Source organism: Lichenostomus cassidix, chromosome 1 (assembly GCF_008360975.1).
Source record: "Lichenostomus cassidix isolate B80296 chromosome 1, HeHo_3.0, whole genome shotgun sequence".
Lineage (NCBI taxonomy): Eukaryota > Metazoa > Chordata > Aves > Passeriformes > Meliphagidae > Lichenostomus > Lichenostomus cassidix.
Genome location: NC_139479.1, coordinates 58,893,697 through 59,102,815, shown reverse-complemented (window position 1 = coordinate 59,102,815; position 209,119 = coordinate 58,893,697). Strand labels below are relative to the sequence as shown.

The window sequence follows — 209,119 nt, the reverse complement described above, 5'->3', positions numbered from 1 at the left end:
CCCCGGGCTGGCCCCGCCGGCCTCGGTGCGGGACTGGAGTGCGGGCTCTGTGGCCCCGACGGGCCCGGCAGGGTGCTGCGGGGCGCCCCGGAGGGAGCAGCGCTGTTCACGCATCGCCCTGCCCCGAGCCGAGCCGGGAGGGGGCCAGGGACGAGGCCCCGGTGCTGGGACAGCTCTCTGGCCCCACTCCCATCGAAGGCTCCGAGAGCTCAGTACTGGGCTTTTAGCACCCTTTGGATGTTAAATGGAGTGTTGAAATGCACCGCGTTCCCCCACAGCGGGGCCGGGTGGTCCCACGGGCACGTGAAGACAAACTGCCGGGAGCTGGGACACGGCATAGCCACTGTGGAACAGGCAGCACGGATGTTGGGCCATGCCTGACACAGTGGGGTTCTCATTTCCAGGGCCACCACACCTACCTTGTGGAGCAGCAGGATTTTTCTGCCTTCCATCACACCTTGTATTAATGCACAGTGTATATACTTTAGCCTTCTCAATTTACTAGCTACCAGCATTCCCTTGAACATCAGACAAAGCATTACAACCCTTCAAGCATTACAACTCTTCAAGTGGATGCTGTATCTCCTTTGAACTCAACACTTTCACTCACTTGCTTCTCCCTGTTTTTGCGGAATAGCGCGATATGTGAAAAAGTAGGACTGGAAGAGAGAGTAAAAAAATTGAATCTTAGTCACCATCCAAATAATGGTGTCCTTCACTCCACTTTCAGCCTGCCCTTTTGAATTGGCAGCTACCATGTTTGATTACAACAAGTTATGTCCAGATCATCTACTTGGTGAATGAAAACTTGAAAAAGAAATTGTATTTCACAAGAAGCAATAAAGGAATTTGTATTTGCAATAGCTTTATTTTTATATATATTAAATTTTCTTTGTGTTTTAAAGCTTTTTCATACCAAAAAAAAATAGGCACACTGACATTTGAGCTTTAGCTTTTGCAAAATACATCTATTCACAAAGATGTAGTAGCACCATTGGTGCAAAAAGATAAATCTTATCTACCCATTTAACTAAGGCTATAGAAAACTCCCCAAAAGTTAAGATGGTGTGCAACTAAGCCAGGCCCAAAGAATTGCCACAGCCCCTCAGCTCATTTGGGGAACCGAAATTGCTCCATTTCTTCCAGATGTAGAAAAAGGAACTATTTTTGTTGATAATAAGTTTATCAGCAGTGCGTTGATGAACTGCCTTGATGGTAAGAGTGTAACCTCAGAAGGAAGCAAACAAGATGACTTAGAGCATTTTGGTTTTTGGAAGGCAGCTTTCTAAAGCTAATGGTGAACAACAGTTGCCCATGGATGTCTGGTCTCCTTCCCTTTGTTCCCTGAGTATGAGAGGCTGCTGAGGAATGTCATACTATAAAGGGCTTTACACTAAGGAGTGTCAGAGTAAGATTACTCAGCTCCTCTCCTTTCCTCATGATGCACTGGAGAATCTCACATGATGGTTGTTTATACCTCCCGACATCTGTCCTCTTTCGCCTTGGTCATGCTGGGGCTTTGTGGCAAAAGTCACCTGCCATGAAATATATGTCATGCTAGTCTCTCATATTTCCTTGCTTGCTGAACCACAAAAATCGAGTCTCTTAAAACTCTTAAGAGTCTTGAAGTTACTTCTTCAATTCACACACTATATGTCCCCTATGGCCCTGAAATTCAGATTCTCACTGTGCCTCCAGCCCCATTTTCTTTTTCATGTGCCCTGAATCTTATACCTGTGGCTAGATACCCAATTGTGTTCACCTCATTTCATTCCCTGGAGTTCAAAACTTGGTTTCCATAAGTGGAAAGCTAGTATAGGCCCCAGAAGATTATAACAACCTACTTAGGTTGAAGGTGTATTTCAAGGTCTTGTTGAATAAGAACAGGCATCAGTCGCTGCACAGATCCTGCTGGATCTAAATTGAAACCTATACAATGCAACTCAGCTCAGCCCTGCCCTTTTGGGCTCCCGAATGCCAAATCTGATTTTTCACTTCTTTCTGTCAAGGAGACAAATTCCTGCCTTTGCTAAGGAGCCCTGCCCTTTGTGACTTCCCCCTGCTCACTGAGTCAAAGAGCACAGTTCATGATGAGACCAAGGTCTTTCTGCTTCTTGGCTGAACTGGCTGAATATTACAGGCCAAGGATTTTGCAGAAAAAAGTAATTCTGCCAAAGCCAACAAAGAATTTGAAGACAGATGTCAGAATCACAGGATTATTGGGTGGGTTTTTTTGTTCAGGAGGACACTGCTGCATTTACAGAGGACCAAAGGATATGAAGTCAGGCCCAAGGCAAGGATGTGACAACCCATCCTTTAGGGGAAGAAAACACCTAAGAGTAGTTAGTGAGGGGTAGAGGAGCTGCCTGCTAAAACAAGGAGTGACCAGTTGTTCCCCTTGAGAAGGTAGGAAGTTGGGCTGGAGAAGAGCTCACTGGCAGCAGATCTTTGCAATTGGTTCAGGGGCAGACAGTGGCTCTCCTATCAGGTCTACCAAACTGCATCAAAACATCTCCAACACAGACTGGGGGTTGATTTAATTTCATTCTGATTTTTTGATTTTGTTCCAAGTTGTGTTGTTTGCTTGAATTATTTTGGTAGTTTTTTTTTTATACATTCCAATTTTTTCAACTCAGTCTAGAAAAGAGATTAGGGGTTGAATTTCTTGGTAGTAGTCTACTCTATCTACTGTGTTCAAAGATGCCACATCTCCCTCTGTCTCTTTCGTTCCATGCCCTTAATGACTACGTGAAAACTGGAACAACAAAGCAAATGTTTCATTATTGACTTTTTTTTAACATGAAGTGCATTGAAAATAGTCTGCATTTTCCTAGCAATATACTTTGGATATATTACATACACTGAAACATATGGACTTTGATTCCAATGCTGTGGTTGGACATTCACAAGAAAGTCCCCACCACTTTAAACACTTCCATTTCTCAAGGGGTGGAAAAAGGAGCTTTCAATTTTTTCCTAAGTTGAGATAGGCACTAAAAGAATGAGCTTTTTTATATTTTTCTGTATTTTCCAGCAGCATTGCCTTTAGCATGTATGACATAGCAAGTATACACTAATTTTCATCAATTTGTGCTAACGTGAAACTTCCATCTTTACTCAGCACATAGTATCAACCCTAATTTGAGTAAATTCTTCAAGGAAATGTTGTTCTTCATACTCTTCACTGTAAACATGCCTGCTGGCCTTTTTATTCCTGTTAAATAATTTTGCATAACATTTGAAGTTATGACTTCATCAGCATGGCAGTTGGGTAGTTCCTGCTAGATAGACACGTAGTAACAACCTGCAGTGGGTCATCAAAATGATAAATGCATTAAAAGCAGAGCAAAATGCTCACACTTCTCTGGTAATGCTTCAGACAGAACTGTAGTAACAAAGTGAGTCCTTAAAAAATAAAGGTATATTTTTTTCAGTAACATCCAGATAGTTGCCTTGAAATCCACTACTTTCTGTTTATAAGAGCATCAAAACTATTGAACAAATTCTGCATTTTTTGCAGTTTACAGTGCCTGCTGCCTGGGACTCACATTGGCACCTGAGAAATGTTTTTAGCCTGCAGTTTTCTTTCATAGACTTCCTCCACTATGTGCATTCTTCTTTATTATTATTCCTCTCATTAATCTAATAATTGCTTCAGCACATACCTACCTGTAAGCAACAGGATGCTTTTGAACAATTCTCTTGATTTGGGGGTTTTACAATTGGGAAATTATTTATGCAGGTGGAAGAAATTTGTCTACTTTCCAAATGAAGTAATTTAGAAAGAAAGAAGTCACTGAGAAAAAAGCCTTGGGAAAAAGTGTTTTACTGGAGCAGCAGCAGAGCTGTGGAAGGATTCTCCATCCACTTCATTTCCCTCCCAGCATTTTTATTTCCCCTTCTGAATTACCCACTCCCCACTAGTGTCAGCACCTCGTGCTCATTCTGCTGGCATGGATAACCACCTCAACACCTCCTTCTGGGTGGCAACATTAGGGACTAATGGTGCCGAATGGTGTTTTCCCTTATGGACTTTATTCTGAGACACCTGGGGGGGTTGTTTTCATCATCCCACCCCTTTGACTTCTCTGGCTTTCTGCTGAAGTTGCACCTGATACCCTGAAAGTCAGAAGAAAAATACGGTGAAAGCACAGATGGCGGCAGATGGTGATTTCTTAAACCACTGCAAACCTTCACTAACCACCTCTGCCAGTGCTCCTGGCTGAGGCCATGTACTAATACAGTTACTTAAGGATATTGGTGAACCATGTTTAAGACATTCTAGCTTCATTTCATAAAAACATCTTTGGAAAGAGCAATTCACTCCAATCTCTTGTACCCCTGATGACCAGGACTTTAGATCATTCCTAGAGGATGTAGTTACTGAATGACCTAAATCTGCTGCCTGTAATTTGCATCTCATTCCCCATAAATATGTGGGAATCATTCCATGCCTCCTCACTGATAATTTTTGGTGGATTTAGAGGTTGTTGTCACACACTTCTACTCTCAACCAACCTAATTTGCTTCTCAGCTCACACTTCTAGAGATGTTGCTTGTGGCTTGCTTGAAATGCAGTGCCCATTGGAAACCACATTCCAGCTGAGGCCTCACCTTAAACAACTACAGCCTGGGTTTGCCTAGGTGAGATGAACATCCTCCTTGATTGATCATCCTGACCATTGCTGAGGATATTCAAACATCCTTCCTGTTTGTGTGTAAAGCTGGGCTTCCTGCTGGTGGTGTGAGCACCAGGGAGTATTTCAGGTGAAACAGGGTTTCCTAGGAAAATATAACATCAGTGTCAAAAACTTCAGTGAGTCTACTCCATCCACAGGCCTGATTTGTTTACCTTTATTTGTCCTTGAAAAGCCTGTATTAGTTACACTCCTCCCTATTATCTTCTAAGTACTTAGAAACATTTTGTTGTTATTTTCTGAGTGATTAAAGTTTATGCGATGGATCAGTAATTCCCAAGTTCCTTCTTTCTCCCCTTTTTAAAAGTTTCACTTCACAATACAAGAACTGAAATGATTAAACACAGGATGTGTTCTAGCCTCATTTTTACATATGAGCCAAACACCTTTGACTGAGCTTTGCAGTTGTGGTTGCCCACTTTGAGATGCTTGGCACAAACTTATGTATCCATTATTTTGAACTCATTCGGACCTTGCAGATGCAACTTTTTGACAAACATTTATTCCAAAACAGAAAGAGAAATTACTAGTAAAGCATAAAGTTTACTGATGCGATACTTTAAAATCACAGAAAAGTGAATAAATATACTACTTCTGAAATGCTCGGAACTAAAGTAGATGTTTTATTTAAACAGTCTCTAAACAACTAAAGAAACAGAGGAATGAGAGAAAGGAGTCTTGTTCTTAAAACTTAAAAAGGAGAAAACAGGTGGCAAAATTTTTTGTTTGGAAAATGGAAAGAATTTAGCCCTCCCAAGAACTTGGCACTTACATGGAGCCATTTCTTTTATTCTGTTCTAATAAGCACAGTATTGCTTTCCAATTACAGAAAATCAATATGTAAAGTTCCTACTTTTGTCACTTTTTTAATTCTATCAAGGTATGTGTTTAAATAAAAATTAAAACAGATCTTTTTTTCTCTAACTCCCCTGCTTAACACAGGAAAGAGACAGAGTTTTCCCAGTGGAGTTTTATCACTTTTACAAGTGAAAGGAAGAGGCAACTAGATGTGTGGAAGTGGTGGGTGGGTATTAATGCATTCATGTGGCCAACCTGAATAAGTAACATGATGGACATGAGTCCATGGTCCTGATCTTCTTTGGAGATGAGCTAGAGGATACTGAGACCAGTATTGTTGTCCTAGCAGAAAAGAAAAAAATAAATTTCCACAAGAGTTGGTGGATGTAGTACTGGAAACCAGAATATTCCTGTGGCCAGGCCGGTGACGTATGTGCTTACTTTTAGGGATGCAGTTTGTCCCATTTATTTCACTTCCAGCACACGCTGAAAGAACATAGCCTCAGTGGGGAACCTTGCAAATTGACAGATTTCAGAAGAGAAAAATTTGCTGAATAGAGAATGTATGAAAGGAAGGAAGAAAAATGTCTATGAAAAACAGAGCAGAGAATGATGTGCGTGTTTACTTTTCTAAGATGATACATTTTTCTGACAGTAACAAATAAAATAAGTTAGTTACTCCACAAAGACCAATATTAAGTAAAACGGATGCTTTTAGCAATTGAGTCAAGTATAACAGGATTAAAGTAATTCTTACTATAAATCCTGTGATTTAAATTCAATTATCTCAGGGACAAATTGCTCCACAAAGTTTTTCATAGAGTCTATTAACTTAATGTGGAGTTGAAAGTCTGGCATTGCTGTAATAGTCTTCCCACATTACTTTCAAGGGATCCCATCAGATGGTTTGCATAGCTATTTTTACTTTTTAATAAAGAGAGGATGTCACATGACTTACCAGAAAAGAAAATAAGTTTTTGTTACTTTAGCCTTATTTAAGTTATATTTCTAATTCAAAGGAATAGTCTTAATCCTGCCGTAGGGTATAAAACTGCCGGAGGGTATGAGAGAACTCCAAATTAACATTGGTTAGATGTAACCGAGCCTAGTTTAGATAAATGAAAAAATAAACAAAAGGGACACTTCTGTATGTTTTAGATTAGTAAAGCTGAAATGTATGGGGATGAAATAGGCCCTGAACATGACCACCATCATGTCATTTACCACAGAAGTTGCAGGTGAATAATGTTTGTTTTTAGGGAAAAATATTTTATTGACTTACTGGAGATTTGCACAGTTAAAATTATTATATTGTTAGTACTACAATGAGGCAGTAATGAGTAAGTATGCATTGCTACTAGGGACTTGCAGCTATAAGGAGTTTATTAGTAGAATTTACCAACCTGCATTACTGCTGCCGAGTAAAAGCATATTCAGGCATGTATACTTCTGCACTCTCCTTGATATTTTCAGACAAACCATATTCCCTATAATTTAGTTGGTCCTAAAATCTTACTTCAAAAGGTGGTGAAGTAAGACTTGTGAGATTTTTCCTACAATAATGGAAATCTCTTGTCGCTGGATGGAAGAATTGTGACTGCTGGTGGGTTCTGTCAGCCCTGTCCACAGAGGGTGTGGTGTGGTGTGGTGTGGTGTGGTGTGGTGTGGTGTGGTGTGGTGTGGTGTGGTGTGGTGTGGTGTGGTGTGGTGTGGTGTGGTGTGGTGTGGTGGGAAAGGCAGGCTTGTCCTCCTTGTCTGCTGGGAGTGTGGTATGGGTAGGATGCTGTGCAGCATGGCAGACAGATCTGTTTGCTCGTGCCAACTGTCAACCAATCCACCAGGCTGGGAAATACCTGAGGAGCTGATTCTTCCCTTGTGAGGAATGGCAGAACAAGGCAATGGTGACCAGCAAATACATTTTTACACAGGTGAATAGCAAAAGGGTAAATTAGGGACAAAGCTTGGAGATGCTTTATGTTTTTCTGTACTACTACAGTGTAGGAAAAATGATGTGATTTACAAGCAACTTTTTTTCCTGTGTGAGGTTTGTGAAACTTAGAGAGGGTTTCATGTTTGTGACCTGGTGGGTGAAACTATGCCAGGTGGAAATGTTTGTGGTTTGAATGGAAAAGTACCAACGTGATGAACCTAAAAGAGACTGAGCAGCTCCTGGTCAGCCAGATTTATTAGACAGCAGTTTCTAAGATGAAAGCATCTGAATCCCATGGAAACAAGCAGAGAAGGAGTCAGAGACAGGCAGCCTTTAAGTGATAATATTTGTAGATGTCATGAAGACCAAGAGGATGATAAATCATGAAAAGGGCAAAACTGAAATAAATTATTTTGATTGGCTGGTGAGATGAACATAAGCAAATATATTTCTAAACACATGAAAGCAAAACTTTGTACTGAAATAAAAATTTTGTAGGAAATATTTATCTTTCTAAGGGATTACTTACACATGTCTCCATTCTGAAAAGGTCATTGAGGTCATGGTAATTAATCAGTTGTTTAGGACTAGAAAAAAAGACAGATTTTTAAACCAATAATAAAGTAATCATTGGAATAACACACCAAGGTTTGAGTTCAAAATTTTTAATCAGAACACTGTGTGTTGTTTTAAAAGAAGTTGGCATTCAAACTCAGGTGTACTTTATGAGTTGCCCCACAGGGAACTAAATAATCAACCACCCCTTTTCTGTGTGTGTTGGTTTTGGTAGTGAGGGGGCTGCAGGGGTGACTTCTGTGAGAAGCTGCCAGAAGGTTCTCCCATGTCCAGCAGAGCCGATGCCAGACGGCAGGACAGATGTGCTACTGGCCAAGGCTGGGCCAATCAGAAATGGTGGTATCTCCTCTTTGATAACAGATTTAAGAAAGGAAAAAAGTTAGTATGCAGATGTAATTGTGGCTGGAGAAGAGCAGAGGTAGGATATGTGAGAGGAACTGCCCTGCAGACACCAAGGTCAGTGCAGAAGGAGGGGCAGGAGGTGCTCCAGGAGCCAGAGCTGGGATTCCCTTTAGCCCCTGGTGCAGCCATGGTGAGGCAGCTGTGCCCCTGCAGCCCATGGAGGTCCATGGGGATGCAGAGATCCACCTCAATCCATGGAGGAGCCCATGCTGGAGCAGGTGGATGCTTAAAAGGAGGCTGTGAACCCATGGGAAACCTGTGTTGGAACAGGCTTCTGGCAGGGATGTGATGACCCATAGAGAGAGGGGCCCATGCAGGAACAGGTTTCCTGGTAGGACTTGTGACCCTGTGGGGGACCCACGTTGGAGCAGGCTGTGTCTGAAGGACTGCACCCCGTGGAAGAGTGACCCACATTTCAGCACCTTATAGAGAACTGTTTCCCATGGGATGGGCTCATGTTGGAGAATTTCATGGAGAACTGTCTCCTGTGGAAGGGACCCCACACTGGAACAGGGGAACGACTCCCCTCCCTGAGCAGTGGTAGGAACGACACCTGATGAACTGACCACAACCCCCACTCCTTGTTTCCTTTAGCCACTGGGGAGAGAGGTAGAGCTGGAAGGGGGGTGGAGGGAAGCCCAAGAGGGAAGGTGTTTTTATGGTTTATTTTACTTCCCATTATCTTGATCTGATTTGGTTAGTAATTACTGCAATTAATATTTGCAATTCAAGTCAGCTTTGCCCATGATGGTATTTGGTGAGTGATCTATCCCTGTCCTTATATCAAACCAGGAACCCTTTATTATATTTTCTCTCCCATGCCCATTTGCAGAGGGAAGTGATAGAGTGCTTTTGGCAAGAGTCTGGCATCCAGCCAGGGACAACCCACCACAGCAAGTAACATCTCCTGTAGCATATATGGTGTATAATCTTTTCTGACCAGATAATCATCAGGGAACCTTTTGAGTTTGTAATCATGGAAGTATGATATATCTTCTGTAGGTTAGGAAAACAAAATCTATTTTATTAGAGCAAATAAGGGCATACAAATATCCTTATCCTGTCACAAAAGCAATATATTTTGTCATTAAAGGAGGTCTGGGTCACTATAAAAAACAGAGCACTAGAAATTTTACAGCTGATGCACATTTTCTGCATCTTCCATCTTATTCTCCCAATGATATCCTAGATAGCAATGATTGAAGCTGTCTTTTTATTAGATATGACAGCTTTCAATGATGAGGGTGTTTGTAATTCTCAGTGAAGAGCAGATGTTATGATGAAATGTCTTCAGTTTTCTAACCAGAGAGTTGTTTTTTGGTAGACTACTCAGACAGTGGTTCTGTGATCATTAAATACCAGCTCTACACAGTTGTACATCATTTAGCAGTACAAATTTGATAAAAATCAGGCAAGAGCATATTATTACATTTCAGTTGGTTTAACCAGAGCACACAGCACAGTGTTTACATTCACTACACAATTTTATGTTGATTTTATGCTGGCTTCAGGAAGACAGCATGAAGTTAGAGTTGCCTAGACAGAGAATACTTGCTCTACATTAAATCTACATTAATCTGCTAGGAAAAAATTCTCTCTTCAATTTATTGTTAACAAATCAGTGCAATGACTCTGCACCCATATAATACATTCTTATTATTACATTGGCTTTGAGATTTGACACTAAGTTCCCCAAAAAATGGATTCACTCTGTTGTTAAACCACAGCTTGAGAGCCAAGTTGACTGAGAGTATAAACAGAGATACTGAAGAGTAATCTCATTGTACCTGCTCTCCAACCACAAGTGCCAAGCCCTGGGATACCTTTGAAATTGCCAGGGATTTCTGAAAAGAAAAAAAAAAGGGAAAATCTTCACCATAACAGGAACATTTTCAGGAAAGAAGCTGGAGGTAAGGATGGTTTACTTAGAACTTGTTCTTTCAAAGTTGTGTGTCTTCAGATGTAGAGCATTATTTGGAAGAGGTTGAATTCCCTGTGGTTTGACCTACATTGAGTTCTGTGGTTTAGGAGGGTGCTGTGTGAGCTGGGCACACCAGTTGATTTTAAGGATGGCAGTAGTCTTAGTAAATGAATGATGTAAAAGAATGAATAACTTCTTTGTCAACTGGCTGAACAATTTTAAAAACCATAAAGGTGAGTTGGTTGGAGGTTACATCACAATGATCATATTATTATTCAAAGCCAAAAGAAGCCATGGTGACAAAGACCCACTTTGAAATTTGCTTGGGAGGGAGTGTTCCATAAAACTCAGTCAATACAAGCATCAGTGAGGTCAGTGTAGGAATGGATTTTGGTGGAATGATTTTTAAGGAAGAATGCCTTGGCCAGTCTGGAATTACAATATCATAAATTACAATGTAGAAAACATGAGAAACAAGGACTTCAAAAAGACTGGACAGATAGTGAGTGCAGTCTTTTTGGTGCAATTATGGAATGAGACCACTTATCTTCATGGAGGTAGATGAATTGACCTCTGTGATAGCCAGATCAGGTTCCATATCATTGCTCTATATTTTGGAAATTAATTTTAAAAACAGGTTTCAGGGCAACAGAGAGGGGGAAATCACCCCTGATCTCCTGAATTTCACACATCTTTTATTATGTGAATCCACAAATGTTGAAGTCTTTATGAAGAGTCATTAACCTCCAGGTAGACAGAGCAGTAGCATGCCATTTCCTCAAAGTACAAAATTCAGTGCTACTAGGTAATCTTTGAAGAGCCCTGAAAGCCCCACTTAATAAAAATATGCAGCAAGTCTGATGGTCTTTTTCTTCTATTACTAGGAGATTCAAAAGCTCTCATTCTCTTGTAGTTTCAGAATGCAATCTCTCATACTCATACAGAACATAGGATAAATCTTGCCTATTTTTTTTGGCTTCTTTTCATCCCACATTGAGAAAATACATAGCTAAAAATACTTCAGGATGCTTTCCAGGGAATACCACCCATGTGTCCCTCAAGAGACTCTTCTTTAATGTTCCTTAACCCACATGGTATTCAACATTTCCCGTGACAGACTGTGCCTCCATAAATAAGCTGCATAAGTTCTGGCTATGAGCTGTGCACTGCATACGGTGGAATAATTGCCTTAAAAGAATGTTGAGGCTACAAAAGGAAGCAGTCATGGAGGCAGGCAATGCCAAAATTAAGGCAGTCTGTGCAAACTCAATATGGTCCTGTTGTGCAAAAGCCTACTCCGAACCAGTCTCTCATCACGTTTTTTCCTCCTGATTAATTCCAGCTACAGGTACATATTATTCACTGGATGGGAAGCCACTTGATATTTCTTGATATTCATCATTTGTAGTAACTCTTCTTAGTGGCTTCACACTTCACCTTGTACTTGCTGTCCAAAACCAGAGAAGTAAGTCAGCATGAATATGGCTTACTTGACAAACAAAATCAACTCTTATCCTCTCTGCATACCTTCCCTCTCTGGTGTGGCAAAGCTGTGGTCAGATCATCTGCACTTTCAGGAATTTACCTGTTGTGTTTTTAAACATCTCCTTTCAAGCAACAAGGCCCTGGTATCCCTAACAGTGGAAAGCATTATGCAACCCAAGCCTACAGATGCTACCAGCTGTTTTTCTGCCTCACATAGTATCCCCTTCATAACTGCCATAGGAAGGGAAACTTGATCCTTACATCAGCAATATCTGTTCTTGAACCATACACCTTAAACTACCAGGTGGAGTTATTTTCTTGGGTGAAGCTTAAAATCCTGATTCTCAATGCACCAAAGTTCTTCAGTGAATATCCTTCCTTCCATCATCTTTCTTGGCTTCACACAGCCAAATCCTACAGCACGGGTCCCAGGGAGAAGCAGCCTTTCATCTAAATACCAGGTCTGTGTTTTTTCTGTGAGCCGGCAACTATCAGTACCAGGCTGCAGAAAAACATCCCAACACCCAAACCCTTTGAACAGGGCATAAAAGACATTCTGTTTGAGAAATCAATGGAAAAACAGATGTCTAAATGGGTGCAAAGCAGTGCTGCTACTATTAACGATGCAATGATTAATGATTCCAAGAATTTGGGATACAGTTAACCCTTTTCATCAACACATCTAGGCATATAAATAGAACTTGTATGATTTGACTTCTTCCTAAGCCACACAAATAGCCTGTTTTGCATTGGGTTACAACAGATTCAGGAACAAACAAGGCACTGACATGCAGAACTTTGCAGAACCTCCCTTAGCAATAAAATAGGCAAAACATCCCCCCCACTCTCCCCTCCCCCAAACCCACTAGGCTAATGGCAAAAAAATGGCAAGAAAAAAAGCACAATAGATTCAAGCAGCCTCAGACACTCTTCTTTGGTTGATGAAATCTTTCTGTTTGGCCTCTGAAGGGGTGAAGCAGCTCTTTCTCTCATCTCCTGTGGAGGTGTGAAGACAATGAGCCCTACCAGCCTTTTTTAGGTCCAGTGTCTTTGAGAGAGAGGAGGCTTTTTGGAGTAAAGAAGACCTGCCAGCTTTGCCCTGATCTGGAGTTTTCTACCTAATAATATTGAATGGGTCTTCAAACAGGGCTATGCAGAAGCTGTAAGACAGTTTCCCTCCTCCCCACTATTTTCATAAGCTGGTTGTTTACTATGAGATCAAACATGTTGCTTATTTGTGTCATACTATCTCAGATACGACTCCTTTGAAGTGAACTGGCTTACGAAGGTTATCCACACATGTATCCTCCACTTTCTTCAGGAGCCTGAGTAATCTGCAGTTACAGGGATAAGACGCCTGATAATTCTCCCTCTGAAAAGACAGGGTAAAAGCATGCAGAGCCTGCCTAGTGCTGATAGCAATTTTACACGTTCAGTCGTTGAAGCTGAGGAAGCTGCAGCTGCCAAAAAAATGGGAACATTTTTAAATTAAGACACCACACAGACCCAGGAAAATTCTCACTTAGCAAATGAAATGAGGACAAACAGCAAAAGAGAGGTACTTCCTTACTGATTTTAGCAGCTAACTTTCCCTCAAGGGTGCATCAGGCTTCTTTTTTATTTTCTAATCAACTCTCCTGCTGGGTGTAGAAGGGGGGAAAAGTCCAAGACCTTAGTCATCCATCCAAAGCTGGTTCATGCTGTAGGTGTGCATGTCCCATCACACCGACGCTTGTTTTGCCATAAAAAGGCAAGACTTCAGCACTCTTCACCTTCTGTACTCAGGCAGAGTGGCATCTCCTTTCACACATCTTCCTGCTTCCACGTAGCTAGTGCTTTTGAATTCTCCAGAGCACAGTGTATGACTGAGCTGCTGAGAGTTATCACAGGGGACTGGAACTACAATGTAAAAGTGGCCGAGGCATGCAGTTATTCAGCTATATTTATCCTGATGGGAAGGGAAGTGGAAGTAATGAGGAGAGGTATGTTGGCGGAACTGAGCAGTAGGAAGGAGATTACATTTCAAAGGAGGGAAAATGCAAATGGGAATCTACTGAAGGCTAGTTAAAGGCAAGGGGAGACAGGACTGAACAGAGGAGGAATGTATGTATCCAGCAGAGAGAGCAGTGTGTTGTGGTCTGTGCCTCTGCGTAGCCTTCCTATCAGCAAAGAATTGAAAAAGGCATATAGGTTTCTTTTTCACATACAGCTTTCTAATTCACTCAACCATACCATTCATTTCCACCTCAAGTAAGCAAGTGAGTACAAGAAGACTGAAATAAACGAGAAAGTAAGACAGGCTCTTTCACACTCTTAGGATCAGCAGACTAAATGTATCATTTCTGCAGCTCCATAGAAGGCAATGAAGTTGAAATTACTTCTTCATGCATGGATTACAGTATTACGTGGTGATTTTTAGGCATCCATAAAATGCAGTGTAAATAGTTTATGCTCAGTCCTAAGGGTGAGGTGCTTTGTTTACTTCTATGAGATCATGGTATCATGGTTATTCTGCTAGCTCAAGGAAATATCTGATTGAAACTTTTAGTACAAATGAGGGAATTATTTTGAAAAAAGGGTGGAAAAGAGTTGCAGAGTGATAAAATGAAAGTTTAAATGTATCTCAAATTGAAGAAATCTGGAAAAAGAGTTTAGAAAAATACAGTAAAAGTGTGCAAGCCCAGGCAGTACAGGAAGAACAAGTTATTATACCCATTTTCATTTGTTCAAGACAGGAGAAAATTAGAGAGGCATGAAAGGCAGAAGAGGCATCATGCCAGACAACTTTCTGATAGATAATGGACAATCCAAACTTGCTATCTCATGTTCTTTCTTATGTCTGACATCCATCTGCTAGGTTTTGCTGTATGTGACACCTATGTGGACTCAATTCTTAGATTTTCTTCCTGGAGGAATAAAAAGTTCATTGGGGTGGAGGACAACTGGAAGTCAGTAATCTTTAACATGGAACAGACTCCGAATTCAGGTTGTTTCATACAAAGTAATCAAAACAACAACAAAAAATTGCAAAAAATCGGATTAGCAGGATAGAAACATAAACATTGAACATAATAATAACAGATTTAAATTGAACTCAAGTACATAAGGAGGCTAAACCTTTCAGTCACAATCTGTTGCGTTAGTGTAGATACACAGACTGGTAAATTCTATGGTGTGTAGTTCTTAAGGAAAAAATGTCACTTTGTGTCCTCTGACTGCATCTGAAGTCAATAAATCCATCTGCTGCTTTTCACGCATGTAGAATGCATTTTCATCCCCTCCGAGCCATGTTTGTTGGCCAGCTTGCTATAAATAAATGACCTGCATGACACATTCATATCCTTGAATTTCAGCCATTAATTTAAGTATGTGTATTGCAATCTCTCCCAGGTACAGGAGAAAAGGGGAGCACAAATAGCAATAGTCCTAAGGTGCTTCCCTTGCAATTATAGGTTGTCAAATGTGATTTTAAAATATTTGACAAATGATAAATTCAGACAACAAGTAATTTCAAAAAGAGCAGTCTATTTTAATTTATTTTTGTGATACCTTCTCTCAGAGATCCTGGTAATGCCTCTGTAGACTGAGGGGAATATGGAAAGCAACACACATCTCCTTCCATTAAATGAATATAACACCTTTATTCCATTGTAATATGTTAACTTGTCAGAACTCATCATCTTCATGCTACACAATCAAACACTCCTTGATGCAACACAGTACTATGTTGTCACCCAGCTCACCTACAAGAAAAATTCCACATAAACTACTTTGTTGCTTTGCCTTGCCAAATTTTCCCTTTAGAAAATAAAACCTGTGAGATGTTAATTGACATACTGTTTTTAAAATTTCTGAAGAAATCTCTTGCATTGAACCAGTCTTAATATACTAAATTATTTTTTATTCTTCCGTCTGTATATTTTTTTTATTCAAAACATATTTTCTCCCTTTTTTTCAGAGAAACTTGAATTTCATTCCAATTTTGAAGAACTTCAAGCCAACTAGTTGTCAATAAAGACTGTTTCATCATATTAAAAACCAAAACTAAACAGAATTAGTGGTCTTTAATATTGGTCCCACAAGTAGTATGGTTGCTTTTTATCACTTCACATGGGCATGATTTCTTTTTTAGAATAATGCTATTGCTAAGACACCCACACAACTCCCCTCTTGACTTGCTGAATTTCTAACTTATGTTTTATATCAGGTTGTTTGGCATAGAAGCAGACTGGAGGGAGAATATTTTTAAGAGAAAAAGTGCTCTTCTAAATCAGAAGTATAAGAACAATCTGGGTACACTTGTGCTGCATGACTGAAGTTTCATGTCTTTGTTCGTGTTTCTGGCTAGAACTGAAATATCCTCCACAAGAAATTGTGGATCTCAAGGGAAAAAAGAAGGGAAGAGACTGCAAGCTATTATTCACCAGGATGTTACAAAAATATCTTTCATGTGTCAAGTGGTACGATATAGGTGGTGCAATTTGGCATTATCTTACATCACTACTCGTCTATCACCACACTTTTAAAAACTATCCCTCTCCTTGGCATGGTGTCTACAGGCAAAATTATTTCACTTTTTACTTTCTTGCAAAACAAATCCAGATTTCAAAACAATAGAAGCAAGAAGCAACCCAGGATAGGACTGACTAACCTTTACTAAAATTTGTATACTTATATATAACTATATATAAGTATGTGATTTCCAAGTTTTTATTTCATAGGCACTGATAGAAAGAAAAATTTCTATTTTAATAACCTAAAGAATGAGTTTGCAAATCTTTGACACGAGGATTTAAAGAAAACCCTTGCAGTAATATGGAACTGAATTTGGAGGTTTAAATCAGATTATTAGCATAATTGACTATTTTACAATCTACTCCAGAAAGTAGTAGGCAAAAGGCTCTCATGGAACTTTGTCCTTCCATGACTGATGTAGCAATATGGGCTCTGGTTACCCGGGCAACTGATCAACAACTTCACCTTGGCTGTACATGAAATGTTGGGAAGAGATTAAAAAAAGGAAACAGGAAGGAGGGAGATAATTTGAATAGAAAAAGAATAATGCCTAGGATCATGAGCAGGCAAGTAGTTTTACTTTTTCATCAGTACAAGAAAAAGGACTTGATTCTTACAATGTGACAGTATAAAGTGGCATTTAAAGAGGAGGTGCCAAGAGAGTTTCAAAGCCCTTACCTATTGAGTCTTATTGAAAATGCCAGATTCAAGTTATATAAAGGATAAAGGGAATATTTTGTACAAAACGAAAACATTCAGACCTTATCCTCTTCTGTCAGTATGGAAGCTTTCAACTTGAGGTCTAGATTGGTTATCTGGGACACAGCTTACTGTTGTGAAAATGCATAGTATTTATTTTTAAGCTACTTGATAGCACTGGAGTAAAATCTGGGTGGTTTTGACCTTATAATACTGACTCTCTGATTCAAAGAGACTGGATATACATTATATATTTATTTGAATACCATTAAGATTGCAAAGGTTAGGGATACAATTTTATTCTTGTTTCTCATTCTATTTTGTCTTCAGTCCACAAAATCTGGATTGATTTTTTTTAAAACCTTTGACAGCAGTAAAGTCCATAGGAAACTGGTTTTTTACCTTGCATTGTAGAGAGCCTTTCACCACTGGAGCACAGAGATGTGATCCTAGGAAGAACTAGGTCAGTATGAATTCAAGTCTCCAACACTCTCATACACTTCTAAGGAAACTAGAATGGGAAACAAGGCAATAACTACAAGTAGTGTGGGATGCAGTCTTTAAACTAAAAGCTCATAGAACAAGTGTGGATACGTGTGCAGATTCTATAAGGCATCTGATCTGGTACCTCTTGGCAAGGTAACTGAGAACTTAGAACAATCAAAAATTAAGATAATAATTAGTGGTTTAAAACCCTGCTGATTGAAAGGTGCCTTATAATCTTTAAAAAGTTGCTTTAGATCCTAAAGGGATTTGCTGTCATTCTCCATTATCATCAGTAATTCCAAAGCAAACAAGCATGCTGTGTTGTGTTTCCAGATGATACAAAGTTTGCAGGAATGGCAAATAGTGCAGAATACAGGTGACTGAGCCCTCTCAATTGTTTGATAAGCTAACTATGAAAGTTTTAGGGCATTCATGTGCAAAACAATACTTTGAAGTATTGAAGAAAGAAGGAAAGCATCTGAGGTCATGGAAGCTAGAGACTGAACATATGCTCTCAGCCTGATCCTCTTAGGAAGGGTGGACACAATCTTCACCGTATAATAGGAAACTGTATTATTTCTGACATTGGTGCAATGGTCATTATAAAATAGCAGCCAGCACTGACACCAGCCAGAACACTGTGAATGTCCACTAGAGTCACAAAAAAAGAATCAAAAGGTTATAAAACAGTCAGAATGAATTGTTCTACCATCAAAGTTAGCCCTGATTTCTGATCATTGAAATTCTTTGCATCTTTCTGCAAAGATCTTTCTTGTGTAGGAAGAAAGACTCCTCTCCAACTAAATCACTATTCTATGTACTGAGAATTAGAAATTGTGGTCAAGATAAAACAAGATTTTTGTTAGGCAACCCTTTAAGAAGATTGATCACACTCATTATTTTACTTCAATGCCTGTTTTTTTCTCTCTTGACCAATACAGACTCCTGCTATACACTTTCTTTTTTCTTGTGGGAGGTAGAAGGGCTGGGGGGCTCTTTTCTGATACTTGCACTTTGGATACAGTTAATGCAAAATGATCTCCTCATGTCCCTGGTGAGGAGGAAAGTGTGACAAAAATATGGGGCCTGTTGCTGAATATAGTGCTTATGTGTTTCTTTCTACTTTTATTAATCCAATTTGTGTGTGTGTGCTCTCAGACACGTGATCTCAGATTTAGGATTACCCTGTGAAGGTTTATGCACAAATTCAACTGGATGCACAGCAAATTCAGAGACAAGATGTTCCAGCTCAGTGTCACCAAGCGATTGTCAAAGTTTCTTTGATCCCAAATTTCCCACTGTCTCTCTGTAGAACCTAGAATTGCAAATACTGGTATTAACATTAAAAAGCTTGCAATACCTCAAAGGTAGCCTTGTTCCCTCTGTGAAGATTAGTTCAGAAGTTTTCTTGGGGTTTTGGGGGTTTTATTTTCAAACTAAGCAATGAGTGCAAAACTCTCCTCCTTTGAGAAGCCCAAAGCATGGAGCTGACTTCTGCAGATTGTCTGCTCTGAAACTGAGGAAACCTCAGTGCATGGACACAAAGTATTGTCAGCTGAGAGCTCATTTGCAGGATCCTGTCTCCTTTTTAACTCTGCTTAATTCTATGACTGAAATAAGGACAACAGGGTCTATTTTTGGTTTTAAATGTAATTTATTATGTAATTGTTACTCGGTAAATGAGTTTATGTGGGATACAATAATACAGAATTTCAACTGTACTTTAAAGTCTGTCTTGCAAATCAGTGTCATGTTGCTACTCGTTTAGGATCAGTGCTGTCAAATATTAACAAAATACAGGAAATATGTCCTTCTTTTTCAGGAAATGCTTGTATCATTGAGTCAGTAAAACTGTTTCAGCTTAAGAGAATCAGATTTAAATACTACTTAGAGACATGCCTAACATTTATAACACCAATAAATATTAGTGGTATATTAAGTGTTTGCCTAAATTCAGAAGCTAACAGATGAACTGCTTCTGTGTTAGTTTTTTTCTTTCCATAAAAAACATGATATAACAGCTTGATAAAACACTTGCTATTAAACATTTAAAAAAATATTTTCAGGACATATATGTACTGTACAATACAGTAATTTTGGGTCTTGTGCAAGACTGCACATAATATATATATTCTTTATGTATTACAGGTATGTATTCTTTGATAGCTGAGCAGAGGAAAACAGAAAAAAAAATGCCTTCTGTTTTAATGAAGATAACAACATTGTGTCATTTTCACCAGCAGAAATCATGTTATTTGGTTTTGAATCCTGAAACACTTTATTTAAAATTTAAATTTATTTAAAATGAAAATACGTGTGGTATCACCAAACTGAGGAAACTTCTGATAGTAACCCAATACCTCAAATTTTCCCCTTTTCCTGTCTTGCAACTGGAGACATGCTGTAAGATACAGGCTGGATTCTTGATCACAATTCAGTTTTGCTGGAAGGAAGAAGCTAATAGGAATGTCACACTTTTAGTTCTCCTCATTAGGTCCACACGCTATTTTACTCTAACTGCTCCTCTACTTTGTCCTTCTTGCCATGGGCTATAGGATGATTCTCGTCCCACTCTTCATGGACAGCATTCAGCCCATTTATGCCTAGGAAACTATATGAAAAAGAAATAAAGAATAACAATGCTGGATCTATGGCAGCCAGGGAGCTTTATTTATTCTCCAGCCACATTTTGGTGATCGGTGCAATCACATTTATTGCTCCAGCAGGACTTTTCAGACCTAAACCAAAATATTTGGTATCCTTCTCCTGCTTTGTGGAACCTCAACAGTAATTTTCCAGACATTATTTCCCTCTTGCATCTGTCTGTCGTTTTGCTCCTTTCTCTTCCAGATTATTTCACATATTCTGACATAATCCAAGAAAACAACAGATGGCAACTTCATACAAGTGGGTGTTATCCACTAGGACTGCAAAACAGGAGCTTGTTTTTCAGTAACTTCCTGCCTTTCAGGTTAAAACTTGCAGAACCTACTGCAGTTCTCTAATGTGAGTCTCAAATGTGTGTTAGGGTTGGATTGTCTTAGGCAGAGTAAAATCTGCTGTTTTCAGTAAGGTGAGATGGAGCCCTGCCCTCAATAAAAATTTTGAATCCAGTCTCATTGACTAGACTTGGATATGGGATTTCTGACATGCAATGCATGAATAGCAGTGACAATGCAGTCCAGCAGAAGAAACAGAGGTATTATAAAGAAAGATGGAATGTTGAGAAGTTGTGTGGTTATGTACGGGAAAAAAAAACAATTGGCAGACTAAAAGGCTTGGAAGAGAAGCAGTAAAAGGAGGAAGGGAAGAGAGAAGGAACAAAGAAGGAAAGAGAGGAGGGTGAGACAAATAGAGAAGAGGTAGAGAGAGAAGGAAGGAAGGAAGGAAGGAAGGGGAGAAGGATCAATTTAAAATACAGGAGGGCATAATAGTATAGGTGGTCATGCAGTGGTGTCGCTGCAATCCTCCTGAGCAAAGTTCCATTTCTTCAAAACTTAAGGGCTTCCAGTTGTGCCAAAAAACCCTAATGAAAATAAATGCTCTAAAAGTTACAAACAAAGAGACATTTTTATGAGATTTCTTTGGGTAGGAATGGGACAATATCTGTATCTTGTCCTCACAAAAATGTAAGGAAAAATTTTCCTTCTCTCCTCAAAAAAAAAAAATCATTTTCATCAGCAAAGATAGAGGTGGGCAAATACTTGGAGCTAGATATGGTGATTAGCTATGAAATGGGGAAGTAAGCAGAGAAACGTGAGAAAATTTAGCTGAGGTCACAGAGTTTTCTGCTTTTTTTCTTTTGCTGGGCCTGCTCAGCCTACAGCTTAACCAGTACAGCTACAACTACAACTGCTACAGAAGTAGGCTACAACTACTGAAGAAAGTGGTATGTTTTATTGAAAATAGTGTCAAAACATAGAAAAAAATACTGAGAATTTAAAAGCAAAAGTAGAGGATAATCTTTAATTCTAGGATAAAGCAGAACTATAATACAGGGCATGTCTATTGTCACAACTGAAGAGGTTTCAAAAGGCACACAAAAAGAGCAATTAAAATCAGACAAAGACGTAAGCAGTTAAGTTGGCTTTGCCTCCCCTGCCTTTGGGCGTCTAAAGTAACCCACTCGACCTGAGCTACTGAGGCAAAGTTCCCATTGGAAAGAATCAGATGTTTCAAAGTAACAATTCATTTGGATGGATACCTGCCTTAAGTTACGAGGAAGTGTCCTTTCAGGCTATTTTTTTTCTCTGACTGTAAGGTGGACCTTCTGTTGGCTGCTCAAACTTTGCTGACGTTTCTATTTGCTCAGGTTAGAGCAATACTAGGCAACCCAGGATATGCACTGTCACCACATAAAGCATCAATGCCTTGTTGAGATGGGGAAGACTTTGGTACTGGGTCTGGGAGGACTGTGGTGAGTGAACCCCAGCCAACACCTGAACACAGCCACCCAGCCCTCGCTCTCATGAAACAGGGGACAAACAAGCATCTGTGTAGGTATTGGCTCCTGGCCAAGGTCAATCCACCACATGAAGTTCGACTGACTAACTTTACGTGTTGGTCACTCTTGTACTAAAAGCCTGCATTTCACCTACTTGTCAGGAGGACTTAGTATGTTGATCAACAGGTTGAACTAAAAGATTGCTAAATAATTGTTTACAAAACCTGGGAGCTATAAAAGCAATCTGAAATACTGCTATCATTAAACATACTTTGCACTACATATTTCTTCCAAAAAGAAACAGAAAGAATCCAAACAATGGCTTTTTCCCATGGACTTCTTAATAATGAGAAATCTTTACAGTACCAAGCAAGAGGTTTTGTGAAATACAGATGTCATATTTTTAGTGGCAACTGAGGTAACACACTTAGCAAGAAATTAAAATTAAAATCTACATTTCCTGATACTGACAAGGTAGTAAGAGAAATAAGAATGCTGATTTACTTGCACACACACACACAGAGTTCACTATGTTTAGCTGTTTAAATACTTTTCCTACTTGTTCTACTTAATTTTTTTGGTGATTTCAAGTTCAATGGTTTCTTCAATTTGTCTCCCTCTAGTGGATACCCACTTTTGTGTGTCAGCATATACTATATTTTCAGGTTTTATTTTTTCCATCACAGGTATTGTGTGGTTACAATATTATTATTATAATTGAATAATCTATACACAGCAATTACTCTATTTCGTTCCTGATGACTGCATCTTTTAAGCTTATATTTGTTCTTATTGCCCAGGTATCACCTCTCTGGGCTACAATTCATTTAATCCTCTTCTCATCTAAAAAAAATACAGTTATTCTGTATTGCTTTTTGGTCATTCTTCTGTGTTATAGATGAGTTCAGGGACTGGGTCAGAAGAGGCCTGTGTAAAGCAGCGTTTTAAGTGGTCTAAGTTAGGACCCGGTGAAACAAAATAAAGCTAGACACAGTTAAATCATGTCATTAATATGGAATGCCTTGTCTAAGCCTCCAGCAAGTATCATCTTTCAGCAACACAGATATATTCTAGTGTTTGATGCATATAAGATAATGTGGCCTAGTCTTATTTTTCAGAGGATCCATATGTAATTTGGGGAAGAATATATTTAATTATAACAAACATAGAATCTGTCTTGGGCTTATTTGTAACATCTGCATTGTGATCTTAGTGTTTCTGTGGTGGATCTGAGCCCTTCTGTGTTAAACACCCATAAACCACAGCAAAAAGGTTTATTTCCTGCCCCAAAGATCTTACACTTCAAAAGGTAGGGCAGCCAAAAAAGTGGACTCAGCAAAGAGAAGGTGGGAATGGAAGGAGGCAGTAAGAACTGATAGCTGAACTGTCACTGACTATTATTAGTATTAGCACAGGCTGCCAAACATCTTTGTGCCTGCTGTATTTTATAGGCAAAGAAAAGAAAAAGAAAAAAGAATCAGATTTACAAATGTGGATCTGAAGAAGGAAAATCTCATGACCACTGGTACTGCTATGTCTGAAAAGGCACAACTCTTTCAGAGCAGAAATTTTTCCTGTGAATACATTCAAATTACACCGTTGATCTTGTCTTTTGTGCTCATCCCAGATAGCACTGCTGTTCAAGTAGGACATAAAATAAATTCTGTTGTAATTAAGCAATTAGCTGCACAATTAAATTTGAAGTTAGATAAGTGATGTGAGCTGCACTCCATAACTGCTTGTGAAGTTACACCCAGGTTTATCTGTTCCCTGCTCACTGGACTCCCACCTTCCCTTCTTCAAAAGCCTTCTAATACCTATGGGAATAATAATTAAGAACAATAGGAATAAATCTCACTGTCAAATTCCTGCATACTGAGTTACTACGCCACCACACTTTTACTTGGGCCTGTTCCTTCACATGGCAGTGAGCTGATTCATCTTGCACCAGCTTAGAGAGTGGGAAGAGGAGCTCATACCCATCCCCACTCCCCTTTTCATGTCTGCTTGGGAAGGGATTTCATGTGTTGATCTAGAACGACAAATTGTGTAAGAGGGCATTAGTACCTTCCCTTCCTTACCTACTGTACCACCTGCTTCCATACCACACAACACAATGGTGGTTAGATTGTCAGTCACTCTTTGTGCAACAGAAAACACAGCCAAAGCACTCTCAAGTTGTAACAAAAAAAAATCCTCTCTCCCGTGAACTTGTATATTGTTAGGCATGGACCAATTCTGCTAACACCTACCCACTTGGATAACTATATTCATTCTTTGAAATCAAAGTACGACTGACTAGTTGCATACAAACTGGGTTAAGCCCTTAAATTCTGAGCTTTTGAAGGCAAAACTGCATCTGACATGCTTTGCACTGCTCTTGAACTACTTCAGCATACTAAGAAGAATGGAAATAAAAGCAGAAATGAAGGCAAGGCTTTTAAGATGTCCTTAAACTGACCTTCAGACAAAACCAATGATGAACACTAAGAAAAAGATTGTGAATGAAGAGGAATATTGTCCCAAGTGTAAACGAAAGCTCCACAATCCCATTTAAGCATTCTTAGACCATTAATCCATTTAAGATATTAGGACAGCAAAGGACCTTTTGCTGAGGACAGCTAGTGAAAGTCAAGATGGGTCTAACTCAGATAGATACTATATTTTGATTCTGAAAATACATTCAGAGGAATCTGAGATCTTTTATTAATTAAGAGGCTCCATCGTGGACTTTGAAAATGTTTATTTTACCATACAGCCACTTGTAAAAGAAAGAAAAAAATCCACCTTCTACTGCATGAGCTAACCAGGTACTGCATTACTTTAATCTCCTCATAATTACCATTTTCACATTTCTTTCACTTGTTGTAAAATTGAATCTTCCCAGACAGACTGTCTGATAAAATTATATAGCTAGCTACAGTACACCACAGAGAACAAGTGAAAGTAAGTTTCATACTCACACACACTGAAATTCTGGTTGACCTAAAAAGGAAGAGGTTTTTTTATCTCTTGCCTCTTCTTTTGGAATTTATCCTTGGTTCATGCAGTTAATGTTCCTAATTTTCAATTTGAACTGTTTCATCTGAATGTAATGGAGAAGTAAAACAAAGAGCTGAAACAACAATCAAATTGTATAAGGTTTGTTTATTCTGTAAAAGACAATGTTGCTCTACTGAAAACACTAAGAGAATTCTAGTGAAGTTGGAGTTTCCCTGTAGGACCTGTGTTAAATAGTCTTGTCCTGAGAAAGTAAAAATTCTTCTCCACTTCAGATGTGGACTTTATGAGAGATGAATGACAAACATTTTCAAGGTCTTTTCTCTTAGAAAGAAAATCCTAACATGGCCTCATGACTGCTGGCTTGGCTTTTTTTTTTTTTTTTTTAATTTCTTATAAATTTTTAGGTCATTCTTTAAAAACAGATTTAATCAATTTTCAGTTTTAAATTCCCAGAAAAAAAAGTAATCTCATTCATTCTCATTTACATTAAACACAAGAGATTATATTAATACAACTCCGTGTGGGATTTCAAATCTCAGACCAGGTCATTTAGAGCTATTTTAAATCTGTATTTTTGTACATGTATAGCCTGTGAAGGTTTTCATTCAGTGTAATGCTAATGCAGTCATGACATGCAGGCCACTATGCCTCATCCCACAGATGACAGCACAGAAGGCACGATTTCGTGTATTTTATTGACATTGACAAGGTTGAGGGGTCAGGCTGCTGACTGTGAACTCTCCTGTTAGATGGACCCAGAACATATGCCAGCAGGGAATTCACTGGAAGCTCCCTTAAGCAAGGACTTAGGGTATTAATGTCTAAATGGAACAGTTGGGTGCTCACCTCAGCTTTTGTTCTGGGCTAAATTTTTCACCGTGTGTCACTCACAGCTCTGCCCTGTGGTCAGCCAGATGTGTTGACAGTTTTTCATAAAAGTAATGCCTACAAAGAGGTCAAAGGTTCAGGAATGAGGCAATAAGTATTTTCACCTTTTGGAACTGTGTAAACCCCATAAAAGACCTCAGGCTCTAGTGCACTAATGTAAGTTCTGCAGCTAGAGTATGGTAAAGCTGTGTTAATGAACAGCAAACATGAGCTTGTGAGATTGCCTCACAGTCTATTGAAACTTAAATAACCTTTGTGATACATGGCATTAGCCTGTGCTTCACTGAGATGATGCTGAATCATAGGGGGGCAATATTAATCCTGTCTTCAGGAAATCTGACATTTTACTGATGATGTTGGGTCACCGGCACGTGCCACCAGTGACCCTTTAGAGGTTATTCTGTACAATCTTCTGTAGACAGCAAAAGGCAGTTCATCAAGACACAATCATTAGGAAAAGCCAAGTTGTTTATAATTTGAGGAAAAAGGAAACCTACCATTTCAACATGAAAAGGGATAAAGATTTCAGGTAATCTTTGATCAGATTTTGCTTATATCTTAATGTAACAGCTCTACTAACATTTTGTGGCTGCCTTTGAGCTGTGGGCTGCATCTGGAAAAGCTTTAGAATATAGGCACATAAGACTGGGGTGGAACTACTGTGTTTTACCCAGATACTACCTGTCCATTCTACAAAACAGCTTTGTGTACAGTTGTGTAATACTCCAGTTATAAAGAAAAACATTAAATACAAACTGGTGAAGTTTATTTGACAGACATTTTATATCAGTGTTGAGGTGGGTGAAAAGCATACAAGATTTGTTTCAGGGGATCATGACAACCATGAAGGACACAGGGAAGGACACCAGTGCCAGTGAGAATATGTTTGATGCAAATACAGATAAGTCAAGTAAGACATAAGTGAGCTGATGCCCTACATTGGTGATTAATATGTATCAAAAATAGCATGGCCAGAAGGACCAGGGCAGTGATTGTCCCTTGTGCTTGGCACTGGTGAGGCTGCACCTTGTACCTTGCACTGGTGATGGCTGAACACCATCTATGTTCAGATTTGGGCATCTCACTACAAGAAGGACATTGAGGTGCTGGAGCAGGTCCAGAGAAAGGCAACAAAGCTGGTGAAGGGTCTGGAGCACAGGTCTTATGAGGAGCAGCTGAGCAAGATGAGGTTGTTTAGCCTGGAGAAAAGGAAGCTCAGGAGAAACCTTGTCACTCTCTACAACTGCCTGAGAGGTCATAGCCAGGTGGGGGTTGGACTCTTCTCCCAAGTAACCAGTGATAGGACAAGAGGAAATAGCCTCAGGTCGTGCCAGAGGAGGTTTAGTTTGGATACTAGAAGAAATTTCTTCCAGAAAGAGCTGTCAAGCATTGGAACAAGCTGTCCAGGGAGGTAGAGGTATTCAAAAGACATGTAGGTGGAGTGCTTAAGGGCATGGTTTAATGCTGGACTTGGCAGTGTCGGGTAAACAGATGGACTCAATGATCTTAAAGGTCTTTTACAACCTAAATTACTCTAGAATTCTAAAACACACATCTCTGAATTCCTCAGACTGAAGTAGTGTCAGGGGAGGTTAAGCTGAATATTAGAAAAGGTTTTTCACCCAGAGGGTGGTCAGGCACTGGAACAGCTCCCCAGGGAAGTGGTCACAGCCCCAAGCCTGACAGAGTTCAAGAAGCATTTGGACAATGCTCTCAAGCATGGTGTGACTCTTGGGGCTGTCCTGTGCAGGGCAGTAGCTGGAATCAATGATGCTTGAGGGTTCCTTCCAACTTAGCTTATTTTGTGATTCTGTGATAACTTTTTAGTCTCACCCTACATCCATCTAATGGTTTCATGCTCCCCCACCCCCTTCCCCTTCAGGTTCCTTGTGCTTAATTTACCATTTTCTAACTGCCCTTTGAGGCTTGGCTCCTAATTCCTCTCCTCTGAAGAAGCACTGAAAGTACATCAGAGAGTGTCTTTGTAGTCTTCTCTGGCCATGAAGGAGAAATAAGAGGGGGAAGTCTGACTCAACCAGTGCAGCATTATTGTAGGTCATCTTTCATATAAACAGAATATAGTGACTGAATGTATAGCTGTTTAACTGCTATATATTTCCCCAGTTTTCAGAAGCTCATGATTCACGCACACAAAAAAGGGTGTCATCAAAAAGCATCTTTCTGAAACCAGCATGACTCTCTTAGCAGAACTCTACTCCTTGATCTAAAGCTCATGTATGGTGAAGTTCCTAATTTAAGAACTGTTTTCATGTGGGTAAAACCAGATGCAGATTTATCAGGCAGGACAGAGGTTTTAATCTTATTTTTTCTCTCCTCCACTTTCCAGTAACACCAGGGAAAGTAGTAAGCATTTCCTTCATGTGATGTGGCTGCTCAGCCATGCAGCCTTCCCAGTCACATAAGGGTTAGAGCTGCTCCTGAGTAAAATATTCTCTTTTCTTTTTTGAAAAGTGGCTAAGCTATTTTTGGTCAAGTTTTCAAAAGAAGCGTTCTGCCTGCGGCAGAAATTCAGCATGCGAAATTTCTGCCCAAATTATTAAAGAATGGTAGAGTAACAAACTACTGAAAACAGATGGAGTTTGGCATAAGAAATTACAGATGCCATCACTCATGGCCTTTACACTCTCTAAGCATTTATACCGTAACACGTACTCAAATGTGCAGTACCACTCAACAGAGTACTTGTTTCTCTTACCTTCTGTGGTGCTTAAAAAAAATAAAAAAAATACAGGCTTTCTGACTGTAATACTGATCTTCAAGAAATGAACTTCCAAGTAGCTAGAGGCTGTTAGGTCAAACTTCCACTCAGCAATCAGATGGCAAAAACATCCTTACCCCAATGCCATTATTTCTTACAAAAATCAATAATGACTTTATCCTTCGTTGCTGTTTTAGTTCAATGTAACAGTGCAAATAGCACAGAAAAACTCAGAGACAGAGGGGTCTGAACAGATACTAAGAAAGCTAATGGAGTGGATTTTAATAGAGTGGATTTTAATTTCTAGAATGAAGTTGTCATACAAAGAGATAGCAAAAACCTTTCAACTCTTAACTAAAAGGGCATTAATTATATATTCTGGGGTGGTAAATCTATTATAAACACCATTTGTAGAACAAAATCTAGCACTCACTCTTGCTTATTTTATAACAGTGCAGAGGAAAGATGTGGATATTCTAATAACCATTAGATACAAAGAAAGACATGATGAACGAAAGTCAGTTTAGCAAGAACTAGGAGATAAGACAGTTTACATTAGAACCTTCATACCTTATTGGTGCATCCATTTCCTTTTTTATATCAACTTGGATTAAACTAGGGGACAAATTTAGGATTCAAGTCAACAAAGGAACAGCTGTGTATTTCCATTTTTATTTGATTTATATTGTTACAAATCAATTTCATACAAGAGAAGCACCTTCTGGTATTACAAAGACACATTATAGTGAATTAGAGTGGCTCCATGGAAATCAGTATTTGTATTTGTTCAAAACTGATACACAACAGAAGAAAACAAGCCTGACTCTCTCTAAATCGACTACCTAAAGCAAGATTTCAGTAGCTACAGCTAGTTTGGGAAAACAACTCTTAAGTTTTAATCCCAGGAAACTAATTTTGCCTAACTGAAAAGAATGATACAGAAGTAACATCTTGATCTCAGGAAAATAAATGGTAAGCAAGGCCGGCATCAATGGCTTGACTTTCCCTGTTAGTATCACCAGATGGAATCCACACCACTAGGGAATTGTATGAATTCTAAGAGACTTCCTTTTTTGATTTTTCACATTCTCTGGGCATAGTTTCAAATGAGTATAATGTTAGACCTACCCTCTAGACAAAGCTTTAACCGTAAATGAAGACTAACTTACTCCTATTACTGTAGCTCAGCCAGACCATTTCCGTAAAATTCAGGCCTCAGCGCATTCAGTGGGAGATTTCCTATGAAGTTCAAATGAAGCCAGGATTTCATCTCAGCTGTCTTCTCTGTTCTTGTGTAGGAGAACTGACTACAACTAGGCAGAGATGATGCATTGTTCCTTACAGTCAGCACCTGTGTCTAATTTAGTCTTGCAGCTAGAGCTACACAGCAAAGTACTTGACAGCTACTAGAGAGAATAGTCTGGAAACTGTCAACTCAGAGGGATGTTTTTAGAGCTCTCACTCTTTGGAATAAGTTCTTTTCTGTTTAATCAAAGGAAAAGTATTTTTGTTAAAAAACTTGACATTCCAAATAAGAGTGTTGTTAAGTCAGGGAATGAAAATATCAAATTGTTGTTTGTTACCAATGCTGTAAATCTTGCTGAAAGCCTTCACAAACACACCAGATGCAGACTGCTAAATCCTTCCACTTCATGACAGCACTGAACACTGACAGAATCATGCTTTCCATAGTGAGGATTGAGCAAGTACCAGATATGTAAAGCCTATATGCATCAGTGACGATTAGCAAGTGAGGCGGATGCCATATTCAAACAATAATTTAATATTGTATAGCCAGATAAAATTTCACATGGGTTCAAGAGAAAGCTTGATTCTATACATTCACACTATCATATTAAATTTTGACTGCTGCCAGGACTGAGAGCATTGCCTAAAAACAGTGCAACATTCAAGTTGTGCATCTGTTTGTGTATACATGTATATATCAAACAAAATTACCATACCATAATTATGCACAGAGATAACATCGTTTCCATTATACCTTCCACAGCAACAGTTTGAAAATCAGTAAGTACAGTTTTCTCTTGCTGCAACCGGAAAGTTGGAGGTTGAACTCAAGGCTGAATTTGAAGTTTTGGAAAAGTTGATTAATTCAGAATTTTAAGACAATGCTCTAAAAAGGAAACCATTTTATAGATACATGACTCAGAAAGGACTGAAACTTAAAGCATTTAGCTTGACAGGTGTGTGTATATATATATATATATATATGCACAGAGGTAAAAGGAGGCTTTGTACATTCACAGTGTGAAATTACTGTGAATCTGTACAGAACTGAAATGCCTCCTTATTTTCAGCATAGCATAAACCTATTCAGCATTCAGGTGACGGCATTTAATCGCTTGCTTATCCGTTGCTATTTATTACTATTTTTTTATATAGATATGACAAAGAGGATCAATGTAATCTTCTAACTCAATATCCCAGATTGCTCAGATACATTCATAAACTATTCCACTGTAATTTTGCTCACTGGCCTTCTAGTCTGTTCCAGCAGACCTTGCTGTTACCTAGCCTATCTTTAGCCTCCAGCACTTGTGATCTTCAGCATGCAAGAAATTAGGGCAATATCCGTAAAAGGATGTTTCAATTTAGTTTATCCTACCTTAGACCCAGAAAGCAGGTTCACAGACTTATATTAGGTACTAAGAATAGAAATTATACCTAACCATCAGTCTAGCCAACAGGAAATGCTGAAGATCGTGAAATCTCACCTCTCTCAACTGTTTAATGCACTTAACATTGAGCTGCAGAAATGTCTATGACTAGACCAACATTCATAGCTTGAAATATCTTATGGGAGCTTAGAAGTTGTCTATGTTTAAACTGATATGAAGCTCACACTTTAATGGTTTTCCTTCGGGATTGTTGGTCAATGCTGGAAACATGCAGGAAATGGGAGATTTACTGGAGCAAAATCCTCCAGTGGCTGAGACACCCAAAACCTGAAGTACAAGACATAAAGGTGGTTTGACTCTGGCTTCTACCTCCACAAAGGATGCTCAGAGTCTTTTTACTGGTGCTGACATCCAAGTCTCAACTGGATTTTCCTTTAAACGAGGTTTAGTTCGTTATCATGAAAGCCTCAGCCTTTCACTAATTATTCTAAAAGTTGCTCCTGAGCTTTTACATAAATCCAAGAGCATTACCTTTAGCTGGAATAAGCCAGTTTTGAAATCTATTTCTGCAACATGACCTTTTACAAAAATCTCACATCTAAGCCAAACGTCACTCCGGAGTAACTCAAATTCCTCCTGAAGTACGAAACGCCTGAATCCCGAGCGCACAGGCGAGGGGAGGCACTGGGGCAGGAGGGCCATGAACGCAGCAGCATTTGCGAGATCAGAGGTAGGAATACCTTCGGCGCACCGATCTACCTCAGCCACCGCTGCCCACGCCTGCCTCTCCAGGCTGTTTCAAACGTGCCCAGCTATGGAGTTCAGCCTCCCTCATATCAAAAGAAGCACACTGTCCTCGCAGCTGACCTCTCCACGCTCCCCGCGGAGCGCCCCGGGCTGTGGAGCCACGGCCCCGCTCCGGCATTCCCCGCACCGGCAGCACCGGCCCGCGCCCGCCCGGCCCCGGTTTCCGGCGGGACTTTGTGCGGCAGCGCTTCCCTTCCCCCGCGCTCGGCCCGGCGGCGGCGGTCCCGCTCCCTGTGCCCGCGGCTCTCCTGGCATCCCCGCCGTCCCCATGCCGTCGCGGGTGCTGTGCCTGGGCGGCGGGGCCGGGGGTCCCGCTGCGCGCAGGGTCCGCCTGCTCCTGCGGCAGGTGGTGGGCGGCGGCGCGGCCGCGGCGCGGTTCGGCCGCTCCGAGGTCAGGGCGCTGCACAGCTCAGGTAACCCACCCCGGGCTCCCGGCTCTCTCGGCCCCGCAGCCTCCCGCGGCTGCCCCTGCCCCGGACACAGCCCCCAGTGCTGCCACCGGGCCGCGGGGAGGCCGGCAGGCCGGTACCGCCGTGTGGGCTGTGGGCTTGTCCAGGCTGCCTGCCGCCCCCGTGTCTCATGTGAGTGCTGGGGGTCCGGAGAGCGGCAGCGGAGCTGGTGAAGGACTGCAGTGCAGGTTCCTAAGGAGCGTCTGAGGGCGCTGGGGCTGTTCAGCCCGGAGAAAAGGAGGCCCAGGGGGACCTCATCACTCTCTAGCACTCCCTGAAAGCAGGGTGGTCAGTTTCCTCTCCCGGGTAACAGCTGGCAGGACAAGAGGGCAGAGCCGCAAGCTGCGCCAGGGGAGATTTAGGTTGGACTTCAGGAAGGATTTCATCACAGAAGGGGAGATTCAGTATTGGAATGGACTTCCCAGGGAGATGGTTTAAGGAATGACTGGACGTGGCGCTTGGTGCGTGGTGTAGTTAACATGGTGGTGTTTGCTCATAGGTTGGACTCAATGACCTCAAAGGTCTTTTCCAACCGGATTGATTCTGTGGTTCTGTGGCATGAGGGGAAGGGCAGAGTTCAGTCACAGGTTTGCAGGGACGCTTAGTGTGGCCTGTCACAGCTCCTGGCCAGGTGTTTCCCGCTCAGTGCAGCGAGGGGCAGTCCTGCAGCCCGTGCCTGTGAGAACCATCCCGCTCTGCAGAGCGCCTGTCACATCTCCCCGTGCTCGCTGTCCCTGCATCACACGGCGTCCTCTCTCCGCTGAGACACAGCCTCGGTGTTTGTGCCAGGGGCTGCCGGGGCTGGTGCGTGTCTGAGTGTGCCGGCAGCATATGGCAATGTCATAAAGGGTTGACCTTGAGCCGCCAGATGCCATGAAGCATGACCTGAATTGCCCTGGAATATCCTCTGCTGACCTTTGAGACAGGTGACGGGCCTGTGCAGAGTAGAAGTGGCGTTTGGAAAGGGTGACATATGTCTGTGATAACTGACACTTTTCAGGATGAATGCCAAAATAACAAAGCTTCTCAGTACACAGGGAGTGATGAGTAGTGATTTGCAAGTGATTCTGATGGTGGAGTACTTGCTAAAGCTCTTAATTACACCCTTTTATCCCATTTAGCTTCATTTTAATATTTTTTAATCGCTTTATTAGTTGACCAGTTCATTTTTTTGTTTAGTTTCTGAAAAATAACTCAAGAAGGAAGTCTTGGAGGAATTGATAGCCATAAAATTCCTTCAAGAATTTGTGAATAGATAATATTTTATTTGTGAAAAGTACTAGAAAGACCAGAGTTGTTTAGCATCAAACAAATTAGAGTGAAAGTGAACAAGTTAACAATGAAGTGAGTCAAGTAAAACAAACACCTGAAGAAGGTAGATCAGCACTTTTCAGCCCTTTGTTGGGATGAGTAACCTTAAGAACAAAAAAAGCAACATAAAATGGTAGCAAATTTCAGCATTGCTAAAAATATGTCATCACTTTAAATGTGCTATGGAATGTAACTGAGTTTAACTCAGGAATAATCGTGAATACACGCTGTATGTATGTGAATAGTAGGAGTATTCCCAGTTACAATCGATGGTAAGAGTTTTGGTAGAAAGATTGAAGTCTCAAAGCTCTAGAGAACCTTGTAGATAATATTAGGGGTATTTGCCCTCCCTACACCCTACACCTACATCTCAATTTTTATAGTCCTTCCTGTGTTTCTGTGAATTTGGTACCTTCATATTAAGAATACTGTTGTTTTTTTTTCCTGTTTTGCTTTGTGGGTGTTTTTAAAATTAATTTTAAAAATGTTTGCATGTCCTATTGCAGACCCTAGCATTTTTTTGAGGATGCTGAAGTTATGAAGTATGATCTGAAATTTTTTGTACCATATGTGTTTTTGCTATTTCTGTGCAGCTGCTGTAATTACAATCCTTGTTGTAAGCAGTGTTGAGGTTGCATGTCTCTTCCATAGATAAACAAAATGTGTCTGAAAAGGGTGGAAGCTGTTAAGAGTCGACTAAACAGCAAATTGTTGTGTACCCAGTAATTCGGATGTGACATGTCTGCCTGGTCAGATTTACTGCCTGTCCTGGTACCTTTTAAGTGTAAGGGAGAAACTGTTGCCTGATCCTGTGCTGTTACATGCAAAGAAGCCATGCTTAGCTTTTCAGCTCAGTCTTTGTAAAGTGAATATGACTTGCTGGTTCACTGGTGGTTGTGGAGGAATTGCTAAAGCTATCAAGTGGTAAAACGTAAGAGAAGTCTCAAAGTGAAAGAGACTGCATGGCAAAAGGGTAATGGGAATATCTAGGAAGGGTTTGGGTTTGCACAACTTAATTAATGAGGGAAACGATTTATAGTAGCAAATGTTGTAGAAGGCTGACTGTCAGAATGATTTTTAATGCAGGCTTCATATTTCCTTCTAAAAAAGACTGAAAAGCATCAAGTTTTTGTAGACTGTACAGTTACTTGTGATTAATTATTTTAAATGCAGTATAAGCTGCAAGAAGTGAAGTTCTACATAAATCAGTTGCTCTAAGGGGTTAGAGGGAGCAAATGCTGAATATGATGTAAACTGAAGAGCTGGGAAAAAACCCCCAAAAACGTTGCCAGTCAGATAGTACATGCAAAGGAAGGTTTCTCATGTGCTTTGCTGCTTAATGTACACAAAGTAACTTACACTTTGTCACTTAAGTAGACCAAAATATATACTAGCTACATTCACTGTTTTCTGCAGCACTGCCTGTCCAGATCAACTTCCTCTGCTTTCCAAAACCTGATTAATTCCAGTTCCTAATCAAACTTGTGTTTAAAGCCTAAAAGATTTTGGTAGTACATACAAGTGAATCTGCTCAGTAAAACACAGTCACTTGAGAAAAGTGTGTCACACTTCAGAATCCTATAATGTCAATCATCAGTGTAGAGGATCTACGTGATTGTGGTAAATTGATAATCTGAAAGAAGACTATGCTTTTGACTGTGTTTATAAGGGGTTTTTTTTCTGGGTCTGTCACTGTCCAAGGACAAAAGAACTGGTTGATGATGGGTGTAAATGCTTTCTGGCACATTGCTTTTTTCAGCTTTACCTATGTCATATTCTTTGTTGAAGTTGACATGTTGACAGCTGTGAATGTGGTTCTGACAATATCTTTTTTCATTAGCAAAACCTATTTAAGAGACTTAATTTTTTTCTTCTCTCTCATAACATTCCTATAATTGTTCATTGCCTCTGTAGTTGTACTTAGGGGGCTGAAACCATTCCAGGGATTTGATTTATGGTGAGACCTTATGTATGGTTGTTACGTCAACACAACTTAGAAGGCAGCAAATGGAGATGGGAATTTTCAAAGCCAGTTGTCTGACAGTTTGCAGAGTTATGCCTGGGATACTTCAAATTATTCTAACATTTAGAAGAGAAAAGGCTCGTGGTAAGAAAAATAGTGTATTTTATTAGACATGCTGATGTAGCTGGAGCAAGGGGGTGGGATGTCAGGCAGGCCAGCTTCTGTAGGGCTTCACTGTTGCTCCATGACAGGATGTCAGTAAATAGTTTCTGAGTTGTAATATTTGGCAGTCGTTTGAAATTTATTTTTTTCTGTTAAACAGCTGTTAGAGGCCTGATACGTTTTGATGTGTTTTGGAAGTTGTGCCCGGTTTAATGCATAAGATTGAAGTTGTATCTTCTTGGCATACTCAGGGAGTCAGGGTAGTTGTAGGCAATATCATAGCTAATTTTAAAGCTGTTTTGTCAATTTTAGATAGCTTTTCAGTAAATGTGAAGTTTCAAAAACAATTCTGTTGATTTTCAGTTGTAGATTCTTTTTAGTTGAAATACATTATTGAAATTATACTCATGTACTTCCTATCTAAACTCAGTTTAGAATAGATAGTCTGGTTTTTCTCCGCTGAGCAAAATGTACTCCAGAAATCTTCATACAGTTTTAAAACACTCTGAGCTAGTTTTTCACAGAAGTTGTACTGGCTGCAGAAGATTTGCAAGGGAGCACTGGCGATGGGGTGGGCATCTGTTACCGTGTGACTAAGAGGAGCTGGTGGATATCGCTTTCTACAGACAGCTAGCAGTAACCTCCCACTCATGAGCTGTCGTGCTTGTGGGGGATTTCAGCCATGCACACTTCAGCTAGGAGGGCAATCTGGCACTGTGCATGTGCTCTTGGTACTTCCTAGGCTGTGTTGGTAAAAATTTTGCAACATGCATGCCAGAGGAACTGGTCAGGGTTAACTCTTCGTTTCATCTGCTACTTTCAAGTCAGGAAGAGCTGTGATCAGTTTGGTCATAGGTGGCAGCCTGGATCTCAGTGAGTGGAACAGGACTGTATTGCAGATCTGGAGGAAGGCTGGAAAGGTGAGCAGCAGAATTAGGATCCTGGACTAGAGGACTGCAAGCTTTCACTTATTCAGGATATTGGTAGGTAGAATCCTTTGGATAACATCCATGAAGATCAAAGGTGCACAGAAGAGCTTGAAAATTTTTAAAGAAAACTTAATGGCAGCTCAGGAACAAAGTATTCCACAGTAGCAGAAGGCCTGTTTGGCCAAGTAGGGAACTTCTCAATGAACTAAAACACAAAAGGGGAGCATTCAGAAGCGGAAGTAAGGACAGACAGCAGGAGTGTAAAAGTGCAATTTAGTATGTTGGGACAAAATTCCTACTGTCTTTTCAGAGTGAGAGACATTTAGTCCAGAAGGGCCCTGATAAACATGAGAACTGGGGCAACAGAAACCTGAAAAAGTTTAAGTATAAACATTTACTGTCGGACTAAAGTGTTGCTGGGAAGAGTCTGGCTGAGTAGCAGCTTTGGTGAAAAGGCTGTGGGGTTGCAGTGTGTGTCTGGTTGAATACAGCAGGGAAAGAGGTTGGCTAGAATGGCTGTGGAACATCTGTCCTTGAAGGTTTTTGAGATTCAGTCAGACAGAGCCACAACTCATTAGATCTCATCTTGGTGCTAAAATGATGTTGAGCAGGAGGTTGAAGATGAACAGTATTGCTGAAGTGTTTTGGTAATTGATAAAATGGGCTACTTAACACGTCTTTCACATGGTAAATATATTACAAAGAGATATTCTGGAATTTATCAAATCTGTGTAAGATTGTCATGGTATGAAACATTTTAAATTTACCTCTCACCTCATAATTGAGAATTATCAGACTCCCTACTTTCAGGGTATTGACCCAAACAAATAATAGCTCTTGCTAAGTAAAGGTTGTATGCTTCCTACATGGATCATTGAATCATAGAACATGCTGAGTTGGAAGGGACGCCCAAGGATCGTGGAGTCCAACTCCTGGCCCTGTGCAGGGCACCCAAGAGTCACACCATGTACCTGAGAGCATTGTCCAAATGCTTCTTGAGCTCTGTCAGGCTGGTGCTGTCACCACTTCATGGGGAGCCTATGCCAGGGTTCAGCTCACCTCTGGGTGAAGAACCTTTTCCTGAAATCCAACCTAAATCTCCCGTGACACAGTTTAAGGCCATTCCCCTGAGTCTTATCACTGGTGACCAGAGAGCAGAGATCAATGTCAGATAAGATTCTGCATTCATGTTGTTAATCTTCTACTAATGCAGAAGAATTAATGAAAAGGTTTTCTTCCTGGAGTAAATACCAAGATTTTGGTTTAATGACATCTTGGACTGTAACCAGTAAAGACACTCATTAGCCTAAAATAGACAGTTGAAAAATCTAGTGTTAGCTCCAAAACTGAATATTTAAAAAATAGGTCTAAAAAGAATGTTGAATAGAAATTGAGTAATATTCAAATTTTGTGTCTGAAGCAATTATTTTATTTTCTTGGAGGGAAAGACTTTCTTTTGCCTATAAAAAGGGGCAACTTTAGAGGATTTTTTTTATTAGCTTGGAGATAGATTTTGTTGTGTGAGCATTCATCTATTTCAGTCAGCAGCAGCTGTCAGACTGCAGTGTCCTGTTGACAGGAGCTGAGCTCAACCTCGACTGTGTCTGAAGGCACTGGTGGTCAAGGAACAAACCTTGTGAGTGCAGGAAATAGGTTTCTGTCCCTCATATCTTGTGTTTGGGAGGTTACCAATACCGATGCGAGGTGCGGAAGAGGTGACAGTGTTGCTGAGTGACTGTAATATTTGCAGCCATAAAGACAGCCAATATGAGCTGCTATGAAATGTGAAAAAGTAAGTTATAGGGCTGCCTTTTTGTTTTCCTCGCCTGGATAATGTATTTGGAAAAGTTAAAAAAACCCCAAACCCTGGAAAGTATTGTTTTTCTTTCTTCAAAATAAGTTGACTCTTCAAGGATTTCTAAGGGCTGACACTCTTGTCTGTTTCTTTATGGAAATGTGCTGGATAAATATCAGTTCAAAGCATTATTTTTTTCCCCTCCTCCACATTAGAATGAAATTAAGACCTGGACATATACATTTAAATATAATATAGATTCCAGACTTTCCTTTAACAGGTGTGATTTTATTACACCTGTGAGGTCTCCACTCACTCTCCTCTTCTCTAATTAATATTAGCAGAGCTTAGCACTTTCACAGTTTTAATATGCTCTTGCTGTTGCTGGCTTTTGAAACCAGATGGATGATCTGTGTACAAGTGAATGTTTAATATACTAGGGAGAGTGTGTTAATCTCACCTGTTTTCAGGACTAAAGAGGCCAAAAGGCAATAAATTCAGCAACCTAAAAACATAACGTTCCTGAAGCTTCATTGTAGTGTCTTAAAAAACCACAGATAATACAAATATGTTTTACACATGAGATTGGAACTATTTGTGTTGTGTACTCAAAAAATGAAGTATGTGTATGGATCTGTTCAGGGTGTTTTCTTTTGCAGTAGGATTTCTTCATTTCTTTATTTAAAAACAGCCTTTTCAAGTGTATTAATTTGATTCTTTTTTTTAATTAATGGGTTATTCTACCAGAAAAATGGCAAGTAGAATAAAACGTTTTTCTGCTTTTTAAGTTCTTGATGTGATATGCAATCTATTTATCTTCAGATATGGCCAGTGTTGCTGTAAATAATTTAAAAAGCAGTGGCTTTTTGTTTTCAGCATAAAGGAATAAATAGTAGGATTAGGGAATAGTCTCTACTTGGGAGGTGGAGAGGTGAGGAGGGTTAGTTGGTGTGATACTTACTAGCTTTTAAGACCAATCAAACATGCCAAGTGCACAGTAAGACTGCATGTTCAGGAAGCCTTCTTACTGTGATTACAACATCACGTCATCCACAGTGGGCCAGAGCAAAGGTCCATCAAACCTACTATTCCACACTGGTGAACAGTGAGTAGGAGATGATAGGGGAGAATAAAACCATGGGATGTTCATGGAGGGGTACCTTGCCAAAGTGGCTTTCCAGCCTCCAGCTGCCTCCTCTGCAGCTCAGGGGCTTGGAGCTGGAGGTGCTGCCTTGCTGTTCAGTAGCCCACAGTGGACTGAGTGGCAGAAACAGTCATGCTCACCTGAAATCCCTTCCCAGTTACTGTACAAAACAGATGCAGATATTAATATTGTTTCAGTCTAAAATGTAGGTCTAAAGAAGAGAGCATATCATTCAGTGCTCTGCAGTTACTGGGTAGCTCTATGTCCATGTGTGAATTTGCATGTTGCCAGAGGTGCAATTCACACCTGTCTTTTCCAGATGCAGTAGAAAGAGCTCATTGAGTGTATTGAGGCTGTTTTCATATCTCCCTTTTTTCCTGATAGTCTCTTTGGGATCCTGTTACTGGGTTTTGGTCTTTATGTGCTGCCAATTTTTGACCCCTATTGCATGGACTCTCAGAAGACCCGCTGTGTCTGCATTCTGTCTGCCCCGTGAAAGGGATGTCCTTTACTATTTGGGTTCTGGTTTATTTGGCTCCTGCTTTGTTTCAGCAGCCATGATTCTTTGTGTACATTGGGCACTGCATGTATCCCACAGTTTTCCCCAAAGACTGCTGTATCTAATATTACTGTTTTCTCTGTGGAAGACAAGAAAGCAGAAGCACATCATCACTGCTTGACTAAGCAAGCCTGATACAGCCTCCAGTGTCCATCACAACACCTTGTGGGTATAGCTCTTCTCCATAATAGTGTGGTGGTAGCTTGTGGGATGGGTTGGAGTGTACGTGGGCTGTTCCATAATTTGCCATGGAGTCAAATAATTTGGGATACATGTGCTCAAATTATGGGTCTTACTGATTTAACATCACCATTTTACCAAGCAGGCTGTTACCAGTTCCTTGCCAGCTGGTGAAACACTGGAAAGGACCTGTCTAGAATGACATCTCTGTTCAAAGGGTTTGGAAATGCAGTGGGAATGGAGTAACCAAACATGAGTTTTTAAACAAGTACAGAAGAAACAAATTGAGAGAAGAAAATATAGCCCAGGTGGAAGTGTGTGATAAGATTAGTGGGCTAATCCTCCCTGTGCTCATTTAGCTAGGAAAATGGACTCTGCTGTGTTGGTTTATTGTTGCTTAAGGTTCTGTTAAACACTGCTAATATTTTTGCTTTTTGGACAGGTGCAAACCGGAGGCAACATTTGTCTCCAGGCAGCAACAAACTTATTAAAAGCTGAATACCCTGACTGTGTGCTCAGCTCCCACCACATCTTATGTATAGTTCCCTCCCAGCCCATTTTTCATGAAACGTTGTAGGGTCCATTGATGTCTGGAATACTTTTTGAACACAGATGCATTGATCAAGGGTTAGCTTGTTATGGACTGACATAAATATCACCAGAAGTGCTACATTTTCCATTTTTCACCTAGACTAAACTCAGTTGTGATTTGGTTTTTTTTAAGAGAATGCAGGAAATCAACTAAGGCTTTTCAGTACTGTGCTAATAAACTAGACAATTGGAATTCTATCCTGTACATGATACCATCATCCTAATGTATTGAAAAAGTCTGACATCTTGTTTTGGCATCTTGGCCCTACTGGGTTTTGGAAGACTGTGTATGCATGAAATAGTATTTACAATTGAGCTGAGGTGATTTCAGCTAGGAGCTAATTAATCATACACTCTTGTCTCATTGCGTGTTGGCTGGGGAATTCAGAGAAAATAAACTGTCACTAATTTCTTAGGGATATGTAAGGCAACCTGTTCTTCTTAGAATGTTAAAATTGTTCCAGGCTGAGCTAATGAGAGGTGTCAACTTTCGCAGGAAGCAGTGGGCTCCTACGGTGTTTTCATCAACTTGGAGGCATTTTCATAGAACCATAAATTAATAGAATATCCTAAGCTGGAAGGGACACACAAGGATCATCATCATCTCCTGGCCCTGCACAGGAATGTGCCCCAAGAATCACAGTATGTGCTTGAGAGCATGACCCAAACGCTTCTTGAGTTTTGTCAGGCTGTGACCACTTCCCTGCGGAGCCTGTTGAAGTGCCCAACCACACTCTGGGTCAAGAGTCTTTTTCTAAATCTCCCCTGACACAGCTTCATGCCTCCCTGGTCACCAGGGAGAAGAGATCAGTTCCTATCCCTGCCCTTCCCCTCATGAGGAAGCTGCATATTGCCATGAGGTCTCCCCTCAGTTTCCTCTCCTCTAGGCTGAACAAGCCAGGTGACCTCAGCCAGTCTTCATATGGCTTCCCTTCATCCCTTCACCATGGGTGGCCCAGATTAGAAAGGTGTGGTGGCAAAAATGTTGGTGCCCTGCCACGATCCCCATTAGCTGTTCCCCAGTGAGAAAGTATGAGCTTGGAACTGCAGTAGAAGAAGGGGAAAGGGGGATGATGCTTAGTCTGTAAAATAGTTTTTCTTACTTTAAAACTTAGAGAAATGGACAAAACACTGGGATAGCCAAACACTAGATTTCAGTGCCTCCAGTGCTTGTGTCTGTTGTTCAGTGACTCTTTTAATTTATGTAAGAGTTCCCAGAATCAGGACCAGGGCTCTAAGCTATTGCAGGACTTTCTTTTGGACTGCATCTGAATGCTTCAGACTGAAGAGGGCACAGTACTCTTTGGTGCATTTGAAATGAAAATTCAATAAGGGCCAGAAAAGGAGCTATTAGCCTAGCTCTGTTTGGAACCATTCCACTTCTGGGTTCTTGCACAATCAAAGCAGGGTGCTTAGATCTAGCATGTGGGTGGGAACTGCTTGCTTCTGCTTGCTCTTAGAAACAGAACCTTGTCCACCCTTTATATGGCAGTACTACTGTTGCCTATGTCCCACTTTCTGTCAAGCTGTTGGAGCACTGTATTGCTGCAATTGTATTGTTGCATAAAATGTATTGTATTGTTGAATAAAATGTGGGAACAATCACCAGCCTAGTACCTTTTGCCAATATTTTAGGGAAAAATGAAGGGCTGCTTATTTAGACTCCAGAAACAACCTAAAGACCCATGTGCAGACATGTATGTCAGGCTGTGAATCCCAGTCTCTGCTTGCTTATCAAGCCCTTCAATTTAGGAGGAAATCAGCTATAATCCTTTCTTAACTGCTTCCTGTTTGCTACTGTAGGTGATTCTACTCTGGATGGTATAAATCTAGTCCTTTCCCATGAATTGTGTGAACCATGTCAGAACCATGTTCTGTGAGATGAGCAGTAGTATCTGGGTAATGCTGGAAGAGTACTGCATTTGAGTGCAAGGCTAGAGTCACGGCTGACTGAGAGCTAGTGCATGTGTGGGAGGAGTTTTAGTTGCCTCTTCTGATTTGGACCAGCTGCTCCTTCAGCACCTCCCCTTTCTGGTTCCAGCGTTGGTCTTCCAAGCTTTTAGAGTTCTTTCACGGTGCTGGAGATAGGCAACCATAGACTGGGTTCTCTTGAATGGAGTAGGACTAAGTGCAGATCTAAGAGGGCATTTATAGAGTTGGATCCTGTTTGTGGTCTCTGTACTTTCTACATCTCCCTTCTGAGAAAAGCACAAACACAAGAGACAGTTTCAAAACTTGGCGTCAGTTCATGCAAAGGTGATGTAATCAGAGTGCTGTGGCAAACCTATACCCTGTGCAGCCCTCTTACTCCAGTAATCCTCTCCATCCTCATGCATGCACTACAGTGCAGGGGAGGTGGTGGTATCTTTAGCAGCAGTAATGGAAAAACATAATTTTACTAGAATCAGTTTCATGGTCTTAAAACTTATTTACGTGAACTTATTTATGTGGCTCAAACTCTTGAAAGAAAATAAACTTTGGGTTTGTTACCAGTCTAAAGCTCATTTTCCTGGGTTTTGGGTGTTGTGCTGTTTTCCAGTGTGACCACTGCTGTGTTCATACTTGCCCATTTCCTGACTACAAACTAGATTTCACTTTTGATTTCCTTGAGAAAGTACACAGGGCATGCCCTGCAATTTATTTCAAACCTGTGCTTGCAGAAAAATAGATAAGACAGGCAAGTCCTAGTGGAGATACCATTAAGTCAAATGGGCAGATGCTTTAGGTTTGGTGAAATCTAGAGCAAGAAATGCCTGAGACCATTCAAACCTTGGAAAGGTGCCTGGTTCTGCAGTCAGGGAGTGCAGGAAGGGCCCACTGACATGAATATGTACTTTTGAACCTCCAACAGATACTGTTCCAGGCTGCTTGAAATCTCAGGAAAGTGATCACCCCTACAAGTGTTTCTCACTGATAGTTCTGCAGGCAAATGTGCTAAAGATTTAATTTCAGTAAATCAACAGTGGTAGCTGGAATGGCGTTCTACACTGACCTTGAATTCCATATTTCCCAACAGAGTAACGTAGGGTTATAACAGCAGCAGTAAAAGAAAAAACAAGAAAAGGGAATATTAATTAAATGTAAATTGTCCGGATACCTGATCTACTGAAAAACAGCAGTGCCTAGTTAGTAAATACAAACACATTAGAGGCTGCTTTGTGAACACATAGTCAACCTTACCACAGCAGGGCTGTGATTTAAATTTTAAGGAACTTAAATACTTAAAAGTATCTTAGGTATGTGAGAACTAAAATACTTATTTTCTTTGTTTTAGGTGATACTGTCACTATTGGAGATGTGTCTTTTAAACTCAAAACACCGAAGAACCCAGAACTTGTTCCACAGAACTACAGTAAGAATCTGCTTTTGTTTTGAAGGAGTTTCAAGGCTTTATTCAAAAAATTTCTACTCATTCAATCACTTCACTGACTTTACTGAAATTATGTAAGAAATGTGTTTTGAAAAAGCATGCAATTTCGGGAAGGCTGTCTTTGCTTAGTTTGTTGCTATGTCTCTGGTTCAGCTGGTTGTTTAGGAATCTTAATTGTGAATATAACTTGTCCCATTGGTCAATGGGACAGTAAAAGGATCACTTGTGTATGTTTAATTATTTTGTTCAAAAGGGTTCTTATCCAGAGATCAGTTCTAAAAATAATCTCAAGTTGTTTGGTCATAAAACTTGGCAGTTTAGAACTATGATGCAGTTGCAATACGATTATATGTCCTAGGAGTTTGCAGATACATGGTGTTTTTCTACTGTGATATTTAGTATTCTCAGATTATCACATAATTGTTGTCAGCAAACACACAGATCTTTGCAATCCGTCAAGTTAATGAGAAGTCAGTTGCACAGTCATGAAAAATGCTGTCAAATAGAAAAGACGCAGCCAATTATGCACACTAACAATGAATACACATGTATCTAAAATTGATTCACGTTATCTTTTGATACCTTATTACAAATGTCATGGATTTGCAGCCATCCTTATTTCTGGGCTGTTCATGGAGAATACGTGCTTCTTGAGCTTTTCCTTTTGCACCATGGATTAGAAGTGAATCATGTTTGCATTGTGGCATTTCCCAGTACACTACAGTCCAGATGTTTCCTGAGGATCCAAAATGATCAGTTGTTAGGTCCTTTCACATGTAGGCTGCTGGATGTCCAGAATGCAAGTTAAAAAACACCCACTAACAACTGATTTTTCCATTCAGATAAATTTGCAGACCAAAACCAAGCACACATGGCATTCTAAAAGGATATGCAGGTCTTACAGTACTGTTTCGGCAGGGACAGGCCCTAGGAACTCCCTCTGTCGTTGCACAGTTCTGCAGGTGGAAAGTGAGTGTAATCACTCACTTCAAGTGAATTTGCTTTCCCAGAGCGTGTCTAAATTAACTTTGGTATTTTGAATCAAGAAAACTCCTGGGGCACTGCTCTTTATTTCTGGCTTTGTTTTGTTTATTCTTTTAGAAGGATGGCATTGATAATATAAACAGTAGACTTGCTTCTGCACCGCTGGCACATCAAGAGGTCCCTTCCAACCTCAGCCATTCTGTGTTTCTGTGATTCCTGATTTCCTAGTAACTGGGATAGTAGACTATGTTACTATTAACATGTTTAGATTGTTTCTTACCTCTATTTTGTCATGCAACATTTCTTTTGAAATATTTGCACTTAGAGAGGTGTAACAGAAATGCAGAATCATAGAACAGTTTCAGTTGGAAGGGACCTTTACAGGTCTTTTAGTTCAACGCCCCCTGCAATGAGCAGGGACATCTTCAGCTGGATGAAGGTACTTGGGGAGGCAGTATAAAGAGGAAGATTTTGTTTGCTTTCAGTCTTTGACTGGTGTGAAGTGTGCCACTAGTCTGGTGGGCCAGATCACTGATCTTTATCTGGATTGTGGGCTGCTGAAGTCTCATAGCTCAGTAGGCATCACACTGTCACTTTCCAACCAAGTGATCTAAGGTACCAAAAATTTCCAGTGCCATGTGCCAGCCCTTACTGTTACAGGGTAGCCTACAAGGAAAGGGTTTCTGTTTCAGACTGTAATGACACTTCCCATTCCTCGTGAGTTCCCTGGGAATGAGCCCTAACTCTTGAGAAGTGCTGCACTGTATTATTACTTTTTACAGCTCCTTAAATAATAGATTTTTGCTTTTCACCCTTTATTTTATATGCCTCTTCTCTCATATTTATAATGAAGGACATCAGTTGTCTATGCCAATGACTGATGTGACCCATTTCACTTACAAATAATTCTGGTAGATTGAATTCCTTTCTGATTTTCTCTGCTGTACCAAATGTGTTAATTTTAACAATGCTTTCCCAGTCACTATTACATATTTTGTTCAACCTGCACTTTTCAGCAATTTAAATGTTAGCTGTAAGTTACTCTAATAGCACCTCTTTCAGTTCTTCGGACTGAGAGGGATAAGAGAATTATGAAAGCATTTGGAAGAATCAAAGGAGAGATTTTTCTAGTTAATGATTATAAGAAGGAAAAAGTGGTTGAAAGCTGATAGCAAAAAGGTTATTAAACATGGAACTGTACAGAATAATGAGATGTTAGCTAAAATCTGATGCTGTGAGATAATAATATTGTTATTAATGTTAATCTGAAACCAAGTAATAGTAACATTTATTAGAACATATATATTGCTAGTTGTTTATCTCTTTTTAAAAAAGAAATTTAACAATCAATGACTAAAAGGAGACTGTGTCATGCTTGGGACACGGTTGTTCATCAGTATTCATGTACTGAAAGTAGGATTACTTAAGGTACAAAATTTTGCTTGTAAACCTAAATATCAAATGAATTAAATTTAAGTCAGGTAAAATACTAATGTATTTAATAGCAGAAAATGTATTTGAAATACTTGAATGCCGTTTCTTTCTACGTTTAAACATCAGATTTTTTTTTAACCCTTAGTGTTTAAGTTCTTTGGTTATCTTATTATGGAGAACAAAGATATATTCCTGTAGTGGAGTTAAGTAGATTGTATTGACTTCATGTTGATTATAATCTGGTTGTGAGATATTTAGAGAGTTTATATGCATTACTTAACATGTATTTTTTCTTTTAAGAGTATACTTCTTGTTTTGCTGTGTGAATGACTGCTGTAAATACAAGTTGTTTTGATGTAATGAAAGTAATTGCATGTTTATACTAATTTATAAACTAAAATTTCATATATTTTGAAATTTTATTTTAGTAATTAATATTACATTTAAATGACAAAGGTACTTACCTGATTTATTTTAAACTAAGACGAAATAATTAGATGGTTTGCTTAAGTGGGAAATGTCCCTGCAAAGGTCTCTGACATTGTAATGCTTCAAGTGGAATAAGAATAGAAGGGAATTGAAGCAATTACTGTTTGTTTGCTAGTATTTGATATGATATGGTTTTCTAGCTCATAATCTGTGTAAAGTAGAATGTGTCTGCTTTTGTTCTTCTGACAGATAAAAGCCATGTTAAAATGTGGTGATGCTGAAAGTGCATATCTATAATTTGCAGAAGATTTTAGGTATAACATACTTAAACTCATCATTATTTTCTAGGCTTAAAAATTGCCTTAACATATGAAAAAAGCATAATACAATGAAGAATATAAATGTCTTAAGAACCTACAAAACTTTGCATTTGTCTTGTTGTCACATAATTGATACCAAAATATTTATTTCTTTGTGTTAACAAATTAGACTGATATTTAGCTCCTTTATTACACCTTATTACATTTTGCAGATATGGATAGGATAGGTATTGCTGGTTACCCTGTGTTTCCATGTCTTGCTTTTGAGGTTTTTTGCTCAGTACCTAGCAAGTTCTCTTTGAAATGCTCCATTTCATGTGTTAATATGAAATATTCATTTGTTTTGCTGTTGTTGGCAAATGGCTTTTTCTTGGAAGATGATAATTAAAGGTACATAAAATCTGAGTTCTTTTTGTAAGTGACAAGTAAAAGTGAGTCATGCACAAGGGAATTTTGTTAATGGGATTTCTGTCATAACTGTGTCTGGCACATTCGAGAAAGAGGGCACTTATTTTTGCACTGCTTGTTCTTTTATCAGTAAAAATAAGCCCTACATTTTTGAAGACTCACCATGTCTTAAAGTGCAATTGTTTCTTTAATTATACTTTCGAGAAACTTTGTATGACTTTCTGTGATAGTTTAGATCTAAAACTGAATTGCAAGAATCCACCTTTTTTTTTTAATGTTGAACTCATGACTGTACTGCTTTCTTTAACAGTTTCTGGAAATGTTATGAAAATGACAGTGTACTTGACATTTCATCTATTTATTAATCTTGACAATACCATTCCTAACACGTCTTCCAAGACATTTTGTTCAATGATGGCAAATCCCCATTAGGACAGGAAAAGGGATGTCGTTTTGCAACAGGGCTTTGCTGCTCTCTGAAGGTGCAAGTACATTTGAGAGATTTCACATGCAACTGTATTGAATTGTGGAAGATTAATTTCAAACAGTGTCATTTTGTGCCAGATGTTCCCAGTCTGAGCACCCTCCCCAATGTGTGATCGAAAGTGACATGTATGTATACAAGAGATTAAGTGAGAAATTCTGTTACTTTTTTTCAGTTGAACTATATCAAACAGTAATTATTGTGAGGAATTCAGACAGAATGTTTTCTGCATGTATTAATCTCTGTGTCCACACAGAATGGTATGTGCCATATACTGAAGCTGGGACAGGTGTATGTTCAGTTTTTGCTCTGAGTAGGCTCAGATTTTCACTGGAATGTGTGCTTTTTCTTTTTTGTGTTAACTTTACATCTGAGTGTCAGAATGCAACATGTTCTAGAGACAGGTTATATTGGAGGATGACTGTAATTTCATGGTAACAAAAACTTTATCATTACATTTCTTCATTCATAGCCTCAGAGAAGGTGTCTGCTGTCAGAGGTGATGATTATTTCAACAGTTTGAGTTTTCGTGTAGGCTTCCAACTGTCCAGCTATTTGGGTGTTACCACCTTGTCCAGAATCTGAAATAGTGTGCTTTTTGTCAGTAGAGTTCTGGATGTTTTACATCATTACCCCGTTTTGTCTGTACTGAGTGAGGCACAGGCATACATGGGGACATGGAAACCTACAGGGAAGGTCTGGATGGAGCTCAGAGAGTTGACTGCGCTGTTATTTGTGCTTCAAAGCAAGGTCAGCTGAATCAAAACCATTCCTGAGAGATGTTTGTCCTCCTTGTTCTTAGAATGTGCTGGTGATGTAGATTTCAGAACCTCTCTGTGCACTTTGCTCCAGTAATTAAAGATTCTTTTGTGACAGAAGCTAGTTGGAGTGTCTCATTTAGGTTTTTGGGGTCATACTTTAGTTCCCAGAGGTTTATTGTATCTAGCAAAACCTTGATGTAGAGATAACATTTTTTCTTCATAATGGTTCTGTCTTGCATATTGGAAAACAGTTACTTATTTTCTAGACTCAATTCAAATTTCTTTTGCTAATTTTTCTTGCTCTTTATTGTAGATTCTCTCGTACTTTTTGATGCTAGCCTAAGCTATTGTGCACAAAAGCAGACGCATTATGTCCCTCTAGTTGGAGTCTGAGCTACGGATAGCTGCTCTATGTATTTCTCTGAGTAGTATATCCAGCTAAGAATAGTTTCACTTATTCCATGTTTATGTGTCACTAGGAGAAACTTCGTCTTCAGAATCCCATTCAGGGTTTCTTCCAGAAAGCTATTTGGTTTTACATGTTTCCTTTGTATTAGCTTTTAAATTTATAGTCACATGGAGAAATATGATTTATCTGTGTAGAACTAATACCTTCCTGCTAGCAATCAACTCAGAGGAATTCATAAATGAATTTACGGTCTCATCCAAGAAGTAACTTCCCCTTTTCTAAGCCCCTGCAAAGACTCACAAGTTGTTTCCTTAACACCACAAGACCAAAAATTTTTGGAATGAAGACTGTTCCATGAAAAATTTATGAGGAAAAATAGTATTCCAGTGAAAAGTGTCTGTGATGTTACCACGTTATGAGACTGAATACTCTCTGGGCTCTGTGCATCAGCATAAAATGGGAAGAGCAGCAGTGTTTTACTTGCTAAATGACAGCAGCTGAAAGCATACCACATAGGAGTGCCTCCCTCTTCTCCTTGGCCATGCTGCCTCCTCCCTGTCCTGGCCAGCTCACTCTTTCTTTATTGTCCCCCAGCCTGAACAAGCTGTGAAGAGAGTCTCAGTGAGCTCATTTAAAAAACAAAGTAAAATTTCCCTTTTTGAAATGTATTTACGTTTTTAGACAAAGATCTCCCTCCTTGTCCCCTTCTCCCTTAGCTGTATTTTACAGCAGCTGCTCCATGTGCTGGATGTACTGCAGACTGCTGTGGACAGCTAAAGGACCCTCTCAGTATTCAGATGAGAGGGACATCTTGTTCCTGTCATTAATTTTTAGCTCTCCTGAAACAAGGAGCCATTTTCAGACTCTGAGCATGCATTGTAGTGAAGGTTCATGGTATGCAGAGGTTTTTTTTTGTTCTGCTAAAAATTATGTATATTGATGTCTTCTATGTGCCTGTTGGTTATTATGTGATCGACCAGAGTCATGCAGGGACAGGAGTTCTGCTGTATTTTGTACAGCATCTGGAATAGATATTCTTGGGAATCAGTTCACCTAACTGTTTAAATAGTGGGAAGAGTTACATGTCTCCTTCATTTATGGGATTTCTTCTGTAGGTGGGACACAAGGACTTGCCAGCAGATACTGTCTGGTATCTCCAACAACTCTTAATGGCTTCAGTGAGTGTGCCAAGAATTCAAGTATGAGTAAACTGGAGTATTTCCGAGGCTAGCATAGCCATTTCAGTCTTGGTTTTATCAAAAGCTGATTTGTGGATCAAACAAGAGCAGCTGCTGCGTTTGCTTCAAAATCTATCTAAAACATTTTCTACTTTTCTTATTTGGAGATTTCTCTGGTCAGCTTCAACTGCTCACTTTACAGAATGTTTGTGCAGATTACGCTAGGTGCTGTTCTATTTACCACTTACTACAAATCAATAGAATGCAATTTCTTTTGCTGTCTGCCCTTGGTACGCAGGAATAGCAAATTGTCGCACCAACTACTCTCCTGCATGTTCCAGATGGCGTGTTAGAGAATACACTGCAGAGACTTGCTATGCACCATCCTGCAGATTAAGAATATAGGGCCTGCTATTTAACTACTGTAAATCAGCAGAGTGCCACTAAACAGATTGTGCAAACCCAGTTTGCATTAGATGCTATCTGACTCATCAGATAATTAATAAAAATTGCTTTAATATACTTGCTGATGAATTTCAGTGAATTTGCTCTGTCTTCTAAATGTCATAGAAAATCATTATATGGTATTTGTGGTAAAGTTGATATATAGCTCTTGAACAGAGAGGAATTTTTTTCAAATCATATTAGAGAAATTTAAAAGCCTTGCAATGCAGAAAACACAGTACAAGTAGTGTAAATATATATTAATAATGTACAAGATAGGGTGTGTGTGCATCTGAGGTTGCTTTTGAAAAGCATACTGTGCTTTGGAAACAGTTTGTGCAGCACAGACTGCATGTACAAGAAAATGTTACATTCTTCTGATTTTGAAAAGACATAACTGGGAAGGTGAAGTAGGTTTAGTATCTGGAACAATGTACAGATATTACATGTTAGAACTGAAGGAACTGACAAGTGGAAGCTGCTGTCATGACAGTTCACCTTAGGGAATGCTAGCTTGGAATCATTGGCATCATTTGTCACAGGCTTCCTTTGAGTGAGTTTGCAGATGTCAATGTGCTACTTTGTGATTGAAAACATGTATTATAATTGATCTAGCTGTAATCTCTGTGTGAGGAGAACGATATGAATGGGGAAGCAAGGAAACCATTTTCTGTGAAATGTATTGATAAGGAATTGTCTTTCCTGTCCTTTTCTCAAAAAAAAAACCAAACAGGAAATTCTCAGACACTAAGTTGTATTTTTTTTATTGATATTTCAGAGTACGTTTGGACTGTTTAAACACAGTGATGGCAATATAAGTGCCGTGAAATTCCTTAAGGTTTTCATGGGGATCATGTTCTAAGATTTTGCTTTTTTTTGAATGCTGTACACTCATCTTCTCTTTTACATGATAGTTTTTCTTGCAGAAGCTGCTGAAGATTCTAAAGTCCTGTTGCTATTTATGGTACTGTTTTTAAGTCTGAGCCAAGTTTTTTCTTGAGACCATCCTAAAAATGAAAAAGATAGCTACCCATATTAATGAGAATTATGCCAGAGGCATTTGTAGTCAGGCTGTGTCAAAACTGGTTTTGCTGTGCTTCTAACGCATGAATTTTGACATGAAAGAGTTCCAAGCTTCTTTTTCCACTGTAAGCAAAGTACTTTTTTGGGTGGTTTTTTTGTGAGAACAGCTATTATAGAAATACACTAGAGGCACATTAGCTTCATGTAGAAACCAATTACTTCCAGGTAGAAGTAATAATGAATGAGAGATCTGTCCTAAAATTTTAATGGTACCTTTAAGATAATCCTTTTTTCTTTGTGTGGTGCTTTTCAAATCTCTATACCTCTCCAGTAGCAAAGTTTGGACAAAGCAGATATTCTGGTGTGATGTATTACCCTTTATTTCCCAAAGAATATATCTAGTAGGAACTTCCCTTATTTCCTTGAAAATCTTGTAGAAAGGAACATGTTGTTCCCTGTGAGGAATTGATTTGCGCTTGGCCAGTTGTGTGTGGTAGGTTGTGCTCTGCTTTTGGAATACAGTACTTCAGTGTGGAAAATGAAAACATTTTACATTCATATGATCTTACCACTCTGTATTTGAAAGCTAATCCTGGGCATACTAAGGACAATTGTTCAGAAAACAAAACTAGACAATAAGGTAAACTTGAAATGTTTGTTCACAATTAGTTTGATAATGCTGATACATAGATTGTTCACCAGCCTGTGTACTCTATTCCTGTTCACATTGGAAGTAAAGATATTGTAAATTTCTCTGGAAGCAGATGATTTCAAATGGATGCACTGAGTGCCAGATCAAAGACCTAAACCTCCAGTTAGTTTTTGTTAAAATTTTTCTTAATCCCCTTTGTGCTTGAAAAATCTTCCATGATTCTCATACAGTCATTTAATGCTGTTTCTATCGTCTTACAAAAATGAATTTTAATTCTGGTTTGCAAAGATTCAGCCGTGAACTGAACCCCTTCAGAACAGAGTGGCACTATTGCCTGTTGTCCTTAATTCCGCTCTGCACATACTGCTTCCCCTGTCTCAGATGTAACACCAGGGCTTGTTTGTTGTTTGGGTTTTTTTGTTGTTGTTGGCTTCTAATTCCATCCAGTAATCACACTGAAAAAAGGTAAATAACCAAGTATTAATTTGGAGATTTCATTGCCTCTTGCTCCTTTCTTACTGCACTTTAGCATCCCAATCACTGCCCTTGAGCCTCCAGCTTCAAACCTCATCATTGCTCTTGTCAGACTGTTCTGAAAGCAACCATACGCATACATGCATACATAAACCTCCCTCCTGACCTGCTTATGTTCGCCTTCTCCTCCTGCACTAGTGCTTTTTGCTTGAGGCTGAGAAAGAGCCGGGCTTTGCTGGGGCATATGTGAAGTACTTTTCTGGGGATTGGGCAATATATGGTGATAGGAAGGATGCCCCTCCTTCAGTGTTCCCTTTCTGCATTATGCTTTCCAGTGCTGCCAACATTTGTATACATGTAGTGAAAGTTTTAGTTAAATTATAATCAGATTATTGCTTTTTAAATTAATGAGTATGATATTTCTTAATACAAGTAAGTAGATCTGCTTTGAGTTGGTTTTTTTATTATGATTTTGGAAGCTGTATGGTATCAACGGAGTAATATGGCAAGGTTTGCATTTCCTGGATAATTTAATTCTGTGGTTTATTGTGTCAAAATATAAACAAGAATGCAGTTGTCTTTTAAAGAAGTAACAAATCAAATATGTCCCTGATTACTAATCTTAGTCTGTTGCAGTAAGAGTTTTTTTAGGGTTTTTTAAAGTCTACACTTCACAGAAGCTTTGGGATATGGGCTGGATTAATATTTTACAAATTATTAGTTATGAATTTGTAATATATTAACTGATGCTGGGGAGTACACTCAACACTGAGAAGTAAAAAACAGCCTTTACGTTGATCAGGTTAATGTGAAATACAAATCCGCAACTTTTTTCTGCTTTATGTGGGTTGTTTTTTTTAAAGATGAAGTTGTGTAGAGAAAAATCAATGGGTAAGATAGATGTATAAACTTTTATATGTAATTTAAGTGGTCTAATATAAAGTGTGTGTGGAATTCTCTGCTTTTCAGCTGTCCAAATTAGGGCAGTACAGCTTTCTGTTGTTATTTTAATTTTGGAGATAAGTGCGAAGAAAGTGTTGAATGGTTAGGTATCTAGCACTTTCTAAAATTTAATAATGTCTTCTTGTCTTTGTGTTTCAAAGTGACAGAGTCTCTGGCTCAGTCTGTAGTCCACCATTTAAGATGGATAATGCAGAAAGATCTTCTTGGCCAAGATGTGTTTCTTATTGGGCCTCCTGGGCCTCTCCGGCGATCTATTGCTATGCAGTATCTGGTGAGTATGTTGGTTTAAATATGTTGGAGACATAATTATCAATGTCAGTCATTCTTATACTAGACAAATCGTAAAAGATAGTCCTAGAAAATCTTACAGCAAGCTACTTAGGAAGTAAATAAGTTTATTTGTAAATATGCTTTCCAAAGCTCAAATTTTGTTACCGAAAAATAGAAAGTACAGACATTTTAATACATATTTTTCTGCTTAAACTCTAGGGGGAAAAAAAAGAGCTGGAAAACTGTGTTACCATATGCTATCACAAATGGAGAAACAGTTTGTTCTCAGCATTATGTATGTTAGAAGATTAAGATATCTGCCTACTGCTACAGACAACAAATCGTTTTGCTTCATTACATAAAAAAAGAAATGAAGGAAAGGATTTGGGAGAGAAGTGTTCTGAGTAACATTTGGGAACAGTTATTCTGAGTGTTTAGAAAGAGTAGATGCATGTATGATCCTCTCTTGGAATGTGGGAAGGACGTGCCTACAGCCATCTGCATGAACCATGGCAGCACCATGTACCAATTTTCACGTTTAAAAAGTTGTTGCCCATAAATGATCAGGAGGAGGGGAATTTCTGCCTCAAAAAGTAATGTGGGTAGGACTTGGTCTGCCATGAGCTCTATCTGGAATCTGGTTGAGCAGAGGGATCACAAATGGAGGCGTATAAACAGTTGTCATAAAGATCAGCCATTCCTTTAAAAATCAAAAGGTACTAATTCAAAGACTAGCTCTCTGAGGTAAAGCATAGAGGAGAAAGCACCAAGATTTTGAACTTTGTAAAGGAGAGAAAAGATTTCTTAATTCAACAAACCAGATGTGCTACTTGAGAGTTTGATGCATTCCTTAAAATACATGAGAAGAGTTTGGTATAACCTGAAAAGAGGACTGGGAAAAACACCTGATATCCAGGCATAGGATGTAGAATGTGTCTTGTTATTTATGCCACTGACTGTATGCACTTGAGATCTATTAGAAAGGCTGCAGCTTACTGATTCAATGCCATGACAAAAAATTATGTGAATGCTGGTCTTTCCGTGAGAGCTGATAAATGCTGTGGTGCCTTTGATGAAAATGTATAAGCTTGGAAAACTTCTATCTGCTGTTTCTGTGATCTACTATGCATTCCTACACAGGGCTGATTGTTGAAAAACACTAATTTTTTTCCCCGTTTAATTAAAAGAAAGTGCAACTGTATTTACCTGCTACGTAAAGGAATTGGTGGCTTTGTAACCAACAGACACTGAAAAAGTGGAAAGGAAATAGTTTTAATTGGGTTTTACATCTTTGCTTTGTTTTTTTCGTACAACTGTAGTTGAAAGCTGCCTGTTAAGAGAGGTCTGTTAAATCAGTGACACCTTTAATTGAGGGGTAAGGGGTAAGAGCATTTCTTTATGAATCTATTTCCTAAGCAGGATGCATGATAACCCAAATATGAAAGTAGCAGATATATCAGGTATAAATACATGGGGGAGTTGCTTTTGTACCTTTCAGATAGCAAATTCTAAGTGTATCTCATATTGAATCAAAATAAGCAAAACAAAAACCCGAGGGTTCTCCTTTTTTAAATAGTTTTACAGATGTAGAGTGCATCTCATGACAGCCAAGGAAGAGAGAATAATATAGTTCATCAGTGTACTGGCAGAACATGTACAGGTAATAATCACAGCTGCATCATGGAAGTGTTACTGAATAGTGAGAGTTGAATGTTTTCAATCTTTTACAGAAAACTTCTGATTTTTATTTGTGATTTGTAGATGCCAATTCTTTTTCACAGTCTGCAACCAAAAGATTAACCTACAGGATGTTACAGATGTTCAGTGGAAAGAGTATATAGTTGGTTATTATGTTTTTAGAACAGATTTGGGGGAAATAAAAGTTTATTGAGCAGAAATTCAAACCATTTTGTCTGAGGCAGAGCACATTGTAAACATTTGAAAAATAAGAGATATTAGATTTTGTTCAGTTACTTCAGATCGCTGTGCTGCTGCTCTTTTGTACAATTATACCATTAGGTCTGTTCTTAAAGTTCACTTACTTGGGTTATAGTCTTATTTTTGCAATAACTTCAGATTGTTGTCCACAGGAGCTGACAAAGCGGGAGGTTGAATATATATCACTTTCGAGGGACACCACAGAAACGGACCTGAAACAGCGACGAGAGATCCGAGGTGGCAGTGCTTTTTATCTTGACCAGGCAAGTTGCAGTCATGCAATTATTATTCATTATTCACAAATCGTTATTCACAAGTAGTTTGAAGGAAGTCATGATTTATATGATGATAAATCAGTATGTGGATTGACATGTTTCTAATGCAAGTAAAACATCACTTTTATGATGGTCTCATGATTATCGTGAATGTTATCTTTACTCAAATCTAAGGTTACTCTGTCTCTTAAGAGTACTACAGGGTTGATTTAGACAGACCATTTTTGGTTAAAGCAGGATCTGTTCTGTCCAAGTTAGATAAGCACTACTCTTGCTATGTCTCTTCCTCAACACTTGCAGCACATTAGATATATTCCTGAAATGAATCTTCTGATCTAGTTTAATTGCAAAAGAGTCTAGTTCATGAGTTTTACAACTGCTTTGTGTTGTGAAACCCAAGCACAGTAGAGGGAGACAATTGGGAGATTTGAAACATCACTGCTGATCTGGAATAAAATAATGATTTAAACACTTCTGCCATCAGTATTGTCCCAGACTAGTTGCTGATTTAGCACAGCCATAGGGTGGCTTGGGTTAGGTAAGATTTCTCTTCATAAGTTATCAATGGCATGTTTCCTTTCTGATTATGCAGGTGAAATACACACTTCATCTGAAATGTCTGTTTTCCTAGATACCTAAAATTTTTACTAAAGTTCTACATGAAATGGAGGAAGCTTCCCAAACACAAGCCATATAATAAAGTGTATGGTCCTTTCTGTTCAAGACAATGAAATTAACTAAGGCTGGAATAAGTAGAAAGATGTGATATGGTTATGTGCTGAAAAAATGCAAATACAAAGTTTTTGAAGATTTGCTGGTTAAGCTGCATCCACTGAGTGGATATATATGTATACCACTGTCATTTCTGTCTATACAAAATTAGACTCTGTTTTGCAGTATCTTTGAACTATGTGAACATACTTTTTTTAATACAGTACTTTTATATTGCTAACTACACCAGCATCATAAATTATCCAATGATAAAATGTAAAATTGATTTTCAAGATACCAGAAGAATAATCTTCTGAAATGGCTTGAAAGGCTTCATGTAGTAAACAATTAAGTACCCAAAGTGACAGAAATGACAGCTTAAACTGTCCTGTAAAATGAACAAAACATGAATCTCCTGGAGTAGCACTATGCAGACTTGAGTTTGGCTTCTTTTAATCAAAGCAGATTAGAAAGGGAATTATAAAATAAGACGTGAGATTAATTGAATGAAAATATAATCATATTGGAGAGTGAGATTATAATATTTGAGAGTGTGTGTATACATATGTATGTATGTTTGTGTACAGAAAGATAAAAACCTTTCTGTATCTTACTAAATAGATGTGTAAGAATGATTTGGCTTTTATAAAAAATTAACCGAGTGGAAATTGTGTAAATCTGTGATTTATTAACTTGTTGCCTTGAAGGTGACAGTGGGTTTTTGATGTGCTGCTAAGTTAGCCACAGCAAAGGCACTGCCAGAAAGTACAGCTTCATTGACTGACTGTCACTGCAGTATCTGTGAACCTAGAACAAGAAGCAAGATAGTGAAGGCTGTAGAAAGAAGAGACAATGCACTGCTCCAAAAGTGTGAATGTTCCTAATAATTTGCTTATTTTGTCCAACACTGAGCAGAAAGAGAGAAATATTAGATAGAAATCAACAGTATTTGGATGAAATTAGTCTCTAGTGATGCTGACATAGTGTATTTTTTATCTAAAAAGAAATTACATTCTAAAGACCCCTATATGGTAGCCTTTTAACTTGTAGAAGTGATTTTTGTTTAATCATTTGCAATACTTCATTCATGTTTCTGAAAGTGTCAGTGTTTAACTGGATTTGTTAGGGTAGCAGCTCAGACTCTGGTATCTTGTTTTGATGTACAGGCCAAATAGATATATGTCTGTGATATAATGTGAGGAGTATTAGAATCATGTATTTGTAATTCTTTATAAAATGTGTGAGATTCTTTTTTCTTGTATTTGTGCGTGTTATGTGTATATTCCACTTTCTTTTCAGCTGTTACTTCCTACAATGGCGAAAGGAGCAATACTTTGTAATATGTGGGGTCATAATATCCATAGGCAATATGGACTTGATGGATTGTGCTCTGCATCAAAGCATTTTATAACTAACTGAATCATTTTTAGATATCTGTCAAGTACTAATTTTCTTTTTATTTTGCTACTCATCAGGAAGAAAAATTTAAACTACCATTCTTCCTTATTCTTGTCCAGAAGATAAACCTTCCCTAGGTTTATTTCTTTGTAGGTATTTACACTAATAAATCTGTTAAGAGCCTTAGTTTGTGTGCTGCTGGGCCTGGTCTCTGCCCAAGAGGCAAAATGTTTCACGTATCTGATGTAACTGCTGTTGTACTAATATACTTGGTGTAAAACAGCTGAAATAGCTGGACCCTGCCTAGGCAGAGACATAATTTCTTGTAAAAACAGTTTGCAGGCACTGTTGCAAAAGCATCTGATTGTCACGTTAGGGTAAGGGGTAATGGAAGGAAAACAGATCATTTGATGTGTAGTACTTCAAAAGTGGAAAAAAAATTGTATGGAGGAAGGTGAAATCAGTGACTGGGGACGCAAAAATCAGTGACTGAAATGAAGGACTATTCTAGTTCTTGTCACATTTACATATTTATGTTCTCATCATATGTTGATTCACTTTGTAGGGTAAACTTTTCTAGCCAAGTTTTCTGATTTGAAACTCCGATAAATTCAGGAGTTTATTTCTTTAGCTGCTTTTCATTCTGTGTGATGGTATAGCATCATGAAATAGATGCTCACCAGTTCAGGCCTTTCATGCTCACTGAAATACTAACTATGGCAGTCAACTGGATTCCATCTTTGGATGCTAGCTAGCATGGCTTACAGTACTCTGGTATGCTGCAATTTCTTGGGTTTCTGTGGGTTTTTAAATTAAAAAAGGAGTGGATAACAGTATCTGCTCTGTAATTTTGCTGAACTCACAGTAAAAAAATAGCCATAAAACCTACCCAGAAAGCATTTGATTAACTCACTGGGGAGGTAGCTGAATAGTGAAAATACAACCCCTTGCTCCATTACAGAGGGAGAAAAAGGCTGAATCCATTCTTAAGTTCCCTTTTAAATTTGTCTAATCATATTAATTGCTATTACATTGATTTTAATTAAATATGAACATTACATTTGTAATATGTGTAACTCAGGATATTTGTGGTCTAAATTGTAAAATGCGAATCTGTAGCTTATTGTCATCTACAGAGTGAAAAATTTTGTAACAAAAGATAGAATATACATTTTTGATGAATGGTAGGCCTGTTTGTCGTCTCATCTTGGAATGGCATTATGCATTCAGAACTTTTTTATAAAATACATGTTATTTTAAACAAATAGTACAAGACTTTAAAAATATTCAAGGAAAAAGATAACATGAAGTTTTCACACAAAGTTGACATTTCAGCTTTTAAAGTGGCTGAATGTGCCTATAGTAGGCCTTTACCTTACTGCACAGTTTTTACTGCTACTTTTATTTTGAAGGAAGTCTGTTCTCATATTCATTTACCAGCAGTCCTGGTCAACTGTGGAAGTCTCAGGTAACGGGCAGTTGGCAAATGTGACACTTGTCTACAAGAACAGTCAGAGTGAATTTGTAATTCTAGGATTCTATTACTTCAGTCCAGTAAGTAGTCATCTATTTTAGTGTGGCCAACAAGTTTCTAGTTTGCTCAGTTCATGAGGGAAAATAATAACTAGGAAATTAATAGCTTTAAAGCTGAACAAATACCTTAAAATGTAGTCTTTGGTAGAGGCATACCATTAGACATGTCATTTGCACTTATCTTTAAAGTTTAGTGAAATAGTTTCCCCAGTAGGAGACAGTAAAAGCTCCTAAGTTATTCCATTCTGCATCTCTGTCATTTATTTTCCTGGTATCTTTTACTTGTTGGGTAGTTTTAACAATTTAAATTTTAAAGATTTGATTAATTGTTTTTGCTCATGGAAATAAATTTAGAAGATACTGATTTCCTCTGAGTTTTGTGATATTTGTTAGCGTGGTAGGTTGCAGGGACTCAAATGTCCACCTCCCATTTCTGGAAGACAGACTGTATAATGTATTTAATAGTTCAAGTTTTGTCAGCCTGTTGCAGCCAGTCGGCATCATGTTAGTTCAAAAACAGCCTAAGTTTTGTGTCGTCTTTACCAGATGGTTGTTCTTCACCATAAATGACATCTGGACATTACATTGTTGTGATGTTTATGAGATACAAAAATGAATGGAAAGAATTGGGTGGGTGAGTTTGTGTGGGATATTGTGTGGGCGGTGGGAACAAGATATTGCATTGGAAGGGACATCTGAAACGTAGGCTGCAGATGTAGAGAATCCTTACCTCATGTGTTCTCGCGTTCACTGAGTTGCTTGTACTGTTGTTTTTCTACGTTGTTATGGTTGCTGTGCTTGAGATGTCATTACAGGGATCCAGTTTTCAGAGCAGGGGCAAGTCATCATTAAAAAACCCCAAAATATATGTTGAGGTAACTCCTGGAAAAGATGCAGTTATTGATTAGTATTGAGTAATTTCTAGCATCTTTTAATTATAAAACAGTTCTGAAATACAGCCTGTCCATCATATTCTGAATGAGGCCCAGGTTTGAAAAAAGTCATTTGGAGTTCCCCAAGAACCTTCCTTACGGATTTCAGGCAACCAGAATATTCTGGTGTGCAATAATCATTTTCCTGAGAGAAAATAACTACCACTTCAGTTCTGGTATGTGAAAACTATAGTGTTCAGATTCTTGTGGCTTTACAAACTATTTTGGTGAGCTTTTAAAAATTGTCTTCCTTTCTCCCATGTTTTTACTTCTCAGTGTGTGCATTGTGGTGAGCTTTTTTCTGTCCTTCTTCCTGTTCTGACACTATATAACTTCATCCATATGCTTATACACTGTGATTTATGTCAAAATTGGGGTTTACAACTTCCTGCATTTGTCATATTTTTCACTGCTCAAGTGGAGGAGAACACCATGATTCAGCTACAGGAAAGTCGATGAAAGGCTGCTTAGGGTTGTCTTGTTCCTTCTTGTCTGTGTTTTTACCTTTAAAGATGAAATGTATATTTTTGTGGGTACAGTGTGAAACTGACGTAAGGATTGTGCATAATGTATTTGTTGCATAAAGCCATTCAGTGAGATCAGTGCTGTGTGAAGTGTTTCTGTGGTAGCTGCAGGTATTCCCTGGAGCAGGTATCCAGGTTACCATCCTTCCAGAGCTCTGGGAGCACAGGTGGGAGGCAGCAGCGTCTGTCCTCTGATGAGCAAAAAAGTCCCTTGCTGCAGTGACAATGAAACTGAAAGTAAACATTTTAACAAATCCTTCTTGGCCATTTAACAAGAATGAATATGTTTAATCTCTGATTCCACGACAAGGTTACATGATATAAACCCTCCCCAGTCAAATTTGTGGTTTATGTTAGACATTTAGAGTGAACAAAACTAATGAGAGAGGGAGGCAATGCAACTCTCTCTGGGTTCTCATTATAGAATTATGAAGATTTGTTTCTTGGAAGCATTTTTAAAAAATTATTTTCAGTGACAGATTGCAAACTTACTTTCCTTCCTCTGATTTTTTTAATGCATTTTAGCTTCTATACCAATCTATCAATACACAGCTAAAACTGATGCTTTCAGGGGATGCCTTGTAGTATACCTAGCTTATTGGAAAAACTTACTACTCATTACCAACCAGAATGCAGAAATAGCATAATTCATGAAGAGATATTTCAAAGTCTGGTCTTAAGAGCAGACTGTATTCTACTTAACACAAGAACAAGAAGTAGATGAAGTGTGTATTTACTTCATTGTATTCTAAAGAACAATTTCCAGTATTTCAGATAAGCTTTGAAGATAAATGAGGAGCACACTTTGGAAGAAGGCAAATGAGAGTAAATTAGCACTCAGGGGGTGGTGGTGGTATCACTGTTACGGGATGTCTTTGATTAAGAACTAAAAAGCCATGGCTGTGCATTCAGCCTTTCCTGAAATTGATTGTAAAAGGTGCATATAGGTAGGCAAAGATCATTTGAAGCTTATCTTTTGAAATTTTATTTTCCTGAGAAATAGAATTTTGAATAAAAAGTTAAAGCTCTGTACTTACTATTTATTAGAAAGTACAGTTTCTAAGCTCTGTACTTATTAAATTGGGATCCTGTAAGCTGACAATCAGCAGTCAGCATAGTGTATGTAGTAAGCTGCTTCTCAAGATTGCATTGCTAATAGAGAACATCCTCTTTCTTGAAGTTAATGATTGTTATATGCTTCCTAATATTTGTCCACCTGTACAGCAGACTGCCTTCATGTACCAGTTCAAGAGAGAGGTTTGTGTTAGTGCTGGAAGCCTGTTACTTCAGCAAGCCTTCATCCATAGTGTGCGTGTCTCCTCATGAGTCAACAAGATTCTATGGATACTCAAAATATTTTGAAACCATATGAACAGAATGTGTATTTTCCTCTGGCTAGTAAAAATCAGTCATAAAGTCTTCATAGACTTATAATATGCAGAATCCAACCAGCTTGGCAAATAAATTGTTTGTTAAAGCATATTCTGGCTGTGTCTCCAAGCTGCATTTAGACAAAATCACATTTTGTTCATGCCAGGTATTGGACTGTCTGCTGTAGACTCAGGTTTTCTATTCAAGCAGGTTGGAGCAGATTTTTGACTTGACCAACGACTTTCCTAGGGAAGAATGTTAGTAGAAAATTCATCCTTTGTACACATTTTATGGGATGAGGAGAGAAGTGTTTTATGTTGTCTGTTAGTAGTGTATGATGTCCTGAATGAAGACAAATATTCATTGCTTTTTTAAAGAATTGTTTGTTCAGTGGACGAGAAATAATCTGAGGTTTAGTGCTTGATTAATAGGCTTATTCCAGGTTCCTCCGATACAGATTGTAAGGCTAGATATAAAAATGTTGTTTTTCTACGAAGGGAACTTGATCTGGAGATCTGTACCAGCATTTACGAGTAATCAGTGAACCACCTTAATTCAGTAATATCTGTCTGAGTCCACATAAGATACATTAGTAATTAGCAATTGTTTCCATCTTAATAGTGATGTGAAAAGCTTACTCTGTGGCTAATTTGCTAGTTGTTAGTTATGCTTCTAAACGGTACAGCAGCATCTTAATTAGTCCTATTGTTTAGTGTTGTGGTGGTTTAACACCAGCCAGACATTAAACTCCAAAGAAGCCTCTCCCCTTCCCCTCTTCCCCCTCCAGTGAGAGAGGAACAAAATCTTAGACTATGGGTTGAGATTACAATTTACTGAAAGCAAACATCAATGGAATAAGAAATGCAGAGTAAAAGCAGCAATATTAACAAAAAAAATTTTAAAAAAAGGTGCTTTACACACAAAAGGTGCTTTACACACCACCTTAACTTAGTTCTGGCTTCCCCAGATGAAGACAAGGTGGTGGGTGCTCCCACAGTCAGGGGCTCCTGTCCCTAGCCCCAAGACAAAACAAGTGTAAAACAATGATGGACAACCCCCGAACACTAGATCACATTGCACCATGCCACCTGTTTCTGGACAGCTCTGCTCTGCTGGGACTCTCTTCAGCACGGCGCTACTGCTTTTGACCAATCCATGCCTCTGGGGCTTGATTTGGGCTCAGCCCCTCTCATCTTGGTTTTGCTGCTGCTTCATTCCCCACGGCCACTTCCCACTCTGGCACTCTGCCGCCCCGGCTCTGCTGAGGTTTGACTCTGTGCCAGCTGCACTCCCAGACCCCTTCACCAGGCTCCACTGGGCTCAGCTGTGTTCATCACCCAGAGCTGCACTCTCCTGAGGGATGGGGAGGGATGGGCAGTGCGAGTGAGCGCAGGATCCGCATGGCTGGTCCTGGCAAGCTCTCCCAGAGAGAGAGAGTGGAAGCAGTGTCTCACTCATGGTGTGTACTCATCCTTTGCTTCCCCAAAGCCGTGCCCCAGGATGATGTGTGTGGTATAGAACAGCAGCCTGGCCATACTGATGTGGCTCTGAGCTCCGACCCCTCTCCAAAACCAGGGCAAGTGTCTTCTGTGTCTCCTCAGATGGGTCTCTGAGTCAGCTGTGTGCTTTAAACCCACGCAGCAATTAATTTGTTGTGCTGAACTCATCTTTGTTTCTACTTTATCCTTATGCATTTGTCTTTTATATATCTGCTTTCATATGTAATTTTTCAGGGGGTTATTTTTGTATTCTGCTGCTTCTTCATTATTCTTATATCTTCCTTCTTTTTCTCTGACCCATTTTTGGCATCTATTGTATTCATCAGAGATTTCCATCTAGCGTTATGTGACAAGTTCTTCTGTGGGAGTTTATAGGAGACATGCTGGGAAAAGATTTCATTTGTTCTCCCTTTGCAACTGTGCTTGTGTCTAAAATTGTGTTTAAATGTGATAGGAATGCAAAGAAATACTCTGGTGCCTCTAAATGTTGCCTGTGCCCAAACCTGCCGCATTATTATCAGTTAAACTTCTGCAAATTGGAAGAAGACAAGAATGCATTGTATTTCAGAGTCTTTTACTGGGCAGTAATTATGAATATTAGATATCAAGTGTACTTAATGTACTTGAGTTAATGTCATTGTAAAAAAATCATCAGCACCAGAGGTTAGTTTTACATTTTGGCTCCACATTAATAAGCAGCCATATATAAACAACCAATAAAGTAGAAAAGAAACCATTGTCTAACCCTAAGTCTCCAAAGGATTATCAAGTTAATGGCAGCATTTTTATTCTGGTTTTGTGGAAGACCTTATTCAGTCAGGGAATATAATTTTAAATCCTTTTAATTTTATCACTCTTTTAAAAATCTGATTATTTGTAGTACTATTTCACTTTCATCATCCATGTTTGGTTTGAACAGACATATTCTAATCAAACTAAAGTGATGTACTGAGGATGAATTATGCTGGTGCATATTCAGAAAAATCTAAATGAATATTGGACTTTTTTCTAAATGTCTCAATATAATTGTAAACAGGTAAAACCACCTTGATTGTATGTTTTCTGTTAAAAATGCTATCCCAGAATTGATCAGTGGTGCTAAAATACCCAAAAAAGCAAAACATTGTGCAACATCAAAAAGAAAGGATCACACACACACACACACACATATATATATGTGTATATACTGTGTTTTGTCTAAAATTCTGCAAGGTTTTATATCTTATTCTTGATACAAAATACCTGAACTTATTTCTGTGAGTCTCCATAATAGTTAGGCAGTAAAACTCCAGGTCGAGAATGTGTTGCACTGTTAAGGTGATCAGCTGTCAACCTTCCTGATCACTGCTGATGGGAGCCGTGTTAATTCTTACAGAAATAAATATTGTTTTGGGAAAGTTCTTGGAAGAAATTGGAGTTTCTTTTTCAACAGGATTTAATTAAATGTATAAAGTTCATTTCTATTAAAAAGTTGTGGGCTTGTTTTTTGGTTTTTTTTTAAAGTGTGCAGTTCGTGCAGCTACTGAAGGCAGAATCCTTGTTCTGGAGGGCTTGGAGAAGGCTGAGCGGAATGTCCTGCCAGTGTTAAACAATTTGCTGGAGAATAGGGAAATGCAGCTTGAAGATGGTCGTTTTCTCATGTCTGCAGATCGTTATGACAAACTTTTGCAGGTATGGAAATGCTATTTATATTTTCCTTTTTTTCTCACCCCTCCTCTTTTTGGTAATGCTGGAACACTGTTGTGAAGGTGAGAGTACTTAGGAGTCAAATGGGGGAAATCTCACCAAGGTTTCTGTGTTTTTTTCTGGGACATTACATAGAATGAAATAGGCAGGGTGAAAGCTATGCAAGAAGTCAAACTGCAGTTTTCAACAATAACAAGTTTTCATCTCTATGTTGTTTTCATATGAAAAAGAATAGTCCATGTTAACCTTGTGTGAAGCCTGTGTGCTTCTAAAATGTGAAAGCCACAATTTGAGAATAACTAAAATGTACTTCTGAAAAGATATTTGAAATTGTTGCCATGAAGTTCAGATAATGCTTCAGCATGGCAATAGCCTTGTTGCTAAGCTGTTAAAATATTAGGATACCAAAAGAATGAGGTCAAGATGAGTGTCTGTGTATTCAGTCACTATATTGGTGCTCTTTTGCCTTTAATTTACAAAAGCATATGTAAATAGCAATCTAAACTATAGAAAGTTATTAGAGGCTTTTCCTTTGATAGGAAATGGGATTTTTAGTGTCTGCTGTCATTGCTGCTTAAACCATATTCATTTTTTTGGGCTCTGAGCGCTACTGTTGAAACTTGGGTGGATACTCTTCAGGCTTTTGGGAACCTCAGTAAATTACTATTTTTTTGGACAGTTTCAGTAGTACCTTGCATTTTACTTTCATGTACTGTAGTTTCCAGTCATATACCTGTCAGTCTGACAACTGTGTGCCCACCTGCTCACTCATGTTTTGTCTGTCACACCTAACTGTGGTTATAGGTGCATGATTCAAACCCATGTGGCACAGCAAGGAAATTTGCAATAAGCCTTCAGTCATTGATCACAATTATATGAAGTTGCTAGCTGTGCTGAAATATCATATTGAATTTCTGAAAATATATCATTATTTCTTATGCTTCTCATCCACGGTTAAAATTCTTCTGATCCATGCCTTTTCAAAAATATTTTTATGATATTTAATTAGTAGATGTAGTTACTGGAAGCATTATTATTATATTTCAAAAATAAGCTTTTAAAATGTAATTGTATTTAAAGACTGAAAATGAGAATTCAAATTTAGATTTGGCTGTAAAACATCTTCTTTCTTCCTTTGAAGCACTTTTCTAATGACTAAATATTTCAAAATGAGTGCCTCAGGCACACCGATAATAGTATATGAATTAAATAAATCTCTTGCTACAATACTAAATCTAATATTGTTGTTTTGTTATTTGGGGACTGTTGTATTATATAAACTAATGTTCAGTTTCGCTTCTCCTGGGTGAAAGATTACTGTGCATTTAAGTCTGAAGGAAATGTATTCATGTATAGTTTCCATGAGGACTTAAGTGTGATATGGACAGATAGAGTACATTTTTTGTATGCAAAGAATTCTTTGCATGACATAATGCAATTAATAATTAATACAATTAATGTCCTCATGAAGGAGTCTACTTCTGTATTAGTTTTTACAATACAGCATAATTTGTAAATGAAACTTCTAAAATGGTGATTTTAGTTGCTTTTACACTTATAAGAGAGGGAATAAAGAAGAAAAAACTTGTTCATTGTAACACACTTGTAATATTTTTGAAATAAAATTAATTTTGTGGTCAGTTTATTTTGTGTTCTTTGTAAAAACAGTGTTGTATTGATACCTTTTCACAAGATGTAATGTAAGGTAACATCACAACAGGCACCATCATCTGTGGGGTTTTGGTCAGGATGCTACCGGTCTGAAAGCTGTATTAATCAAGCATTCTTTCTATGTTCATTTTGGAAAAACTTGTTTTTATTGTCTACTGATTTGACCAGTTTAGGGCTTCTAGCCACTCTGCATGCAGGATGAGAACATTTGAGAACATTACTACACTTAGGCTGAAGGACTGGGGCTTTTTGTTGAGCTGGAGCTTAGTCATCATAAGTTTTTAATGATGCGATGTGGGGTTTTTTTCTTCCTGTTGCTCTATTTTAATTTATTTAGGAGCATACAAAATCAGAATTAGATGCATGGAAGATTGTTCGCGTTAGTGAAGATTTTCGAGTGATAGCCTTGGGCCTGCCAGTACCTAAATACTCTGGTAACCCTTTGGATCCACCCCTTCGCTCTCGATTTCAAGCCAGGGATGTTTATCATCTGCCCTTTAAGGTGAGTGTCGTAGCAGAAGACTGGATCATTTGTACTGAGTAGAGATAATATTCTGATGTAATTATCCTCTGAAAAGAATTCTTGAGTAATACGTTTATTTTAAAGTGCATTTTTCATATCTTCATATTGCATAATAAATTCCTGACATGCAGTCTTAGAGTGGCCATGGAATACTGCAGCAGAAGAGTAATTTTTGTAACACAAATAACCCTAAAAGAAAGAATTTGATCTTTTTTTATTCTTACATAAAATTACTTCTTTGTCAATGAGTGAGTAGAATCTTCATGTCTAAATTAGAGGGAAAGACAGAAAATGCTTCATATATCATGACCTGTGACCCACAGCACAATACCAAAATTAATTTACTCTGTAATTTTATGTTCTATTTCCAGGACCATCTTCAGCTATTATATTCAATTGGATCAAACATTTCCACAGAGAGGTAATTTTCATAATTTAAAAAAAACCTGAATGAATGAAGAAGCTATGTCCTTTCAGGATTCCATGCCATTTTTGTGTCTCTATCACTGCAAAGAGACCAGAATTGAAGAAATTTTTAATATGTGTGGGTATATGCTTGCACAGCTTTTTGTATGCAGTCTTTATATAATGTATCCTTAATGCTTAAAACTTCAGTCATACCTTACTTGTGTGCATTCAGAAGAAGCTTCAGCATCTTTTACTGTATTTAAGTTTTTATGCTTTAGTATTTTATATATAGATAGCATGTATAAACTCTGTAATTACTTTTTCCTATGCAGAATTTCTCAGCTCCTGTCTTTTGCTACAACTCTCTGCTCTCAGGAATCTTCTGCACTGGGACTTCCAGATTTTCCTTTAGACAGCTTATCGGCTGCAGTTCAGATTTTGGTATGTGCATACACGTGCTGTGAAACTGTATGGGTTTAAAATTTCTCAGAATTAGATCTGGTTTATTCATGTTGTAAGAGAAGATTAACATGAATGTTTAAAAAAATTAAAAAGCTGAGAATAGTTTGAGGGAGAAAAGTGTCAGTCAGATATCTCTAGAAAATACTTTAAACAAGCATATAGAGTAATACTGAAGGGCAAAGTATCGTAGGACATAAGATTTGTGTTGTTATTAAATGTGTCTTAGTGTTTAATTTAGTTTTTTTCCCCTCTGGTAAATCATCTTACCTGACGTCAGAGCATCTACAGTTTATCCGATGGCACTGCGGTAGTGAGTGGAGAGAAATAAAAACCACAAACTAAAAGTGCTTTGGATTTAATGTTACGCATGTATATCAGATTGATTGCATTACAAAGTCATCTATTGGTCTCCACTGATGTCTTAAAGGACCCAAAACAAACGTGGGTGTAGGAAACAGTTAAATTGTATGAGATGAAGCCTACATTAGGTCTTTGGGCTGACTGGTGTATTTAGAATAAACAGAAATGGAGGATTATGTGAAGATGCAGGTTGTGCAATCTTGAAGATGCAATGCTTCCTGACAGCTACAGTCCACAGGGAAATAGGAACTGTACATCTGCACAGTTCACAGTGACAGGTCAGGCAGGTCAGGACTAAAGCTGTGGCAGTCTTTCTGCTTTCCTGGATAGTCCTTTGTCTCTTGGACTTCATAATTGCATGGTAAAAAGTCAAAGACAAAATGGAAAGTGCCTCCTGAAGGAAATCAGGAGAGGCAGAGAGAGAGGAGTTGGTGCCCTTTTGCATGCAGGAAGATATGGCCAACCCAGGAGGGTAAAATACCAGGAGAGTTTCTCAGACCCTTTCTCCAAGGTGCAGGTGTCTATAGAAGGAACTCGGAATAGTTCTGTGTTGTTTCATGTGCAGTCATTTTACCTGCAGTACTGCTCAGCAGCAGATCACTTCCTACATATTTTATTGGATTGTATACATTAAAGCATATCAATTACTTGTGTTACTGTGGTGCTCAGTCCTCTCAGTTGTGCTGGACACTTAGACAGAATTTGTTTTTTGAATTAGTGGTCCTACATTAGATTTTAAGAAGTGATTAAAATTCAAGTTCAGTGGAATGAAGTAGGGTTTGGAGGGCTTTAGGAAAGAAATATGTGTTGGATTTTAAAATAAATTGTGACTTTTTATTCTTTGAGCCCCAAAGTGAAAAATTATTTTTAAATGAGTGCCAGATGGCTTTCAGGGTAACAGAAAGAAAATGAGCCCTAAGCTAGTATCTAAATTATGGAGTGACGGAAGCATTTTATTTTGCATTAGAGAATGTGAAGTGTTACCATTGTATGACACTGTCTTTTTTAGGTAGATGGAAACTGTTTCTTTTAGAATTAGTTTTAATCACTTGGATTTCTAAGCTGACTACTCTCAGTGATTTCTAGCTACAGTGTTTTTCCTTTGTATACTGGGTCAGTGCCATACTCTGCTTCTAATTTGGTTGGTCTAACTGTTTAAAAGTGTGGAGAGAGTGCATTGTAATGAGTAGTTTCTTATCTTCTGTCGTGGATTCAACACAGTCCCAAAACATCATGTCTTGGCTTGAAAACTCCTGCCTGACAAAAGGGAGAATTTTTTCTTAGGGTCCTGTTCTGAAGAGGCTTATTTCATACATTCCATTGTAATTATTATTAATTTGAGATAATGTGGAAAAATTACATGGCATGTCTTTATATATAGATGGAGGGCTTTTGAAATGCAATAAAGAGCTGCCTGATCCTTGAAGGTGTACATTTACTACAGTGCAATAAATGGTTTCTTTTTACTGATTTTTTTTAATGTGGAACATTATGAATAGTATTACTGCATATAAATATAAATTGAATTACGCATTTCATAAAATATGTGTCTCCTGGCTTCATTTCCAAGGAACTCTTTTTTCAGTTGCACACTTATGTAAATCCAAGTGTATAACTGAAAATTGGTTAATTTTATTTGAATTGTTTTATTTGCTTTGATGAAGGCTTAAAAAGATAGTGCCAGTCAAATGACTGATTTTCACTAGTGTTACACACAAGTAGTCCTTAAAAATTTGGAAGTAATTTTTGAAGCAAACAATCAATGCTTAATTAATTAACTTAGGGAGTTTGAAACACATTTTTTCTACCAGGAGAGGCTTTATGCATAGTGTCTTCATTAGTCATAAATGCATTTCTCTTTTTTTCTCTATACTGCAGCAAAACAGTCAAATCTTTGTCTAGTTCAGTCAGCAATTGACGAAAGAGTTAGTACTTAAAACTAACAAGGAGATAGTAAAAAAATAAAAGATTGTTTTCAATTTTGTGTAGAAAGTGCAAGTATACTTGGTAACTCTTTTCAAAACAAAATAATTTTAACCAAACTGTTCAGAAATTTTTATGAATTGTAGAATCTGTACAATAAAATAGAATCAAAATTAAATACTATAAATTGCTGTGAATGTGTAAATCATTATTGTAATACAGATTTCTTGTCATATTGATTCTTTTCTAGTAGTACTGTGAAACTCATTTACCTGTGGTGGGATTTGCCTCTCTTGGTGGTATTTGACTTTAGGTGTCTGAGCCAGTCACTCTAGCTTCCATTTATGCACAGGAAGGAAAATAATTTTTAGGTCATAGTTCTTCTAATCTACTTTGGACATTTATCTTATGATGAATTCCACCTTAAAAATCCCTGTTTTGACATCTAATCGAATACTGCATGTAGTGGTCCTTTGTATATTGCCCTTACAGTCTTATTTTAAGTTCAAAGCTGTGCAGGATTTTAGGCTAATGGCTGATGACAGAATGAGCCAATAATTTTTTCAATTTTTATTTTTAAATTTTAATTAGGATTCCTTTCCTATGATGTCAGTCCAGCACGTTATTGACCGGCTTTACCCCTATAATCTTTTCCTTGGAAAGGAAGGCAGGACTGCAGTCAAAGACATGTTAAAAGTAAGTATTGCTCATTTATATTATAATTCCAGGGAGTCATCAATTATTGCAGTAGTTCTTCTGACTAATGTTATTTCACTACTTCTGTATAAAAAATGAAATCTTAAGTAAACTAAATGGCTACATTATTGCTGATGCTTAAAACTTTCATAACAGTATTTTAAAAAAGCATCATAAGCTGGTAAATTTTGTTGCAGGGGAAGGTGAAACATCTAGGTTCTTTGGAATATTTAGACCTCAGTTAAAACCACAGAAATGTCCTCATTATATAATAAGTGGTTACTTAATTTGAAAGTAGTTACTTGTGTGGTTAAGGTAGTCAAATGCTTAAAAAATGCCTCTGGCATTTGAGTTTTAAGAGAAGATTCTAAAAAGGCTATAGATATCACATGCACAATGTACATTCACTATAGCATGATTATAAATTGTATCTGGATTTGGTTTGTGTTGTTTTTTGTTGCTTGTTGCTGGTCAGATCTGTTTTGTTGGTTTGCCCATGTTTAATAGTAGCTTACAAAGCCTATAATTATGGTGGGTTATTTCATTTATCTTTTAATATTTAAGCACAGTGTCAGCTCTCTTTAATTTTTAGTCTGTTGTAGGAGTCCTGTATGTTGTAGAAAGCTAGCATTCACAGCTTAGAGCATTTTAGCCAGCTCTTCCAGTACTGAAAATTAGATGTTATTTCTATGTTCATATTTGGAAATAACCAGCTTTGTAGCTAGTGAATATTTGGTTTTCCTAAAACCAAGCTTATGTGTCAGGAAAATGTTTGCAGCCCATTCCTGCTGACATCCCCTTTCCCCCTCCTCGCCCTTCCTTTTTTGCACTGGAGTTCAGTCCTGTATTCCCTGTGTAACTAGGCTGCTCTCCTACTTGTCTTCCTGAGTTTTGTGTTGGACAGTCCTTGCATTTGAAGGAGGCTGTCCTGAATGACTTGCTAGCTCTTCTGATCTGTCAAAGCTGACTAGTGTGGGGTCATACCTACCACTTCTCTAAATAAGTCAATATGGCCTGAAGTCATTTGTCACTTATCTTCAACTGTAGCAGAGGAATTTCCACCTGAATATGAGGAAGACTTTACTGTGCGGGTAACCCAGATTAATGTGGAACAGATTGCCCAGAGAGGGTATGGAGTCTCCCTCACTGCAATTATTCAAGAACCATCTGGACACAATCCTGTGCCATGTGCTCTGGTATGACCCTGCCTGAACAGGGAGGTTGGACTGGATGACCACTGTCATCCCTTCCAGCCTGACCCATTCTGTGATTCTGTGTCATGCTGTATTGCCCTTCCACCACAGTTTGGGGTAATTGAAGTTGCCCATAAGTGCCATCATCTGTGTGGAAATAGACTTCTGTTAGCAGAGCAGTAACAGTCACTTCTGTCTTAATGTGCCTTTATTTTAAATACTTTGTCATTTTGTTTACTCGTTCATTTATAGATGGTGAATGTCTTTATATTCAATACCATCAGCTTCCTTAATTTTGTATTTCTTTTCTTTAACTTCGTGTTGTGTGTGCTGTTGCTTCTTGTGTAAGACAGATTGATTTGACTTGTAAGATCTTTCATTCTCTGTAATAATCTACTTTTAAATCCCTCATTATTACATTTTTCTGTGTTAATTTTCCTCTTTTTTTAAAAACCTTTTGCATCACTACTTATACAAACTTTTTTCAACAAGTACATGTAATCTTTTTTTTTCTGTTTGCACACAACAAATGTTGTTAAGCAATGAACCTTAAGAAATACAGAAAATAACTGGTGGTATTGAGGAACGTCTGTTTATAATAATGTTATAGTAATAGCAGCTCCAGAACTGTATAAATATTAATAAAAGATAATTTTTTCCATTCAATAAGAATGGTGAGGGAGAGGAGTCTAGCAGAATTAGGTGATTTCTTATTCTACTTTTCTGTGGGTTTCCTAAGAGTGCCCAGGTAATAATTGCCACTGAATACTTCCTTCTGTGTAAAAGGAAAGGCTAATCTTAACTGGGTGGTAACAGGAGTTGAAAAACTAAATACTGGAAGTGTGTTGGCATTGATGGATTGATTTGTGTATTCAGTCACTTCTTAACATCAGCTAACATTTAAAGAAAAAGAAACCAAATTTCAGATAATGAAATGTAAAGTTTAGACATCAGACTCAGAGACATGGGGATGTAGTAACATAGCTGATAACATATCCTAATTTCAGGATATATTCTGTTCCAGTCAGCTGTTGGAGCTGAGAAGTGAGATAGCCAGCAGTTACGCCAAACAGCTTGTTTTGGCAGCTGTTAGACGCTGTGCTTGTTTCCTGAGTAGATCATGTTCTTAAGGCACTGTCTTCCCAAATGTTATCTTCAACATGGGGAAATCCTTTCCCTATACACCTCCTTCCTTACTGAGACTACACCAAGAGCTAGACCTTACTTGTAATTCTTATTCTCAATAACGAAATAATGTGAAGTACTGACTTATACCTTCCCTGGGAGTGAAGGTAGTTTATTGGGAGTTTTGGATGAGAAGCTTGATGTGACCCGGCAATGTGAGCTTTTAGCCCAGAAAGCCAGCTGTATCCTGGGCTGCATCAAAAGCACCATGGCCAGCAGGTCGAGAGAGGGGATTCTGCCCCTCTGCTTCTCTCTGGGGAGACCCCACCAAAGAAAGAAAGGATGTCTATCAACCAACTTTTCAATTTGATAAAAATGTAACTCCCTGTTTCAAACTAGTTAGCATAAAAAAAGGTGTTTAAGGATTGCATGCTAATCCAGCATCAGCACTGGTCTTTAGAGGTCTTTGGACAGGACAGAAATACCAAAATAAACTCTAGAATTATGTGTCTTTGTTTACCATTATTTGAAGTTACTGCAGTTTTCCAACTGTATCAATTTGGATTCTGATTCTTAAAGGAGATCCTTAACTCAGAGGATCTTACAAAGGAAAACATGAACTGATTGGAATTCTGGCCTTTAAAATTATTCTCTACTTGCATGAAACTCTGGCATGACAAATTATTTTGACTGACAGATATAGATTTGAAATCTATTTGTAAAAATTAAGTTTAAAAGTTTTTTTCTCTGCAAGCCTGAGACATGGAGAAATCACTGATTTCAAGGAAAACAACTTCCATTTAAACATTCTCATGCAATAAGCTTGAGCATATATGATGTGTCTCCCACAACATAGGAGTTTTCTGTATGCAACTGAGAGGCTTTAATAAAACTGGTCAGCTTTATTTAGGCCAAGTGTAGTGGTGAATAAGAAACTTCACATTTTCTGTACTTATTTCTTCATTGTGCCATAAACTTTTAGTGGTTTACTCCAGATTCATTGGATATTTTGGGTTTGCTTTTTTAATTCTCACATGCCTTTTGCATGCCTTCTTTTCACAGTGTTGGAAACGCGCACTGTTTGGATCTTTTTGCCTTCTAATCAGGAGAATCATTCCATGAGATTTTAGAAATAACATTTAGAACAGATTTGTCTTAATAAATGAGCAGGTCACTTTTAGCCTATATACTTTTCAGCTTCACTCTAAAGCCCGAGAATTTTTCTTCACTCTTTTCATGCATTGATTAATTTTGTGTTTACTGTCTTTGATCTTATATCAGATAAAAGGGTTTTTTTTTTCTTTACTCATTTTTGTATTCCTTTCACACCCATTTTAATCTTACCTGATGTTCTCATCAAAAACTGTTTCACTTCCTCACAGTAATCTTCAGACTACATAGGAACTCTCACAAGTCTGGAATTCTATTTCTTGTCTAGACAAGAAAGAATTCTTCAGAAGAATTCTGTTCTAAGATATTTCTGTTGCAAATTTTTTTCTAAGGAAAGGTTTGTTTCTCTCTTACTCCTTCCAAAGTATTTTATAATCTTTGGGGTTTTGTGTTAATAGATGCTCTTGGTGCCAATACATACCATTGTAGTGGAATCTGTCAGACTTCATCTATCAGTCGATCCCATCTTGCACTTCGTATTTTGGTTCTTGTGAAGCAGTTCAGTCTTCTTGTTCTTTGGAAAATTCTCTTTCCTTCCCATGTAGAGAATCTTCCAGCCTTTGGATGCCTCTTTTGAATAGCCTAGCTGCCTTGTGGGTTTGAAGAGTGGTCATCTGCAGCTATGGCTCAATTAAGCTCTCTGTTCCTTTGACCAGCTGGATTACTGGTGTATTCTTTGCATTTTCCATTTCAAGACAATACAGATCATTAGATGCTGCCAAGTGGTCAGAATTCTTCTTCCTTTTTTCCTAACTTTTCCAGTTTGCCTTTTCTCACGTTTCTAGGCATGCAGAATGTGACCTGATTATTATGAACTGCCAAACCACTTCCCTGGTTTTTGGTGGCTAGTCCATTCTTTTGCTTTCCTCTGAGTCAACGAGGCTGCCTGCTTCTGGCCCTCCAAGAATTTCCCAAACTTTGTGATACTGAATGTGCTCGGTAGTTGTTGTTTCAAACCACAAATACTTTTTCCTTTGCAGCTATCAGCTTGAACATTTTGTAGAGGAAGTTGTTTCTCACTCAGCATAATTGTTTAATGTGTTGTACATCCATTTTGTGCCACTCTGATTCCATATCTGCCTATCATAATTCTAAATGAAGACCTATGTCAAAGAGATCTGTCTTGCTCTTAAAGTCACAGACAGTTTTGTTTGCAGCTTCTGTAAGTGTGGTAATTTGTTTAGTTACTGGAGTATTCAGTTCAGCACCATCTATGTGATTGCATGTGATAAATTCAAATTGTTAGATGAATTTAAGTAGTGTAAATTCAGTAACAGTTTGCACATAGACATTCCTCTTTCACTGTCCTGACTTAATATCTAAAAAGCTACAGAACCCTCAACAACAACAAAGAACAACAAAGAAAACCCCACCAAAACAAAACAAAAAAACCCAGCCAAACAAAAACCTTTGAAATTTTAAACTCCCAAGATTTTTGTGTACAAATTCTGCTGTTGCTGTCTCCAGATCCTTGTTACCCAGTATCTAGGGTCTGCTGATGCAGGTAAGCTTGCTTGCTCACAGTTATTTTCTCTTCTTGGTAAAGGATTTTAGTGTACAAGTAGTTGGCAATTTTGTGTATGAGCACCCTTGACTCTATCCAAAATGCCATTAACTTAGTAAGAATATTGCAATTTAGTAATGAAGATAAGCATGAGAACATTTGGTTGTTGCTTTCACAAAATCATAGTTGGAGTGTTTCTTAGAATCATACTCAGAGATAGGACTCAGTAGGTATTCCAGTTCTCTCTTGTTTGTTAAGAATTTAATGGTTTCTGAAGTAGACTCAGCTGTTGCAATAAGAATATAATTTGGTGCAGCCCTTTACTAAAGCACATTTATCTTAAATAGATGTTTAAACATGATATTTTTGTAGGCTTTTGTTCCAGAATGGAAATCTACAAAGTGATGGAGAGCAAAAGCTTTTGTAAAAATCCATCTGTTTTCTTTCTAAACTTTAATAAGCAGTGCTATGAGTCCTAATAGTAATAATACTTCATGCCTTTTAAGAATTTTTCTACATTAATGATTTCTATTTAAAAAACTCTGTTTTCTAAGAATTCTAAGGAGTTGGATAGTATTCCTTTTTCTCTTGTTGACTCAGCTTCCATTCTGTTGAATAAAATGGCTCTCTGAGTTCAGTAGTTTCAGTTATTAGCTTTTTTTGTGCATTAAGTCCTCAATATGACTCTTCTTACCAAACGTTTTTAAAATGGTTTTTATGCTTTCTATGTACAGCAAAAATAAAGAGTATAGTGCTCAAAAGAGGATTGTGAAAACATAAGTCCTGCTTTGTGTCCTTGATATACCCAGAACATGCTAAAGGCTTAATTTGTGCAGGTTGTCCTCAATTTTCATTGTGTAAGGCAGCTGTGAACCTAAGTAAATGCAATGGTTGCTGGTTATTTTTATTGGCAGTCAGATGTTTAAGTCTTCACTTTGTTGTAATGACCTGCAGAGATAGGTGATCTATTATTACACATGCTAAAGGCTATGGTTCATTTCTCATGTTATTTTGGACTGTCAGGGTAAGACTTGGCAAAATCATCATGTGACATTTTCATTTTACATCTGTCACTACAGTCTGAATAAGTAAAATTGGTTTTAAATGTAAAAAATATATAGGCAATCAAGAATGTGAACGCACAGGTATCTGAAGTAAAAGTTGAAGTGAAGTAAAGTAAATGGATTTAGGAATTCATAAGGAATCAATCATGAATATGCTTCTGACATTGTTATAGAAGGATCAGTTTTAAAAACCAGAAAGTTGTATTTAATAATGAATTTCCTCACCCCTCAATTCTGCAGCGCTTTGAGCTCCAAGATTCAGAAAAACACTTGTTTCCCAGGAAGATTACTAAAGTAGAAAGTGTACATGGAGAGAAACCCTTCAAGGCTGATGTTACTGTCCATGTTGGTGAAAAAGAAGTGACAATCCAGGTATGAATTTACGTGCTCATCAAACTATAGAATGTTTTTAAAAATCACTAACTTGTTTTGGTATCTTCAAGAATTTGAGACACTTGTTACTAAAAGTCATTTACACTGAACTTTGTTGGTTTTTTTTGGCAGAATAACACATGGTATTTATTGGAGATGCATTTAGATACTGAAATATTTATTTGTGGGTACACGTGATTTTATTTCTGGATAAACTAATAATTCCCTACATGTGAATCATTAAAAAAATAAAGCCTCTCAATTTCTTTTTTTTTTTAATTGGATTAGAATAGTGGAGTACTTATGATGCTCTTGATGCTGCTTTCCCTTTTTCTTTTTGTAAAAACAATAGTCTGTCTTTGTTTACACTTCAAATGAAATCTAATGAGTACTAGGTAATGTTCTGACACAGGATGTTGGGAAAATGGAACAAAGTAATCACATCAAATATGATTAGTTTGAGTTTCTTCCAATGAAGTTTGTGACCTGCTAGGTGGTGAAATAAGTTCTTATTCAGGAAACAGATGCTGATCTGAGAATTTGAAGTTAGTGTTGAATTTGGAGAGGCTAGAGAGTCTGTAAAGAAGGTGCATTAGTGAGTGTCAGAGAGATTATAACAACATTGGTGAGGAATATCCTCAGAGAGTTTGTACCATGACAAAGTGAAGAGGGGAGCAATAGCAGATGGAAAAGCTGAGTCTGCAGGAACTCGGTTCACTTCTTTTCTGAGGCACAGATTCTTGGTTTTGTTTGACATATAGGTGATACCTTCTGTAAGTGGGTCTGCAGAATGTCTCTGGGAACTGGAGGCCATAAGAGGTTTGCAGATGAAACAGTTCCCAGACTAGAGCAGGAAGTGGAGATGTAGAGCAAGTGCCTTTATGTGGCGAACAATTGAAACTCTTCAAAGTTCGGGTCAAAGTAGCTCCTTCAGATTTTCACAATACTAACTGGTTTTTCTCTTCCATGTGTCTCTAATGAGCAGCGAATTTTGGTGAATTTTTAATTTGTCTCTTGCATGAACAGCCTCAGGTTCTTTCCAGACACCAGTGCTGTAATTGTATTGATTCATATTTTGTTATTTTTTTCATGAAGGGTGAGTGAAGGAGGTGTGAAGGAGCTTGTCTGTTAGAAATTAGGTGGCTTAATTTTTTGCCAGTGACAGTTTCAAGTTTGATGGATGACAGTTTTCAGCAAAATTTTGCGGTAGTTTCGGACAAGCACAACCTAGTCCCCACAAAGCCTAGAGCTATCACAATATAGCTTATTTAGCATTTTGATTTACTTTTTTTTTTCTTACAGGTTCCAGCTGGAACTGGAATGTTAAAAAATCGTTCTCAATCAGATACTTTCATAAGGACTTCCAGCCATAATCAACTGTTGGCAGAAATGGTGCAATCCCATATGGTTAAAGATATGTGTTTAATTGGAGGAAAAGTAAGAATTTAAATTTCTGTTCTCCCTTTTTCCCTGTGATCTTTAGAATGTAAGCTTGTCGCTGTTGAGCCGCTAGCAGAGAAGAGATCCCGAATTCTCAGTGTGGCATAGAAAAAGCGCTTTATTATTTTGAATCCAACATATATGTAGACTTTTCAGAGGTCACCCAGATTGGTCAGTCAGAAACCTCCCCCTAGGCCTGATTGGCCAGGCCTGAACTGTCCAAATCTCGAGACACTGTAACAACAACATCCAAACTTTATCTTTGTTTATAAAACACAGGAGAATGTTCTCATGGGAAAGACCTGTGCTAGCCACATAATCTAATCAATATTTTTTAACTTTTTAGGGCTGTGGCAAAACAGTTATTGCTAAGGAGTTTGCCAATATGCTGGGATACAGCATAGAGCCTATCATGCTGTACCAGGTAAGGAAACTGTGTGGTGGGGAGCATGCTAAAATATGATCTCAAATAGAGGCTTTCTCACAGCACTAAACGTGTTAGGTGTTTTTGCAGACCCCAGGCTCTGTGAAGTGTAAAAGCAATGTCGTAGCCAGTGGTCACTGTGTATGTGTTTGGAAAGAATTGTCTGTCTTGGGTTGTACTATACTCTAACCTCATGGCATAAGCTGAAAAATTACAAGATTTAAAAGTAGAATTAATTAATTTGCTAGCTTTTTACATGGAGATCACATGTGTAAGATTTTCTCCACAACCCTGAAGAATGAAAGTGCTTAAATAAAATATGAAGTCAGGAGTCTCCTATGACCTTATGAGTCAAAATACACCAAACATAACAGGATTTACGGTTGTAAGCGATAATTGGCAATGCTGTAGTGAAACATTAGCATCAGATTTAATGCAATATGCTGGTCTCTTTCTTCCCTCCCTTTTCTGCTTGAAGTTTTTCCCAGACAACATGGAAACTGCCAAAGGAAGTAATGGCAGTGGCATCAGATTGGAAAGTGTACTGGCATGTGGGGAGAAACGTTGAGAAATGGGTGGTGAGGTTGAAAGGTTGAAAAAGTGAGAGGAAAATAGAAGAGAGAAACACTGATAATGATGAAAAAAGACAGTCCATTTTATGTTTTCCTACGCTATTGAGAACCTCCCCAGACAGGATCCCACTGCTTTTCCTTCCCCCCTATATGGCTTCAGCTGATAAGAGTGAAGACTTTGAAACTCTGTCTTCATAACTGGAGTCATACAGATAACTTCTGCCCTTTTGTTGTGCTTTAATGTGGCTGATTGTGAGCAGATTTGGGTTCCAGGGCTACATACCGTCATCAATGTAATATTATGTTCATAGTAATATACCTGGATTCCCAGCAGTGCCTATTATCTTTTGTATAGTGGTCTATTAAAATAGGTGTATAGTTTCTGAGCCAAAACTGTGTCCAGCTACTCTGTGTACTTCTCTCTGTACTTATCACTGTAAACATGGTTTTAAATCTTCCCACAAAAATAACTTCTGCAACTTGACAAACCTGCTTAAGGGCAAGCACACCCTAACCTTTGCTTTATTGCAAATGATACAATATTGGGTATTCCCCAGCAAAATTAAATAATTATTTGGTTAAAAACATGGCCACTGCTTCTCAACTTCCCACCTTTAATTAGTATGGCTTTGATGAATACGAGCAGAAGGCTTCATTTTTGGAGGCACATGAGCAGAGCTGACAATGGAACTATTTATTTAGTAAACATCTTTCTTTTAAAGGGGTCTGTAATTCCTACAGTAGTGCTCTATAGGAAAGGATTTGAGGCATTTGCCACTGAAGTGAACTTTTCCTTTGGTTTCACCAGGGTTTGATCAAGCTTAGAGGGCAAAGGGTTTTATAGAAAGGCTTTTGATGGTATCAAACAGTATCAATAAAGCAAATAAATGACTGAGAGCTGCTTGTTCACTGTACATTCCAGTGTAGCCAAGCTTAAGTAAGATCTACATATGTATCTCTATGTATAAATGTTTCCTAATGCACAATGTGTTACATAAACTCAAAAGTTTTTACAAAAAGCAGTGTATAAAAATATTATTGAATGTAGCTGAGCTATAAATAGAATTTCAGAATGCATTTGTTTTTCTTAAAATATATAATAACATATATGGGGCTTTGCATAGTAAAGTAATAGGATAATTTAATGACAGAAAAAAATGTTAAATTCATATACTAATTCAGCAATGAAGACTCTGTAAAACTTAATAATACTGTAAATTTAGCATTTTTTTCTACTTTGGCTCAAAAAAGTGTCTTCTGGATTTTTTTTTAGAGACACATCATATTTTCCTGAATCCATTTCTAAAATTAAGGGGGCTTTTATTCGTCCTATGGTTCATATTTATTTTCCAGTAATATCTGCAGGCACAAAAATAAGTAGAGGGGCATTTACCCTTGGTCTGAACCAATAGCACTGTTTCTCTTCAGGCTCATTAAATAAATGAATTCTAATATATTTTATATATATATATATGTATAGATAGATGGTATTTTAATATTTGCTTCATCATTCTTTGCAACTGAAGTTGATTTAAGGACTTGAATAGTGTGAAAACTTGTATCTCTCTATATTGATTTCACAGAAAAAACAAATCTAAAAGCTTTTATGTTGTGAGATAAGAATCAAATTTACCTAAAGCAAACCTTTTGGTACATAGATCATCTCTTATACTAATAGTTGGCTGAGAGAGCAGTTCCTGTCTCATTTGTGACATCTGACATCATTATACGGATTTCTCATTATATGCAGTTCCATGTAGGCAAATTGCTTAGACAGGAAACTCATCCTGATTTTTAGGAAAGGTTTGTTTTTAAGTTGTCTCGTAATGCAGTTAAGCAACAGCAAACGAGAAGCAACAGCCAGCTAGTTCTTTGTGGACCGTAGCTAGGGAACTTTTAGTTCAAGTAGCTTAAAATAAAACATATTCTTCCCCCAGAGTTTCAGAGAGGAAAAAAAAGTAACAGTCAAAGTGATGTTATAAGAGTTTTCCAGCAACTTGCTGCTTTTCTTCCCCAGCAAAAACAGTTTTCTAAGCACATCACTAGTGTTTGTGTACTGTGATGTTTTTGTTTCTAGGACTTTTTTTTTTTTTTTGCATGACCTCATAATTTTTCTTTACCAAATACTTCCAGTTTTTTATTTGAGAAGTACTAACAAATGATGAGTCCAAATTGGCATGAAAAGCAGGAAACATAGATTCTTCACCTCCTAATTGCCAAGAACATGATTAGTACTACAAGCCATGAAAAATGGCTAGGTTGGAGGCTTGTGTTGGTATAGCTGCTAAAGGGAGTGGAGCAGAAGTTATCCTACTTATTTTTTCTCCTAAATGTCTTTTTTTTCCTGTAGAAAATCAACAGTGAAACATAAAACACATAAATTAAAATGACTGTTACAAATTAAAATAAGCTCTTTATTTCACAAAGCAATATATTGTCGCTATTGCTTTGTCCAAAATAAGAGGAAAAAATTAATTCTTATACTTCAGTTACCTCCCCTCCAAAGAGAGGCATTTTCTGAGTTAGAGTATTATAAGACTAGTTTTAATATCATATATTGAGTGAGTTGAATAAAATTTATTAAAAATTGGATTGAACTAAGTAAATAAAACCAGTAAATCACTGGGCAGGTACCTAGACATAAAATAACTTTCTTACAAAAACTGGGCAGGTGTTGGCAATGATACTCCTTCTTAATAGTCCCTAAATTGAATCTCATTCAATCAATTGAATCACAATGTTACATTCATGTTATATTTCAGAAAATATTTTACAGCGAAATACTCTTCTGAGTTTATCTGCAGAAAATTAATGCATGGTTTCATTATTGGAATTAGAGATGGACATGTTGTATAGCATACCAGGCTCCAGGTCAATTCATATTGTGTGTTGTTTCATTTCTCTAGAGGTGAATTATCAAAAAGTGTGTTAGTTAAATATTCATTACAGCATTGCTAGCTGCTGAGTGCACAGTTCTTAAGACAGTCCTGAACCCACATTTTTCTCTCTTTTATAAAAATGTTTCACGTCTAGTTCATTAATAAGATAGATCTAAGAGTGAACACAGCAATAAAACTACAGAAAATGCAACAATGAAAATGTGGAGTGGTTTTGTGGATTTGAATGTGAGACTTTAAATTAGAGAAATATGGAAGCACTGAAGGAACCAGACTTTGTCGTGTTATTTTAGGGCTTTTAAGGAAATGTAGAAAAAGGAAATGATTCAGGACATATGACGTAATGTTTTCTATTTTTATTCTTTAAAGTTCAAAGGGTTTATAGTTGTGGAAAGGACATATGCAAAAGCTACAACTACAATAGAAAATATGTTTTTATCTGATTTTAGGTTAAGTTGTGTTAACAACACAGCCCAAGTAAGGAATTTAGTCTTCCAGGTCTCAAAATTACTATTATGTCCTTTTTTCTCTAGTGCTTACCTTTTATAATGGAATATTTGAAATAGGTGTGCTGGAGGATATGCTAAATTTTGGCTTTGGTTTTGTTTTATCCCTTAAGCATTATTTTGAGATAGGCAATGTACTTTTGATAAATTCTGTGTTATGGGCTTCTTTCTTATCCTGTTCATTATTCTCTGATGCTCCCACTGCATTTCCTGCTGAGAGGTGGAATGTCATGCCTGGTTGGTGTTCAAGATTAATGATGAAATCTTTCCTCTTTCAGGTGGCTTCTGTATGAAAGAAATTATTCTTGTTTGTTCCAGGTGCAAATTGCTGCCCCCTTCTGTACACAGGGCTGTGTACAAGTTGTCATATGCTTGTGTTTTGTTAAAGGGGCAGGGGGGAGAAAGGCTTTTGTTCTTGATTTAAAGAGGTGATATTGGCAAGTCTAGAAATTCCAAAGACTGTTTAGCATTTTGTGAGTTGATTTGTGTGTGTATTTCTAATAATCTTTGGGAAAGTAACTGAAGATTTCCTGCTAATCTTCCTTGGGTATATTCCTAGGAAGAACAGAATGCAATATTTTAAAGAGAAAGCCTGTACTTGTAAATTAAGAAAACAGTTCATAAATACATTCTTCTGATGAATTGATGATACTTCCAGGATATGACGGCTAGAGATTTGCTACAGCAGAGGTACACTCTGCCTAATGGAGACACTGCTTGGAGACCATCGCCTCTTGTCACTGCAGCTCTGGAAGGAAAGCTTGTTATTCTTGATGGTATTCATCGCATTAACCCTGGCACTCTAGCTGTACTCCAAAGGTCAGGATGTGAGCATGGATGAGTTGGGTGCATGTGATGTGTTTATTGAGTGCATGCATACTGAGACCTTAAGTTACTGCTGGTGAATATGGCTTTGCAACTTCAAGAATTCTATAAAGATTAAGCGGAGCATTGAAGTTTCATTGCAAATGTAGTGCTCATTTTTTTTACTTAAAAGCAGAAGCAATTCTTTAATTTTTTGTAAGCCTAAAATAGCACAGGAAATTTCAGCCTGTTGTAAGTATAGAAGTCTGAATTTTGGAATGAGCTTGATTTTTTTCTAAGGTTTTGAAATCTCAAAATTAGTAATATTTGTGCAACGATTTTAAAATGCAAAATGTCAGAAAACATTTGAAATACTTTGAGTGCAGTCTGCTTCTAAAGAAGCATATTATAAAGTATGTTACACAGCATACTTCATATTGATTGCAAAAAACTCCTCCTAAACATTATTTCATAATTCAATGAAAAATAAACTTTGCAAAACACTATAATAGCAAATACTATGCTAATAATTATCTATACTCTCAGGTCAAATTTTTCTGCCATTCTATATGCATGCATCATATACTGCCTTTTGCAAACTAAAGGAGATTGTGAGCTTTAAAAGCATGTTGTAACATCAGCATTTTGTTCTCTCACTTATTACTGATATGTGCAGAAGGAGAGAACAGAGAATTATACCTGCCTGTGTTTTCGTTTGTGTTTTTTCATCCATTTAGCTTTCTCTTCTTTTTAGTTCTGACATGTGAATGCATTATAGCTAATCAACTTCTGCATATCACAAAATAAAAGCTGGGTCTGTATGTATGTTGATCATTAAAGCCAGCTGAAAGATAGCGCTTCAAGAAATAAAGGTATATTACTTGGTAGAAGTGTAAGAAAAAAGCTGTTTTGTGCCATTTGTGCACACTATACTGGTAAGACAGATTTTTAAAATATTTTTCATATTCTTACCATATGTATTTAAGCTAAGTTGACTGACTATGTGCTGAAACTTATTTATGTTATTTTACCTCCATGCCTGGATGCATCTTGAGTTGGTATAATTTTTTCTTTTTGCTGTAGCTCATGTTAAAAGCTGTATCAGCTTTTAAAAAAATGCTTAGTTGTTACAAGTATTTTAAAAATTAATCAAAGGCTAGATGGAGCTTATTCTTTATTTTCAGACTAATACATGACAGAGAACTGACTCTCTATGACGGCACCAGATTGTTAAGGGAAGATAGATACCAAAACTTAAAAGAAGAATTACAGCTCTCTGATGAGAAACTACAGGAAAGGTAAAGTGTCAGCTACAACTATAGAATGCAAACAGCACATCAATTTTTTCTGTTTTTTCCTAATAAAAAACCCGAAAAATGCTTTTCTATTAAATTGATGCATTCTGATTGAGAAACATCTTTTAAACATCAGGTTCCTCCTGAGCTCTATTTCTTTTGTGGTATGGCAAAATTATATTTTATAATATAATAATAATAATATAATATATAATATAATAATATAATATATAATATAATAATATAATAATATAACTTTTAAATAGAATTAATATATAATAATTAATATTCAAGAAATTATATAAATTACAATAATATAATTTAAATATGTAATAAAATAATTTATATAAATTATATAATAATTTACTGTTTAGAGTGCTTGAACTAAAAGGAAAACATTCAGTATCCTTTAAGAGAAGGTGTTAGAAATTGAAAAGAAATTATAAGTACATACAAAAATAGATATAAAGCTATTATAAAGCTTAAGTAAACGTACTTAATTTTGGAACATTTTATTAAAAGTCTTGGCAAATTAAGCTAAATTGAAGTTAAATACTACTCGTTACTTCCTTTTGCCTCATGAGCTAGAAGGCTGGTATTTAATTTGCAACTAATATGGGGCAGGAAATCCTAAGGATGGGTTGGGACCCATTATGCTTGTTCCTTTTGTTCCTTTACTTCCACTTGTCTGCTAGAAACACTCCAGATAGAAATGTTTTCTAAGTCCTCTGATGCCATACTTGATACGTGGTCAAACACTGCTGACCAATTTTACTTAATGGGAGGGATATTGTTTAGTGTGTGTCAGAACAAGTGCAGTCTAATATTCACTAACATACAAGGAGCTAAACATATTGTGATTCTGAAATGGATCTACCCTCTGAAAAGACAGTTGAAGTTTTATGTCAGATGTCCGTGCTCATACTTATGCTGCCGCATGTGCATGTATCCAAACTTTGAAGAGTATTGATGGGTTATAGCAGGGGTGCATTCATCATGCACCACCCAGTTTCTCTCAAATGTCTCAATGAATCCAATTTTTTTCTTTGATCACCTTCACTGTCTACCTTTTAGAAAAGCTCCTTTTCTTCTCCTGCCTAGTTGTTTCCTTATTTCTCATTCCCTCTTTGATCAAAGTACTGTGGGTTTAAAAAAAAAAAAAAGGCACTAAATGGCCCTACAAAACCAACCAAAAAAGCAAGCTTCATTTTAAGTCATCTATATTTTTGTAGGTGTGGTGTAATCTGAGTCTACTTGTTGCAAATTCTATCCAGTTTGCTGAGGCCATACACCTAGATAGATGGTCATTTCCTGTATTTGTTTTATTTGAGTGAAGAAGTATATATCAGGGAAGTGTTCTGTTTATCAGGATGTTAAGCACAGACTTTGAAAAGAGCAGCAAAAAAGCTCCAAGCGCCCATCTGGGATGGTATCCCAACTTTGCATTGGACTTCGTTCTATAAAATATGTCTGTTGTGCCAGTCTCCTCCCTGCTCCGTGTTCATGGTCTTGTCCAAGGTGCTTTCAGGCAGAATTGCAGTGGCTGTACTGTTTTGCACAGTACCCTTTAGTTCTTCGCCAATATACTAGAAAAACCTGGACAGTTCATCACACATTCATCTTCAGGGCTGCCACTCCTAGTGGATCAAATCTCTCTCACAAGAAAACAGATTTACATCTGGATTCTGCACCTCCATTTTTGTTCTAACAATGGCTGTTTTGGCAGTAGACTGCCTTTAATCTTCATTATCTGTTAGACCATGGGAACTGTCCAAGCTGTCTACATTAATGATTGTTCTGCAAACCTTTCTGCTTTCTGTGTCACCTCTGTATCTACTTTCCTTCCTTTCAGTCTCTTTGAGTAATATTTTGGTTCAGCTGTTCAGTGGTAATTGTGTGTTGCTTTTGGCTGCTTTGGAGGCTCCAAAAGTTGGGGAGGTTTTTGTTTCCTTGAAAGTCTCTCTCTCTTTTCTTCAGATCTTGATATACTCATTTTACCTAACAACCTTGATATTTTGAAATATGGTGTTTTGTGAGTTGCTAAGCTCTTAATTATCTTTTTGACTGACAGTGAGCTTTCACCCTCTAATCTGCAAGTGAAGGGTGTCTGTTGTATTAGATAGGAACACATTTCTGATTAGTATTTGGTCTTAAAAACAAGCAGATACCCCATTGTGTAGGCATTGTTATATCTAGAAGCTCAGTGGGACTATGTACCACCATCTTGGATGCAGATGAAAATTCTTGCTCCTGAATTATCTGAAATCCATTTTGCTGAGAATCCTGCCTTCTCCTAGTTGAAACATTCAATCTGCCCTTGTTTTCTGTACTGTTTGTTCAGAAAAAGCCAGGTGAAAGTAATGCAAACATGTAACTGCTTCATTGTTTTTGGCTTTGGGTTTCTTTGGCATAACTGGATGATTCTATAGAGAGGGCACTGTTCTCATCAGCCCTTGAGGAACTGAAGGAGTTCCAGGACCTCATCCTGATTTTGGTGCTTTCCATATTCTGAAAACATCACTACCTTTCACTGACTCCAGGATGTCAATAATTGCTGCTTCATTCCAGAACTGTATTCCTCATTGCTACTTATCCTTTTCAGCCATATTTACCAGTCACTGCAAACTTCAGTACCTTCCAGTGTTGCAGAATCCAGCAGAATTAATCCATCAAAAAATATCTACTGACAGTAGATCTAATCTCAGATTTTAACCACAACAGTGCTAACTATCCTTCCTTTGCCCTGCAGTATATTGTCTTTGGAGAAGTTACATTGAGGATATTGTAACATGAATTTATTAGCAGATTGGTTGGGCAAATTCTTACCTAAATCACAACTGGGAGATGCTTTCCATATTGATGAGAGACATCTCTCGTGCTGCATGTAAATGACCGTGGCTAATGGCCTTAACTGGGTTTCTGATATTAGAGGAAGATGAAAAGACAGCTTTACTTATCCTGATTTTGCTGGATTTGACTAAAGTAATTTCAGTACAATTGCTCTTTGCCAGGCCTGTGGAATATATGCTGTCATTCCCAGTTTGGTTGGGACTGAATCTACAATATCTGAGTGACACATTAAGTCTATTTAATTTTCCAATAATGGACTATTAATATTTTCCCTCAGCTTAGGTGCCTTTAATTTTTAGTGCTTTCAGTAGTCATAATACTCATATGTGTAGTAGAAGACAAAGAAGAAGAGGATCAAGAGGTTGGTTTGGTTTTTTTTGTTTAAAAAAGGGATGGTATTTCAGATTGCACTGTGGTCTGGAGAAATCACATGCCCTCTGTATTGAATGTAAACAGTATTACAGTAGAGAGTGTGAATGTGCTTAAACCATGATGCTGTTATTAGCAGTGCTGGACAAAGAGGAAAGTATGGTTTGGTTTTCAAATTGTTTTAAGCTTTTGCAGATTAGAGCACTATTATTCATAAGTTATGTTTTTGACAACTTCATTTCAAACTTTTATTACTTTTATAAGAGCTAATACAGTATATTTTGATTTTAAATGACATTAATGATTGTCATTGAGAAATATGTTCACTGTTATTTCATTACATTCCTACATCTGTAGAAAAAATTGCATTTTTGTAGGAAGGGTTTCAGGCTGGTGGGTACAATAGCTCTCTCAAGAGTGACAAGTGCAAGCAGCCCACTGCCCTTGTGATATTTTGGGATATTCCTTGGCCTGCTGAAAGCCTCTGAGCTACAAGGTAGCTAATGGTGGCCACAGAGTCCTTTTTCAAATATTCTTTATTATGCCAGTTTGGCTGTGAAGTTAAGTTAGCAAATTGTTATAGAAAGATGACATTCTCTCATTTAAGGAAACCAAGAATTCATATTTATGTGTTTCAGGAGAAGAGAAAGTGACCTTCAAAATGTGACAGGTAGTCCTTAAAGATATTTCAAATAGAAGGAAATTATAGCTGCTGATACCTTATTCATTTAATGATTGCATGATTCATTTCCCTGAACAAGTTCAGAGAGTAAAAGAAAGTGTGTCCAAGTGCTGTGCATTTCCAAGATTTCTGCATAGAATTTCTTCTGTAATCACCCATTACTTAACGGAGACAGATGCTGTAAAGGTAACACACAAATCAAGCAGCAAAGTCTTTGTTTGTCTCATGATGCAGTATTTAACCTGTTTGTGTGGATGTACCCCCCACAACACACACAGATGCTAAGTTCTTGGTGTGGTGATCAGAAAGGCAGCTATTATAGGAAAATCTAGAAGTAGGTATATAATAGCATAGTTAAAAAACTAAAAGAAATCTCTCATAGTGCATGGGAGGTTATAGTGCCTTGCAGACAGCGGATTATTATCCATGAGATTAGGCTGAAAAGGAATGCACAGTAGATGAGGCATATGAAGTATGGCAGGGAATGAAGTTATCAAGCAATAGAATTTTTAATTGCTTACATTTTTAAGCTTTTACTTCATTTGTTGTTTAGAGGGTTGGTTTTTTCCAGTTTAGTGAATTTTTAGATAAAGTAATCTGTTACTTTTAGACTGTGATGAGATTTAAAAATAGTTATTTTTAGTTCATTTTGGTGCTAGTATTATAGTAATTCCCAACTTGTAAAATTTGATAGAAAATGAGATTTATTAATTCGTGTTACAGGAAGAGACCAAAAATAGTTTGGTCATGCACAGTGGCATTAGAAATGCTATTCTGCATTTTATTTTATTTTATGAGATGCTTTAATTGCTCAGAACCATGGTCATTAACAAGAAAATCTTTCCCTAAAATCACCCTGATCCCAGCGTGTGTGGTTTTCTTTGTGAGAGCAATGATGGTAATCCTTGGCTGAAATGAAACGGTGATGTCAAAAGAAGGATACTTAATTTTATTATGAGAGTGCTCTGCTGCCTGTGTTGTTAGTAAATGTTTAATAGAGAGGATAGATATTCTTTGCATGAATCAATTAACATCAAATCTTCCCAGCGTCTTTGAGGCTTATTAATTTAAAAGATGCCAAGTTTTTAACAAGATACACTTACTTGGTCTTCATCTGCAAAACCCACAAGATTTCTTGTCACGTCAAAGATTTCTTTTCTATAAAGTACAACTCTGTGTAGGAGCTCTCCATATTGTATACTTTTTGAGACTTGATCAATAATGTGATGGAACAACTTTGAAGCTCCCCAGTTGTGCTTACAGAAGCTGGGAATTTTTAGAGCACTGCAGGACTGAGTCATTTATGGTATTTGTTTAATAATACACTTAGCCTGACATTTTCAGCATTGCATACATCAGTCCAAACAATAGGCTTTCAAAGTAGCCAAATAATTTGATTCATGTTTACAACCTGGAAACCTACAGCAGTGATATTGTCCAAGACTAGAGAGCACGTCAGTGAATTTAACTGATATCACCAAGTTAGCTTGCCCTGACTTCACATCTCCTCTCCTCCCACTTCTTTCCATGCCCTCTCTGGCTGTCCCCACTATGCCCTTTGATGGCAGTGACTAGGAGGTGATACTAAAGAAATGCTATTCCTTTAACAGGGAATGATGCAAAAGTAATATGATTCCTTTACCAGAAAAGTTGTCTCCTTCTTGTGTTCTCTTACAGTATTGCAGAAGGGCCAGAATTTGATGGATTTCTGGAGGAGGTTTGCTTTTTGTCCTAGTAATAATAGGGAAGGCAAGTCTGAAGGTATATGTATTTATCCCATCTAGGAAATGTCTTCTTCTATAATAAAGTTGGCTAATGTTCTCTGACCTTCTTTTATGCTTAGTGACAGTGACATTCCCATTGGTTCCTCTTTTATGGGATGTTTTCAGACATCTATTTCTATTTTTATCAATCAGGGAGTAGCTTCCAGGCTTATGACTTTCAGCTGAGAATAACTCATGCCACTGCCTTTGTTTGCTTTGGTACAAGAGACTGCTGTAATTGCTCTGTTGTATCACAGGTTTATTGTAATGAACAGATGAGCCAACTATGCAGTAGGTTTGTCAATTTATGTCTTCAGTAATTTGTATGGAAAATGACATGGTAACAGCAATATAAACTGCCTAATCAAATTTCACTTGCTTTTTCCAAATGAACATCTTCTGTTTTAATAAGAGTACTGTAAAATTAGTTGATGAAAACAGGCCCTACTTGCACAAAATGTGACTGGCTTTTGTATCTGATGTGCGACTTCATTGTTTCTGCTGCTTCTGGAGATTGTCTCCGTTGGTCAGAGCATGACAATACCAAGGCCACAGGTCTGATCTCTGTATATGCCATTCACTTAAGAGTTGGACTTGATCCTTCTGGGTTGCTTTCAGCTCAGATTATTCAGTGATTCTGTGTAATGCTATGATCATGAAGGTGTGCTGAATGATGAGTACCAATGAGTACCCAGTCAGAGGAGGTGAAAATATTACAGAGATAAGGAATGCAAAAGATGTGAAGAAGGCAAAGATATAAAAATCCAAGGCAGCATTCTTTTATTGTCCTAATGTATACATCTAGTGTATTTGAATTTGTATTGAAGGTTCCCATTGTCTTCAGTGGAATCTAGACTTCTGGTCACCAAATCCTGCAGTGAGAACTGGGGGACACTGACTGAAGCTAGCATGTCAGTCTCATAAAGATTTAAAAAACAATAATAATGAAAGCACCTTTTACAACTGGGAGCAGTGCCCATGTTTTCACAGGAAGTTGTGGAAGCAGATGGAATGAAGAAGTTCAGAATATTAGAAAAAATTTTTGGGCAAAGAGAAATTAAAGCAAATAGACATCTGTCCTCTGATGTCTTTGAAAAGATGGTTGTGGGTTTTGAAAGAGTATGAGAGGGACAGACTTCTGGCTGTGGCTAGACTTTTATGCTTGGTTGATTAAAGGAGCCAGGACAGCAATTCTGAAGTTCTTGTAAATCTTTATCTTCCACTGGAGAGACACCAGCTCTGAGTGTACTGTGGCTCTGGTAGGTCTTGTTTTCTCCCTGAGTTGCCTGTGAGACACCCTGTTTTAGGTAAAGCACTTAAAAAAGTCCGTGAAATGAGTGAGATGTGTCCAGTTCAGACATACAACACAGTAGACTTAGTAGGTTAGTTGGTGGTATTTCTCCGTCTTGAGGCATGCAGGTCCTGTTGCAGAAGAAGAGACTTGGGTACACTTCGGAGCATAAACATTTGTAAATTTGCATAATTTCAAGTCACATTATGCAGCCTTTGTCTTTTTTAAAAAAAAATAAAGTTGCTTTGCAAATGATTTGAATATGCTGTGATACATTTCAGTAAAATAATTCACTTTTATTTCATCTATTCTAAAAATTAAATCTGATATTCATTGCTTAAGCCAGGTAATGCATTTTTCAATTCTTTTTTTGCAGGTCTATCTTTCCTATCCATCCTTCTTTTAGAATAATGGTCTTAGCAGAACCCCCTGTCATTGGAAGTAGTACCCAGCAATGGCTGGGCCCAGAGCTTTTGACACTGTTTCTTTTTCATAATGTTCGATCTTTAAGCAAGAGTGAAGAAATTGAAGTTATTAAAAAAATGGTAAGTACATTCAGTATTTTAGGCACTTATTGGCTGTTGCTTACTAAACAGGATTATTTGCTGCATAAAAAATATGTTGCTATCTCATTGTAGCATAAATGAGCTAATTTTCAAAGCTTATCAAAGCAGCGCATCTGCTTACCTTTTAATGGTAAAATTTTTATTTTAATATTAAATGCTGCTGTAATAAAACGATGCTCATTGTCATAAAGCAACTGTGGCAACTGTATGCTTTATTGCATCTGAGTTTAGCTGTATGTGGAACTTGGATATCTTGCAGTAAGATTAATAGTGTTTTTCTTCCAACCAGATTCCAAATGCACCCAGTGTTGCTGTGGAAAAGTTGTTATCATTAACACACAAGCTTCGGGAGACAAACGATGCCACTGTGAGCCCTTTTTTTTTTCTTTTTTCTCTTTGAATTTACTATCTCCTACTGTGATTGTCTTAGCAAAGGCTGGGTGAAACATGCTAGGCTGTAGTGTTATTTCAAAGGCTGCCTGATTGGAAAACCAGCCCCAGAAAACTATTGCTGGCAATTACTGCGCTGCATACTCTAAACTCTTTTGATTTATGATGTATGTATTTGGAATCTGCGTAAGTAAAGCTTTTAGGAATTTTCCCAAATCCCAGAGAATCAAGAACAGAACACATTTTGTCAGTGAGTTTAAGTATGTGGCTCCCAGTGAAACATGCTGAGGTGCCTTTTGAATGTGTATGGGTATAATCATGTGTGTTCAAATATTTTTTTTTATTACTTTGCCTTAGTAATTGGAAACTTGATAGCTGAAGTTTTTGGGGCTTTTTGGGCGATAGGTTCTACCTAGTCATTATAAAATGACAATGGGCAGCAGAGGCTCAGAAAAAAGAAAACTCCAGAACTCCTGGCTGCATTACTGCTATAGGCTATTCTATTAAAGAACTCATGTCAAGAAAAATAAGTTCTGCTGACAAAGTGACCACAGAATTCTTTAAAAATACACAGTTAAATCATGGTGAAAAGAAAAAGAAATTATTGCTATGGCAACTGAAACACTGCATGCTTTTGGCGTAAGTAAAATGTGAAATATTTTTAGTGGAATCCAGCAGTTTAACTCGTATGCAAATTTAAATTCATTGTCTTTAGTTTCATGATTTTAACATGGGTAATAGTTTTTACAGTATTACCCTTTAAGAACATGACAGAGGCTATTATGCTCCTTTGAGCTTAAAAAAGTAAGTAAAAAGTTGACTTTTAGGTACACTGTGGGGACAGTGTTGTTATAATTATCTATTGAGTTTCCTGCATCTAATGTATAGATATATTGGTTTTGACATGCTTGGAGACATACCATGCCTGAATAGAGCATCACAAAATCTTTAGCAAATATGTGGATATCTGTAGAATTGTGAAATATCTAAATGAATTATATGATAGTGAATGAGAAGTGAGTCACAGTATAGTTTGAGAGAGGATTCTTGTAGATCAGAGGTGACATGAGACATGTTGGGAACAGCATACCTGTGCAGAGAGATAAAATGTGTGCCTTATGTACATTAAGCTGTTTATAGTGTTGTCTAGGTAAATAAGCCTCTGCCAGAGACTATCCTGAAATATTAACCATTGTTTAAAGTGATTATGTTAACAATAGAATACCTGTAGACTGTTCACTCTGTGGGCGTTGTCTGTGTCATTGTAATTGTTTGCTTGATACACAATAGAATCTGGAGACGACAATCAAGATCCTGTTGAATTAGTTGTCTCATAGATATATATTTTAAAAATTGTCACTACCACAATTTTGAGTTTGCAGTTGTTCAATGTAAAAAAAAACCAAAACAAAACAAAAAACCCCAAATCAGGTAATAGAGGAGGAAATTTTGTCGACAAAACTTTTAACTACCAGTTGCAAATATTCAGAACATGTGATACAGCTTTTCCTCAATGGTCCTATCCTGTGTGGGTAGTAAGGATAGAGCACTTACCCCTCTCCCATGCCCTTGGTTCAGGCATAGCTGAGTAGGTCTTGAAGTAACACATGGAATGCCATCATTTACATCACAGTGTCCACAGTGCTGATTTGTAAACTGTGGTTGTTCAGAAGATGTTTCACAATCTTCTGTAGATGAAAGCAGGAGGAGCAGGAGTACTAATCTTTGCAGTTAGCCCAATCTAAATAGTTCTTGCTCATTGCTCAGAGCTCTGCTAAAAATACTATTCTTTGCTTTCTCATAATTTGAGACAAGTTTTGTATGATTTCATAAAACTGATTTTTTTTAAATTAAAATGGTTTTTTGGTCAAAACTGCTTTTTTTCAAGGGAAAGACTTGGTCTTAAGATATTTCTCATGCTTAAAAATTAACAAAGGGGAGAAAAGGCTCTAAAATTAATGAAATGTTGTTTTTCTCTATTTTTTCCTCTGGATTTCAAATGTCAGGATTTTTTTTTTCCAATTGAAACAGCGTCATATATTAAGGTAATTCTAATGCAGTTAGAAATCACTTATATAAACCCAAACAAAACATTCTGAAATTACCTTATTAAAATATTTCACTTGACCCAGGCAAAACATGGCGTGACTTATCGGATCACGCTCATTGTTGTGTGTTTCCTGCTAAAATAAGGAACCTATTTGTATTAGATACTTTCATCCGGTAGATATAATTATAGAATGATTTTTTTCTGAGTCTTTGGATCTTTCTTTAACTACATGGTCACTTGTTTTGTGGTCCTGTTTGTTTGGGTTTTTTTAAATTTTGTTGTGGTTTTTTGAGGTCTGCCTTCTCAAGCATTGAATAATTTCTGTAAATCTTTGCTGAATCACGTCCAGTTTTTAGCATTTGTTTTAACATGTGGACAACAGCAAAGGACACAGTGTTCCAGTAATGGCCCGCCCAGAAGGCGTGTGCCGAGGTGATACAATCTCCGTACTGCTGCCCAGTGTTGTCTTGTTTATACGTCTATGAATCCTGCCAGACCTTTTTGCCAGAGCATTACATGTGGAGCTCATGGTCAGTTTGTGCAGAGCAGATGAGTTTTTAGCACACTGATCCTTTTACAGTGGCTAACATGCTTGTTACTGCTGGTAATATTTAGTGTTAGGGTTTATATTGCACATAAAATTCAGTTCACAGTACATTTTTCTTCCTGTTGCTTATCAATTGATATCTTAAAGCTAACCTTTTGATGATATAATGATTTCCATGACAATGACTTATTGCAAAAAATACAGAATTACGAGCTTGCCTATTAAAGTATATGAGTTGCTGTAGAAGGCACAAAGAATCTATGAATTAGGAGAAAAGTTGAAATAATTCCTTTTGGATTATGCTTTTCTTCTGACTTGTTCGACCTAAATCTCTTAAATGGATGAAGTAATTAAACTACCCTGTATTTTTTGACAGGCACAGTCATTGGCCTCGTTTTTATCTACTCGACAACTGTTGCGAATTTGTCGTCGACTGTCACAACATCCAGATGAAAGCCTTTATGATGCTGTTAATAAAGCCTGCCTTTCCAGGTAGAAGTGCTAGTTTTGGTGGAAGTTCAAGAGCTTCCTGGTCACTTGCTAACATGCAAGATAGCTTTTAATGTGTTTTAGTAACTAATTCAATTGCTGTCTTGCTCCTTGAAGTTTGTAACTTCTTTAAAAAGATTTAAGTGGTTTTCTCATACCTGGAATGTAAGTAGAAAGCGCTTTGTACTCTTTTCCCATTTTTATGAAGATACTTCAATACATTGTATAAATTAGGTCACCATTATCAGCATTGCTTCACTGTCTAGAAAGCAGAGCCATAGTGGTGTCTAGTTTGACTCATGTTTCATGGACCCTTGGTTTCAGTTCTAAAAGCTGTATCTAGAAAAGCTATGAGGGTTTTGTTTGCTTTGTGTTTTTATTTGAGAGCTTTGGTTTGTTTGGGCTTTGGTGGTTTGGGGTTTTTTTGATTTTTTTTCTCTTTTCTGAAGAAAGCAAATTGTTATTGTCAAAAGGTCTGGAAAACTGAAAGGGCCTAGTTTTGGACACCTCAGAGCTTAGTCTTTCTCTCTGGAACCTGAGGTCCAAGTGAATTGAGTCATGAGAAAATGTATTTCTAGAAAACCATTGTTTCTGTTGTAGCTCTTACTTGCAGCAGAATGAGGACCTTACAAACCTGCAGTTCTAAACCACCCTACATTGCAACTCTGTTGCAATATCTGATAACACTGGAGCCTTTTAAAATGAGTGCACAGCCACAAGTGTAGTTCATTGCCTATGAAAGAAGCACAGTTCTTCTCCTTAGGAATATATGAAATGTGGAAGGCAATTTGTAAAAGGCATAGACACTCAGGGTTTGGAGTGCAAGTGAATATTAATTTTAGATTTTAGATTACAGATTACATTAGATTTAGATTTTTAGAATATAGAAAATACTGAAAACTTTAAAAACACTTAAAATACAGCCCCCCTATTATTCCTCTTCTTTTAGATTTTTACCAAACCTTGCCAGATCAGCTTTACATAAAAACCTTCAGGATTCTGGTATTGAAACAAGTCCAGATGACACAAAGAAACTAGAAGGACAGGATTACACATGTAAGCTTCTGCCATCATTTTTTGTTGCTCCACATTAATATTGTTCAGATTACTGGAAATATAAAGATGTATTAATTATCCTCAAAATTAAATGTAATTTGCTTCAGTTATATCTCTGACTTTGTTCTATCAGAATGCATTGCTGCTCTCAGTATGTTGTATTGTCTGCTGAATTCCTAGGTTAAGAAATTTCATTTTCCATCATGTTTAAGTGTTTCTCATTCTATAAGATCCATGTTCTCAGGGTTTTAGTACTGCTTTCTCATTTCTTTTCATCACTGATAGCTTGTCTTCTTTACAGTTACAACCTTGGTTTGATCTTAACATTTCTCTGTTCTGTTTCTTTTACCATGGCTTCTTTCTCTTCCCTCTTAAAATCAACTCTTTTTTTTTTTTTTTTTTTTTTTTGAGAATCTTGTAAAAGTTTTGTGCTCTGATTTGCTTTCATTCTGGCAGATACTTCTTTGTTAGTTTTCCTTCTTTTTATTCTCTTTAAATTACTGTGGTAGTTGCATGTCACATTTATCGAGCAGGTCTTTGTTTCTTTGGCTTATCCAGCTTGTGCTCATTTGTAGTAGCCTTCAGGGCTATGCATGTATTTCTGTTTCTGCCATTTTTCTCAATTTTACTTTCTCATTCCTGTATGACTCCCTTTATGCTAGCTGTATATCTTTTCATATTGCCTGTCAGGCAGCACACTGTGAGCAATTTGCCATTTTCCATTCAGTACATTTTTCCTTTACTCTGCTTCACCAGTGTTATTTCTGCTGTTGTTCTTCTATATGTTTGTTCCCAGTTCTGTGATGTATTTGATTTCTGTATTTTTATTGTTAGATCCTTTCAGTGGTAAGCAGATCTTTGGTTTTAATTCATGTGGATTCTATTTTTATGGATTTATTTATGTGTGTGTATATAAAAGTATATATGTATATACTGATATAGTAGTGGATATATAGTTTCTATTATATGCCGTATGTGTGTATAACTCTATACAAATATATATGCAGCCATACATATATATGTGCAACCATCTGTGTATTATTATATCTCTTATTCACATTATATATATATAAAACTATATGTATAATATAATTTGAACCCTTGCCAGTCGTGTGATGCTACCTGCTTACTTTTTTTTTAAATCTGGATACATCCCTTAAATTTTCTGTGTTTCTGTCTTTCATGCCATAAAGGTGAAGAGCTAAAAACATCTGCTTAGATATAAGTGTATTTTCAGTTTTATACCATTCCAGATTAAGAAATTAGTAGCAAAAAAAAGATTGGTTTTATTGCATATATTATTATTTACACTTAGTTGTTATTTTCCTAAGGACTGAATTGATGGTTCTTTTGATCTAAGAAATGTTTGTAATGTACTTTTTCTCTCAGAGCTGTAGTTGAGGGTTATTTCAACTATGCCGTGGTGAAAGGGAGAAGCAACAGAGGCTCTGTATAGTTGTGGGTGGATGTGCTCCCACTCTCAGCTGAGCACCCACACAGCCACTTGTTACCTCACCTCTGCACCTCACTCCACAGTGGGACAGGGGAGGAGAACAGAAAGAATGGAATTGTAAATCTTGTGGATTGAGAAAATGTAGCCTAACAGTATTGGTGATGTTCCAGAAACACAATGAGAGTATGGAATTAAACCAAGGCAGTGGTCACAACTTCTGGTGTTTCTTATGGCACTTTGCCCATAAGATCACCTTTTCATCATTCACTGTAATGCACTTCTTTACAGTTTTAAAGAGAATTCAAATTCATGGTAATGCAACCTTTTGTAAACAGATGCTCTGCTAAGTTTTCTCTTTCTTTAGGTAGAAATCATTTACTGCAAACCAGAGCCTTGTTAAAATTTGTAAATCGTTACTTGTTAATGTTGGCCATTGATTGCATGTCTGCGCAGAGGATGTTGTAAGAAATGCATTTACTTTTTTCCTGAAAAATTACTAGGTGAAATAAAGAATGGGATTCTGAAGATAGGGTCTGTGACCATGCCGATTTATAACTCAACTGAGAAAATGAAAGTGCCAGATGTTTTGTTCTATGAAAATGCACAAGTAAGTACAAATCTCTGACTTTCGAGTTGCAAAAGGTAAATGTGTACTAATGGGTATGCTCATATTTGTAGTAAGTAATGTAATAACTAAATTTTAAGGATATATTTCTGAAGTAGTTTCTTTGGACTTAAATTTTTCTCATATTTGGTTGTTGTTTCAGACATGTCTTTATCCCTGTGTGAAAAGATTATAACAATTCTGTTGAACATTTTATTTATGTTTACTGCTGCTGGACTGATCCACCCATAGGACTGGATTGTAGATTGCATCCTGAGACTATGTTTTACAGGACTGTTGCATAAAGTTGTACCTCACTGTGGTGGGCTGGCCTTGGCTGAACCCCAGGTGCCCACCAAGTCACTCTATCACTCCCCTGTCGCTGTTGAGCAGCTAGCAGAGTAAGGAAGTCAGTTCTCAGTGGCAAGAAGGAAAAGGCCTTTATTGTTTTGATTTCATCATATATATAGAGTTTTCAAAAGTCACCCAGATTGGTCAGTCAAAAACCTCCCCCTAGGCCTGATTGGCCAGGTCTGCACTGTCCAAGTCTTGGGACACTGTTCTTAATAACATCCAAACCTTATCTTTATTTATAAAACACAAAAGGATTTCTCATGGGAAAGACCTGTGCTAGCCACACTTCCCCTTCCCAGCTGGACAGGGGAGAGAAAATGAGGTGGAAATCAACTCATAGGTTGAGATAAGGCAGTTTGCTAAAGCAAAAGCAGAAGTTTGTGTGTGCAGAAGCAAAAAGAAAAACCAACAATTTAATTCCCAACTTCCCATCACCAAGTGATGTTCAGCCACTTTCCAGGAAGCAGGGCTTCAGCACATGTAGCAGTTACTTGGGAAGGTGAATAAATCATTGTGAATAACAAACTTTTATTTGTTTGTTATTACACAAACCACTCCTACTCTTTTTCTTAGATTTTTTTATCTGAGCTGATCTCCTATGGTATGGAATATACCTGTGTGAGAACGAATTTTATTTGAGTTTAGCGCAGTGCTTCATTATCTAAAAACTACAGAAATAAACTGAAAACAAAGAAGATATGTCCTCAGCCCTTTGCAGTGCTGAACAATGTAATGAAGCACATAGATTTTTGCCTTTTGCCTTGGTCTTGAAATAATTCACATTACAGTGAAATTTAATATTGCCATGGAACATTGCTGTTGGTCCATAACAAGTAGCATAGGGATGTGAATAATATTTTAGGTAATATGCCAGATGCCATTTTCGGGCCAGACATTGGGGGACATGGATTGATAAAGGTGACACAATATGGATGTGTCTACTTGCAAGTCCTTTGCATAAATAATTGATATTAAATGTCTGCATGCATCATAATACAATGCTAATTTAAGTTCTGGTGCAAAAAAAGAACCAACAAAAGAAGAAGTATCAATACAGAGTACTTCTTGTGGGTAAGCTGCTTTGCAGGGGAACCATAATGTATGCATATTTGTTCAATTTAGGATAAAAAAAGTCATCAAAAGGACATATTTGAGCCTTAGCAATAAAATTTAAAAATTTAATCAGTGTGTGTGTGATAAACTGACTTCCTAGAATTTCTCCTGTATCTGGTCAAATTTATTCTCATCAGTTATAAATTTCTAGTGTATACACATGCTAAAAATAGAATAATTTGCCTTGAAGTGCTCTCCTTAAATTGTGCATTGAGTATTCAGTAGTCTTTCAAAATGCCTGGTTAGGATTTCGTGATATTAAGCTGTGTTTACAGGAGTTTCTTTCCCCATCCCCAGCCTGTGCTCTAGACAGATCTGGAAATTTAAAATATTCTTCACACAGAAACTGAACATTTCTATGCTCAGAAATTATAGGCAAGCTACTGATTTTTAATTTTTATTTTAATCAAGTACTAGAGATGAGATGATAATGTGTTTATTTAAAGACAATCATTCATTTCTCTAAGTAGGTTGACTGACCTACTTACAGATGACCTAATTTTACTAGATACAGTGGAGAAATATACACGACTATTGTGGGTAAAGTAGTCTGCATTGCCACATTATCCTTAAATCCTTTCTATCCTTTTAAACAAATCATTTGTGAGAAGCAAGATACAGTTAAATGATGTACAGAGTGTGTTACCTTTTATGATATTGGATATATGTAAAAATAGACCTCCAGCATTTCAGGTTCGATTAAGCACATAAAAATTCATAATTAATAAAAATGAAATAGGCACATATTGTAAGACACATAAAAACACTTTCAGACTTGAGCATGCATTTTCCTATTTTTGTTTTCCTTGAAAAAAAATTGATTAGAATAGAAAAAATGTTTTTATTATTAAGTTAGACCTGGTGTTTAATGTTTAGTAAAATATGTTTGTATATTTTACATAGCAGCTGTCTTTTGTTCTCTCTGTTTGGTTTCTGTAATGTTTTGCTAGGATATTTTTAGAAAATTGGCACAAACTAAACAAAGTTCTTACACTCTGGGTGACAAGCATTCAACTAGGCTAAAAGGAAACACAAAGAGTGGTTACAAAGAATTAGAAGTATTTAGGGAAATCAGGCACCCACAATCAGTTGGAGCAGAGGATGTAAACGTTTCATTGTTCTAGTCACTGGATATATTGCCTCTGCTATCATTGGCTAAGAGACTCTTGCTATGAAATAAGTAGCTGTAAGTATAAAGTTCAAAAAATTTTGACCCCAAATCCTTGAAGTTAAGTTCCTGTTGTACCACTGCCATTAGTGAATGCATAAACTTGGGAGCATAAAATCAGGTGAAAATTGTGGTTTTCTTTTCTCTAGCACATGATGGTAATGGAAGATATGCTCAAGGACTTTCTGCTGGGAGAACATCTTCTTTTAGTTGGCAACCAGGTGAGTTAAATATTTCTTGCAAAGCATGGAACATGTTCATTATCCAATAAGTAAACTAAGTCTCTGTTTTACTTCTTTGAAATTGCATTCATTTCTACTACTGAGGTATTTGACCCATTTTCTAATTCCTTATCTATCAGTGTCCAGGGGTTTTATGAGCACATATTTGTGGAAAATGTAAATGCCATACATTTTGTTATTTATGTCTGTCAGAGTAAAAAGTCAAGATGTTAATAATAGAATATTCTGATTTGGATGGGACCCACAACGATTCTTAAAATCCAACTCCAGGTCCTGTAGATGACCATCCCCAAGAATCACAGCCTGTTGCCTGAGAGTGTCGACTAAATGCTTCTTGAACTCTGTCAGGCCTGACCACTCCCCTAGGGAGCCTGTTCCAGTGCCCAAACACCCTCTGGGTGAAAAATCTTTTTCTGATATCCAATCTAAACCTGCCCTGACACAGTAATAGTTATATGTAACATCATTATGATTAACATGTTCAGTTAATGGCTTTGGTTATCCTTCTTGACTACATATCAAAACACTCCTTTAAAATCTCCAGTGGTAGGTAAGAGCTGTACACTTCAATATTATTTAATTTATTGGTGATGTTGGTTTTTCCCCCATAAAGTAATTTCCTTTTAGTTTAGCTGTCCCTTAGCAAGGATACAATAATTTTTTTAGAAGATGTTTCTCTTTTTGTTTTGCAGTAGTCTTTAGAAAAAATCCAACACAAAGCACAAATGATCTAACCTACATGGCAAGGAATATAAAATACTGATTATTATTAATGTGCATATATTGAAGTACAGTCTCATCTGTTTAGCATCCTTGTTATCAACTTGAATTTACAAAGATGGTTTATTTGAAACCTCTGTACACTTTTGATGGATGATGCCAACTTCTCCAAAAGGTTTAATTTATTCATAAATAGAAATTGATCTATTTCGTAAACGAAACAAGATCTATTTATTCTATTTCATGAACAGTGCTGTCTATGCCTGCTTCCAAGCTGGTATTAAAAATGTTATATAGTACAGATTCTCTGCTGCACCTGCTGTCAAGGAATAGCAGGAGTGGGCTGAGCCACAGGAAATGGAGGCAGAGACACAGTCCTTAACGACAACTTTTGCAGTCCGTCAGTGCCAAAGCAAGAATAGCAGGTCTGGGGACAGCAGCCATGGTTACCAAAATGCTCAGTGGCTGCCAGATAGGTCCACGGTAGATGAGGCAAGTCTGAGTTCAGGCTGGGAAGTCAAGTCAACAGGTCCAGGCAGGGTTCAGCAAGATAGAGGGCCAAGCACAGCATCACCACAGTGCAGGTTGGGAAGGAACCAAGGAAAGGGCGTGAGTGTAAATGCAGCTCCCAAGGCATATGGGACAAAAGGAACCCCAGCGAGGCAGGAAAACCGTGTCAGAGCTAACCTTCACCACCAACTGTTCCCCCAGCCCTAGGTATAAGGAAAGAACTTGTGTAGCCCAGTGGTGCAGTCAGAGCTCTGAAACACGCCTCAGTTGGCAGAAAAGTTTTGAAGACTATGCAAGTACAATTATTAGGGTATATTTTTCTAGCAGTTGTATTCTCATCTCTAATATTTTCATGCATGTCACATTTTCTCCCAGGTTTTGAGTCTCTAATTGAAGACAGTGTTAAAATTTTTTACTGGGTTGAAGTATTGGAACATATTGCTTTGATTCCAGACATCAGCTCAGCTGCACCATTAAGTTGGAAAATGACTTGATTTGCGGAGCTTTGTCTTTGGCAAATCACTAATACAGGTTTTGTTTTTTAATTACTAACACACTTTTGAGTACTTCCAGGTTTACTCTTATACAAATTTGTTCCACAATTTTTATGTGTGACAAAGGAAAAGGCCAATAGGCCTTTTCCTTTTGAAATACTGTTTTTAAGTGTGAAGCACTGTATTTGCCATTCCACAGTCTTTCAGAACCACAGCAATCATTCTTCATTTCTTGGGAATGATCACTAACCATTTAGAAATTACTTGGCTAATTCCTTAAATATATTACTGTAAATTTGTGCAGCTTGTGATGAATAATGATCAAGTACTTTAAAAACAGCCATATTACATCAGTTATATTTTTATGCTCTGTGTACAAATAACTCCCCATTGAATATATTAGACTTTTCATCGCTTTATTTGTAAAGAAAATGATCAAAAAATAGGACTTTTTTTTCTGTTCAGTTACTTTTGTTAGTTCAGTCTGTGTGAGAAGCCAGGGGTTTTTGATTGCTTGATACATACATCAGTGTGTACCTGGTCTTCCTATTTGGAAGAAACAGATAATGATTTTGAGGCAATACAAAGTACCATTTTGAGTTCCTTTCTGTTAAACTTCTTGTTAGTGAATGAGTGATTCATGGAAATTCAGTGTAATAACTGGAAATTCAAATACTCTGAACCTGAGTATTTCAAAACATATGACTAACATCCCTTTGAATGCTTGTGTCATTTCCTAGTTATTTAAATGAATTGGCATATACCTTAGGACATAATTTGGTCTTGCAAAATGATGACTGTTAGTCTCTCCATTCAAATATGATTTAATGTGCAAGGCTTGACCTGTAGTCTTTCTTTTAGAATCTGGATTTGGTTTTGGTTAGTTGACTAAATGTGGTTTTTCACCTTTGCCTCTTTTGTTTTCACACCCCATGTACACACGAAATTCCTGTTAGCTTAAGACCTCTGTCTTTTCAAAGTCTGTAAATGTGGTTTCTTTTGTATAGCAAAGAGCTGACTGATGAGAGTCCTTTTACCAAGATTTTTTTCAAGATACAGACTTTGACAATTAGTATCAGTAAACTATAATTAAATTATCTTTGTGGATGTTAGGGATTGAAGTTCTTAATGAAGCTGAGGAGAGTTTGAAGACAAGTGTTTGATGCCAACAGATGTTTTTAGAAGGGCTCAGTTTCTGAAGTAAACTACTTTACAGCACTTCATTCATGTTTGTTCCCTAGGGCTTATATAGCCCAGGATTTCACAGCATAAATGTTTTACATGAAATATGTCTTTATCTAAATATTTTTTTTACGGTGGTTGATGATTTACTTTGGATGTTAACTGGAATGTGTATCCGTTTAATATACAAACAAACAGGTTTCTTTGAGTTCGGTGGATAGATATGAATTTTCAGCTATGAAATAGCTTCCAAGGAGAGGACATGCCAGTACATTAAATATGGCTCCTGATATTTCTTCCTGAATGAGCCTGTAGTCTGAGTGTGAATGAGACTATCTATGACCATCTATACTTTTTCAAAGCAGGTGCAAAGCAGCTTCTACCTTTGGCTGAGAGTAAGAACAGCAGCAGGCAAACAACAGCAAGAGCCCCCACTTATTACAAATGTTGCAGTGACTGTTTAGGTGCTCATTAAATACAGTTCTTGCAGTGGCTTTTGAGCTTCCTGAGGCAGACTGGAGGAATGATTCTTACTACCAAGGAAAATTTTTAGGTTGTGTTTTTGTGATTTTTCCTGATGGGCAATGTGCAGTTCCATGGGTTGGCCACTACTTGCTGTCTTTTACTGTCTCCTTGAATTTTCTTTGGCAAATGCAAGAGAAAGTATGTTAATAAATAGAATTTGTTTATGTGGAAAACCTCGGGAAATAGTGGTGGCTGAAATGGTTTTATTTTGTCTCACAAGTTTAAATGTTAAATATAACATTTTCCAAATTGTTGCATTTGGAAGTTACGTGAAGAGATGTGTTGGATGCTTTCCCCTTTATTAGTCATAGGTGAGGTCTTGGCAAAAATCAACTATCTTTGAAGACACCAAACATAGTGTTTATAGTTCTGTGGGATCTGTGGCTTTCTGGATAGAGAAGGCTCACAACCATCTCACTTCTTGCCTTGAAATTCTAAAGCACCCAACAGCATGTTAAGCAAAATTGAAGTTATTTTATTTGACATCATGGTGTTGCCATGATTTATTGAGTGAGCTGTTCAGAAGTAGAAGGAAGAATTCTATGAAGGTCCTAAATGTGGTAAACTTTTTAAAAGTGTTCATGTGAGCCCACAGTAAGCAGGCTGCCAGAAATACATGAATTATGACTACTGTGTCCAGCGCAGGGCTGCGAAGATAATGAGTGGACTGGAGAGTTTCTCTTAAGAGGAAAGGTTGAGCGAGCAGGGCCTGTTTAGCTTGGAGAAGGGGATATTGTCAGTGTATACAAATACCTTAAGGGTGGATGTCAAGGTAACAGGGCCCAATTCTCTTCTGTGGTGCTCAGCAATAGGACAAGGCCAGTGGGCACAAACTTAAACACAGGAAGGTCCATCTGAATATGAGGGAAAACTTCTTCACTGTGAAAGTTACAGAGCATTGGAACATGCTGCCCAGAGAGGCTGTGAAGTCTCCTTCCTGGAGATACTCAAAACCCTCCTGAAAACAATCCTGTGCAACCTACTGTAGGTGAACCTGCTTTAGCAGGGCAGTTGGATTAGATGATCTCCAGAGATCCCTTCCAACCCCAACCATTCTGTGATTAAAAGAACTTAGAAATGTAATGGCCTTCTGGTACAATTGCTAATATGTTTTCCTGATAGAAATATGTAATTTCATCCTTTCTGCTGCCTTTCTCTAACTGAGAGATCAACTTACGTGAATTCTTGGGCTCGCACTAGGAATTTATTTTATTCTTGAAGAATTTAGTAGGAAAAATGACTGTCTTTCTTAAAGATATTTAAAATTACATGCTTGATTAGATATTTTCTTCTAATATAGTATTTTTATTCCTAACTCATTGTGAAATTGAATTAAGTACAAACTGAGAGTGTAATAATATCAGTCATCAAAAAACTTGAAATAGCAAATGCTTGGCACTTCAGCTTTTCTAGAAATAAAGGTCTTGTTTTCCTGCTTAAACTTGTTTAAAAATAGACAGTTTCCTCTGCAAGTCAAGAATGTACAATCCTAAACCAATTTTTTTATTATTATTGTGAGCATGAAGAAACTGAGCTCCAAATGAGCTAAATTTGGCCAAATACTGTGATATTTCTTGTCTACAGAATTAAGTATGAGTTGTTGAAAGCTCGGAAAATATATTCCTTTGACTTGGTATAGTCATAACAGTGTATCCACATACAAGAGTAGGCATGCTTTTTAAATGTGTCTCTGCTTACAGTATTGCTTTCTGCCTTTACACATTAAACTGAAGAACCAGAAGTAAAAAAGAAACAATGAATTGATTTTTCTTTTGGATATTTCTTCTCACAGATTCTTTCCATCATAAACTTTTCAAATGCTCCTCTCCATTGAACCACGGTTGTCTTACTTCACTGGAAATGGAAGGATTGTATTTAGCCTGACAGGGCTCTGGGTTAAAGGGCTCTGATTGTACTTAAAGTCAGGAAAAGGCACAAACTCCACATGCTTATCTAGAACTCCCATCAGAGATGTATCCAAAGCATTCCATTCATGATTCCTGTCAGGGAATGAAGTTGATTCTTACAGTGAAATTTGCTTCTTTTGCTGTCACTATAATTTTTGTATGTCCCAGATCATAAACTTGTAATAAAAAAAATGAGATACTAAACTGCAGAACACTTACTGTTGTATTTGATAAATATGTAGATTGCAGCTGGGGCAAGATTTAAAATCACTGCTTTTGCACAACTATTTAAGTTTGTTGCTAACATACAAGCAAGGTTGCAATGATGGGGTCGATTGCAGTGATCCTCTGGTAGCGATGTCTCATGTCTGCTGGTGGCACACCTTCTGCAATTACTAAATTGCATTATTCACATTTGTTCCAAGCAAGGCTTCATAACACCTGGAGAGAGTGAAATAATTCTGTGTAGGTACTGCTTGTTGCTTTGCTGGTAACAGTACAGTTTTTTAGAAAACCAGAGGTACATCCTCTGGTCTAAAAATAGCAACCTCAACCAAAATGTGTGCATTGCAAATGTCTTTGTTGGCAAAAACAGGCAAGCCATGGCCATGGAAGGTGGTTTGTTGCCAGACCCAGTGCTGGAAACTGTGTGAGAAACTGTTTTAATTTTCTTCATTTCCATAGTTCAAGCAAAATTTTTTGTGATAATGATGCCATCAATACAACACTTGCTATGAAGTCATAAACTGAGAACTCTGACATGAAGTTTTGTATACTAAAATGTAAAGTCAAATTTATCTTTCATTCTCTAATAATTCAACTTTAAAATTAATTATAAAATGAAATTTCCTAGGGTGAAAAAGTGTTAAACTGCTTTTTTACCAGTTTTAGTATTTGTTTCATTATTTTGTAATAAAACAGGTGCTCTGCTATGCAGGATGTCTGTGCTCCAATACAGAGGTGTGACTGCAGTGCTTCAGATGGAGGGCAGTACTGAAGAGTGCAGCATGGCAACCTCTTCAGCTGCTTCAGTGTGACCTGCAAATGATTCAGAAGAAAATTAAAATGAGGCAGCATGGTTTAGAGTTGGTTTTTTTTGGTTTTTTTTTTTTTTTTTTACTGAGAGACACACTGTAATTTCAGAAACTTGAGTCCAGTTCCTTTGGACTATAATTTTATTGAGTTTATTTGGGCTGTGCAGGGTATAAATTTGTCCCACTACTGTAAGATCTGCATCCTGAATTGCAAAATGCCTCCTGGGACCTGTAACAACCTTGTTTATATTTGAAACTGCAGTTTCTGCTAGGAGATTAAGTAATTTCATCCTTGGTAGTAAGTGTTTACAGTGTCAGTTAGAAGGATTTTTAACTAAGGGATTATTTTGCCTTCTAATTGCATAATTTCTTGTTTGTTATTCATTAGTGCAGATATTTACTTCCCATTTTTCTATTTCAGTTGTCCCATATGTCTGATGGAGTAAAAATTATCTAATATTTGCTTTCTGAAGTATTTTTATTCCATTCAGCTGAAACACCAACACAGATGTTCTTTTCTCTCTAATTAGAATATGTTTATATTTCTGTTAAATTAAGTAACTGCAATAGTGTGTATATAAATAGCACACAGCAACTGTTAATGGCAAACTGGTTTGCCCTTTGAATGTTACCTTAGGCTTCAATAATTGCAAAATTACCTGAGATTGTGTTCTGAATCCAGTCCAAGTCCAACTCAACTCCAGTCTTTTAGTATGCTCGTATGAAAGGTAGTTCTGGTTCTGCCTGCTTAAGTAGTTTACTGCTAGCTGTGTGGGTGTCCAGAAGATCCAGTCTGATCTTTGGCACTCAGAGTGAAGGAGAGTGACTTTGTTGCCATTTTTGTAATTTCTCGTTTCTGAGGTGCCAGTAACTAATTTCAGACTTGGTTTGGTTTTGTTTTTTTCCAGCCTGGGTTAGCATTTTCTACATTTCTTGTTCACCTGAAGAAGACTGCTACACATACTCTTTATCCCATGGGGGTCAGGTGAATTTGGAATAAACCTGCTCTTCTTGGCATTACACTAATGTATAGTATTTGAGGAGCAAGCTCATGCAAGCTCTGGTTTTTTTTTGCAGTTTCTTAATGGTGCTAAAGAGCCTTCTGCATATCTGTCATTCCTTCCTTCCTTTCTATAATATTGTAACTTCTCAGTGGAGTAGCTGAGACAAAGAGGAGTGGTAACTTGTCATGAAGTAGGAATGTAGAGGGATGGAATCAAAAAGCTTTGATGTGAACTTTGCTCCATCTACTCTTGCCAGCCAAAGATTTTATGTGGTACACCACAGCCTTTCTGAAGGCACACAATGTACCCTCTGAAGCAGTTCACTCCAGAAGTTAGGCAATGTTAACGTGTTTATAATAGCTAAAACCTGATGGGAATGCCTCTTGGCTTTTAAATACTGCATGCACCTTTTAAAAAATGTATGATGTTCTGAAATGGAAGTATACTTAAAATTAAAGGAGATATGCGGAGTGTGGTGAGATGCACAGATACAAAACGAAGAAAGGGTGAGATGTGGTCATGGCACAGCTCCCATTGACTTCACTGGGTTACTTTGGTAACTGTGCTCTTTCCCTTCCTCCATGGTGGCCCTCCACCATGCTTGTGTCCTCTGAGGGTTCTCAGAAGTGAGGTGCTCTCCTCTTAATACACTTGGTGATAACAACAAATATGCAGAACTAATTATTTGGTCCTCTTTCTATTGGAATGGGAGAGGAAGAAAAACATTAGCAGTGTTTTGTAGTTCGGAAAAAAAATTTTCAGGCATAATTCTAAGAATCTATCATAAACAGAAAAGCCACATGCACTTTTAATGCACATGAAAGCCAATTGTTTTTTTAATTACAGTAACCACTTTGTTTAATATTAAGTATGTTTTACATTGATTCAATACGTTGATCTATTTCATCATCTTTGTACTTGCCACAACTGGCTGGAGTCCCACTCTGCACTGAAACAGGATATACAATCTGCTTGGGATTGGTACGGAAACTGTGTGCAGACATCTGCCTGGCCATCTTTAACTCTCTTAGCAAAAGGAAGCTGCTTTCAGCATGGGTGTTTTGTGGACATTAGGAGTATTCCTGTTTATTCACCCATTTATGATTATAAGTATCTGACTGCAAGTAGCAGGAAACATATGTGAATAAAACTGTCTCGGCACCACTAGGGGATTCTTAGCCCGTTTCTGGTTACTTTTAATGTCTCTGATAAAATTTCTGAACTTGCATATTTCCCCCCAAATGTGTATGTCCTGTAAGTTCCTGCAAGAACCTCTGAGTACAATTTCATCCCCTTTCACAGCAGTGGAGAACTGTTTCAGGTGACAGTTTTCAGAAGCTACTGGTGAAAGGTATTAAGTGTGTTGCAGCTTCTTACTACACCTATGTGTAAAGCTGTAGATTGTTCTGAAGAATCATGTGGAAGAAGGTTTGTGAGGAGGCGTGTGGCAGAGTGCTAACAGAGTTGACTCTTCTGTGTGGGAGTCAAGTCTGCAGTAGAATCTAGGTAGTTCTATTTTTGTCTCTTCTGCAGTATTCTTTCCTCTGCTCTCATGGTGAGAACTCTCCTGTGATTTCAGCTATTATACATATGGGCATGATTCTCCATTCTTATAAATGTAGTCAGAGGAGAGACTGTGGTCCCATTTTAAGAAGCTTAAACAGTTTGCAATTCTGCAGCTGGCAGTTACCATCACTCAGCTAGAACTTACAGTCATAAAAGTCATAACTTGCAGTTCTGAATGCTCCTATTCTGTTTCAATGCCAAGTAAAACAGATTAGTCAATCTCAAATTGGTTTAATCTAATCTCTTTAATCTTTCTTTGGGTTATATTTATCTTCTTTACTTTACACTGGTGTGGACTACTAGATGCATTCATACCATCAGAGTGAGAATCTCAGCAGAGTTATAGTGTCTTGTCAAACAGCTTTTGGCTGGGCTATAGTAGAGCTTTCCTTTCTACTGTTTCCTTTCCTTTTTCTTTGCAACCTTTAGCACTCTCACTGGCATTCTGACCTTCTGAGTCTGCAGCCACATCCTTGCAGGAGGAATAAGAATTTCTGCATGTGAGCTGTCATCTTGGTCTGCATGTACGTTAGCATTTTAGACCGGATCTGGAATGCACTTTTGAAAGGAATCACCTCACTGCAGTTTGATACATACTCATCTCTCTTAGGATGAGACTGAAGTGGAGGATGTTCTTCAGCAGCCCATCTAGTCCATGCTCTTTGATAATTCCTTCTCTGGGACCAGGTTAGACCTGGACTGAAATACCAGTTCCCAAAATGCTTTTATAGGGCACACCAGGGCATTACAGCACCTAATTCACTGTCATCATCTTGCACAGCTTGCTAATACAGACATCATGCAATAGTTATAGATCAGTTTTACCTCCAGCTGAATTCTGATTCCATCTGGGTCTTTTTTGGTAATTCCAGGGGAATGGGATCAGCAGCTATTACCAAGGCTGTGCCCAAATTCCATGTGACAGTTACAGGATGTTTCCTACAGCCACCAAGAATTAACTTTATGTATTAAGTGCAAGACAACTTCCTAGCATTGACATTGCAGTACCTTTGTGAAATAAAAGGGCTGGAAAAGCTTGTGTTAGTTAAAGGATGCGTGGCATATCTCTAGGGACACCATCGTATTTCTGGTAATTTCTAGTAAGACAGATAACTATTTTGTGAATATATATAAAATAAAATAAATATAAAATAAAATACATATAATTAACTTTTGTTTAGAATTTTCTGAAATTGTCTGAAGTCGTATTTACCTATAAAGGAATATGGAGAGTATTTTAGCAGTTTTAGCAAGTTACCTTTTTTGTCTTTATAACCCTTAAATATGTACACCTGAATTATGTCCTAATACTATATTTGTTTACTGCAGGGTGTTGGGAAAAACAAGGTTGTTGACAGATTCCTTCACCTTTTAAACAGACCCAGAGAGTATTTACAGCTGCATAGGTAAGAATGTGTTAGATTTCCATACTTTGTGTTTTTAGTTAATTTCTCATGTTATTAAAACTCATGTTTCTGAAGTTTAATGTGTTCTTACTGTTTGAACAAAGACCCCCCATAACGGTAAGTGGCACACAGACCACAGGAATGTGTCTGGCAGAGGCAAAAACTCCCGGCAAGGAGTGTGTACATGAATGTCACGCAATCACATTGTTTGATACAGGAGAAAGTAGAAGTCAAAGGATACTGGTGCTAAACTTTGTTCGAGAAGCAAGTAATATTTTGCTGTTATTTCTGGAGAAATTTCCCAAAGCATGAGTGCAGCAGTGCAGAACCTAAAGGCAGCTCTCCCCTGCTGCGGGGGGAGGGCTTTCCCAGAACCGGAACACGCAGGATGGTTTCTCCTTGGCCATGAGCGGTGGGACTGGTCAGACTGGGTCTTTGTGGAAGCGTCGCAGGTTTAGAAAGGCAGCTGTTCCATTCTAGGCTCCATGTGGTTTATTGGGATAATAAGGGGGGGCACTGGGGAGTGGGGGAGGGGAGAGGAGAGCCGAGGGGGATTTTAGCTCCATAGAGCCTAGAATCCAAGAGGCTCGGTTCCGGTCCCGCTGGGCTTTTATTCGTGGTGTTAGGAGGCGGTCCTGGCTCACATCAGCCACTCCGGAAGGGTCTAGGGGGAGGGATCAGGGAAAGGACACACGTTACAGCACGAGGTATTGTGTGAGGGAAAAAGTTGTTTGAATATATCACTCATCAGTCAAGAAACTTTTTTCATAGTAAAGGCATTTTGGCTTTTTTCCTTTAGCACTCCTGCTAAGCACATGTATTTCTTTCTTACCCATAAAAGTTTGGATTAGAAAATTACATCATAAGGTAAAACATGGACTTTAAGACAATAAACCAACTGAAAACTATTCAAAAGCTGAAATAATAGGAAATTATCTGCCAGCTTTTTATGACATGAACTTGAAACCAATAAATTGAAATAAAGAATAAATATGTCTAGAAGATTCATTTTCAATTGAACTGAATCCTATTTCAGCTTCTTTCCTAATCTTTATCTCTTTGTTTTCAACTTCCTAGTTTCATCACCCTGTCTTTTTCCATAATCGCTGTTTTTTAAATAGTGCTAATAGAAATGTCAATCTTTGGTATTTTGCCTGTTAACAGCACAGTCTCTGTTTTTTCACTCTCACTTTCTCACCCAGCTTTTTGTCTTCAAATGTCTTGTATTTGTATTCTTGATACTCGGATAGCTCTGTCTCATTATTTTTCTACTGCTGTTTTCCTTTATACTACTTCTTCTAGACTTCCATCATTTCTATGTGAAATACTGCTTTTGTGACCTCCTACTTTCAGCTTTGTGTTAGCTTGCCTGCTTGGAGCAGCCACCCACTCTGTCTGGGTAAAATACACTGTCATTTTTGCAAATCCCAATTATGTCACAAAGTACTACAGTATTTCTGTCTTTCTGTATGTTCTCCAGTGAGATGTGATGAAGCAGAATAGTGCTTTAATGTGAATTCATATTGCTCAGGAGAACATTGTATAAGCACCATGTTTGGGATGTTGATGGGGCTGTAGGATATATTAATTACAGCAGGCTAGTTGATGCATCACTAGGAAAAAAAGATGCGTTTATTGTCTTGCCAATACAGTCTTCTATACTCTCTGTAAGGTAGCGCTTATGATTACAGGGGTTTAGAGATGGGTTGAAGTAGAAAATGAAGCAGAAAATGATGAGCAGTCATGCAGTTTTACAAAAATAATTCGTGCACATAGGAAAACAAGAAATTTCTATTTTCTGGGTAGCATTTTGAAATGCTTTTTGAAGAACTCAGGCTGTATAGTATTTTGGTTATACTTTATAGGGTGTTTAAACAAGGATTACAGTATTGTTACTGCACAATTCTAGATTGCAAAATAAAGTAAGAGCAAGTTTACAAAAAAACCCAAACAGTTCCCTAGTAAGCTTATACATACTTTGTGGGGGAAATTCAGTCGGTAGCTTATGGCATAGATGTATTTTACTAGAAAATGTGCTCTTCATCTTTGATAGCCTTGTGTGTTTCTTCAGATTTCCTAGCTACCTACCAGAAGTCCCTTTAAGCATGCCAAGGAAAGTATTTCTAAATATAATGCTTTTAATGGTGCTCATATAACTAAATTACAGATCTTGACAAACTGATTAGGCTGAGGGGTTTTGTTGGTTTGGAGGTTTTTCAGTGTTTTGATGAAAGGGTGTAAGGAGTTCTGCTGCTCTAACTCTGCATATGTTCAGTGACATTCAAGCAGGGAGTATTTACCTTGGAGGCAATGAGCTATTACCAGGAGTAGTTTTAAAATCTCACATTTTATGTCTTGTACTTCAAGATAATGAGAGGAGATAAAAGACAGAAAAAGGAGTGTGTTTTTCATTTAACTTCCTTTCTGACGTCTGGATTTACTTGCTCTGCAACTCATTCCCATGGGAAGGGTCAGCCTGACCTTAAGGTTTCGATTGCTTATGGAGGTTGTAAATCCTTTCTCATAAGCTTTCATACAGCACCTCATTGAAAACTTTTATTTTCTTGAACTTGCTAAGTCTTTTAAGTCATGTTGGTACCATAAAGCAGAAAATCTTAATGGAAGGAAGCTGCAATTAGATTCAGTAATGACAGAAATTGAGAAAAATGTGTGCTTATAAATTACTCAAAAAGTTGGCTGCTTCCTCTTGCATACTTCTGATATTAAGAGCTGATCAGGAGTTGACCAGCTCTCTCATTGCATTAATTGTGGGGTTATGGAAACAGGTAATATGGCATAGGCTCAGCACAGCCTCTTCCTAGGACTGCACTTAAGAAGCATTTTGCTGCTTTTCTTTGTTAAGGAAGGACTTTGATCTGCCAGGATTTCCCTGTCACTCCATTTCTACAAGAGCAAGTTTCAGCAGAGAAATCCTAAATTTTGTTTACCCTCCTTGTATGATTGTCTCTATTTTGTTCACCCAGGACACCCGCTACATGTTAGAGAATAAACATCAGCTTTACCTTGTCTAATATTAAAGAACTTTTAAGAGTTCTTTATAGAAATTAAACATGTACTGGTATTACAGGCAGTAATTAAGAAAATGTCTGTAAGAAAATTTTATGCTCTCCAAGTTAATGTAACAGTCAAGTATTTGTGTTGCTCCTAAATTAGTGAACTCTGGAAGGTCTCATTATTTTATGAACCTTTTTGTTACCGCTTTTGTTGTCTCTCCTGTGAGTGGTGTGGAAAGAATATTTCAGTCATTCTGCACAGAAATCTGAAGTTAAATTTGGTAGACTAAATTGGTATTTCATTAAGTCGGGGAAATCATTTTCATGGAAACTGATAATCATAAAATCATAGAATATCCTCAGTTGGAAAGGAACCCCTATGATCATCAAAGTCCAGCTACTGGCCCTTGGTGAGGACCATCACCAAGACTCACACCATGTGCTCAAGAGCATTGTCCAAATATTTCTTGAACTTAGACACACTGTGACCACTTCATGTGGAGCCTGTTCTAGTGCCCAAACACCCTCTGGGTGAAGAACCTTTTTCTAATATCCAACCTAAACCTCCCCTGACACAACCTCAGGCCGTTCCCTCGGGTCCTGTCACTGTCACCACAGAGATCAGTGCCTGCCCCTCTGCATCCCCTCATGAGCATATCTTGCTTTATTATTCTTTGCTATACATTTATCTTGTTTTTTTTCTCCTCTCATGATAATATCTTGCTTTGAGTTTCAAAGTCTCTAAAACGAAGAAGATTCCACAGAGAGAAGAAAAAATATAAAGCTTTAGAGGAGACTCAGGCAAAAAGGTATACCCTTTACAGACTGTAAAATCCTTCTTTGCACTGATGAGAATAATAGATAAGTATAAAACCATAAGCTCACAGCTCCTCTGTATAAAAATGTCAGAAGAAAGTATCATGGACTTTAAATTGTTGTCTCCTTTGATGTGATCACAGGAAAAAAAGATTAATTTTACTTCACTTACCATCTGATTAGTAACTAATTGCACACAAATAATAGTTTTGCTAGAGTAAGATGTTCTTTATCTGTCGTTTAAACATTTAAATTTGGATCTATTTGAAATTAAGTCATACTCTCAAGCTGATTTTTGTATTTCAATTAGAATGATTTCTCCTCCTTGCAGTTACTATTTTTGTGTTGACTTTATTACAGAACTACAGCATTTATCCTTTTGTTTTCAGTGCAAGCTTGATTTATTGTTCCAGTTTTGGGATTTAGAAAGGGATTTTTGGTTTTGTTTAGTTTTGGGTTTTTTGGGGTTTTTTTGGTTTTGTGGGGATTTTGGGGTGTATTTTGATTGTGAAAAGACTTCTGATAGAAAGTTTCCTAAAAGCGTAAGTTCTCACTAGGAAGATGTAAATGTTAGTGATACCATTTTTATGGTAGTTTCTTTTGGTATAATGAGGTGCTAAATGTATAGGCATGTGGATCAATATCTATGTGTCAAGATTTTGGAGTCATATGTTGTTATCTGATCTTAGCTTTCATCAAAATACACTGCTACTCTTTAATACGAAAGCATAAAAAATGAAAAACATATTTATGTGTAATTTATTCTGATGTGCTAATTTAGGCAACTAAAAACAACCGGAAAAATACTGTGGAGAACACGCAGTGTCACCTCAAGACCTGTGAAAGCTGCCACCTCTGTTCTGTTGGTGTTGGATTTGCTTTAAGTCACATAACCAAAAAGAGCTACTGATAACATGAAATCTCTGAAACTACCGTCTGCCATCATGATTTGTGCTCTTAATGGCTGTGATAGCAAACAAAAGCCTCTCTGTCTTGATAGTCACTTTACAAAATATTAATTGGAGAAAGAACATCTGTGTTTTAAGAAACATATTTGCTAGGTTCAGGAAGGTGTGATGTTCATTTCTTTTGTGTCAAAACCTTTTCTTGAAAGTTTAGTATACATGGCACTCCTTGATTTTTTGAGATGTTCAAAATCTGGGCGTGGTTCTGAATACCTTGACTCTAGGTGGCCCTACTTTAGCAGGGGGTTTGGACTAGATGATCTCCAGACGTGTCTTCCAACCTCAACCACTGATTCTGTGATTTAGCAGACTATTTCTGCAAGGTAGCAGCTGGATGTCTCCAGCTAGCTCTTACTCTAGGCATGTTGTAGTATTGTGTCTTCCGAAAAAAAAAAAAATTAAAATGAGTTTATCTTCATAAAATTATAGAATCCATCAGTCCTTAGCTGATGGTCAAATCTGTCAGTAGGAACAGTAGTTTAAGTTGTGGGAATTAAGAAACAGCTTCAGACTCAACATTGTTTCTAGAACACAGCATGTAATGAGATTAAGTTTGATAACTTGTAGATCGTTTATTTATTGTTATGATATGCATGTAACTAATGAGTGTTTCTAAGCAGAAGTTTTCAGATATATTTTCAGGCTTCATGCTATGTTTGCCACGGATTAGCTGTAGGAAATGCAAAATTTGGAACCCACAATCTCCTCTGCACACTATCACAGACATTCCTCTACACAATGGAAAATGTCCAGGAGTAGAGAGTACTGATCCTTTTCTGTTTTTATGAGAACTTGGTTACTCTGAGCCTAGTGGGAGAACTGGATCCCTCCCCTGAGCTACTGCAGATGTGGCCACTGAAGTCATGATAAGTAAAACTAGTCAACTTCAGCTCTAATATTTTCAGTATGTAGATCTGCATAAGAACATCACCATCACTTACAGAAATAGAAGCTTTTGATGAGTAGACTGCAGTGTAATCTACATCAATAATTTATTGATGGCTGTGAATGGATTTTCTGCTGCTCAAAACCTCAGTGAATCTGCAGAAGATGTCAAATGATTAGTTCTCTTGCATTGTTCTCCTGTGTGTCAAGAAAATTATCTTCTAGGAAATTAGTTTATCGTAGAAAAAGATGATATGAATCTTCATAAAGTCATATGACAAGAAGAGGGAATGTTGTTTAGTGTATGAGGGTTGTTCTCTAAGAAGTCAAAAAAGTTAAAACAGCTTGCATATATGATTTGATGCCTTTTCATGAAAACAGAGGATGTAGGAAGTTTTCTTCTGTAGCTTTCGATAAAACAGGTTTTACCCCTAAATTACCCATTTTAAGTCTTAGTTCTCCATGTGATATCTTTTCTTACAAGTTGAGATAACTCATTTTTCTAGATATTGACATATATGCTAAAGCAATTTGTTGTAAATGTAATATTTGACACTGTCAGTGGAATACTAACTGCTATAGAAATTCCATTTTGTATCTGAAGATCTTACTATTCTTTTACAAGATATTACACTACCGTATTTTACATGTCCTAATACTACATTTTCTTTCAGAGAATTTGCTTATCACATCTTGATTTGATATCTCCCTGTCAGAGTTACTGTATTTGTTCTAGTGACTGATGATTGGAAAGTGTGACACAGGGTTCATTTTAAAAATCTACTACATTTTCTGTTGTGCCTTTTCTAGTTCCCTAATAAATTACAGTAATCTGATGATCTTTTTTTCCAAAACTTACCTGAGTTTGCATATATTATCCTTCTCAAAATAAATGTAATTTTGCTGTGATCACTAGCAATCAAATTAATGGGAAGTTTGGGGTAGGAAAATGAGTTTATGGTGTCCCTACAAGCAATACTTACTACAAACTGTCCATTAATCTTTGGATCTTAATTTTCTTTCCCTCTTTTTCAGCACATGTAATCAGTATAAAATCTAATTATCTGTTTCCCCTATTGAGATAATTTACAACTACCCTTTCAGCTTTATTGACTTCAGATTTTTTTTATTCTAATTAAAAAAGTTGTTTCAGAAGAAATAGCTCCCTTTGCCCAAGACACAGATGGATACTAGAATTATAGTGTACTTGTTCTCAGAATTGCATTTGATTATCATCTCTTGAAAGAATATAGGACCACATGAAACAATTCAAATGCTGGTATAGCTCTGCATGTCTGTTTTTAAAAGTGAGCAATACAGAAAAGCTATCTCTGTGGTGGGCTGTTGAAAGAATTGCTCTATAGCTGCACTGGTTTATTTCAGGAATCCATTGAACACAGCAAAGATGGGGGGGTGTTGTGTTTTTGTTTGTTGGCAGCCACAAAACAAAAGTCTAGGTAATTTTTCCTCATGAGTCGTGAATGTCTAGAATATTTTCTTTTAATGTTGTACATTACAGTGTGTGCTTTATTCGTTAAGTAGCTCAGGTTTGGAAATAAATAACAAGATTACATATTTTTGACATGAAGATTTGTGTTGTGAAGCACTGAGTGTATTGGCTATATAATAGGTGTCTTTATGGTTTTTTACTTGTTTTTTTCTCTTTGTCTTAAACACATTTTCAGTCAGTGAAGAGTTGCAGTCCATGGCTTCCAAGATTTCATGCCAACTGATGGTCCCTGTTTCCAATGTTGGCTTTTCATAAGCTGGCTGACTAACTCTGCTATTGTCAGATTCCAGGTGTTAGAGAGCTACCTTATTTGTCTTTTTTGTAGGAATTGAATTCAGCTTTAATATCCTGCTGCATGGCTGTTATGGAGAAAAGCTCAAATTACAAGACCCTGTTGTTTCATTTTCCTCTAAAGCTGAAGTAAGAGTTTCTCTATCAATTGAATGTATTCTTAGAAACAATAAGGGAAGCTGTAGGGTGTCATGTTTCCCCATTTATGGATTTTACAATTAGGGTGAGTGAATTTTCCATCTTGTTTTGGCAGATGGATCACATATAAGTAACTGTGTAACTTCAGATTTAAGCATATAACATGAATTAAACATAATTCCCTTTGACCTTTCTTCTGCCACCTGCAGTCCTACTGAGTAATGAGTACCTTTGTAGTCCAAATAATTTCTTGCATTTTAAACAAACTTACGTCCTGCTGAGTAGCTGTAACAGCCTAGCAGGGGAAAAAAAAAAAGTGGATTTAATTATCAGTACATACAGATAAGTCAAAAAAGCTTTACAGGGTCATTTTTAACGGAGAAATGAGACAGCTGGTTGGCTTTTCAGATATGTCAGAATTTCCTAAACATAGCAGTGAGATCATACAATGCAATGGCTCTATGATGGGTTGGCTAAAAAAATTAATTTGTAAATGTCAAAATCATGCAGATTGATTCCTTGTGTTGAGATTGCCTGCTCTTCATCAGGATAATCCATGAGTGGATTAACTAACCAATTAACAGCTTCAAATGGCCTTTGGACTAATTATTTTTCGAATACTCTGAAATTAGGTCACAGCAGATGGGTATATTCATGTCTGATTGACATGTAACTGAGGAGAGGCATATATCTATGTACGTAGGTATTTAGATAAGAGATGCCTCACAGAAATGAAGAACAACAATTTCTAGAGCACACATTCTGCATCTCTGATTTTTTCTTTCAGCTGTTCATTTGGTGAATCAGAAGGTGGCCAACCCTGAACTTGGTTTATATAACCTTGTTACCATGGGCAGGGACCCCTAAAACACAAGGTTGCCTTGCACAGATAATCTCTTACCCTTTCAGCCTCAGTGTAAGTACATGCAGAGGCCAGGACTGTATTCTTCTGCTCTGGTCAAGATGGGGTAACTCCAGGAAATGTGAGTGTTTGTCATGTTAGCTGGGGCCCTGACACTGTGCCCTGTATTTGGGCGTAAGCTTTCCTGGGGACTCAAATCTTAAAATAAAGCATTGGAACACCTTTTTTAAGTTAGAGGGTAACATCTAACTCTCTGAGGTTGATGGAAATTTCTCCTGACACAGTTCAGAGTTCTTCTCCAGAAGGAAAGCGTTGCTGTCAATGAAACAGTAACTGTCATGGTAGCATGTTTGAGTCAGTCTACAGACCTCAGAAATACCTGCCTTTAGGGTAAATAATGCAGCAGTAGCAATAAAGAAATAAAAAACATGAGAATAATAAAAAACATGAGAAGAATTCTCAGAAGTCCTACTATGAATTGAGTGGTACTGTCAGAGGAACTGCTGTATTTCAGTAGTAAAAATTTTTTTTTCCTTGTATTTTTTTTTAATGGACCACTTGTGAGAGTAGCTTCCTTGATAAAAATAGAAGTACATTCTTAGGAAGGACATTAGTGAGCTTTTCATATTTTTCTTTTATAATCAGGCAAAGACAAAATTGCTTCAGTTGAGTAAGATGACAGTATGTCAGACAGCTTTTCTCACTCACTTCTACTTTCCTGCAGTCTTGCTCCTTTGTGTCAGACCTATTTCCATCTTGGGTGCTAAATCCGATGAAATTAGGAGGTTTTGGTATTCATGTCTTTGTTAGAGCCTGTTAGTTACTATGAAGGTGCTATTATTACTAAGTGAACATGAGCTACAGTATTTAGTTCCTTTCCTGGGGGAATTTTGAGTGCCAGACATATTTTACATTTAGGAAACGCTGCTTGCCATGTTGTTAAAAAATATTTCAAACTTAGCATATTTTTATCTTTATATATTTCAGTGTCTTTACATTTACATAATTCATTGCAAAATGGAAATTTAAGAAAAAACCCTAAGGAGACAATTTATTTTTAGCCATTCTTTACTGTGTTTGGGACATGTTAGGTTTCTGATGAACAGAAATGAATGATATATAAGTGTATAGCATATGATTCTGAATGGGAAATAACATTAATCTGTAATAACCCTTGTAAAATCATTCTTATATACATGTCTGAATGTAATAGCCTAAGCAAATACAGGAGTTTTGCATACACTTAAGTTATCAAACCAATGGAATTAATATTTGACTTTATATTTAACTTCTATAATACATTGCAAATTCCCCAATATATTTCCTTAAATATTAAGGCTGAATGTCAACAAAGTAGAAGAAGGATAAAATAAGAAAAAAAATAGAAGATAGATTCAGGATGTCAAAATTTATTTGAGTTTGATACCTACTGTATTTTTTCTGATTATGCTACTTTTATAATAGCGCTTAAATTACCTGTAAACTCTTGTAGTGTTTATTTTCCCCAAAGATATGTCAATTCTGTCTTCTCTGAAGAATGAGATCATCCTAAGGATTTGTGTGGGCTGCTGGTGGTGCTGAGCACAATTTAGTATTCCGTATCAGGGGGTTGTAAGTAATCTCTGCAGCGCCAGAGGATTAACTCACTCACCAAAAGTAAAATAAACTGTTCCATGTTACAGTAAAGCACCATTTGACATTTCTATATTTTCTTGCGTCATCACCTGTGACCATCCACAGCACCACTAGAGATATTAATTTCCTGGTGTGTTCTGTTCACTTTATTGCTGTTCATACATTAGCTCCTAAGTGCAAATTTATGATCTGTAAAGCATCCTGTAATGCATCTTCCTTTACATTATTCTTGGCATATGCTGTCCTCAGATCCTCTCATTTTCTCACCTTTCTATTACCTTAAAGACATCATAGTTCAAATTTGACAAATCCTTCCCATTTTTACATTATAATAATTCCTCAGAACATTTTTCCATGAGTTATTTCGGACTAATTAGTACCTGAGACTGTGCCTTCATGTACTCTAGCGTTTGGTTTACACATTTTAAAATTCTTCTGCACCTGTATAGGCTTGAACCAGAAATGTTAACTGATAGTGGAGATAGGCTGATACATACAATCTGAGAATTTAGTCCCTAAATAATGTGTCTTCAAGATGCAAAACTCATTGGTTTGTTGCTGGTTTTGGATCCATTATTGATTTCTCTGCCCAGCATATAAATTGGTTAGGCAAGCAGGATGACAGTAGAGGCTTTGTTTTTGTGTCCATGGTAGGATTTCTAAGATAGTAGATAAAAAAATTATATGTTGCAAGTGAATACAATGTTAACATAACTGTTTGGGGCAGTGTTATTGCTTGTGACAGGCAAAATTTGATGAGGTTAAGTGATGTGAAGGTGGTCCCAGCTTTGTAACCTTTCCCCTTTTGGATTAAAGTTTGGAAGAAGTAGCTAAACATTAAAAGTCTCTTTTTCTGCCCTATGCTTATTCCTGTGCATGGAAACTGTGGGATAAATCAATCATGGCCTTAAAGCTAAACAAGAAATTATTAGTTATTAGGGACAGAAATCCTGCTGACAGCAGTTTCAAATAAAGGAAGTGTGCAAGTTATGCTCTCAGTTTAAAACTGTAATTGGAAGCTGGCTACTAAATAGTGTGCTGCAAACAGTACTGTTTGATTTCCTGTACCCATGGAGCTTATCAGAATTGTTGGTTTTTTACAAGGTGTTGCAAAATTAAAGATAGAGCTAAGGTGAATATTTGGAAGAGTGAGTCAGCTAGGCTTAAGCAAACATTTTTGTTACACAGCACAGCTGTGAAAGGTGAGAGCTTTTTGTTGCATCAAACCTTATATAAAGTGCAAAGGTTACCAACCTAACCAATGGACCAATATGTGGATCTCATGCAGCGTTTAGTGAGGCTCTCTTGATGTATTTTGTCCTGTGATCAGCCCATCATTCTTTTGACACAGACTAATCCAAATTTTGAAATACAGGAGGAAAGGGGTGGCATAACCTACTTGCCCTAAGATTGAATTTCCTGTTGCCCATGAAACTGTGGGAGTCATGGGAACCTTCTGTCACAACCCACCTCTGGATTATTCTCTAGCTCATTGGTCTGCCTGACCCCCAAAAGCAAATGCGATTGGCTGTACAGGTACTGACAAAGGTCTGGACAGGTATTTTAAACAATCAGGAGCAGTTTTCCCTAGGTTATGGACATAATTTATATAGGTGAATCCATTGTGGTGATGTCTGCTGCTTCACCTTTCTGAATTGCAACTGGTTTTTTATTTATCTGTACATTCAGAGGTGGTGAAATAGATGAAAATAGTGAAGATTAAGGAATATTCTAATTACAGATTCTAATTAGCACTATTTTAGAATTGAAGAAAAGTCAATTGAGCAATTCAAACACAAAATTTCAAGAAGAAACTGTTCTACTAAAGGCTCTGTCCCATCTAAGAGCTTATACTGTTCATGATATAAAATGTAGCAAGCCAGTAGTGCTTAGATACAACGAGAAATAATTGATTTTTAGATTTCTACATGATTGGTTGTTGAGGTTGGTTGGTTGGTTGGTTGGTCGGTTGGTTGGTTGGTTGGTTGGTTACTTGTAGGTTTTTTGTTTGATTATATGTGGAGAAGAACAGCTAAAACAGTAACAATTCCTGTTTGTCACATAAATGACAGCTTCAGCATACTCAACTAGAAATAGTAACATCAATAATGTGACTACATACAAAAAAAATTCTCTTCTCAGTGGTTTTGTTTTCAGGGTTTATGAGAAATGAAGAACTCCATGCCAGAGAGAAATTGCTGCCAGAGACAGGGATACTCACATTTGACCACTAAGCTGGCACTGTTGTTCTCAGTTATTCAAGTATTCTAAAAAAAAGATTTATTTTCCTCTTAAAAAAAGAAAGTATTCAGGTTTTTGTTTATTCATTTTGCATTTTATTGTAACTAAAATTCCTGCATATTTTTAATTAATACTGTCTGCTTTTCCACATTTCAGGGATACCACTGTACAAAGCCTTACCCTACAACCTTCTGTAAAGGATGGTCTTATTATATATGAAGATTCTCCACTGGTCAGTAGTACTATTTAGATTTTATATTTGGAAATGTTTTTGATTTAAAATTTAAAATGTTTGTGATTTGATTTTTCACAGCGTAGTGAGTAAGCATGGTAACAAACATTTCAATAGCTTTTATTTGGTCTCATTTGTCACATTTGCTGTACTAAATGCGAGTAAGATGACAATCTTGGGAGTCCTCACACACAAAATGAAAAATAATTTAGTATTAACCTGACACATTCTAACAGGTAGAGTGGTATTTTCCTCCTCCTTTGTAACACCTCACACCTACATGCTAAGTTGGGCTACAAACAGCTGTTGCAGCCATTCTTTAGTTCTTTCAGCTACATGTTGACAGTCTAGATGCAAACTGGCTTTGCCCTTCTCTGTCTGCACTCCAAGTCATTCACAGTCAGGTTCCTCAGTTCCCTCCCTAGCACACCCCTTTTCATCCCTATCAAGAAGAAATGGAAACACTGACCTTTCTTGTCTCACCTGCCTCCTTTCTGCAGTGATTTGGTCACAGCTTATCCCTGTTCTGAGTCCCTTTCTTATCTCGGTGCCACCAAGGCATCACTGCTGCTCACTGAGAAATCAGTAATGCAGCTCTTTGTAAGGTTTTTGGGCAGTAGTGATGTTATGATTCTTTTCTCTTCTAGGTAAAAGCAGTGAAGTTCGGACATATTTTGGTAATTGATGAGGCAGACAAAGCACCAACAAATGTTACCTGTATCTTAAAAACTTTAGTTGAAAGTGGGGAAATGGTTTTGTCAGATGGAAGGCGAATTGTTGCCAGTAAGTAGAGAGAAAGCATTCTAATAATTTACAGTAAAATGTAACATGTTGCTGGTTTTCAGCAACTACATTGCTCAGTAGAGACACAAAATAGTTCAAAGGGATAAATTGTTTATTGCTGAGAAGTTAACAATTGAAGAATTTACAGTCATTTCCTTTACTACTTTTGCAATAGCCACAAAGGTTTTCTTAAAGTAATGTTCTTGTGAATTTTGCTGAAAAACTTAAAAAAACCCATAAACCCAACAAAGTACAATTTGACCTCTGCTTCTCATTCACCATAAGAAATAAAGATCTATTTGACAAAATTATGACTTTGGTTATGCCAGTCTAGACAGTTGGGGTATCATTTGATCAGGTCTCGAATGAAGATACGAGTATGCCTAGGGTCAAATTTTTAAGGGTTTTATCTAATCAGATATTGCATATGCTTACATTATTTCAATATATCCTGCAGGGTGAGAGTATCTGTAATTTGGTAGAATTTCATTAATCTGAGTTTGAGGAACTAAATATTTTTCATTATTTTTCAAAACTAGCCCATGTTTGAAATGCCCTCTTGATGCTACTAGACACTATACTTTATGCAATTAGTTTCATTTTAACAATATTGGGAATAATGTTTGAGTGTAGCAATCATTCAACACTCACATGGTGCAGCTGAGGTTTACTTGTCCTTATAAATTCTAGGTGGGCTTATTTAAAAATACTTTGCTAGCCAGTCCTAATTATTACTGTAGCTTTTTAGGATAAAGGATTCCCAAACACCGTATGTCCTGGAATCATGCTGAAAGGGAACAAGGTTCTGAGTGGGGCCAGTCTGAGTAGTTTTGGAGAACCAGAGTCTGCACATGTGTTAAATAATATATCTCTGGCTTCTCACAGATTTTCATAATAACTAGGAAGAATTTCAGTCCTATCTTCCCAGATCAGATAATGTCAGACCTATATAAAAATACCTTTTATTCACCATTGGCTTCACCATTTTAGTGAAATTAAATGTAAAGAGGACAGGTAGTCTGCATCCCAAGAGCAGTGGATGCATTTTTATGTTTTTTGAATTAAACTATTTGGTTAAATTTTTTGTGAAACAAACTATTTGGTTAAATTTTTGTGAAACAAACTATGAAACTTGAAAATGAAACCTAGGAAACTCAGTTGAACAACATGTAAGAAGCTATTGAGGCTTTTTTTTGTAACTGTTCTTCTAATTCTAAGAAGAACATAATTAGATTAGAAGACTTTTTCTTCTAATTTTAAGAAGTCTTCATCTAATCTAATTATGTTCATTCATTTAGTATTGCAAAGCTTAAATATGCAATTAATGCATTTTATTTCTTTTCCAGATCATGCTGATGTAGAGGGGAGAGAAAATGTAATAGTTATTCATCCTGATTTTAGGATGATAGTTCTGGCAAATAGGCCTGGATTTCCTTTCTTGGGTAATGACTTTTTTGGCACATTAGGTAAGTGATTCATATTAAATTAGGATCTTTGATAGACTTGATTAACAGAATGTCTGTCTCTATTAATTAGATTTTGTGAGGAGAAGGGGCCCTTATGCATATTGATACTTTGTTTCACATAAGACACTAAGGCTATCATGTAAATTCGCATATCTAAATAAAAGTGCCTGAACTTGCCCTGAAGCGAAGGGCTCTATGTGATCGTCTGTGTCAAAACTATTTTGTTTTATGAGATCTGGACAGACAAGGTTATGGGAAATATTTGCTAAAGAATCTGTATAGTATACAAATACAGCAAAAAATTACCTGTAAGCAGCTTGGCACCTGACATCTCTCTCAATTGCTCACTGTTTTTTTCCCTATATCAAACAAGCTACAGCTCAGGTGCTGTGGTACAAGAGATGGTAGCTTGATGGATGGTTCTTTTCATTCCTTTCAGCAGTAAAGGCTACTGTATTTTTTGCTGCTAGCACTATGCTACCTGCTTCTTAATCCTCATTTGGCTCTCCATGCATATGGAGTGTGTGATAAACTTAGTAAAATACATATATTTGACAAGATACTGAATTCATCTCAGTGGGAGGTAAGGCTGTCCAAATTTCACATCAACCATTTTTGTGCCAACAGAAGCCTTATTTTGGAAAGCTCCTGGTAGGTCCCAGAAATTCTGTGTGTTAACAAAGATTCCCTAGAGCTTCATCTCACAGCAAAAGCAAGAATTTAAGTTACCTAAGGGCAAGTGGTGAAGAATCTACTGGCCTATGAAGTTCAGTGTTAGTCTAAGTGGGCCTCTGGCAAGGGTTTGGCAGTGCTGTTACACAGTGGCTGTGAACTGAGTACCTCCAGACTCCACTGACTGTATTATCTATGTTAGCTTGGCCATTTATGTGCAGAAACCTTAATTTGAGTGTGTTTGCTTGTTAACTTTGGCCATAATGCTTATTCTGCAAGAAATAACATACTCAAAAAAGCAGGTGCAAACCCAATTCCATATTACATAGTAGTCCTTTGTTTTTCCGGTGTGGTTCCCACTGAATGGACATTCCATGTCTGAAACTCATTGGCTCTGAATTTCACCCAGCTATGTTGCCTCAAGAGGATTTATTGTAGTGTATTTCTTTTTCATAGCCTAATTTCCTTCCTTAGATAGACCCTATAAACAAAACAGATCATCCCAGTGTCACTGCTCTTGACCCACATGGCAGAGGTGTGGTTCAGATTTTGGGCATCTTCATTGATACTGTTTTTCCAGCTCAGGGTCTTTTCTGCTTTTAATTCAAGTCCTTTTTCTGCAGGATCTGATCATGCTTCTGCAAAATTTTGTACAACTGTTCAGAGACATTCTATGAATAAACTCAATTTATAGATTATATGATTGGGATCAAATAATGCCAATGTGTGGAAAGAATATCTTGCCAAATTTCTTACCATACTTCAAGACAGGCATGGAGAAAAGATGACAAAATTCAGTATTTCCTTTAGACCTCTTAATTGGGTTTGCATTTGGGCCTTCCTGCATTTCAAGATTTCCCTGCATTCTATGGTGTTTTGAATGGGTTCACAAATAGGTTCCATTCAACCAGTTATGTTTTCTTAACAATCTTTTTCCTCCTATTTGTTTCTGCATTCATTTGACTTGTGTTTTTTCTTGAAGTTAATTTCTCCCTCATGATATCAGCTTCATCAAAATGACAGGAGAGATCTCTGTGTTTTCACAAAGTTCGATGTTCTTCATAACTTGTACTTTACATTTTTCAGACTTCTAACAGCTTGGTACTCAGCATTCTTTTGAGTCATCTTTTCTATTAAAGGTGCAGTATTAAAATTAAAGGGGCTGTTGTGATGCTACTTCGTTACAAATTACTTCTTTTTTTTTTTTTTTTTTTTTTGCTTTGTAGGGGACATTTTTAGTTGCCATGCTGTTGATAATCCCAAACCACAGTCAGAACTGGCAATGCTTAAACAATATGGTCCTGATGTTCCAGAGCCAGTTCTGCAGAAACTGGTAGCTGCTTTTGGAGAGCTCAGGAGCTTAGCTGACCAAGGAATTATTAATTATCCCTATTCAACTAGAGAAGTTGTGAACATTGTAAAGCATTTACAGGTACAGTATGTCCGATTTAATTGAAAACTTGAGTTCGTCAATACTAATTTTTTAATGCCTGAAGATTTTGGAAAAAAAAATCCACTATTGTTCATGCATTTTTGTTTAATTCTTGTGAAATATTTTACATTTTGAAAGAAGCATAACATTCAGATGTTCAGTCAGAGGGTAAGGATCACAGATGTACATGGGCAGATATTTTTTCTGCATATTTATTTATAGATAGAAAAAACTCCTGTAAGTCTGTTTTTCTACTGTGTGAGAAAAAATCACATACTGTGAATAGTGTGCAATGTTCATACTGGCCCTCATTATGAAATTCCATGTTCAACATACAGTACTTCCAGGGCAACACAACTGTTCATTTTATTCAGCTATAAAATGTATTGGTTTAATCCTTTATTGTGAAAAAACAAGTTCCTGCAGCATAACAGTAATACATTGCTGGTCGATTTTGTCTAAGGAAAATGCTATATGAATTACTACTCATCAGGGGAATATGTAGGATTCATGATTACTTCCTACACATGTTTAACTGTAAAATTGGAATTCTGATTTAGTGATGATCTGATTTTTTAACTATTACAGAAAACTCTGACTTCCGTCTTTATAAACTGATGGATTTTTTTTGCCTGAAGTATTTGAAATATAAAGTGTCAATGCTTTTTGAAATAGCAATGATTTATTTTTTTCTGTTAATAATAATTAGATTGGTAATTTGTTAATTTAGAGACTGTTTCTTGAATTATTGAATACTAGATTTTTTTAATAGTGGAAATAAATGTAATTAATACAATTAGAATATAATTTCTCACCAATTTTGACCTGCTGCTCCTGTGTTTTATACTGCATAGGATAGCAGGGTTGCATGACAGTTCTGTGTTTGTGGTTGTGAACATATTCAGAAGCATTCAACCATACACACAGTCATTCAGATCTTGCAGGTCAGAATTACTACTTTTTAAAATCTTCAGTTCATCTAGACTCCTGTGAAGGATAGAATTCTGTGCTCTGTGGTCTCTAGAGTGTGAGAAGGTCTTAAGACAAATTGGTGCTACTATGATATCAATAATATAAAGAAAAAATAATGCTCTGTAACTTTGTACTAAGGGTTAACAACATTCAGACCTAAAGGCTGAGGAATCCAGGTAGAGCACAAGCAAAGTAGTCTATTAGGATCCATTAGCAGCTGATAGGAATTTGTTTACCAAGCTGATAGAACATGTACATGCTGACCTTTAAACATTACATTCAAAATGACAGCGGAAAAATTTCAGACTTGATGAGCAGTTGTGCTGCTGAAGAGCTAATGTTTTAGGGTGTTTGTTAAATGAACTCCTTTTTGTCTTCATACTTCTCTTCTGTTCCTACCTTCCTTCCTAGCTTCTTTCCTTCATCATCTGTCTCCAAGTAACCTGTAGCTGTAATGTCTTCTATTGGTAACTGGTGCAGAAACATAAGACTTAATTCTTCTTTTATTTGAGTGTGAACAGCATCTAATTGAAGATTGAAAGAGCTGCACTGCTAATTGTCTTAAGGGCTCTTACTCTCTGCATCTGTCTCCTTCACTTAATCAGATTAGTACAATTACTTCAACCTGGACATTGGGTGCAGATCAGTGGAGAAGTTTCCCATCTGCTAAGCTTTCACCTCTTTCAAAGTGTAAATATCCAAATACATCTTCAGCATGAGGCTTTGATCTGTTTTGTAACATTTATTTTCAAGAGCCCAGTCTCCTAGCAAGAATGCAACATTTTGTTTACTGTAACTTGTTTTGCAATCTGAATAATGAAAAGGCTGGGAGTAGCCAAATGTAAACAATGAATATAAACATGATGGTAATTCCAAAGTAAGAAACTTTTAGGTCTTCAGGTAGAGAAGAAAAGAGGAAGGAGGGAAATGAGTCAATAAAATTGCTGGTCTGAAGGAAGGAAGGAGGGAAGTTAGTCATGTTGTTAAACAATTTCCCTTACACCAGTTCCACAGCCCTGCTCTCTTTGTACCATTGTGTTGATTTCTTTCACGTAATTTTGGAATTTTTTGCTTCTGTAAAAAAGAGATTGAATGTTTTGGAGGAAAAAATTGCTTTTGATTACTGCTGTCTGAGAGCACATCTGAGCTTCGGGACTAGTCAGTTAAAATATGCCGATTGCTATGGTATCAGCATATTGTTAGGCTAATCTCCAACTCTGACTAATTGTTCTTCAGCATATAGGCTATACATAGGGAGTGCAGCTACAAGATTATCCTCCCCTAAAGATTATGCAAGTAGGGAATATGTTGTAATTTAATTGTAGCTTAGACTCTGTGTTCAGAGCTAGGTTGCCTCTATACTTTTTCCTAGGGAAAGGGTTTTTCTGGTGAAGCTCGAGAACCCAAACTATTTTGAAGACCTGAAGCTGCGGGCACAGGGAGAGTTGTCTAATGCAGGTATCTAACTTGCTTGCTGCAACTTTTTCTCCCCGCACACTGTATAGGGAATTTGGATCTTGCAGCTCTAGTTGGAAGCTAACCTGGATACAGACTTTTTGTCTTGCTCACCTCCAGTCTCCAGACTGTCAGATGTCAAAAGTCTTTGTGTTAATAGTAGCTTATGGGCAAGCTAAGAAGCTCTGCTCTTGCTGTGTTGGGTTACCATAAGCTGCCTGTAACCAGCGTATGCTGTGACTGCTTCTCTGCAGTCTAATATGCTGTTTTTCATAAGACCTTGGTTAATCAGGAAATTTTCATTTCTAATTTTCATGAGATGTTAATCAGGAAAGCCACATTAGTCCAGATCAAATGGCAATAGCTTTTTTTACTAACCCTTTTTTAGTTTGGGAAAGGAGAGCTTTTTTTCTTACAGGTTTTCTTTCTTGTTTATATCTGAGAGTGCTTTCTAATAGTAGGCGCTAGTATAACAGTTTTCAAACAGTAAATGTCTAAAAAACCGTCTGGACCTGAAGTCTACTAATCATCAGTCTTTAAAGGCCTATTCAGTAGGCTTTGTGGTCAGGTAGTGGGTTTTTTGTTGGTTTTTTTCGTTTGTTTGTTTGTTTTTGTTTTTTGTTGGTGGTGTTTTTTTTTACGTTCAGCCTAATCTCTAAAGGAAACTAGGCTTATCAAATTACAGTTTGCATCCTTTTGTCACTTTGCTGCCAAGCACACATCAATAATAACTTTTTACCCTTTTCGCCAGCAACAATGGATCTCAGTTACCAATTTTCAGAGATAATTAGGTTTCTGCTGGTTTAATCAAAATCAGTGGCTATGTGACAGAGGAACTGATTGAAATCTCAGAGGGAGAATTCAGCTTTTGCTTGGCAGCAGATGATGCCCACAAAAGACACAAGTACTGGTTAATCCATTAGTATGTATGTCACTCAGGATGAGCCCTAGACATGGTGCTTCTGTCTCTGCTGAAGGACAACTGAGGAGGCACAGGGGGAGCTGGCAACATTCAGTAAAAGGGCATCAGGGGTGAGTGCTGGGGGTAACCAAGATCACAGGGGAATGAACAGGTCGGCAGAGATCTGCTCTAATGGGCAGGGTGGGCCTTTGAGATGGTGCAGGCAGGATGGAAAAGAATCAGATATCTGAAGGCACTAGGATACATAGGGAAGTGAGTGTTAGTGAGAACACAAGGTAGAAGTCTAAAATAAAAATTCTGGACTCATTACAGACTGAATACCAGATAATTTATCACTTTATTTTCAGGGCAGTGTTCAAACTACATTAGACCTCAATGTGTATGGCATATTTGAATTAAGATTCTCGATTTCTACTAGCAAATTACAAAATTACAAAAGCTCATTGATTTTACACAGACTGTAGCAATACATATCCTCATGGAATGTTAGATCCATAAATATGGATTTTTCACCAAGTCGAATTCTGAATCAAGTAAAGCATACAAGATAAAAATAAAAAAATAAAATTGTTGAAAGCAAAAAACTGTACTACTTACTATTTTAAGGAATAGCCAAGAATCTAAGCTGTGAAAATAATCTAAGGTACACAGAGAGGTACTCATAAGGGGAAGAAATCTGTGAATGAGAACCAGACAGACTGATGAGAGATCAATATTTTCTCTAGTAATCTCATTTTAAAAATCAATAGAAACCAAATGATCTTTTTTTCAATTCAAACCCCAAACATTCAACCTTTTTTGGGGTTGTCCTTTTTTTACCTTTAAGTGAATTATCATTTTCTTTCTCCAGTAAGCAGTTGTCCAAGCAGTTCTTAAAAAGGGATTGGATTTGTTCTGGTTGAAACAGGAGAGTTGTGATTGTTTTTAATTACTGAAATAGAGGACCTTTTGACAAGTGGCTTGTGTTCACAGAAGTCATCAGTTGTACCTCAGGAAGTTTTTTATGATGTCCTGCTAATACAAGAGTCATGGAACTATTGATGCAATTCATTGCAGAAAAGGGTGTCGATGGCAGAAGTTATGCAATTATTCAGAAAACTGCAGATGTACTTGGAGACTTCTGGGGAAACCAGATATTATTTGAAGTACTTGACCAAGGTATCTGTAGTACCTAGTGCAGGGCAGAGAAAGTGCAGTATTCATCATATAAATATTGTTTCAGAATGATGCTACTCCAAAATGCAATTAACATTGTACAAGTTAGTGCTTTCACTACTAAACATTGTTGCAAGCTTTTTGATTTACCTTCCATGGGAAACGTTTATACAGTGATTAGTTGGAATAGCTGGTGGGAGAAATTTGGGGTTTAGTACCTGTTTCATTCAGTAAAAAATGGACATTGTAATAAGGTTGGCACAGGCTGTCGAACAAATTTATATTATCCCACAATAACCTCTATTTTGCTAAGCTGCAGCAATGCAGAACTTCTAATAGGTTCCTCACAGGAACACAGGTTTAAAAAGCAGAACACAGTTTAACATGCTTTTATAGCAACACTAGTATTAAAATATTCTGTGCCATGTACACCACAGATAAAAAAGGTTTGTACAAGCTTAATTTAGCAGTGGTATTCTAGTCTATCACAGTAACTAGCTAATTTTAGTATTGTTCGTGTCACAGATATTTTATTACCTAGATCAGTTATTTATAAAGTTGGGAAAATATTAAACTCCTAAGGCTGATGTTTGATTAAGAGTACAGGTCAAAGCATTTCTGAAAACTTTCTGTTTTCTTCTGTTTTAGTTTTTAATCAGAACTCAAATATCTTTATTTTTAACACATTTATAAACTCCTCTGAGACTTAAGTCTGTTTTTCAAGTTCTTTTTACCAGTCTAGCTCACTAATGGGGAAAAAAACAATTAAGACTACAACTTCCTAAAATACGTCTTCACAAGCTTATGTTCATCACTGTAAATGTGCCATACTGAGATGGATGCATCCAGGTCCTTGTCTGAAAGATCTGGTATTTGAATGAAAGGCATGTGAAACTTACAGAATCACAGAATAGTTTGGGCTGGAAGGCACCTAAAAGATATTCTAGTTCTAACCCTGCTGCTGTGGGCAGGGTCACCTTCCACTAGACCATGTTGCTCAAAGCCCCATCCAACCTGGCCTTCAGCACTTTAGGAATGGGGCATCCATGACTTCTCTGGGCAACCTATGCCAGTAACTCACTGCCTCCATAGTAAGAAATTTCTTCCTAATACTTGATCTAAGTCTGCCCTTTTTCTGTTTAAAGGCATTCACCTTTGTCCTATCCTTTTCCATCTCTCTTGTAACCAACCTGTTTTAGGCACTGGAAGGTGTTATAAGATCTCCTAAGAGTTTTCTCCAAGCTGAATAACTCTCTCAGCCTGTCTTCACAGGAGAGGTGCTCCAGCCCTCAGATCATCATTCAGGCCATCCTCTGGACTCACTCCAGCAGGTCCATGTCTTTCTTATTTTGGGAACCCCAGAGTTGGATGCAGTACTGCAAGTGGGGTCTCACCAGTGCAGATTAGAGTAGCAGAATCACCTCCCTCGCCCTGACTGCTTTCAGTGCAGCCCAGGACATGTTTGGCTTTCTGGGCTGCAGGTACACATTGCTGGATCATGTCCAGCTTCACACCCTACAGCATCCCCAAGTCCTCATCAGAGCTGCTCTCGATCTGTTCATCCCTCAACCTGTGTTGATACCAGTGGTTACTCCAACCCAAATGCAGGACCATTCACATACTGAGGTCTTGTTGAACCTCATGAAATTCCTGTGACCCCACTTCTCCACCTCTCCAGGTCCCTCTGGACACCATTCCATTCCACAGGCATGTTAGCTGTACCAGTCAGCATGGCATCATCTGCAAGTTTTCTGAGTGCACTCAATCCGACTATGTCATTGGTGAAGATACTAAACTGTCCTGGTCCCAGTACAGACCCCTGAGTGATACCATTTGTCACCCATCTCCATCGGCACCTTGATCTGTTGACCACTACTCTCGGGGTGCAACCATCCAACCATTGAATTCCTCACCCAGAATAATCAGTCCAGTACAGTAACAAAACTTCCATTTCTGTTGAAGGTACTAACAAAAGACTGATAAATATTTGGGGGTTTTTTGATGTACATAGCACATTTCAAGTAGTATTTTTCACTAAGAAAAAAAGTCTGTGAGTCTTAAGTGAATTTCTGTTTCTCCTGAAATCCATCATGACCTAAAATATTTTTTGTTGGCCAAGCAGTGTATCATCTGCTTCTCTGTATTCAACATTAAGAGTCAGAATTCTTAAATTAATTGTACAGGTAAATTATATGAATGTGTATTTGTGTCAGATGTTCATGGTTTACAGAAAGCAAATTTTAAAAATACAGGCTACTGTTATATTCTCCAATTATCACGCCATCTTGTTATGTGTATAATGGTCTTTAGTATTAAATAATTGTCACATGCTTTTTTGTTTAAATCAAGTTTAGTGTCAGCAACTTCATTCTGACTTGAAACAATGTTCTGGAAATGAAGAGGAAAGATTGTTTGAGCACTTGTCTGTCAAGCAAAGTTACTCTTACAGTTGTTCATTTTAGAAGTACATAATGATATGCTGTAACTTAAAAGATATTCACTAAACGAAATTTGCGGGTCTGTTTCTTTGCAGAAGTTTCCATCTGAAGGACTCGCACATGTTGTTCGAAACGTATTTGACTTTGACTCCTACAACAATGAAATGCGTGAAATTTTATACAACACTTTGCACAAATATGGGATACCTATTGGAGCCAAACCAACCAATGTACAGCTGGCCAAGGAGTAAGAATAACATAAGATATATATTACGAAGACGTTTCTCATGATCACTTTTTATAGTGTGTTATCATGCTGCTAATTGATCTAAAAACAACCTGGAATTCTTGGAAGTCAATCCTCCACTGGTTCAAATTTATAATCTTCCAAATAAGTTACAACAATATAAATTACTTCATGATCGAATATTTGCTTATTACTGATATTTAATATTTACTGTCCATGTACATATTAATAGCCTGTAAGGTAAACAGGTATATCTTAATAAAGGGAAATACTTGTTTCTTCTCCTGTGTTTTTAATTGATTGCAACACATTTCTGTACTGTTCCTTTTCACCTAAGTGCAGAAAAAAGTTGTCTTCAGTGGTAGTTGGGTTTTTTATTTGATGCTCACAAAGGGCTCTACAAAAATATTTCTCCTGAATGGAGCAATGCATGTAACCTCCATGAACCATTTCTGTATGTGTCTGTAAATCACTGTTATTCTTTAATTATATTACTACTTGACATATTACATCTTATACTTCTTTTCCAGAGGATAGAATCAAAGCAGCTGCATTATGTAGTAATGCCCTCCCATCTTCAAGCCACCCCCCACACCCTGAAGGGGGCTTACCAAAGAACAGGAGAGGGACTTTTTACAAGGGCCTTTAGTGACAGGACAAGGGGGAGTGACTTTAAACTGAAAGAGGATATGTTTAGATACAATATTAAGAAGAAATTGTTTACTCTGAGGGTGGTGAAACACTGGAACGGGTTGCTCAGAGAAGCTATGGATGCCCTCTGCCTACAAGTGTTCAAGGCCACATTGGACTTTGAGCAGGGCTTTGAGCAACCTGGTCTAGTGGAAGGTGTCCCTGCCCATGCATGGGTGTTGAAACCAGATGATCTCTAAGGTCCCTTACAACCCAAACTATTCTATAATTCTGTGATTCTCTGAAACAAATTTAATACATTCTTCCAAAATTCACAGAAAACAGGCTCAAATAGATCATATTAAAAAGCAATTAGAAAACTTACTCTGTCTTGAGCCCTAATGCGTAATTTATTTATGAAGAAACAAATATTTCCCTTTCATGGAGAAAGCTTTATGGATGTATGGAAAATTGAGTTTGCCGCATGACATACATACTTTATGTTTGCTAAGGAGGGTCTGATTTTTATGGCATGATGTATTGATAGTGATTCTGGTGCAGGTGACTGAGCACTGGAACAAATTGCCCAGAGAGGTTGTGGAGTGTCCCTCACTGGAGATATTCAAGAACCTTTGGATGCAACCTGTGCAATGCACTCCAGGGTGACCCTGCTTGAGCAGGGAGGTTGGAGCAGATGACCTCTGTGGTCCCTTCCAGGCTTACCCATTCTGTGGTATTAAAGTTCCATGTGTAGGTTTCTCCTGCTGCAGCACCATTGGTATCATATCTAACATCCTACATATAATTATTAAAAAAGATTGGCAGTGTAGTGCCTGTGATGTACCTTTTGCTGATGGGACTATTACATTCCTGGGGAACCAGCACTTAAGCAACTGCAATGTCTGTCAAATTGACAGAACACACTTGAAACTCTTGCTGTAATTTCTTCGCTGAATGTCACTTGGTAATTTTTATTTTAAAGAATTACAACGTTTGTCATAGTTTTGGAGAAATTTGCTCTTTGTATAATTTTAGAAGTATTAGGTGTGGGAGAGGACTCTTTAGTAATGAGACGATCAGAGGTTTAGGAAACATAAGAGAAAGATTGCTGTAATTGGGGACGGCTCAGTCTAGAAGTGAGAAGATAGAATAAAGGTGTAATTAGATTGAATTAAAGATAATCACCTGATCATTTTGAATTCATCACTGAGGTTTTATAGGAAAGGTTACAGCAAGGATGACACACTTACAAGATACCCACAAGGTGCTCATCAAAAACTTCAATAGACAGACAACTGTGAGCACATACTTTGTACAGTGAAGGCCAAGGGGAGCAGAAACTACAGGAGCAGTTCACGCACAGCTGATAAAAGCAACTTTTTCTTATATCTCACTGTGCTGGGCTAACCACCTGGCTCTGATTATCTAGCAGTCTTGGTCTCAGTCCCCCACTTGCATCCACTACATCTGGCATTTCAGGTTCTTACTCCTCCACTGCAAGATAACTGTGGTTTTGGTCATGAAATTAATTCTGTGGAGCTTGTAAGCCACAGGTAGATCTCCTTGAATTACAGCTACACCTTTCAGATTTAGGCACATTTGATTCTGCCTTGAGGTTACAGAACACTGAGATAATTTCTCCAAAGCTGTTCCAGCCCCAGATTGCAAGCTCCCATGATGGACAGACACATTGAGGTAATTGGGTATATGATGTTTGGACTGCTGCAGGAAAGGTACTAGAATACTGGCCTCTCTATTGTTTTCTATGAATCTGAGAATAGGATAATGGTGTTGATCTAGTCCAGCCCACTTCCTTCAGAAGAGATGCAGGTTATTCTACAACCTTATCTCATTTTTTTCATGATTCATGCCTGTAAACCTTCAGAGATGGAGTTCTATAACCTCCCAAGGCAAGTCAGTCTTGTTTTTAAATAGCCTCAGCTCTAGAAAATCACCTCTTAATCTTCCCCATTTTTAAGGCCTTTGTTTGGTTTTATTTTTCTCTTATGCTCTTTGTCTTCACTTTATTTATGTCCATTGTTAAGTATTGGGTGGGAAACCAGTTAAGTTCATTTTTGCTGGAGCCAAGTAGAGTAGTAGGAGAGTACAGAGTAGAAACATATTGACTTTTAAAAAGCCCAGTATGTTTGCATTTCATGCAATATTTAACTCATCTCTGGTTTTCTAAATATAAATCTCCACATCCTTTTCACAAAATCCTCCATAGCTCTTACTCTGTCTTTGCTTTATGTGATCAACTTTCTTCACTCTTATATTTTTCTTACTGTATTGGATTTTTTCAGATTGATTTTATGACACGTCAAGATTTCTAGGTGTGATTTCTATGTTGTTCTAGCAACAACAGCATATCCCCACAGATGACTTCTGTGCCCCAGTCTTTTTTGGTAGACCTTAAAGACTTACTAACCATCATAATAAATTGCTCAGCATTTCTATTAAGTAACATGAAAACTGGGATAGTTCACACCAATTCTGCCTGAGGATGTTAGTCATACCTACAGGAAAATCATTGTATAAGGATAGAAATCTTGTACAATTAAATTTTGCAATACAGAAGCATTTTCAGGAGATTCTAGGGTAGGAAAATCATTATAGTGAAATGCTGACTCCTTTATACAGGTACTCTCTGGCATGTCTTGGATGAAACGATTTGTGCATTTTTATTTTAATAAGCTTTGGATAAGCTGTCACCTATTGCTTAATTGAAAAGAGAATTTATATGAATCAGAATTATTTAAATTGCTGCAGCAACATAACTGCTGTAAATATAGGAAAACAACCATGAGACACACAAGCAACATGCTACAATACAGGGTCTCAATAGAAGAAGTATTTAGGGATGTATCCAGCTGAAATTGCTGAAATCCAGGGGAAATTGAACAGATGCTAGTCGTGACTGTTACAGGAATTTTAGATTAAACTCTGGAATTAATATACCTAATCTTAGAAGGGAAGATTAGATGGTGTGTAATGACCATTTCCAAAATAATTCTTGCAGTAGTTGTTTTTTCAAGAGAGAAATTAATTTGGTGATACTAATTTACTTATTTACTAGCAAAATTAGTATAATATATTAGACCTGTAAAGGAATGCTTTACTTGGTCTTTCTGCATTCTTCGGTTGTCATTTTTTTCCAGGTAGGATAACCATTCTTCAAGGCACTGATATATTCAGTATTGTCAGGTGTTAAAATACTGTCTGTCTCTCCTGGTACCACCTGTCCACTAGTTTTTAATTTTCATCAGTATTGTATGTAAAGCAGATGGCTTGTCTCTGATGATTTGCCAAGATTTAGTAGGTAAAACGAATTATTCATGGTACTAACTCACTGTCTTTCTTTATGTATGATTACATTTTGTTTTTCCCATTGACATCTGTTATATCATATTTGTCTGAATTCGTGTTAATCTGCCATTTTGGTGCACAGTTCAGACCATCTGTGATTTCTAGGTAAAACAGCATTTAATCCTAATTCTGAGATTTATCATTGATGAAATTGCCATTCCTTATTTTTCCTTCTGTCACTATTCACTTCCAGGTGCTTACTGGAACTTCAATATTTGTTATATATTAACTGGGTTTTTTTAATATGTAATGTAAATATGTAAATTTTAACAGCTTTGTTTTTCTCTGAGACTATTCTTTTGTGTTGCTTTTTATTTTCCCGCCTGGGTAATCTGTAGTTAATTACTGGATATGTCTCATACCATACGTATCTCTTGTCAACCCTCTGTGTTGAGGAGCCAGTTGAGGAAGGGGGGTCTGCACTTGACTGTCAGGGAACAGGAGTTTTAACATACAACCGTTCTGAATGTCTGCTTGTACTTCAAACCAAGATATGTTTGGATAAATAATGGAGAACTGGTTGGCAAGGAATTTTCCTGATTTCAAACTGTATCTTACTTAAGTCCAAAAAGGTTACGTGGGATGGAAATCTTTTCAGCTAGATGGAGCACAGGCTGTTACTGGAGGCCTTGAATAATACAGTCTGTGCCAGCGCTGAGCTGGTTTACAAGATCATATATTAAGTAGCTTTGTTGCCTGTCACAGCTCATGTCCACAGCTGTACTATTACGATGTCTAGCAGCGAAGAATTTGCTTTCAGTGGAACTTCAGTTTCACAAGATTCATAGCCATCTTCCAATATGTTCTCTGAAAGCTAAATAAATGACTTTATAAAGTTTTTGAACACAGTTGTTTGGTGATTTAGGTTTTTTGTTGTTTGATTTTTTTAAATATTCCCTAAAATGGATTTACTTTCTTAAATGAAAAATAGGAAAATGGAAAGAAATTGTGTTCTATAGGTGTCACTTTTTAAAGTTTTCCAGCAGCGCAAGAGAATTATCTTTTGACATATCATTTCCCCTTCGATGGCTGTGCATTAAGATATTCAGGCTAATAGTAATTTTTTGTAGAATTGCCCCATCAACTGTAGGTCTTGTGCAATTATTTTCTGTACAAAATGCCTGCTTATATATACATTTCATGGACAGCAGTAATCCTGTAGAAAACTGGGATTTAAAATTAGAAATGGATAAACATTCTGAATTTTCCTTAAGCATCAGGCTTTGACAGATGTATAATCAAAGAACTCATCAGGAATTATTCCTTAGAACTTGCTCTTAAATCTTGGTTCTCTTACAAGATATATGCAGTCTACCTGTAGTTTTTTGTTCTAGAAACCCTTTCCAGCTTTTGAGGAAGGCAAAAATCATGGATTGCTCTGTACAACCCAGCTGGAGAGACCAGTAGAGTTTTAGTACTGTTCTTACCCAGCCACTGCACTTTTTATACCTATCAGGTCTCTTTGCCTTGCAGATTTTTGCCAGTGTTGACATTTCCATTATATTCCATCTGCCTTTTATGTAAATGCTATTTGGTTAATTAATCTGAAATACAGCCGTGTGGCAGGAGCATCTAGTGAAGTTTTTACTAGTACTGTCACTTCAAGTTATTTTCAAAATTTGCTTATTATAAATCCTGGGAAAAGAAGGTAATTTCCTTACTTTGATGTGTATCATATATATTCACTAGAGGAAGGCTGGTAAGATGTGTACACATTTTCAGTGTGGACATGTTGTTCCAGTCCTTCTGCACCCTCACTCCCTCCTGAAAGTCATTCAGGAGGCAGACTGATTGTGAGACCTTAATACCACCAGCTTCTTTGATACTCTTAGTCTTTCTTAGACCAGATTTAATGGAGAGAGCAGTGAGATAGAACAAAAAACTAAAAATTGTCAGGCCCTGGAAGAATGAGATCCTTATTACTCTTGACAAAGACTTTTGTATTATGAACTCAGCTTTGTGTTTGTTCTGAAATTCTGATCTACATTTCCCTCCTCTTTGCTGTTTATGATTACTTGCTCTGCTGCCTCAGAGAAACTAAATCATTCAGAAACAGGGAAGGGAACAAAACCTCAAAAATCTGGGAGAAAGGAGAAATCAGTTTTCCTGAGGGAAGAGACGAACTATTAGCAAAGAAAATCTCCAGAAAGCTGAAACAGAGTGGAAATGTTTATTTGGGAATGCAATTTGTAATTCTGTTGCTATGAAAAGCAGGGTATTTGGTTAGAGCTGGTTATTAACATGTGTTTTGTTTTAAATTTTAATAGCTATTCATTATCATTAGTAAGGTTGTTGATTTTTAGGATGTTGTCCATGGGAGTAATGTGTAAGGAATTAATACCAAAGTCCAAATACTTGTGAGAGCTGATGTTCCACTGAGCTAATGGGAAATAGCTATTGCTGATTATAGACATATCAGAGATTATGCTACTCAGAGTCATAGAGCAAACAGAAGTCTCCAGGGGTTTTTTTGCCCATAGGACAGCTTATGGCTCAAGGCATAACCAACGCTTTGCCAACAAATCATTTAGAAATCTAAATGGAAGCCTGAAGTAAACTGACATTTAGTCTAGTGACTTGACTGATTGCTTGTTTTTCTGGTTACATGAATAAATTAATCTAAGAATTTTGTAGATGTTGAAATACTGCATCATGAATGTTTTTTCTTAATGGTGTTGAATGTTGTCATTTGCCATGTATTGTACTTGGAGATTCAAGTACAATCTCCAAGTACAATACATGTATCTGGCTTAATTTCTCTTCTTCATTTGGGAAGAATTTTGGCTATACTAGCTAGGTGTAAAGAATGGAAAAATGCAAAAATAAGTGAGGAAAAATGCAAAATTAATCACTCTGCAAAGATAGATATCTATTGGTATTTATAGTCAGGCCGCAAGCAGGCAATGAAGACTCTCCTGGTTCTTTGACTAAGAGAGGGAATTAATGAGATGCCTTTCCCTCATTACATGCCCCAGTGGCACATTGCTGGCAGCTGGCCATTTATTTATCTGTGAGCACCAATGATCTATAGCATCCAAACCATTTTCTGTTCATAAAACAGTGTCTTTGGCTGTCTGACTGCCTTGGCAGATGGTCCACACACAGAATGGTGATGGAGGCTGAGTGACTGCCTGCGATTTCTGGCTTCTGGTTGATTGAGGCTGATGTCAATATACCATTAAGAAATGTTAACATACCTTTCCTGAATGAGTGGCAAAGATTAAGGAATATCTGTATTCATTCCCTGACTTTTCCTTTAAGTTCTTAGAGGGAAAATAAAATAAAACTAAAATTCCCTAAGTTTCATATAGAGTCCAACTGATTTTTTTTATCCCTTCTTATTCTGAAAATAATATAGAGAAGAAATTAAACAAACCTCTAATATCTAAAAGTGCCAGGTTGGTTAGTGAGTAGAGGGAAAATAGTTGTAACAGTAGGAATGAAAATCATCAGATAGGACAGAAGAGACCAAGCAGATAATTTTAACAAACAGTCTAAGAGAACTTCTTTAAAATAGACTTTGAAGATATTTATAGAAACTGGGAGAAGGAATGTCTTCTATTCTCTTGCCAAGTCCTGTAGCTGTGCAATAATGTGCAACAGCATGTAACACAGAATACTGTTTTGATAGGAAATCTCTTTAGAAGCAACTGGTCCCAAATAAAAGAAGCCAGAAGTTATGAGTTCATTAGTTTGAAGGTATTCATGCCAATTAATGAAGTCAAACTGCTCTCAGTGACTAAATCACTTCAGAGGAAAGAAAGAAAAATTGCATTGTCTGTGTTTTGCTGTGATGCTACATTGTCACACATCAGCATTTTCTTTTGCTGTATAAATGAGCTTTGCTGTGGTACACATACTTCTTCCTTAGATAAAAGGTACAGAAATGAGGAGATTAGACCAAGGCAAGCAAATGCGGCTTTTGAAGATGTCCCTGTCCTTTCTGTAGATTGTACTGGCCAGAAGGCAGTGGGATACTTTCATGTCTGTATTCTTTTGTCTTTGTTCATGTGAGCAGTGGTAAAATAAATTTAAATAATTCACAGAGCTTTCATTGCATGGTTAACAAGCCACAGTATTTACTGTGCTTATTCTGCTGGTCTTTTAGAGGAGCAAGCCACTGACAAGAGTTCCTATAAGGGGTGCTGTCACACCCTGCCTGATCCAAATAAAGCAAAGCAAGAGATGGTTTGGGCACATTTTGCTGCATATCTCATATAATTCAGACTGGAAAACTTTTCCTTTTGAGGCCACATTATATGGATTGCTTCTTCTTTTATGATATTACTTAGGTTGTGTCTGTATTAGTAGTCCAGAAGGCTAAAATTTTTGTGATTTAAAATGTAAAAAGGAATGAAATATTTTAGCAAGGAAACATTTTCTGCAAGAGAATCTTCAGATATATTTTGTTGGAAAAATGCACTTGTCTAGACTATTTACTGCATATCACTTACTGGTTAATAAATGTAAAAATTCATTTGTTCCTACATTATTTGACAGACTGCCATTACCAGATCATAAGTTTATGGGCTACTGGAAAGTTGATCAGCCAGGGAATGCACAACAGAAAATGCTGTGTCCATCAGAAACTCAAAAAATAGATGTAAAGGTTTGTCTTTTAAATTATTTTTTAATTCATATAATGCTGGTTTTATGTATTGGGATGTGAATAATCTAAAATGTGATTAATTTCTGCAGGAAAAAAAGTGTATACAAGGCGTGGTCCTTGTCACTTTTTCTTGGCATTTTTACACCAACTAGAAAAATTACTGGTTTTGTATACCTAGCCCTGACACAATGTAAGATGTGCTTGAAAATCAGCAAGTTGGGCCAGAAGTTCTTGAAAAGAAGTTTTTATTAGCATATTGAAAATAGCTTATCTGAAAGAACTTTATAGCTGTTTTGGATGACTGGGGGGTGGCCAGTTACAGGCCCCAGATCTCAATTTTTGGCTAAGATCAGAGACTGAAAAGAAGGGTGTTTTCTGTTCTATTTTGCATGCAACTGAATTCTTACGGGTCTTTGGCACTGCCAAGTTTGAATCTGAACCTTTGGTACAATTTGATCTGCAGCCAAAGTTTCTGAGTCCTTTTCAGCTCTGAGTTCTTGGGTCAATTTCAGTAATTATTACTCCAGTGAGTAGGGAAAAACCTGTACTTCTAATGTGATGTATAGGTGAGATTTAAACTTTATATAATTAGAAATTGCCATTTAATTTCTTTGAAACAGAAATATTCTGATATTTTCCTTGTATGAACTGTGTTTTATCAGTACATGATGCCTCCTTCGTGGTACTAGTTGATAATGATCCCAAACCATTAAAAGACTAAAGAGGAGAGGCATGAGATTTCTATACTGTAAAGGAAATACTCATAGTAGGGACATTCAGAGAATTTATGCAAAAGGCATTTCCTTTTCCCATTAATTTGTTTAGTAATAAATAAAAAATTTGTTTAGTAGGTTTTTTTGTTAATAGTATTGCAGCATGGAAAAGACTTCTCCATTTTCCTAAATAATGGAGAGTGGAGTATTTTAGGAAGCCTTCATTGTTATTATTTGTTTTAGGGCCCTGTGTACTTAAATATTCAAGGCTTTCCACTGGAACGACATGAAGCCAGGTCCATCAGTTTCACAGAAGAGCTTGCTTTTTGGACACTGCCTTTAGATGAAATTAACTTAGTCTGCGATGTCACAGTAACAAAAGGTACAGTAAGAAAAGCTGCTAACTTTTGTCATGACCCACAATGTTACAAGGAAGTGAGATGTCCTGGAGATGAGGAATGACTGGGCTGTTAATTTTCTAAGTGCTTGCCAACAGCCAGTGGCAGAATATAAAAGGCCAATATGAGGGATTTTGAGTGTAGTAACAGCACTCCAGTGCATTTACAGTAGTGTGTATTTCTAGATATGCTTACAATAGAATATAGGAATAATACTAGGAATTGTAATATGGGAATTAAGAATATGGAGTACGGGATGGACTACATGAATAGTAATTTATCTTCTTCTACTTTTGTTTTTGAAACAGTAGGTGAAATACAAAAATAATCAGCCCCTGAAATTGGTGTGTGATTTCACTGAGTCACTGTGGTCATAGTAAAGATATGCATCTTTCTCAAACTAAGAAAAATATGTGTAATTAAAGTAGAACACAGCCACAAAATTGCAAGTCTGTTAAATTTGTGTGTTCAACACTGCCTTGCTTCACAAAAGTGGTTCTTTGACTTTCTCAATTCAGTTTTAATACAAATCTTTTAACTTTGAGAGTGTTGTGCTTTTTTCCCCTGTGCTCATGCTAGTTCTTTCTCACTGGACCAAACCTGCCTTAGTTACCTCCACAGCATATGTCCCAGACTGAATTGCACCATTGGGAATATTCATAAATGTTTTTAGGGTTCATAGTTAAGCATGTCTAAACATTATTATGTATTATAAACACATCACTAATGATTGATACTGGGATGTTGTTTTTCTACTTGCAGTCCAATTTATAAATACATTAGCAGACTTTGATGGCAACAAAACAGAAATTAGGTAGCTTTGTATTGATTTCAAGAATAGTCTGAAATTATTCAGGAAGGTGGTTTATGTGAAAAGTTCTGTACAATGTTTGCACTCAACCCAGGTTTAATTATTAAATACATTAATTTAAAGGGAGGATGGGATAGAGAAAGAAGAAGAAAAACCAAGATTATAAACAAACAAAATCAGATGAGAATACTAGCAGCTGGCAGACACTGCACTCATGCCTATACAACTGTGTCTTGGACTACTTGTTTAGAGTTAATACTGTTGTGGAAAGATTCTGCCTGTTAACATTTAGTTAATATCAAGAGATTGTTTATCTTTATCTCCCTTGTCAACAGTGGTAATTTTTTAGTACTTTTTGCAATATCATCTGCCAAGTTTTTGACATATCTGTTTCCAGAAGAGAAATGCACAATGTCAGTAGCCTTTCACTATTTTGTTTTCTATTTTCAGATGAGGAACATGAAAATGTTCTTTATGTTACTACATGCAATCCTGTTTCCTTGTACTTCATGAACATTTCTAGTAAGAGTGGATACTTTGTGGATCTTTATGACCTCTTCCCAAGAACAGTTGGAAGTGTCTGGCAACCTTTTGTGACTGTGGCACCACTGGGAAATCCGCTTAAAGGTCAAGTGGTTCTACATGAAGAGGAGGTAAAAAAAATTAAATTCCAGCTAAATGTTTAGTCATGAGCAAAGTAGTATCATGAGGGTAGATCACTGGGGACTCTGCCTCTATAGACTGAAATAGCCTGGGCAAACCTACCTCCTGCTGAATGTTCTTTTTTTTTTTGCTATACTTGTAGCTTGGGGATTGCCTTCAGCTTTTTTTATATGGAGATTTTCGTCTTGCACTCTTTAGCTGGACAATGCCCACTTCCATTCTTGAAGCTGAGTTCTATCTGCTTATCTTCTCTTACTGTAAGAGGGAGATTGGCCTTTATGGGAGAAAGGGGGAGAGTGGGTCAAATTCAGGAGTCTCAGTCAAACAGCATATGTTTGCAAAGTGCAGAGTAAAGTATTTTATGTGAATTCAAGTTCTCCTCTGATCTTGTCCCCATTTTACTTTTTAAATAGTATATAAAAGAGACACAAAGTAAAAGGAGTAACAAAGTAAATTGCTGCTTGTATTTGCTCCATGCCACTGTTTTTGTTTTGTTTTGTGAATCCTTATATTTCTTGCTCTGTAACATGTGAAGTGTCAAGACTAGAAGGAAGACTGGGTAAGCCTTGACATCAGCAATGCAAATTGAGAACTACCAACAATTTCAGTGTTAGTTTGACTCAAATGTTTTTTTAAAAGACAGCTATTGCATACTTTGCACTTTCCCTTACTATCTGTGAACTGATTGTAACATTTCCAATTCAGAACTTCTTTGCTCAGGAGTGGGAAGAGACAATAGTGTATACCATGCTGCTGCTGTTCATTTTTTAACACTATTAATAGCAGTTTTTTATGCTGCCTACCAGTCATTGAGGTTTGACACGGGCATTAAATCTGGCCATTATTGTTGGCTGGTTTTTCCTTTTTTTGAATTTCTTCTGTCAATTTTTCAGTAGGTGACAGGCTTCAATCTAGAAGAACCTTTCCTACACTGAGTTGGGGTGTTAATAGTTTTCAGTCATTTCTAGTGTTTCTGCAATACTGTTGTCTCAGGAACATTTGTCAAGTGTTGATGCCACTTTCTGGTGTCAAATGCTGCAGTTAAGCTCAGTGCCTTATGAAAAACACAATTCTTCTGCCTTTGGTAGAACTGCCTGTGCAGATGCAGCTGCCTCTTAAGATACTTTCCAAGGAAAACTGTAAGAAATGTGGTTCTGAGGTTACCTGCTTGTTGAGCAGGTATAGAAGTACCATTTGGGCTATTTTGAGATGCACATAGCACATTTGTTTGGTTCTAAATAATTCTTGGTTTTCTTTGGTGATGTTGATGCATGAAACTAAAACAAATGGCAGTCTGTCTTTTATCTAAGAATGATTAGAATGTCTCACACTTTTTAATATAAAGCCAGCAAGATTCTTTGCTAAGTCTCCAAAGTTCCTACCATTTTGTTTTTAACCAAATCACAGTGAAGTTTGGTGTCAGAAGTGAAGGTTCTTCTAAAGTGAAGCTTTAGGTAGTTATCTCAGAGTCTGGTTTTCGTATCTTCATGGAATATATTTTTCATGGTATATATATGGTATAATAGATATATTTTTCAGACTCTGAAATAAAATTTTTCTGTGGAAAGACTGTGATAGTTCAGTGTTCCTTTCCAGATGACTTCAGTCATACTGTAACCTCATGTTTTTCTCTCACAAAGCTTAAATATTGCCAGTTTTAGACTTGCCTTTCTTGGCAAATGCTACCGGTGAATACATCCTGTCTGTAAATAAGCCTGTTGTACACTGGGAAATAATACAGAATTAAAATATTCTGAATGTTTTGCATTATCTTAGGACTTTTTACATATTTTTACCATTAAGGCAGACCTTATTCACTATTTGTGAAAATATGTTTCATTTAATTACAAACTTGGTCACACAAAGTTCTATACTTAGGACACCATTCAGCAGTGATTTTAGACTTTTTGAGAACCTAAGCAAACAACTTGAACAGAAAACAAAAAAAGAAAAATTACTGTCTAGTATACTGTGTGTTCATATGTGTGCACGACACTGGTGATATTTTTAGGATTGGTTTTTAAGTGAGGCACTAAAACACAGATTAGATGAGTGCTGCTGTTGAAGTCTTCACAGCCACTGCTATACTTCCTTATGTTGGAGTTCAAGTGTTAGGCTCTCTAGTTCCCACTGAATCACAAGAGGGATTCTCAAGTAGTACAATTTTTCAACATAGAGCTTGGTTTTATTCCTAACTCTTCCTGCAGTGGAGCCATGGAAAAATCATGTGCTCAGTGCACCTGTGAAATGAGGTGGATGTTGCTGTGTATGAAATTTAATCCATTATTATTGATGTTAGCAGGTAAGCATATGGTCTAAGATAATCATCCAAGTACCTTCTGTATTTACTGGGAAAATGCAGGTGACCTGAAAAGCATTTCAGCTCAGCTAAAGTAGAACATGTTTAATTGCCCTCTGGAAGTGCCTCTTTCCACTGGCCACAGAAGGAGCCTTTACATATAGTCAAGATGCCTAAATTTGGGTGTACTAAGATCACTGACTGGTATAAACTCAGAACCTGCAGCATTCACATGTTAAGAAAAGTAGATTAGTGGCACATCTCCATTTTGGGCAAGGCTACAAGAGTTAGCTAGTTGTGCCAAGGCTGCATGGAACAGTACAAGAAAAACAAGTAATATAAATAATGTACTTGATGCTTTAGAGATTCATCTGTGTGTAGTTGCAAAAAGACTAAGAAGTATTAAGAATATTTGTAGAAATAAGAACTTGCATTTATTAAATAAAAGGGCCACTTGACAGCTGCAATTTCATAAATAATATAATCCTTTAATTAGACAAGCAGTTTTTCCCTTTTTTTTTTTTAATAAAGGTCTTTGGAGATGAATGTTTCTGACTAAGTTATAAAAAAGAACAATTTTAAATGGATGATAATCTTATTGGATAAGATGAAATGATGATATTGTTGGTCTTCAAATAAGCTTGTATATTTTATCTTGTTCCCAGATGACATCCATCTAGATCCAGTAGAGCCCTCCAGTGAAATAAAATGAAAAATCACCATTCCTTCCTGTCCTTTTAAATAAAATTTTACTGAAAGTAAACTCCTCAGGGATTTAACTTAATGGCACAAATGGGAGATTGATCTGATTTTAAGCCACATTTACATCTTCTTGGAAGAAATGGTAGATGATTTTATTCCTCGTGGTGGCCATTGGTCTCAGTGAGTGCAAGCTGTTCTGACTCTTTTTGTTCAGACTAAACTCATAGACTTTGAAAGGACTCTTCAGAAATCTCAAGTAACTTCTTTGTAACATGGGAATTGCATTCATCTTTTCAAAGCAACAATGCCTCTGCCATCTGTCCTCCCCACAAGTACTTCAGGGCTTATTCTTACTTCCTGCTAAAGCTTTGTGTCCACTGTATGCACTTTTCTTTTTCTTTTTGCATCTATCACTTCTACTGCTCAGAAGAAGAGCAAGTACAAACAGAAAATAATTTTGATTACTTTTATGCATGATTTTATATGGGGTTGTAAAAGCAAGCTGCACATGGAGAATTTATTTGCCTATAAATTAACAGCACACTTCCAGGTTTTTTTACAAGCACTTTACTGTGTTGAAAGGCTACAACTGGACAGAGTAACCTACAGTCTACCTCAGGGAGCATAACAAGCTTTGTTCAGGCAGTGTCCTGCCAGCATCCTTTAACTCTGCTTTTATCTTTCTTGGTCAGGAAGTGGGGTGGGGAGAGAGGGAAATGCTTTTCCCTGTGCCATGTGCTGATGCAGTTCTGCCAAAGCTCTCTGATAACAAGGGAGTGAGGGAGTCTGTGGAGCAGAAACTGACACAGAGATCCACCTCACTCACTACATGTAGAAGACAGCAACCATTTTTTAAAAGAACACTTCTTTTAGCAGTTTGTGATCTGACCTGAAGCACAAATGAGGACCTGAATATGGTAGTACCAGTAGCACAGTAGTCGTAACTTCTGTAACCTCTAGTCCCCATAATATTGTCATGTATGTCTCCAGAACAAAGTGTATATTTTCTTATTTTCTTCAAAAACTAGTTCTCTTCTTTAATATTATAAAAGACTTTCCTTTTCTATGAGTACACCTTGTAGTAAAGGTCTGCTTATATAGAAATGTATACACCTTCTGTAGGATGGGAGTTTTCCATAAACACAAAACTTATGCCACTACTTGTTCTCAGTTCACTGAAATCTCAAGTACAATAAAGTCTCCCAAATCATCTGAAAGACACTATTTGCATTAATTAGAACACCAGTAATCTACTTGCATACATTTCCCTATCTCTGAAGATGTGGTGGTTTGAGCCCCAAACCATAAATTCTTGCACAGGCATTTTCCAATTGAACCTGATGAACCGTATGTTAATGTTTGTATCTGTGCTTAATATTTACAGTATCAGGATTGTTATGTGTCTCTCACTCAAGGGATCCTTGAGTAGCTCTAAAAGAAAAGGTGGGACAGGTGGCAAGAGGATATATGATTACCCTGCCAAGCTAAGGATCAGCTTTAGTCTGAAGCTGATAGCTAAGAAAAACCTGCATTTGCAAGCTTGCTTGCTCAGGACATGAACATCGAGGGCAGAAGAGATCAAAACAAACTGTGAGTTTGGGGAGAAGAGTACAAAAATGTTAAACTGAGTTATTTGCATTGTCCCACTCTGAAACTTCCCCAAGCTCTCCCCTCTGTATGCAAAACCAAAAGGGACAACTTCCCTTACCAGCAAAATGAAGTCACAGCCCTGTTTGGTTTAAGAACTTTTTAGAGGAAAATGCTGGTTAAAATAAAAACAGCAGTAAGGAAAGGGAAACTTTACAGTAACTAAAAATAAAGGCACACCACTTCACAAGATTGGTTATTGCATCTGTCCAGAGTTTGGAATTCCAGACACTGGGGTCGGGAGGTCGCCCAAAGGTTACTTTTCTCCCAGTCAAGAACAAACACAGCGGAATTGCACACAAACGTCTTTTCCCAGCCCACTTGAAGAGTTGCCAAAGCTGCTCTTGGATGTGTTCACAAGTGACGCAAAAATCTATTCTTAAACACAGACAGAATATACATCAGTCACTTAGCACAGAAGGAAACCATTAACATCAAGAGGGGTGGAGTAGAGAAGCTTTTTATATTACCAACTGCTCTCATAAATTTAACACTAAATGGAGGAATGTAGTTGATTCGTATGTGTTCTTTATCTCACGTGGACGGCTAATGCTGTTACAGAATTGTGTAAATTAAATACAGCAGAAAACCAAAATCCAAATCCAATGTCCTATTTTTTTCCTGAATCACATTTCTATAATTTCAGTTTGTAATACATAAGCAAGCTTCTTTTTTTAGAAATATTGAACTTGAACTGAAACTCCCAAATGCTCCAAATAACATGATAATATTTTAAATGCTTTACCATATTTAGCTTCAAATTACTGTCATTATTAAAATTAACTCTCACAAATATTTCTAGTGTAAGTATGAAGAGTACCCAAAAAGAACAAAACTGCTGTGACTCAGATTGTTTGTTTTATTTAGGGGAATTTGTGGGAATTTATGTTTTACTTCCTTAACGTCTATCATGCGTTATTACACATGTTGTACGTAGGCAGTTTACTTTTAGTAAGTCCTTGCAGAACCTAATGTCCTTGCCGAACTGAATGTTTCCTGGAATGGCAAACAGAAAATTGAACCCAGGGCTTAATTAACTTGTTACTTTGTACCTTAAAGTTCATTTGGTGCAGTTAAGGTTGGACCTGAATGACTACTGTCTTGAATTCTTAGTTAAACACATTGGGAGCAGCGATATTACTTTGCAAAAAGAAATGTTTAAAAAGCACCCTTCATTTGATAGCATGTGTTGACCCTTGGGCATTGAGTAACAAATGAGAAATCTGAAGAAGTTCAAAATTTAGCACACATATTTTCATGTGATACATGGAGATTTGCACTGTCCCATCTGCTTCTGGTCTCCATCCTCTTGAGTCATCTTGCTGTTCTCCAACAGCTGTCCTACCTCTGACACTATAAGCTGTCAGACTGTGCAGGTCACAGAAGAATTGCCACACCCTGGGATATTTAATAGGCTCCACACTATCAGAAGTATGAACTTGGAGAGAAGGTACTAAGCTGTTTCATCAGTTTGTCACCTTCAGTGGGACTTAAGCAATGGGTACAATAGAAAATCGGTAAGAAAACATAAAAACTGGAAGTATTTTAGTGACTTGACAGAAATAATTGGTGTGTCTCTTAACTGTAGCTGCATCTTAGACATGTAAGCCATACTAGAGGTTGTGCAGAAGTGACTGTGAGATGTATAGAAAAAAATACTGTGGAAAAACTGTGGTATCATTCCAGCCCTTGCATGTGCTTAACCTCTTCAATTTTCCTATGAACTTTGAAATGAGCCAAGAAAATCCATCTTATATTTTGCAACAAAATTTATATTATCTTTTCAAAATAATCTAAGTGGCTTGAGTTGCAAAAGTGCTTCATATAGATTTGTTGTAGTTTCTTATGAATGGGCTTGGGAGGTACATGGATCTGCTTTTCATTTACAGAGCAATGTTGTGTTGTTGCTGGATACGAGCAATGGTGCCCTTCGCCGACTTTTGCTCTCACCGGATTCTCAAGACTCTCCTAAGAGAACATCTTGGTGGAGCAACAAAGAAGAGGTGGTGAGGAATAGCACCTGCCCCTATTATACTAAGTTTTTTTTAAAAGCTAATGTCAGTATTGGAAAAACTGCCCCAGGGTCATTAAGTGTTTCCTGGTTTTACAGCCCAAGTATTTAATTGTTTACTCTTACATATGTTTAAATGTCTTACACATTAAATAGCATTGTTATGGAATATTGGTATAAAAATATGAATAAATTGTCTGAAGATATGTATCTTTAAAATATCTTTTTTTAGGGCTAGAACTGGAAATAATGGAACATTTAGTTACAATGAATTATGTCCAAAATAATGAGCTCAGTTATGATGCAATTTATGACTAGGAACAAGGCAAGCTAGGTAGCATTTTGAGAGGTAATTAAAGCTGTGGGTTCTTCTAAATAAAGGAAAAAACTAGTACACTTTCCGAGGAGTCAGGGAAACTCACTGGGACAGATCTGGCAAACACTAATTGCTCTATGATGTATTTTTATACAGAGCAACTACAAAATGTGTCGAGAGTTTTCACACAAAAACTGGCTGGTGTTCTACAAAGAAACAGGGTGAGAGTAAATTATACCTTGTATTAAATTAATTTATATCAGATCTCCTTGTGTATATCCCTATCTGACTATTCTTTTCTTGGCTTCCAATTTTATAGAAACCATCTTATTGTACTGGATGTATTGGAGGGTCAAACTCACACCATCTCACTTCCGATCAGTCTGAAATCTGTTTTCCTGGTGGCTGAAGACCGGTGGCTCTTGGTGGAAAATGAAACAAATAAGTCAGTTCAGCCTAGTTTTCTTGATGGCATTATTTCTTGTTTGTGCCTCGTTTATGTTCAGGAGTTTCACTCCTGGTCTCAGACTTGTTTTTTCTGTTTGTGAGACTGGCTGGACTTAAAAAGTGGGTGTTTAATATTCAGATTTGCTGTGGTGAAAAAGCAGGTAGCCTTTTAGAGTAGGAAATGAAAAGGATATGCCAGCCTCTGAAAGTCTGGGCTAGCTCTGATCATATGCATGTTAATATTGATTTTACTGAGGTGGTATTGATCTTTAGAAATGAGAATGTTGGTGGACCTGTCTGTGGAAATACAGACATGTTGTCCAGAGTTAGCGCCTGCTTCCTTTGCTTTTATGGTACCATGAAAGAAATGTTACTCGGCTGCCTTATTTTTATAAATGCACAGCAAATAAAAGTATGTAAACAGTTACCAGAAGATAAATCTGCCACTTACTGGCTTACTCTTTCCTATCTCACAGATGTTTGGGAAATTGTATTTCGTTTTAGCAAAAGGTGTTGATAACCTTGTTTATATAAATGTAGAATGTTTTCACTGTTTCAGAAGATAAAAGTCCTTGTTTAGAGTTACAAGTTTAATTGGGAATTATTATAAATGTGTATCCTTTACAGGAAATTTCTTTTAACCAAGCGTGCCCATATGGGAGCTCAAGACAGTGAGGTTTGCCAGCTGCATGCATTGAGTGAAGAGCCAGCTGACATGGGATTTGGCTTAACAAGAGGTATTGAATGCAAACTTGGCTAGTTCCTTTTTTCTTTTTTCGTTTTCTTGTTAACATTTCTGTTTGCAGCTGCACAAACAAGGCTCTTAAAGGTCTGAGTAACATTCTCTCTGATTCTGTTTTTGTCCTCCCCTTATCATGTTTGGTTAATAATAACTTTTTCACATTCCATGCTCAAACTTCAGGTTGTTTGAATAAAGCATTTTTGTTTCATTGTAGCATTCAAGACCCTCCATCATGGAGTTTCTTCAAACAAGTATGTAGAATGGAAAAGGAAGGAAGATGATTAGGCAGGAATTAGAACAGGAGTAGGAGGGAACAAATATATTAATGACTCCATGATGTAGACTGTTGCAGGTCTGCTACTCAGATAAGCTAGAAAACATTTCCTAACTGTTAGAAAAATACAAAACACCTACTGTTAAAACAGAACAGGAGTCACAGTTTCTGTAGTTCTGTTGATAGCGTGCAGGAGGCCATTGAGGCCATCACACCTGTGTTGAAAGATGGGGGGAATTTGATCAGTAAAATTCCCAGATAGTGCCAGGCATTGAGGCATGTCTTACTTTCAGAGTAAGGCAGAAATCTCCAGTGGTTGTCATTCTGCCTGGTAAGATCTGTCTGTCTTCAAATCTGATAGCATTTTCAACCCTGAGCATTTGATCACAATGCACAACATCTTTAGTCTACTTGGTTTAGTAAGAATGGAAGTACATATGCATCCCACCTAATAGTTCATAGGTTTTGGCCATTGTGTATCAGAAAGAGGAAACAAACAGAGAAACCACTTTATATCTCATAAAGACGGAACAAGTTTTGTTCTGGTTCTTGTGGCTAGCATAAGTTAGAAAAATGAGATTAACACAGTGTAAACATGGTACAAGCAAATGATATTGACAAATGATAGGGCTTATTTTACATAAACAGCAGCAAGGTGGATACCAAAAACTAACCATAGCCTAAATACCTAGAATCCTTTTTAACTCTTTTACAGTTTACTCTACCAACTTATCAAGCGCCATCAGAGCACAGTAGTTTCCTTCCTCTTACTACCTTATTTAGAAACCATTCTGGAGTATCATTCCTCAGATGGATAGAAATGTTATTATAATTTCCAGTCTCAAAGTATTTGTGGACAGTTTATTGCTCCGTGCTTTCTGTGCTATTTTTATCCTTTGTTATCTCGTTTCTTCCAGTGTAAAATGTTATATCCTCTGTCCACCTCTTTCCAAATCATCCAGCAAACCCCAAATGTAACATCTTCAGTGTGTTTTTGTTCTTTTAGGCAGAAGCTGTGGCAGGAGAACTGGAAAAAAAGGTAGACCAGTGTGAGTTTACTGCTGACCCAGACCGTTTATCCTTTGAGGGAGGAAAGCTTTTCTTCTATTACCATGTAAACGAGATAGTCTGTTCAGCAAAATGGAAACAGTGCAGAAGTAAAGATAGTAGGTTCTGACTGTGTTGGCAGTTTGAGGCAAGGTGAAGGGCTCTTACAGATGCACAGAATAAAATTCACTTTTCTGTAGGTTAAAGGCAACCAAACCATTATTTAACAGAAATGCATTACAAGCAACATTGTTTAAATTGCAAAGACAGTAAGAGAGTCACCAGGAAATATCACTTTGACACTTACCTGTGCAAACCTATGTTTTGCCTGTTGATGCATTTGCATTATAACAATTTTCACTGAGATCACATGCTGTTCTATTCCATAGGCTTCCTGCCTCATTTGTACAGTAGAGGACAAAATTAAGTGGCATAAACAACTACAAAGCTAGTATTTCCTGATTTTAAGTACTTAACTTTACAAAAATAGGATTACTGCCTTCTTCTCTGTGTTACAGTACAATGTAATCAGATCTTCTGCTTTTTAGTAATTTTATGCTCAAAGTAATAGCAATGTTCAGTGCTCAGCACTCCTACAGTTAATATTGTTTCCTATTGCACATCTGGTTTTAATGACTTTCATTTTGTTTAATTTCCTTGTTTAGTGTCAGAATCATGTGTGCCTCATGGTGTTTCAACTGACCAGCTATCTTCAGAAAACCTCAGTGCAGCTGTGGGACAAAAGATCAGCTCCCCCAACAGGATCTTCTCAGATGAACATAATTATGCTACTATTGTTATTGGTTTCCCGGACCTCTTGGTAAATACTCAGCATTATTATACAATGAAGTAATATGGTCTTGTTTATTCTGTAACCCATTAAGTACCTGTTTACCAAATGACTTGGAAAAAGAAGGGAATTATATTAAGGGACAAATTCATGTAGTGCAGACCATTTGTTAGGGTAGTCTAGAGGGATGTCAGTGGTTTTTTAAATTTCAAGGTATGGGACAACACCATGTCTAGCATAGACAAAATTAATTTTCGTTAAGCTCTGAACAGTGCTGGCTAGAGTAATATTTTCTAAATAATGTATTTTTACAGTTTTTAAATTAAACATACCCACTGAGAAAAAGGATATCAGTATAATTTTGAACTGTTCAGTGTGAACTTTTTGCCTAGTGTGCAGCAGGTAACAAGACTAGATTTAAGAAAAAGAAAAAATAGATACGGAAAGTGCTAGCAAAACTATAAAGCCACTTCATTGTTGAATAATGTAGCTGAGTGTAAATACTGCATGTAAGTGTGCTCAGTGCTGTGACAGTTAGAAAAGGACCAGAAAGGAAAGTGAAACTTAGCGGTGTAATGACTAGGCCTGTTGCAAGGAGTAGAGATAAACACTGGGAAAAGAAAAGCAGAATGTTTAAGTCTTTGGACTTTTTTTATATTTGCCACTTAATGATACATAAAAAGGGTAGTGATTATGGAATAAATATGTCATGTTTGTTTAATAAATTGGGACAAATTAGAAATTGTAAGTGTTAACAGACAGGAATTTTGGGAAGGCCAAATGAAAGAAGAAAATTCTTTGAAATCTAAAATTATTCAAAAACGTGTTTTTGTCAGTAAGACAGTCTTTGCAGTTAGCTGTTGAGTTTGCCTTGGTTTGGTTTTATATTACCATATTGTTTATTCTAGCATTTCATAATACTTACAGTAGATATGAGTTTTTTGCTGAACGAGGGAAGTGGTCTAGGTGAGGGAGTGCTAAACATGGTACACACTTCGATACTAACACACCGGTGTGGGTGATGAAGCATTTTTGGCTCTGTCTGATTTTGACTGAGGCACCATCCTTCTTCATACATCGTTTTAGGTGTCCATGTGAATTTCAAAGGAGTGCTGAGGGTTAATGTAAGAGTGATGGGGCAAAAATTCAGGTTCAATGTTCAGTGCTGGTGGTGTAAGTGTTTAGTATGAGCAAGGTCTCTGAGCTCTTATTTGTAGTAGAAATCCTCAGCTTACCAAACACTGAGACCTTCAGGATGATTTTTTCTCCAGGCTCTTTTGACTATAGTGGAGATGAAGCCACTGGCTTTCACGTGGTGACCTACACTTAAATCTCTGAACCTGGAGCTAAGTCCCAGCCTTATTGCTTAGCTTTGAATTTATTACTGAAATATGTGTTTGTATTTATCTATATTAGTGGAAACCTAACCGTTTTTTATATAGTTTGGTTCCAGATTGTTATTTCAATGCTTTCTGTTCCTGGTTCAATTAAAATAAAAAATAAAAAAAGTTGATTCAACTTCAGATCTTCAGAACATCTTAATGCCTAAAACTCATGTAGATGGTTTGTTGGTTTTTACTGCTATAGGAGTTTTTGATGACAAAATAATCCAGGTCATTCCTTGTCATGTGGGAGCATAAGAAGTAACCACAACAGCCACATTTTATTTGAAATTAAATAAGAAGTGGAACTTAACAAGAAATGTTTGTTCTTAGACTTAATAATAGTAACATTTTTTTCAGTAGACACCTTCTCTTTTGCAGTCTCCCAGTGAAGTGTATAGCTGGAAAAGAAACTCCTCTCTGAGTCACAAACGTGCTTCTCCTTCTGATCAATTCTATTATGGAGCCCAGAGGAAAACAGGAGCTGCAAAACAAACCAATTGTGTAACTTTATTGGCTTCTAATCAAATAGTCAGAATTTTAGCACCTGGAGATGTGCCTTTGAAAGACATCTACCCAAAAGGTAAGAGGTTCATATGCTTGTACTGCAACACACTTGTATTTTATTTTTTAATCCTCAATCACTCATTCATTTTTCCAGAATGTTCTTAAATAGTCACAGAGCAAATATTTGAGAAGGAATGAGTGTAGTTGCACTTAGTTTTAAAATTAATTTGGACCTTATTAGCATGCTGAATTACATTTCTGAGGAATTAACAGGGTGTCTACACTGTGAGTATCTCAGTAGATGGGATTTCCCTCTGTCTGCGCAGGAAGCCCACTAATGGAATATGATCATCCCAGTTCAGCAACTTGCCTTACCAGTATTTCCAGCTTCTGCTCAGTGTCACACAGAGCTGCAGTGATAAACCTGTTGTCTGACTAACTCAGTATTCTATCCCCAGCAGGGACAATAGGAGAGGCTATTTTAGGAATGCATGTGAGCCTGTCTACTTCTTTGTCTTTCCCTTAATATTTTCTCAATATTTGCAGTTGTTTTGCTAGGGGTGTTGCAGAGGACACCCCTGCCTCAGGCTTTAAATCTCCTTTTTATGGACCTGTTGTCCACAACTTTGCCTGGACCTTCTTTGAACCTGTGTATCTCCACAGCAAACTGACAGGTTCACGATCTTTTTGTGATCAGTTGATCTCTTACTGCATTTATCAAGTGCCCCTTATTCTAGCATTACAGGCTTGGGTGAGTAACAGTTCTGCATTCAGCTTAACCATCACTTCTATGACTTGTCAAACGTCAGTTACACCTGAAGAGACACACACTTGAAACTGAAGAGACCCAGACATTTTAGTTTTTCTCCTGTCCAAGAGAATGTTGCATGAATGACATTCACATACAGCAAAACCATCCTCCATTCTGACACTAATAAAGAAGGTATAGACTACAGATATTCAGACATTTTTGTGCTGCCATGCCAGTCTTTCTGTTATCTTAAGGTTCTTCAGACAATAACTAAAAATATACCAGTTATTGCTTAATAACAGCATTTGTGAGTTTTGCATTAATTGCCTCCAGGAATCTCCAAAGTTTACTACCAAAAAAGAAAATGCCCAAAATATTTGTATATGGTAGAATGGCTCGATTTCATCAGCACAAGAAGCTATTCCTGATTTATTCTGTGTGTGAACTCTCTGTCCCAGAATAAACATTTTATTCCAAGTTAACTCAAACAGAATGAATGATCTAATCTGCTTGTCCTCATTTAACACAGATCAACTTCCCTGTGTAGAGAAATCCTTTTATTTATTACCAAGAGAATGAAAGATTTACTTGACTAATGACGCCAAGTCAAGGATATCAACAATGTAGAAAACTTCAGTTACCTCCTTTTGTAACTTAAGGAAAGATTACCTCTTAAAAAGATTCAACTTAGTAAAAGTGGTTTGAGTTAGAGTCTTGGAACAGATTATACCACTTCAGGCCATAATCTTCTCATACGTAATAAACATGCTAAAGGGTCAGACTGGGTCACTTCTTTTCAGGCTTTCAAAGAAAAAAAATCTGTATCTGAAGTATTTAGAAGGTAAATCTTCTGAGCTTCTGCTAAAATTTGTTTACTAATTTGGGAGTGAGGGAGGGATACAATGCTTCCAAAGGATACCCAAACTGAGATCTTGACAGCTATTTCTGAAAGCCTTTTAAGTTGCTGTGGTATGTAACACTTTATATTGCTAGGTTATTATAATTAAAAAGCAGGAGACATTCTTCATGAATCCAGGATACCAGTAACCTGAACATATGATCAGTCAGAGAATTGGCTTCTATCTAACCAAGCAGTTTAATTTCTTTTATATTTTCATTGTGGTGAAATATATTCATGAATAGGAGCTTTAAATGTATGGAAAATTGTATGAGGTTTGTGCCCTGCTTTATGGCCATTTAAGTTGAAAGATTTCATACCTTGAAGATCATTATCATTGATTTTTCCTTCCTGAATGATGTTTTAATTTATGAATTACAAAAATTGATTTTGACTGAATCATGTTTAATAAAACCTTACTGATTCAATTAAATAAGACCTGAGCAAGACTCTAGGTTTTCTTTTCCATAGCCTTTTTCAAGGCATTTCCATTTATCAGTTAATGGCCAGATTTTCTGGGGGAGGAGGAGCTATGAGGGAATTCCTACAGCAACCTGTGCTATTTGGCATGTCATGAAAAAAATGGAAAAATTAATTAACTGTGAGGTGACAGTGCTGATGACAGTGGATATTATTCGTGGTAGGAAGGATTTATCATAAAGAATTATGAGAACAACTACAGTTCTGAATGCGATAGAAATATCAGGTGTAATTCGGTATAGATAAATATGTGGAGGAGGACAGAATCCTAATTCTACATCAACAAGGCTGGGAATTATGAAAACATCTTATGAGCATTATTTTTCTGTCATGATAGATGGTTTCATTAAGATAGCAGTTCAAAGCTCAGTAGCAGTTGAAAAAAACAAATAAAATGTTAAGAATTACTAGGGAAGAAACAGAAAAAAACAGAGAACCTCTTTGAGCTGTTGTACAAATCTGCATGTCCTTAATACTGTTCAGGTTTTGTCCTCCATCTCAAGGTGGGAGAAGGTTGAACTGGGATAAGTTCAGAGAAAGGCAGCAAGGATGAGAAAGATTGTATTGGCCAATCCTCCAACATGTGAAGACAAGATCAGGAAAGAGGTATATGGTAGAGTTCTACAAAAACATGTATGGCATAGAGATATGCAAAAACCAACAATTTTGCACTCAGTACCAGAGTTAGGGAGCAGCTAATGGAGGTATTAGGAATTTCATCAAAACAAACAACTCGTAGTTCTTCATAGAGTGCTAACTTGTTAAACTACTTCCCAAAGGATGTTGTGAATGTTGAAGTGTGGATCTAAAAGAAAACTGGACAAACTCCTGGGAAGTTAACTGAATACATAGATATAAAAACATAGGCACCACACTCAGTTTAAGAAGCCCCTAGATTGCAACTGATTTGTGACTTGAGGAAAATTTCGTGTACACTTCTCTGTTCTTACACATTCCAAGCATCTAACTACTCTTGGAGACAGGGTACTAGAGGGACCTAGTCTTGCCGTTGTTATGGCTCAAAAATATTTCCAAGTGAAAAAGGGAAGACAGAAAAAGAGAAGCATATGTCAATGTACTCACTTGAAGGGTGAGATAATAAGGTACTAGTCCTTATGATGCCTTTGAGATTCTGTGCTTGCAACCTTCTCTACTGGGCTATTGTTTCTCCTGGAGTTTGCCTCTCAGTCCCACTAATTGATGGAATATTTAATTGAATACACATTTAGTGGCTACCAGTAGCTGCTTAACAGTCTTGGTCCCTTGAAATTCAGTGTTGCTTATTCCTGATTGTGCTGTTGTTTCTGCATTGGAAACCTGTAGTTACTTACCTGTAAAAGTTGTATGCTTCCCTGGGAAATGGTAAAGTGAAGCAAAGGCATCCTGCTACATTAAGGATGTGTCAGTCCCTTGAAGTTCTTGCAGTATTGTCTTCTGTTGCTTTTGAGAAGTTGTTTTATATTTTTGATTTTTTTCCCATACCTATCAGACTTTCTTTCGCATCTTCTTGGACAACCGGTCAGTTCTGGCAGACAGCTTTCCATTTCTATTAATAATTCAAAGTACTCAGCCAAACTCTAGCATACTCCAATATGTATTACTGAAGCTGTTCCAAGACCAATAAGCAAAGAAATAATTGCCTATATGTTTAATTGGAACTGTAAACCAAATGATAGTTGTATTTGAAAAGAAATTGTAACAAGTAATAATTTCCCCAAAGACTGCCAAAAAAGATGTATGGACACAAAATATAAACTCAGACAAGAGATGATGGCAAAATCCAGCAAAGAAGAATTAATGTTTATTCTAAAAACAAGACTATAGAGATGAGGGACTACTTGAGAGCAAATATTTACTTGGATTCTCAGCACTTTCTGGAGATGAACATAAAATAACAGCCTGTTACTGAGTGTGTATCGCTGTTAGTGTGACAGTAACTGGAACAACATGTACCATAACACACAATGTTACCAGAATAGCCTCAACACATTGTCTGGTCCACCTATTTATATAGGGACGGCATGACACATGTAGTCTTTTCTTAACTCATGTTTGTCAAACAATTGGCCTATTGCGTTGCTTTGCTCTCCTTGTGTAAGAAAAGCTTTTCATAGTATCCGTCTTTTTTTTTCTCTAAACAAAACTGAATACTTCATGTCACCTTCACTTACTCAGGATTATGCTGCTCTCTTCATAAGGATTTTCTTAATAGGATTGGATGTGTTTTTTAAACAAATCTCTAGACCACAAAAAAAGCCCTCCTTACATTTGTCCTTGTAACTCATCTGTTCTGACCTCTTTCTCATCCTCAGGACTATTCACGTTACAGAATCACAGAATGGGGAAGGTTGGAAGGGACCATTTGATGTCATATGATCCAATCTCCCTGCTCATCAGGGACCTCTAGAGTATGTTACTCAGGATTGTGTCCTAACAGTTCTCCAGGGAAATACTCTGCAACCTCTTTGGGCATCCAGTTCCAGTGCTCGGTCACCCTCATAGTAAAGTTGTTTCTCATGTTCAGGTGGAACTTCCTGTGCATCAGTTACTGTTTCCTCTTGTCCTATTGCTTGGCACCACAGAGCAGAGCCTATTCCATCCTCTGACATCCTCCCTTCAGATACTTGGAGACATTGATGAGGTCCCCTCTCTGCTGTCTCTTCTTGAGGCTGAGCAGACCCTGGTCTCTCAGCCTTTCTGCATAACAGAGTTCCTCCAATCTCCTTATCATCTTCATAGGCCTCCACTGGACCTGCTCCAGGAGCTCCATGTCTCTTGTGTACTGAGGAGCCCAGAACTGAACATTGTGTCTGTTTTCCTTAAAGTTTGATGTCTAGAGCTGTGCATAGCTGTTCTCCATCAGGCTTTGGCAAAAGAGGAACCTGTTCACATCTGATATTCACGTTTCATTGTCAAGATTCTTGACTGGGCCTTAGCCAGAATCAGAATTTTAAATGTCTGTCTTATTCTTCATTCCTAACAAAAGAGAGAGCACATTTTTAAACAGTAACAAAATACAGGGGAAACAAAAAGTGGTCTCTGGCCCACAAACCTGCATTTTTCCAGACTTTTTTCCCATTTCTGATGTGTTTGATATTCCCATTTTTATGAAGATGAGTAAAGTCACTAGATGTGCTACTGTAGGCATGTATATTGTAGATATATAGATACATTAGATATGCATAAAGTGCTGTTGTGAGTTATTCTGTGTACTCATTTGAATATCAGATCTCCTTATGCTGCTGATCTTAATGGTCTTTTCTGTGTTGATGCTCTATGCAAGCATCAACACTTCTGCAGGTAGGGTCAGACTCTCCTTCATTTCAAGGAGGTGAAAGATACCTTGTTTCAGAAGAAAATCTAGACTTCCTTTCATCTTGTGACAATGACATTTTGTACCCATACTGGGCAGTGTGATTCTGTCTTCTGGTTTCTTTTCTGAAAAACTGCCTCAATTTACTCCAGGCAGATGAAAGTCAGCTTCTACCTAGAACCCACATCTGAGCCCAGGCACAGTGTACTCATAAGTTGGCAAAAGCCAATGTAGGTACACAAACACAAAACTGAATCTGAGGGAAGGACCATATATTAGCTGTATTCATTAAACTGTCCATAAACAGAATATTTAATGCTTGATAGTCTAGGGCATTTTAATATAAAGTTACAAAATCTTTGTGTGCTGAGAATCTACCTCCAGAAAGAGTGGTTAAATTTAAGTGTTTAGGACTTATTATTGAGAAATTTTCAAGTGGAAGTCATAAACACAGTGTTTTGAAATGTTCCTCAATATGCTTTTCAAGTCAGGTATACAGCTGACATTATCTTCAGTGACAGATAAAAGCAGCGAGTTAGGGATTGCAGTAATGCTTTTGTGAGCAGAGCTATATTTGTGTGTAATTTTGACATTTGCCATACAAATACATTGTTCTTTTGTACCTGTGACTGTCTGATTACTCACTATCATAGTAATAAAACAATTCCTTATTTGCAAGTTATATTCCTGTATTGAATATGAAAGCTTATCATTTTCTGACAGGTACTGTATAATAAAATGTTTAAATTTAATCTGCTAAATGCAAATGCAATAACCAGTTAATCATGCAGCAGGAAAATAACGTTTGTTTATTTTCAGATGTCACTCCTCCACCAGCTGCGGGATACTTGGAAGTAACAGATCTTAACTCAAAGAAAATCAAATACATTGCAATTCCTAGGTAACTGATTTTATTGATTAGAGCAGCATCATCCTAGAGGAAGAGCGAAGAGAATTTAGTGTCTATTATCACTTCAGGATAAGCAAATATTTCTTTTAATGTGGAAAGTAAGACTAATTCATACCTAGTATAAAATTCTGCAAACATTGCAGCATATTTTTGTCAACATTATTTATCTGTTTTTACTAGATAATGCCAATGAAAATGTAGCAATTAATTAGTAAATATGAAAGGTAGCTTTACCTTCTGATTTGCATTCTCTTTGCTCCTTCCTCCTCTTCTGTCCACTTTATTCTCAACCCTGTTTCATTATGGTTTGTTTGCTGTCTTTATTTTCGTTTCTTTTTTCCCTATCTTTAGGATCTGAGAAACACAGGCAAAATTACCAGTGCTAGGTGTTAGGAAACCAGGAACCAAGTTCTGGCCCAATATAAAGTTGTCTTAAAACAGCTTGAGCATCTCTGTGGTTCTCCCTTTGGAAAGTACACATTCCATCTCAAGTGTCTTGAATGATACACAAGTATCTTTTACGATAAATTAAAATAGCCAGATTCTATGGCTTCTGCTTGGTTTTAACAGCTGTCTCTCACAACTCTAGAGAGTATTTGCAAATGTTTTATGGTATAAAGATATATTTTGGTCCCAAATTGTCATTTTCTACTGCAATACTAGTAAATATTTTTGTTTTAAATGGCAGTCCCTCAACTTCGCATATTCAAATATGAAATTCACACATGAAGAATTTTATACTTTTTTTTATTATTTTGTCAATTCAATGTTGATTTTTTCAATATTTATTCTCATTTAAGTTCATTCTGGTTCACTAATAATCTGGGGAACATTTTAATTAATAGAGAATTATTTTTGCACTGTTCACCATTTTATAATTGGTCCATTGGCCTACATCTTACACAGTCATTCAAAAATTAAAGACATTAGCATAAAAATAGTAAGGAATCACTTTATTTTTCACTAGGATTTTTATAGGAAATAAGAGAAATTACAAAGCCATATTTCAACATCATGACCCTTAACTTGGCATTAAGATTTAAGCTGTGTATGGCAGATCTGATCAGAAATTCTGATTTAAAAATGTCCTACAGTAAGAACTGATAAGTAAAATGAGTTTTCATTATATATATATATATATTTATTTATATATGAATAGTTCTCTGCTAAAATCTAACAACCTTTTTTCCTTCTGGCATAGATAGCAGAGTAACTGTCGCTCCTTCTTATATTCTTGAAAATTATTAATTTTAGCATTAGTGCAGGTTGCCAAGTCATTCGTGCATGTAATTAACAATACTGAAGAATGCACAGAATCTTTCCTACATTATCTAAATTTCCTCCATGATATGTACTTACTAGGCCCTCTCTTTAGGCATTAGGTTTTTGTAAGCAAGTTGCCTGTTTAAAAAGTGGTAAGATTCTCTGTCCATAAAGCTGTGCCATTGTTAAATGAATATTTAAATATTAATATTTTATTAAAGCACTAGAGAAAGGTGTTACACTAATTTGATGGAACTGTATTTTCCTCAGTGCCCAGATCATGTTCTCTCCTATTTCATTTTTAGTTTTATATTTTTCTGTAGCATCTTTTTACATTTTTCATATTCTTAATAGTTCTTGTTCTTAAGACAGACTATTTCTACATAGATTAGATGCAGCAGTGTATCTAAACTGCAGCAGTGGTTTTGGCAATATATTACCTTTCAGCTTGGTTTTTTATATTGCTTCTTATGTAGTCAGGTATCTGTTGGTTATGTCCAGTTTCAGTAGGTGGAAAGTCTCACATAAAATAGTGGGTCTGCAGGGCTCAGTTATAGTTTCTCATGAAATGAGGATGTAATTTCATTTAATTGTCACCTTAACTGCAGAAATACTCATCCCCCTTTTAATTGCAGCTTCAAGAAAAATCACATTAATTCTTGTTTTTCAGGTCCCAGTTTCTCTCTCCATATACATCTTGGCTTTCTAAGATCTCAGATGCTGATGCCCTGCTGGCACCGCTGGGCAAAGTAGGTTTGGTTACTGTGGACATGGGAGGAGGTGTGAGGCTTTGGGAGACTGGGCTGGACAGCCTCCAGCGGTCACTGCAGGACTGGAGGAACATGATTGGCCAGGAAGATGGTCGTCCTGTGCAGGTAGGACTTCACAAAGCTGAGCTGAAAAACATTTAACAAGATGAGCTATGGATGAGTTTTCAGCTGGGAAAGGAGCTGAAGGGAAAACTGAGTTGAAAAACACTGTGAAGTAGAAATACAACGGTGAGAAAAATTTAATAGACTTCTTCTCCGAAAAAAAGAGGCACAATAGCTTAATTTAAAAACTTTTTGTAACCCCTGTAGTTATGGTTACTGACAAGCTCTTTGTCTTACACTGTTTGTATTTTTGCCAACTTCCAGTGCAATTAAATGCAAATAAATTCATTATCTCCTGCTGATTTTTAACTGTAACTTTCAAAATGTAGAATAATGAAATTAATTTTTAAGAAAAATATATGCTTTTCCAGAGTTCAAATGCTTGGAAAAAATACTGTGGTTTTACTTCGAAAAAGAAACTTGAAACCTAGGTTAAAAATGCCTTGAGTTCACAGTAGAGCCTTTGGCTAATCTTGACATTTTTCCCAGCTGATCAGAGTTGCACGTATCTTCATCCAGCCATGTTCTCATGTGGAATGCTTAGGTAGATGCTGAAAATGCACAATATATACATGTATGGTGTGTGTGCATGTATGTATGGATACACGAGTGGTAATGTACTGGCTAATATGTGTGATCATCACTCAACATGGAGGGGACGTTTCGGACTGTTCAATTGCATCTTTAATTAGCATGGGAAAACAGATTGAGTCTATTCTTAATTAGATCTCTCTGGTTTTGGTTGGGTTTTTTTGTGAATGACATGTACTAGGCCAAAACATCCTTTACTTTCTTTTCCCACTCCTAGCTCCCTTTCTACAAGGTGTTCTGCAGTTACAGGGATTTGGGCAAAAACTGACATGCTCTTGTTATTGAACCTCAGAAAATGCCATTCATAGAAGTCATGAGAAAGGGAAACTGTTACCCAGTAGCACCTTTGTGCTTGACACGTGTGGCTTTGCCAGTGCCATGTTCATTGCCAGTGCAGTAGCACTAGCACCATCTTATGGTCAGATATAGTCCATTTACAGCAGCCCGGAGAGTTTGACTAGTTTTAATAGATTTTTTCTTTTTTTTTTAATAACTTGTAATTTCATTCAACAATATTACTATATTGTTAATAATAGCCAACTAATTGCTAGACAATACTGGCTTGGAAAGTACACACGATAAGAAAATTTGAGTCATTTAACCAGTAATCTCCAGTAGCCATTTTAAAGAAGGCTAAGAAATTTTCCAACAGTCACAAAGCAGTTTTCAACATCTGTTGTAGAATTTCTCTCCACTAACAGCCTGCCTCTCTACTAGGCACATTCCTAAGGTAAAGTCCACTTAGAGTGTCTTTCTTTTTTCCTGTGTCAAACCAGTGATTTGTCAGAACTGGAGCAACATGCTGTTTGATTTGTGGTAAAGGGCTGGAACAAAGCCTCCTATGTGATCTTCTGACTTGCATGATTGTCACCAACCTGTTTCCCTGCTTTGGTATTTTGCTTTGCTTTAAATGGAAAGATAATGAGACCCAAGAAGCTTTGTTTACAAAGGCATTGCACAGCAATAAGAAATAAATTAGGTCTTTTATTTTATGTAATCTCCAATAAGATAATAGATATGTAGTGGCTGTGTAAACTGTGTACTTTGTTAATTGGCTATGAAGGCCTTCACCTTTCCCACTTAATTTTTCAATACGCCTAGACATAAAAGCAATACTTTATTAAAGCATTCCTTTCTGGAAATGAAAGGATCCTATTAGCTTAAAAACATATTCATGTAGATTCCCTGTGTAATTGAGCATAGCAAGAACTTGTCTCCTGATCTAGGGACAATTACTTTGCTAAGAATGCTGCAGGTAAATATTTCCTGATACCTATTTTTGCAAAACTGGACAAATTTTGCAGCCATGTATTGATCTATTCATTCAAATGTATGAAAATCACCTCCTTTTGTGTAATGTTTTGTGTGCATGCTTGTGTGAAGTAACTTGGAGTCTAATGAGGTATCTTTAATTCTTTGACTAAACCCACCATTCCCAATCATCTTGTAGCAGAAACTCACTTAAGAGAATTGTCAGTGTTACACTTATCATCCACTCACCTCCAATCTCCCCTTCTCTAAACACTGCCATTGTTGCATCCCACAAAGCTTCCACAGGCTTAGCCAAGCTTATTATCCTTTTGTGATGATGTTCTTAGACAAATATGAGACCTGTCTTGGTGATTGGGAACCACTGATCTGCAGAAACGCACACAAACTCTTTGAATTTTCCTGACCCTTTAAAGAAAAAAGAATTAAGAGGGCTTTCAATATAAATATAGTTTCAAAGATCTGGAATCAAATCTTCAACCAGGCTTCAGTTGGAACTATTGGTACTATCTTCTAGGACTGCATTTTTGCTGTCACAAACACATTAGCTCTGAGAAGGAGGCTGGATATACATAGGCAATGAAACAGAGGAAAACAAACAGCTGCTCCACTTGTAATCAGTAATTAGGCTCCCTTGATATAATTTGTGGCAATCTTCAAAACAGTCAACATTTATTTTGACTGTTGACATACTCAGCAGAGTTCAAACTGCTGAAGTCTTGAGGCTACCAAATTAGGTTATCAAAATATGGTATGTGTTTACGTAAACCTGCATTTATACAGGCAGGTCAGAATTTTGTGTCATTTATTGAAGTTTTAATCTTGAAATAATACTACAGTATTCTGACATTATTAAATCGGAGTGCCTAAAATACAAAATCTAAACAAAATGCTGTATTTTCTAAAGCTGTGAACTCTACTCAAAAAATTGTTAAGCTTTTTCGCTCGTTGGTGTCTCTGACAGCAAGGTCACTTCATTATCAAATGCCTGAAGAGAATTTGGAAGACTATTTTTAAAATCCTGCCCTAGAAGTTTCATGGCAATAGGCAGACATTGATAAGCTTGTGTTACTTTTTTTCATGAAAGGGTTATTGATGTAAATTAAATAGCACAGCACTGATTACATTCTGATATAGTTCAGATATTGTCTTTCAGTAAGCATTATTTAGTGGTATGTCTGATTTAGATAAAGTACAGTGCTTAGATAAAAATAATTAAAAGGCGCATCATTTATAGGTATTTCAACAGATGTTAAAGCATTTATCTGTGACTATTAGTACAGACATTTATTTCTGTATTTATTCCACTTAGGGTTCTCCTGCTGTAGACCGTTGTCCAAAATGTTTTATGCTATGTCAAGACTGTACTCAGAATGCTGGTTTTCAGAAGTCCCAGGACATACCCAAACCTGTAGAGTGCATAAAAATATACTTAGTCAAAGATTGTAAAAGCTTTGTCATCTAGTTTATGCTAATATATATATCTGACCTCGAATTTCAATTCACAACATTTTTTGAAATCCAGGTGTACTCTCTACCTAGGTAATATCACCATGCCAAGTGACATCCCGAATCCGAGAATGTTCTGCTATTATCTCTGTACCAAGATCATTCAAAGAAGTGATCTAACTGTTTAAAAAAAAAAAATCTTGTAAACAAAGATTTTTTAGGGGTTTATTTGGGTGGGGGGGGGTTTGGTGTCTGTTGGTTGATGTATTTGTGGAACCTGCAGTAGTTGTATCATCTCCTACATGCATGAGATGGGTTTTTGAAATTGCAGTGGTGCCCTCTGTTTGTGGCTGAATATAAAAGCCTAATGAATGAAGTGGTCATGATTGTAACTATTTTGATTTCGTATGGACTCTTCTCTCTCATTTTCAATACTGGAAGCCTTCCTCATAAACAGTCAGGTACTTAGTTGGAAATTAATTCATACTTACATCTAAGTGAATAGTTAGCAAGAAAAAAAAAGAGGCTTCTTTCCATTTTCCCATCTTTCTGCTGTCCTAAAACAGGGTCACAGTTTCCTGGTACATACCAGATCTTATAGGTCAAGACCTGCCTGTTTTACAGTACACTTCTTCCTTAAGTATGGATATTGCTTATGTCTCTTTGGCCTATGACAGAGCCTCACTTTATATAAGCGTTCTGTGTAACATGTGTTTGTCCTGAGAAACTTAAAAATCTGAAACATTTGGCTCAGGTTATGTCTCCAATGAGAACTCAGTTTTCCTAAATGATTCAGGTTCAGCCAATATGGTCACAGTCAAGATCACATAGTGTAGGATTGAACAGAGCAAAGATACAGCACGTGTGAATTGAGTGGACACCAGCTTTGCTGTTAGCAGCTGTTTAAAAATAGATAAAGTACATTTACCCATTAGCAAATGCATGTGCTGTGTAGAACCTGAATAATACAATAACTATATCAGCCCAGCTCTCTAGTGTGCAGACTGATGGGCAACACTCAGCTTAAAAAATCGTATACTTCTCTGTATGTGTGTCAATCCAAAAGAAGCATGTGAGAGAGACACTGACACCTTAGTATGAAACCAGGCCCTTACAAAGACAAGGAGCAGCCTGAAGATGTTTTCTCCCATTTTTCCTCACTTTGCTTTTGTGACTTCACGTGATCAGTCTATTTTCTAGCAAAAAGACAGCTGAACAGTTACATTACATTAGTGTTCACAGCATCACAAAACAGAGATGGTGGAATGAATCTAGAAAAACACATGAATGAGGAAAAAAAATCTGTCTTTGCCTCTTGCCAGTGGCTTGAACAATAAATTCACCAGAGACAGTTCTGCAGCGGTGTGGAGAGATTCCTTTAGTATTGTCCCAGAGTCATTCCCTTAGCAGAGGTCCTAGAGGAGCACAGCTCAGCATGACTTGTATATATACTCTGGGGATGTGTTCTGGGCATTGGCACTGAAAGGAGATATGAATGAAATGTATGTAAGAATAGGGAAGGCTTTAGGTTAAGTTTTTTGGGATTTTCTTTCCTCTTCTTCTGCCCTGTGAAACTGGCTGAGAGAATAGTTCTCTGTCCAAAAGGAATGTTCTTACCTGAAATAATGATTTCTTTTCTCAGCAATTCGCGATGCATGCTCTTGGTTTCTGCTGGTGCTAGTTAACATTTTACTGATACATTGTTTCCACAAAGCATGAATCACTGTAACTACCTACATGGAGAAGTGATAAAGAAGTACTTCATCCATCCACAGCTGGTTCCCTTTACAAACCCCTAAACTTTTGAATATATAGTGATTGCAACACCCGAGGCCAGGGAGCATTGTCATTGCTTTCCAGAGGAGGAAACTGAGACTTAAGGAAGGCAGGTCACCTGTTCAAGTTCATGCAGTATGTCTACACTGCAGTGTCAGAGGCATAAATGCATTATACACCCATAGTGACACACTTCATGTTGCTATCTTAAATAGTCTGAAACTCCTTGAATGCTGCAGTCAGTACAAACATACCTTAAATTGGGAAAAGAAACATTTATAAATTCAGGGCAGCCATCAAAGACAACAAATGTCAACTCTAGATTGCTTGAGGTTGTAACATGCTTAGCTGAGTATAGGCATATTCAGCAAAACTCAAAAAATGCAATAAATGAATATTTTTCTCAGATTTAAATGTCTGTCTTCACAGTCTTCTAGCAGCACTCAAAAATTAGAACACGTAAACTATTCTTTGACCTATGAACAGCTAGCAGATACAAACATATGGTTCATGTCAGTAATGTAAAAGAGCAACGTGTATGGTTCATCACTGATAGTTTTTTTCATGTAACTGCTCAAATCACCCATGATGCAAGGGTTTTTTGCTATAAAAGCATTTTCATGAGTTCAGCAGCACTCAGGTAGTAATCCCCAACGTTCAGACTTTCTTCTGCAAGCCATCACTTAACCTTTAGAACTGATTAGGGCAAAGGCAAATGGTAAGTAGCTATTATGGGATGCCAGTTCCATCATTAGAAATATATTTAAAATGTGTTCATATCCTAACTATACTTCAAGTAAAGCTTGTGTTGAACTAGAGTCAAAGTTGAGTACATTTCTGAAGTAATCAGAACGCCAGAAATGTCACATTTTCTGTTGAAGTTAAAAGAAGCCCAATCATGTTAAATTAGGTGGGGGGTGTGCATATGCAGTTGAGTGTGTATATGAGTATATTTGCACAGTGATACATGTATATATATATGCACACACACACACACACACACACACAAAAAAAAACTCTTACTGTTTTTCCCCAGTTGTCATACCTGGGTACTGGTTCCCTTGAATTAGAGTTACCTGAAGAGATGGTCATGACTTTGCAAGTAGCCAGTCCCTCAGGGACTGTATTTCATAATGAGCAAGAACTGGAAGTTGATTTGGATAATGATCATCTCATTCCCTTCCTTGAATAGTCTCATTTATTCCATTTGTATTCCATGCAACTAAAAGTGACACTGTACTTTATAACATCCAAATTTACAAAAATCCAGCCTTTTCCTGAAGTTAAGACTGAACTGGGCAAAGCTGCAGTTCTTGAATGGAGACAAAATCCTGACCTTTAGCATGAGTGGCTGGTCCTTCTTCCCACCACCACCCCTGTTCTCTATTTTTTACTTTAGACCGAGCAGTCTTTCTGACCACATGAGGGCATCAGTGGGCTAATAAACAGTGATTTCCCTCAACTTTTAAATGCTGTCGGTGCAAACCCCGTGAATTGTGAGAAATATATTCAGTGGGGAGTTTCTGTAAGTTTGGAATAACCATATCATGGCGTTCTGCAGTCCAGCACGGGATCCTGAAAATCTTTAAATACTGCAGATTACAGAGTTATCTAGTCAATAGTCCACTTTTGAGATCCATGAGCCAAATATACACTTTAGGTCTGTGACCTCTTCCTGGACCATATTATTTATTCAGCTGAAGACTAGCAGCTGCATACTGCCCTTTGAAGGAAGGCATCTGAGTATGGGGAAGCATGAGACTGGAAAGCTGCAAACTCACAGAGCTAAATAAATTTATATCTCCAGAAGTATTTATGGGATAATGCAACTCAGATAAAGATCATTGGTTCTCTGTCAGGTACCTTTTTTAATATAAATGTCCTCAGCTTGCATGAGGCCCTTGTTGGAAGCCTGGTGCAAACATATCTAAAATACATTCCCTTTCCTAAAGAGATCTTCCAGTCTAATTAGAGCAGACAGAGAAAGAGCAGGAGGTAAATAACTTTAACTTTTTATTAGAGCTGACTGATCCAGCACCAAGTCCCCCTTTCTTCCTCTGACCTTCCTGTAGAAGCCCAGAGTTTTCATGGGAGGAAATATTATCACCTCAACATGCTGTCTTGCAGATCTCAAAAAATCTGCAGCAGTGAGCATTGCTGACATAAAGGTTGGAGCTCCTAACACCAGTGAAATCCTGCTGTCCCAGCGAGACAAATGCATACTAATAATTCTGCCTTTATGAAAGTTGTTCCCTGATTAGTGGAAGGACAAATATAGGGAAAATTTGAATAACCTGATATGTTACAGTTATGCCAAATATAAGAGTTTTCCTTTAGAAAAGAAGACAATGTAGTAGATATTTAATAACTTCTGCTTCTTAAGGACAGAGTTGACAAGGCTCTAGGTGTACAGAAAATCAGGCTTTTCTGCTTCCACATGTGATTTTTTTCAACTTCCTTATTACCCTGTAGTTTTCAGTCTGGACCACTCCAAACTGACATAATGTGTTCACTTACCCCATCTTTCTAGCTGTTGATTGTTCACAGTACTCCAGAAGAAACTAAATTCAGCATTTTTTGAGTTCATTGATGCTAGAAGGTGTGTAGTAGTCATGATAAATATCCAAGCTAGACATTATCTGTCTGCTCTGATATATTTTGTAGTGGATTAGAATACTAAAAGGAGGATGACCTCACATCTTCTAGTTGAATAGAATTGACATGGGAATTTTAAATTATGACAGAGGAAAATGGGCTTTACACAGGTGTTTACATAGCAGAAGATCCATTAAGTGAAATAAATGTATTATATTCTCTCATTCCTTTGTTTAGTTTATCCAGCTTTTATGCCACCGGGTGTATATTTGTGGGCAAAATACTCTAATGCATCTACTGTGCAGTTTCTGAGTTGGTTCTTAGAGTGACAGCATTTAGTTCAAAAAAGGGCCCACAGCAGCATTTTATAGAGTGGTTTGATTTTTTTAGCTGGTGTATATAAACTCCATTTGCAAGCCAGATACACCTTTTTATAAGTTACACTCCAAATCTCCACCTCTTCTCTATCCAAATTCACTTTTCTAAAGTGCCATCAAAGTTATGAGGCTTTCAGCAGTTTTGGTATTCAAGACAGAAGCTTAATGCCTGCATGAATTTTAAAAGCTAATTTTAGAATTGAATGTTCACAGGAGTCAGATGATGCATGAAGCTTCATTAGTTCATTTTGAACTGTTGCAAAGTTTTATAGACAAGAGAGAAAATTAAAATGAAGTCAAATTAACAAAGAATACAAGTTTTATACTGCAGTGTGAGAAATTTTTTTTTCATTTCAGGATACAGTTGAAGAAACAGAATGTATTTCACTTATTTTTATTGTCTTGTCTAAGACTGAATATTCTTTTCTGTGGAAAATTAGCTGTGGACTCAATTTTGTGCTGTTGTTTTGAACAGAAGTTACTCTATTAATTTTTAGTACATAGAAAAAAGCTGTACATGATACAGTACAAGTGAACATAATAGAAGCCATTAGAGGTGGTTTTGCCTGTTTATGCCTTTCTCTCACTAGTTTGTGTAAGTAGATGATAAAAATTTTTTTTCTCTCTTTAGTAAAATCAGTTTTATGGTAAAAGCACCATGGAGGAGGCAGGTTAGCCTTTGATTTTCCTGACTGTTATATGCTCTTTGAGAATGTAATGCATATATTCATGCTGCTGATAAAGAATGTGTTGGGGGAAAGTGTGTTCTTGTGACCTGTTAAATGCAGCCTAGGGTAATACTGAGGACTTAAGGTTGGAGAAGCTCAGGAATAAAAGAAAACAATTATTTTGTTTCACGGAAAAATCAGTCTTTTGCACATCTGCAGAAATACATTCTGCATTCCATGGAATACATTTCCTAATCCTTTGTGCCACTGTGGGATGGATTACTTAATATATTTTTCACATGTAGTACAGTTGTGTTTTGTTACAGTCAATCTTTTTCATAATAATGTATGAGTGAAAACAGTTTTTGCACTGATTTTGATGAAGAAATTACCATCTCCCAAATCACCCATAAGGCAAAAATCTACAAGGTTGTCGCTTCTTTTCCTGCAATATTCTTCTGATACATGCTTAATCTTTATCCACAGCAATAATGAAGAAAGCAAGTTAAAATATTTTAACTTCGTAGTGTTTCTAGTGGATTTATATTCATATGACTAATGTTTTTCAGCAATAATTTAATGCCTTCTATGGAAAGTAACCCATATTCTTCATTGACTATAAACTGCCCTGTTTAATATGTTTTGTGTTAATGAAAGGGTAAAATATCAGATTAACTCTTTCCTTCCATCTCAGCTACATTATGGTAAGAGTGAATATATTCTAATTTGGATCTTGGAAGGGTTCTTTCCTTTATGGTAAAATGAGTAAATGAAGAATGACATCTTGCCAGCCTGCATCTGCCTACTTTCCAGGACAGTCTAATCATGCAACTAATTAAGCTAATGCATGCCTTCTTAATTTACATTGAACTAAGCACCTCAATAGTATGAATTGTATTGTACCTCAAATCGTAGCGCATGCATTCTTTTCCCAATTTTCTTCTGATCAACAGTAAGAAACACCCAATAATGCAGTGTTATTATTAATACTAGAATAAGTGCTTGTGAAAACAATATTTGGACACCTTAACATTTTGTTTTTATAGATTTTCCTACATAAATGTTCTTGACAGCTGTAAATACTGTAAATGTGTTCTATGTGGAACCATCCTCTGAATGCTTAAAAGGGCTTAGTAGAGAGGTTGGTTCCTCGTCACCACATGCAACAAGGAGGAATTCCATTTATTTCTATTATGAAGATGTGAAAGCCTGTAAGGAATGCCCAGCTCTGCTTAAACATTCCCAAAAGGATAAGAAATACTTGATTTGGGGAGGTTTGAAGAATGGAAATACAGACTATTTTTTAAAGTAAAAATTACATCTCTTTACACCTGCAGGATGTTAGCCTGGAATCAGAGTGGGTTTTTTCTGTTTATTCCCCCTTTTTGTACCTGGAGTATTAAAACAAGCATTGTGTTTTATGCAAGATGATTAGATTTGAGTTTGTCCTGTCAGGACCAGAGATAATTAAAACTAAGAGGTGAAAGGTCTGTTCCCCTGTACATGAGGCAGCTTGCCCCCATTGGAAACCAGAGTTTCTTGCCAGTCCTCAGACAGAAACTTGCTTTTGTTGCTGTGAGCCCCACAAAGGAGCTTTTCTGGCAAGCAGTCCTGAATGGGAGGCACTGACACCTCCTGCGCCCTTCAGGAATTTTAATGAAGTTAACCCTGTCAGAATACAAAAGTAAGCTGCTATATTAAAATACCATCCACTCTCTAGCCAATTTGCATCATTGCAGTGTCAGTTACAGGGTAGGATGGCATGAATATCTACAACCAAAAAAAATTATGTAGATCCCAGTTGCATCCCAGTCAGCATTAAGGAGAAACTCCTTCACATTTTACTGGAAGCTGCCACTCATTGATTACTTTTCTATTCAAAGCTAGAAATATTTTCAAGCTTGTCAGACTTATGCTTACAAATTCTAAAAGGTATTTACTAACCTGTGACCATGAGTTCTCTTTCTGCCAGCAGTTAAGTCTAAGGTAGGTGTTCTGCCCCATGTTTTAGAGAGTCAGCTTTTTACGTAACTGGAATGGAGGTTGGGACAGGGAAAGCTGTTGGCTCCATCTCTTGCATGAACCTCCCAGGAACAAAGAAAAAATCAAGTGAGACAAGACAGTAGGAGATTAAATTCCCTCTCTCTTTCCCTGTCCCCACAATAAATACAACTTGAGGAATTTTAGTCTTTAGTTATTTGTAACAGACTTTAAGAATGAGGAGCTGATATATGGCTTAAAATGCTTGGGGGAATGCTGTCAATGCTCTGAAACATGAATAACTGAGTGAAAGGTCTACTGAAATGTTCATTTCAGTGGACTTTTCTAAGTGTCTTTTACTCATTACATTGGATACTATTATAAACATGTTAAAAATAGAGTTATTAATATGCATTCAGTCCAGGTGTAATTCGAATAGTACTTGTTAAGATACAGAAGTGCATGGTTGTGCTGCTTGGGACTGCCTTTGAGTGGTGAATCTTCTTTTTAAAGATTTTTTTTTCTTCTCAGTTTTTGTTGCAGTGTAGGATTAAGGTTACTTGATGCTAAAATGTCATTAAGATCACTCGTATGAAATCAGCTCGTGCTAAATTTTATAATGCTTTTGGTCAGTTTTACTCAGAGAGCCAGAGATATTTTTTTTGCAATACATTAGAAGAAAATTAATTCTGAACTCAAAGGGGAAGTACTGTATTGTGAAAATAACTCCTATGTTATAATGAAATATGGATATGTATGGTACATAAATAATTTTAATAGTACAGTACAGCATCCATCACCATAATTCCCACGCTTTTATTGTGGGTTATTTTCTAATAGGTTTATGCAAGCTCTTTTCGTCCCATAGCTGTGACAGTGTCTTGTAGGGGCAATGCACAGTGTGTCTGGGTCAGCTGTGTGATCCTCAACAAATACAGCTTCTGTCTCTTACTGAGGGATTATAAAAGTGTCAAAAGTATGCCAGTGCTTCCTTACTCCCCTGGGGTTAGTGTTATTAAATTAGATTATTTCACATCAGAATTCAATGGAATTCAATCCCACATTCACTTAACTGGCATGAATGTGGTTCTAGATTCACTTCCAAAAGTAGTTAAGATTTGTTTAGTACACAATATACCATAGTTTGTCTGACCAGCTGAAGTCTCGACAAAACTACCAGCCTTTGACTCGTCTTCACACTGGCCACTATTACAGATTGGTATGTGTTTAATGGCTGTTTGGCATAAATGTGGCACCTGGTTTCACTGTGTGGTTGAGTGTGGTAAATCATGTAACTGGTTTCTTTGACCCTCTTTATCTTCCTGACATTATTACATGAAGTAATTACACTAAGTGATAAGATCACTTAGTTTCCAAACAGAATGTGTTTGTATTAGTTTTCCTTATGCAATTCTCTCTTAGAATCCCAGTGTTGCCAGAAAAAATAATAAATTAAGTGTAACCGTGTAAAACCATCAGGGCATACATTTGTATTTCTCAGAAGGAGCTGATCCTAGAGCAAGTTGTTCAGATACCATGTATTCTCACTGAATGTAAAATCAGTGTTTAGTTCTGTTTCTACCTGGCTGACCTTACTGTCAGGATTTAATGGATGTGTAAGAGACAGGACCAGAAAATTAAGTCAAAGCATTAACAAGTTGTGGTATTTGTTGTTTATTAATTTCCCTTTTTCTTAAGCACTTCTTTCATACCATTGCCCCTTAAGAAAAGCACATTTCTGTGGCATCTTTGTGACCTGAAGTATTCATATTCTTCTCACACAAAATTTTTGTTCACTCCATTGACTTTGGAAGACCTACAGAGCCTGCATCACAAAGTTCTTCTGAATCAACCCATTACCTATTGTTATAAGTGCCTGAGAATATGGGATCGTCCAAAAAAAAAAAAAAAAAGAGAGAACAAAAGTATTTGAAACCAGGGACTAAGATCATTGATGAATACTGACAATTTGGACTCTACAGAGAATAAAATAAGAATTGTGTATCTCAGGAGAGGATGGCAGTTGTGCTTCTTGTGTGATTAGGACTTTAAAGAAAAATCTGCCCAAACAGAGAAAAGTGCTTTCACACTCTGATTGTGAATCGCCAGTATGTATAAACAAGTTTAGATAATTTACAATTGAAACGTGTGCCTTGAATGTTTTGGAAATAATTATTTTGGATATCAAAAGGAACTTTCAGAAGGAAAATTTCAGTTTTTCCAGCTATTCTACTCTGACCCATGCCTCATAGCTGGAGCTCAAGGCTGCTATACTGAATTCATATGTTGTTTCACAAATCCATAATATGCACGCCAGGCAGTATGGAATCTGCACAATGATGCAGTAATGAATAGTGTCTTTCAGTGCATGTGTGGCTAGGAAGAGCACAGATTTCTCTCAAGAAGGGGTGATTAGTCAAAACTCTTGCTGAAAGAAACAAAGTTCATAGAAGTCTTGCAGTAGATTCAAAACAGAAGATATTCGGGAGGGGACAGGTCAACTTTTGAGCAGTGAAATTATTTATATCTTTGAAAAAATACCCATCATAACAGTAATAGAAAACTTATTTTAGAAATTACAATCAGACAAGCTTGGAAAAGCTACTGTGGATTTTAAATTTGTTTGAGTTCTTTCTCTACTTTTAGGACTTGTTTTTCTTTCTTCGTTCTCAATCCAGACAAGCTAGATATTTTCTGCTGAGTATTCTTCAGTTTCTCAGGTTCCTAATCCATCCAGTTTTGGATCCTGCCCCTTAAATCTACCTTTCCAATAGTTTTTAATGTCAAGGATTCCTTCAGTCCTTGGAGGGGTGACTTACCTATGGCTCTTCCACCTCTTTCTATTAGTCATGCTGAAGAATGTATCATTGTCTGAAAGTTTTTCGCTTCAGTTTTTTCCTCATCCTCCCTCTGATTTCATGTCAAGGTTCAGTGATTTACTGTTTATTTATTAATAAAATATATCTTCAATTCTAATATAGATATTTGGTTGTCTAACTTCTAGTTTATAGAGGCACTTTCCAGAGTAGAGACAAGTTCTTGGTTGTAAAATTACATTCCAAGGATATGATAATGGGAAGAACAGCCTGACAAGTCACCAGGGGAATTATCTAAGAGCTCAAAGAAAAAACAGGAAAGCACATCCAGAAGATTCTCTTCTGAGGATTCGGCAGTGTGTTAATATAATGCCATATATTTACCATATAATCTAAGTATGTGGTAAATTTAAAAAATAATTATCCCAGCAAACCAGTGCTGATAAAAATGGTTGGTTGTTAAATTGTTCAGAATTAGCGAAGTTCTACTACCTTTTGTCTGCATAGATGATACTTAAAAAGTAAGTAAATTAATGAAACTGCTGCAATTCACAGGCATGACATTTACACATATGGTGGAGATCTATTCTACTATCATTGAATTTTCAATTGTTTTATCCATTAAGCTATTAACTATACATAAAAAGAAAAATAGTGAAGAACTCGCAATCTTAAGCTATGACAGATTGTACACCTCATTTTCTTTTTTCTTAAGCAATTTTTTTCAAAATTTTAACAAATTAAATGTTGGATTTTTGGTGTCCTTTTAAAAAGAGAAAGCAAAAAAAAAAATCATATTATAAGATAGAAAATTTTCTTTTAACCATGTGCCATTTCAAAATTACAAATACCTGCTTTAATCGGATCAACACTATTGTAAAATAAGTTTATGTTAGGAGCTTGTTTAGTGCATGTGTACTAGAAACACTATTTGTGAACAACTTATACGTGAGAAACATATATGAGCAACAAAGCTCTTTTGTCTACAGACCTTTTCACTTAAGATTTAAACAATGCATGTATTTCAAAATGTTTAGTGGAATTTTTCAATGGAATAACTTGACAAAAATAGAATATGACATTTGCATCACTGGTTATGGTTGTTTCAAAGAGATTCTTTTTGCAGAAGGAATGCAGAAGCATGAACATTTAAAATTTTTGCATTATTTCATGTTTCTTGTTACAGAATAATATTATTCATTACAGAATAATATTTTGTTTTGATTCGTGAGTCTGACACTAACATTTTGGTTTTTAATTTTGTTTTAAACTAAGTTCAGTGATTTTTGTTAGCCCATGTTTCTGAGAGTTTTTAAATCTACCAGTTATGCCAAAACAGTTTATTTTGGAGGAAATCTCTTAAACCAGTAAAGTATATAACCCTAAGGGTAACATGCTGTTGTGGTTACGTGTTTCTTCCTATACAAATGTTAAACGAATGTAATTTATCAGATTAGATCTTGATTTTACACTAATGACATGGTTCATAGAAGATGTATTGTACCTCTTTGAATAGATATAAATTCTGTAAAGGAAAAGAAAATGATGTTTTGAATAGCTGCCAGGACAGTGTTGTTAGAGCACATGTTTTCAGTTCAAAAACATGTGTGGAATTCATGTCAGCGTGGAGTTGTCTGCAAGACAGTGAATTCAAGGATTAAGGTGCTCTACAGTGAAAACCTTGATAATGCCAGTGAACTTCTGAGAAGGCAATAAATTGTAGTTATTGGGACACATAAATTCATTGGAGAATTAAATGTGATATGGTAGATGAGAAGAAAGTTAATTTGTAGTGGTTAGAGATATTAATTTTCCGTCTCAGTCATTAGGTTTCATTAAAAATAAAAAAAAAATGAAGAGGCACTAAATTACAGAAGATTAGTAAAGGGCAGCTTACACTTGAGTCATTGATTTATTGCATGACTCAGAGTTCATAACGGGAAGGAGTATTTTTACTTTCAGTCACCCACTTAAATCCAGCCCCAGCTCAAAGTGACTCAGCCCTGACCACCTGGCAGCTGTTGGGTGTTCAGCTGTGCCGTGAATCAGTGGGGAAAGTGCTGTCAGCGGACAGGTCTAGAAAACCCATCATGGTAGAACTTCTTTGGTCATGGCAGGGACGCTGAGTATTACATGAGCCTGTCATTTGAACTGGCCATTTGCTGATGAGTCTCATTTCTCTTAAGTTCCTGTTCATGAAAGGAGCATCAATCTACCCATCAATAAGGAATGTGGAACTGCAGTTGGTGCACCTGAAATGTGTAAATGAATGTGCAGTGCTGTGGATATACAATACTCTCAGAAGTGTTTGAATTATTCTGTCTACAGGGGTATTTTGAATTATGCTGGGCAGTTATCAGGAAGCAGTTCCTAGTGTGGATGTGAACAGAATGCAGAGTGGTTCAGATGTGGCAGTAGTCTTAGTTCGGGTGTGGGTCTAATGTGCCATTTGGGAGCCCTGTTTTACTCTGCTCTATTCTGAGGTGGAATGTTGCGGTTATGGCACTAATGCTGGTCCTACAGCTCCTCAGCCCACCTAGTACCTTGTTATTATTATTATGTCGTTAGAGTGTTTTCTTTACTAGAAGAGAGATTGACACGACTCTTTCTCTCTTTTACAGATAACCATTGAGAGGGAAAGTGGTTTGGATGTCAGTTCCCCCAAACATGGAAAAGTGGATCCAGACAACATGCCCCATGTTGGTGGAAATATGTGGGCTGGTGGCACAGGTTTTTCATTGGTTATTTTTTTCAATACATCATTGATAGATATCTAAGGGATGTGCTGTGCCAGTCAAAAACTGTTTTGTACAAAGCTATCCTCTGCCTAGAGCTATTTTACCCAATACAGGGTTACTTTATTGCCAGTGAAAAGAAGAATTTGCAGTGTGTAACTTAAACTGTATGTAGCAGATCTCAAATTATATTTTGTTGTTTCCTTTTATTGGCCACCCAGATAATGAGAAGCATGCAGCCACAGAAAGTAGGCTGAGTTATTTGCCATTCCCTTAGATGTCCCTGTAGCTGCAGAAATTTAGGTCGTGTAGGCAAGAGGTACACAGAACAGGCAAAGCACCTCCTAATTCTGAAAGGTCAAAATAGTGATCACTAGATAAAGTGATTTGGAAGCAGTGTAAACCAACAAATTCTAGAGAGTAGACAGAGTCTGGGACCAGGAGCTTTTTGGAGATGTACAAGATTTACATGTTCTATTGTCCTGTTTGTACAGGGTAAAAACCATTATGAACCTGTTGTCAAGGAACTATAAACACAATTATTCCATGGAAATTCTTCTTTACCATGATAGCTGTTTGGTTTTGAAAACCTTAACCTGTAACAATAAATGTTACAGCTGGGGATTGTTGGCAACATCTTTGGAACATCTGTAGATGACACTGGGAGTTTTAAAGAAAATGTGTTCTTATTTTTTATCAAATGTATATTCTTAATGATTTTTTATCTCAACCATCTTAGGAGGGAGGGACACTGCTGGGTTAGGTGGCAAAGGTGGGCCATATCGACTGGATGCTGGCCACAGGGTTTACCAAGTGTCTCAAGCTGAAAAGGATGCTGTTCCTGAGGAAGTTAAGAGAGCTGCTCGAGAGATGGGTGAAAAGGCCTTTAAACAGAGGTAATGTGAAAGCCTTTCTTTTCTTTTGCATTTTCCAGAAAAAAATTTAAAATATGGCTGAAAAGAATTTTCTTTCTTAACTGTGTTTATCAGCTACATTACTCTGTTCATTATCACTTAACAGAGATTACCAGCACATGTTTACCTGTTCTGGACAAGATGTATAGGATGTTCTATTGAATTAAGCCACACTGTTAAAATGACTGTGTGATTTGATAGAGTAAAGCATAGCTAGATGGAGAAGGAGATTGATGTGAATGTTAATCTTTTTTAAAAGGGATGAATTATATGAAAATTTCTTTGAATTGTGATGAATCCAGATTGCATGTTAGGAATTCATCCCTTAACAAGTGTCTTTCAAAATGGACCATTGCAAGCAAATTGCTTCTGTTCGAAAGATCTGTAGCCAGATGGTGAGACGATTATCTCTGCTGGTTAGAGCATGGTGCTAATAATGCCAGGGTTGTGGGTCTGATCCCTGCATGGGCCCTTCACTTAAGAGTTGGACTTGATGATCCTTGTGGATCCCTTCCACCTCAGAATGTTGTGATTCTGTGACTTGAGCTGTTAAGCCTCAGCAGCTACTGTAACATGAACAACAGGTCTTCCCAGCAGGAATGTAATGGGTGATTACTGATCATCTATTTCCCAGAATGTGCACAGAGATGCAGATTTCTTCCACCAACTGAATTCTCAAGTCAACCTCAACCTCTGATATTTTGTGTTTTAAAAAGCATCCCCCCAAAAGCTCAAAATTGCTTTTGAGCTGCTTCATAATAGAAACATTTGGTATGTATGTTCTTGGATACTGTACTGCCTGTGCATATGTCCATATACACACTTGGCATGTTTTGCTGAGTTTCTACTGCCTGTGTGAATGTTTACTAAATTAGCACTACAGGAAATTCCTGTGTATTGCTGCACACTGTGGGAGCAGTGTAGCTGTGCCCTGTAAAATCTGGGTGTCTGTACATGAGGTATCAATTCGTGTCCTGAAAAACCCAAGTGGGCTGGTATGTACCAACTGCAAATGTAGCCTATTATGAAACCATGTTTGACTTGGTTCATTCTCTACGACTTGGATAGTTGTGGGAACTAACAGATAAAAGTTGAAAATAGGGAGGTTGGAGTCCTCAGTCTGACAAAAATAAATTAAGGCAAACTGCAGCTTTCACTGCTTTGTTTATACAGGATTATCTGGAAGGGAGAAATTTCATATAGAAGTTATTGATGCTTTCCTGGCTAGATAGTATTTCTAGTGGTAAACATTTTAAATTGCCCTATTTGACAAGAAAGGAATTAACAACTACTCTGGAATAGATGCAGTATTTTTCATTGTATTTTTCTGAACTACCTTTCATTGTGGATTGATATTGAGTGCAACAAAGTAAAATGGTGTGTGAGGTTCTTTTTGTTTGAAACAAAATTATTCCTTTATAGATTTGAAGATACTGAGCTCTGTTGGCAGGATTCATGAAATTAAATGTGCAGCACTGAAAGTTACCTTTTCTTACCTCTAAAGAATAATGGTTGCCTATAATGACTATGTCTATGTAAAATTGCAAATAGACAAAGATATAATCATGATAGAGACAACAAAGATTTGATGTTTGATTTTAATATTATCTTTAAAGGGCTAGTCTAAACAGCAGTTCTCAGGTATAGTTTATGATCCAGGCAATTAACTTGTGACAGTGCTATAAAAACTTGCAATTAGAAATAAAATTAGCCTACACATACTTTATTATCCATTTATAGTTCAGTTCAAAAATCAGTGTTTTTGAAACACTGTGAGTGAGATTATTCTGTTACAAAGTACTTGTTTGAAATGGGCTGGTCACAGACAGGCCAATATGTTTTAGCTCAGCCCTGAACCCAGCCACATGCTGGGTGGTGGGGTGGGCAGATACACAACTGCTGCCTCTCTACATGATGTTGAGAGTCATGTTGAGGGTCATGGCAGATACTGGACAGTGCACACTCCTGGCATAGCCATCTGTCCCCTAATTCGTTCTTTACTGTTGGACCTCTGTAATTACATTCCATTTGTGAATTTCACCAGTTCTGCTTATCTATGATGTTAAAAAGAGTGATACAGAACTTGAAATGGACACATCTTTGTTTATAAAGAAAGCATATATCTGTTTTCATGGTGCAGATGTTGTGCTCTGTTACATGCCTCTGGACAGGGTAGTGTTCACTGACATGACTCATTTTCTGTGTGGGGGAGCACATTTTTGTTAATGTTCATTTAAAACTTTCTTTGTTTCAAGGTTTCTTCATTTAATGAAGCACAAAGATAGCTAAGTATTGGAGGCAGTTACTATTTGTAGGTCTTCAAGGACAGATTTGGTAGTGTGTCTTTACTTAACCTTTGTGTTAAAGCATGAATCAGGTTATGTTTAAAATACTCCAACAGTGAAGTAATGAATAGACACTCGTGGTCCTTTTATGTACAGATAGCAACACCTGAGCCAACAAAACCTTTCAAATTTGATCACATTTTTCAGAACCTCTGATTTGGTTCTCAAACTTTAAAGCAGATTAGGAGAGAGTCATAGGATTAGTAACTTTATAAATTTTAATGTGATGAAATCCCTATAGACATTGGTGAGCATCTGCCTTGTCAAAAATTCACAAGAGTAGACGCCACTTCCCTGATTTGTCTCTTCTGTCTCTGCTTGTTGCAGTCTGAATTTCCCTGTTACCAAGTAAATAAACTTTTAGTTTACATAAGTAAGTGTAAGATATGCTTGTTTCCTAAACTGTTCTTAACTCCCTGTTCTTTGCTTTAGATTGAAAGAGATTCAGATGAGTGAATATGATGCATCAACTTATGAAAGGTTCTCTGGAGCAGTCCGACGTCAAGTTCAGTCCCTCCGCGTCATCTTGGACAATCTGCAGGTAATCTTAGATTCTCTGGTAAAGGAACACAGGGAGGTCATTACATTAGACCCCAAATACCATCCTGCTAATATCTGGGTAACATCTGGTGGTCATACCTTTGAAGGCTAAAAGCAGATTCAGATTATATTCAGTTAGGAAAAAGAGTTTCGTATTACTGTTTTAGAAGGCAGCCTATAAGTGGATCCCAGTGCTCATCTCTCCAAGTTACAATATTCCCATTCCCCACCTTACAGAGATTACTTATTCAGGACCACAGTTTTGTGAAAGAAAATACTACTATACATTACGCAAAGAATTTGTGAAGATGTGTAGAGCACAGCTTTTGTCTTAACCTCCAGTCCAAAAGAGTATTTTTTAGCTGAGAAGTGCAAATGCTGTAGATGTTAAAAGAGGCACCCACTCCAGGTGGGAGCTTTATTGCATATGCAGCTGAAAACATGGATATTTCTCTAGTTTGTTTTTAGCTCTTGCTAATAGAAATAGGTATAGCCTAAATCTCCTAAGTGGAAGCTGACCAAAACCACCAGTTTGCCTTTTTTCTGGTAACTGACAGGATGGTTGTTCTGGGGTGTTTTTAATACTAGTGCTCATATACAGGGAAATACAATTGTAAATTTATTGGTTCTAGGAGGAATCTGCTAATCTTCAGTGAAAATTAGAGGAAAATTTTACTCCTTATAAGACATAATTTCTTATAAATTTTTTGTTGAGGGATACTTCCCACTAAGGTTTAACTAAGGTGTTAAACCTTAGTTTACTGGTCACTGTGCTGTGTCTTAAGCAATAAAACTGAAATACAGAAAGAAATCACTTTCTATGATAAACAGACTCCTCCTGGGCAAGGAAATCCAATCCCCTGGTATTGCAAGTAAGAAGGGTAATATTTCTTTGCCTTATTTATACTTCTAAGCCTTTGTATCTACAACAGCATTACTATAATCACATATACACACAGAGAACCATTAGCCAGTTTTATTATGAACGTACCAATTTAGAGACCTCCTCATGTAATGAACATTTAAGATAGGCATGATTAGGTGATTTATGCATAATATGTGTCTCAGTTCAGGACACAGGCCTTTGGCTTGTAAAGATGAGTTTCTGTTGAAAAAAAATTGGATGTTAATCTCAGCTTTTTCTAAATAATTTATATCTAGATGGGGTTTTTTAAATGTTTCAGCACATGTTTTTGGAAGCACACTGTGGGTAAGAAATTAATAAGTGAATCTTCAGTTTGAACTCTTTTTTTTGAGTCTGCCTTATCTATCCCTTGCAGCCAAAATTCTTACATGCAGGGATCATGTTAATCTTAATCAAAATATAACATATTTTAATATAAGTAGGCATATCCTCTTGCTTTGTTAAAAAAGGTCATTTTAATATCAAGGGAAAGTCTTATAAGCCTCAGTATTTTATGAGACTTTGATAACTTCCTGCCAAAACCTGTAACCTCTGACCACAGAGCTAGGAAATGTAATTTGTGACGAAAAAAACAAATTACTGAATTTGGAAAAGCTAGATCATAGAATAAAAGCAATAGTGAAAGCAAATTTTTAACTTTATAAATTTTTATATAGATTTTAGTAGGGATTTTATCAGAAGATGAACTAGGAAACTGAAGATAAATGATAACAGGAGGTACTTAATTGCAGAAGACCTTTTGTTAATAGGGAAGCTGAGTCCATGCACGTTTCATGTGACACTTTTGAGAGGGGGAAAAAATTTATCTCAATTCTTCAGCATTCGTCCAGCCCTCATGAAGAAGAGTGCATCTGTCTCCCATTTCTTTCTTAATAGTCCTATCTACACCATGGGTTCTCAACTAGAACAGTTTTCTTTCTGTAATCAGTCAGTCATTCCGTATGTCTCAAATAAGAAACCAGTGGCACAGTTCATTGCAGTAAAATTTGCAGCTCAGATATCTATGTGTTTTTAACTTAATGAAAATCCCAAATTACCTTCTCAGTACCGAACGTGTTTGGCTTTTTAAAAATGTTTGCGTTTGCTTTGTTTCAAACTCACTATGTTCACATAATCAAAATGTGTTGCCCATGTTTATTTAACCTGAATTTTCTTTTCAACATATGCCTTTTCATTGTTAGTTTTGTGGGTTTGTTTAAAGTATGTTCCTTTGATTAAATTTTACCTCCCTAGAATCAAGAGGCTGGGATTCAGGTCCAGTTGTCTATGGCTTGCCAAAAGTTTGTGGCAGCAGAAAGAGATTTTTGGAATAGACAGATCCTTGAAAGTGATACATAAACATAGTCTGAGAATGTAATTTCATTGTTCATTTTGCTTTTTATAACTCGTTGATCTCTGTCAGCTCTTTGAACAACGTTATCAAAACATTAAGAGTTTTTGTTTATCTTCTGTTGAAGTAGCAAAGCCAGAAGTCCAGGAAATCCTGTCACTGATGAGCTTTCTTCTCTCTCCTAAAGCTTGGCTGTCTGAACTCCAAATTCAAAAGTTATGGTCAATCAGTCACTCAGAAAGGCCTTCTTAAATGTTAGGGGACTTACTTTCCATAAAGTACGTCTCTCTTTATTGACAATTACAGAGGGAATCAGGGGCCACTCTCCCTGTAGCTTCTGAGCATCATTTAGGCCCCTGCATCTAAACTGGGCAAACCTGAGCCTGAGTTACTGAGCCTGCTGGGCTCTGTCTGATTTAGACCATGTGGAACAGTCTGGTCATAGCAGCAAGAATAAAAGAGTAGGAGTCCTATAATGAGCATGGCTCAGAGAGCTGGAAATATGAAAAACCCTGTGTCCTGTCAGTAGTAGTTTTATTATTTCAGCAGCTAAGGGAACATTTGTGTAATGTATTCCCAGAAACAAATGCAGACCACAACTGGCAGTGTTTCATACATCCTCTACCATTACAAGTTACATATTTAGATGTGTGATCACTTCACATACACAGCTTTTTCTCTGACATTTACAGACATCACAGTTACACTTTTTTGTAAATTCTTCCAGTGAAAGAATTACTGTAGTGGTGCACTGTGATCAGCCACTGCCATATAAGATATGTGATCTAGCACATTTTTCTAATTTCTAAAGCAGCACAGTGAATATATTTTTTCATCCATATGGTTGCAGTATATTGAAATAGCAATGTGTTCTGTGCCCTTTCTAGTCAAATATCAAAGCAAGGTATATATATTAGTTCTGATTTTCTCTTAAAATTGTAAATGCTTTAAAACTTACGTTGGTTTTAAACATGAAAGTTGCATACTAGAAAGGATTTGAGTTCTCTCTGCAATGTGTAAAATGTGTGCATTGTATAACACCCATGCTTGAGGGGATTATTTTTTTCAGCTTTTTTAAAAGGAAACAAATTCTTAGTAATTCTGCATGGAGGGTGCAGAAGCCAAGTAGCCTGAGTAATTTTAGCATTAAGTTAATTTGTAAAGAGGTGAGATCAGATTTTGCCAGCATTCTTTCCTGTTCCAGGAGAGGATGTCAACTCTGTGTTTCTCCAATAAAATGTCAGCTCAAATACTGGCTTTTGTTGAATAAACTTCAAAAGGTATTAAACTGTTTTTAAGTATGTCCATAATTAAAAGCCATTTTGTTCTCACACTGCTGTTCTTGAACATCAAATAGCTGCAAATCTAAAGCATTGTCAATGAAAAGACTAGTGAAACCAGCAGAGAATTTGCTCAGTGAAGCTGACACTTTATAATCTGTTGTTTGTCCCTCCTGCCGACTGAAAGAGAGCAAATGACAAAAATTCGACAAAACACCAGTGCTAAGGAAGTGATAAAGATCTACCTCTGTTCCACTGCTTAGAGTGGCTAAGATGAGTAGCAACAAAGCCATCTCACCTGCATCACCCTGGAAGGTGCATGATTCATTTTAGACAGGCTTTGCTCACTCAGCAGCATGTTTTCTCCAGGAGTAGTTTCTAAATGGTTAATTGGTGTGTTGAAATTTGCCTCTGGGCTTTCCACAGCAGGAAAACTCCTACAGCATGACGTTTTGGTGGGACATGGAGAGGTCATTAGGAATTTGCAGGTGTCTCTTCGTGATGTTACACAACTTTGAAGGCAACAAAGGAATCAATGATTCTATGGGAGAAGGGATTTAACTTTCATCCCAGGCATATTTAATGACAGTGGAAACTCCTAGCTGGTGGTGAAAACAAACTCATGGATGCCCCACTGCCAAAGTGGGTTAAAGCTACATTGACTCTAGCACCATGGAAATGTCTCAGAGAACAAACTGGCTGAATTCACAACCTCAGAAATCTTTTCCACTTCCTCTTCTGTGATTTACTAAAAGGTTGAGGTTTCCATGTATCAGCATTGTTTTTGCCTCCCATCAGGAAGCCTCTGTAAAGCTTTTGCTTTTGTTAATCAAAACATTTTTCTGTGGCTTTGTAGTCTTTCTACCCATTTATTTTCATGGGCAAGTAGTCCAATAATCTTGAGTAATTATAGGCAATAGTCTGTAGTCCAGAACTCTTCTCTACACACCGAAACAAAAAACTCATACATTTTGTCCAGAGCAAAATCAAAAGTTCTCTGAGCCTGAAGAAGTCATTATCTGCCTGCTCAGACTATAGAAAACTATAAAGATTCATCCTTTCAAATCCCAGGTCTGCAGGTTACTGAGGATTTGTAATGTAAGACTTCCTGCTCATCAGAAAGGAATTGATTTTCATTCCAAAAAATCAATGTTTAAGGCAGTTTGTGTCCTGCTAGATATTTGATTTTCCTTCAATTGCTGACCAGCAATTTGCTGAGAGGGCAAAATCATTATATGTATATAGATTCAATATTGTCTTCCTTTGCTGGGTTTACTACTAGGATGAGCAATTTCAACATGAAGATTTAAACAGAAATAATATAAACCAGAAACCCGATATATACAGACTGCTGTCTGTAGATGGATCTTATATATTATGAACCATGGTGAATTTATCCTTTGAAAACATGCTTAAATATGTTGCTTATAATATTATAACACTTGAGTCTTTAATCTTAGATACATGCTCCGTGTACAGGAGTTCCATGAATATTTGAGTTCATGGATTGTAATGTATTTTCATCGTCAGGCTGTAGATAACCAATGTCCTTTCAACTAAAACCAAAGAAGTGTTTATTGGACTGTCTCTTGAGTATCATGATTTTAGAAGTAGTTTTTTAAAATATGTAATTAGTTTATACAGTTAATACTGTTTTTAAAGCAACCATTTACTATTGCATAAAGTGGGTACTGTTTAATTTTACCTTTAAGTCACCCAATTACTTCTTGTTCTGTGTTAAATGAAAACACCTAACAAAGGATCAGTTATGTGTGTCCCTTCAGTTGTGTGTATTTCTGAACAGGCTTGCCACACACATTTTCAGCATATTTTCAAGAAGGTTAGCATTTCTGCAGTTTGCAGTTAAACTCCTATATATGAAGCTACTGAAAAAAGGCCAAGTTTCAGAGGGAACATGTTCTTTCTCAGTGTTCATTTTTCTGTCAGCAAAGAAGGACAGGACAGCTGTGAACATGTGTTTGGATTTATTTGACTTACGCCAAAACTATCACATCATCACAAAGAAATTAGTGTGTATGTCATGTGCAGGAGGTCTTAAATTGTCTAACATGCACTCACATCACTAAGCAAGATTTCTTTTCCATTGTAGGCCAAGGGTAAGGAAAGACAATGGCTGAGACACCAAGCTGTTGGAGAGCTAGATGATGCCAAAATCATTGATGGGCTGACAGGAGAAAAAGCCATATATAAACGACGGGGAGAACTTGAGCCACAAGTAAGTATCCAACAAGAGACATGGCAAGGTGGAGAAGAGCTTAACTGGTTTGCTGAATTCATAGTGGCTGTACAGTATCTGTGTTTGGAATTTGAGTAAGTTATATGGATGAGAAACTCAGAAAAATATCTCTGGCTTGGGATGTCCCTGACACAGAGGCAACCACGGGATGGAAAATTAGCTGTGCCTCTTTATGTAGTCTTACATACATATTTCCTGTTGGCCACCCTCAGAGAGAGGATACTGATCTAGACAGTGCTAAGTTTTGATCCAGTGCAAGAGTTTTTATGTTCTTACTTTGTATTTTAAAGACCAGAAAGCAATTAGCAGAAAACATTTATTTTGTTTGCTTTTATAGAAAAAAGGAAAATATTTTCTCCCTAATTTAATTGTTATTAATAACTATGCTGATCCCCAAGGAAATGAAAAAAAAGTGGTTTACAAATGTATTTTCCATGTTCCATGGTATGCAATTAATTTTCACTTCTACAGATACTGAGATTCAGAAGAATTAAAATTACAATGAAAAAAAAAAGCGTGAGGAAAAGCCTGTGAGATAGGATAAAGTTGACTGTCCTATGGCCCAATCAGCCATTCCTTAGAAGGCATTCCAGTTAGACCTGTGTGAGTCAGCAGCAGAGAAACCACTTGAATCAGACCAGCTAAACCTGGCCAAAACTAGTGGTGCCAGTCCATATTATTTAACAGTAATACTTAATGACAGATTGTAATTTTTAAGTATAGTAAGTTGGGTTTTTTAAAATAGCTGAGTACAGCATTTTTTTGCATGTCAGTTACCCACATGTGATATATCCCTGGTATTATTTTTCATGCTATTTGGTCCTTATGTTGCTTTGAATGATTTATGGACTTTGGCACTGCCTGTGTGAAAGATCAGTAAGGGAAAAGTGATTGAATTCTCAATTCTCACTTGGTTCAAAATTTGTTTACTCAAAGTATCAGTCTTAAAGCTTTGTAAAAATAATTCAATTAGGGAAAAAAAGATAAAACCTTTAAGTGTGTGCATAAAAACCAAAATAAATGTAAGATTTAATTGGCCTTCTCTTCTTTTGTTTCTGGGAGGGCAGGGAGGCCATAGTCTATTAAAAGAACAATTAAAAAAAATAAAGTATACAAATTCTTTACAGATAAAAGAAATATTTTTTTATTTGTTTATATTGTGACTGGTTTTTGGTCAGAGCATCTTTAATGGCCTCATACTTGAATCCGGACACATCTCATTGCATGCTAAATAAAACACCTCCCTTGAGTGTACTGTGCCAAAAATTATTAGAACAGATGGGATTTGTTCTTAGGAAAAAAAATAATGGTTTTGGCATTAGAATGAAGATAGAACTAGTAGTTAATCAGAAGAAGATTTTAAACATTTTTGGAATGTTATTTACCTCGGCAGACAAGTTTTTACAGTCATATACAGTCCCTGTTAGTACTGCATGCCAAGGAAAAGGATTTCCCATTATGAGCCTTGGCAGAAAGAGCAAATTTGAGAGTTTCTTTACTGAAATAAAATGTTAAGAATCAAAACTGAAACAGAAAAAGTCTTTTCCTGACTAGCATGTGTGGAATTTTTTGAGGTATTTTGTTTCCAGTCATTGAAGGTGAGGGAAAAGAACGAGTTGAGTTATCTGTCAAAGAAGTGGTTTGAAATGGAAAAACAGTAGAGTTTTTTGTTCTTGAAAAGAAACCAACAAAGCCAAACAACATTTTCTGGATAAAATTTTCTAGATTGGCAAAGTGCATTGGGTTCTCTCTCTGGAACGTTTTATCTCTACTGATGTCTAGCTTTCCCCTTTCTACTGTATTTTGTTGTGTTGTGTTTCCCTGCCAGCCGGGGAGCCCCCAGCAGAAGCCCAAGCGCCTGCGGCTGGTGGTGGATGTTTCCGGCAGCATGTACCGCTTCAACGGCGTGGATGGGCGCCTGGAACGCTCCATGGAGGCTGTCTGCATGGTCATGGAAGCTTTTGAGAATTATGAGCACAAATTCAAGGTAATTGCAGCTCGGCTAGGAGCTCTGTGGTTATTGCACAGGCTGTGTGGAGCAGTGGAAAATGTGTTTCAGCAGTCAGTCTAGCCAAAGAATATTACTCATTCCCACAAGGAAATAAAGATATTAATCTTTTTCTAGCAACCTGAAAAATAATACTAGTAAAAGGGTAAGAAACATTACACATTTCAGCAGGGGAATATTCAATCTAAGACTTTGATTTAGTGAGCTTTGCTGGCTTTTTTTCTGGTTTTATCTGTTTCTTTGAGCAGAAACACTTAAGCCTACAGAACACAAGTAAATATGAGCTTCAGGACATGAAGAGATACCATGTCCTTCCATCTGCCCAGAGTGCAAACAGCAGTACTTGGTCATGGGAAGAGACCAGACTTCTTTGTTCCTTGTCTCTTATAGTTAACTGAAAGCAAGAAAATAAAAATAATTTCTTGCACTGAAACATACTATGTTCCAAATGTTATTTAATGGTAGCCTGCAAATGAAAGGTAAGTAAATGTAATACTCTTTTTGTCTCAGTAAGCCCAAACAAGGTCTAGGCTGTGTGTATATAACCACAAAGAAGGCAGGAATTGCAGTCTCCAGTTAATTCAGTGATTGTTTTAAAATATCACTGACTCCATTCTGTACAACTCTTGACATTTTGCAAGATGCTGCTGATTTTTCTCAGGACAAAGCTGAACGTTTGGTATGTCTGCAAAAGTAACATACATTTCTCATATCTAAAAGAGGAACTATTTGAAAAAGATAGAAGAGAACACAACTGTGTAGTGTGCCATGAAAAATCTGCAGTTTATCACTGTTTTCTTTCATCCTTTTCCTTACCCTCTTCTTGCCTGATTTTTTAAAAATACACTTTTTTGGCCTTCAAATATGCCTGCTGTTTTCGTGTTGTAGCCCCATCTGCACAGATCACAACAACATATGCAGATTTGAGGGGTATCTTCTACAGCATGTGTTGAACCAAGGGGATCATCAGGCTTGTTGAGCAAAGGGGGTTTACACAGTAAAGTTCCCTTCAGCCATCTAACTGCAGTGCAGAGTTTAGAAAGCAATCCCTGGCTTTTGCTCAAGATCACTCTTCTGATGGTGCTTGGTTTACTTCTTTGCTAAATACAGTTGCGAATTAATCAGACAGGCTTTTCCTTGGCTGTGTCATTCTACCCAGCTGAGCTTTCCCCATGAGTGGTACCCCTGGTATTAGGGGTGATGTTGATCTTAACCACGAGTGAGGGTAGAAAATAGTTTCTTCTTTCTTTCTTATACAGAAGAGCTGAGTATTGTGTATGAGACTGCACCAAGCAGGTAATGAAGTTACCTTCCATAAAAAGTCAGACAAGTGCCAGCAGGTATTTGTCAGCTTTTTATGCTCATGTGGGACATCCTCCCTACTTCCATTTCACATTAGTGCAGGCAGTGAATCATTCCTTGTCAAGGAGGAAACAGAAGGCCCATCTTCTGAACATCCCATTTTAGGTGCCAGTTGTTTGAAAATGCACAGAAGGGCAGTTTTTCCCCTTTTTTATCTGAGGTAGTACTATGTCTGTCACAAACTATGATTTTATATCATCCCCGATTACCATGATTTGCACACATGATGGCATGTTGAGGAGGCATGTCCAGTAAATTATCCAACAGCAGTTTTATGAAGCCTTAAAAATATTGTGACTCAATAAATAGCATACTATGTAACTGGTAGGAAAAGCCTGAATTGTTATTTATAGCTATATTAAAGGGATATTGCAGATTTTATATGCCTGTTTTAGCATTCTGTGTTTGTGAAATTTACTGTGGAGGCAGCACTGCTAATTCAGGAAAAGAAGAAATGGTCCATGTGTTTGGCAGAGTAGTTTCTTTTAAATAATAAACAAAAGGTTTGAAATAAATTCAGAAAAATAAGAATGTTCAGTGTTGTCCAAAGAAGAGACAAATTTATAAAGATCTAACCCTCCAGCAGAGTCTAATTCACACTGCCTTTTACATTCAGCACACATCTTCTTTCAGCTTTTTAAACGCCTTCAGAAATTAAACCTTTTGGCATGGCAGCTGCAGAAGACAAAGTCTTCCATTTTACCCATTTTAGGCAGCAGCAACTATCCATTCAATGCAAAATGTGACAGCAGAACAGAGATTGTTTTAACCTTTCCCAGTGGAAAAAACCGAACAAAATTATGCTATTTGGAGATACATGTTTACATGTTGTGTACTCACAGCCCTGGATAGAGCAGTCCCTGTCTCATTGTACCTTAGGCTATTGGAAAACAAGCTGCTGTGTACCACAATAATATATTAATTCAATTAAGCTGCTCTATGGTAAATATATTTTGCTTCTGGATTTGTCCTGAGATCCTTCGCTTGCAATTTCGTGAAACAAGTCAATTCCAAGAAGGATTGGATCACAGCTTTTCTCTCACTTGTAACTCCATCTACCTAAATGCTCCTAGGGAATTTATGGTGGAAAAGCATCAGATTGATTCTTTGATTTTCAAAGACTCTTGTTCTGTGCTCATCTTTAGCTACTGCAAAGGAAGGACACTGGTTTTGACAAAGTCTGCATGTGCCTGCATGTGTTGGGGTTCCCAGTTGTCCACGACTGTGGAGCTGTCTGCACCTTTTATTTACAATGAGTTCACCAAGATAATATGAAATCACCAAGGGTTCATTTACTAGAACACAAATCAGGAGGAGGTAATAATTTACTGCAAGAAAGAGAGACTTTAATTCTTTGTCCTTTCAGAATGAGTTTCTTTGCTCCAGTTTTGCTCCTCTCCCAAACTCTGTATTCCTAAATAGTGACAGATTCCATACATTCCCCTGGGCAAACATCTCCCTTCTGTCACCTCTAAAGCTTTTCTGTGAGCCTATTCCCATCCCCTCTCCCAGGGAGGGTCTCCCAGCCAGCACTCCTATGTTGACTCAAGTCAATCCAAGCCAGTGCAGCTACATTCCCTTGCTGGGGCAGGTGCACTCATCCAACCTCACAATTTGGGGAGCTGAGCTTCCCAAAAGCAAACTCACACTCATTAGATTTTGGCTTCTCCTGGTCCTTGAGTTGACTTCCAGGGGAACCAGGGGCCCATGACAGCACCCAAAGGCTAGTGACCACAGCTCTTCTCTTCAACAGCACAGTAGGATCTCAGTCTGTTTTTCAGGATGCCCTACTTGACCCAGAATGCAGCAGTCAGGATGTATCAAGCAGCCACCTCTTCCCTGCTGCCTCACCAATTGTTTTTAAATCACAAATAGCGTAGTAAGCTGCCAGCAAAGGAACAAGGAAACTGATAACATCTGTTAAAGATAAGCCCGTGTATTGGGTGCATGCATGGGCACACACAAAGAATAATAAGTAGCTCTCTGAGCAGGGAGCAGACAGGACATGATGTTCCCAGGTGGATGCCTTTCCATGCCTGCAATAGTTTGCTCAGATCATTTCAGCCTTGCCTTGGCCGTACCCAGGTTGTGTGCTCCCGCCTTGTGCAAGAATGTGGAGGGGGCCCTCTTGCAGGGTCAACATCTAGTGTTTCACCTGGGAGCTACAGCAGTTCTCCTTACACAGGCTGTCACACTGAGTTTAGACTCAGACTGTTTGAGATGAAAGCTTGGTCTGTTACTGGTGTATGTCAAGAACCACAATGATATTCCCCAACAGCAAAGTTTGGTCTATTCCCATGAACTCAGTGTGGCAGAGCTGACAGGAGGACACCAGTGGGAGATATCCAGGAAGCCAGGAAGGAGCCTTCTACAAAGGGATTAGCCAATTTACACAGGAGAATGGCAGCATTTTGCTTTACATAGTTAGGTTGTTGATTTAAAAGTGATACTGAATACAAAACTGTTAAGCAGAGGATGTGTAAGGTTTCATAATTAAGAGCCTACCCTGAAGATGTGTGGGCATTTCTGACATTGCATAAGAACCATGAGTGCTGTATATTTTCTGCTCCATTAAACCTCTGCTTTATTTAGTTCCTCTGATTTTAATAGTCTCTAATTTCTAAAACAATACTCACGCACACATTTCTTGTGTGTGGTTAAGGTTTTATGAAACAGGATTTATTCCTGTTTTATTTAGGAAGTATGCTGAATGTAATCTTGGCATTATTCTCAGAATTTGTATATTTTCATTTGCCATGTCTTCATATCCATCAAGAAAGAGAGAGTCTGAAGCATTATTGGTGATAAGAAATAGATTTTGAAGAGAAAGCATGTGGCAGACTGAAAGCTTTACATGAGGCTGGGTAGCAAATACTAGACATGTAAGAGCTGAGGAGAACAGAAATGGGAAAAGCCAACAAAGTAGAAAGAAATGGGATTATTGTGTGGGGACTAGATTATATAAAGATTTCCTAGGGGAAGGAAGTCTGGCTTATATGGGGCTGTCATAAAATGGTCTGACCTTGGGTGAAATAATCTACAGTATATGGCACGTTTGCTCTTTTACAGAGAGAGGTGTCACCTTTAAAAGTGTTGTTCCAGCTGCTCTAGCTTTCTTTTGATATATTTTTAAGCAAATTAGTAATGTGAAAACAAAAAGAGTTTTGTCTGTAAAGAATGCCATTTCTCTACTCTCTAGGACCTGACTTACACCAAATAAAGTGTCTTTCAATAGGAAAAAAAGACAGAAAAACTTTGAGGAATAGACCTGCCTTTTACCAAATGATTATGTGGGAATTAGGGATGGTGAACACAGCAGGAAGCTGTAACAGTACTTGAAAAAAAGAAAACAGAAAAGTAAAATACTGCATCAGGGCTCCCTGTCAACTGAAGGCAGGTCTGTGCCAGCTTGGCAGGGGGAAATACAGACATTTCTTGTTGAGGAGTTGCCAGCCCAGGTCTCTCTGGGCTCAGGATCTGTACAGTGTGCTCTCTTGCTTGGTGTAGACAGCTCTTAAATCCATTTTTGTCCTGCACATGAATTCTCCCTGGGGTTACTGCCACATCCACAACACAAAGGGCAGGTCAGGACCTTGCCATAACTCAGCTTGTCTTGGTTTTCATGTAACAATGAAGCTCTCACATAAAACAGAGGCCTTCGCAATATTGCATTATTTGTTCAACAGAACATTTGAACTATTGCAGTTCTACATGTTAGTTTTGCAGCGTCTTTCACAGGAGGATGATGTGCACACCATCTCCTTTGAAAACATACAGAGGCTCTTGGAATTTGCTTCTCTATATACTTTCAGCAACGGCTTTGATCTGTTATGCACAAAAATAAGGAGTGCTGATTTTCAAAAAAGGGGATTTGTAATACTTTTTTTTTAGAGCAGAACGAGGTCATGAAAAAGATTCATCAAACGTAGGAGCTACTCTCAAACAATGTGCCTCTTGTTTGTCAGACTCAAGAGGATGAAAATTGCTGCTTTAAAAGAAATACATGGACAATGTGAGAGGGCAAGGTCTTGATCTTACACATCACCACTCTGCAGTTGGTGGGATGATGTGAAAAACAGACCATGGAAATAAGGAACTGTTCCCTAATTTCATTATTTAGCAATTCTTTCCTATGTTTTCACATCAGTGAGAAATTGCTAGTAGTTCCCTTAAACAGCTCACAAACAGAAGCAGGGAACTGTACTTGGGGTTTTTTGTTGAAAACTGCAAATTGCCTTTGATCTGCTTTATGTCATTGTGAGCCAAGGGCCATTCATGACTAACAGGTGACTGATGATGTTTCTTTCTTGCAGTACGACATTGTTGGACATTCAGGAGATGGCTTCAACATCGCCTTGGTTGGGAGTGACAAAGTTCCCAAGAACAATAAGCAAAGATTAGAGATTCTCAAGGTAAATCCTACTGATAAGTGATGCTGGATAATTAAGGACTTTATGACTGCAAAGATAAAGTTGTAGGCAGGACACAGAATGCAAAACATGAGGATAGTAAAATTTTAAAAAAGACAAGAAACAAAATCTGTGTATTTGCATACAATTGAAACCAGACCTTTCAGAGACATGGCAGAAAAGAAATTGTGCCAAAATAGTAGAAGCTCGGTATGCCTTCTTCTGGACTGCTGTGCCATAAATGTGTCATTTTGACTACCTGTAAAAGGATGGGGGAAGGTCCAAGCATTATACAGTGATATAGATAGCTCTGCCCAAATCATGTGATGTGGTTAGTGCATAAGTGACTAATTTAAACTGTAGAGGGATCCCAGGTCAGTAATTTAGCCTGATACCTTCAAAAAGTTTTGCATCACGGTAGCACTGGGAAAATGTGTCAGTGCTAAATTGGAAACGTGTTAAATCACTATGGCAAAGTGCATGTGTTCACCAAAATTTTTCTGAAGTAGGATGAAGAAAAATTGAGTATATTGTAGGATTTACCTGGTTGGCAGCTTGATAAGCTAGAAGCATTTGAGCTTCCTTCAAAAACTATTTTTAAAAGATTGGGAGCTACTTTGATTAGAGGAACTGGCTTTAGTGATGTCTGAAATTCCTTGCCTTCTACATAGAGAACATCTTCATCAATGAATATTGTGTATTTATTTTGTAACAGCTCCAACAAAATGTTTTATCATTTATCATTATCTGACTGCCACTGTGGAGAATCAGATATTTGATAATAACTGAGACACTACTAGGCTTTGGGAGTACAGTGCAAATTATGAACAGGCAGGAGCTGGTCATGGCATTAGGAAACTAAGGCCTGTTTTCTTCCTTAAATACACAGGAATGCATCTACTCAAACTGCAGCTGGCTAAAGTATTTCAGCTTCCCTAAGGCCCAGTCTAATTAGATCCCTGTGTGGGTTTTGATTGTTTGACCAACTGTGTTTTTAAAAAGTGCTGCCTGTCTTATAATAGAACATACTATGTACAAAAAGCTGCATCTTCTGTTGTATATGGAGCATTGTCTGCATTTCTGATCCATCCCCTAACACAGTGTAACTGAATACTTACCTCCTCCTGTGCTAGCTGAAGTGAATGCTTGTTCTTAAAGTCATCTTATGTGTTTCCACATGGTTATGCTGTGCACACAGACCATGCATGCCCATGCTCAGTTCTGCATGAGTGGAGACCATACCTTGGAAGGGACTGAACATGCCATTCGGGAAATCGCCAAGGAGGAGGCTGACGAGTATTTTGTTATCGTCTTAAGTGACGCAAACCTCGAGCGATATGGAATTCAGCCATCCAGGTTTGCCCAGGTCTTGACCACCAATACTCAAGTCAATGCTTTTGCCATATTTATAGGATCCTTGGGAGACCAGGCAGATAGGTAAGTGTGTTTGGTTTATGCCTAGTACTGTTTGCTTTCATTCAGCATAATCTAAACTATGCTTTTACTGCAGTGAGTAGCCCATGCAGTGAGTTGTGCTGCACTGGAGTATTGGTCACAGTACCATAAAATCATAGAATGGTTTGGGTTGGAAGGGATCTTTAAATATCATCTATTCCAACCCTCTTGCTGTGAGCAGGGATATCTTTCAATAGATCACATTTTTCAAAGCCCCATCCAACTCCACTTTGAACACTTCCAGAGGTACAGCATCCACAACTTCTCTGGATGACCTGTGCCAGTATGTCATCACTCTCATTGTAAAAAAGTTTCTTCCATATCTCCAGTCCAAATCTATCCTGTTCCAATTTAAAACTGCTACACCTTATCCTATCATTACAGGCCCCAGTAAAAACTCTCACTATGTCCTTACAAGCCGCCTGTATTTATTGAATGGCCTCAATAAGGGCTCCCTGGACTTTCTTCTCCAGGCTGAACAACCCCAACTCTCTCAGCCTGTCTTCGTAGCAGAGGTGCTCCATCCTGCTGACCATTCTTGTGTCCCTCCTCTGGACCTGCTCCAACAGGTCCGTGTCTTTCCTGTGCTGAGAACCACAGAGCTGTTCACAGCACTCCAGGTGGGATCTCACCAGAGCAGAGCAGAGAGGCAGAATCACCTCCCTCGTCCTGCTCGCCACACTGCTTTGGATGAAAGAAAGCCAGGGTGCAATTGGCTTTCTGGGCTGCAAGTGCACATTGATGGGTCATGTCCAAGTTTTCACCCATCTTTTTTTACTATTATTAATGTACAGGCGAGAAGCTGTAGCTCTTGAGTTGTGTCAGGGAGGCGACCGGCTTGTGGATCCTGCAGACATCCCTTACAGCCAGCGAGTTCAGAGCATCCTGTGCATCCAAAGAGAGCAGCTGAAGGCATCCTGCTGCAGGATGTGCACTATCCCCTTATGTAGTATCACCATGTAATCACAACAGAGATGTGGTACCTTTGTTATTGCCCAGTATATGGTTCCAATGTGTATAGGCCTAAGAAAAGAAATTCAAACAAAAGAAGCTGGAGTTTAATGGTCTTCAAAACAGCCAAAAATTTGACTCAGGTACTCCCCTTGTGTTAGAGACATAAATTCTTTGGAGTGTCTGAGACAATATGCCTGGGTTTAGTTCTACTACAAATTTCACTTTAAAATGTTTGGGCACAAGGGGCCAAAAGATAAATTCTGTCCCAGGTGTTCTTCCAGGTTCCACATCCGCTGAGGACCAGTAGCTGCAGCAAAAAGCTGGTGAAGCCACAAATATCAACAGTGTCTTTTCTGTTTCTGTTTGAGTCTTCAATTAGAGGAGAATGAGAGAAACCTGAAAGGGAGTTGGCCCTCAGTAGATAATTTTAAGCAGTAAAGGGTTGAAAGATATAGCTGCACAGCCACCATGAGTTGTAGCTTCAGGTCTGTACATCAGACTGTGTTATTCATCAAAAGAAAATCCATTCTGAAAGATTATAATTACAGAAAGTCCCTTTACTTTTGATAGGAATTTAAAAAAGAAAAAAAATCTTTGACCATATCCTGCTGTGTAAGAGGAGATCTTATAATGGCTTAGTTCACTGGGTATGGAAAATGCACACAATGCTGTCACTGAAATGCATTTTTGTGTATGTGGAAGTGCAGAATTAGACAAAGCCTTCCTGTAATTGCTGTGGGGGAAGGAGAAGGGAATTCTCTGTTGCAGCTCTTTTCAAAACTAATTTTAAAAGTGAGAATTTACTTAGCATTGGAGGAATAGTATAGAGCATAAGCTCATTTAAAAAGCAGAGAAAAAAGAACTCCCAAGCCTGCTAACTGGACATGAGGCAGATAGAGTTTGTAACATGCATCTAGTTTAACTTTTAAGGGTGGGTTAAGCTGTGAATAAAAATGTGTCAGGTTAATATTCACAGATTACATTTCCATGTAATCTGCAGTGATGTCAAAGAAGAAGTACAAAGGGCACAGTTAGAATCGTTGGACTTGTTGAACTGAAAGAGCTGTGGGTTCATGGTAGTCTATTTAGGATAAGTATCTTCATTTCCAGTGTAAATCTGTAGCTGCCCTCAAGCATACCAGTTGTGGTGACACCTCATGGGGTCACTGGTACTTTAATCAGAATGGAGTTCTGGCATGTCAGAAAGAGGACGTGGATAAAATTCTCTGGACACACTGCCATTTGTGTTGCTCAAAGGATCACTGTGCCTTAGCTGCTCTTAGTGTTTTCTCCCTCTGTTGCTTTCCCAAACCTTTAATTGCCTGGTAACAGCAATGTGAACGGCATGGTTTGGGAAGATATTCAAGAGGAATCTTGTCTTGTGGTAGGGAAGATAATTTGAGATTGTAATTGTGTCTTGTCCCTCATTCTGCTCCTTAGGCTGCAGAGGACACTGCCAGCAGGTCGATCTTTTATTGCCATGGATACCAAAGAGATCCCTCAGATTTTGCAGCAGATCTTCACATCTACCCTGTTGTCAAGTGCCTAAGCATCCCTGACGTCACGGGGTGTGAATGTAAAGGGGAAAACCACTCGTGCTGGAGGTACAAACCCTAAAGCTGAGGATAAACACAATTATCAATAAAATACGTAGTTTCCTCTAATTAGCCAAGCAACCATAATCTACATGATGGCCAGGCTGTACATTTTCCCCAAAATCTTTCAAGCGACTTAGCACATTCAAGGAGCTGCATCAGGGCGGAGGATGGTGAGAGAACGAATGTTTTCTGGAGGGACAAACAAACAAAGGGCAGTTTGTGATCATTCCTCTGCCTGCCGTGTTGCCAGCGCTACAGAATCTTCTCCCCCTGTTTTATTAAACATGGTTCACTGGATTTGGTAATCCTGTGCAAGGCAGATCCAGGCAATCCGTGTCAGTGTTTTGCGTGCATATGTTTGAAGGGGTGGTTAACTCCATCTCTGATTTAAACAGGACTGCTCTTGCCAGGCAGGAAATCCTTCCTTCCGCTCCTGTTGCTTTCTTGTCTTGACAGGCACTGGTGCTTCAACCCAACGCAAGGAACAATGGAGTAGTTTGGAAACGCTGACCATCACATGTAAACATTCATTATCTGATCAGGCACGGTGCTCTAAGCTGTCAGATCTAGAGAAAGTGGCAGTGGCTGTTAAGAAGTAAAACAATACAAAAATAGATTGGTTCAGATCTGCCTATGAAAAGTAAGGGGAAAGGGTCAAAATAGCCTTAAGAACCGAATTGGCAGCGTTTCCAAGGAGGGAATTCCTGCTGTGTCTCCTTTGCACAGCTGATGATTCTGCACCCACTGCACTGTTACACAGAATCCCTGGGATGGCCTTAGCACATGGGGATGACTCTTCAATCAGGAGACAAGAAGGTTACTAGTGCTTTGCTAGAGCTTGTTGTTTTTCTTGGGTCATTTGGAGGTGAAACTGGAGGAGAGATTTAGGCATGAAAAAATAAGTTATTTTGTACAAAGGAAGAGGAAAACGTCTATTTAGGAAGATAAAAGTCTATTTTAGGAAGATATCTTCCTAAAATAGACTTTTATCTTCCTAAATAGACGTTTTAAAGTAAAGACGTGTTAAAGTATATTTAATATTCAAGTTAAATATAAAGACTTACTTTGTAATACAATCATTTGGTGTTTGGCATTTCCCATGAGGTGATAATTCCTCTTTATCTACTAAAGAAGAGATATTTTGTAGTTCTTTGGGAACAGTGGAATACTTGATGAATTGAATGTATAATTTAATTAAGCTGGTGTGG

At 37.5% G+C, this 209,119-nt stretch overlaps 1 protein-coding gene across 2 annotated transcripts; it reads left to right on the top strand.

The window, feature by feature from the left end:
* Window positions 1-32,177: 32,177 nt before the first annotated feature.
* On the top strand, window positions 32,178-208,828 carry VWA8 (von Willebrand factor A domain containing 8). Of its 2 annotated transcripts, none has more exons than XM_085059145.1 (45): window positions 32,178-32,422; window positions 44,367-44,444; window positions 54,566-54,696; window positions 56,786-56,896; window positions 66,380-66,547; window positions 68,571-68,735; window positions 69,128-69,177; window positions 69,497-69,605; window positions 72,501-72,605; window positions 78,902-79,033; window positions 80,336-80,470; window positions 80,820-80,897; window positions 85,531-85,691; window positions 86,861-86,974; window positions 94,303-94,471; window positions 94,782-94,859; window positions 97,856-97,971; window positions 98,918-99,024; window positions 100,978-101,084; window positions 103,866-103,937; window positions 114,230-114,306; window positions 126,820-126,895; window positions 127,543-127,678; window positions 129,025-129,144; window positions 131,043-131,248; window positions 138,286-138,437; window positions 146,934-147,042; window positions 147,999-148,137; window positions 149,415-149,617; window positions 156,165-156,278; window positions 156,759-156,823; window positions 156,922-157,047; window positions 157,677-157,786; window positions 159,778-159,932; window positions 161,666-161,867; window positions 168,053-168,134; window positions 170,077-170,281; window positions 186,421-186,529; window positions 187,274-187,430; window positions 190,226-190,334; window positions 195,979-196,104; window positions 197,954-198,112; window positions 203,809-203,907; window positions 205,103-205,341; window positions 207,754-208,828. In XM_085059145.1, exons 1-45 carry the CDS (start codon window positions 32,278-32,280, stop codon window positions 207,860-207,862), a joined length of 5,715 nt encoding a protein of 1,904 aa, XP_084915271.1. In that variant the 5' UTR covers window positions 32,178-32,277; the 3' UTR covers window positions 207,863-208,828. The 2 variants fall into 2 exon arrangements, with proteins under 2 accessions (XP_084915271.1, XP_084915261.1); XM_085059135.1 differs by having other exon boundaries at window positions 156,165-156,281.
* Window positions 208,829-209,119: the final 291 nt, after the last annotated feature.

Coding starts and splice junctions, on each gene's coding strand:
- VWA8 (XM_085059135.1), top strand. CDS start 32,278: ATGCCGTCGCGGGTGCTGTGCCTGGGCGGCGGGGCCGGGGGTCCCGCT. Junction 69,606..72,500: donor CGGCTGCAGTTCAGATTTTG/GTATGTGCATAC, acceptor AATTTTAATTAG/GATTCCTTTCCTATGATGTC. Junction 205,342..207,753: donor TTGGGAGACCAGGCAGATAG/GTAAGTGTGTTT, acceptor TCTGCTCCTTAG/GCTGCAGAGGACACTGCCAG.